Raw genomic sequence first — 210210 nt, 5'->3', positions numbered from 1 at the left:
AAGTGAAAACTCTTTTGTTCCTCCGTATGAACCCAAGCTTCCATTCCCAGGTCGATTCAAGAGGCAGCTGCTAGAGAAGTACAAAGCTTTGTTTGACAAGCAAAGTGAAGTCCAAGTCACAATGCCCATTATAGATGCTTTCATGCTGATCCCTCAATACAGCAAGTTCCTCAAAGATGCTGTAGCTGCAAAGAAGAAAGAGATGGAGGGCATGGTGATTCTCACTCATGAGTGCAGTGCTATCATTCAGAGGCTGGTCATTCCAAAGAAGCTAGAAGATCCTGGATGCTTCACATTACCTTGCGCTCTTGGGCCTATGGTATTTGATAGATGTCTCTGCGATTTGGGAGCTAGTGTCAGCTTGATGCCCCTATCTGTTGCTAAGAAGCTGGGTTTCACTCAGTACAAGAAGTGTAGACTTTCTCTGGTATTGGCTGATCGTTCAGTGAAGTACCCTGTGGGTATCTTAGAGGACCTCCCAGTGATGGTTGGAAATTATGAGATCCCTACAGACTTTGTGGTGCTTGAAATGGGTGAAGAAGCTCAAGATCCTTTAATCCTTGGAAGACCTTTCTTAGCCACAGCAGGAGCTATTGTTAATGTTAAAGAAGGCAAGATTGATCTCCATCTGGGTAAAGGGCACGTTCTGCATTTCGACATCAAGGAAGTAATGAGGAGGCCAACAGTTCAAGGACAAGTGTTCTACATCGAAGAGATGGATGCCCTTGCTGATGAACTCCTTGAAGAGTTGTCACTAGAGGACCCTCTACAGCATGCTTTAACTGTAGAGAAGGAGGCTGAGGTGATTGAGAACCTGGAGAGTACTGCCTATGGGATGATGCTGGATTCACACCAGGCGTTTTTCAGTAAGGACCAGTACGAGGAGCTTCCACAGATGGTTCACCAACAAGTCTCAGTCACTCAACAAGAGGACAACCAGCAGGATGACTGGAGTGAACTAAGGCACCTAAAGTGGAGCTTAAACCTCTCCCCATGGTGTAAGGTATGCATTCCTTGGTCCTAATGAAACTTACCCTGTCATTGTGAGTAGTGAACTTACTGAAAATGAGCTATCTGAACTTTTGAAAACACTTAAAAGATTTAGAAAGGCAATAGGTTACTCACTAGATGACATCAAGGGATATCACCCTCTTTGTGCATGCATAGGATACATCTTGAGGATGAATCAATGACTTCTATCGAGCATCAAAGAAGGTTAAATCCTAACCTGAAGGATGTTGTAAAGAAAGAGATTCTTAAACTCCTAGATGCTGGTGTTATTTACCCTATCTCAGATTCTAAATGGGTATCACCTGTGCATGTTGTACCAAAGAAAGGTGGTATCACTGTGATCAAGAATGACAAGGATGAATTGATACCAACAAGAACCATCACAGGTCATAGAATGTGCATTGATTACCGAAAACTAAATCTGCATCTAGAAAGGATCATTTTCCACTACCATTTATTGATCAGATGCTTGAGAGACTTGCAAATCACCCATTCTATTGTTTCCTTGATGGGTACTCAGGATTTTTCCAAATCCCCATACATCCCAATGATCAAGAGAAAACGACATTCACATGTCCCTATGGTACCTTTGCATATCGAAGGATGCCATTTGGACTATGTAATGCTCTAGCCACCTTTCAAAGGTGCATGATGTCAATTTTCTCTGATCTGATTGAGGATGTTGTGGAGGTATTCATGGATGATTTCTCTGTCTACGGATCTTCGTTTTCTGCTTGTTTGTCAAATTTGTGCAGGGTCCTACAGAGATGTGAAGACACCAACCTTGTGCTGAATTGGGAGAAGTGTCACTTCATGGTCAAGGAAGGGATTGTGCTAGGACACAAGATTTCAGAGAAGGGGATTGAGGTGGATAAAGCCAAAATCGATGTTATGGTTGGTCTGCCTCCACCAAAGACAGTGAAAGACATCCGGAGTTTTCTTGGTCATGCTGGATTCTACAGGAGGTTCATCAAGGATTTCTCCATGATCACTAGACCTTTGACCAGGCTGCTGTGCAAGGAAGCTACCTTCAGTTTTGATGTGGAATGTCTACAAGCTTTCAAGAAGCTGAAAGGTGAACTCGTTAGTGCCCCAATTGTCCAGCCACCTGATTGGGATCTCCCTTTTGAGATCATGTGTGACGCCAGTGACTATGCTGTGGGAGCTGTTCTGGGGCAGAGAAGAAAGATGGCAAAACCCATGTGATCTATTATGCCAGCCAAACCCTCAATGATGCCCAGATGAAGTATGCCACAACAGAGAAGGAGATGCTGGCAATTGTTTTTGCCTTTGAGAAGTTCAGGAGCTACTTGGTTGGGTCTAAAGTCATTGTCTACACAGATCATGCCGCCTTGAGACACCTTTTGGCCAAGAAGGATGCAAAACCCAGGCTTTTGAGGTGGATCCTTTTGCTCCAAGAGTTTGATATGGAGATCAAGGACAAACCTGGAGTTGAGAATGGAGTAGCTGATCATTTGTCCAGGTTGAGGGTAGAGTCTGGTATCCCTATTGACGAAGGACTTCCTGAGGAGCAGATCATGGCTATCGAAGCAGTGATAGCAGTTTGTGAGACTGGTAGGAAGCTGGAAGAAGTCAAAGCAACAGAGGAGAAAGAACCTTGGTATGCTGATTGGTGAACTACCTAGCCACAGGAAGAGAACCTTTGAATCTTGTAGGGTATGCCAAGAAGAAGTTCTACAAGGATGTGAAAAGATATTACTGGGACGAACCCTACCTCTACATTCTCTGCAAAGATCAGCTTTATAGGAGAGTGGTTGCAAATGAGGAGATTGATGGGATCCTTGCACAGTGTCATGGATCATCCTATGGAGGTCACTTCGCCACTTTCAAGACAGTTGCAAAAGTATTACAAGCTGGATTCTGGTGGCCACACATGTTCAAGGATACACAAGACTTCGTTTCAAAGTGTGATTCTTGCCAAAGGAGAGGAAACATCACCAAGAGGAATGAGATGCCTCAAAATCCAATCCTTGAAGTTGAAGTGTTTGATGTCTGGGGTATTGACTTCATGGGACCATTTCCATCATCTTTTGGCAACAAATATATCCTTGTGGCTGTTGATTATGTCTCCAAATGGGTGGAAGCCATTGCAAGCCCCACCAATGATGCTAGAGTTGTAATCAAGATGTTCAAGAGCATCATCTTCCCAAGGTTTGGAGTTCCAAGAGTTGTAATCAGTGATGGAGGTTCCCACTTCATTAACAAACTGCTTGAGGGACTTCTCAAGAAGAACGGTGTGAAGCACAAGGTGGCAACTCCTTATCATCCCCAAACAAGTGGCCAAGTTGAGATTTCTAACAGGGAGATCAAATCTATCCTGGAGAAGATTGTGGGGATTACAAGGAAGGATTGGTCTAATAAGCTTGACGATGCACTTTGGGCTTATAGGACAGCGTACAAGACACCACTGGGTACCACACCTTTCAACCTAGTGTATGGGAAAGCTTGCCATTTGCCAGTGGAGCTTGAGTACAAGGCACTATGGGCAATAAAGTTGCTGAACTTTGACATCAAGAGTGCCAAGGAGAAAAGGCTCTTTCAGCTACATGAGCTTGATGAGATAAGATTGGATGCTTTCGAGAACTCAAGAATCTACAAGGAGAAGACTAAGGCTTTCCATGACAAGAACATCCTGAAGAGAGAGTTTAAAGAAGGAGACCAAGTTCTTCTCTACAACTCTAGGCTGAAGTTGTTTCCAGGAAAGCTTAAGTCAAGGTGGTCCGGTCCTTTCAAGGTCAAGGAGGTTAGACCATATGGAGCAATAGTTTTGTGGAGCACTGATGGAAGAGACTTCACAGTCAATGGACAAAGGGTTAAGCTCTACATGGCTACTGCACCAGAGGAAGATGGGGTTTCAACTCCACTGTCTGATCCTACCCCGGCCTAATCTAAAAGGAGGCAAAGTCAAGCTCGGGACTTAAAACAAGCTCACTTGGGAGGAAGTCCCATGCGTATCCTTGTACATATTGCATTGGTATTTCCATTTTTCATCTTATTGCATAAAAAAAAAAAAGAGAGAGAGAAGTTGTGTGCAGGTGCTTGATCGGTTCATTTTGAGCAGGAGTCGTGCGTGGGAGCGAGGTCTCACAGCGACACCTCAAGGTCGCTCCAGCTGGGAGCGAGGTTTCGAGAGCGACACTCCATGGTCGCTCGCGTTTTCGTCGTCGGATCAAGAAAAAATCGCCTCAGAGCGAGGTCTCGGAGCGAGGCCGAAGGGTCGCTCCAGCTGGGAGCGACATTATGGGAGCGACACCTCGGAGTCGCTCGCGTTTTCGACGAAACGGAGCTCAAAAACTGACCCGGAGCGACGTCCTAGAGCGACACCTTGAAGTCGCTCCAGCCCAGAGCGAGGTTTCTAGAGCGACACTTCAAGGTCGCTCGCGGTTTTGTCGAAACACGACGCGAGGAAACGACTCGGGAGCGACCTCTCCCAGCGACACCCTCACGTCGCTCCCGAACCGGTCCAGGTAAGTTTCCTAACTCTAAACCCCGGTTTGATTCAAGTAAACCGACCCTAACCACCCTAAACCGAACCGGACGACCCTAAACCTACCCCAACCCCGCGACTCCATCTCTCTCTCTCCCCTCTCTCACAAACTCACAAACTCTCTCAAACTCACCACACCAAAATCCCAAAACCTTCTCAATTCTCACCCAAATCAACTAGTTCTTGTTTCTAAACCAAGCTTTCGCCCCTGTAGTCTATTCCTCACCACCCATTCACCATTTCCTTTCATCCAGAGCAAGGTATTGAGTTTTTAAATTCAAATTCGTAGGTCCATGAACCCTAGAATTTGAAAGTCGAAATTTGGTCACTTTCTTGCTAGATTGTGGTGAAATAGACTAGGGAAAGTTTATCTATCAAGTTGGGTTGTTGAATTAATGGTGAAATTGAGTTTAATTTGCACTTTGGCAAAATTAGGGTTCATGGAATTAGGGATTTTCGAATTTGACCTTAATTGGGTGAGTTTGTGGGTGAACTAGATGTGTTAAGGTGTTACAAGAGTGAGAATTGTTGCATTGTGTTGAACTTGAGTTTAAATTGATAATTCATTTGTTAAGTTCACTTTTGCAATTTTCTCTTGCAAAATCCTGTTTTTCTTTACTTCCAACTACTTATCCCTTTTCAAGTTTTTACTTCTTCAGGTGAAAATGGTTAAAAAGACAAAGGGAAAGTTGGAAGCTGAGAAGCAAGAAGCTGAAAGAACAGAGTTTGCATTAAGAGGAAAAGCTTTATCCTGCGAGCCAACTGGGTCAGGGACGCAGAGAACCGTTCGACAGCAGACCTTGGCTGCAAGGAAATCGCAAGAACAAGAGAAGAGGGCTGGGAAAAGTGTAGCAGTTCCCACTCATGAGGAGAGTGAAACTGAGAGTGCTGATGAGCAGGCACCTACGAAGAAAGCCAAGATGTCCAAAGGAAAAGGGGTTGCTGTTGATCGAGACAGGGCAAAAACTCCATCTGTGGAGGAGCTGTATGATCACTTGAAGAATGGGGTCACTTGGACTCCAACCAGGTTCGCCGACCTCGATTTGCTGAAGGAGTTGGGCCTAGAATCCGATATTGAGGCGATGCTGGGACATTTGAAGATGCCAAAACTCCTCACCATGGCTTATCCTTTCTACAAGGATGTCACTTGTCAGTTCCTATCCTCTCTTGTGGTCACTTACCACGACACGGCGCATGTGAGGCAAGGATGGGGAAAAATCACGTTCAAGGTCAATGGAAGGGAATACAACATGAACTTCAAGGACATTGGGAGGGTCATGGGGTTCCAAGACCTAGAAGACCACTCACTTCCCAAGTGTGAGAACCTCCCCACAGAGCTTTGGAAGTTGATCACTGGAAACAGGCACTCTACCGGGGCTGACAAGAACTCACACATCCGACACCCGTCTGTACGCTACCTCCACAGATTGCTAGTCCATGCTTTCTACCCACGGAAGCAAGCTGGTAATGTTACTGAGGAAGACATGCGACTGCTCTGTCCGGCTATCCGTCCTTACGCTCAACCTGGAGTGTTACCCCTTCCCAGCACTGATATCTATGCTACCTTTGGGATGGTCAGTTTCTTTGTGGGCCGTCTCGAACACTACAGAGACTGGGCGTGGTACACCACTGATTCGCGCCCAAAGATGGGGATAGGCGGAATGATCACACCACTGCTCCAATTTCTGAATGTTCCCTTGGGAAAGGACGCAGCGGGGCCTAGGTTCATTGATGGCACCTACTTGAGGATTGCCACCTATTTCAGTGGGATGTATGGGAAGGACTACGTCTACCACTACTACTTGCAGGGCAAGCCAGTCGAGGTGGTTCTTCCAAACCGGAACCTGACGAGTTTAGAGATACCAGGAGCTGTCAGCTTCAACATTCCCCAGGAGTACTTTCTCGGAGAACACGGGCCTCTCGATCCAATTCAAGCAGCTTCATCAAGGAGAAGGAGTGTCCCTACGCAACCTGACCCGCCTGTTGCAGACACGTCTGAGCATATCTATGGACCTCCGCGCTACTACTTCAAGCCCCATGACGGAGTCCTTCCCCCTGGAGCTCTCCGTGATGCTCATGACCACATTGGTCGTCTCCAGAGGTGGAACAAAGCTCAGGACAGAACGATAGCAAAGCTGAAGGATAAGTGCAAGGCGCTCAGCAAGACTGTGAAGAAGCAGGCAAAGACTTCAGCCAAGTTCATGAAGAAAGTAGCTGATGTCTTAACTAGGGGAGGAATAGCTGGATGTAGCTCAGCCGATTTCGCTTTCGCGAACACCTCAAACCCCCAGCCCCCACCCCCGCCTGATGCTCTTGGCTTCCCCCTCACTGCTGCGCAGCTTCAGCGTAAGTGGAGGAACCCACCCACTCAACCTTCCACTTCCGGCAACAAATCCCCATCCCTCGCTTCTTCTGACAGTGAGCACGAGATTGACGAGGTTGAGAGCCAGCCATGGTATGGAGGCTCCGGTTCAGCATCCGGTGGTTACTACACCACTTCCCTCCTGACGACGACGATGCTGGGGCATCTGCCCCCACCTATTATCCATAGGAGGTACTTCTTTCTCTCCCTTGTATATACCATCTCATTTTTTTTTTTTTTTTTTTTTGCATATTAGTTTTCTTCTCGGTATCTCCTTCTTTCTTTGACAACACAGAGACTGTGTAACTCAAGTTTGGGGGAGGTACCAAGCATTTGATCATGTTTGCTTTGATTGTGTTTCATTTGAGTCATGCATTGCCACACCTATTTGCATTAAAAAAAAAAAAAAAAAAAAAAGATTTTTCATTTAGTTTGCATCATTTGCACCATTAGGAGAGTCTAGAGCATATAGGTTGCATTCACTTGCATTGGGAGCAATGATTTTAAATGCCTTGTAAAGAACACTACGTTGCACCATTGAGTAGCCATGCACCTCTCGAAAAGACTTGTATGTTTCGAGCCTTGAAAACTCTTCTTGAAACTTGTTGATTGCTGAAACTCAGTCTTTGAAGCCAACTACAACCTTATTAGAAATGAATGAACTTAATGCTTCTTGCTTAGGGTCCCTTGTGTACTGAGTCATGGCTATACACACTGGAGTTGTCACATCTTTTATGCCAATCTTTTTGACAAACTCTAGTGGTAGACCACTCCCAAAACCTTTCCTTCCTTTTAAGCTTTCATTGTTTGATGAGTGAGGCCTTCTTCGGAAAGTCTTACATGCGCATAATGTTGAGAGTATCGGGAACGACAATGCTTGATCTTCATTTTTGCTAGATTGGACACTCTTTTGTCTAGCTATAGGTGGGAGGGTGAGTGTTGTGATCATGATTTGGGAGAAATGAAAAATAAAAAGGATAGACTCTTTGTGCTTAAGTGAATTGATTTTCTGGGATAAGTAGAGAACCTCTAGCTCTAGTTTTGAAAAGTCTTGGCCCCCAACCTAAAAAAAAATATATAAAAAAAAAAAAAAGAAATCGAAAAAAAAAAGAAAAGAAAGAAAAGGGGGCTAGCAAAGTTGTTAGGAGCTAAGAAATGTTTTGAGGTTGTAGAAAAATCCCTTGTAGATTTCAAAAAGAAAGAGTTAAAGTTCTTAGGATCTTTTGGTGAGAGATGTGAGTTGGGTTTGACATTTGGGAATGATCGTGTAATTGTATGTTTGGGAAAAGGGTAGAACAATGGAGATTGAGCATTGTATGCATGAGTTGGTCCCTTTCTTAGATATATTATGTGCAATGTCAAGGCTACTTGTTTTGAGAGTAAACCACCTTAAAGATCATATGTTTTGAACCTCTTGAATCACTTGAATAAAAGCCTTCCCTTACCCAACCAAATGACTTGGACCAACGGACCATTTGCAAGAATTCACCTGATGTTTTGTGCTTAATGAATGTGAGAGTTGGTTGATTTGAATGTGTGGATGCTTGATGATGAGTGTAGGGACAAAAGGAGTTGAGATAGGCCTAGAGAAGCTAGAGTGTAATAAGAGAGTGTGCTAATTATATTTGCTAGTGGTGTTTCTTTTGGCTATGAGCTCCCACCTTCAAATCTCTCTCCCTATGAGTTCTAGAAAGTTCACTTGTGGACAAGCAAAGAACAAGTTTGGGGGAGTTGATATCATGCATATTTCCATTGTTTTATCCATCCATCCATATGCATTTTGATCATATAGATTAGGATTTAGTCATGTTTAGGTTGCATTTTGCATACATGAGTCCTTATCAGGTATTGGAGTATCACATGGAGTTCTTGGAGACGTTTGGGTGCATTTGGAGCTCAAAAGAAGTGTTTAAAGTGATCAGCGGACGAGCAACCCACCGGAGCGACCTAACCGCAGCGACACGATGAAGTCGCTGTGCCTTACCTCTCGGAGCGACCTAACCGGAGCGACGTCCTGAAGTCGCTGTGCCTTACCTCTCGGAGCGACCACGTTGGAGCGACGTCCTGAAGTCGCTCGCTCTTTTGACGAAACAGAGCTCAAAACTGAAGCCGGAGCGACCTCTCGCAGCGACACCCTGAGGTCGCTCCCGAAGCCCAGAGCGACGTGCTGGAGCGACTTGCCGAGGTCGCTGCGCGTCGCCTATATGCTCGAATTCATGTTTTCTCAAGGGCCTTTTTGTCATTTTATTATGCACGCTTTTTATTCTGAAAACCTATGTTTTAATACTCTGTAAGCCACCAAGAGGGGATCATCTTTGTTCTTAGAAAACCACCAAAAACCTTTGGAAAGTGATCTCTTTGAATCAATTGATCAGTTTTGTTATTGAAATTCTGTGTTCCTTTTATTTCCTGTATTTCTCTACATGATTAATCTGAAATCCAACATGGGTTTAAGAGGGATCATGGAGATTAGTGAGTAATCACCTTTTGAATTCATGGGTTAGGGAGATTAAGGGTGATTAGGTTAGAACTAGGATGTTTTAGTGTAGATCATTCATATTTCCTTGCTGTAGAGTGAACATAAAGCATCTTCTGAGTTGGCCACTCAATTGTTGATCCTTAGGCATTTCTCACCCGAAAGGTGTTCGATGAAATGCCCGAGACAACTCTCCTAGGCTTTTAGCATGCTCTGCCAAAGACATTTGTTGTTAGAGATGCTAAGATAGCTAATAGACTTGTTAGTAATGATTGCTTTCATATATTCAACCAAAGACATTTGATGTTTGAATTGTGTTTAGTAAATGAACATTCATCTAGACATAGAGTTTGTTTAGGATTGCGTCTAAGCTTAAGGTTAATAGATTGATTGATCGTTTGCCATCTTTAGTTCGAAACTTGATCACCCGAGGTCTAATCCCTATATCCATGAGTTCTCTTTTCCAATAGTTAAGAAAGTATCATTTAGTTATTCCTTTTAATTAGTCATAGTTTAAAAACCCATCTAAATCATTGGTTGCACTTAGATTAAGTGATTACTTGCATTCTCGGTGCTTTGATATCTCTCAGAACTGGTTCGACAATCTTCTATACTACAACATTTGTCTTAGGAGCCTTGAAAACTCCTAACATCACTTTTGGTTTTAAGGTTTTATGTTTTTGTGTTTTATAAAAAATTTGTGTATATAATGAAGATTATATAGAAATAATGACATATATATTCTAGAAAAAAAGGGAAAGTCAGTAAGAGAAAATTACAGAAAATGAAAGGTCAGAAAATATTACTTTTTGAAAAGAAACACATGTATACAAACGACATTCCAACTAGATTCTTTTATTTTGAAAGAATTATTTTTTGAAATTAAAAATTGTTAAAATAAAATGTTAGTTTGATATATTCTAATTAGTGTTTTAAATTATATATGAACACTCAATATTAGATAATTTCAACTTAAAGAAAAAGTTATGGCTTTATTTCTTAGTTCGGAGTCTTTTGATGATAGAATGAATATGACAAATATTTGCTTTATTCCAAAGACAGTCAAATAGGATGACAGAGTTAAGGCCCATTAGTCTTTGTAATGTCGGCTACAAAATTATCTATAAGGTTTTGTGTCAACGTTTGAAAAACCTATTGCTACATCTTATTTAAGAAAGGCAATCGGTCTTTGTATCAGGAAGGTTAATTTCAGATAATATTCTTATTGATCAAGAGATGTTTCATGGGCTGCGAACAAATAATGCATGTAAAGAAAAATTTATGACGATAAAAACGGGTATGAGTAAAGCTTATGATATGGTATAATAGTCTTTCATGGAACAGCTTATTGAAAATGTGGTTTTTGTCTGGTTTGGGTATCCAGGGTGATGACGTGCATTTCTTCGGTCACTTATAAGATCTTACTTAGTGGTCAACCTAAAGGGAGCATTGTTCCAGAGAGGGGACTGAGACAACGGAATCCCCTATCTCCACATTTATTCATTTTATGCACACAAGCTCTTATTGCAAATATTAGAAAAGAGGAGAAGAGAAAAGATTAACAGGACTAAAAATATCGCGAGGAGGACTTACGGTTTTACATTTACTCTTCACGGATGATAGTTTTTTCTGCTAGGCGAATGTGGTTGAATGTGATGTTATCCTCAAGCTCCTTAAAGATTACAAAACAGTGTCGTGTCAATTAATAAATTTTGATAAGTCATTTTTGCAATTTGGTCATAACTCATAAGGTACCAGATTCAAAGAGAATGGACATTCAAAATAAACTTGGCATTATCAAGTTGGGAAGTATGGAAAATTATTTGGGAATACCATAAAGTTTGGGTGGATTCAAAACACAAGTTTTCAGTTTCTTGAATGAAATGGTCAATAATAAGGTGAACAGCTGGACAATCCGGTTTCTCACTAAGGGTGGAAAATAAGTAATGTTAAAATCAGTGACTTCTGCAATGACAAATCATGTCATGTCTTATTATAGATTACCAAAGGCAGTTATAAAGAAAATTATGGGGGCTATTGCTCACTTATGATGGAATAGTGGTGGCAATTAAAGAGGTATATTGGTTCTCGTGGGACAAGATATATAAATCCAAGGAGGATGGAGGTCTTAGCTTTTGAGATCTTCAAGATTTTAATACAGTTTTGTTGGCCAGGCAGTTATGGCGTTTGATAGACAAACCTGATTGTTTGTTTTCAAAAGTATTCAAGGGCCGATATTTTCAGAATCATTTTTGGAATATAGATCCATTGGATCCTCACAGATTTTGTTCACCATCCTATGGCTGGAGAAGTATCTACTCAGCTAGATCTCTTCTTAACAAAAGGCTTATCAAAAGAGTAAAAACGGGACAGACCATCTCCGTATGGAATGACCCGTGGATTCCTACTCCTCGCCCCATGTCAGCTAAACCAAAAATGCTACCCCAATTTTTAAATCTTTCTTTGAAGGTGGATCATCTCATCGATCCGTTGACTAAATCTTGGAATGTGGATTTGCTGAATGCATATATACACCCGGATGATGTCAAAGTGATTAGAGGACTGGTTATTAGTCGAAATGATAGGCATGATTCTTATGGATGTTCCTTTACAGACTCAGAAAAATATACTGTTAAATCAGGGGGTAGGGTCGAGTCATTAATTCCAGACAAGGCCTAACAAATACTCCCTTATGGTCCAAATATTAAACCTCTATTGGCCTTCTCTTGGAAACTTAAATATTTTCCAAAACTGAGACATTTTGTTTGGCAAGTTATTTCAGGTACTATACCGGTTGCAAAAAATTTGAGGGCACGAATCATCAATTGTGATACTCAATGCAATATTTGTGGTGCGGAGGAAGAATCAATTAATCATGCTTTATTGAATGTCTGTCAGCTTTGCAAACTTGAGCCTTATCCAAAATCCCTTCCTTCCTGGTATTTTTTCAACCTTTTCGGTGTTTACTAATATGGATTATCTCTTTTCGATATTGCCAAAAGAATATGATTTTAGTAACTTTCCATGTATATTGTGGTACACTGGAAAAAATAGAAACAATAAGGTTTTCAATAATAGGGATGGAAATCCACAGAAAAATTCTTAGAAATCGCTGAAGCGTAGGGTGGGTATGGGCAGAGACGCAGCTCACAATTCCATAAAGACAATTTATGGTTCCACAGGCCTATGACTGGCAATCATCGGAACATTTGAGAGTCCGTTTTATAGATGGTGCATGGAAAGAGAATGATAAATTTTTGGGGCAAAGATGGTTCTGTAAAGTCGTGGGGTCATAAGAGAAGATGATGGGGGACGATGAATCTTCGAAGAAGCTTATCAACTTTATATGCAGAATGTGAAACTTTAATATGGGATATGGAGTGCATGAAAACTCTTGATTATTCAGACGTAGTTTTGCAACAGTCTGTTCTCAGTTGATGAAGATAGTGTCCTCAACGAATGGTCAGCTTTTGTTACACTTGGAGGAGTTCCGACGTAATAAAACTTTCTTTCTCACCTTCAAAATTCAACATATACCAAGAACAACTACTTTAGTGGTGGACAAGCTTGCACAAAGTGTTAAGAGTTCTCTTTCAATTGTGTTCTATGTTGATTTTATATCTCACCAGTTTGGCTTTCCGAGCCGATAAAATAATTATTTAATTTCATTTTTGTTGTAAAAAAAAAGTTATTGAGTTTAAATCTACTATTGTTTTGATTCTCTATTAGTTACCCATTTGAAGACTCTTTTTTGTTGATAAAAAAACATTCTCTTCATTTGTTTGTTTTTTTTTTTACAACAAAAAACTAAAAAGAACTAAGCAAATTTCTGATCCAAGAGCCACCTCGGAGGAATCGAATCAACATAAACCATAACAGCAGGCTGTTTTCTAGCACCTCGTACTAGCTTGTCCGCCATTGTGTTTTGTGTCTTCAAAATATACTGAATAGTAAAAGAATGAAAAAATTATTTACATCGCAAAAACTTCTATTTCATTTGTTAATTTTCTTATTAATTTTGTTCGTGTGGATATCAACTTAACTACTTAATTATAATTTTTGTTTTGTGAATTTAATTTATATACTTTTTTTTAAAGAAACAAAATGGGGGTGATTGGTTGGGATGTAGAAAGTGACTTTAGCTTTAATTTTCATCTACAACCTTAAATATTACCAATCATGCTTTATCTTAGTTTTTAAAAGTATAATCAAAAAATTAAATCTACAGCAAAAACACACAAAAAATAGTTGTAAACATCTTATTTTCTAAATCCCTATTTTTTAGCTGTAAAAAATTTTAAAACTACATCACTTAAAGCTAAATCAAAAAGTTAGAACCTAACCATATGTTTTTGAAAATATCGATATTTTAAAACACTGCTATAGGTGCAGATTTTTGTTTATAAACCAACCGCCATAAAACTTAACCATCCTCTTGTATTGTTATCGACAATATCAATTTAAATCTGGAATTTTGTATCTAATATAATTACTGCAAATAAGTGTGTTTAACATATTTATACCATTCAACGAGACTTCATGTTCTCTTATGGCTCAAGTTCTGAAATACTCGCTTTCTGTTGTTTCAAAGATTCCTTAATCCTCAGGGGTGCACAGGAACAATCAACTATGATTCCAATAAGATTTCTTGAAATCACTACAATAATCCTCACAAAACAAAAACCTTTTTCAAGAACCAGCAGCAGCTAAAAAGTAAAAGCACCGTGTAATGACTTGCAAAAACCAGATAACTATAACATATCAAAAACCAATCGTCGAACCAATCACATGCCAACTTAAAAACAACAAGCTTTGCTCTAATTCGGATTCATAAGAAAACAGATTGTAAGATAGATTTAGTAGCTGAGAACAGATTAAATCTGAATCAACTGTGGATCTATCCCAACGGTTGTCTGGCCGCTTGCTGATTCAACAGCTATTATTTTCTGCATCCTCGAAAAATAGCCATGCCACCAGGACGAGGCATAACATTCGATACAAGGTGCAACTAATCTCAAATGCAACACACAAAACAAACAAAATAAAATAAAATTCATGTGAACACGATTGATTGTAGGATAGATTTAGTAGCTGAAAGCAGAGGAAAAATCCGCTTCACCTGTGGATCTATCCCAACGGTTGTCTGGCCGCTTGCTGATCTAACAGCTATTCGTTTATGCACTGTTGCTCAATGACTATGCCACTCAGTTTGACATAGCCATCGAGACAGAGTGCAAAACTACATAGGAAAAAAAAACATAAAGCTTAGCTACAGTTATCCAAGATTAGAGTAGAACACACATAGGAAGGCATATATATATTTACTGAATTGAAACTCCGACGCTAAAGCTGCGCTGGAGATTTTACAGAAAAAAAAAACGGCATTTGATACAAGAGCGAAGAACTAGGGTTTTCGAGTGAAGGTGTCGTCTGATCCGTTAAATAAAGCAACGTATTTCCATCAGTTTACTGGGCCGGAACCTGTAAAGCCCATTGATTTTTTTAGTCGGGTCTGGTTTAGATACCGGGTCCTTGCACGGCGGCTGATACGAAACTATGAAAGAATAGGGTTTTACGATGGAGAGGGAGTCGCTTCATTTAAATTCTCAGATGGGCCGATCTACGAAATCCCATATTCTTTGTTACGATCGTTCGGGTTAAGTCGGGTCAACTAAGATCAATCGGGTTGCATTTTATACGAATTCAGAAAACAAATTATAGCTTATTTAAAAAAAAAAAAGAAGCTCATTAGCTAAACTCTTAACACAGCATATTCCATTATCGATCAATCTGTTCAAATTTGCAAACGGATACATGAGTTTGCACTTTATCGATATTGTTCATACTCTATACTGATCTATTTACGAAAATCATGGCTTTGTTTATATCTTGTCTACATGGAAACGGAAACGGGTACGTGGAAGCATAAGCGTAAGGAAGCGCATAAGCGATTTTTTTAAAAATATTAGGAAGCGGGTACGTATTGGAAGCGTATATATATATAATTTAAAAAAAAAATAGGACTAAAATTTTTATGATTTATATCTGAAATAAAGCATTTATTCATTTATAATAATTTTGAAATGATTTTATATTAAAACTGTAAAAATACACATAAATTAAGTTTACAAAAAATATTATATTAATTATTTTTAATACTTCATAAATAATTGACACAATATATTTCAATGTGTGCTATATCTTTAATAAAAAATCTCAATGTACAAAGATAATTTATAGTATTATTTTTAATATTTGTATATTTATAATTCAATATTCATTACTATTAATTTTTTATTTTATAAAGATTAAAACTATGGTTTTATATTTTATTGGTATACATTGCATTTTTCTTAAAAACGGAAGCGTGATTCCAAAACGGAATCGTAAGCTTCCAACATGTTTTTAAAGAGAATATTTTAGAAACGTTTTGGAAGCGAGATTCCGCAAGCTTCCACAAGGTTCCGATTCCGATTCCGGTTCCGAAGCGGGAAGCGGACGTCCGATGAAGCTTCCATGCAACGTAGGTTTATATAGGGGATACTTGTTTAATTTTTCAAGGATTCATAAAAACTCTTACAGATATCTCACCACTTGGTTTAAATATCATATGGGTTGTGTTTTCTTAGGAGTTTCTTTACCATCAGTTATTACGGTTGGGAAACGGCCAATTCCAACATCAACACTATTATGATGTCCTGGATATGTACTGATCACTTGTGTTAAAATATACATTACTCAAAAATATATTTGCATTTGATACATCAACTCGTAGAAATCGGTTTTTTTCATACATTGATCCAAAATTCATAACTTAACCGTGTATTGACAATGACATGGCATTGACATGTCATATGAATCAACTTAAATTATTTGTGAAACTATTGTTATTTTTTTTATCAAACTATTGTTAAATATATAAAAAAATTAAAAAGTGTCATTGTTTTTTTTTGGTAGGTTGCAGGGGATATGTCCCCTACTCTTTATTCAAACTCAAAACAAATTACAAGTAAACATGACGAGGTCTAGAAACTCCATTCGAGTCCTCCAACAAAACAGAAACAACAAACTCCGGAACAGCCTCAAAATAATGTAATCCAAATGGTAAAGAAAACACATAGTTAGCTAATCCATCGGCAAGATGATTAGCCTCTTTATACATATGAGAAACTTTGACTAGCCAGTCTTTTTATATGAAGCCATAGCACAAACGTATTAGGAACGACGGGGGATGAAAATCATTAATCCCTATCCGAAGAAAATCCACCACACTCTCCGAATCAAGAGACTTAGTGAGGGTTATTGTTCGTGAAACTATTGTTAAATATATAAAAGGAAGAAATCATTATTATTGACTGGAGTAGAACCATGGTTGGGGGAGTGTTGTTTTAATCAAGGCGTCATTGTGCTAAATCATCTTTTGGCAATTTATTTCTAATACATTAATATCACCTAACGCTTTATTAAGACCTCGACCATAGTTTTACCCTCTTTTTCTTCTAAAAATGCTACATCTCTAGAATCTCAAACCTCTCAAGTTTTATCTCAGTTTCGACTCTCTTCATTCTAGCTGTCTTCATTGGATTAGCTTAGCATCCAACCCATCAAAACAGCCTCGTAACTGATCTGAATTGCAACCTGACAACCCATATGGCGGAGAATCTCGCCGTTTTCCATGTCTACTCCTTCGCTACTTCGAGAATATGACCAGAGATTAAGGAGAAACTTATGTATTTAATAAAGCTTTAGGTGATATATTATTGTAAGGGAACTTAAGTACCAAAAAATGATGTAGCACAATGGTGCATGGTTTAAATTCATTTCCACCTAAACCAATTTGACTCCACTCAATCCCAAGTTTTCTTTATTTTAAAATTTGTATATACTTAACAAAATGACGTAAAATTTTAAGTTGATTCATATGACATGTCACTGCCACTTCATCGTTAATACACTCTCAAATTACAGATTTTGAGTCAACATTAGTCAATGCATACAAAAACTGATTTCTACGAGTTGATGTATGAAATTCAAATATTTTTTGAGTTAGTTTATGTTATAGCACAGGTGATTACTACATGTCCGGATTGGGACCGCAGTAGTGTTAGATGTTGAAATTGGCTGTTTTCCCATTACGGTTCATTGTCTCTCTGCTCAAAAGTAAACAGCCACGAAATGGGTTTGTCGGGTGAGTCACTGGTAAGCTCTTTAAACTACATATCTCGTTCGCAGAGGAATCAGATGGTGTCCATGTGAAGCAGAAAGAGAATAAAAGATGGAAATATATTTATATTCGTTTTTAGTCAAACATAATAGAGTCTGGCCAGTAACGACTAATCTATGTGCGAAGGTCAAATGGTGACAATCCTAACACACTGACGTGTGGAAGTTTGAAATACTATGCACATTGCCATGTTACCCTACGATGATCGATTGATAACAACCGCAGGGTCCACAACTCTCTAGCCAGTTTATTAAGCCAATTACTGGCAATTTGCGGGATATTGTACCAGATTTTACTCAACAGAGTGAGACTAGTTTTCAATTATGTTTTTTTCTTTTGTTTCTTTTATTAAAATCATCAAAAGAAAGTATATTTATTCATATAACTTATTCTAATAAATGTTTTGGTTAAATGAATTTGTATTGTGATAAATGGGTTTATTTCAAAACCGATTTTACTAGTAACAACAATCAAATAAATTGAGCATATAAATTAAATAGGACATAAAAAATTATATTATAAAATTATAAGTTACTAGGATTTTTACCGCGCTACGCGCGTTTGTTAATTTAAATTTGTTAAACGATCAATTTAAATGTCGAACTTGTTTTGTTTGAGCTTGTACTTATTTTACATTAATATTTACTGATTATTTATAATTAATAAATTTTATATAAACAATTCTATTCTATTTTATTTATTTTTCCAATAAATTTAAAAGATTAATTTTTTACTATATACCATCTGTTGATATTATAAAATAGGTTTACTGAAACCAAAAATTGAGATTGATAACTAACAAACTAAAGAGGAGTATATAGTTTGTTGTTATTGTATTTTAAATAGTTACCTCTCCTAACTTCATATATGGTATGATACAATTTTTTATTTTTTTTGTTTTCTTTTCATTCGAAACTTCCAATGCATTTTCTATATTTGTTGTATTAAAATCTTCCTCAAGTCCAGTGGTTTCTCTATATTTATTGCATTAAAATCTTCCTAATGGTGTTATGACCATTACTAATTTCATTGCATTATTTTATTAGTTTAAAAAAATATTGTATAATGTTAATTATTGTGAAATTTATATATTTTGGAATTAGTGTTTATGATATCTTGAAATCTTACAAATATTTTAATTTTTCAATGACTTTTAGGCAACTATAACATCTGTCATAGACTCAGGCACACAAGGAAATATTTTTACTATTACCATTGATGACATTTTAAAATTCAGAAAAAATATAAGTATTTCATAAATTTTAGATTAACTCTTCGTTGATCACATTGTTATTTACTATTATTTTCCTTTACTCTGCGTTAAGCATTTTGTATAAGTTTGAGTTTTACTGATTAGTACTTCTTTGATCACATTGTTATTTACTATTATTTTTGTTTACTCTGCGTTGAGCATTTTGTATAAGTTTAAATTTTACTGATTAGTACTTCGTTGATCACATTGTTATTTACTATTGTTTTTGTTTACTATGTGTTGAGCATTTTGTATAAGTTTAAATTTTACTGATTAGTATTTTAAATCGTTACCTCTCCTAACTTCATATATGGTATGATACAATATTTTGTTTTTTTTTTGTTTTCCTTTCATTTGAAATTTTCAATGATTTTTCTATATTTTTTGTATTAAAATATTTCTAGTGTACAGTGATTTCTCTATATTTATTGTATTAAAATCTTCCTAATGGTGTTATGGCCATTACTAATTTTACTGCTTTATTTTGATTAGTTTAAAAAAAATATTGTATATTGTTAATTATTGTGAAATTTATATATTTTGGAATTAGTGCTTATGATATCTTGAAATCTTACAAATATTTTAGTTTTTCAATGACTTGTAGGCAACTATAACATCTGTCATAGACTTAGGCACATAAGAAATATTTTTACTATTACCATTGATGACATTTTAAAATTCAGAAAAATATAATTATTTCATAAATTTTAGATTAACTCTTTTTTGATCACATTGTTATTTACTATTATTTTTGTTTACTTTGTGTTGAGCATTTTGTATAAGTTTAAATTTTACTGATTAGTACTCCTAACTATCCTTTTAAATTCATTCTCATTCTCATTTGTCAAATATTATATCAAAACAAATAAATGATATAGTATAACACAAAAATAAAATTAATTGAATTAAAATTTGTTATTTATATTTAACATTTAAAATATATAAATTTTATAGACAAATAAAACAGGCCAAACAAATCAAATTAACACATGATTAGTGCATGTTTCGAACCACACCAATTTCATTATAAAAACCATGTAATCAAATGCAAAAAAATCAATATATAAGATCCAACATCAGTAAATAATAATAAATAAAAACCACACATAAGTAATAGCTCAAATCAAAATCATATACATCATCCTTAATCAAACCGCAACATTCGTTGTCAACGGATATGCTAACGAATAAGTCTTTCATTACTAATTGATGAATCAATTTAACGGCATTGTAACGCACATGTTCCTCCGAATCAGAAACTTCTTTGATTGCTTCCCCTAGATTATTTTTCTTTTTCTCTACTTTTCTTTGTTCAGCCTCTTGTTTGTCTTATTTCTTTTCCTTCTGTCAAATTGAAGAGTTTGTGACTGATTGTTGTCAAAGCATTTATCTCGTTAGCTTCTTCTACACCATTTTTTTGAGTAAACAGATCATCAACTTTGTTAAGAGGACTAGTCTTTTGTCTCTTGCTGATATTACGTGTATACGCACAGCAATTAACCTAATGTGCACAGTACCACAATCGAATGATATGTCGACGTAGCACTTTAGGATCAAATCCAGAGAGACCAACGATTACACTTTATTTCTATAGGATCAATATCAAGGTAAAACAATATGGGGGTTTTAAGATATGAGGGTTTCGTGAGAAACAAGTAACAAGATTAATTAAAGTATTCAGACGATTAAAATGCTAGCCTAGGGTGGTTTGATCGGGTGTTAAGCAAGTGTGAGCCAAACAATTATTCAAGTTCAATTAAGAGCAAGTCTAGAACTCGGATCACTCAAGTAGAACTGTCCACTGTCGTGGTACTGCTCCCTATGCTGATCGATCTTGATACCTAAACTCTCGTTTGGATCAAGCAAGCAATAGAGATCAAGTTCGATATGTTCACAAAACACTCTAATATCTACTTTCGCTGATTAGGGATGTGATGCTCATTCATAACAGATCTAGCAACCTATTACACAGTTAATGAACATGTTAAACTAGGATCTAACATTAAGCGGTCAGTTTAATGCAAGCATTAAGAATAATTATGAATGAAGACAATAAATGGTTTCATTTATATATGTTTAACTCACAGATCTAACATCCTAACACCCTAGACTAAGAAAGTTGACTAATTAGTCATGAACAGAGAAAACACAGAGACAATAGATGAAGAAAACATGTTGAATCAATAAATTCTCAAGGTGAGAGAGATGAAGTTTAATTAATATTATTATTTAAAATTTTATTTAATATTTATCTATATATATACATATATATATATATCAATATACTTAAGATAATTAGTAAATATTAACCTATTCAACCGATATGTATATACTAATATTTTAAATATATATTTAATATATATATATATATATATATATTCTTATCATGATATTTAAGAAATTTAATTAATAATTGTTATTAAAAATTTATATTAACAGTATCTACCGATAATATCATAATTATGTTTATCTTATATTTAGTTTATGATTTTAATGACTAATGGTATAACCGGTTTCTCTTATTCTTATTGAAAATATGATCCACATAATTATTACATTATTAAAATTAAGATTAAAGGCAAAGCATCAATGAAAATATGTAGTAAAATATAGTTTATTTACTTATGCTAAATATTTATGTATATTTAGTATTAAACAATCGTATTCCTAACCTAAAATAAATTAATTTGTATTTATACATAACGAACATCAAAATCACAAATATATTTATGTTAATAATGAATGTATCCTCAAAATCACAAATGATATCAAAATAATATATTGTCGACCAAAATACTAAATATTATATAATCTACAAAATGAAAGTTAACTTACAATTTTTTAAAAAAAATTATAGAAGCATGAAAATTTAGGATTTAAGTATTAAATAACACTAAAAATTTGACAAATAATAAACATAATATAAATATAATCTAGGAGAAATTGCCAAATATGACTCAAAACTTGATTTTAACCCCAAAAGTATACTCCAACTTGAATCAAATGCAAAAGTAATCCAAAATGCTAGTAAAATTACAACTAGCCCCTTATGACCAAATAAAAAACAAAAACTCATTTTTACGAATGTAACCCCGTAAAGTCTTTTGAAGTTTTGTAAGTCTTTTGAAGTTTTGTAAGTCTTCTGAGGTTCTATAAATCTTCTGGAAGACATTCATGAAGTCTTCTCGTATAGTTGATCTTAAAAATATTTTATAAATTTGATAAAAAGAATTTGATGGGGGGGAACTGAAATCATGTAACTTTAAACATTTGTAAATGATATGAATTAAGATCGAGTAAAATTGAATTGTTTTTAAAATAGATGAATGAATGTAGTGTGTCATGGTATTCTTTGGTTAAGCATTTGGTAACATATGTTGTAGTGTTGTATGTTAATATTTTTTTTGAAAAATTAAACTTTGACTTATATGTGTTTAGTTTTGTGTATATTAAACACTTTTAAAGTTGATTTTAAGTGTTTGTTTCTAGTTGGTTAGTTATTTTGAGTTTAGGGTTTAGGTGAGTTAAGTCTTCTAACAAATAATGTATTAGAAGACTTCCGCGGAAGTCTTCTGAGCGAATAGTAAATTTAGGGTCTAGAAGACTTTCAAATAAGTCTTATATAAAGAAAATTTATACATTTTTTTTCTTCCTCTCAAATGGCTGCAACAGAAATGTAATGTTTCTCATTCTAAAACTCTTCAACCTCTCTCTAATCTTTTTGAATTTAAAAACACCAAACTTTATATCAATTTTCGTTTTTATCTCATATCTTTCTCACTGATTTATTTTGTTTTTGCAGGTTTTTCATTACATGGTTCTCATCTTCCACTCTTTTAAAGGTAGATCTATAAATCATTTTTTTTTTAATTTGGTAACATCTTATTGCTTACAGTACTTACCTTTTGAAAACTCTTTTGGTTGTTTTCCGATGAAGAGGAGTTATGCTTCTCTAGCAGCTGAGCATAACCGAGGAAGAGGAAGATTAAGGCGACAACGGTGAAACGGCAGCAGTTTCGGGTCAAGATTTAGATGCATGAGATTTGAACGGCGAACATTTGACGGTGGTGATCGTCGGAGTCGAAGACTATCCGAAGCGGTAGGTGATGTGTCCAACTTGCTTCCTCATGAAGACATGAATGTATTTGTGTTTTTGTTTTGGGCCTTGGTCCAGTTGTGGTATAATTGGCCCAACACATTAATAAAACTTCTATTGCCGGTAAAAAAAAAAACAAAAAGAGAAATCCAAAATCACGTCATTCTCCTCCACAACACTTTTAAGTGAATCAATAAAAAGGAAATATGTGTCGGTTTTTTTTTTCAGGAAAAAACAATATATGGGCTTGGGTCTATTATATAACAATCCACAAAGTAATTGTAAATTATGATGTACTAAAATTTTAATCATAACAAGTCACTTAATTAAATTAGACTTGCTAAATTAAATTTTCAACAAGTTGCACTTATTTTTGAATTTTTTTTTGGTAACATGCTTTTTACTATTTTATTTATGTTTCTGTCTAAGTAATGTATTTGATTTTAAAAATTCTATATTTCAAATTTGAACTTTATATTCAACTTTACATCAAAATATTTATAGTATAATTACATAAAAACTCACAAGTATAAATTAAACTCTAATATTTGACACTTTAATGTTTATTTTACCAAATAAAATGAATATGAGCACAATAAAAAACAATCTCATAGCTTATAAATGGAGGTTAAACACATTGAACAAGACACTCCAACGTCAAAACTTAATAACCTATGAATATATAACAAGAATTTAAACAATTAAGTTTATGGTATTGTTAAAAAACATATAATTATGAAAAATAAAACTTTTTACTATTTTATTTATGTTTCTGTCTAAATAATGTATTTGTTTTTCAAAAATCTCTATTTCAAATTTGAACTTTGTATTCAACTTTACATCAGAATATTTATAATATAATTAAATAAAAACTCACAAGTATAATTAAAACTCTAATATTTGACACTTTAATGTTTATTTTACCAAATAAAATGAATATAAGCACAATGAAAAAAATATTCTCATAGTTTATAGATGGAGATTAAACACATTGAACAAGACACACCAATGTCAAAACTTAATAACCTATGAATGGATAACAAGAATTTATACAGTTAAATTTATGGCATTGTCAAAAATTAAAAACATATATTATGAAGAAAAAAACCTGCACAGGTGCGCGGATCAAAGGCTAATCGTCTCTTATTAACTAGAAAATTTAATAAACATGAATGTTGCTAACCACATAATTATCATCAGTTAAGTTATCAAAATCATTCAGTAGCACCAATATTGAGTAATATACATGAATTAACAAGAAAATGTTAAACAATCTTAATATTTTAGAGAAAATGAAAGTTTATTAAACATTGACGTACAAGACTTCCACGAAAGTCGTCCACCAGACGACTTCTAAGAAATCTTCCATTTAAATCATTTTTTGCAATTGAAAATTTACAAAGGAAAACTTCCAGAGAAGTCTACTCTACTGCAGATTTCTTTGTAAGTCCTCCTTTGTAAATATGGCCTTACTATTGTTTTTAAAAAAAAATCAATATACCAGAGACGACTTCCCGGTAAATCGTCTAGGATAAACATGTTAGTTTTTCAATTGACCTGATTGTGTTAGAAATTTTACTTTTCTTGAAGACTTACAAAGAAGTCTTCTGCCAGAAAAACAAAACTTAAATATTTAATTTTAATTAGATGACTTCCATGTAAGTCTCCTAGCAGACGACTTACACGAATGTCTTCTGTGATAAACAAGGTTTGACTAGAATTTCGGAACAAAATTCTAGAAGACTTCCGTGTAAGTAGTCTCTCAGAAGACTTACATGGAAATCGTCTAATTAAAATTAAATATTTAAGTTTTATTTTTCAACTGCAAAATTAATCTGAGAGGATTTTCACCGACAGTGAGGCGACTTTCACCGACAGTGAGATAATTTTCACCGAGAGTTCAGAAGAATTACATGGAAATCTTCTGGTGGACGAATTTCCTGTAAGTCGTCTAGAGAAAGTCAAATTTCTCACATAATCCGGTCAATTGTAAAACTAACATGTTTATCCTAGATTATTTACCAGGAAGTCTTCTCTGGTATTTTCGTGATTTTTTGTAAACCCAGAAAAGCTGAAAAACTTCTAGAGAAGTCATCTCTAAAAAACAAATAAAAAGTCAATTGTAAAACTAACATATGCATTGACCAGATGATTTCCGTGTAAGTCTTCTGACGGACAGATCCGAAAAAATGATTTCATAGCTTCTTTAACCAGTGAGATAACTTGATTAGATTCTCCAACTACACAAACTTCATCACCAAAGCGATCCACTTGTTAATGACCGAGAATAATGAGCTTTAATGGCTTTATGAACCTTAAAAAGTTTAGAATCAAAATCTTGGGTTTTTTGGATGAATATAGAGAGAAAGTGAAAGAGATGTTGTTTTAGGGCATAAGAAATGAGATATGAGGAGTGAAAATCAATTTTTAAGTGCATTAAAAATTTCAAATTGGTGTAAATATTTGATGAAGATGAGGATGATATAGTAAAATATTCATTCTCAAAAAAATAAAAATAAATACAAAAAATGGTATTTTCGTGAATAATCTAAATTTTTGGGGTGAAAGGACATATGAAAGTTCCAAAAAATTCATGGGTTAGTTTTATGTTTAACCTTGAGTTTTGAGTCATATTTGCAAACACATTATAATCTAAGAGTATACATAGATAATATTTTGTAATTCATTATTTTGTTTTTTTGTCTCACTGTTTTTAAATCTAAATTATAGAGAATATATAATGTTTATTGGCTATTGTGGTTTTGTTGATGTTTTATGTGATGTGATTGTTTATAATCACGTTCTTTCACTAGATATCTTTTTGGTCCACAAATACAATAAGTATATTTAAGAAAATAAGCTTTTAATTAAATCAAAATTTCTTAATTTGATTATCACTATAAAAAAGATTTTGATCCAACATCTACATCCTATAAATAAAACTATGAAACAAAAATATGATTTAATACATTGATAACCAATATGAATATTGAAGTTTTATAATTTATAATTTTAATTTAAAATTTGTATCTAATTTAATAATTTAATTTTTTATAAAAATAAATATTAAAATTAAAAATTGTTATGTATATATAAGGACCATCAAGTAGTAAATTGTATATATGTATTTATTGAAGTATACATATATTGTTTTAAAATTGATATATATTAATTAACATACCATTCTTGATTATGTTTATATTTAATCAGTATCCTCCTATATATTAAATAAGAAGTCACTTGAGTGACTTTTGTTATGGTGTCAATCATAAAGAGAGTTTTTTAAAAAATGTTATAAGTTGATTGGTTGGAAGATATTTAATTTTTAATTATTTTAATTAGATCTATAATAAAATCTAAGTTTATAACTAATTAATATCACTTACTAAATAGTATAAATGATATTACAAATAATTATGGTAACTAATTGTCAAAATTATAGAAATTGTACCAATGTTTGATTAATTCTTTTTATATTTATATACTACATAAAATAACTATTAGAAAAATTTATATAAATCGATATAATGATTTCATATTCTTACATTAAACATTTCATTCGTATATAAAGAATTATTATACTTATTAATATCTTATAATGTCCACATATGTCTTACGAGTCATTTATAAAAAAATATAACATTTATAAAATTATCTATCATGGCTTACAAAATTATTTTATCTTAATTTTAGATGATTCATATGAGATTATAAATCATTTATAAAAAATAAAAAAATTCCTATATATTAAACTAGACGTCACTTAAGTGACTTTTGCTTACATATCGATCATATGTGTAGTCTTAAAAAAATTGTTATAATTTGCTTGGGCGATAATTTTTAATTTAATTTATTTTAATTTAGATTTAAAATAAAAAATAAATCTAGAGCCAGTTAATATCACGTGCCAAATACTATAAATTATATTCAAAATAATGGTTTATGGTAACTAATTACTGAAGTTATATAAAGAATATTACTGTTTGATCATTTTTTTTAGATTTCTAAACTACATAATATAATGATTGAATTAAAATCATCTAAAATAAAAAGGTAAGTCTAAAACTAATTACTATCACTTGCCAAATAACCTAAATGATAATTACAAAAAATAATTAATGGTATCTAATTTTCAAAAATATAGAAAGTGTAATAATTTTTATCAACTCTTTTTATATTTACATACTACATAAAATAATGAATATAAAGCAATTTATAGAAATCGATAGAATGATTTCATATTCATATAAAATATAGTCGTATCTATAATCTAATTATATAAAAAATTGTTTGGTTCCCTCCTGTGATGCCACGTCGGATCCAGGCTGGAAAGTCGAGTTTTGTGGTGCCAACACGTGTCCCGTCTATCAAAGTGTCGCGTTTCATTTATTCGAGGGTGTAATAGATTTGGGCCTGGGTTTGTAAACTGGCTTTCCTTCGGCTTAGTGGACCCCAAAACCAAATAAAGAGTAATATATTGAAACACGACGTTTTTGATTTACGGCTGAACCAGTTCTTCATCCCGGCCGTACGAGAGCTAAACTCGATCTATGGTTTCGAAAGCGTTCCACTGATCATCGCTGATTAGCTATATGAAGCACGATTTCACATTGAACGCGAGTTATCCCTCTGAAAGGCGGTGTATCTACCTATAAAAATATTAGCTTTGCTCCATTGATCATCGTTCTCTCAATCCGTAAAAAAACCAAACAATCTGATCCATGGTTGTAGGGTCTCATCTCTCTATCATATGCCGCAAGGTCCGGCGCATCTGAGCTGAAGTTTGAAATGAAGAAGAAATTTAAGAGGCTGCAGTCGACATCCACTTATAAGCATTCAGAGTATACCCAAATCTCATCGCTTTCGGTTAACCGAGCTAACCAGTATCGCCGAGTTACAATTGACTTCTTCCAGCTAACGGAGCAACCGACGGAGCAAGCGGCGAGAGCGTTGGAGCAAGCGGTGGAGAGCGACGGAGCAAGCGGCTAGAGCGGCGGAGCAAGCGGCGAGAGAGGCGGAGCAAGCGGCGGGAGCGATAGAGCAAGCGACGGGCAGATCAAGAAACAGAGAGAGAGAGAGAGAGAGAGAGAGAGAGAGAGAGAGAGAGAGAGAGAGAGAGAGAGAGAGAGAGAGAGAGAGAGAGAGAGAGAGAGAGAGAGAGAGAGAGAGAGAGAGAGAGAGATCAAAAGCAATTGATACAGTTCAAGCTCTCACATGGGAGGTCGATAGGCTCTCGCACATGGTGAGTTTATATGAGCTGCAATCTTTTCTTATTTGTTTTTGCACGAAAAAAGGAACGAAGAATTGGTTTGAATTGATTTCTTTTTGCAAAAATTAGGTTTGTGCTTTTGAAGTTTCTGTAAATGGGGGATGGAGGTTGCGGTGGAGGAGGCTGACATGACTGCATAGCGTCTCATGAGGCTGTTGCTCAAACTTGATGGCGTCAAAGCAGAAGGGAAATCTAGAGTACAATAATAACGCAGAGGTTAATGTTTCATCTCATGCATTCTTCATTTGTCTGCATCAACTATGTTTACAAAATAAAAATGTCAACAACAATGGTAAACAATATGAATCAGGTATTTACGATTAATGAGTTCTAGGCTTTCGGATGAGTTGCAATGATATGATCAGTGACTTTGGTAGATATACATTGAGATTCTGTTAAGTGATCATTTGTTTGTATGAATTAGTGGAATGGCTAAGACTGTTGAGAAATATAGAAAACATAGTTATGCAACAATGGATCCAAATCTATCATCTAAAAACTTGCATGTATTTTCCTATCTCTATATATAGATATGAATTGTCAAGGATTAACCTCGGCTTTAAGATTGTCCTTAATTTATTTCCTCTTAAGCGACTAGAGAAGTATGAGGACTGCTTGAAGCTCAGATCAAGAGTTGAGATCCTACAACATTCACAACGGTAAATGATTACTTCAACAGTTTAGTAATCATTTTTTGACATAAAAACATAGCGTGCAGTTTTACTTATGCGTTCAAGTGGTGTGCATAAGACCATTCATAAAGGCATCAACCTTAGAGGTGACGATGTATATTAATTACTAAGGTTTTACTTAAGGTATTGGCATCAACCTTAGAACTTCTCATTGTATATAATTACTACTGTTTTTATTTTTTTAAATATGTGTCTCTTGCATGTACACCATAGGCATATACCAAGATATGTGTATACATCTAGAAAGTCCTCTTCTGCAGCTGGGTTGATTGCAACTGTTGCTAAAGAACATGAATGCTGAATTCTGCAATGATAAATGGTTCCTTGCAATGAAACTTACAAGTAACCTAGAATTTCTGACTAATGTCATCTAACTCTTTAACAGGCTGGTGCTTTAATGTTTGCTGATTATTGAATATGTTGCATTCACGAGTTTGACAATATGGATATCAAAAATCAGGTTAGTGATCATCAGTTTCTTATTAGTACGACTACAGAGTTTTCCTGTACTGTACTTTAAGATTTATGTTAGATTTGGGGACAAAGGTTGCTATTCGGTAAGCTATGGAGTGGAGCAGCAAACAATAATCACTACGAAAGCTTGTATACAAGCAACTTTCTAGCTCACTTGATTACAACAAATGTACCCAGCTAGATATTTATGTGCTCTTGATTGATCACAGGAGAAAGAATAGATGCAGATGCTTGTGTTCCAGCTTTTCACCACCACAGCTTTTGCGAGACAAATAAAGAACACATGTTCTATAAGACATAGGGGTCAGTCTCAATGACATTCATAAAGCTTTGCTGTCACCTCTGGAAAGATTCTTAAACAGAGACTAGACATGTTGCTTATGCATGTCTGAATCTGGAAACTCAGCTAGAGGGCAACGCATCAGCAACACGAGCAATCAACGTCATCTTCACCATCCGGGCTTATTCCTTATTCATTAACAAACTCACTGAAATTATCATAAAGTGATCAAGTGCATCAACATTGGGTTGATTTGAATTCAAGTGCTTCGGACAGAGTAAATATGTCCACTTTCCAAAGAATTATATGAATCTAAATGTAAGGGAGGCAACTGAGCTACGGATTCATACTCCGTTGTTTGAGAATATATGGAGTGTTTGTTATACTTCTGTTTTGTCCACAAATAGTTTGTTCTACTGTAATTAAATTTTAACTATTTTAAACAATTTTTTTTTTATTTTTTTGAAAATAGGCTTTGCTATTGAATATTAGAAATTTTACAAGAAGCTGGAATAAAATATGTATTAGTGTTTAAAAGTTATCTTCTCTCATAAAAAATTTTCAAATAATATCTATAGTGAGTGACACAACTAATATATTAACATAAAGTATATAAGAATATAAAAACTACATTACATTTTGTGTCAAATGTCAAATTTATTTACTACAAACAAACTAAACAATTTGTGTTCATGCTTTAAAGCAAGAGAACTCGATTTTTTACTTAAAAAAATAAATTAGAAGTTTTTAAAATTATAACCAATCAATTTAGCAACAACATTATACTTAAATTTAGTCTTCAGGTGGAACTTAAAGTAAACAATCGTGAATTTTTTAAAAATCCCTTATTTTCAAAAACCCAATAATGATAAAATTTAATACACACAATGACATATAATATTTCATATCATCTATCAAGTATTATATGTATTAAGAAAAAATCAAATAGTGTTATCTTTTTATTACCTAATAATTTCTATCAAAAATACAAAATGCAACTATTAAAATCAAAATTTACATTATAAATTAGTTTATATGGAATATATTTTACTGTAAACTTTTTTCATATGTCTTTGTGATCATTTGTATTTTGTTAAAAATATTTAATCAGAAATCACACAATTTCAATGGAAATTTAACAGTTTTTAAAGTAACAAAATATAATCAAGAATAAACATAAATCAATAATTTACAGTGTAATATAAGCACAAATAAATTATATATATATAGTATAGTTTTAACCCAACAAAAATTTGACTAATTGTCACTTATATATCAAGTTTTATACTAGAAATTTACTCTAGCTATTTTAATTATTTTGATATATAATCCCGCCCGTAGGGCGGGCCGGTCCTAGTTATTATTATATTTAATAGAACATGTGAGAACTTTGATTTATAAATGTTTTGCATTTAAGTCAAATAATATAGTGAATAAGGTAATGGTATGATTGAAAAGCATTATAAGATGGATTTTTGGTTCATTGATTGTATATTTTGTATTACTATTTTGAGAGAGAAATACATATATATGTAAAAAATTAAGAAAACATTAGTAAATATTTAATTAAAAAACAAAATGATAATGGAAAAATAAGAAGAGGCAGAAGAAGATGCACAATATCTATTGGAGAAGTTAATGTGATAATTATATATATAATTCCACAAGTTTTTGTTATTACTAAATATTCATTAGTTATTTTTACATCACATTTATAGAAATCTTACGATTGATTTTCAAACTATTAGAAGTTAAAAATTATATTTTTAATTATTATTCAAAATTTATGATATATATATATATATATATATTCACAATATTTATATCCTATAATTCTCGGACTACCATCTAGTATATAATTATTTGAAATTATAAATACACATTTATCTCAAACACATAATTTATTTGGCGTTATAATAAACAATCGCAATTAATATTCATCAATAAACACATGCCATTGACTCATTGTAGCTGTTTGAGTGGAATATATGTCCGCATCAAACTTTTTGGCTATGTTTTTATAAATCTTATCATACTAAAATGTTGCTCTTTTGTTTCATAATGCTACAGAACCCATATTTCATTGTCTCCCGTTATTATGTTGATATCTACGTTTGGACTACCTTCTCATCATGGTTCAACATATCACATGACAACTCAACTAAAACAAAATAATGATTCTTTTCCAAAGATAATTATTGCATATATCCCCTATATATTATTTGAGAAGCATTGCAACATTTTTTTGCACCAAAATGTCATCACTAAAATGATTCTTAGAATCCTTAGAGAAATAGGTTGGTCCATCTAAATATATAATAAGATTTTTATTAAATCAAAATAAATACATTATTAATGTGCTTCATTATTTCCTTAAATAAGATTACGGAATTACCTAATATGGCTAAAGTATATATGACAATTAATTATTTTAAATAATAAAGTTTTGATAAAAATAAATGTGTATTATCATTATATTTGTTTAATTTTAAGCTATTAAAATAAATTAAACAATCAGAGTAACCATATAATAAAAATTAAAAAAATTATTTATATATATTGTATTTTGAATTTTTAAAAACGAGTATAAATTACTAAAACTGTTAAAAGTTTCATATTCAAATTTTGTGATCAATGATTTAAAACTTTTGTTATGACATGATACAAATAATTAAAAAAATAATATAAGTCGAAAGTCTCATTTAATAAGTATCAAAAATAAAAGATATATAAATATATGTATCATTTTAAATTAAACTATATACCCTATAAAAATGTATAAATATCTTAATTTTGAAATTTACTTTGAACATGTTTTTGATAAAAAAATTTGAAAAAATATTGACAACTTAATTTTTTAAAATATTATATATTACTTAAACCATTAATCCCACAGTGAAAAATTTGTTATCACTAATTTAGACTTTTTGCTATAACAGAAACAAATGATAAAAAAATATGAGCAAAAAGCATCATCTAATATATATTAATTTTAAAATATACCATATATATGTTACTATCATTTAAATTTAATTATATATCATATCAAATAGAAAAAATAATTTTTCGATTTATAAAATTTATTTATATGTTCGCACCAATTTAATTATATAAGTAGTAGATAATAACTTTTTAATTATTCAATATATATTTATTATTTTATAATATGTTATAAACATATAATATATAAAATAATTTATGTATATAATGTTCATTCCGTGCAAAGCACATGTCTTAACCTAGTTTATAGTTATTTCCAAGCAGTAAACTGATATATAATTAAAAAATTAGAATAATAATATATTACGTTAAGATAAATTCTACAGAGAGATTAGCTTTATATATATATATAACTCAACCACAACTTGTCATTTCCCAACTAGTTCAATACTCTTTATGTTTCAATTCAACTCAACTACAATTTCACACTTAAAAAGTTTTGATGTTTTAAAATAGATGATATTTTCGTATTTTAATGTTTTTTTTAATTGTATCAAAAATTGGGTAACTTAAAATATTTTATAGTCTATATGATTGGTTGAATAATTTTTAATTTATATTTTAATGATATTTTTAGATAAAAATAAAATTTTTAATATTTACATCTCATCTTAAAATTTTATGTATTTTGAAATAGAGAAAGTATATTGTTAGAAAAAGAGAGAAGACAAAAGTATTGTTTGGAATTCCAAAGAGTAAAGGCAGATCCATTTCTTCTGTCGGTGAACGTTTGTTCCTCAGCTGAAATTATTAAATATTTGATTCTGTTTATTTTATTAATTCTAGGATGAGCTATTTTTCTTCAATTCTTTTTTTTTTCTCAAGCGTTGAAAATATATATCGGAGGAGTAATTCAAGAGTACAAATTGCATTTCTCGTGAAAATGCGTATTGGTGGTCGCTAAAGTGTATCAGACTTTTAGGTTGGGGTACGTGTTCTTATTAATGATTGGTTGCTTGGCTAGTTGGCTTAATATATGGAGTACCATACCCATCACATTCCCATGCACGTATCCGCTTTTTGTTACTTAATTTTGGAATTATTAATCAACCTTTTCCCTTGACAAAAAATATATTATCAACCTTTTCCCAGTAAAAAAAGAAGAACAATTAGTTTTTTTTTGTAACAAGGTTTTCATATTAAAATGCATAAGTAAAAATACAAGGTACGAATGAATTTTCTCACCCATAAATTTGAAAAAGAGAGCATCAAATAGAGAGTGAGAGAACACCTTAGAGAAAGATCAACAAGTGAATCTTAAGAGAGAAAGATAAAGAAAAAGACAACCGCTAGTGAACATGGTTCTCTCGGCTGCGACGACCTCGTTTACCTTTTTCTCTAACATTTGTCCATTCCATATCTTGAATTTTTTGAGTCGGTTTAATCAGTCTTCCTCCTCTAGTTATGTTATAACCAGAAGTCTCTCCAACCTCACCTAAACCATCATCACTCCCATGTGTTAGCGGAGAAAAATCCCGCTCCATATGAAATTGCTGAAGGTTGTTGGCGATAGGAGAGTAATGACCAATTTATTGCTCATTTTCAGGAGCTTGAGGAGTCTCCAAAATGATTTATTTTGATGGAATTTTTTCCATAACATGTGACTGAGGATGAGCAGTTTCTTCAACTGCTAACATAGATAAAATTGTTTTCAATCTTTGAGCAAGAAGTAGATTGTACCTCATGTGAATGGGTGAATGTAGTAGGATCAGGGACCTCAAGAGGTGTAGTGAGAGCAGAATTTGTAGTGATCTTGTGTGCTTGATGGCCAGGAGTCAAGTGCGAGTCAGTCTCCACAGCACCCACCAATGTGGATGAGTTTGGTAGCAACATATCTATCGCCACCAAAGGGATCTCTTCATTTGAAACATTAGCTTTCGCAGGAGCGGAATCATGTGGTTTATGGGGCAGAAGACACCTCTTCTCCTTATGACCAAGCGCTCCACATCTCTCACAAGCACTTGGGATCCAAGTATACTCGACATCCACCAGATAGATATTCCTTTGTTTATCATCTAGAGCAATTCGTTTCGGAAAAGGTTTATCCAACTCAACCTCAACTAATATCTTGGCTTCTCCCATAATTGTTGGGTCTAAACGAGGTCTGTGCGTAAGCATTGGCTCTCCCAACCCAGATGCTATATGACTAATTCCTAATCTAGAGAAACAAGAGTCTGGGATATTCTTCAGGTTCACCCATACCGGTAAAGTAGAGATTTCAGGAATTTTGAGAGAGTTTACAGGACTCCAAGGGGCGACGAAAAAGGAGACAATCATCAACATGCCAAACTCCTCGTTGAATAACCCACTTGCATGTGTTTTCATGAGGAATATGGAATAAAAATGAAGAGTCCCCCAGCTTCTTACAGGCTATCCTACATTCTCGCCCTCATAGCCTATTCAAGACAGCATGAATAAGACCACCGGGAGGGCTTGAACACCTATGGAACTGACCAATGATATATTCTTCTTTATTCGCAGGACCTAAGCGAAGAACCTTAGAGGAGATTGTCACCTGAGGAGTGCCATCCAGTCGGTAAGTAGGCTCAGCAGCTCGGAAGAGATTTCTCGCGGACTGATTCATACGGGCAGCCCAAGGAAGGAAATCGAAGACTTCCGTCATCTTTAAGTACAGGGGGAGGAATTTTTTCAACCGGAAGTTTAGAGATAATTTTCTCTGGAAACATCATTGTCCCCTTCATGTGCTTATGACCAGATTTGGTAGCTTCTCCAATTGAAGACCAAAATGAAGCTTCTCCAATTAGTTTCGTAATCATATTGATCTTAAAACTGCACTGGGGTAATGAAAAGGGAAAATCGTTGAAGCTGCACTGACCATAATGTTATTCATACATTAGATAAATACCATAATTAATCGCATCGTCAGTTAATTGAGAGAATATATATACAACAAATACACATCAATTATTAAAGTTTTGGGCACTGTGATTTTGATTATATCCTTTAGATTAGATGATACAACTTTTTTTTTTTGCAAAGTAGAATTATAATATAACAACAGATTTTTAGAATAACTCTAACACATGCACTTAAATCGACATAACACAAAAATATCTTCATAATTCACATCACAAAGAGAGAAACCTAATACACACATCATAAAAACCAACTATGAATTCAACAACCAAAATAAGATAACTAAATTATTTAGTAAAATAAAGAAACAAGACACCAAAACCGAACCAGAACATAACCATAATATTTGAAAAGACAAACATTAAATAGACAAACCCTTCATAATGTTGATATTTGCATAAATAACAAACTATGCAACCATAAGCAAGAAGGAAGAAACTAAAAACTGTTAATCCATTGAACGCTTTTCCACTGTCGCTATAGTCAGGACTTAGAAACCAAATCAAAATGCTAATCAACGACAAGAAGAAAGGTTGCTATAAAAGTGCCAACACAAAGTGAAAGTCGAAGCGGGATCAAGAGCTACTGGACTTACAGAGAATCCGAACACAATCCAAATCTCTCTAGGTGAAGATAAGAAACAAAACAAGATATGTCAAAAGATAAGCAATGTCATCAACAAAAGCACCTGCACCGTTCCATGTGGCTAAACGCTCTATCAAAAGATTCTTGATCTCCAGTCTGGCACCAAACACATTACTGATCCCACTATCCGAATAAGCTTGGACCTCCCAATAATGGAACTAACAACAGCTCCACCGCAACTTCGCATATCGAACCAAATAACTCCATAAACCGAAGCAACACGACTTAAACCATGCTTTATAATGCATAATCTCATGCTTCACCACAACAAAACCACCCCCTCTATACCTCATGACATTAGCTCTAATATAGATCATATGACGAAAACAAAAGCAAGTTCATGGGTGACTCCCACGAACTGTCTCAACCCATCATCGAAAGAGCCCACCGCCTTGGTCGAAGGTTCATCCATGATGGGAGATGTATTTTCCGACGCCACGTGACTAGTGTTAATATTTCTTCAACCGCCTGTGTTACACCATGATCACAGTGTGTTACACACAAATATGAGAGAGAATAAGAAGAAATTTTTCTGTTATATTTGATACTGTAACTAATTATTCAGAATAACTTATGATTGACCTTTATATATATATCAAATCATTATATAAGAAACACAAATCTTTATACTAAAAGATACAACATAAAGAGTTACAACTCTTTGTGTACGTAATAACTAACTTATGTGAATGTATTAAGGAGAGATTAGATTATATAATTTAATACTCCTCCTTAATCATATCTCGACTTCGCTCCAAGCTGTTTCATGACATACTCAAACCATGAACCGCCCAATGCCTTTGTGAGAATGTTTGCGAGTTGATAGTCCCCTTTACAATACTCTAGTTCAATGATTCCTTTTTGCTCAATTTCTCTCATGAAATGGTACTTGATCTCTATGTGCTTTGTCCTTCTATGTTGCACTAGATTCTTTTCAATTGTTATTGCTGATTTGTTTTCACATAAGATTGGAATTCCTCCTTCAAACTTCTGACCAAAATCTTCAAATAGTCTTTGTAGCCACACAACTCGATTTGCGGCTGCACACACATCTATGTATTCCACCTCATCTGTTGATTGTATCACTTTTTGTTTCTTGCTTGACTGCCAACAAAACATGGCTGAACCAAGAGTAAACACATAACCTAAAGTGATTTTCTTGTCTTCCTTAGAACCACCCCAATTGCTGTCCGAGTAGCCTATGAGTTTTGGTTCTTTCACACTTGTAAAGAACACTCCAAAGCTTGATGTTCATTTGATATATCTTAACACCCTTTTGGCTTATTGGTAGTGCTTCATGCGAGGTGATGACATGTATACTTGATTCACAGAAGTATAAAAGCCATCCAACAATGCTTCTATACTTAATTAGTCGGATCTCCATACTCTTTGTCATCATCAACTCCTTTTCCATGTGGTGTAAGTGGAGTGCTTACACTCTTGCTGTCTCACATCCCAAACTTATCAACAAGTTTGTTTGCATATTTTCGTGTGAAAAATATGCCTCCATTGTCTTGGATTACTTCCATTCTAAGGAAGTAGTTCAACAATCCAAGATCCATCATCTCAAATTCTTTCTTCATAGTCTCCTTGAAAGTGTTGATTATCTGAACATTGCTTCCTATGATGATTATATCATCCACATATAGACTCTCGATCAACACATCTCATCCTTGTTTCATGACATATAAGGCTGCATCTTTCATACTCCTCTCAAAATCGTTTTGAATGAAGTATGAGTCTATCCTTCCATGCCATGTCCGTAGGGCTTGCTTTAAACCATATAAGGCCTTGTGTATCCTTAACACCTTATGTTCATTTCCTTGCATCACATACCCAAGTGGTTGTGTAACATACATTCTTCCTTTAGTTCTCCGTTGAGAAATGCTGACTTTACATCCATCTGATACAAACACCACTTCATTTGAGCCACATATATATATGCAAGTATGGTTTTTATTGTATCATTTTTTGAGACATGGGAAAGCTTCTCAAGATAGTCAACACCATATTCTTGAGAGAATCCTCTTACAACTAGCCACACCTTATGTTTGATGTGATTTTTGCTTGCATTGGTTTTGATCTTGTAGATCCACTTCACACTTATCACATTCTTCTTCTCAGGCTTGTCCACTAGTTTTCATGTCTTGTTTTTTCAATCATGTTTATTTCCTCATTTATGGCCTCTATTTATTCCTTGTTATCACATGCTTCATCATAAGTATGTGGTTTTTCATTTGAATGAAGATAAGCTTCTATTGCTTGAGCCGCCTCTTCAACCACTATTATTGGTGCCTTTTCCAAGATTTCAGTCATGGATTTGACCTTCTTTGGTGGCTCAAAAGCTTCTCCATCTTCATCACCAGTATCATGATCATTGGTTTGAATGAAAACATGGCTGGAAAGTACCTTCAGTTTGTTCCTTAGGGAATGAAGAGTCTTCCATAGATAATTTTAATGTCTTTTTTTTTACTTCTTTTTGCCGTTTCCAATCCCACTTCTTGTTTTCTTTAAATTCTATATCTCTTGATATTTCAATGTTCTCATTCTCTAAGATGAGAACTCTATAGCCTTTGGATTGATTAGTATATCCAATAAAGACTCCACGTTTTGCCTTGGCATCTAACTTCTTCCTCTTTTGATCCAAACAAATGTGAAAATGAAGGTGAAGAGAGGGGAAAAAAGAAAAAAAGGAGACGACCTCCGGCGTACTAGAGCAAAGAAGAAAAATGTTTGAGTGTCTTCATGCGTCGCTCGCAACTCACCAAAATGTTTTTTTGTCTTTCTTTGAGTAGATGATACAACTTATACTATGGTAATATAGTTTTTTTTTGCTAGTGAATTGTTTATGCCATGAATTCTCTCTTAATATTTCTAAATTGCTGATATTTTCTTATTGACTCGTAAATTGTACATATTATCATTTTTGTGGCATTAGTGGAAACCCATATAGTAGTATTTGGTAAAGCATGATAAATTCCAGATCATTACTTTACTTGATTTCCTTTATAATATTTTTTGATACTGTAACTTTTAATTATGGGAAAAATATTAGAGTTCAGAGAATCGATCGAACCAAATCCGATTAAAAAAATTGTATTGAACTCGAGCCAAAACTTGTAAGATATCCAAATGAGTCCCAAATTTTGATATATGAAGAACTACATCTAAATCTGTCTCGAAACAATATATTTCGAGAATCCCAATATACCCAAATCACACTAAATATCCTATAAATATCTAAAATACTCAAAATTGCCTAAAATACCTGAAAATAGCTAAAATAAATATTCATAAATATTCATAAATATTCAAACACCGCAAATACTCTAAACACCTACGGACTCTCCATCCAAATATCTAAACCGAACTATATTTTCATGTTAATTTTAGATATTTAACATACAAATTCAAATTATATTGTATTTTATTTTTATTTTTTGATTTGAAAAAATATTAGAAATTTTGAATTAGTAATTTAAATGGATATTTGAATCCACAAAGATTTGAACTGAATTCCAACTAAAAATTATAAATATCCGACTAGGGCTTAAATTTCTAATCTCTAAAATTTGAAATTCAAATAGATCTGAACCGAACCAGGATGGGTGTTTGAATACCCACCTCGTACCACCTCTATCAACATCACTTGTCTCTTACTCAATGTAATTAGGCAATTTACAGTTTCTAGAAAAGGTTAAAAATACAATATGACCTCTTTAAATTAATACTCTATAAATTAATATACACTAAAAATCTCTATAAAATAATATAATTTTATCGTCTCAAATCGAGTTTTTGGTTCAATTAGTATATCGATAAATTAATATCTCTATAAATTAATAAATAATTATAATTTTAGTGTAGTCCTAATATTATTAATTTATAGAGGTTTCACTGTAGATGGGGGAGAAAAAAAAATCTGAATTTAATTGGTCACACACCTCGAGTTGTGGAGGCTCCAAGCAGGTAAAGCATCAATGATGAAGAAATGGGCTACTTTTATAAAGTTTCACGTATGTGGTAAACCTTAATTATTATTGTCATTGCTATATTAATTAGAATCCCAAGTACTATCAGAAGGGGTAGGAAAAGTAGTCATCTTTGAGATTTTGTTACCAATTTATCAAACACTATAGAAAGATAACTTTGAAACGCGTTCTATCGAAAGATAATTTATGCTGGGTTAACACATAAATACGATATCGTCTTTGCTATTTAACGACGCTAGAATTTTGATAACTGCTTATTCTCAGTTTAGAACATCTTTATCACTGGAGTATATCAAACAAGTTTATTAAATAAAGAAATTAACATTTTAATTATTTAATTAATTATCAACATTTAAAATAATTAAAATCATTTATTGTTGTTAATTGTAGTTTAAATATCTCAAAATAAATAATTTAAAACTACTGTTTTTAGTTTTATCACCCATATGCCATTAATTATCTGGCTATATACAGAAGTTGTAAAGTTCCAAATCGTTAATATTTTACAGTGGCCAATTGCTACAATAAGATTCAAAGAGAGGGAGTTGTTTATCAATATTGTCCCACGTCAGTTTAGTATTGAAAGATTTGGCGGTTGAACGTAGCTGTGCCTGTACTGTATCAGCTCCAAGTTCATAGATACATTACTCATTTATGACTAGAAGCTTTCAAAATTGACAGATACCCTCCCAAAGGTATGGAAACGTGTATGTTTCCGTCTGCTTAAACTTGTGGTTTTGTTTTGGATTGTAGTATCTCAAGTTCAAGCTTTCACATTTAGTATCTCAAACTTTTTGTTCTGTTTGAATTTTGGTAATGGATTTTAAAGATGACTAAAATTTTAATAGAGTTGTTTGCAAATTTTTTTTTCAGTAGAGTCTGATTATTCCCCTTTTTTTTTTTGCGAACTTGATTATTCACCTTCTTGTAAACGTATTTGTAGTCCACTAATCCATTATTATAAAGATATGAAATGTTGCAGTGTACTTTTTAAACTTCTATATACATCATATGCGTGTTACAAAAAAAAATAAAATAATATACATCATATGCATTTTCGGTTTCCAATATTTTAAGTATTTTCTTTCTTTTCTTTTGAACAATTTAAAGTTCATTTTTTTTTTTTTTTTTTTGCAATTCTAGTAGAAGAAAGCTGAAGCGGAAACAGAGATTGAACCATTTGTCTAAACTATAAAAAAAAGGAAATGTCTTTTACCTCTGCAGCAAAAGAAAAGAAACAAAAATACCAAATAAAAAAATAGCAAAAAACACCGAAAAATCTAATGAGAGAGTAAGAGATGGGGACGAAGAAAAGCGAAATGAACCAACGAGGAAGAAGACATTTATAAAAAGCTTTCTCTATCCTTCTGTTTAGCTTCACTTCTTGTCTGCAAAATACAGACTTGAGAGTGATTTAGAGAGATCTGTGAAGAGAGAGAGAGAGAGATATTCCCTTCATCTCAGGACACCTCTCTTCTTCTTATCCCAATCTCAACTTCAAAATCTTCTCTCTCCAGATATTTTGTTTTTCTCAGAAGTTTCAACTCGTATTCTCCTCTCGAAGAAAACACTCTAAAAAGTAAGTGAATTCGAATTCATCGTTCGTTCTTTATTCAACTAATTGTTATATATATAGTTCTATTCATATTCCTCTGTTTTTTTTTTTTTTGCGTCAGATCCATTTCTTTATCGATCTTGATATTTTATTTTGATTGGTTAATGGGCACGACTAAATCCTTTAAAGATCTCATCTTTCGATGAACTTTGTTCCCAAATTGAAAAATTTGCTGCAAAAGTCTCGATCTTTGGGTAAATGATGAATCCAGAGATGTAGAAGTTATTTTTAGCGTCAAAACAAAGGAGTAGTTGCGACTGATGTCTTCCAGTTTCAACTTTATTGACCCTAGTGGGATGCTTTAGGGGGTTGTTGTTGCCTTTAGTTTTTTGGGGACCCATTTAATCATGTCTTTAAGAAAAGAAAAAATATGTTAAAAATGCGACAGGAGTTTCACTGTGTTGGAAAGTGTCTATTTCAGATCTCACCAATCCCATTTTTTCTAAATCTAAATCTCATATCAAAGTCATGTTTGTATCTTTCATACAACTTTTTGTTTAGTTGAATTACTAAGTGGTTTACAACTTTGTTTGATCTAATTCTTACTTTGGTGTAGTAGTAGAACTATGAAGAACGGGAAGCAACCCGAAAAGGGATCTTCTAGGATCTTGTCACTCACAGTCCTGTTCATCGCATTATGCGGTTTCTCATTCTATCTCGGTGGGATGTTTTGCTCTGAGAGAGACAAGATCGAAGCCAAGGATGTCACAAGTACCACTACCAAGGCTGTAGCTTCCCCTAAGGAACCAACGGTCTCAGCTCTTCAAATCAAATCCGTTTCTTTCCCGGAATGTGGTTCAGACCTCCAAGATTACACCCCCTGCACCGATCCAAAGGTTTTCAAAAAAAAAATCACACTCTCACTTTGTTACTTTTGCTTCTAACTTGAACTATTGTTGTGTGTTGTTTGCTTGTTCTCAGAGATGGAAGAGGTACGGTGTCCATCGCCTAAGTTTCTTGGAGCGTCACTGTCCTCCGGTTCACGAAAAGAGCGAGTGTTTGATCCCACCGCCGGATGGTTACAAACCACCTATAAGATGGCCTAAGAGCAGAGACCAGTGTTGGTACAAGAACGTGCCTTATGATTGGATCAACAAACAAAAATCAAACCAGCATTGGCTTAAGAAAGAAGGTGACAAGTTCCACTTCCCTGGTGGTGGTACCATGTTTCCTCGTGGTGTTAGTCACTACGTTGATCAGATGCAAGATCTCATTCCCGAAATGAAAGACGGTACTGTCAGGACCGCCATCGACACTGGCTGTGGGGTTAGTCTCTTACTCTCTCTCTCTTGCCAACTTCTCTCTTTATAAAGTTTTTGAGTTGGTTTGTTTTGTAGGTAGCGAGCTGGGGAGGTGATCTTTTGGACCGTGGGATACTAACAATATCTCTAGCTCCTAGAGATAACCATGAAGCTCAGGTTCAGTTCGCGCTTGAACGTGGGATCCCTGCGATTCTCGGGATCATCTCCACGCAACGTCTCCCTTTCCCTTCAAATTCATTTGATATGGCTCATTGCTCTAGATGTCTCATTCCCTGGACTGAGTTCGGTAAGCATCTGCTTCTTGGTTTACATTACAATGTGATTGCATTAACCGAATCAATTCTTGAACCATATCTATGTGGGGGTGTTCAATCCGGATTTTGGTTTGGTTTAGGAGATTTTTTCCAGATTTTTCGGTTATTAAAATATTCATATCCAAGATAAAACCAAATCTATTATGGATGGTTAGGTTTGGATTCAGTTTTAGTAAAACATACTCTTAATTCTCGAAGAAATTATGGTTTTAGATCGGTTATAAAAAATGAATCTATTTATACGGTATTAACATATGGTTCTTCTCAGATCAGTTATTTCTGTTTGGTTTGGATCGGTTCGGTTAATCCGGGTTGAACACATTATCAACTGATTCTGATTTTTTGTAAAAGGTTTATTATTTTTTTGATTTCAAACATTTTGGCTCTAAGAAGAATGATTGTATGATATTGCAGGTGGAATCTATTTGCTTGAGGTTCACCGTATAGTCCGACCTGGAGGTTTCTGGGTTCTTTCAGGTCCACCAGTGAACTACAAGAGAAGGTGGCGTGGGTGGAACACAACAATGGAAGATCAGAAATCAGACTACGACAAGCTTCAGTCACTTCTAACCTCAATGTGTTTCAAAAAGTACGCCCAAAAAGACGACATAGCAGTGTGGCAGAAACTCTCAGACAAATCCTGCTACGACAAGATCGCAAAGAACATGGAAGCTTACCCTCCCAAATGCGACGACAGCATAGAGCCCGACTCCGCTTGGTACACTCCCCTCCGTCCCTGCGTGGTTGCTCCCACTCCTAAAGTCAAGAAGTCGGGTCTAGGGTCGATCCCGAAGTGGCCCGAGAGGTTGAACGTTGCTCCGGAGAGGATCTCTGACGTTCACGGAGGAAGCGCCAGTGGGTTGAAACACGATGATGGCAAGTGGAAGAACAGAGTGAAGCATTACAAGAAAGTGTTGCCAGCTCTTGGGACGGACAAGATTAGGAATGTTATGGATATGAACACCGTTTATGGAGGTTTTGCTGCTGCTCTTGTTCAGGATCCTGTTTGGGTCATGAACGTTGTCTCGTCTTATAGCGCGAATACGCTTCCTGTTGTGTTTGATCGTGGTCTCATCGGGACGTACCATGACTGGTATGGAGAATCTTTATTCACGTAAAAAGTCTGGTTTTGATTATGTGTATTGAGTGATATTAACGTGCAAGTGATATTGCAGGTGCGAAGCTTTCTCGACGTATCCAAGAACGTATGATCTTCTTCACCTTGACAGCCTTTTTACCCTTGAGAGCCAGAGGTACGGTTTGGGTTATGATTTGGTACGGTTTCGATTTCGAATTCGTACGGTTTAGATATGGTATGCTTTTGGTTTCATTTCTCAATTGGATAGAGTAGTTTTTGTTTCCCAAACCAATTTCGGTTTTCTGTTTTTTGGTCTGGCAAATTCAGTTTAGGTTTTTTCGGGTATGTCAAATAAAAATACCAATTCAACGAATTTAAGAATAGTTTCGGTTTTCAGATCGATTTAATGGTTTGCTCGGATCAAAATGGTTTGGTTTATCCGAAATTAAACACCGTGAAAATATTCAATTTACCGGTTAAAATTGAATTTGAGATTTGGTTTTTTTCTGTAGAGGTTCTTGTGGTATAAACGTGTCTGTAAACCTGGTGGTAATGTGAAACAGGTGTGAGATGAAGTACGTGTTGCTGGAGATGGACCGGATCTTGAGACCGGGTGGGTATGTAATAATGAGAGAATCGAGTTATTTCATGGACGCACTCACGACGTTGGGGAAAGGGATGAGGTGGAGTTGCCGGAGAGAGGAGACAGATTATGCAGTCGAAAGCGAGAAGATTCTTGTTTGCCAGAAAAAGCTTTGGTTTTCGTCTAACCAAACCTCTTGATGACAACACTATACCAAAGTTAAACCGGAGATCTATGGGATTATATCATAGATGTACTCTTTTGAGGTTTACAGAGACAAAGAAAGAGATCTGAGTTCTTTGTTACCAAGATATAGCTAAAAGATTTTTATTTTTTGGGTTATGTTTTACTTCTCTAGTATAAATTCATACATTATTTTTTAATTATAGTTTAATATATATATGTAACAATTATATTAAATAATTATAGTTTGAAATTTCTGTTTATGACATTTTAAAAGCTAAACGTATATTTTCAGAACAGAAAAATATTGCGGGAAAATGAGGAAGAGCGCAAGGACCCAATACTCGATTTCAGAACTCCAAGGGGTTCGCATATCTCCTCTGTTTACCATCTTCGTCGCGCGATTTGCGGCCTAAGATTACGTTCGTTTACGTATTGCACGACACGACTAAACATGCGATTAAAAAGTTGATTGTTTGTGATTTTTGGATTAATTTTTGGTTTTTGTTTTTCCAAAATCCATTTTGCGACCAATCAAGATTTTCAAAGAATAGATTTCCTAAAATGTAGGGAAATTAGTTTTTGCAAATAACGTTTTTCTTAACACAAAACCAAAAGCTAAATTTTCATAGTTTTTTTCTAATCCTACGATGTGATTCAATTTTTTTTAAATTGTTTTTATTTTATTTATACTTTAATATAAGAAAAAAGCAAAAATGATAATTACTGTAAACAAAAAAGGTTTAGTAAGATTCATTTGCTTACTATTGGGATTATTTTTTAAAATTCATGATATTTATTCTTTTATTAATTATTTTGAAACAAGAAAAGTTATTTTTTTTTAAGAAAAATATCAGACCAAAAAATCATTAATTGTATTTTTCAAAAACCAAAAGGATAATAATTCAGAATTAAAAATATATTTATAATTTTATACACTTTCGGAACTTATAAAAATACATTTAAATTTTATTTAGTATATTTAAATAATCTAGCAATTGATATCTTTATTTATAATATTTGAATTATAAAATATTTTTAAAATAAAAATACCTTTTTAACTTTTTAATTATTTATTTTCATCTTTGAACTGCATTAATTATGCTGTCATATATATATATATATATATGTGAATTGTGGTTCATCTATCTAGTTCGCATTATTTTCTCTTATAAAATAAATTTATTAAAATAATAAATTTATTTTTTAAGTGGCAATATTTTGTATTATTTGTTTTTAATAATAAGTAATATTTTATTTTAACTTCAAACAAAAATAATCATTCAATTTTTCTAAAAACTAAAACTATACAAAAATCAAAAGCTAAACGTATATTTTCAGAACAGAAAAATATGGCGGGAAAATGAGGAAGAGGCCAAGGACCCAATACTCAAAATCTCAATTTCTGAAAAATGATTTTTGAAAATCATAAAATTCTGATTGGAGTCGGAATCAGAACTCCGAGTGGTTCGCATATCTCCTCTGTTTACGCTATGTTCGTTAAACGTGTCGCGTGATTTGCGGCCAGCGAACGACACGACTAAACATGCGACTAAAATTATATTCACTTACGTGTCGCGCGATTTGCAACCTACGATCAGTCGCGCGGTCAAGATTTTCTTAATTTTTGATTGCTGTTTTTTCGAGCAACTTAAATCGATCAGTCGCACGGCATCAAAACAAACAACAACCTGCGACCAATCGCATGTCGCAGGTTAGGCGACAACAAAACGAACAGGAATTTGCTATTTGTGACCAGTTGCATGCCATAGGTCGACTTTCGCACGATAGGTAAACGAATGGGGACTACGCCGCAGCCGCCTATATAGCTTCCCCAGCGACCAATCTATCTTCTACTTCTGGATTGTGTCGCTCGAAGCCCAAAGAACCTAGCATCCTCCGGGTACTAATCTTCGTCTTCTCCTTCTGGATCTGTGAACCCTCGATTCAATCCCAACCCGCAGGGGTTTTACTCTTCTGTGTTGGTCGTCCCTCTATTAACTCTACCGAGTATCTCTTACATCTAACAGTGGGTTGAAACTGGAATGCAAAGACATGTTCAGCTCAACTCGGTTAAAGCTGATTTGCGAAAAAGCTTAGGTTCTACGTTAACTCAGCTCGGGTTGAATTTGGTTTACTTATTATGGTGATGGTTCTTTTCAAGATGGGGAGTTGCAGGCGATCAAGATGGTCCTTGCCTTGGGTGAAAGTTCAACGAATACTGCCCACATCAAACTCTACAATAATGTTTTCTTTAAATACTTCTTTTTGGGAACAGTTTAATCCTCTCTAAATGGAGTCTTTTTTTGGGAAAGTGGGTGACCTGAGAAAGCAACAGAAACATTGTTGATACTTAAACCATATACATAACTAAAGGTGTGTGTGTTCCTCTTACTTTTTCATATAATCGTTTTGGTTTTGTTTAAGAATGTTCAGCTACAAATAACTTTATTACGGAGATTGGAAAATACATTCACCTGTCTTGTTTAATCTCAGCTTCTCTTTGTTTCTCCCGAAAGACTTCTGAATGTAGAATTTCTATCAATGTTTCACATTTCTTTTATCTGTGTTTATTGAATTATAATCAGATCTAGTCATACTTATATTTACATAAGTTAGTTATATTTACATAAGTTAGTTATTATACAAAGAGTCATGAACTTTCATTAAGAGTTGTGTCTTTACAACTAAAAGCTGTGTTTTCTCAACACACTGGTTAAGTTCGAGTTTGTCTCATAAAAACATCATAAGTGTAATACAATTCGTTTTTCATATCAATAAAAACAAGTTTCAGTAGATATTTTGTTTTTCCCTTCAAAAAACATAGCACATCATTCTTTCTCTTTTATAAGTAAAATTCTTGTTGTGCCTTGATCAAGAAGAAACAATATTTTTCTAACATGCTTTACTGTTGAGAGGATAAAGAAGCTTGATATTGATATTCAAAAATCGTGATATTGATAATCAGAAATTATGATATTAGAGAACAAATTGGTGATAGAGATATGGGGACAAAACATCAAATGATTCCGATCTTCAATGGAGAAGCATATATATAGTTTTTAGAAGATCAAAATGAAGACGATCCTGAAGACGAGAAAGCTTTGGGATTTTATAGAAAATAGAGATACATTGAGTTCGTCTTCTGAAAACACACCAGCATTAACCAGAGAGAGAGATGATCAAGTTATGAAAGATATGATGGCAATGCAAATACTCAAACAGCAGTTTCCGATGTTATTTTTCCAAGGGAGTTGTCAAGTGAAAATGATTAATCTTCAATTTCTTAGAAGAGAGTATGAGAATTTGAAGATGAGTGAAAGTGACATCATCAATACTTTCAGTACGAAATTAATTAATATGGGAAATCAACTTCGAATTCATGGAGAAGAGAAGTCAGATTATCAGATAGTGCAAAAGATTCTTATTTCACTTCCAGAGAGGTTCGGTAGTATTTTGGCTGTACTCGAACAAACTAAAGATCTAACTGTAATATCAGTTATAGAGCTAATAGGTACATTGAAAGCACATGAGAAGCGTGAAGAATTGCGAGAAAAACGATCAACGGAAGGAGCGTTCTACGGGGAAAAGTTTGTTTCAAAAGGAAGAAAAAAAAAGTGAAGATAATCATCACATGCAGACCGATAAATGGTATGGTGTTTGCAAACAAAGCAATCACAATGAAAGTCAATGTTGGTTGAAGAAAATGAAGAGCCAAGGAGCCTTTTCACAAAAGATTGTAAATAATGAGAGAAGGTGTTTTGTGTGTAACAAACCAACACAAACCGGGACATCTAGCAAAGAACTGCAAACTTAGAAAGACCGAAAGTGCGGATCTAAGTATTGAAGAAACAAAAGATGACTCAGAAGATGAAAGTCACATGTTGTTTAGTGTAGTTGAAGAAGAAACATCATCAACAGTTGATGATGAAGCATGGTTACTTGACAGCGGATGTACTAACCACATGACCAAAGAAGTATCATACTTCATCACTCTTGATAAGAGTATAAAATTACCAATCAAATTGGGGAATGGTCAACGAGTACGTAATCACGCAGGGAAATGGATTATCCAAGTAATGTCATCAAGCCAAGGAGAGAAGGTCATCAAAGAGGTGTTTCTAGTGCCGAACTTAGCAAGGAATATGTTAAATGTTTCACAAATGGTACCAAATGGGTATGTTGTGTAAAGCCAATCGATGTTTCATAGATGATCCTCAAGGAAGAATGATGTTGAATATCAAGATGAAGCAAAAGATTAATTTTTCTATTTAGATAGATTAAATCGGAAGCTAATGCATTACTTGCACATGAAGAAAAGAGAAGGGATTGGGAAAAGAAAGAAGTAAAGAAGATTTTTTTTCCATCAAACGAAACCGAGTTTCAAGATAAACAAGCACGTGAAGTTTCTCAAACGATGAGTGAAGAACCTCAAAGAAGTGAGGAAGCCGTAAAGATAAAGAGTTCCAAGACAAGCTTGGAGTGAAGTCGAGATATGATTAAGGAGAAGCGTTGAAATATAATTAAATCTCATCATATTTATATTTATATTTATATTTATATTTATATTTACAAAAGTTAGTTATTACACAAAGAGTCATGAACTTTCATTAAGAGTTGTGTTTTCTCAACACACTAGTTCACCTTCTATAAATAGAGATCTAGTCTTTCTCATAAAAACATCATCAAGTGTAATACAATTCGTTTTTTATATTCAATAAAAATAAGTTTTTCTGTAATACATTGTTTTTCCATACAAAAACCAGAGCACGTCATTCTTTCTCTTTTATAAGTAAAACTCTTATTGTACCTTGATCAAGAAGAAATAATATTTTTCTGACAGTGTTGCTTATCATCTGGTAGGTTTGCTTTTAACTCTTGACTGTTCACTATCTACTGCTTTTATGTGTTATCTGTTGTTTTTGGTTGTTGTGAGCTATGCAAAGCAGGTCTCATGGCCAATTGAATTATCCCCTATGACTTCGCTCACTACTATGACTCTTCATGTCTGCACTAGTGATAATTTTAACCAATCTTATTCACAAGTAAAATCTGAGAGACAATTTAACCTTTCTCTCTCATTGAGTGGAGCTAATATGCAGGTGCTTTATTTATAATATTCACCTTTTCTTTGTATATTTTTTTCATATAAGGAGGTAATGAGCATCACTTTTTACTGCAAATTTAAGGTTAGAATATTTGAAAGTATTTTCTAAAATTTACCCGTATATAATTGATTAATATTCATATCCTCTACTTGACAATGTTGATTGTAAACCATTGTTTCCTAGCTCTGTTAAAATTTTCCTTCTAATACGCTACTTAGATTATTTACTTTTTCAGCACATGTTCGTTGATATATCCATAAAATCACTATAGATGAAGGCTGACATAACATACGAGTTGAAGGATTCTGGCTTTTTAACACAATCTTAGAATCTCCGAATGAATTATGTTCATTGTCCAACCATCTTACCAATCGTCTCACAGAGATAGAAACTTTGAAAAGAAGTTTTTGAACTTCATTAACTCCCAGCTATAACTGTTATGCTGAGACTGAGACAACTAATATCTATGTCATCTATATGAAGTTCCAGTCCTTGTGTTTTATATGTAGCCTATTTAAAATATGTGAGAGAACTTGATATTGTGTATAGAGAGAGTGTTGAGTCGATCAGTTGTGAATAGTCTCTTAATAAAAACATCTTTTTGAGAACAACTCGAAGAAGAGTTTATGGTGTTCCACTTTGTATTCGAAGTTGGGATACCTTAACTGAGGAAACATAAACTGCAGTTGATATTCAGTTTATTCTATTTAGTAAATTTATTAACAAACTTATATGCTACTAAGACTAAAAAATAAACTTGATCAATAATTAAACTGAATATCATTACAACCTCGCTAATTGTTTTTTTTTTTCATATCTATCCTATAAAATCAATTTTCCAAGTAAATGTAGAGAACATAAAATTATCATATGTAAAAACCCCTATTCGGAAACTCACTAGGCGCTATCCGTGCGCTTGGGTTGGGCCTAGCGATTTATAAAAAAAATCGGGGATTAATCGAAGATTAAGCGGAGATTAGTTTTAGGGCATTTATATACTTCTAGGGGTTATATACTAACTTTGTCCAACTCTTACGATGTAGATGCTTGGTCTATTGGTTAGTTCCTTTCTAAATGTGGCACATGTCGCAGGTTCGAGGCAAGGTTTGTGTTAGGTTTAATGAACTTCAAAATTACAGAAATATCCTCATCGTCAACCTGTTGAACCTGAGATTTTTTACGGCCGTTTTTTTTTCACTATCTCACAGTTTTGCTTGATAATCTTACGGATCCACACCTACATATAATAGATCTATAACCTAAAAAGTGATTTCGAATGAAAAACTACAAAATAGTGACATTTTCTTTTTTTTTCCCGAGTAACTGACCGTATAAGGTCAATTCGCCACGGTTTGCCTCTGCGTCACGTTTATCCGGCGAGTAATCGGCCGCCGATGCCGCGTTTTCGAACAAGGGTAAAAACAGAATATTTAAGTGTACAACAATTGTTCATAACTTCGAACATCACGATTATGGATATGATACAATGGGATTATTATACATTTGCGTATAATTTACATGATCAATCAATTTATTTTTTGGATATGACTAGGTAAGAAAATAAATATTTAATAAATTTTAATAAATTATCTAAATAAAAAAAAGTACACATGAGAAAAAATTATGACTTCTATTTTAATAGTTAAATTTGAACCGAATATATTTTCAGATTTACATATTCATTTACGATTAAATAATTCTGGTTACCTAATTTCTTACAACTATTAATGTTGGTTGACCACATTTTTAACACTTTTATAATAGAGATCATCTTTTCTTTAATACTTTTTTGATCTAATTCATCTCTTCTACCTTATTAGCGAAGAAGATTTCTTTGTATTTGGTGTATGACATCTGCTTTCTCTCTTAAATTTCGTTAGCAAGAAGAAAGTGTACGAGGTGAAGTCAGATGATGATTATTATTATTTTTATAGACGTTATGTTAGTAATGTATCACCCAAATCTAAGTTTTACTTTTCTTGACAACTTTATAAACTCATTGACTTGTTGCCTTAATTTCTCTTTTGTTTATTTTTCCATTTCTCAAAGCAAAATAATAATTATTTTTCAAAAAAATAGTGATTCTTTCGGAACGTATCAATATATATTTTTTAATTGAACCGAACCTATTTTCGGATTAACATTTTGGTTTACGATTAATAATATTGGTTACTATTATATTAGACATTAGCGACATATCAATGATCTTTAGAGTTTCTTTTATTCGACAATTTCTTTTTAAAAATGTGTTGACTTGTTGACATAATTTCATATTTTTGTTTTAGAAATTTCATATTTCCATTTCGCAACACAAATAATAATAGTTTTTTAAAAAACAAAAATTTATTTTTTCCAGAGCTATCACTATATATTTATAATTGAACAGGAACTATTTACAGATTAACCAATTGGTTTATGATTTATAATTTTGTTTACCTACTTGTTTACAATTATTAATGTTGGTTAATCATTTTTAATATAAAATACGTCTGGGACCAACTAGTTGGTTTCCAACATTAATTTTGGTTGATCACATCTTTTTATGGGAACCTTTCATGATAAACCGAGTGGTTTAGAATCAAATCATCTTTATTAACCACAGTTTTTTATAATACACTTTTCCCGATAAAATAACTGGTTTAACAATAATAAAATCTTCGTTAACTAAATTTTTATTGGTAGAAAATACGATTAGTAGAAGATAAATTCATTATCTTTAGCCTATTGGTAAAAGAGCTCTAGCCAAAATTTCTATCATAGATTTGCTTCCCCTTGACCATCTAACCGTACCATATTGATGGATTAGTTGCATATCCAGATGCAATGTCTCGCGAAAATAGTTTTTGGGCTTAAAAAACCTTTGGGATCCACGGTTTTCAAAAAGAAAAATTCATTATCCTTTTTATCTGATTGAACATCTGATACAATACAAAATTCCATGACAGACAAAGTTGAACGTTACTAACTTCCGAGTAACTTCAAAAATAATTTATCGCAAATACATTATTCAACGGCCCTTATTCAACATTTGTAAACGGTACTTCTGGGAGAGTCCGTCCTCCCAATGATCGAATAGTATGAAGAACAAGAGTGTACAATATGCTAAGCTTACATTGTAATTCTAAGCTAATGTATGATCTCTTCTTCTTTGAGAAGAATTAAAGAGACTCTGAGCTAATCACACTAGCTGACCAACGTTAGATGATAAATGAACAACGACCAAGCAACACAACCTGATAAGCAACCTGAGTTTCTTCACCGCCACTCTATTTGCCTTTTGTTGTACTTGCTCTGAATGCTTTCTGGAAACCTGATAAGCAACCTGAGTTTCTTACACTTGAGTTTCAAGTTATTTTATAGAGCAAGGAATGGGGTGTGACCGAAGGCCTTACTAAAGTTATCGCGTGGGCCTTCACTTTCAAACGAACCTTTCAATTTCAATCCATCTCTTGCCACAGAAAAGATGAAAAAAGTATAGCACACCTCATCATTGTTTAGTTGATCGAACACTGAGGTGTAGTAACAAGTCTTTGAGCATGTGTGACAAGTAGGCCCATCAGGTGTTCCAACTTTCAAGGTATATTATCTGAACAATCACAAACCAATAAAGTTTACTGAATAGTAGTTAATCTAAATAGTAGTCAGATTATAATAACAGGTGGTTCCAGATAGACAAACCGAATCTCGATCGCATAAGCACATTGATGAAGTTATTGGACGTCTCTCCCTTTGTCTATAAATTGGATTTCCGAGAAGTGATGGTTGTGGAGAGAGCAAAGCCTGGCATTAACACCGCTACAGTGTCAACGTTTGTGCTATTGTCACAGCTAATTCTTTGTCATCCCATTTGATGCTGTCCAACAAGTTATCTACAAATACAAGGCAGCAGAGAATTAATTATTGGATTTCAACCATGTAAGCTACTTATAGTATAATACAAAACAGTAAATGCGGATTTGATATGGAAGGCAGAGAGATATGTCACAAGGGAGTTTGTTTATTTGTGGGGCACAGATGTAGCTCGTGCCATCACCTATTTAGATGACCAAGCAAACGATGGGCACCTTGAAAGAGAAATCCAAACATAAAGATGAAAACCATCAAAAGGCCTTACCTTGTCTCTCTTTTATTTACCAGAGATGTAACAGTCTGCTGAGTACAGAAGCTGAGCTGGCACAAGGAGACTCTTAGAATGAAGCTGAGCTGGCAACCTGAACAGAGAAGACCGTTAAGAGAGTACAAATAGACTTCTTTACCTTGACAGTTAGATCACCTTGTAATTGGGATCTTTAGAGGAGTGTCTCTCCATTTGAGGCAAGTTAAGAGAGGTTTCTCTCTGGATTTGAAGGACCTTGGCGTTGGGGTTCATAGCCTTCTCGTCTTGGTATGGTTTCGGTTCGTACGATAAGCAACAAGATCGTCTTTTCCATCTTCTATCACAGTCCCAACCCAATAGTCAAAGGGTAGGAACATGACCATCTCTAGCCAAATTTCAGACCAAATAAAAGCCAAACACTGACAAGACCAATTGTAACAGCAAAGCAAGCCAAGTTGTTCAACTCTTAGTTGTGGTTTTTAAAAGAGTATGGTTGTATCCGAAGTTGAAATAACGCAATTGAGAAAACACAAAATGCATAGATGAGATGAAAATTAAAATTTGTATTTAAGGAACGATGTTAATATATATACATAGTTGCTTTAATGTAAAAACAATGGATGAATGTGTCGCTGTGGCTGTACAAAGTAGCCAGCAAACTGTGGTGGGTAAGGATGGAACACAACCGGTCTTGGTGGTGGATGCAGTACCGGTAAGTAACCACATCTTGGCTGTACCGTCACATAACCACGTCTTTCCATCACAAAAGCTTCTTCAGCTTCGTGCATAATATGCATAGCGCGTTTCATACGCTCTTCAGTCTCTTCCTCCTCTTCACGCTTTCTCTTTTGTTCCGATTCGTGCATAATATGCATAGCACGTCTCACACGCTCTTCATTCTGTTTCTCCTCTTCAAGCTCTCTCTTTTGCTCCTTCGATATGCTGAATATCAAGTCAGTAAACACTCGGGCAGTGAGCTCGCTGTCGGAACCGGCATGGTGCGCATCACCCACACGTTTGATGTGAAGATCGTCTGCTATTCTCACAGTTTTGCTTGATAATCTTACGGATCCACACCTACATATAATAGATCTATAACCTAAAAAGTGATTTCGAATGAAAAACTACAAAATAGTGACATTTTCTTTTTTTTTCCCGAGTAACTGACCGTATAAGGTCAATTCGCCACGGTTTGCCTCTGCGTCACGTTTATCCGGCGAGTAATCGGCCGCCGATGCCGCGTTTTCGAACAAGGGTAAAAACAGAATATTTAAGTGTACAACAATTGTTCATAACTTCGAACATCACGATTATGGATATGATACAATGGGATTATTATACATTTGCGTATAATTTACATGATCAATCAATTTATTTTTTGGATATGACTAGGTAAGAAAATAAATATTTAATAAATTTTAATAAATTATCTAAATAAAAAAAAGTACACATGAGAAAAAATTATGACTTCTATTTTAATAGTTAAATTTGAACCGAATATATTTTCAGATTTACATATTCATTTACGATTAAATAATTCTGGTTACCTAATTTCTTACAACTATTAATGTTGGTTGACCACATTTTTAACACTTTTATAATAGAGATCATCTTTTCTTTAATACTTTTTTGATCTAATTCATCTCTTCTACCTTATTAGCGAAGAAGATTTCTTTGTATTTGGTGTATGACATCTGCTTTCTCTCTTAAATTTCGTTAGCAAGAAGAAAGTGTACGAGGTGAAGTCAGATGATGATTATTATTATTTTTATAGACGTTATGTTAGTAATGTATCACCCAAATTTAAGTTTTACTTTTCTTGACAACTTTATAAACTCATTGACTTGTTGCCTTAATTTCTCTTTTGTTTATTTTTCCATTTCTCAAAGCAAAATAATAATTATTTTTCAAAAAAATAGTGATTCTTTCGGAACGTATCAATATATATTTTTTAATTGAACCGAACCTATTTTCGGATTAACATTTTGGTTTACGATTAATAATATTGGTTACTATTATATTAGACATTAGCGACATATCAATGATCTTTAGAGTTTCTTTTATTCGACAATTTCTTTTTAAAAATGTGTTGACTTGTTGACATAATTTCATATTTTTGTTTTAGAAATTTCATATTTCCATTTCGCAACACAAATAATAATAGTTTTTTAAAAAACAAAAATTTATTTTTTCCAGAGCTATCACTATATATTTATAATTGAACAGGAACTATTTACAGATTAACCAATTGGTTTATGATTTATAATTTTGTTTACCTACTTGTTTACAATTATTAATGTTGGTTAATCATTTTTAATATAAAATACGTCTGGGACCAACTAGTTGGTTTCCAACATTAATTTTGGTTGATCACATCTTTTTATGGGAACCTTTCATGATAAACCGAGTGGTTTAGAATCAAATCATCTTTATTAACCACAGTTTTTTATAATACACTTTTCCCGATAAAATAACTGGTTTAACAATAATAAAATCTTCGTTAACTAAATTTTTATTGGTAGAAAATACGATTAGTAGAAGATAAATTCATTATCTTTAGCCTATTGGTAAAAGAGCTCTAGCCAAAATTTCTATCATAGATTTGCTTCCCCTTGACCATCTAACCGTACCATATTGATGGATTAGTTGCATATCCAGATGCAATGTCTCGCGAAAATAGTTTTTGGGCTTAAAAAACCTTTGGGATCCACGGTTTTCAAAAAGAAAAATTCATTATCCTTTTTATCTGATTGAACATCTGATACAATACAAAATTCCATGACAGACAAAGTTGAACGTTACTAACTTCCGAGTAACTTCAAAAATAATTTATCGCAAATACATTATTCAACGGCCCTTATTCAACATTTGTAAACGGTACTTCTGGGAGAGTCCGTCCTCCCAATGATCGAATAGTATGAAGAACAAGAGTGTACAATATGCTAAGCTTACATTGTAATTCTAAGCTAATGTATGATCTCTTCTTCTTTGAGAAGAATTAAAGAGACTCTGAGCTAATCACACTAGCTGACCAACGTTAGATGATAAATGAACAACGACCAAGCAACACAACCTGATAAGCAACCTGAGTTTCTTCACCGCCACTCTATTTGCCTTTTGTTGTACTTGCTCTGAATGCTTTCTGGAAACCTGATAAGCAACCTGAGTTTCTTACACTTGAGTTTCAAGTTATTTTATAGAGCAAGGAATGGGGTGTGACCGAAGGCCTTACTAAAGTTATCGCGTGGGCCTTCACTTTCAAACGAACCTTTCAATTTCAATCCATCTCTTGCCACAGAAAAGATGAAAAAAGTATAGCACACCTCATCATTGTTTAGTTGATCGAACACTGAGGTGTAGTAACAAGTCTTTGAGCATGTGTGACAAGTAGGCCCATCAGGTGTTCCAACTTTCAAGGTATATTATCTGAACAATCACAAACCAATAAAGTTTACTGAATAGTAGTTAATCTAAATAGTAGTCAGATTATAATAACAGGTGGTTCCAGATAGACAAACCGAATCTCGATCGCATAAGCACATTGATGAAGTTATTGGACGTCTCTCCCTTTGTCTATAAATTGGATTTCCGAGAAGTGATGGTTGTGGAGAGAGCAAAGCCTGGCATTAACACCGCTACAGTGTCAACGTTTGTGCTATTGTCACAGCTAATTCTTTGTCATCCCATTTGATGCTGTCCAACAAGTTATCTACAAATACAAGGCAGCAGAGAATTAATTATTGGATTTCAACCATGTAAGCTACTTATAGTATAATACAAAACAGTAAATGCGGATTTGATATGGAAGGCAGAGAGATATGTCACAAGGGAGTTTGTTTATTTGTGGGGCACAGATGTAGCTCGTGCCATCACCTATTTAGATGACCAAGCAAACGATGGGCACCTTGAAAGAGAAATCCAAACATAAAGATGAAAACCATCAAAAGGCCTTACCTTGTCTCTCTTTTATTTACCAGAGATGTAACAGTCTGCTGAGTACAGAAGCTGAGCTGGCACAAGGAGACTCTTAGAATGAAGCTGAGCTGGCAACCTGAACAGAGAAGACCGTTAAGAGAGTACAAATAGACTTCTTTACCTTGACAGTTAGATCACCTTGTAATTGGGATCTTTAGAGGAGTGTCTCTCCATTTGAGGCAAGTTAAGAGAGGTTTCTCTCTGGATTTGAAGGACCTTGGCGTTGGGGTTCATAGCCTTCTCGTCTTGGTATGGTTTCGGTTCGTACGATAAGCAACAAGATCGTCTTTTCCATCTTCTATCACAGTCCCAACCCAATAGTCAAAGGGTAGGAACATGACCATCTCTAGCCAAATTTCAGACCAAATAAAAGCCAAACACTGACAAGACCAATTGTAACAGCAAAGCAAGCCAAGTTGTTCAACTCTTAGTTGTGGTTTTTAAAAGAGTATGGTTGTATCCGAAGTTGAAATAACGCAATTGAGAAAACACAAAATGCATAGATGAGATGAAAATTAAAATTTGTATTTAAGGAACGATGTTAATATATATACATAGTTGCTTTAATGTAAAAACAATGGATGAATGTGTCGCTGTGGCTGTACAAAGTAGCCAGCAAACTGTGGTGGGTAAGGATGGAACACAACCGGTCTTGGTGGTGGATGCAGTACCGGTAAGTAACCACATCTTGGCTGTACCGTCACATAACCACGTCTTTCCATCACAAAAGCTTCTTCAGCTTCGTGCATAATATGCATAGCGCGTTTCATACGCTCTTCAGTCTCTTCCTCCTCTTCACGCTTTCTCTTTTGTTCCGATTCGTGCATAATATGCATAGCACGTCTCACACGCTCTTCATTCTGTTTCTCCTCTTCAAGCTCTCTCTTTTGCTCCTTCGATATGCTGAATATCAAGTCAGTAAACACTCGGGCAGTGAGCTCGCTGTCGGAACCGGCATGGTGCGCATCACCCACACGTTTGATGTGAAGATCGTCTGCTATTCTCTGCAAACCGTAACGGGCAGACACACCTTTGCAATCAACCGCAATCTTCTTGACATCAAAAGTAAGCCCTAGAGTTTCCTCAACGGTTTTGTTAAAAGCTTCTAAAGTCTCGGGCAGTGGTTTTCTTCCGGTCAGGCCTTGAACCAGATACGCTAAGTCGTACGAACCGTCGAACGAAACCCACTTCAACTTGTTGTCCACGTCTTTGAGAATCTGACCGAACTCTTTGAAAAACTCTTCCATCCCCACTCCCTCTTGTCTGATTTTCTTGAAATTGAGACCGTTGCGTCTAAGAAACTCTATCGACTTCTCGTTACAAGCATCGGTTCTCGCATCAAAATCCTTGAAATTAACCTCCCACGTACCCCCGATACTTCCGTCGCGTTCAAACAGAGTGAAACCTAGTTGAATAGGTTTTGTCCGTTCGACATTGAACTTCAAATTCTTGTATCGAGTCTCGTCCGTAGCGCCTATAGGAGTCTCCTTCAAACAACCCGGGAACTCCGTATCCACGGCTATGAACTCACACGTTTTTAGAACTTTCTTAATCAGTTCCATCTCTTCTTCATTCTTAGAACCAAAAATTTCTCTCATTGTTTCTCTCTAGGTAATATTTCTTTATGCAAAACAGATTGTATTTTGTAAGTGATGATGATGATTGATGTGTTATATACTTAATGTAACTGATGTTTTCCTTTTTTTTCTCACAATTTCCTTTTTTTTTTTAATATGTTGACATGCTGACCTAATTTCCTTTTTTCTGTTTGGTTCTGGAAGTTTCCTTTTTCTGATTTGCAAAACAAATGGTGGACCGTTGGCAACCAAAGTAAGTTGACCTGTAATATTAACGTAAACATATAAATCTTTTGTTCTTTTTCATGTACTTCTTCGAAATATCATATTGATGATTTACAAATTATTTTACACATGTTTTCAAGAGAATTAACTATCAACAATAAATGATGAAGATAGAAAACATGTGTAAAATAATTTGCTAAGGTTATAAAAATACTATGAACTAAGTGATAACTCGCGCCCTGCGCAGAGTGAATAGATTTAAAGATATTATCAATTTGAATTTGTGCATGTGATTGGTTATCAATAGTGTGATTGGTTTTAAAGTTATTACTTTTAAATCTATACATATTAAAAATCTTGTTATATGCACAAATATTAGATCTAATGGTACATATCAAACGAAATTGTGCATGTATATATAATGTAAGCTTATTTGTTTTTTTTTTTAAATGCTTGTGTGGTTGATTAGGTGTAAATTTGATATATTTTATGAAAAAATATATAATAGTATGCAAAAATTTATAATAATTTATTATGAATTAAAAAAACAAAACATAGGAATTAGAATTACTGATTTCATAATAAAAATTATCATTATAATATCAAAAGAAACATAAGTAATAGAAAAATAAAATACGAAAGAAACAAATTATAAGGAAACAAATAAAAAACTGATAAAACTAAAATGATACGAAAAGGATCTTTAGAACTCTTGGTTTCAATCCTATAGAGAGAAATAATAAAGAATTAGTTTACCAAACTAAACATATGTACTTACTTACCAAATTCACTAAATAAAATGATATACCTCTTTCTGAAAGCATCAATTTCTGGATCACTGGGTTCAATATTCACTATCACTCTCTACATTGTCTTGAAAGGTTTCAAATCGGAAACAGAGTTAAATCCAGCCATGAGTATGCTTGCGAGAATGTTTTCATAATTAATCTCGAGAAGAAGGGTGTGGTGATTTTATGCATTGTAGACAACATATATTTATATTAAGAACTCAAACCGGTGTAGGATTAATGACACAAAATCAAATCACCGTAATTAAAGAAAATACTACCTATTTCATTTCACATAACTTGCGCTCTAATCCCCTTATTAAAACTTACCTTAAATTTGAAAACATCATCAAAATTCCTTTTATATGACAAAATTGAGAAAAAAATCAATAAAAGTAAGATTATTAATTTATTTAAACAATCTGAATCCATAATATAACTTCCTTATATACATCAGTTCCTAATTTATAAAATTTTGAAATCATAATCGACTCCCTATTATTACCAAAAATTTATCAAAATTATTGGCTGAGCATATTATTGACCAATAATTAAGGTATTGTATAATAATTTTCATTTAGGAAACACATAATAATTAAATGTTACCAAAATCTTGAATTAAAAATATGTCAAATTTATTACAAGTTTCCTTTTAACAACCATGTACAATTGTCCTTGCCAATCACCAATGTTTTTAAACCCGACCCGAAGACTTACCGGATCGCTGGGTCACTGGGTCGACCGCGGACGAACCGCGGATTAATAAATGAATTAATTTTATTATTTAATAATATATCAGCTATGTAAATAAAAATATAGAAACTAGAATTTAATATTTTCTAAATGTTTTTATAAACATAATATAATAATTTGGATATGTATATTTTTATGTTTAATAACATTTAGAAAATACTTAACTTTAATTTCTATATTTTTATTTTCATTTGATATAAAAAATATCAAAAAACGTTTAGACTATTTATAATTTTGTTTAACAAGGTAAGAGTTATGACATCTAAAAAAATCAAGACATAAAATTTATAAATATTTAAATGTTTAATGTGAATAATAAATTAAATTTCAAATGCAAAAATAAACTAAAAGTAAAAAATCATTATAATAAATTATCAATAACGGAAATAAACTAACACCAAATCACATAAACTAGTTTTGGTTTTCTCTACCATCGTTCACTTTATTTTCTTCAAGTGACATAGTGAAATCTTCATTAAAATCTAAAAAACACAAATATAAAACTGAAAATGAAAAACCTAACTTTTTTTTGTCAATATATAACTTCTTAATTAGAAATTTAGAATATAAAACATAATCTAAAAACATAATTAAAAATTAAAAAAAGAAGTAAAAGTTATTTATTGGTTTAACCAGTGGCTCAACCGGTACCGGGTTCCGGGTTTTACTGGGTTTTTGCGGGTTTCTAAATATTGGGTTTTTCACAAAACCCAAACCAAATTTTTTCTGGATTGCGGGGTTTACCGGTTCAACCACGGGTCCGGGTCGGGTTTCAAAACACTGCCAATCACGTTTATTAAATATTACCTCAGAATTAAATTTGTATTTGATTACTGATTACAATCAGTTTAAATTTCATAGGATCGAGAATTTCAAACCTAGACATATTTCTAAAACATTCACTTACCTAATTTTCGGTTAGTACGAAACATTCAGTTGCATGTCTAAACCGGCAAGTTGCATGTCTGAACCGTATTTCTAAATCGTTGTGTACATGACCGCAAATTTGATAAAGCTGAGTGTAATATTCATATGGGCTCTTAGATGTCTATAAATTTTTAAATGAAGTTCTTAAATTTTTAAAGTAAAGTTTCCTTAACTCATATGAATATATATGATGGAATGTGTTTTGCATAAAACTTTGCTAACATTGAGTAAAATGGAGTCTCATACACAACAATGAATCATGTAACATTGTTATTATTAAATAGGCGTATTGTGTATAGTCAAAAAAAAAACAAGAAAAATATTGGTTGTCTCTAATATATATATAATTGTTGATTATAAACATTAGTGTTATGCTATAACTGATTTTTTATTTATCTATCTATCTTAAATGGTTAAACTATACATTGTCCATTGAAGTATATTTGATGGACCATCGTTATGATTTAGAAATTAATAAGACCATCGTTATCACATTATAGTTAGACATTTAATTTGTAGCAATGTGTGCCCTGGAATATTTTTACTGTATGCGGTTCATGGATATTTCTAACTATAAATTGTGTTGTAAAACTCAAATTATAAATCGACATTTAATTTGTTGCAACTTTTTTTTGACATAATTTGTTGCAACTTAAATTGTGTTTATATATATATATATATATAATGTCTAACTATATATAAAATGTTATATGATGAATACTTGTAAAAAACAAAACAATATTTTTGTCTCAATCTATTTAACTATAAGAATATAGTTACATGACTTGGTCAACGTCTTCATAAATTGCGCTATGTAGAAAAAACTCACAAAACGTAAGGACCATCGAGTATAAGGGTTTATGAATCTTTCGTGTAGAAGGGAAGTATATGAATCCTTCAACCTTGTTAATATAAAATGCGGCAAGGATACTAATAATAATTACGAAAATATATCATGGGTCAATATTTTTGATAAATATAGGGAACTAATAATTACTACGCATTAACTTATTTGCCTAATTTGCGCAACCGTAGCACTCCGCATTAAATGTTGACGTATTCTTTTGTTTTGTTAGTCAAAGCTTATAGTATATTATGTCAAGTTATAATCTAATGATTGATCAATGGCAATTTTTGTAATTAGTCTAGTGAACAAAGGATTTTTAAATATAGGATGTGAGAGAGCTTGTGGTGATGCCACATAGGAAATGACAATTTTGATAATAACACATGAGCTGAAGGTTAATTATCTATAATGCTCCTCAAATAATAAAAAGGGGTAAATAAAAAAGGGATTCTTAAGCTTATCCCCTTTTTATTATTTGAGAAACACTTTTAATAATTAACATTGTCTTGATGTGTGATTAGCAAAAATATCATTGCTGATGTGGCGGTTTCGTAGTCTTTTTCAGTCCACATATTAAAATAGACGTGACTTGTTGACTTAATTATCTTTTTTGCATTTTCTAATATTCCATTGATTCTAAATCAATAGTATTCACTATATATTAATTGAGAATCATTTAAAAGTTATAACCTATAGTTTGTACTAATTACAAAAGAGACTTGATGACATGTCACTTAATTAGATTGTCAATTTACCTTACTTGTCAGCTTAAGAATCAATCAAATAATTTATAAGTCCAAAATTGATTGAATAATTTGCTAGGAACATATACGACCATCATATATTATAATGTTCACAAATTTTTGTAACCGGTTAATTTATTATGTTATGAATCGAATATTAGATTGATGAATTTAATAAGTGGATTTAGAGTTCAAAATTTAGGTTTTAAAGTTTAGAATTTAAGGTTAGGATTTAGAATTTTAATAATGACTGAATCCTATAGTCACTAACATGCGTTGCTAAAAGAAAAAGTCACTAACATGCAAAATCTCCTTTGTTCGTGTATAACCCTAAGAAAGAGCTTTCAAATCATATAAATATAAAGTAGATATACCATGATAACAACATATAAACTAGGTAATAATCCGCGCTCTGCACGGAGTGAGATTACAATTAGAAACTATATATTATATTTTGGGTAAAATTATACATTATAATATTCATGTTTTTATAGGAATATTAGTTCAAAAAAAATTACCACATAGTTTCCAATATTTTATTTAATAAATTGTTTACATTATATATCAATGTATTATTTAATTATTATGCGTCGTGTTAGATATATTGGAAATATTAGTATATATTTATAGAACATAACATAAAATGGAAAATGTGATAACTTCTGTTCTCTCGTTCCTAAATGGGATCTTCTTAAATGTTCGAAAATATTGAATAAAGCCCAAAATAAATATTAAGACGTAGTAAACCATTTTAGAGATGATGGAACTTACGTTAGCATTAATTAAAACCATTTCAATGGTTAGGTCACAAGCAGCATAATATTGTTTCTACAATCGGATGATATTCACCCTTACTCTCTACGTTATCTTAAATGGTTTCAATTCGACTATGGAGTTGAAGCCTGCCATTAGTGTTTTGATTTTATGTTTGAGTTTGTAATGAAGTTTTATTATGAAGAAGGTTGTGGTGAGTAGATGTACGTGGTCAAACATACCTATATATACAAAATTATGTGGGTTTAGGGTGATACTGATTACATTGTATCGAAGTAATTATAGAAAATAGTCACTAAAATTAATGTTTCTTTTGAACTTACGCTCCAATTTAAATTAAAACCTTTTCTCAACACAAAATATAACAAAGAAACACAATAAAATTAAAAAAATGTATATATTATACATATTATATAATAAATGCACTTCCTTTAAGTGTATGCATAAAATTGACTTCAACTCCTCTACAATTATAGTGCTAAAATACTGATTAAATTGTATGCATAAAATTGACTTCAACTCCTCTACCAAATTATGTGGGTTTAGGGTGATACTGATTAAATTGTAACAAAATAATTATAGAAAATAGTCACTAAAATTAATGTTTCTTTAAACTTGCGCTCCATTTAAATTAAAACTCTTTCTTAACCCAAAATATAACGAATAAGCACAATCAAAATTTTAAAAATGTACATATTATACATATTATATAAGAAATGCACTTCATTTAAGTGTATGCATAAAATTGACTTGATATACAACATTAGCTGTATAATACAAAATATTACAAATTGCTGAGAGTATATCAATTAGTATATGGAAAGAAGACCAATCACTTTTGCTTGATGGAAGGAAGATAAATTACTTTTAATTCTGAATATTCTAAATTTAAATTGACAATACTGGAATCGTTATAATGGCTAAGAGTATGTCAATTACCCATGCGACAAATAAACTCTTTTATTGATATGGATTCATGACCAATGTTTTTTTTTTTTTTTTTTTTTTTTTTTTTTTTTTTTTTATTCATGACCAATGTTAAAAGTATATCAATTCATATGTTTATTATGTGCTAAGCTTAAAACATGCAAAATATATTAAGCGTAGCTAAAATAGAACCATTTGATATACTCATTTTGTGCAGATTAAACATGTAAAATATATAAAGGGTAGGTAAAGCCAAACATAAAAATGTATATCATTTAGTATATTTATTTAGTGTCAGATCAAATATTAAAATATATATAATGTGGTAAGATAAAGAGTATATCAAATGATATATGATATATCTACACTAAAATACAAATGTATACGGGGTTTTTATATAAGACATATATTTTCACTACATGTTTTAATCTGACAAAAAAAATATTACGTTTAAAATATTAAAATATATTTTCTGTTCTTATAAAAAATATATCAAACTTATAAAAGCAATGTTTTTAAACCCGACCCGAACACTAAACCGGACGACTTACCGGATCGCTGGGTCACTGGGTCGACCGCAGACGAACCGCGGATTAATAAATGAATTAATTTTATTGTTTAATAATATATCAGCTATGTAAATAAAAATATAGAAACTAAAATTTAATATTTTCTAAATGTTTTTATAAACATAATATAATAGTTTGGATATGTATATTTTTATGTTTAATAACATTTAGAAAATACTTAACTTTAATTTCTATATTTTTATTTTCATTTGATATACAAAATATCAAAAAACGTTTAGACTATTTATAATTTTGTTTAACAAGGTAAGAGTTATGACATCTAAAAAAATCAAGACATAAAATTTATAAATATTTAATGTGAATAATAAATTAAATTTCAAATACAAAAATAAACTAAAAGTAAAAAATCATTATAATAAATTATCAATAACGGAAATAAACTAACACCAAATCACATCAACTAGTTTTGGTTCTCTCTACCATCGTTCACTTTATTTTCTTCAAGTGGCATAGTGAAATCTTCATTAAAATCTAAAAAACACAAATATAAAACTGAAAATGAAAAATCTAACTTTTTTTGTCAATATATAACTTCTTAATTAGAAATTTAGAATATAAAACATAATTAAAAATTAAAAAAGAAGTAAAAGTTATTTATTGGTTCAACCAGTGGTTCAACCGGTACCGGGTTCCGAGTTTTATTGGGTTTTTGTGGGTTTTGCGGGTTTCTAAATATTTGGTTTTCACAAAACCCAAACCAATTTTTTTCTGGATTGCGGGGTTTACCGGTTCAACCACGGATCCGGGTCGGGTTTCAGAACACTGTATAAAAGGCAGTGTTTTGAAACCCGACCCGGACCCGCGGTTGAACCGGTAAACCCGGTGACCCAGAAAAAATCCGGTTTGGGTTTTGTTAATAATTCAATATTTAAAAACTCACAAAAACCCGAAAAAATCCACTAAAACCCGGAATCCAATACCGGTTGAACCACCGGTTAACCCAATAAATAACTTTTACGTCATTTTTTAGTTTTTAGATTATGTTTTATATTTTAAGTTTTTAATTAAGAAGTTAGTTACTGACCAAAAAAAAAGTTGATCCGCAGTTGACCCAGTGACCCATCGACCCGGTAAGTCGTCCGGTTCAGTGTCCGGGTCGGGTTTAAAAACATTGATAAAAGGGTATATCAAATGATATATGATATATCTATACTAAACCATAACGTAATGTTCTGGTTTATATAGGAAATTCGTTTGGTAAACTGAAAGTCAATACATTTATTCGTTTGAGTATAATTCGGTCATTCCGCCACTAGTAAAATACATCGCTACAGCCACGAACATGCCACACGATTTTCGTAGCAAAAACGTAAGAGCTACGATGTAGTTACGATATGCTACGAAAAAGAAAACGTAGCCCTTTTCTTGCAAAACATAGCAAAGCTTGCTACGAAATTGCTACGAATATATTCGTGGCAATGTTCTCCTACGTTTTGCTACGTCTTTGACGTGGGTATCGCTATATATTAATATTTTATCTTAGTCGGCCAGAAAAAAACAAAAAAATAAGCTTGCCACGAACAGATTCGTAGCAAGCCGTGGCTAGCCCACCGAAAAAAAATCCCATCAATCCAATCCTGCACTTAAGGCAGTGATAAATACAAAAAACTAAGCCACGAAAATGTTTCATGGTAAATTTCGTGACTAGTTTTCTCAGTGCAATCACATCCGTCTGGTTGTGTGCAGAAAAGATTCTAATATTTGCCACGAAACTAATCGTAGCAAAACCGTAGCAATTTTAGTGGTAATTCGTAGCAAAAAATGTAGCAAATATCGTGGCAAATCATGGCAAAAACGTGGCAAGGTATTTTCTATATAAGCAAGCAAACCTACGAGAGTTCTATCACATTGCAAACCATAACAACAATCGTGAAATCAAACCATTTTTCCCTTGTGTTAAAAAAAAAACCATTTTCCCAAAATAAAAAAAATAGAGAGAAATTTCAATGTCTTATTATTTTCAAAATCGAGAGTGGATGGATCGACACATTGATCCAGTTGATAATAATGTTTCGAGAGAATTTAGCGAAGGTGTTGAAGTTTTTATCGCATTTGCCTCGAGTCAAAATTCTTTTATGGAGCGAAAAACCATGCTATGTCCTTGTGTAAGTTGTGGAAACCGAAAGCAACGTGATGTAAGAACCGTATCCCGCCATCTTTACCGAGTCGGCTTCAAAAGTAATTATTATGTATGGTCAAGCCATGGAGAAACCTACTATGACGCTGGAGAATCTTCGACGGGAGGTCAATTTATGGGAGATGAAGCAAGATATGTAGGCGGACCATATGAAGAGAACATTCCTGGAGGAGACTTTGGGTCAACTGAAATACCGGAGAATTTGATGGAGGAACCCAACGAAGAGCAATATGAAGAAGGAGTGTTTGAAGCTTTTGAAGCCGCTAATCAACCACTATATGATGGATGTGTTGAAGGTATTTCTCAACTATACTTGGCATCTCGTTTAATGAAAGTAAAAACTGATCATAATTTGGCGGAGTCATGTATGGATGAGTTATCACAAACTTTTAGAGATGTTTTGCCACAACCAAATATAGCTCCTGAGTCATATTATGAGATGAAGAAGCTGACGAAGTCGCTTGGCCTCCCTGTCGTGAAGATCGATATTTGTGAAGATAATTGCATGTTATTTTGGAAAGAAGATCGCGAGTTGATGGCGTGTCGGTTTTGTGGAAAAGATAGATATCACCAGAAGAACCATGGAAAAGGGAAAAGGCGTCCAAAACAGAGAATGTTCTATTTGCCTATTACGGAGAGGTTGAAGCGTCTTTACCAACAAGAGGCTACTGCATCACAAATGCGATGGCACGCAGAACATGAGTCGCCAGAAGGAGAAATGCACCACCCTTCTGATGCAGCAGCGTGGAAGCATTTTAACAAGGTATATCCTGATTTCGCTGCGGAAAGTCGAAATGTTTATCTAGGATTAGCAACAGATGGATTTAATCCAGTGGGTATGAGCGGTGAATCCCACTCGGTCTGGCCCGTCATCGTAACCCCATATAACCTACCTCCTGGTATGTGTATGAAAAGAGAATATTTCTTTTTATCAGTACTAGTTCCTGGGCCAAGGCATCCAAAGAAGAGCATTGATATCTATCTGCAGCCGTTAATTGAAGAACTAAAAAGTTTGTGGAGCGATGGAGTCGAAGCCTATGATGTCTCGAAGAAGCAAAATTTTACGATGCGAGCCGCACTAATGTGGACAATTAATGACTTTCCCGCTTACGGCATGATGTCCGGATGGATGACTCATGGCCGTTTAGCTTGTCCATATTGTCTTGATGATACAAAGTCTTTTTGGTTGCAACATGGAAGGAAGCATAGCTGGTTTGACTGCCATAGAATGTTCTTGCCTAGGGAGCATCCTTACAGAAGAAATGTCCAAGCTTTTCGAAAGGGGCAGACGGTAACTGATGATCCTCCACCATGGTTGACGGGAGAAGAAATTCTTCGCGAAAGAATCAACAACATCGAAGGACTGAAGGAAACGGTCGATTGTGGAGGAAATGGACACGAGAAACCTGCAAGCACTATAAACGGCTACGGCAAAGACCACAATTGGGTGAAGAAAAGTATCTTTTGGGAGTTGCCGTATTGGGAAAACCTGCTTCTTCGCCATAACCTGGACTTCATGCACGTTGAGAAAAATTTCTTCGATAATCTTATCAACACGGTGCTTAATGTTCCCGGGAAGACAAAAGATAATGCAAAGTCGAGGATGGATCTACCTGATTTATGCAGACGGTCTGAGTTACATATGAAGGATGATGGAACGATGCCAGTCCCGATATTCCGGTTGTCGAAGGAGGATAAAAAAGAATTTCTGCGATGGTTGAAAAATGATATAAAATTTCCAGATGGATACGCTTCAAAGTTTAGTAGGTGTATAGACGAGACGAATAGCAAGATTTCAGGTCTGAAAAGTCATGATTGTCACGTCATTATGCAGCGACTTCTCCCATTCGCGTTTAAGGAATTACTTCCCAAAAGTGTTCACATTGCCATTTCAGGTACATAATCTTAATAATTAGTTTGATATGTGTTATGATTTCTAACTCCTATTATTTTTTTGTAGAGATAGCACTCTTCTTTCGTGATATATCTGCGAAGATACTTAAGCACGAAGATGTTGCCATTTTGAAAGAAAACATTGCGGTGAAGCTTTGCAATTTGGAGAAGATTTTTCCACCTTCGTTCTTCGATGTTATGGAACATCTGACCGTACATTTAGCAGACGAAGCTGCTTTAGGTGGTCCAGTGCAATATAGATGGATGTATCCTTTTGAGCGATACATGTACCATCTGAAAAAGAAAGTTAAAAATAAGGCACACATTGGAGGTTCCATCGTTGCACAATATGTGAATGAGGAAATATCTACCGCTTCTGCTAACTTCTTTGGTAATCCACAAGTGGTACCTGAGGTTCCACTTCCCGGAGAAGTTCGGTTTACATATCAATATCCAGATGTGCCTAACTTGTTTTATCACGAAGGTCGGGTTAGTGGAAAATCTGAAGAGAAATGGCTAACCGATGATGACTACACCGTCCTCCAGACTTTTCTGATGCTCAATTGTGATACATTCGAACCCTACGAAAGGTACTTTGATTTTTTTTCTTGGTTATTGTTTTAGAATATCTGAAGTTATAATCTCTTAAAAAAATTCACAGGATGTTCGAGGAGTTTGTGATGGAGAGAAACCCGTATATGTCTGGTAATGACCTACAAATACTGAAAGACCAACAATTTGCCGAATGGGTGAAAAACTATGTGAGTTTCCGAGATTATTTGATTTATAATTTGAATGAAACTTATCAATTATAGATATAAATTAAATTAACAGGTTGTGCAAGCGAGTAACACATATGAGTTTCCGATGTGGATGTTGGATTTTGTACAAGGTCCGCAACGTAAGTATAAATCTTGGCCGATTTACCATTCACGTGGCTACTGCTTCCACACACATAGCCATGGACAAGATAAGAAAACCCAACATTACGGTGTCCAAGTTCGTGGAACCACAGATACTGACTATTACGGTTTGATCGAGGAGATAATGATGGTTGAGTATTTTGGTTCTGTTGGACTGAAGGCCATGGTTTTTAAATGTAAGTGGTTTGATACAACTGAAGGTCGGGGAATTCGAAAACATAATTCAGGAATCGTTGATGTGTCTCCGCGCTGGCAGTATGAGAAATATGATCCATTTATCTTATCTGGTAATTGTGATCAAGTTTGTTTTATTCCTTATCCGCGGGTACGACATACATCAGCCAACGATTGGTGGGCATGTACAAAAGTTATGCCTAGAGGGGTTCGAGAAACGTCTGAGGATGCTCTTGTTGCGTTACAAGATGATACACACAACCAAGTTGTTGCACGGAGCGTGATGGTGCGCATTGAGACGTATGTTGTCGAAGATGATTCAGATTATGAATCCACGCCAAATGTTCCTGCTAATGACGAATACATTTCAGAAGATGAATTAGACGAGGCTTGTACTGATTCGGATTCTGAATCTGATTCAAGTTCTTAGTAAGTTTGTTGTTTATGAAGTTTTTAAAAATTGTAATATAAATAAGTAATCACTTGGTAATTTGTAGTTTATGAAGTTTAAAATTTTTGTAATATAAATAAGTAATTTTTGAAGTTTTAAAATTTATGAAGTTTTAAATTTATGAATTTTTTAAATTTGTAATATATAATAAATTTTTAATTTATGAAGTTTAAAATTTGGAAATATGAAGATAACTAGATTTCTTAGTTTTAAAATGTTAATATATTCTTAATTTCTAATTAATAGTTTTGAGATTTCAAAAAAAAAAATTTTAAAACCTTACTAAACCCTAAACCCTATCTATACCCTAAATCTATTTCCCACCACATAATAAACCCAAAAATTTTCCCTCCTAAACCCAAAACCCATTTCCCTCCTAAACCCAAAACCCATTTCCCTCCTAAACTAAAGCCCAATTTCTATACTTAAGAAATTTTTTCCCCTCCACAATTTTATCACGTGTCTCTCTCTCTCACGGAGTCTCTCCTTCTGAAACTCTCTCAAACCCTTCGCCGCCTCTCACATTCTCTCTCGACCCTCTCTCACAGATTCCTCTCCCTCTCTCTCTCTCTCACGGATTGTCTCTCCTTCTGAAACGCTCTCAAACCCTTCGCCGCCTCTCTCATTCTCTCTCGACCCTCTCTCACAGATTCCTCTCCCTCTCTCTCAACGATGGCTCCTTCGACCGGAATCCCAAACGAATCCCGTCGTCGCCCGCGCTCTACCGGATTACAGCTCCCAGGTTAGTGAGCCCCTCATCTCTGTCTCGATTCCTCTTGGTTCATTTGGTTCATTGGGTTTCGATTATACTTCCTAGGGTTTCGATCTAGTTTTTTTTTTTTTTTTTGAGTTTCGATTTACATATTTAGTTAGGTTTTACATCTAAAAGTGTGTTTTTTTTTTTCAGTTTCGATTTACATGTTTATTTAGGGTTTACATCTAAAACTGTGGGTTTTGATTTCATGTTTCGATTTTTGTTTTCGGTTTTGTCTCCATTTGAAGTTTTGATTTCAAGTTTTGATTTTTTCCAGTTTCGATTTACATGTTTTTTCTTCTGTCAACAGATATGCGGCAAGGGAGACCTCAGTTGACATTATCGGAGCCTTCTGCCATGGCCCCATCTTTTTCTCCTCCCATGTCTGTACCTCCTGGAGCTGTTCCTCACGCATCTGCCGGCTCTTCAAGTGCAGCGCCTGCGGCTCCTGCCCCTTATGTCAGGAGAAGAGAAGATGCTCTGCTACGTGCGCCATCTAGACGTAACCAGCCACACCTCCATCCTGACAAGATCAATGGAGCATTGTGGTAAGACTATCTTGCATTTAGATTTTAAAATTTAAACTATTGTGTTTGCCATTTAACAATGAACACATACATTATTGTTCTTTTTCAATCATCCTGATTTAGATTTAGAGCATTGTGGTAAGACTTAGACTTAGTAAGACTTAGGCTTAGTAATGATTTAGATTTTATTATACATTACAGGTAGCAAACTACTACTGATAGATTGTAGGTATTTGTAAAAGCATTAGACCAGGTTAAAAAAAATTGTATGATGAACCGTGTATAAGTAGATTAAGTGTAGAGTTTAATATATGATTTTTTTTTTTGATGTTTGCCATTGTCTTGTCTCAGGTTTGGTATTGATCCTGAAGTCCATGCTTTTATCCGAGCAACATGGCAAGGAAACTATTGGGGGTCGTGGGCAAGCTGGAACTTCGTTCCACCTGAGAAGAAGGATCAGTGGTGGCATGCGTTCATTGTAAGTGCTTCTTTCCCTCTCTTTTTCCCTTTCTCAGCTATAAGTAACAATCAGTGTTTAACTCTAATGACTTATATTATGTTTTTTTGCAGCAACACTACTACTGGGAGGACCAATTCCATGATGAAATCTACTTGAAATGGAAGAAACAAACTCAGGTTACCGTCTGTGGCCGCATCAGCCAGAAAAGGAGAGATAACCGGCAACCTTCCTACATGTCAGACGCTCACTGGGCAACAATGGTTGAGAAGTACAACACTGAGCAAGCGAAAAAGAAGAGTGCAAAAGCTGCAAAATCTCGTAAGTCTGCTCCAGTTGGGAAGAAGATGCACAAGCACGGTGCAGGCCCACGCTGTTTCCTTAACATTCAGTATAATATGGTAAGTTTTGCCTTGAGTTTATTTTCTTAATTTTTTTTGCCTTAACTGTTGTCTAACTTCCATCTGTTTCCTTTCTTATAGATGGTTGATGAAGGTTTGGATGAACCACCTTCATACACAGCCCTTGCGAGGAAGACTCACACGGGTAAAGACGGCTCCTTCTTAGACGAACGTACAGAGGAGCTGGTGCTGGAGGTTGAGGAAGCCGTTGAAGAGATGTTACAAGATGGATCTCCACATGGCGACAGTCAAACCGACTCCACTGCTGCTTCAAATGCAAAGCGCTACCTTCTCAACCAAGAATACATCAAGGTCATCTCTTCTCTCATCCTCATTTTATTTATTTCAGCTTACAGGAAATGCTTGTGTTGTTTAATTTAATTATTGGAAATGCTTGTGACTGTCTTAGTTAGTTATTGGAAATGCTTGTGACTGTCTTACTTAGTTATTGGAAATGCTTGTGACTGTCCTAGTTAGTTATGTTGCTTGTGACTGTCTTACTTAGTTATTGGAAATGCTTGATTATGATTATTTTTCCTTTCCTTTTGCAGAGAGGAAAGACAAAGAAGGGCACAATCTATGGCCTTGGCAGTGCTCAGTACAAGAACAGCAGTCCTTCTGTGCCAATTCCTGTCTCACTCAAGCGCAACCTTGACGTGGATATGCGCATGTCTGGCTTCGAGACCACCATTTCTGAAGTCAAGGAAGACATTGCTGGAGTCAAGGAAGATTTCACTGCTTTGAAGACAGAGATCAATGCTTTCAAGACTGAAGTCACAGGGGGGATGTCTGCAAGCCAAGCAACTCTCAACATTATTCTGCAAACTCTCCAATCTCAAGCTTCCACTCCTGCCTCAACTGCACAACCATTTCAGCCTCAAGCTCAGCCCCAAGCTCCAGTTCAATCTCATCATCAGCCACAACCTCAAGCTCAGTCTACGGCTCCACCACAACATCTCTCGACCAATACCCATTCTGATTTAGATAGGTGGTGCCAAGAACTTGATATGTAAGGTTTGATCAGTTCATGTATTAAGCTATAATATTTTGTGTACTTTGGTTCAAATTCATGGATCTTTTGAATGTTTGAATGTTTGAAACTTCAACTCTTATGTAATATATTTCGGTTTCAATGATATTATGACTTTCTATTCGCATATAGCTTTTTATATAAATTTCAAATTTGTTTTTTATAATTGATTTTAATTTTTTTTATATAATTGGTTAAACTAGCCACGAAATGTTTCGTCAGTAAAACGTAGCATATGTTACGAAAGAAACCGTGGCAAAACCGTGCCTGTTGCTACATTATATTTCGTATCAAATCGTAGCAAGTTACTGAAATCGTGGCAAGCGTTGCCACGAAAACTTTCATAGCAAAACGTGGCACTTTGCTACGATTTTTGATACGCGCTCTTTTTGCTACGCTCGTATACGTACGTTTTACGTTTCGTAGCATTTCGTGGTTTCTGCTCCGTATAGCCACGAAATCTTGGTCATAGCCACGAAAATTAACGTGGCTGTAGCGATGTTTTTTACTAGTGCGCATGTCTTGTTAAATATGCTACGACAAGTTTTGTAACAAATATGTATAATGACATTCTATAGTAAATACCTTTGTAAGTTATATGACCATTTAAATAAGTAGTTTGAGAAGGGCTGAAGCTGTCACATCAGTATATGACATTTCTGTTAATCACACATCAAATAAAGGTTAAATATTAAAATGTTCGTCAAATAATAAAAAGAGAATATAAATGTGTAACTCATGTTTGGACATACACGAAAGGGACTCGACTGTAATTCACATCCTCTTTCTTTCTGTTTCCTTACAAGGTATGCAAAGCCAATAAAATAATGTATTGTCACCTAATTAACTTATTTTCTATGTATATACAGCTAAATAGCTCAATTAATTTTCAAATTTTTTTGTGTTGTTTAGATTCATAAGTACCGAAAGAAAGCCTTCATCTCCTGTTTTCTGGTGGTGCAAGCTTGAACCTGTCTTTTCTTCACTGGTCTCAACATTGTTTTCCGGCTCAAGCTCGCCACCTCTGCTCAAGTCCAAAAGCTCACCTCATCTCAAGCTCCAAAAATGTACGAGATGTCGCCTCCTCTGAAGTTTCGGAAGCTCGTTTCTGCTCCCCGGTGGTGATGGTTAGTTACATGAAGGATGTTGCCAAACCATGATAGAGAAGAGACGATGTGTGTGGCGGAGAAGGTTGTCCTTTTTATTAGGTTTAGTTTTTTTTCTTAACACAAAGAATAATAGTTTTTAAAAAAACAAAGAATTATTTACAGATCTATACTATTATTTGCGAAGTAAATTTTAGCAACGGAGCTCTTACATTAAAAGTTAGAGCGGTTAATATATATAATACCCTTAATGAATATATATATACTAGGTGTTTTGCCCGCAATGCGGGCTTAAACATTTTTTATAATTTTTGAAAAGTTATTTGTACACTATATTCATTACACTAAATAAATCTTAAAATAACTTAATATTATATTTTAAATATATAATTAAAAAATTATTTGATTAATATTTAATTATGTGATTTATGTTTTTAACTTTTTACTAAAATACTTTTTCAGATAACAATATATATATATATATAGAAATCTTTTTAAAAAATTATATTTTTAGATTTTGATAATTCAATATTCTATTTTTAATTTTTCATTATATAATTAAGAATTTTATTTGATTAATATTTAGTTATATAATTCATGTTTTTTAAGTTTTTAAAGTTTTTACTAAAATACTTTTTCAGATAACAATACAATATATACAAAAATTATCTCTTTTTTAAATTGTATTTTCAGATTTTGGATAATTCTTACTATTATTAATTTTAATCAATTACCTAATCAAATAATTTTTTTTCAATTTAGTTATACATTTTATTTGATTAATATTTAGTTATATAATTCATGTTTTAAACTTTTTACTAAAAGACTTTTTCAGATAACAATACAATATATACATAAATTATCTATTTTTAAAATTATATTTTCAGATTTTGGATAATTCTTACTATTATTAATTTTAATCAATTATCTAATCAAATAAATCAAAATTTCGTTTTTATTTTTTTAATTTAGTTATACATTTTATTTATTAAGGGTATAAACGTTATTAACCACTCTAACTTTTAACGTGAGAGCTCGATTCAAAAAATTTACTTCGCAAATAATAGTATAGAGATATATATATATATGATTAACTATATAATCAAAAATGAATTTTTATTTATAATTTTTTTTTTCAAAAATATAATTTTTACATCGTGTTGTTATCTTAAAACATATTTTTCAGTTATAAAATTTAAAATAAATTTACATTTTAAAATTCATTAAAATATTAATCAACTAAATTTGTATAAATATATTTACTAAAATATTTTTGATATGTGAATGTTTTCTTTTAAAATTTCAGCACAATAATAAACATATATATTTTAATTAAATTTACGTCATATATTTATATATATATATATATAAATATATATATAATTTGATGTTTGATTTAATTTTTTTGAAAACATAAATAATAAGTTATCATGCTGATTTTTGAATTAATAAAATATAAACTAATATATATTTGTAAAACGATTACGCCCGCATGTGCGGACCAAACATCTAGTTAACCAATTGGTTTATTATTTATAATTTTGTTTACCTACTTGTTTACAATTATTAATGTTGGTTAATCATTTTTTATATAAAATACGTTTGGGACCAACTGGTTGGTTTACGACATTAACTTTGATTGACCACATCTTTTTATCGAAACCTTTCATGATAAACCGATTGGTTTAGAATCAAATCATCTTTATTAACCACATTTTTTATAATACACTTTCCCCCATAAAATAACTGGTTTAACAATAATAAAATCTTCATTTACTGAATTTTTATTGGTAGAAAATACGATTAGCAGAAGATAAATTTATTATCTTTAATCTAATGGTAAAAGAGCTCCAGCCGGAATTTCTGCCATAGGTTCGATTCACCTTGGCCACCTAGCCTTACCATATAGATGGATTAGTTGCATATCTGGATGCAATGCCTCGTGAAAATAATTTTTGGGCGTAGAAAACTATTCGGATCCCCACGGTTTTCAAAAAAAAAAAAAATTATTACCCTTATTATCTGATAGAACATCTGATACAATACAAAATTCCATGATATACAAAGTAGAACGGTACTAACTTCCGAGTAACTTCAAAAATAATTTATCGCAAATACATTATTCAACGGCCCTTATTCAACACTTGTAAACGGTACTTCTGGGAGAGTCCGTCCTCCCAATGATCCAATAGTATGAAGAACAAGAGTGTACAATATGCTAAGCTTACATTGTAATTCTAAGCTAACGTATGATCTCTTCTTCTTTGAGGAGAATTAAAGAGACTCTGAGCTAATCACACTAGCTGACCAAGTTAGATGATAAATGAACAACGACCAAGCAACACAACTTGATAAGCAACCTGAGTTTCTTCACCGCCACTCTATTTGCCTTTTGTTGTACTTTCTCTGAATGCTTTCTGGAAACACTAACCCTTCACTTAAGTTTCAAGTTATTTTATAGAGCAAGGAATGGGGTGTGACCGAAGGCCTTACTAAAGTTGTCGCGTGGGACTTCACTTTTAAACGAACCTTTCAATTTTCAGTTCATCTCTTGCCACAGAAAAGATGAAAAAAGTATAGCACACCTCATCATTGTTTAGTTGATTGAACACTGAGGTGTAGTAACAAGTCTTTGAGCATGTGTGACAAGTAGGCCCATCAGGTGTTCCAACTTTCAAGGTATATTATCTGATCAATCACAAACCAATAAAGTTTACTGAATAGTAGTTAATCTGAAAAGTAGTCAGATTTCCAGATAGACAAACCGAATCTCGATCGCATAAGCACACTGACAAGACCAATTGTAACAGCAAAGCAAGCCAAGTTGTTCAACTCTTAGTTGTGGTTTTTAAAAGAGTATGGTTGTATCCGAAGTTGAAATAACGCAATTGAGAAAACACAAAATGCATAGATGAGATGAAAATTAAAATTTGTATTTAAGGAACGATGTTAATATATATACATAGTTGCTTTAATGTAAAAACAATGGATGAATGTGTCGCTGTGGCTGTACAAAGTAGCCAGCAAACTGTGGTGGGTAAGGATGGAACACAACCGGTCTTGGTGGTGGATGCAGTACCGGTAAGTAACCACATCTTGGCTGTACCGTCACATAACCACGTCTTTCCATCACAAAAGCTTCTTCAGCTTCGTGCATAATATGCATAGCGCGTTTCATACGCTCTTCAGTCTCTTCCTCCTCTTCACGCTTTCTCTTTTGTTCCGATTCGTGCATAATATGCATAGCACGTCTCACACGCTCTTCATTCTGTTTCTCCTCTTCAAGCTCTCTCTTTTGCTCCTTCGATATGCTGAATATCAAGTCAGTAAACACTCGGGCAGTGAGCTCGCTGTCGGAACCGGCATGGTGCGCATCACCCACACGTTTGATGTGAAGATCGTCTGCTATTCTCTGCAAACCGTAACGGGCAGACACACCTTTGCAATCAACCGCAATCTTCTTGACATCAAAAGTAAGCCCTAGAGTTTCCTCAACGGTTTTGTTAAAAGCTTCTAAAGTCTCGGGCAGTGGTTTTCTTCCGGTCAGGCCTTGAACCAGATACGCTAAGTCGTACGAACCGTCGAACGAAACCCACTTCAACTTGTTGTCCACGTCTTTGAGAATCTGACCGAACTCTTTGAAAAACTCTTCCATCCCCACTCCCTCTTGTCTGATTTTCTTGAAATTGAGACCGTTGCGTCTAAGAAACTGTAACACCCCAAAACCCAAGTCCAAAAACTTTTTGTGGACAGGCCCGCTCTGCGGCCCATTTGGATTAAAAACCCTAGGGTTCCTTGCTTCCCCTATAAAAGCAAGCCTCCACCCTTAGCCTTCCATCACAAATTTAGAAGCGAAACCCTGCAGAGAAGTCCCGGAGATCAGAAACCCTAGCCGTCGTCTCCTTCCTTTTCTCTCCCTGCGCCGCCTCTCCTCCTTCTCTCTCTTCGCCGCGTCTCTCCTCTCTCTCTCTCTCTTCGCCGCGCCTCCTTCTCTTTCTCTCGGCCGCGTCTCTCTCTCCTCGCCGTGAACAGCCGCGAGTGGTGGTGGTGGCCGCGTGGTGTCAGCGACTTCAGATCCCGTTTCTCTTACTCTCTATTCTCAGATCCAGATCCAGATCTAGGCTAAGGTGAGGTGTTCTACCCAGATCTCTTTCATGTTCTTTTATATTGTTGAATGTGGATCTAGGATTGAGTAGATCCTGGTTGTTGTTAGGTTGATAGACCATGTTGCATTAGAACTCTCGTACTGATTTAAGATTCTAAATAAACTGATTGATTGTTTGATTGTTTGATTGATGGAAGATCCGTGGTTGTGATTGAGAGCTAGGATGGTTAGAAAGAAATGAACGTAGGATAATAAGAGAACTGTTAACCGGTCTGGTTAGATGAATGATAGGATGCCTATGAATGATTGCTGAATGGATTGAGTGTGACACCGAGAACGGGTGGCGTCTAGAAAAGGAAAGTAAGAAAGAGTCTAAGGGTTTAAGAAAAAAGGAAATGATAAGAAAAAGGAAAAGTTATGAAATGGATACGAACCGCCGAGGGACTGGTGGGGAGTATGGGAAATGAATAGAAATGGAATACGAACCACCGAGGGACTGGTGGGGAGTATGGGAAAACGCGGCGGCCGTAGCGTTCAAAAACGGCAAGTAAGAATAGAGGCGCCGGTAAGATTGAGTCACGCCGAGTCTTGGCGGGAAGGGGTCGTAAGACACTGCAAGGGGTATGGACTACATCCAAGGGAACCGGATGCCGGGTGTACCAGGGCAGGCGACCTCACAGGAACGCAGCAAGAAAGGGGAGGGTTGGTCCGCTTGAGCTGTGTAGGTCCTAGAGTTATAGGATGAATGGAGTCTTAAATAATAAACCGAATTGTGTGAATTGAGCGATGACTGAGTTCATTGCACTGCTTGTTTTTGTGAAATGAACTTTAATAGTTGGTTAAGAAATGTGTGTAGCGACTAGTCGGTTCTCGTTTCACATTGAGCAGTATAAAAGCTCATGGGGGAGACTGGTCTAGAATCGCTTCACTGAGTATTAATACTCACCCCTCTTTTCCCTCTTCCATTCTTGCAGAACTATAAGTGGAAATGCCGACGGTAAGGAAGGAAATGCACCTGAAACTCATGGGACCAGAAACGGGACACACGGAGATGTCGGAAAAGTAGACATGTGTGTCCTAAACCCCGCGCCCTGGAACCCCGGTTGGAGAATGGGGTGGGACGGGTGTTTCAATTGGTATCAGAGCCAGGTTAAGGTCCCTTAATACTAACTTAAGGGATCAGCATTTCTCACCGTTGCCCATTTTCCTTATGGTTCTGTTCAATCGTCATAGCTAATGTGGAAGGAGATTTCGAACAGCTCCGAGTTTCCGGCCGAGATCGGGTTAACAAAAAGTCTTCGTACTGCGGGTAGTGGAGTTTTAGAGGTTCAAGAATGGGTAACAAGGAGTTGTAAGGCAAGTATACAGAGGGATTAGTCGCCTAGCACGTCAAGTCAAAGGGGTAATGGAAAGCCGGACATTCGAGCTGGAGGGAAGCGTCTCGCGGACGACACCGCCCCACACCGGGCCGGGGAGGCCGGGGAAGGAGAGACGGATGCAAGGCCGAGGCGTGCGCAGCTTCATGGAAGGATTAAACCCTGCAAAGAAATGGACTTCTGGCATTCAGATATCACAGTGAAGCTTGTTCCCAGTAGAAAAAAAAAAAAAAAAGAAACATGGGCGTGGGTCCCACCACCAGGGCGTGGGCCCGCCGACGCGGAAGGAGCAAACCAGGGCGACCAAGGGCGGACGGACGAGACAGTGGGAGAAAACCGATTTCAGATTATGGGGACTAGGTTGAGGATCATCTTGGGGTAAAAAGGACGATGGAGGATCATCCTGGGGTAAAAAGGATGATGGAGGATCATCTTGGGGTAAAAAGAATGATGGAGAGTCATCATGGAACAGAATGCGGAATGCTAATAAGGATATGAGATCTTCTTAGGGAAAAAGGGATGATAAGAACCACACCGGGAATATTATATGTTTAAGCAGCGCTAGTTTGAGAATTGACTGAAAACTGCCATCTATGCATGACTACTACTATGTTCTGATCAGGTCTTTGTTTTTACGCTGCAGGATGTCTTCACCAGTGCATCACGAGCTCGGAGAAAGACGCATGCGCTATGGACCAAAGGGGACAAGGGCTTACGCCCGCAAGCCCTACCGTGACGCTTGGGGCGATGTGGTACCTGCATTCTTCCCAGACGAAGAGGAAGTGGAGTTCGTGGAGCCGCCGAACGCCCCCATCCAGGAGACGACCGTGAGGCGTCGGATTCTGATGCCCCATTTCCAGCGGGCAGCCGAGTACAGGCGATTGTACCAGGGTCAGGGTACTTTCCAGTTTGCACCGGAAGTGGACATGACGCCGCCCACAAGGGGCCGAGGGCGCCCCAGGAAGACGGGGCCGACCAGGGAAGGTCCGGGACCGATCCGGATGGAGGACAGTGTACCAACGAGGAAGCGTGGACGCCCAAGGAAGATTCCGAGCATTGATGCAGAGAGTCTGAGGAGAATACCCGGAATATGTCAGTGTGGAACATTGACGCAGGCCAGGCAAGGACCGCGCTCAGTCCGGGAGTACACAGAGGAATTCCTGGAGTCAGCCAAAAGATGCAAGCCCAAGTCAGCGGAGGATTGGTGCCGGTGGTATACGGCAGGACTCCGCGAGGAGATTCGGGGCAAGCTGATTGGTGTGTTGGAACCATGGGAATTCGCCTTGGTGAACCGGATGGCCGGTCAGGCAATGGAGGCGGAACGGACACTTGCTCGTCGGGTCGTCGCCATCTCGAGCTCTGAGGAGGACGTAGAGGTGGAGGAGGATCCATCGGAGGACTCAGCATGGGAAGAGGAGCCGGCGTCGTCGACGGGGAGTGGCCGTGTGGCTGGTCCTAAGCCGGACGGGGAGCAGAAGTCTCCAGTTCGAAGTGGCTAGCTGTGATTCCAGAGTCAGCTAGTAGGAGTAGGACATGGTTTTTCTTCTTTGGTTTTAGCTTTTTCCTTTCTTGTTATAAGGGTATTCGCGGATTTTGGCGATACCTTGAGACCTATCTTTTTATTGTAGTCCTACTCCATTTCATTTATTAAATTCATTGTTGGTTTTAAATGATCTTGAGCAAGTAGGATGTCATTTCGTGCTTCCCTTGATTGTGTTTGAAAACTCCCCTCGGGTTTTGGATGTTAAGGTTTAAAGCCTGAAGATTGGAATTCGGGGCGAATTCCGATTAAGAGGGGGAGAATTGTAACACCCCAAAACCCAAGTCCAAAAACTTTTTGTGGACAGGCCCGCTCTGCGGCCCATTTGGATTAAAAACCCTAGGGTTCCTTGCTTCCCCTATAAAAGCAAGCCTCCACCCTTAGCCTTCCATCACAAATTTAGAAGCGAAGCCCTGCAGAGAAGTCCCGGAGATCAGAAACCCTAGCCGTCGTCTCCTTCCTTTTCTCTCCCTGCGCCGCCTCTCCTCCTTCTCTCTCTTCGCCGCGTCTCTCCTCTCTCTCTCTCTCTTCGCCGCGCCTCCTTCTCTTTCTCTCGGCCGCGTCTCTCTCTCCTCGCCGTGAACAGCCGCGAGTGGTGGTGGTGGCCGCGTGGTGTCAGCGACTTCAGATCCCGTTTCTCTTACTCTCTATTCTCAGATCCAGATCCAGATCTAGGCTAAGGTGAGGTGTTCTACCCAGATCTCTTTCATGTTCTTTTATATTGTTGAATGTGGATCTAGGATTGAGTAGATCCTGGTTGTTGTTAGGTTGATAGACCATGTTGCATTAGAACTCTCGTACTGATTTAAGATTCTAAATAAACTGATTGATTGTTTGATTGTTTGATTGATGGAAGATCCGTGGTTGTGATTGAGAGCTAGGATGGTTAGAAAGAAATGAACGTAGGATAATAAGAGAACTGTTAACCGGTCTGGTTAGATGAATGATAGGATGCCTATGAATGATTGCTGAATGGATTGAGTGTGACACCGAGAACGGGTGGCGTCTAGAAAAGGAAAGTAAGAAAGAGTCTAAGGGTTTAAGAAAAAAGGAAATGATAAGAAAAAGGAAAAGTTATGAAATGGATACGAACCGCCGAGGGACTGGTGGGGAGTATGGGAAATGAATAGAAATGGAATACGAACCACCGAGGGACTGGTGGGGAGTATGGGAAAACGCGGCGGCCGTAGCGTTCAAAAACGGCAAGTAAGAATAGAGGCGCCGGTAAGATTGAGTCACGCCGAGTCTTGGCGGGAAGGGGTCGTAAGACACTGCAAGGGGTATGGACTACATCCAAGGGAACCGGATGCCGGGTGTACCAGGGCAGGCGACCTCACAGGAACGCAGCAAGAAAGGGGAGGGTTGGTCCGCTTGAGCTGTGTAGGTCCTAGAGTTATAGGATGAATGGAGTCTTAAATAATAAACCGAATTGTGTGAATTGAGCGATGACTGAGTTCATTGCACTGCTTGTTTTTGTGAAATGAACTTTAATAGTTGGTTAAGAAATGTGTGTAGCGACTAGTCGGTTCTCGTTTCACATTGAGCAGTATAAAAGCTCATGGGGGAGACTGGTCTAGAATCGCTTCACTGAGTATTAATACTCACCCCTCTTTTCCCTCTTCCATTCTTGCAGAACTATAAGTGGAAATGCCGACGGTAAGGAAGGAAATGCACCTGAAACTCATGGGACCAGAAACGGGACACACGGAGATGTCGGAAAAGTAGACATGTGTGTCCTAAACCCCGCGCCCTGGAACCCCGGTTGGAGAATGGGGTGGGACGGGTGTTTCAGAAACTCTATCGACTTCTCGTTACAAGCATCGGTTCTCGCATCAAAATCCTTGAAATTAACCTCCCACGTACCCCCGATACTTCCGTCGCGTTCAAACAGAGTGAAACCTAGTTGAATAGGTTTTGTCCGTTCGACACTGAACTTCAAATTCTTGTATCGAGTCTCGTCCGTAGCGCCTATAGGAGTCTCCTTCAAACAACCCGGGAACTCCGTATCCACGGCTATGAACCCACACGTTTTTAGAACTTCCTTAATCAGTTTCATCTCTTCTTCCATATTTGTGAAGATCTCTCTCGTTTTGGTGTTTGACATATTTCTCTCTCAAATTTATTAAACAAAGAACAAATTGTATGAAGTGAAGAACTTGGACGATTATTATTTATAAGGATATAGGACGTTACCTTAGTAATGTATTAGCCAATTTAGGTTTTCCTTTTCTCAACAATTTCCTTTTTAAACTCATTGACTTGTTGACTTAATTACCTTTTTGCATTTTCTAATATACCATGATTCTAAATCAATAGTATTTTAAAAACTACAATTGAAGTTTTGAAGTTCACAATTCCCCATCGTTAACTAATAAAAATTGTATTAAAAACTTAAAAGAGTACCGAATTTTCTGTATCGATCGCAATGAAAAAAACAAGTCTTTAACACCTTACGAATCAGAATCATCTCATCTTTGCTATTAGAACAAAAATTTCTCTCATGTTTCTCTCTTTTTCTAGTAAGCAAAGAAACCCGATGTAGTTGTTGAATCAAGATCTTAGATAAGCTCGAAGTTAGAACACTTTCAACATATACTTTATTAAAAATCGCTTGAACAAACTTTACAAGTCTTGTTCAATCAGGATTATGAGATCACACACACGTGTATCTCGACTGATCAATTTCTACAACGCAATCAAGACAACACACACATTTCTTGATCTCCAAGCTATCACAGAACTCTCGTCCTTGTGCTTTTGCGGCTAGCTGTTTTTCTTTCTAAAGCCCTAACCTTAACCACTACGGACTGACTTCCTTATATATCTCTCAACTCATTGATTCTTCACTTCCTTTATTTTTTCCTCTATATCTTTTGCATATCTCACCAGCTTCTATTGTTTCCTTAAAACACTCGAGCTTACAATCTCCTCCTTTTTGTCTGCATCGATCAACTCATTCATGAACCTGCAAAATCATCATACACAAGTACCACACGCACAATATATATATTTCTCACAGATTAGCAAGAGGCATTAATTAAACATTCGACACAGTCTTAAACATTACAAGCCGAGATTGTTCACAATGGTCCAACATGTGAAAATATGAACCATGCATCCGAGAATGAAAAAGTTTCGAAAAGCATAAACACATAACCAAAGCACACACAACCACGATCTCCCCCTGAATGAGTGAACGATCTGACAAAAACATCACCCATCGATCCTTCTGCGTCTTCTTGGTCCACGGTTGTTGAGAACTGACGAGTCTGCTGACAAGCTCCAAATGTGGACACCTTCACCAATGGGTGATTCATCTCCGGGAATCATAGGAAGTTCCTTCTGAAACTGCAGGACCTGGTAGATAAGGTTCGGGAAGACTATCTTCTTCTCCTGATCAAACTGTCGAGCCATCGCAAGAATCTGATCATACACCAGTTCACCATCATTAACTAATAAAAATTGTATTTAAAACTTAAAAGAGTACCAACATTTCTGTATCGATCGCAATGAAAAAAACAAGTCTTTAACACCTTACGAATCAGAATCACTTCATCTTTGCTATTAGAACAAAAATTTCTCTCATGTTTCTCTCTTTTTTTAGTAAGCAAAGAAACACGATGTAGTAAGTGATGGTCAAAATTACTTTATTATATACAGACGTACTAATGTAAGTACGATTTTCCTTTTCGAAATAATTGAATTGTTGACCTATTTTCCTTTTTCTTCTAGTTCTGGAAGGTTCATTTATTTTTAAGAGAACATCACTATAACTAGGTTAAGACCCGCGCTTTGCGCAGAATAAACATTATATATATAAATTATTTTATATATTATATGTTTATAACATATTATGAAATAATAAATATATATTGAATAATTAAAAAGTTATTACCTACTACTTATATAATTAAACTGGTGCGAACATATAAATAAATTTTATAAATAAAAAAAAATATTTTTTTCTATTTGATATGATATATAATTAAATTTAAATGATGGTAACATATATATGATATATTTTAATATTAATATTTATTAGATAATGCTTTTTATTTATATTTTTTTATCATTTATATCTGTTATAGCAAAAAGTCCAAATTAGTGATAACAAAATTTTCACTATGGGATTAATGGTTTAAGTAATTTATAATATTTTAAAAAATTAAGTTGTCAATATTTTTTCAAATTTTTTATCAAAAAATGTTCAAAGTAAATTTCAAAATTAAGATATTTATATATTTTTATATGACATATAGTTTAATCTAAAATGATACATATATTTATATATCTTTTATTTTTGATACTTATTAAATAAGACTTTCAACTTATATTATTTTTTAATTATTTGTTTCATGTCATAACAAAAGTTTTAAATCATACATCCCAAAATTTGAATGTGAAACTGTTAAAAGTTTTAATAATTTATACTCGTTTTTAAAAATTCAAAATATAATATATAAATAATTTTTAATTTTTTTGTTATATAGTTACTATGATTGTTTAATTTATTTTAATAGCTTAAAATTAAACAAATATAATTATAATACACATTATTTTTATCAAATCTTTATTATTCAAAATCATTAATTGTCATATATACTTTAGCCTGATTATACAATTACGTAATCTTATTTAAGAAAATAATGAAACACATTTAATAATGTATTTATTGTGGTTTAATAAAAAACTTATTATATATTTAGATTGACCAACTTATTTCTCTAAAGATTCTAAGAATCATTTTAGTGATGACATGTGGCTACACAAAAATGTTACAATGCTTCTCAAATAATATATAGGGGATGTTATAACACAATAAACTTCGCGAAACTAACCAAATCATGTTTGCATAAACCGGTAGCATATTTCTTGTTTTAATTGTGGTTTGCATCGTGATATTCACATGTGAGAAACTTATCCTAACCAAAATGTTTTAACAATATTTTGGTACACTAATTTAGAATATTTTTCATAATTGTCTTTAAGGCATAGGTAAGTTTTACCCAGTATACACTTCAATAGATATTTTCATAAAGTTTATGCAAAGTAGTTAAGTTATATTATTCAAACCGATACTGAACATATTTATTATTGATTTATAAGGTATAGTGTATGTATATATATATTAGTTTGCTTATGATTTATTACAAATGAAATTAAGAAAACACTTTTTCAAAGTTGTTCTATTTAGTCTCCAAATAATGTTTTTTCCGTTTTTAATTATATCTACACAACTTCATAACATTTTTTTCTGTTATAATTATTTAGTATCCAAAATATCATTAGTATCATCTAATTGATAGTAAGTTTATTCCATTTAATAAATTCAATAAGAATCATATATGCAACTAAAACTAAAAAAATACTCAATCAATAAGTAAACCGAATGTCATTACAATCTCACACTTTTTATTATACACCAAGATATATATATTATTTACCTAAATTTTTGATCATATTTATCCTATGTAATCCAATTTCCAAATAAATTTAGAGTAACATGAAATTAATATACATAATAAAACAAATTATAAGTATGATAACTGTTCATAGTTATTACGAAATCACATTTATGAATATGATACAATGGGATTATGATACATTTGCGTATCAATTTCATCTCTTCTTTCTGTCTTTTTCTCATTACAGAACCGTTTAAAAAAACCGGGAACTGTCTATGGCTACGAAATCAAAAGTTTTAAGAACTTTTTTAATCAACTTCATCTCTTCTTCCTTATTTTCTAAGAAGATTTCTCTGTTGTTTGACATATCTGATCTCTCTCAAATTTAGTAGGCAAAAAGAAATTGTATGAAGTGATCAGATATTATTATTATTATTATTATTATTATTATTTATAGACGTTATGTTAGTAAAATCAACGAATTTAGGTTTTGTTTTTCTCTGATAATTTCTTTTTTTTTAAAAACTCGTGGAGTTATTGACTTATTTACTTTTTTGTATTTTTTAATTTTCTCATGATTCTAAGTCAATAGAATTTTAAAAACTATGACGATAAAATAAAGAATTTTAAAAACTACAGCTGATGTTTTTTTGAATTTTACAATTCACCATCATAAACTATTAAGAACTTAAAACATACATCTTTTTGAAACAAAATTTTCTTTTAAAACATTTATCTTATAGGAACAAACTTTTCTACTTTTAAAATAATAACAAAATATTTGTAAAATATATTTTTTGATTTGATAAAATATAAGATTATTAATTATTTATGATTGTTTTGTCATATTTATTAATTAGTTATTAATAATGTAACATTAACATATATCTAAGTCGATTTTTCATGGTTTTAAGGTTGTTTAGCTAATCAATATAGCATTGATTTTCTTTTCAGGTTTATTAATTAGTTATTTTAAGTTTATGTTTTAACATTAGTTATTTTGAAAATCAATTTAGGTGTGTTTTTATGGTTGTTTAATTTGATAAAAAGATAATAAATGCTAAAATTTAAGATTATATAGTTTTCAGTGGTATTAAACTGTAGTTAACTACTTGTTTTAGTTTAAAATCAGTTTAGGAAATTATATATTTTATTTGGAAGAATGTTTAAATATAGGCTTATTAAATATTTCAGTGCCGTAGAATTATAGATAAGTTGTAAGTATAAGAAAAAAAATTATTTGTACTTCTATTTTAATAAGATAAATTTATAAAATGTTGAATTTTTTTTTTATTTCTTTTAGATGGTATGTAGTTCAATATTTACATATTATATTTAAATAACTGAAATATTTGAAGCTTAACAAAAATTAAACTATTTCAAAAATAGACTTTCATATTCTTATTAATTACTAAATACTTGCCCTTAAATTTATTTTTATTTTTCAAAAGATATAACATCTGATGTACAATACAAAGTACATTGATGAACAAATTAGTGGATCGGAAATAACTTAGACATCTCTAACTCCACTCTATTTTTCATTTAGAGTAAAAATATTTCAATTGTACTATATTTCTCACTCTAATTTTCATTTAGAGTAAAAATATTTCAATTGTACTATATTTCTCACTCTAAGTTTACTTTAAATATAAAATAACTTGTTTTTTTTGTACATCACTCTATTTTCTATTCTAAAATAGAGTACCATTTTCTATTCTAAAATAGAATACCATTGGAGTAAACTCAAACTATGTTATAGAGTTATTCTATTTTAGAGTAAAAATTAGAATAAGCCATTGGAAAATTGGAAATGATCTTAAGACTAATTTCAAAGAGAATTATAGCAAATACAAAACATTATTCGAACACTAGTAAACGGTCACTTTGTGCGGTTTTGCTTTTCGTCGATCCCAGACTGAGAGAAGCGTTTTCTAAGAACTTCAAGAACGTCTTCAAACTTGACATCCCTTTTAGACATAAGCACCATCGAATGGTACAACACATCAGCCATCTCTAAATGTAACATTAATATTTCTAAGTCGATTTTTCATGGTTTTAAGGTTGTTTAGCTAATCAATATAGCATTGATTTTCTTTTCAGGTTTATTAATTAGTTATTTTGAGTTTATGTTTTAACATTAGTTATTTTGAAAATCAATTTAGGTGCGTTTTATGGTTGTTTAATTTGATAAAAAGATAATAAATGCTAAATTTTAATATTATATAGTTTTTCATATACTTGTTTTAGTTTAAAATCAGTTTAGGAAATTATATATTTTATTAGGAAGAATGTTTAAATATAGGCTTATTAAATATTTCAGTGCCGTAGAATTATAGATAAGTTGTAAGTATAAGAAAAAAAAATTATTTGTACTTCTATTTTAATAAGATAAATTTATAAATGTTGAAATTACTTTTTATCTATTTTAGATAGTATGTAGTTCAATATTTACATATTATATTTAAATAACTGAAATATTTGAAGCTTAACAAAAATTAAACTATTTCAAAAATAGACTTTCATATTCTTATTAATTACTAAATACTTGCCCTTAAATTTATTATTTTTTTCAAAAGATAGAACATCTGATGTACAATACAAAATACACCTTGATGAACAAATTAGTGGATCGGAATTAACTTAAAACATCTCTAAGCCCACTCTATTTTTCATTTAGAGTAAAAATGTTTAAATTGTATTATATTTCTCACTGTATAATAGAGTGAAAAATAGGTTTACTCCAAATATAAAATAACTTATTTTTTTTGTACATCACTCTATTTTCTATTCTAAAATAAAGTACCATTGAAGTAAACTTAAACTATATTATAGAGTTATTCTACTTTAGAGTAAAAATTAGAATAAGCCATTGGAAATGGTCAAAGACTAACTTCAAAGAGAATTATAGCAAATACAAAACATTATTCAAACACTAGTAAACGGTCACTTTGTGCGGTTTTGCTTCTCGGTCACTTTGTGCGGTTTTGCTTCTCGTCGATCCCAGACTGAGAGAAGCGTTTTCTAAGAACTTCGAGAACGTCTTCAACCTTCACATCCCTTTTAGACAGAAGCACCATCGAATGGTACAACACATCAGCCATCTCCGATGCTGTTCTTGAAGCGTCCTCCGTATCCTCCAGTGTTCTGCATAACTCGTCTGCTTCTTCCCTGAAACAAAAACACACAGTTAAGCTCCATTAACTCGATGATATTGCAGTAACCTTTGATTGAAGAAAACCGACAAAAATTACCTGATCTTAGAGCAAAGCAGAGCGTCATCGGTCAATAACCGTCGAGTCCATGATGGTTTGCCTTGTTGAGGAGCTGATGATTCTTCTTTCCGCTTCGAAATGATTGATTCTAGTGAATACAATGTTGTTGATGCTAGCTTGTTTCCTGCAGCCTGTGATACGTAATGGTTGATGTTCTTCAGATCTCAATCTATATTGTCACAGAAAAAGAAAAACATCAAACCTCATCACTGTTTAGTTGATCGAACACTGAGGTGTAGTAACAAGTCTCTGCCCCAGTGTGGCAAGTAGGCCCATCAGGTGTTCCAAGGTAGATTATCTAAGCAACCACAGAACAAATGAAGTTTACTGAATATCAGATTCTAGTATCAATGGTTTCCGAATAAAAAACATTACTGAATCGCGGTCGCAGTCAAGGTAAACATCGAGGACATTGATGAAGTTATTGGAAGTCTCTCCCTTAGTCCATAAGGATGATCTAGATCGACTGAAGAATGTAGCTTTACGAGAAGTGATGGTTGTGGAGAGAGCCTCTCTGTTAGCAAAGCCTTGCATTAACACGGCTCCAGTGTCAACGTTTTGTGCTATTGCAACAGCTAATCCTTTGTCATCCCATTTGATGCCGTCCAGCAATTTATCTACCTAGCCCACGAAAACAAAGAGTATTCAAGATTTAATACCAGAGACTACAAAACGGCATAAACATTAATGTTATTAATACATGAACTAAGAGAAGATCAGAATTGCAACAGAGAGTTAAAAGCATTGTAAGTTAGATATTTAAATAGGGAAGAGAGATAGAATTGATAACCTTAGCTTGAAGAGCAATGTTGTTATCATTAGAAGCAGCGAATACGACGACACTGCTGGATCTGCTGCTGCTGCGTCTCTGCTTGATGCACAAGTCTTTGGGGACGAAGCAGTTACTTCTCGCCTGCAAAGACTGTGCTAGTGCATTGTACGATACCGCCATTAACGCAAAGTCAATCGTTGACGAAATTTGCGGCGGAATTAAGCAAGGAGTGACGGGAGGAAAACAAACCTAAAGACGAAAGACGAACCCATCCAATTTAATAATTTTAGTTGACCAAAATGCCCCTGACACTACTTTCTCTCTCTTTAGTTTAATAATTTAACTGACCAAAAGACAATTTAATTGTGGATTGATGAAGAAGAAGGAAGGTGTGACTGTTAGTTGTGGAGGAAGATCCGGTTTTGGCAGAAGCAGGTTGAGCTATGAAGATGACTCAGCAGGTAATGGCTTGACTCTCTTTCTTATTTATTTCACTTCTCTGAACCTAACAACATATATGTCTATTTTCTTTCCTCTTCTGTCAAGTTAAAAGATTAATTGAGGAGGATATTATTAAAGCATGTCACTGCTGAAAATGGGAGTGAGTGGGTGGGTGGGTGACTTTATCTCTAGACTCAACATCCTCTACTCATCTTTCTCCTCGCAAGGAATCGACATGTGCATCCTCTCTCGCCTGAATCATGCAGAAAGCGTTCACATGAACAAGCAGTGATCTTTCTCCACCACCTGATTAGTTAGTGGCAAAGACATGATTGGAATTGAATTTTGAATCAAGGAGGATGAACCGTTGAGGTTGATAATTCAAAAGCAGATTAAGCCTTATAGGACTCTGTTACTATGCTTTAGCTATAGGCATGATCAGGTTTCAAGTTTTATATTTTACTACTTCTTTCTAAGTTTCTAGGATCACATTCATTTATCTTTCCTGTTTCTGTTAGGATTTTTTTTTATATATGTCTTCCATGCAGTAGCGGCCCTGAAGGGAAGCGGCAGAAGCATTGGCGTCCGGCCCTAGGAGTTATCAGAAATTTTTCGGCCTTATATTTCGTTAAGTATCAGAGGTGTAGTGGTTGAGAGTCGGCCCTGATTGTTTTACACCCGGGTTCAAAACCCCACTTATGCAAAAAAAAAATTCTGGTTATTTTTGAAAATTTATTTGTTTAAGGAATATTTCTTTTATGCTTGTCTGTAAATAATGAAATCATATATTTTTATTTGGTAATTAATTAATAAAGAGTAATTATCTATTATTAAAGTAACTAAAAGAGAGAAAAAAAAGCACAAACTAAACCTAATTACGTTTCATCAATCATCATCGTATCATCATCTTCTTCTTCTTATTTTTTTAACAACATATCTTCTTCCTCTTATTCAAGAAAAACACAAACTCATCTTCCTCTTATTCATTGGTTTCTCCAAGTTGTTATTTGAACTAGCAACAACAAAACAATTCAGGTTTGTTAAATATTTTTGAAGAATAATGTATTTTCATCTTTAAAATACTTTGAATATTTATGTTTTTGTTTGACATTGGATTTTTTTTATATATGTTTAAGGTTTTTTTATATACGAAAAGCAGCCCATTTTTTTTCTTTCGCTTCTGGTCTTTCAAAACTCAAGACCGGCACTGCTTCCATGTCTGTAGTAACAATTTTTCAAGACTCTCAACTGCACGACTTAAGCTGGCACTACAAGAAAACATCGGGATACTGAGGGAAAAAATCGTCGGTATGTCGTCGGAATAACGCTATTCCGAGGACATACCGACGAAAAAAGTCCTCGGAAATAACTCCTCGGAAATTCATAATTCCTCGGAATTCCGTCGGAATTTTCCGACGGAATTCCGAGGAAACAAAATTCCGAGGATACTCCGAGGACACGAAGTTCGTCGGAAGGTTCCTCGGAAAATACCGAGGGAATTCCGATGGCCCAATCCTCGGAAGTTTCGACGAAATATTCCTCGGAATGTTTATCGGAAAATACCGAGGAACATTTGTTCCTCGGACTTTTCCGAGAAACTCCTCTCCCTCGGAAAATTCCGAGGGAGTGAAGTTTCTCGGAAAATTCCGAGGAACTTTTTCCCTCAGAAAATTCCGAGGAACTTAAAGTTCGTCGGAATTTGCCGAGGGGAGAAAGTTCCTCGGAATTTTCCGAGGAACTCCATTCCCTCGGAATTTTGAAAAAATTTATTTTTTTAAAAATTAATTTTTTTTTTAAATTAATTTTATTTTTAAAAATTAAAATTTTTAAAATTTAAAATTAAAATTGAATAAAACATAAAATAAAACATAGTAGATAATATTCAAATTTAAATAAAACATTCAGAGTTTTTGGAAAAAAAAAAAACTACGGGTCTTGAATGTTCGGGAACGTCTCGTTCGGGTACATCCTCTTCATCATCTCCATCATCTGCTCGTTCAGCCTCTTCTGGGTCTCATAGCCCGCCTGTTGAGCTGCCATCTGAGTCTCCAACGCAGATATCCGATCATCCTTGTCCTTCAGCTGAGCCGTAAGAACTTCTGGATCAACATACGCATGTGGTGCAGAAGAAGGAGCAGCCGACCGGGAGCGACGACCCAAACCGACCAAACGTCCCTTTTTCTTTGGAACCGACTGAAATATAAATAACCAAGTTTAGATAATTTAAATTGATGATAAAATAAAAATCAAGAAATAATTAAATTGAACTTTTAAAAAAAAAAACTTACCGATTCAACGATTTCGTTGATTCGAACCCGAGACAAGTTGGTCGAGGCCGTCGAATCGTCATCATCGGTTTGAAGCTGAGACACTTCGTCATACACCTGAGTTTGGACCAGGTCGACCACGTCCCTCACAAGACCATCATCAATCTGGCCGGTCTTCTTGTTGGTATACGCCCTTTTCATAAGGGCGAGATCATCAACTGGGTGGCCTTCATTTTCTTCCGCCTTGAAAAAAAATAAATTAGACAAACATTAGAAATTTGAAAATGCAAAAAAATAAAATTCTGAAACTTAAATAATTGAAGAAAAAGCGGTTGAGCTTACCATGCGATCCGCCAGAGTGGCAATAGATTGAGCACCCAAGTTATGCTTGTAGATGCCCTTTCCTTTACGGTCGCTCCTGCGGTTGTTGGAGTTGGTGGAAGAAGTTTCTTTCGTCTCTTCTTTATCCCAATGCGCACACAACTCCTTCCAGACCGTGTCGTTCATCGACTTTGGGACCTTTTAATTTAAAAAAAAAAGTTTAATAATTTTAAAAATAGTTAATAAATTAAAAATTGTTAATAAATTAAAAACTACCTTGTTTACTTCCCACTTCTTCTTCCACTCGTACATCTGCTTCCCATAGTTGTCCATAACTTTATGGACAAAATGGTGATAGATAGAGAGCGTATCATCGGCATTCCAGTTGAATTCTTGCTGAAATAGTTTAAAAATAGTTTTTAAACACAAAAATATAATAGTTTAATAATTACAAAAATCGTCGTTTTAATAAATAAAAAATAGTTTAATAATTAAAAAAATAATTTAATAATTACCAAAATAAGTTTTAATAATATTTAAAATGTCTAATAAATATAGAAATTAGTTTAATAATTACAAAAATAAGTTTTAATAATATTTAAAATGTCTAATAAATATAGAAAATAGTTTAATAATTACAAAAAATAGTTTTAATAATATAAAAAATATAATTTAAAAATTAGAATACTTACCGCAAACTGCTGAAACCACAGATGCTGCTTCTCGACAGGGAAGTGAGTGAAAGTCGGATGTCCGCTGTCGAGGGCCGAGTACATCATACGGTTGATCCATGCGCTGATCCCATTCCCGGATCGGTTGAACCTAATAAAAAAAAATTATTAATAAAAAAATAGTTTAAATAAAAAATAGTTTAAAAAATAAAAGTTTAAATTACCATGTTTGACCATGTCCATGTGGATACTCAGTGAGATAGGGAAGATGGTCACGACCGGGCTGTCGAACCAACTCCGCAACCCTCATCACTCCCAGAGGACCGGGTGCAGCAGCGGGACCAGGAGCGGGTGCAGCAGCGGGAGCGGGAGCAGCAGGAGCGAGTAATGGAGAGGGAGATGTATGGTATGAGCTGTGGGGCGAAACGGAATCCTGAACATGGCTGGAAGAACCCCGAGACTGGCTCCCCATACCACCCCGGCTACGACGCTGGCGAGGCCGGATCTGATCATCATTAGACCTGTAAATTAAAAAAAAACATATTTAAAAATTAGTTCTAATAATTTTAATTAAAAAAAACAGTTTAAATAAAAAAGTTTTAATAAATAAAAAATAGTTTAAAAATTTTAAAAATAGTTTAAATAAATCCCAAAAACATAATAATTACGAAAAATAGTTTTAAAAATGTTTAAAATGTTAAATAATTACAAAAATAGTTTTCATAATATTAAAAATGTTTAATAAATATAGAAATTTATATTTTACATATAAAATACAAAAAAATGTTTTTAAATATTATATAAATGATTTTTAATCTTAAAAAAAGTTTTATAGATTTTAAAAATGTTTAATAAATATATAAATGAATTTAAAATGCAAAAAATAGATTTTATATACAAAAAACGTTTTCAATATATATATATAATTTCAAATTCGATTTTTATAACCACAAAATTAATAAAAACTCTAAAAAAAAAATTCAAATCAAGTGAAATACATAATCAAACTCGATTTTACACAAATCTACCATTCACCCTAACAAAATCTATAAATCTCATTCCAAAATCATCAAATCTACTTAAAAACCATACAAATCTAACCTAAAAGAGTGGGATAGGGTTCTTACATGATTATGGGGGAGGATTAGGGGAGATTCGCCGGAAAAACGCGAGAGAGAACGGTGGAGTCGCCGGAAATCGCGAGAGGAGAGGCTCAGCGGCGCGGAGAGAAAGAGAGAAATGGGGAAGAAGATCGGGCTCGCCCTAATATTATGAGGCGTCCGACGGAAACTATCCGTCGGAATTTCCTCGGAAATATTTAATATTTCCGTCGGAATTTCCTCGGAATTCTTTGATTCAATTTTCCCGAAATATTTGGCGGCTTGGTTTACCCGGTTAAATGAAAATATTCCGACGAACAAGATTCCTCGGAATACCCTCGGTAATCTCCGAGGAATTTCTGAGGAACCAGGGTTTGGGGTTTTTAAACATCGATTATTTTCGCCGTATTTCATTTCTTATACAATTATAATGCATACCATTGAGGATTCTTTGTATAGATGATCATAAACCATGAAATAACACAATTTCAAAAATAATTGTAAGTATTCCCTTTACCATTTATTAAAGTGTATAAGTGTTTCTCTTATGTTGTGTGGTTTTCGTTCATGCAATCGTAAAAGTGTTTGTTATTGGATAAAACACCAAAGTTCATAGTTCCAAACATCATAATCTGGTTATGACACTTAATGAAGGTTATATACGTGTTATTCAATCCGTAAAACGTTGTTTTCGATTTAAAACCCCCAGTTCCTCGGAATTTCCTCGGAATATACCGAGGAGATTCCGAGGAAATCCTTATGTTCGTCAGCATTTCCTCGGAATATACCGAGGAGATTCCGAGGAAAAAGAATCTATAATCAAATCCCCATCTCCTCGGAATTTCCTCGGAATTTTCCGAGGAAATGCCGACGAACATAAAGAGTTCCTCGGAATTTCCTCGGAATTTTCCGAGGGAATTCCGAGGAACTTGGGGTTTTCAATCGAGAAGATCTATTCCGAGGAAATTCCGAGGAAAACCTATCTGTCCTCGGAATTTCCTCGGAATTTTCCTTTAAAAAAAAAAAAAAAAAGGTCGACGCTAGTCTGTTTCCGAGTCGTCATCACCAGATGAATCTGAATCTGGATCTTGGTGAAACTCTCCAATCACTGGTTCATCCTCTACGTGAACGGCGGCTTCTTCTCCGAAGTCAGTTAAATCGACTACAAGGCCAACTCCACCTAAATCTTCTGCTGCACTTAAGTTGCCGGATGTGCTTGGTTGTAGTGGGTCTTCCAGCTCAGAACTTCCCTGAACTCGGCCTCTCGGGTTGAGTCTTGTAACAGTAACCCATGGATCATCTCTGTTCCTTACCCGGGGGTACTTGATATAACAAACCTGATCGGCCTGAGAAGCAAGAATGAAAGGATCATAATATTGCAGCTTCCGTCTTGAATTTACTGATGTAACACCAAATGCATCTGTTCTCACACCTCGATCTGGAGTGTTGTCGTGCCAGTCACAATAGAAAACAGTACAGCGCAATCCAACCATGCCCAAATACTTGATTTCCAAAATCTCATTTATGTGTCCGTAGTATACATCATCTCCTGATGCAGAACAAACACCAGCATCGTAAGTCGTACTCGAACGTCTCCTCTTCTGAGTTGTGAATGCATATCCTCGAGTACAAAATCTCGGATATGACTTCACAACAAAGTTTGGTCCAACGACCATCTCGCGTATCCAATCGTCAAATGTTTCACCTCTGGCCAAACCATCACTCACATAAGTAAACATCCATCCACCAAATTCTCTCTGCTTCATTTCTTCTAGTTCGTCCTCTGTGGCGTATCTATATTCTAACCGCTTTTCTGCCATGAAAATCCTTTCATATTGAAGAACATCTTCGCAGTTGGTGAGTAAATATGTTTGCAAATGACTGCGCTCCTGATCAGTAAGTCGACGGTCCTTTGGTTTTCCGCTAAGTCGTCCAACGTCTGTGAAAATGTCTGGAACCTTCCAATGATATGTTGCCCGTTCGCCTCTATCATCATGCCGAGCAGGTCTTCTGTTTTTGGTCTGAACTTCTGCTGGAAAGTAGTACTCGGCAAAGTTTGAAGTTTCTTCATTGATCATCTGTGCGACTATAGACCCTTCCACCCTACTTAAATTTTTCACCATCTTCTTCAAATGGAACATATACCGCTCATACAGATACATCCATCTATACTGCACAGGACCACCAAGTTCCAATTCTCTTACCAGGTGAATAACAAGATGCTCCATAACATCAAAAAATGAGGGAGGAAATATCTTCTCAAGGTTGCACTGAATCACAGCTATGTTAGTCTTCAAATTTTCAATACCTTCAAGAGTCACTGATCTTGTGCATAAATCGCGGAAGAAACCACTTATCCCTGCAATTGCTTCATGAACATTTCGTGGTAATAGTTCCTTGAAGGCAAACGGAAGGAGACGCTGCATCATTACATGGCAATCATGGCTTTTCAAGCCAGTAAACTTTCCTTCCTTTCTGTCGATACAGTTACGCAAATTAGATGCGTAACCGTCTGGAAATTCCACATCGTTTGAAATCCAATCAAAGAACGCATCCTTTCCCGCTGCATCAAGTCGGTATATGGGAAAAGGAGCCCTACCACTCTCATCAACATGAAGTTCTGAACGAGCACATATATCGACTAAATCCAGTCTTGACTTCAAATTATCCTTTGTTTTACCTTGAACATTAAGGATCGTGTTCATGAGATTGTCAAAAAAGTTCTTCTCGATATGCATGACATCTAAATTATGCCTTAGTAGATGATCCTCCCAGTATGGCAGATCCCAAAAAATACTTTTTTTGTGCCAGTTATGTAGGTTTCCAACACCATCTACCGGAAAATGCTCATGTCCACCGACGTCTGGCGTCCTTTCTGCACCAAAATCTCTAAGTTGTGTCTTCAAATCTTTCCCACGAATTTCCGGAGGTGGACTGTCAAACACCCTCTTGTTCTTCGTAAACAAATTCCTACTTCTACGATATGGATGATCTGGTGGTAGAAATCTCCTGTGACAGTCAAACCAACACGTTTTCCTTCCGTGTTTTAGTTGGAAAGCATCAGTGTTATCTTGACAATATGGACATGATAGCCTTCCATGCGTTGTCCATCCAGATAACATACCATATGCTGGAAAATCACTTATTGTCCACATTAGTACTGCCCGCATTTGAAAGTTTTCTTTATACGAAACATCGTATGTTTCAGCACCTTGAGTCCATAGTTGTTGCAACTCATATATTAGTGGCTGAAGAAACACATCAAGTGATCTCTTAGGATGCTCTGGTCCGGGAACGAGAATCGAGAGAAACAAAAACTCTCGTCGCAAGCACAAGTTTGGGGGTAGGTTGTATGGTGTAAGAATGACTGGCCATAGAGAATACTGTCTTCCACTCTTGCCAAACGGGCTGAAACCATCAGTACATAATCCAAGGTAGACATTTCTTCTCTCATACGCAAAGTCGGGATACTTTGATTGGAAATGCTTCCACGCTTTTGCATCTGAAGGATGTCTGATCTCACCATCTGTTGAGTGCTCCGCATGCCATCTCATTGGTTGCGCTGTGCGTTCAGACAGATACAGCCTCTGCAACCTTTCCGTCAAAGGCAAATACCACATCCTTTTATATGGTACTGGAACTCTTCCACTCGTATCTTTATAACGAGGCTTCCCACAAAATTTGCATGAAACCCGCTGTTCATCCGCCCTCCAATAAATCATGCAGTTGTCTCTGCATACATCTATTACCTGATACGATAAACCAAGACCAGCTACGAGTTTCTGAACCTCGTAGTATGAGCCAGGAGCTACATTATCTTCGGGTAGAATACCTTTTACATAATCAGCAATCGCATCCACACAGTCTTCAGCCAAATTATAATCCGTCTTAATGCCCATCAATCTTGTAGCAGATGATAAAGCTGAATGACCATCTCTGCAACCTTCGTACAATGGTTGCTTTCCAGCATCCAACATATCATAAAATCTCTTAGCTTCGGCATTGGGTAAATCTTCCCCTCTAAAATGATCATTTACCATCTGCTCAGTACCTACACCGTAATCTACATCCGTTCTAATTGGATCTTCTAATCTAACCGCTGGCTGAGGTTCGCTAGTACTACCAAGTTCATAATCAGTTTCTCCATGATGATACCAAATTTTGTAACTTCGTGTAAACCCACTCAAATATAAATGAGTCCAAACATCCCATTCTTTAATAACTTTTTTATTTTTACAATTAGAGCAAGGACATCTTAACATACCTGTTTTTGCTTCCGGTTGTCGGTGAACTAACCCCATGAATTCGGTTATACCTTGTTGGTATTCTTCCGTAAGCAATCTCGTGTTCGGATCCAAATGAGGTCGATCGATCCAAGAACGAAAATAATTTGAAGAAGACATGTTTTTTATGAATCAAATTCGTGTGTAAAGAAAGTGAGAGGGAGGATGAAGATATGGTGTGAATGAAGAGGAAGAGGGGTGCTTGTATTTATAGTTGAAATCCTGCCGACGGTCCGAGGAAATTCCGACGGAATTCCGATGCAAACGGCTAGTTCGTCGGAATTTCCTCGGAATTTTTAAAATCCCCCCAACGGCTCTCCAACGGCTCTCTAACGTCTATAATATTTCCTCGGAATTCATCGGTTTTTTCCGAGGAATACTAGTTTCCTCGGTATTCCGTCGGAATATTCCGACGAAATGAATTTTCCTCGGAATTCCGTCGGAATATTCCGACGGAATTCCGAGGAAGCAAAATTTTGTGTTTCCTCGGAATTGCCTCGGAAATGCCTCGGTATATTCCGAGGAATTCATTTTCCGTCGGAACGTCCGTCAGAATACCGTTGTTTTCTTGTAGTGTGGCTGCTATCTTTTCTGACAAGTTATACTCTATGGATTCCGAGCTATCTGGTTTTGAATGCAGAAGCAGTGTTCCGTGACAAGATCACATGTAACTACTGCTGTAGGTCTTTAGTCACTATAGTTTGCAGTGAGATTGCATTATCACTTGCTGTTCATTGATAATCAAAAGAGGAATATATCTTCAGTCGAAGCAAAAAAAAAAGGTAGTGGAAAAGCCAAAGTTACCTTTCTGGTTAAATCTTAGATCTAGAGAATATGAGTCATGAATCTGGTAATTTGAAAAAATACAGTTTTATCAATATAATTGACTTTTTTTTGTAGTGAGATCAAACTGGAATGGAGTAGGTTTATCTCATAAGCGTGATGCTGAGGCTAGAAAACAGGAACTGAGCTTGTGAAGGAGAAGCCATTGCTCGGACCAGCAGGTATTATGTGGTTCTTTCTCATAGGCCTCAGAGCATCTGTATTGGTGGGATGAAGAGAGAGGGAGAAAAAGTCCCTTGTTCTGCATTTTTTTTTTTTTGGTCATAGGAGAGTAAGGGACAAGCCCTTAATTAAGGGCTTTTCCCTTCTCTTTCTTCCTCGGTTCCCACCCCCTTCCCTTAAGGGATGCCTTAAGGGCCTTCCAATACAGATGCTCTGAGGTTGAGCTATCATCTACTTGGTTGTTGTTTTTTTCTTTAATATATAAATAGGTTTTATCCATGTAGTTAATTTCAGGGATGATCCCGAGCTTGATCAAATGATGAAACAAAGAGTTAGATGGGGAAATCCAATGGCTCATATGGTCAACGTATTGTTTATACATCTGCTTACTCTATAAACCCATCACTAACCTAACCAAGACCGCCTTTCTACAGAAACAAATGATTCTAACACATCACCGGATCTCTATATTGCAGAAACTGGAGCACGAGACACCTCTTATGGATCTAGGGGCCGATGAGAAGATCAATGTCTGGATTTTCATACCACAAAGTATCCCCAATGATAAGTTTCTTGGGCTTCCAACTTAAAACCAAAGTTTTTTGGGCTTTCAACTTAAAACCAATTGGCGATTAGTGGATTGACTCATGTTCCTTATATATTACTCAATTCCCTTTCATATTTCCGATGTGGGATCTTCTCTCCATCATAAGTTTCTTGGGCTTCCAACTTAAAACCAATTGGCGATTAGTGGATTGGCCCAAGTCTCTTATATATTACTCAAGTCACTTTCATATTTCCGATGTGGGATCTTCTCTCCAATACCCTCCCTCGAGATAGTGGTGCGTATAACCATTAATCTCGCATAATCCATCATACCCCCTCCAAAATCATGCTTTATTTTTCTAGCGATCTCGGTGGAACTGAGCCTTCTATGGGTCATCAGCTAATGGGATGATCGGACCACTGTCCGGGCCGGATTAATAGGTCAGGGTATTGAACCTGGCTCTGATACCATGATAAGTTTCTTGGGCTTCCAACTTAAAACCAATTGGCAATTAGTGGATTGACCCATGTTCCTTATATATTACTCAAGTCCCTTTCATATTTCCGATGTGGGATCTTCTCTCCAATACCCTCCCTCGAGATAATGGTGCGTATAACCATTAATCTCGCAGAATCCATCATACCTCCTCCGAAATCATGCTTTTATTTTTCTAGCGATCTCGGTGGAACTGAGCCTTCTATGGGCCATCAGCTAATGGGATGATCGGGCCATTGTCCGGGCCGGATTAATGGGTCAGGGTATTGAACCTGGCTCTGATACCATGATAAGTTTCTTGGGCTTCCAACTTAAAACCAATTGACCATTTGTGGACTGACTCATGTTCCTTATATATTACTCAAGTCACTTTCATATTTCCGATGTGTGATCTTCTCTCCAATACCCAAGCACAACTGGTTATTAAAAAGAGGATTAGAAGCTGCACCTAATATGATGAGACTGCAAGATAGAAGCTAAACTGTACTCTCTCACATTACCGATCTAGTTAATTGGTTTAGCTGTTTTATTATTTAATCTTCATTTATTTAAGTTCAGCAAATAACAAAGAGAAAGACTTGGTCTCCTGACTTGTAGGAGAACAGGCTCAACTCTCTCACGTTGAGTTTTCCTCAACTTCATGTACCCATTTGCTTCCTGTTTTGTAGGAACTAGTGTTCCATCTTTCTCTATTTAAACTAATGAAAAACTAAAAAGAGGTAGTCTTAACTACCCAAAAGAAAACGCTTTGTATGTTCATGTTTCTAGATCAACATTGATATCTCTTGGCAAGGGACCTATTATAATCCGTATGGAATCAAACCCGGTAGACATTATTGGGATGGAGTTGAGTTGACTGCAGTAAGTAATACGGGTTAGTATTTTCTGGTATATGTGTATACTAAAATAGAAGTCCATTGGAAGCCTATTTGTGTAATCTGTGTTTTTGGTTTATAGGACATGAGAAGGATAGGTTTAAGAAGACGAGGGAGAAAAAAACAACAAAAGAGACCTTTGGGTTGTTTATGATATGTAATCAGAATTTGTTGGGCTAAATGTGGTTTGGTTCAGGAGATAACCACTCTCAACTAATGAACTATGGGTAGGATATGTTAAGACAAACCGAGTCTGGTTCTGTTTGAAATTCCAGATAACGGTACAGTATGGTTTTCGGTATAACCGAACTCAATGTTCAGAAAGTAGTTCTAAACCGAACTCAATTGTTAATTCTCCGGTTTGTATAAACAAATTGGTAACAAAAAATGTTCGATTTAACATCATGGAAATACTATCGAATAAATCAAAAAGAACCAAAAAGTAATAAATCATACATGATAAAGAACCGATTGTTGTCACTTGTATGTGATGCATGTAAACTAAAGGGTTTGATTCGGGGATTTTGTATGGGCCATGCTGCCCGTGCCCTTTTAGTTTAATTGAGTCTCTGTTAATTTAATCAGCAAAACTATTTAAATTTGTAATTGGTGGTCAAATCTCCAAAACCTCCTAATTATTTTATTTTCTTATTATATAAGGAGCACGTACGTGCAAATATGTACGGAGACTAGTTAAACTTAAACTTAAGACATTAATTTTGGTTATTGCATAAACTAGTTCACTTGAAACCATCTTTAACTTTTGTCTATTTTTCCCCGGGATAATAATACTAATTGTGTTTTCTTTCCGTCAATAAAATAAAATATAACTTAAATTAAAGGCAAAGATTAAGCAAACCTGGGAAATAGGGAAAGGACGCGGGGATTGGAATTTTACGTAATCTTCTTTGAAAGCAGAGAATCACCTGATAACTTATTTTAGCTTTTCCAACTTGGAAGAACTATTCCTTTCTTATTTTATATTTTTTTTTAACTTTAGTAATTTTCATATACTTTGTTTTTTTTTGCTTAAGCTTGGGTGCCTCTACCTATTCTATTAAAATAAAAATCATGACATTTTCAAGTGTGATTTTTTTTTTAATTTAGACCATCATTTAGAAATTTTATTAAATGTATTTTATTAAAACTAATAACAAATAGAATCTTTGGACTACTTTAATGATAATATCTTTTGATATATTTTCATTTTAAATATAAAATATATATTTTAAAAAATCTAACAAATTTGTTTCAAATTTTTTTAACAAGATCTTAATTTTCAAAATTCTATGTAAATATTTTCACTAATTTTGTAATTAGTTTTGAAATACTATTATGTGATCATAATCATTCATATTAAAAGAAAATTATTGTATTGAGCTAAGTATGATAAAAATTTTTATTAAATTAATAAATTTATATATAATTTATTTTGGGGCAATTTCTTGTTTACCATCTTCATGGTACTTATTCATCTTTACTACCACTAAAAAGACATTTTCAAAATATTTTTTTCATTAAGTGGTTAAAGATTCGTATACCCGTGTTCTCTATATATATAATAAATAAATAATTATTTAAATAAATAAATAGATTTTTTTTTGTGTTTTCGAATTTAATTTTTCAAATTCAAATTTTTTTATAATTTTTCTTTTTGATTTTGTTTTTTTCGAATTTTGTTTTCCAAAATTTCTTTTTGAAAATCGAAAATTATGTTTGAAACAACTTTTAATTTTTTAATATATTTTTTTAAGTATTTATTATATATTTATTAGAATACTAAATTTTACATTCCAAAAATTTTATCCCACTCCTCAGCGGTAAACCTTAATTCTAGATTATTTAACCCTAACGATATAAATATCTTTTACCCTTCATTAAAAGTGAGGGTAAAAATGATTACTTTTTTTTTTGACAGCAGACAATTTACAGACTCATGTGGACTCTGTAAACCAAATTGGAAACTCTGCATACATGTGTACGACGAAAGACGATTGATGTCGGGCACTGCGTGCTAAGCTATCCTTCTTTTGGTTCGCCGTCCTTGGTACATGTACGATGTCTGAGTTGAGAAAACTACTCCTCAAAAGCTTAATGTCTTCTAGATTACTATAAACATGAAAAGTGGTACTATGATTGTGGTATTTGTGGTAATTTCTCATTTATTTTCATAATTATAAATATTTATGGTCAAAAATATAATATGTTTGTAAGACAGCTTAATATTAACAAACTATAAAATACACATTTAAAATAAACATGTATTTGATTAAAGCTAATAAAATAAAATATTTTTAACTACTTTATATATTAAAAAAACAAATATTCAAACAAATCTGTTGATACATTATTTTGAAGATATTTTAATTTTCAAAAAGTTCATGTAAATATTTTCACTAATTTTTTAATTAGCAATGATATTATTATGCATTAATATATATTCAGTTAGTGTTTATAAATGGAAATATTCTATCATATTTTATTTATTTTATAATCATAATCAATCATGTTAAAATAAAATTATTATATTGAACTAACTACGATAAAATTATATTAAATTTATAGATTTTACTTTCATAAATATAAATATACATCTTAAAAAATACAATACAATGATAGAACGACTTAACATTAGCAAAATATATAATATGTGTATCAAAATTAAGATTTGTATATATACAATAATTTATTATCTAAAATGAATAAACGTAAAAAAAATATTGCTAAAAAGAATTCAGCTTTGAAAGTCGAGTCATAATTTAGCATAAATTAAATATAAAATAATTTTTAAATATGTTGTTTCATGCATATATTTGTTCAATAACTAAATGCAAATAAAATAAGATAAATATATAATAAAAACAATAAATACATACTATGGTTTTAAAAAATTGATGAACTATAGCATATAAACTATAAAATTATTAATTATTTTATATGAAATAGTCATATAAACATTTAAATATATGATTAATGTTAAAAATATATACCACTAATAATTTAAAATAAATATCTATGTATATAAAAGTAAAAACAAACATCTGCGTCGTTGCACATGTCAAGATCTAGTTATATTTAAAAGTGGCAAGTGTTACAATTACAAAGTTGTGATTGATCAAACTAGGCATGAAATAGGAATAGAGCCGTGCCTATAGCATGATTAAAAATGCATTGGTCTTAGGCCCCAACATAATCTAAAATTTTAGGAGTCCCTAGTTGTAATAAATGTTTATAATTAACCATATAAAAATCTCACATTATAAGTTTTCAACATAATTTCAGTCTTCATTTTAGTTATAGTAAGTATGTACTCTTACTAATTTTATTATGTTATAACTAAATTAATAATTAGTTTTAAGATATGCTTTAATCTTTGAGTTTTTACCATACTTTTCATTTCATAATTAGCTTTTTTAAAATGAATGAAATAGCATTTATGTAAAATAATCTTATCATTTAAATCTTACTTATGATTAAATATATTTTTGAACTAAATTTAAACTATTAATATTAACTTTTTAAGAAAAAACTTATTGGCCTTAGGCCTTTAAAATGTTTCTCACTGCACTGAATAGGAAAATGAGTAATTTTCATATTCATCATCAGCTAACCAATTATAACTGATTTCCAAACTTGTAAGTTTTGAAAACTTATCTATTTTTATTACTCTATCAAAGGTTTATGGCTTATTTGTTTGATCCCAAAGGTTGCAAGAAAAATGAGATTAACAAAAAAAGCGTTGCAGGAATCTTAAAAGTAAGCACAAAACACCATTTAGTCGATTTTCAAAATAACTTGTTGCATTCTATTTTTTTTTCATATGTAATTACAGAGACAAACGATAATATATTCACAAACTTGTAGTTCAACAAACGTTTCGCTGGTAACTCTTTAACTTCTGTTTCGATTGAATTAAAGGGAAATTTTCAAAATAACTAACTTTCTATTTTATATGCATGATTCTCGTACTCGATCAAATTTCTATAATTACCACTGTTTTCGAAGATTTCAGTTCAAATTAAGCTATGTTTTTAATAGCTGAAAGGAAAGGGCGAGACATAAGGAAAGTACGTAGGCCATATATGATTTGAAACTGAAGTTTTCCTCTTTAACAAAATTTCAAACGGGTTACGATGTATATAGATAACGGCCATCAATCTAAAAAAATCAGTGTAAAACGTATTAAAAGCGATATTTCTAAGGAACTATTTAGCGAACTAAGACACCAAAATATTAGAAGGCGGCCGGTCTAATGTTATACAATGCCCTAAGCTAGTTTAAAAAATATGTCCTTATATATAGTTTATCCAAAATTATAACATAATAAAAATACAAATATCTTAAACTTTTATAAAACAATAGAATACAATCAAATTTTTTATAAAATAGTAATTTTTAAAATTAAAAATAAAGTTTTCTTTTACATTTTTCTCCATACAAAATCATTCAAATAAATCTCGTATAGTCAAATATTCAATAATAGATGTGTCAGGTTTTTTTTGGTAAAATGATGTGTCAGTTGATTACAAAACAAATCCGTTTAATTTCTCATGTTGTATTTTAGATCGCAAATAATTTCTAAAAGTTTCAGTTTTGAAAACCTTCTTGTATATTTGATTATAATTTTCTCTTTATCAAAAAAAAAATATACTTCAACAAGGTCTCCAAATTATTTCCATAAACAAATTATAATTAATTATGTTTAAATTCATACTCTTGTTTATCTATCTATATTATTAAAACTGAAATAACTTTTTTTACTATTTTTGGAAACATAAATAGCAGTATAAATGAGAATTGTTTGGAAATATGGATAGAAGTATAAGAAAAAATTATAGTGTATTTTTCTTAATCTGATTAATATAATTACATTAATTATCTTTTCATATTTCACTTAGTTTAACAATTTCATTAATTAATATTACATTAACAATACGTCACATCATTGATTATATTACCATAATAATAATGATGCATATTTTTATTTATTAGTTAATCAACATTAATTTTGTGCCAATTATAAAATCAAAAATATAAAATAATTGGGTTTTGCATATGGTTAAACGTTCAGTTTAGTTTGTTTTACAATTTTTTTTTTTAATTTTAGTTTCAATTGATGGAAAACTACTTAGCCAAAAACATAATTCAAAGACATGTTTTGTGAATAAAATAATAAGTTTAATCAAAATAATAAAAATGTATTACATTTATTGTCACTTAATTTTTTACTCCATATAATTATTTTACTAAATAAAAAACTCTTTCTATTTCACTTAGTTTAGCCAAACTAATACACATAGAAAGATTTTATTTTATTAGTTTATAAAATCAGTTAGGCATGAACATTGGCTTTCCATTTAGGTCCGAGTTACTTTTTTTGGGTATCGTTTAAAAAAAAATAGGCCGCTTGAATATTATAAATTTATAAGTGGATCTTGAGTTGGGTTTTTTCTGGGTCTGGATGAATTTGGTTCTAATGTATATGAACCTAAAATATCTAAAAACAAATGTATTTGAAACGGATTTGGATATTTGTACTAAAATAATCATATTACCAGATTCGGTCTAGGTCTTTTGAATATTATTCGTTATATTATGACTCATCTAAAATATATAACACTAATTATGAAAAACAAATATCAATATATAAAAATGTAAAAAACAATACCCGATCTCTAGTTTATTTTTAAGACTTCAAACATGATGCTCTCGTGCCATCATAACTAAAATTGCATAACAACTATATATACACATATATATATATATATATATATATATATATATTAATAAAACAAAACTAAAGTTGTTCTATCAGTCTAGATGCCATAATCAGTGGTTTGAGTGGTTTACCCTCTGAACGGCCCTCCTAATTGGTTCAATGCTGAACTGCTAAAATTCATTATACATCACTAGAGTGAGCATTCAATATATTTTGTTTGTCGCTGAAAAATATTAGTTAGTAGACAACGACAAAAATAATTACGAGGATTTGATCCTCGCAAAACTCATCTATATATGTGGTGAAAACATTCTAACCTGCCAGGCAAGAGAGGTCACTAATATAATAATACTAGCTAACGTATTTAATGAAGCTACTCACGCTGAACCTAACTCACACATGACGCATACGACAGACAGATTGATAAATGAACGATGAACCGACCACATAATTCTCAGCGACCTAAACTCTTATTAGAGATTTCATGAAAATGATTCAAAAGATTATGCGAGACACTTTCATTTCGACACTACCGAGTAACCCAAACAATTTTCATCTAAGAGCAACCGAAGATCACATCGTGCAATTGTTATCTTGGTCCCGACTCAGTTTTACTTTAATTTTAGTAGGTTCTCCAAAGGCACCATAATGAAGTTATGAACGAAATTGACCGTCTTTTATATGGTGTATATAAGTTTGCTCACTATTCAGAAATGATCAAACATGTTTAAAATGCAAAAACCAAAATCTTGGACGAATTGAACAATATTTAGACACAAGATCATGAACGTAATTGTTGTACTCCTAAGATTTTCATGGTGGTTTTAAAACATAAGTGAATATGTCTTAACACTTTATTTTATTAATTTAGTTTGAACTATGATTTAAAAACTCGACATATGAAATACAAAAAGAAAGCTAATGGTCTTTTCCATAACACGTTAACAGTATCGTAGTTTAGGGTAAATAATTAGACATCCTCGTACCTATACTGGCATACAAACTTCTAAATTCCAATATCTTTAAGATGATATAAAACTTCTCATGATTTCTATAGATTTCTTTTTTTTTTATTGTTTTTATCAATATTGTTTATTATCAGTTTTGGGAAGTTACAATGATCAAGCTGAAAGCAAAATACAAGCGAGAACAACATAAAGAGATTTAAACATAAACACGAAAATAAAAAAATTGATTTAAAAGTTACATGCTTATTGTGATATCTAAATATATTCTTACCTACCGAAAATGAATATGATCTAACAATGCAGTGGAAAAATGTATAAAAAGGAACATAAGGAATAAAAAATTGAAGCCACAAAGCTGAAGAACATGTTTTTATCTTTATTAGTAAAACAAATCCAGAAGACAAAATGCAGTGTAAGACGAGATGGGAGTTTTTCTTTTTAAAGGCGACGAGATGGGAAGTGTTCTGGGGGCATTGACTATACTTTTCTTGCACATTAATAAATATTTAGTTATAATCAAAGTTCTTGTTGGTAAAAAAAAATTGTACAGCACATATAATGTCCACTGTACGTACAACTCTTCATATACATTGATGCGATTCTTTCAATATAAACGATTGAACCACTATATCGTTTTATTGACTAAGGGTATTGCCCCCGCGTAAGCGCGAAATTGTAGACATAATTCTTGTTTTATCTTAATATTTGTTAAGGTTATTGTAGCTGTGAATTTTACGTTTTGGATTGATCATTATTTTTCAAGTTTTTTATTGTTATAGGGTTAGAGTTGTGATGATGAACAGTGTATGCACTGCCAGGGCCGGCTCAACACTGATAGGGGCCCTAGGGCAAAAAATTTTTTTTTACTCTCTAAAATTTATATAAAGATAATGTTTAAAATATTTTTAAAAATTAATCAATAATATTTTGTATATTTTGTAATGAAAATAAAACTATATACATATCAAATAATTTTGGGCCCTTTTCAATTTTATTTATTATTTTATAATTTTTTTATATATAAAAATATAGATTTATAAAAAATTGGGCTCCTTATTTATCATTACACGGGGGGACACGGGCTCGGACCCGAGGCGGTCGCACTGCTTGTCCCCCCTTGTAAGCCGGCCCTGTGCACTGCTCTCCACTCATGAAAGCCTAAACTGTGTTAGTAATGTAATTGATATAGTTCGTGGTGTTGCTTACTATGTCACTGAAACTTATTGTTTGTTTGTCTTTTTAATTTGTTACTTGTACTGTTAAGATTACATAAATTATATTAAAGTTGTTGAGAGTATCTTTTGTTTCTAGATATTTTTTTTCTAGTTTAATTGTGTAAGTTGTGTGTATTAAGTAATAATTTTTTTTATTCTTATTATGTTGGTTATATGTTTTTTTTTTAAACTTGTTGCTTTTACCGGATATTTAACAAATACATACACTTGTATAAATAACTATAAAATGAGTGACAATTAGTATTTGGACCTTAATGGGTTTTAAACGAATATATGTATTTCTCATAAGAAGATAATAACATTGGCATGTTGACTCCATGTGGAGATGTTGTTACCGCCTTTGTGTCTGTTGGGATTGTCTCTTGTACCTCCTGGTGTGGTTGTGTTCGTTTCTCTTTTATTTGTTGGGTAATATGTGAACAAAAATCTGTGTTAGTTATATTTATTAGAGTTTGTAACTTACTCTGCTTTTGTGTTTAGGTAATTTCATTGATCTTGGCTGTCGTTTTTGTCTTTTTTGTAAGCATCTGCGAAAGTAAGTTTGTAAATTGTTAAATAGTTGGCCTGTATTTGTTTAGATGGTTCAATGTATGTGTCGTTGAGTTTTAGTTGAGTTGATTGGTTTGGTATATTTTTTTTTTGCAGTTTATTTGTAAGATTAGACAAAAAGAGAGGTGATCATTAATGATTTGTCTTTTTTTTGGGATTCTAGTTTTTGATGTTTTGATTATTTTTGAGTTATTGTGGTTTCTTTTAATTGCCAAAATAAAAATTTGTGTAAAATTAGGTTGATAAGTAAGGGAGATAAATAGACGACCAAAAATCTTGGAAAGAAAATATTTTTGATTATTGATGTTAGCACAATATAGACAATAATATAAAGAGAATTATGTGTTGATTGTTTCTTACGGATCAATGAGGAGACGGTAACAAATCGAGTTGTTTCATTGGTGAGGCCAGAGCTCTAGACATGACGGATTTGCCCAACCACATCTGCGAGTTTAAATATCAGTTATGATATCAAAACATAATATAAACCCATATGCAATATGATAATATACATGGGAGTTTTAGGTTTGTGTTCACAATCACTTGGAGATTGTGGAACAGTCTAATCTTGACTGGAGATTGATCTCAGGAGCATCTATGATGATTTCATCAATAATGGTTAGTGAGATGAAACGAATGAGGAATGGATGATCAGTTATCTTGTACATGCTTGAGCACCTAGCAACCTCAAAATGATCGACTTTCACAATGGAATATGCTTTTAAAGATGACATGTAGTGATTAGCACGTCTGACGGGAGTAAACCCATAAATCACAGAATCTGCAAATAATATCATTCAACAAAGAATCAGGAAATCAATTTAAACAATTATGTTAAATAAATGTGATAGATCGAAGATTAACTTACCTTTTCATCAAGGAAGAGAACCGTGATTCCCACAAACTCCATGTCTTTCTTGAAGTTAAGGGAATCCAAGAAGAGGAAGAAGCCAGAGACTATGTTCTGACTACTACAACCTAGACGGAGAGATTCGAAGGTTGAGTGACGGACGCCGAGACGCCGGTTTAAGGAACTGGAGAGGCATAGAGAAATATTTTCTAGAAGATGGTTAAAGCTAAGAGGAATCAGTGAGTTTTCTGGAGATGCATATTGTGTTCATCAAAGATGAGAATCATATATATATATATATATGATTTACCGATTTACAGAGGGGCTATAAATCATAAACATTTATGAGCAATCGATTTAAGATGGGGACATGAAAAGTTCACTGGTGAAAAAATAGATTACGAACAGACACACTTTGCAACTCTGCAACTCAGACTTGTTTGAGACAATGATGAAAAAAAATCAAACTCATGTTAAACGACAACAGTTTACAATATGGGAAAACTATAATTGTTGCAAATTTGACCTTTTTCATATAACGTGATGAATCCCATTTAAAAATGAAACTCGTAATACACTTGTAGGTCCGATCCTCAGAGGAAGCCTAAAAAGCAAGGACTTACGACCTTTATAAATATATATTAGGTTCGGTCATCAATGTACAAAGTATTATTTAGTTTAGTGATATAAATATTGATGTTTTTATCTCAATAACTCGGATTCGAGCTATGGACTTGACACTTTTCACACTTTTTAAAAGTGAGATCCACAAATCGCTGTCGTTGCGTGTTGAAAAGTGAATAAAAACTCAACTATTATAATATAGATTATGACATCTCAAGATACCACAAACAAGTTTTAATTTGTAAAGTACTAGTCAGATTTTAAAACTCTTCTTTTTGAAACCAAATCATGATTTATATTATTTTAAGAATTTCTTATAAAGTTATAATTTTATTTATGTTACAAAAAAAAAGATTTAATTCTATTTTTTAAAGCGTTTAAAGTACAGTTTAAAAGTTGTATGACAATTCGTTAGCCCATTCAAAATTAATAGAGTTTTAGTTCTAACAATCATTATAAAAAACAAATCAAGAACTATATTCTGAGCTTTAACCACTAATTTCAAGTTTTATACTCGTATATATGATATCTTGGATCTTTTATTTGGAATTTTGCTGTCCCTCTGTTCGAAGCATTCTTTGCTTAAAAACAGGTTAGCCCCAGGAATAAAGTTAAGTTCCAATCCCACCCCCAACGTTTTGGGTTCAAGATATACATCTTTTATCTTTATGTCTGATATTATTTATTTTCAAGAAAGTTTAGCATCGTCGAACATGTTGCACGTTATCTAAATGCTTTTATGCACCTTAGAATTTTCATTGTCTTACGGTTCGAACTACAGTTCAATCGATTAAAAAATAGTTTGATGACAATAGCGTATATAGTACTGGAGTATATAGCAAGAAAATGTTTATTACACTATTATATAATATATTTTGTTCTTGAAAACGAAAATTTAACTTCTTAGAAAATAATCCTAAACATCTGAAAACTTGAATCCACTCTTGCATTAGCTACATTGTTATTCACGTTCTCATACTGTTATGGTTTAATTATAATTACTGAAAATGAAAAGTTTATGTGTAGATAAATATACATATATATATATACAGAGAGACATGTGTAATCCCTATTACTTAACCACGAATCAGCGTTGCAGTATCATCATCCTATTGGACTTTGCAGACGGATTTCCCTAATGCCTACCTATATTTAGTAATTTTAAAATTAAAAGTTTGTGTTTTAGTTAACCATCTTTATCGAACTCGAGTGAATTTTCTACAATTGTTTCTTCAAAAGCAAAAAGAGAAATCGATGAACAACACCACTAAGTAAAGTCAAGCAGCTTGTGCATCATATTTTCCTATAGTTTTGAATGAATATAACCTATAAGTTCGAACATCTCGCAAGAATTATACATTCTTTCGTGCTACATGTGAAATTTCGTGCATTTGTAGTAGTATCACATTTTGTAAGTGAAAAAAGATATAAGAATCATTTTAATCACATAACATATGGCATACGTAATTACATATGCAAGTAAAAAACACTTGGTCGGAGCATTACAAGATACTTAAAACAAAACGTACATGGCAAATAAACATGTCACATGTGTAAGCAAATAGCATAGCTGTATATATCCCATACTTCAAGTCTCCATCTACCATGCCAACATTAATCCTTGATGGAGACACTATCTAAAGCACTTCAACTAACTCAAGTTCACTAAAAAAGCTTAGTTACATAACATTACCTATACAAGCAGTTATATAACATCGCGGTCTTTATAGTTTTGGTCTTTATAGTTTTGTATGTAATTCTCATCTCAGTCTATCTTCGTTACTCGTTTAGTATAAAGGATGATTTTTTTATCAAACATGATCATATCTAGAACAAGACAAAACGATGATACAAGCATATATATAAATATGAAAATAAATGAAAGAAAAGGAACACACACAAAGCGAATCGTGATGCGACCGTTCCCTTGGCCTGTCAAATAAATCGTGACCATAGCCCGACCCGGTTTCAGCTGTCCTAAACGAATAGTAAAGCGACACGTAATCCTAGTTCCAGCACACGTAAGCAATCTCCGTCACCGTGTGAGACAACATGGGCCCTCGCTGCCGTCTCGTAACGAGACCAATATTCATCGGCACACCAAAGGCTTCTCTGTTAAAACTTAAAACTCACTGTTGTTTTTTTTAACTTAACGCCGTTAAAACCTTCTCTTTCCTCCTCGTATAAATACCCAGAGAAGCTCTTGTCTCATCTCTTGCTCTTCGTCATAATTTATACTCCAAGACAAATAAACGCCGGAGCTCCGTTTTAGTTACCCGACAACCCGAAACCTCTCCCTCTTTATTTTTCTTTCGGTTTTTGAAACTAGTTTCGGCCGTTGTCATTTTTAATCTGTTAGAGATTTCTGGGGATTTTATTTTTGCTTTGGATATTCTTAAGCACTGAGTTTTATAGCTTCTTGAGCGAGAGCGAGAGAGAGAGAGAGAGAGCGAGAGCGAGAGAGAGAGAGAGAGTAAGAGCTTTTGTGTCAGAATCAGATTCGACATCGCACGAAGAAGAAGACGACGACATTTTCAGGTCAGTACGAGTTTCGTTGTGAGAAATCCATTTTCTGAATTTTTTTATCGGAAAATGAAAAAAAATCAGAGAGATTCGTTGCTTGCTTTTTTTTTCTTCTGTATAAGCGATTGAGAAAGAACAGAAAATTCACTCTTTTTTTCGATCGATCTTTTCAAACTATTTTTCTCGAAAGAAAAAAAAAAGATTCAGAGGATTTGTGTGTGTGTGTGTATTGCCTTTATCTGCTGCATATTTTTCCTTTACTGTCACTTGATTGATTTGATTTTTTTTGACAGATTTGATTCGTCACTTGTCTCCAGATTTTCCCATAGCTTTCTAACCATCCAAACATACTTTTTTTTTCTCAAATAGAAACACCCTTCTTCAACAAAAAAAAAACTCAAACCGAAATTTTCTACAGCTTTCCAGGAAACATTTACCGTTTCTTATTCATTTCAAAAGTTTCGCGGGTATTTATTGTTCCCTAACTTTGCTTTTGCTTTTTACTAAGAAGAACGCCGAATTTTTCTCTGCCATTAAAAAAAAGCTGTAATTCATCATTATCAATCCTTTATTCACATTTATTGTGAAGCCATTGATGATGGTCTATATATATATGTAGGCTTAGACACAGAAGACAGAACGAGCCCCACTCGTGCCCGGCGACGGAGATAGACTCAACCTTAAAAGCAGAGCTGCTAACTAACAATAATCTTAAATCAGATTCGCAGTTATCGAAACATAAGGTGTGTACAAACCATCCATTATTTCATTCAAATCAAATTCAATGCTTTGAAAAATCAAGAAGAAGAAGAAAAAAATAAAGGCTTTTTTGTTTGTATCAGTTATTGCATTTGCTTATCAACAACAAGTGTTTTACTACTCCCCCTATTATTATTCTTCGTAATTCGTGATTGCTGCAATTTTCTTTTGGTTTTTAATATAACTTTTGTATGGTAAAATACAATTCATATTACATGTATGTAGCTTTTATCTCTCGACACGCTTTAGATTGGTCCATCATCACTCAAAACCCTAAATATAGAAACCAGACTCCTTTTCTTTTTCCAAACACGTGACTGTCAAGACTCTATTTTCTTGTTTCAAAACATTCAATATTTCCTTTTCCAGTGATATTTTATATTTTTCTGTTTTCTTTTTCCTGTCTAGAATGGTGATAAACACGGGGATAACCTCCACATATTATTTGATTCTTTTGTCAAATTGTTTTTCTGTTTTATTTTGGCTGCTTACATAATCTAGATTTTTAAAATGTCAGGAATTTCGGTTACTGCATTAAAATGTTTTTATTCTCATTCCAACTTTTGATAGCCATGGGGCTCATCATTGTTTCACACGAAGGCATTATTTAATTTGAAAACCATTTTATGTTACAATTTAAAAAAATAAAAAAAAATAAAGAAGATGTTATTCACGGGGGTCCTATCCTCTGATCCCCAAGTTCTCTTTCTTTTCTGGTTCCAGTATTTGTTTTAAAAAGAAAAGTGTTAACTTGTAGTTTTAGATATATTTCAATACTTTTGTCTCTATCAAAGATCCACTCCACTAATTAGAACTTCCCATAGCTTTTATTATTGTATTCCTGCCAATTGTTTCTTTATAGTTATAGTGCTGAGCTCTATAAGCCCCTTCTGAGATTGGTGTTGAGCTCTATAAGTCTCTGAGGTATAACACCCAAGTCCAACCATGGCGGAATGTTTAAAAACAAATTTAATACTGTTTTCCATCATTTATTTAAATACTAATAATGGGTTTAGATCTTGAACCAAATCAACTTTATCAAGTTCTATTTTCTTTTTGACTAGTTGTTTTCTAACCAGAAGGGAGATGCGTCACAACTTTTGTTCTTTTGTGTTGTGTGTTGCGTTATAGAAAACGACCAATTGGCATCCATATTCCCCTTCCTATGTTCTAACTAATTTTTACGATTGTCTGTTACTATTCATTTCGTAGGACCATTTCTTTGTTAAAAAAAAATCTTTACCTTTTAAATAAATTAAATCCGTACCCTGATTACATAAGCTATATCTACCGTGCTATATGTCGGATTGTGGATCCCTTTATTGTTTAGCTCTCTCTCTCTCTCTACTTTTTAGTTTTGTAATGACTATATTCGGTTTCTAGTAGTATTATTAGTTGAGGTTTGGTTGTGTGATGTTTATTTTATGTAGACTCTGTTTCATACGATTCTGTAGGGCTGAAAAGGCAAGCGAACACAAAAAGAGGCAAAGATGTTCACTTGCATAACTTGTACCAAAGCAGACGGAGGTGAGGAAGTCGGTGCGCGTGGAAGCACCACTCCCAATACTAAAGAAGCCGTCAAAAGCCTAACCACACAGGTCTCTCTCTCTCTCTCTCCCTATGAATCTAATCTCTTCTTTCTTTGTTGATCCTTCTGCTTTTTTTTTCACTTTTTTTGTTGCTTTTACCTAATTGCCTTGCTAGTGAAACAAACCAAAGACACAGACCCCAATTTAAAACGTATCTCACAGAAGATAAAAAAGCAACTCTTTAATACTGTATAAGAAAACGTACAGTCCATAGATTCGCCTGATATTCTTTTCTTTATCTTTGAGATTTGTCTAATGAGAAGTGATAATTCATTACTATAATGGTCTACTATTGTTTAAACAGAGATGGAACTTCACTTGCTTGGAATCTTTCACCAATCCCTCTTTCATAGGTTATGTCAGTGTGTGTTTCCCATCTATGTGACTAGACATGAAAGTCAAACAACTATTGAAACCAATTTAAACCCAGATTCCAAAATCCTTAACTGGTGTATCCAGTTTGAATTATTCTTTAGGATTGTAGTGGCTGATTAAAGCTAAGGGGGTCATGATTTGATGAATATTGCTACTGAAGACTGATCTAATTATACTTTTTTTCTCAAATAAGCTTTAGTGGATTCTTACCTAAACAGGAAAAGTAAAGCAAAGGGTTAAAAGAGTAGGTGCAACTATTTAGTAAATCAAAAGAAATGAAAATACAAAAGGAAAGAGATGGCCGTTATGATTGGGTTCTGCAGATTGAGAAGACAAGATGAAGTAGTTTCTTTTTATATAATAATGTTAATTATGTTAGATCTCATAGCTTTATTGATGTTCTTTTAAGAATGATCATACTAGATCTCCTTTTTTTTTTAACTTCTTGACGTACTTAGTCATGGCTTAAAGCCTGATACTACATATAGTGTTAGTGAAACTGTTGTATTAATCTTTTTGTTGCGTTTATGCAGATCAAAGATATGGCAATGAAATTCTCTGGTGCTTATAAACAATGTAAGCCATGCACTGGTTCATCTACCAGCCCCATGAAGAAAGTACATAGGCCGTTCCCAGATTATGACAATGCCTCTGAAGGTGTTCCGTACCCTTACATGGGTGGAAGCGCCGGTTCAACTCCTGCGTGGGACTTTACAAACTCCTCTCACCATCCAGCTGGACGGCCAGAGCCAAAATTCACATCAATCTATGGAAACGATCGGGAATCTATCTCTGCTCAGTCTTGTGATGTGGTACTAGATGACGAAGGGCCTAAAGAGTGGATGGCTCAAGTAGAACCCGGTGTCCATATCACATTCGCTTCCCTTCCCAGTGGAGGCAATGATCTGAAACGTATCCGCTTCAGGTAATTGACCTACTTTTAACAACCTCTGTGCGTATGATTTACATCAGTAAGTTGTCTAGAACAGAATCTCCATGTCCTGTTTCGATATGTATGTTGGTTTGGTTGCAGTACACTGTTAGATGTAATGTTTCAATTATCGTTTAGTTGGAAAACACATAAGTGCTTGCTTATGTTATTACACTGGAAGCTGAAACTAACCATTACTCGTGTCTTGTTTTGAAAGCCGGGAGATGTTCGACAAGTGGCAAGCTCAACGGTGGTGGGGTGAGAATTATGACAAAATTGTTGAGCTTTACAACGTACAGAAATTTAACCGCCAAGCTCTTCAAACGCCTGCTAGATCCGAGGATCAGGTAAACAGTACATCGATTTGAAATGTTACTTGAGTGTTTCTTCAGACAAGAACCTTTTTTGTGAAGCTTTGTCTTGTTTATTTTTTCTATTAGTCACAGTGTTTATTTTTTCTATTAGTCACAGAGAGATTCAACTTACTCGAAGATGGAATCAGCGAGAGAAAGCAAAGACTGGACTCCAAGACACAACTTCAGACCTCCAGGAGTTAATGTCCCGCATCACTTCTATGGTGGCTCTAGCAACTATGGTCATCATCATGGAGGACCTCCAATGGATGCAGCTCGAACCACCACTTCTTCAAGAGACGAACCACCCTCAATGAGCAACGCAAGTGAAATGCAGGCTGAGTGGATCGAAGAGGACGAGCCAGGCGTTTACATTACCATCAGACAGTTAGTAGATGGTACTAGAGAGCTACGTCGGGTCAGATTCAGGTATATCAAACATCTTAACTAAGCATTTATGATGAATCCTTTAGTGCTAAAAGCCTTTTTTGATTACTCTGGTTCCCGGTTACTCGAGATTGGAAACTCAAGATCATACCACTTATGCTTTTATTGTTTGATCAACAGCCGGGAACGTTTTGGGGAAGTGCATGCAAAGACATGGTGGGAGCAGAACAGAGAGAGAATACAAAGCCAATACCTCTAGTAACAGAGAAATACGAGTGTCTTCCAAATCATTAATTAATTAACCTTTTCTCCACATAATAACACATCTATATACATTTTGCTTATCTTGGTTTCTTCTTAGTTTAAGATCCATGCCTAATTTATGATGTATAAGTAGTCGACAATTAATCTGATTACATATATAGCCATCATCAACCGTTAGAACCTAAAAAGGCAAATTGTAAATATCTATAGAGTCAAGTGCGCTTTGAAATTTGTTGGTAACCCAATTGAGTCCTAAACACTTCATATAGTTCATAATACTCTTAACAATCACTAAGAAGAACAATATAGCTGCTGGGAGAGCATCGAGTGCGCGGAGATGAAGCCCAATCTGAGCCACAATAGCAGTCAAACAAAGATCAGAGGTAGAAGAGAATATGAAGCCTTTGACCGGGACAGTCTTTCAAGTAAAGCACTACACATATTACAGCGTCCCAATGTGCTTGTCGAGGTGCTTGCATTAACTGAGCGAGGATATTGACGACAGTAACTCAATTCGGGACGAGCCAGGGCTAGATAAATAAGCATGATCAATAAAACCACTAAAGCCACATTTTGAAATGATATTAAGTCAATTTTTCATATGCGAGAGAGGTATGCCATCTGGTCCACAAACTATTTCTATGCCCAAAAAGTATTTCAAAATACCAAAATCTATAATGAGAAACATGTGCTGAGATAATCTTTGAACTTGTGATCACCAAATCATCAACCATATATAAGGATACGAAGGACAGTACTGCCAAAACCCCGAATGAATAACGCAATAGAGAGCTTTGAGAACCAACAACGAGGTGCTTGACATAGCCCATATATGGATTTGTGCAGCCTACATACGTGAAAGGAATTCGAGGGCTGAAAACCTGGTGCATGTTTCATATAGATTTCTACCTTAGGATTCATCGTGTGTAGAAAACCGCCGTGGACATCCATTTGATGAAGTTTCTAACCTTTTAGTGGCTGCAACTTCAAGAAGTATCTGAATCGTATTCATCTTTATGACCAGTGCAAAATAGTATCCTCTTTCTTCTTGAAAATTTCCCATGACTACCAATCTTGCCTTATGATGCCCAACAGAACCATCAACATTATACTTGATACGATAAACCCATTTGTACATTTCCAGGAGGTAAGTGTTATAAGGACCGTGTCTTATGCTCCTCAAGAACGTCCACTTATGTTTCCATTGCTCAAGTCTCCATGCCAAACTTTGAGCTTCACTACATCACTAAAGTGAATAGGTTCATCTCCGAGAGTAATGGCAGCAAGGAAAGCTATGTGACGTTGGAGAAGCCATTGTTAGTTCAAAAATAGCAATGGGATAGAGAGACGTATCAGAAGAAGCTGATGTGGAGTGAGTGGAGTCGAGAACAATGTTTATATCAAATTAAGCAGAGTATGTCACATATGGCTTAAGATGAGTAGAAGGAATCTTATACCACATGCCTCTGCCAAGTCGGTAAGTTTGAGGAATATATTGTTGTGGTCCAAGCCGATTTTTATCTAAAGGAGTGGTATCTGTTCAGGAAGAAATTTCGGGTGTCGGAGGATATCTTTAATTTGAACTCGAAGAATGGATTATGATTATGCTCTTCCAAAGTTTCAGCACTCACTCTGTCATTGTTAATTCAAATAGGGATAGCAATGTCTGAGATCGTCGAAGACCTCAACCTGTGGAGGAGAAGGAGAAACTTGTATGATTGACGAAGGAGCATAAGGACTGTTTGAGGCAAAAGTAAATGATGTTTCTGGAAACAAACAAATAATTTCCTTTGGGTCGAATACTCGCCAGCCGCTTTGACCAAGAGTGTACAAGATGAAAATGCGAGTGTGAGCTGTTGATCATCTAAATTCCCAACAAATGGGGATTGCTCATGGACCCAATTGGTGGAAACGATGCAATTACAATCCTCAATGACATTCTCCAACTTTTTTTTTTTTTTTTGACAGCGACATTCTCCAACTAAGCCAGCCATATAAGGGACATCACCTCCAATGCCCAATCTCCTCCTCAATCAATCTCCTATGCACCATAAAATATACTATACCCATCAAGCATTAATGAATATGTGAAAAGACCAAAAGGACATATTTTAATTGGAACCAAGAATGTCCCAAACCAAAATCGGCATCCAACATAACTCGGGTTTGGTCGGATCTGAATTGGATTGGTCTGTAAAAAAAATTAAAAGTGGTTCTTATGTTTGTTGGTTTGGTCTAAAAAAAAAGAAAAAAGTGAATCCCGATTCTCCCCGAGCTCCCCTCCCCCCAGACCACCCAACCTACAGCTCCTCCTGCAGCTCCTCCTCCACTCTCCCCCTCCTCCACTCCTCCTCCACTCCTCCTCCACTCCTCTCTCTCTCAGCTTCTCGAACGCTGCCGGTAAGTTATGCTCTGTTCGAGCATTATTTCGGAAGTAGGTTTTGGGGGTTTTAATAGATTTGTAATTGTGACAAGTTTTGTTTAGTTTCGGGGTAAATTTCGGTATAATGAATTTCGGTAGGTGAATTGGAGTTGAGGGATAGGGATAAACCCTAGATTATTCAATTGTTCTTGATAAATTGTAGTAAAACTGAATAACTGGGTACAACTGGTAGAATTAGGAAAACAGGAAAAATTCGAATAACTGGTAAAACTGTAGCAGGATAATAGTAGGGGAAATTGTAGTGAGTTTCTTTTGTTTGGTTCCTTTTGGCAGGACACAATGAGCAATCACGTCAGAGATATACCTGGTAGTCCGAAAGAGAGCTACAAGATGTTGTATAGCTATTTGTACATGTTAGAGCAAGTGAATCCGGGGACAAAAACCTGTTTGAAATTGGATGATAGAAGTAAATTTGAGTACCTTTTCATAGCTTTGGGAGCTTGCATTGAAGGGTTTGCAGTTATGAGGAAGGTGATAGCTGTGGAGGGGATACGTCTGAAGAACGGTGGTGTTTTAGTTTTCGCGAAAGCTCAGGATCCTAATGGTCAGAGTTATCCACTTGCGTTTGCAGTAGTAGATGGTGAGAATCTTGCTAGTTGGACTTGGTTTTTCGAGATGCTTAAAAGTGTTATACCAGACTCTTCTGAACTGGTTTTCATTAGTACTCTTCATCAGAGCTTGATTTTCGCCATAGGAAACGTATTTCCACAGGCTCACCATGGTCATTGTTTATGGCATTTGAAGGAAAAGGTGAAATTACATGCTTGTAACGTCAACAAGAATATAGTCGGGCAAAAACTTATGGAGTTGGGCAGATATTACACGGTTGATGACTTCAATTCTGCTTACGACTCATTTAAGATAAGATGTCCAGCTGCGTACAAGTATGTGGAGGAATGTGGTATTGAAAAGGACAAATGGGCAAGGGTTTTTTTCCCACGTGATAGGTACAACTTGGATACAAGCAACACTCTGGGATCAATGAAGAACGTGTTTAAAGAGGCAACAAGGTGGGCCTTAATACCAATGCTGGATTGTATCATTAGGAAATTCTCTGATTGGTTCACTCAACGGAAGGATGTTGTTTCTAGATCAATGAATACAAGACTGGTGCCTCGGGTTGAGAACTACTTGCACGATCTATGGGCTGTTGCACATAAGTTACCTGTGCGGGAACTTGATAGTTACGAGCTTAAGTACGAGATCACTGACACTGCAGGAAAGGTGTTTTGGGCGACCTTGGTTGGAAAAACTTGTACTTGCAAGGTGTGGGACTATGAAAAGTTCCCTTGTCTGCATGGACTGGCAGCTTATATCTATTTCGCTAGGAATGTTGATGGCAGGCGCCTTGATATCCATGAGTTGTGCTCAAAATACTACTGGACGGAAATGTGGCATTTGGCGTATTCCAGAACACTTAATGTTGTGCCCGACATGGCTTCTTGGAATGTACCAGATCAGATCAAGGAGGTGAAGATCATACCTCCATATCGCATCAAGCGGCAAGGAAGGAAAAGAGTTTAAATTTGGATGAATTTGGAGTAATGCATATTTCGAGTAATGCATTTGGGTACTTGATTTTGTGGCTCTTGAACTTTGTTTCATTTCGTGTTGTATCGTGTTGTATGACTTGGAAAACTGCGTAAACTTGAAATCTACTTTGTTTTGTAATGACATTAGTATTATCTATATCAAAACTCGAATCTCATAGTTTTTTCTCTATCAAAACCTGAATATCATTGTTTTATATTTGTTTTCGCAACTCTAACATATATTTATAATAAAACTCGGTTATCAATTTCTGAAATTTAGGAAAAAAACTCTCATGTATCCCTTACGAGACCTTGTAATTCCAATAACACTTTGTTGGCCAAAGACATCTTACAAACGAAACTTTCGAGTTATATCTATTCGCTAAATATAATTGCACGGAACTATATATATAACAATTTAAACTAGTAATATTGAAGGTAAAACTAGATAACCAATTTTAATAGATTAGTAACACTAAATAAATTAGAAACCGACAAAAATATAACTATGACCAAAGTTGGGAATACTAGTATCTTGGGTATAACTATGAACAAATTTTTTTTGGGCAATTATCTCAACCACACAAATTTACTCCCCTCCCAAAGCCTTTCAAGTACTTTCAGTTTGACTTTTTATCCCTTTTTCATCTCTCCCTCTCTCTTTCTCTCTATTTCTCCCCCCATTTCCTCTTCCCCCCCTCTCTCCCGTGTCTCTCTCCCTCTCTCGTCTCTCTTCTCTATTTTGAGAATCGAATTCTCTTCCCCCCTCGCCGAGCAAGTGAGATGGAAAAAGTGAAGATGGAAGTGGGTTCGGGTTCGGGTTCGTCTTTATCGCAAAGGAGCCGCCGCCGATTTTCTTGTCTGAGGTTGTGTCACTGTGGCTTGCCGGCGAAAATAAGGCAAGCTTGGACTGAGAAAAATCCTGGTCGACACTTTTATGGCTGTCCGCGTTTTAAGGTATGAATATATGATGGAATCTGGATATAATGGAATCTGAATTTGAATTGGGTTTGAATTTTGACCTTATTGCAGCTTGGAAATGAATGCAATTACTTCTCTTGGTTCGATGAAGAGGTTGGTACAGAATGGCAAAGGAGAGCATTGCTTCAAGCCCGTGATGAAATCCAGGAGAAGGATAAAGTGATTGAGCAATTACAGAAGACCATTTCTGAAATGAAAAGTCACTTGGAGAAGAAGAAGACAGGGAAGGGCGGGGGCGGGAATGACGAAAATGAAGAAGATGACATTGTTAGGAAGTTTGAAGAATTGTATGCTTAGTTTAAGTGTGGTGTTGAAGAATTAGTTTTCCTAGTATTTCTAGTTTTCCTAGTTTTCATTAAGTTCTACAATAACAAGATTGCAACATCCATGATAACAAGAACAAGTTCCATCCAACATACCTAATAAGTCAATAGGTTTCCAACATCCACACAACAACAAAATAATGGGTCCAACTTCCCACAAAATACATAACCGAGTTTACAAAATACATAACCGAGTTCTTCACTCCCTGCTTCCTTGCCCTTCATCCATAGCTTTCTTCATAAACGCCTCAAACGGAACCACCATCCTTTCCTCAAACTTGTCCATTGTCTTCTTAACTCTCTTTAGCTGAGTGCCAAACATTTTCACTTGTTTGATCAACTCCTCCATCATCTTCTTCTGGCTTGCGCCTCCTTCCTCTCCACCTTCTTCGTCATCCTGATCTTCGTCGACAGCCTCTTGTGCATTTGGATCACGCGCAGCAACGTCTACATCATACATCTCTTCAAAAAAGACTGAATGTCCTTCCGCAAGACGCTTTATCCAACTGTCAACAGAAATATCATCGACATCAACGTCGTCCTCCTCTTCAGTCATCTCTTCCAAAAGAGCTACTTCTTCTTCTGTCTTGGTAGGAAGGATGCTGTGGATATCCCGTGACTGATACCAAAAAATTAAAACCAAAAAATAATCTTATGTTAGTATAATGCTACAACATTTTCAAAGTTTGTAGGGGAAGAAACATACCGTTATTTTGTCCAGTTTGTCCAGTTCCCGATTCAATTTTGAAAGTGAAAACCCTTTCATCCCTGCTGATTTAAAGACTGATCTGCACATCCTAGGACAGTCTACATCGACGTCTTCAACCTCTTTTCTGAACTTCAATCCCAACTTGGGAATTGCCTCAAAAGCAAGCAACTACATACCAATCATGTACAAACACTTAACACAATAAAATTAACAAATGATAAGGTGATTATCTTCAATTGCTTACCTCCAGTGGCAGACAGAAACCTGGAAGTGGCCATAAAGTCTTCTCTCTAACCCGGCCTCCAAAATGATCTATGGTGTGCGATATCTCCTTAACCATGTAATCAAACGAGTACCTCCCCCATGGAAAGTTTTCGCAGAACTCGAGATCGTCCACAGCTCTTTGGAAGAATTCCAAAACATCTCTGGCGCCTTTTCCTACTTTCGTTTGCGCACAGATAACACTTCCTAAAAAGAACAAAACCATCATCTTCAGCCGGTCTCTGTGTTCTCCCATAGCCAACAGCTTCGCTTTGACATCCTCAAGCCTTATTGATTCTCCCTTCTTGAAATGGCGCTTCACGAACTTTCTATCACCAAACTCCTTATACCCAAGTGGATAGTTGCGGCAGCTAAGACCTGAGATCAAAGCGTGTTCTCTCAGGCCATAGCGGATGGGAACACCATTCACAATGAACCACACTTCCTTCCTCTTCGAGCTATCCACTGTCCGCAATAGCAACATCCACATTCCTTGGACCATGTGGTTTGAGTCTTTCTCCAGGTGGAACACGTGACAGAATTGTGGATGCTTCTCAAACCACTTCCTCTCAGTATCACTCATCGGCGGTTCCAGATTGTCAAATGTAACCATAACGTCTTTGACGAAACATTTGGTCGCTAGCTTTATTTGTTTCTTGTACTCCGACTCATAGAAGTACATCCTCAACGGTTTGATTGCCTCGGTTGCCTCTAATTCCTGCAAGTAACATTGTGTTCTACATCAGTTATGCAAGTACTAAAACATAGTTCTCCTAAGTTATCCGAGCCTTTCCTAGTATATCTAGTTAAACCCTATTCAAGTTCCACACTTATTACCTCTTCTCCTTGCCCGAGAACCCCTTCACCATCACCATCAACATTTCCTAATTCCGCTTCCAATGGGGGTTCTCCTTGTTCTTGATTTTCATTTTCATTTTGACCTCTGTTCTCTTCGGGAGTCCCGTTCTCTTCTTCTCCGGTGTCTTCCTCCTCTTGGATTTTTTCTTCATCTTTGTTCTCTACTTCTTCATCGCTATTTCCTTCTTCCTCTTCATCTTTGTCTCCATTTTCGTCTTTCTCTTCTTGAGATTCATCGCTATTTCCTTCTTCCTCTTCATCTTTGTCTCCATTTTCGTCTTTCTCTTCTTGAGATTCATCGCTATTTTCTTCTTCCTCTTCATCTTCGTCTCCATTTTCTTCTTCCCTTTCTTTCTCCTTCTCCGATTCTTCTTTCTCTTTCTCCCGATCTTCTACATCCTTAGCCGGTTCTTCTACTTCATTCTCCTCCGCAACTCCCACGGTTCCAACAAAATCAACCGCCGGTGATTCCTCATCCGTCGTTTTTCTCTTCTTGGAACTCTTCTTCGGTTTGTTCTTCTTCGAGTTCTTCGAGGTCCCGCTCTTTTGCGGAGGAGGAGCCGTTGGAGGAGGCCTATCCTTTCTCTTACCCAGCCTAGTTTCAACCATGATTCACACGTTTTCGGTGAATAATCGAAGGGAAATCGAAGGAATCGAAGGGGAGTGGGATGTTCTAGGGTTACGTTTTCGAATTTGGGGGAAACCGTTGAGAGAGAGGGGATCCCGAGAGAGAGGGGAAATGGAAATAAAGGGGAGACTTGGTTTAAATCGAAATTGAGTGGTTATTTGGATTCGGGTTCGAGATGGTTAAAATCGAGATTGGATCGGAGGGTTTAAGTTGGATTGGGAACGGTTAAGTCTAATTTATGATCTTTGGTTCGTATTTCAATTCGATTCGGTTTTCTCTCCGGTTAAACTTGGTAAAACCCGTAAATAGTTTACCTTCCTTAGGGTTAACTGTAAATTCCAGCAATTTGCCATTTTATATTTTTTCCTTTTTGTTTCATGTCCTTCAAAGATTGACCGATAAGGAGGGTGGGCATTGGAGGTGATGTCCCGCCATATAAGCAGTACACCTTCCATTATGTGCCAAGACAATTAACTACTTAAGTGGATAACGCTAGCAAAGAAATCTGAGTAGATAATGAAAGTTATATCTTGGTCATATAACTAGCAAATATCGGTAAGACATCTTTTCCAAAACAAAATATTGGTAAAATATTTTTTATTTTTAAAGATTAATGATAAAAGTTGACAAAACACAAAAAGAAAAGCAACCCAAAAATATTAAAATTAATTAAATTATTGAAATATACACTAGTTTTGTTCGTGGTTAACTCAATACTCAATAACTCTGGAAGTAATCCGGTCAATGAATATGCCAAGATGCACTAGTGTAGTAAATTAAATTGGAGAAATTGTTTTTTCAGAACAAAAAAATGATAACCATGTCCTTTTACACTAATACTAGATTTTCATCCGCGCTTGGAAAGCGCGGGTTTTTTGGATTATATTATAATACAAAATTTTATTATATCAAAAAATATAATTTTTAACAGTTATATAATCTATGAATTACTTTATCTGAGATTTTATATGTACACTTTTACGTAAGTTTATTTTAGGCATGAGAATTATATCCGGATTAAAAAACAAACTGAACCGACCCAAAAATATAGTTTAAGTTCAGGTCCATAGAAGATAACCTATAGGTTTTTTTTGGACCCGCAAATCTTTGTTTGAGTCCGAGTCCTATCCTAAACCCGATCATAAATATGTTGTGTTTATTAGGTATATTTGGATATTTCGAATATGTTTCTGGTATTATGGATATTGTTTTTAAGTTTTTGGTTACGATTGTAGTTTTTGATTTCAGGTAAATTTTCAAATTAAAAAAAAAAGGGTATCTGGATCAAAGTTTGGGTATTTTTCCGTTCATCGTGTCAGATTTTGAATTTTTAGGTATTTGAATTTTTTGGGTATTTGTTTGGAGTTTCAAGTACTTTTCGTGTTTCGGATGTTTTTCAGATTTTTAAGATATTTCAAAAATTTTTAGGATCCTAAATACCTGAACAGATATGGACCCATTACGTCCATATCAGGTCCAACAACCTTTTGATATAGATTTTTAATGTTATTGTACAAAAACATGGTTGATGAAATTTTTTCTGAGTAAAAGTATCATAAGGAATAATATTAGGATCTGTTAAAAATATTTAAAATATTGTATGGTTAGAATGATTAATGGTATTACCAAAAAATAATAAATAGCTATACATGACTCCCACAAGTTTTTTATATTAAATTGTTTAAGTCTCTTTCCCTTTTAATAATATTGATTTGTTTTTAAGTGAAAAGTATATTAAAGTGTAATATCTAAACCAATAATTTTCAAAATGGTGAATAATCAATACTGATATCGTGAAGTCGGGTTATATTTTACAGAACCAATGAATTTCTACATTTTTGTGAAGGTAACATGAATATTCAGAAAAGTCATTTTTAAATATGAAAATATGTATCATACGGTTGAAAGTTTAGTATATGATATGAGATTTTAGTGGAAAAGTTTATATATGATATGATTACTTTATTATAAAGGAAAGAAAAAGTTAGAATGTACACATATATGTCGTGTAACTTCTCTTAATTTAAATTATATATTATATGATAAAGGTGATAATATAAAACATTAGTTTCAATTTTTTTTATAATTAAAAATTAAAATGGTAAATATAGTAATAGTAATGATTAGGATTTAGAAGTGAGATTTGAATAAATAAAGAAATTGAATAAACTATTGTTAGAGAAATATATGGTAACATATTGTTAGTCTAAATTTAAGGTAAGACAAAAAAATAATAAATTAAATAAAAAGGTCCAAACAACTTTTATAGGTAGATTTTTAATGACTCCTTCCCTTTTAATAGTATTGATATATTTTGTGGGGTAAATCTCCAAAATAGCACATTTCTAAGTTTATATCACAAAAATAGCACTCAAAAACTAAAATGATCAAAATAGCATTTTATCTTTTGAAAAATTTAAATTTTTTTATTTTTCAAAATTTGAAATCTTATCCCCATAACCTCACTTCTCAACTCTAAACCCTAAAACCTAAACTCTAAACCCTAAACCCTCAATTCTAAACCCTAAACCCCACCCCTAGAGTGCTATTTTTGTGACTTTTGGCCTTGAGTGCTAGTTTGGGAACAAAAACTTGATTTAGTGCTATTTTGGTCTTTTTCTCTATTTTGTGTCATTTTTGTCTATAATACTTTTTAATATTTTTAAAAATAAATTTAATAAATAGTTTTACAAACAAAAAAAAATTGGAAAAATAGTAACTATTGATAAAATACTTATATGAACTTAGTGGTATTTTTTTCAGTTCTAAAAAACATTTAAATCATAATTTTCAGATTATATTCTAAATAAAGTAAAAATGACATTCTACGAAGTAGAAAACTAAATCCATTTTTTTCATTGAATCTACAATGTTTAGAATACGTGATCTACGTAAATAAGAATATTATAAAAACATTTAGAATACACATTCCGCGCTTAATCTACTGATCTAAAATCTTTAGAAATCAAAATCTACACATTAATATAAATCTTAAACATGTGGAAATAGACTTCTACAGATTTACTGTAAATCTAAAACATGTAGAAATTAAAATCTGCACATTACTATAATTCTAAAAACCCGTAGAAACCGATTTCTACATATTATTGGTTGTTGCATTTTAATGGATTTGAAAATCCGAACTAAATCTAGTGTTATTGGTTCTGTGATTTTCAAATCTGTATTAAAATCAGATGTTATTGGTTTAATAATTCATAAATTCTATATCAAATCAAGTGTTATTCAATCGTACGGATTTACTAATACATTTGATTTTATAATGAATTTGAATGAATTTGTTTGGATTTTTTAGTTAAAAATACAAAGACTCAAATCTGAGGGAAAACCTCCAGATTTGCATATTTTACTTGGATTTATAAATACTATTTAGATTTATAAATCAATCAAAATATATAAACCAATAACACATAGATGTATTATACGGATAAGAAATCAATTCTTAAAAATATGGAAATAAAATATTTGGGAATATTCACTTTCATATTTTGAAAAAATCCATTAAAAAAACAAAAAAACAAAAAAAAGTGGTAACCTTCTTCTCATACCGTCTTCTATATTCCATTGATTGTTCACAAATTTTTTACAAAATTTTCACATTATTTCTACCATGATTCATATCTATGCTTCCACGGATCGATCGGTCTATAATTCGAGATCGGTCGATCTGTATGAAATCGACCTTTGCCTATCGCGTGAAATGGACCAGGTCGATCAGTATATCCTCTACGTTTTTTTTGTTCTGCATAATGATCAGGATCGATCGATCCGTTCAACCTTGTAATTTCGGATCGAATGATCCTGCTTGATCGAACTCATTATTTATTATATTTAAAAATTATAATTTTAAAGGCATTATTGTAATTTAGAAAATAATTATTCTAATAGAACATAAAATATATGAAATTAGTCTAAATAGACATAGTTATCATTTTTTGTTCTAAAAAAAATAATTTTCGCTAAATTAAATAGAACATTGCCACGTAATAAATGCGCGTATATGTGCGCGTGGGGGTAAAAGAGTGTCGTAGGAACCAAATAATTAGATTGGTCGTGAAAGAGTGAATCACTCGCAAGAAAGTGGGGCGTGTAGACCCACGCACTCTTACAGAAGCCCGTCTCCATCGTCACGAACTACATATGTATGTACGACACACTCGCGGGTCCTTTTCTCGATTCATCTCTCTCTCTCTCTCTCTCTCTCTATAGATTTCACCGTCTCTCTGGCCTTTCCTTTCTCCAGTTTCTCTAACAGGAATCAAACACAGATCTCTGAGTTCGTCTTCTCAGATTCAACTTCGACTTTTTGTTCGTCAAAAAGTAAGTTTTTTTCTATCATCTCTTACAAAAGATCTGTTTGCTTTAATTGGTGGCTTTCTCTTCTTCTTCCTCCTGACCAATTCATTTTGTCATGAATATTTTTTATTAATCAAGTGGGTTTGGTAAGATGTGGTTGAATAATGTTCCAGACAATTGATTTGACCATGAATTCGTCAAAATGCTATTTCCTTTTTTAGGTTGCATGAAGCGTCCATTTTTATTTGCTGGCTATTAGACTTATAATAATAATGTGATGTTGATTTGATAGATAACACATATTCCTTTTTTTTAGGTTTGTGTCTGAAAATCTGAAGAACAAATCTTATAATGATCTGATTTGGCGGCTCTTCTTGTAAAAATAATTATGGAGAAAGATGAAGGAGAAAGCTGGAAAGAAATGGTGAGAAAGATGCTCCCTCCTGGAGCTCCTTTACCCGAAGATCCATCTGAATTCGATTACTCCATAGCCATGGAGTACACAGGTCCTACTCCTGTACAAGACATCCCTAGAGTTTCACCTGTTGATGTTAACAACCCCATCCCATTGCCTGTCTCTCGTATAGCCGGAGGAGTCACCAGCTCTTCAGGTCGGAGCCCTACTAGAGGTTCACCTGCTAGCTCCGACTCTGTGGTATCCGTCTTGCATGATGAATCATCCTCCTCTGGCTCAGCTTCTGTTTCACCAGTCAGCCAAAACGGGACTCAGGTTCGCAGACCGGTTGTGAAGTTCAAACCTGTTGTCGTTGATCATGTTCGGATTGATAGCAAAGACGCTGCAGAGGAGGAGACAGATAGGGAGAGGGAGGTTCATGAGTGTACAGCGAGTACTAATAGACGGAGAAAGAAGAAGAAGAGAGAGTGTTATAGATGCGGAAAAGCGAAATGGGAACATAAGGAGACGTGTATAGTGTGCGATGAGAAGTACTGTGGGAACTGTGTGCTTAGAGCGATGGGTTCAATGCCTGAAGGAAGGAAATGTGTTAGCTGCATAGGACAAGCTATTGACGAATCTAAACGGTCTAAGTTAGGGAAACATTCGAAAGTGTTGTCTAAATTGCTTAGTCCTTTGGAAGTCAAACAGATCATGAAGGCGGAGAAGGAGTGTGCAGCTAATCAGCTGAGACCTGAGCAGCTTATCGTGAATGGCTGTCCGTTAAAGCCTGAGGAAATGGATGAGCTGCTTAACTGTCCTTTACCTCCCGAGAAGTTGAAACCGGGTAGATATTGGTACGACAAAGAGTCTGGTCTATGGGGTAAAGAAGGAGAGAAACCAGACAGAGTCATAAGCTCGAATTTGACCTTTATGGGGAAGCTATGTCCGCACGCGAGCAATGGGAACACGCAAGTTTATATTAACGGTAGAGAGATCACAAAGGTTGAACTAAGGATCTTGAAGGTACCTTCTTTTGAATCTTGTCCTGTTATTTAAAGTGTCACAAAACAATAGTATATAAAACCTTGCGTGTGTTGTGTTATATATGTCAGCTAGCAAATGTACAATGTCCACGTGATACTCATTTTTGGGTGTATGATGATGGGCGTTACGAGGAAGAAGGGCAGAATAATATCCGAGGAAACATCTGGGAGAAGGTAATCTTACAAAGTTTGGCTGTTTTTTGTAAGAAGCATCGACAAGTATTCAGTTTTTTTTTTTTTTTGGCTTAAACAGGCATCTACGAGGTTAATGTGTGCGTTGTTTTCTTTACCTGTACCTCACGGACAACCACGAGGAATGGTACAACCACCGAGCAGTTATGCTACTGTTCCCAACTATCTAGAGCATAAGAAGATTCAGAAGCTTCTACTGCTTGGTATCGAAGGGTCTGGAACCAGCACTATCTTCAAACAGGTAATGTGTAAATATATGTCATGTAGGAAAAAAAAGAAGAAGAAAAATAGAGAGATTGAGTAGCCTTTTGTTGTTGATTTGAAACAGGCCAAGTTTTTGTATGGAAACAAGTTTTCAGTGGAGGAGCTTCAAGAGATTAAGCTGATGGTACAGAGCAATATGTATAGATATCTCAGTATACTACTTGATGGAAGAGAACGGTTCGAAGAGGAAGCTTTATCTCATATGAGAGGTGTAAACGCCATTGAAGGAGATTCAGGAGGTATTATTATTCTTGCAGTAGTAAATGATACTCCCTCCTTTATTTTATTAATTGTCATTTTGCAGGTAAAATTATTGTTACAAAATAAGTGGCGTTTATAATTTCAGTATAAAATTTATTAATTTTCTGTTGCTTGAAATATACTTAGGTGAATAGGTAATGATGATTTTATTTAAAAAATATACAGAACTAAATATTTTTTTAATATGTGTGTACAAATATAAAACTATATTTAAAATGATACGAAGGGAATAAAAGTTTGTCAGTTTCTTGATTTTCTTGAAATGTTCTTTGCAGGTGAGGAATCAAAGGACGATGGAACTAATGCTACACCGCAGTGTGTGTATACATTGAACCCGAGGTTGAAGCATTTCTCGGATTGGCTTCTAGATATCATAGCAACTGGTGATCTCGACGCCTTCTTCCCAGCTGCAACACGTGAGTACGCTCCCTTGGTTGAGGAAGTGTGGAAAGATCCAGCGATACAAGCCACATACAGACGGAAAGACGAGCTTCATTTCCTTCCTGATGTTTCAGAATACTTCTTGAGCCGGGTACATACATAACTCAGGGTTTATGCTTTCGTTTCATATAGTTTTCAAATGTTAAAACTTAAGTTTTCATTTGCAGGCCATGGAAGTGTCGAGCAACGAGTACGAGCCTTCAGAGAGAGATATCGTATACGCAGAAGGTGTTACACAGGGAAATGGATTAGCTTACATGGAGTTTTGTCTCAACGAACAAAGTCCAATGTCTGAATCTTACCCGGAGAACCCTGATGATGTCTTGTCACCTTCTCAGCCTAAGTACCAGCTGATACGAGTAAACGCAAAGGGGATGAACGATAGCTGCAAATGGGTAGAGATGTTCGAAGACGTACGAGCAGTCATCTTCTGCGTCAGCTTAAGCGACTACGATCAGATCAGTATCACACCTGGAACAGTTCATTACCAGAACAAGATGATACAAAGCAAGGAGCTTTTCGAGTCGATGGTTAAGCATCCGTGTTTCAGAGACACCCCTTTTATCTTGATCTTGAACAAGTACGATCTCTTCGAGGAGAAGCTAAGCCGCGTGCCGTTGACGTCTTGTGATTTGTTCAGCGACTTCTGTCCCGTGAGGACGAACAACAATGTGCAGTCGCTTGGTTACCAAGCTTACTTTTATGTCGCCATGAAGTTCAAGATTCTTTACGCGTCTCTCACGGGCCAGAAGCTGTTTGTGTGGCAAGCTAGGGCTAGGGACCGAGCCAATGTGGATGAAGGGTTTAAGTATGTGAGAGAGGTTTTGAAATGGGATGAAGAGAAGGAAGAGTGTTATTTAAATGGTGGAGATGATTCGTATTATAGTACTGATATGAGTTCTTCGCCGTATGTTAGACCTGACGAGTGAAGGAGGAATCTCTTTATTGATTACTAGGGTTACGCGCGGAATATGCGTTACATGTGATGTATGTGCTATATTTTTGTATGTTTACGTTGAATGTGTTTTATCTTAGTATTTGCAAGATAAATATATATATTGGTATATAAATTTTTTGAATTATTTATATAAATATTAAAATGATTTGATATATATAGATGATATATATTATTGTTTTTCTTGAAAAAATTTAATAATATAATTTAACTTATTAATTATATTATTTGCTATAAATTATGTTAAGAAAATTATGATTCAGAATGCTATTTGAATTTAATATATATGATTGATTATAAAATATTTTAGACTACTAAATTTATTAGTACCAAAATTATTAAAAATATTACTTCTTATGAAATTACTTTGATTTTTTAAAATGTCACTGATGATTAAAATGTTTGTGGACTATTAAGTGTTGTATTGAAATATATTTAAATGATTAATGAATAAGAAATAAGATAAACTTCAAAAAAATAAAGATGGTGTGTTTATTTGTGGTGCTTTACTTGATTATATGTCTAATGAAAAGAAAGTAAACTCAACTATATACAATAATCACAAAGAATTATGAAAAGAGAAAACAAAGAATGAGATGTATTAAATTTAAAAGCAACCAATGCTAGATAAGATCTTATATTTTAGAAATTATACATTACTAACAAATATATGAGAAATGTGTAGAACTTCGTAAAATGGTGGTAAGGGGCTTCCTCGGCCACCACAGCTCCTATTTTTCCTCCATCGAATCATGGTCCATTATATTTCTTGGAACTTTAGAGTTAGCTTTACTGCTCTTCCTAGTCGAGTTATTTAAGAAGGAGCACCCATCTCAAAGCTTAAACCCAAGTCTAAGACAGCAAAACTACTACCAAAAGATATTCCCTTTAGCTTCGTTGACCAATGAACCAGCTTTTTTAACCAATGAACCTGAGAGAAAAGTAGAGACAGTAGTCAAATTAGTATTAGCCTCAAACACCTGAGTTGTGTTTGCGCTTTGAATATATAAAGACTTACAACCACACGAATCCAAGCTAAACCCTTTAGTCTTCACCATATGTGTATGCACATATAGACGATGGTCTCATAGAATAGTTCAGCTTCCTGGATCATTGATAAAACAAAGAACCATCAATATCATAAAGAAAAAACAATTGTTGTGGTTATCAGCGTTGATTACTTAGATGTTTGTGTCATTTTCTTTTTGAAAAAAAACTAATTAAAAAAACTAAAAAATTTACAATTATTACTATAATTTTCATACAAATTATGTTTAATTATAAATAATGATAAATTTAGTATGAAAATGTTAATAAAAATATTTTACAAACTCTAAAAGGTTGGTATCAATTTAAATTTCGTTACAAATTTAGTATGAAAATGTTAACCTAATCGGCGGCTTGATCAGTTACAAACTCAAAAAGGTTGGTATCAATTTAAATTTCGTTTTCCAATTTTTTTTTATTATACAGAGGTATCATGGCCTTACAGAAGTGATCCAGACTAGTCACATGTTGCCACGTGTCGGTCCAAATTTAAATTTGGGTGTCCTTTAAAGTTTTTGAAACTTTAGGGTTTAACATCAATTCTGTGGCTCGTTAATACAAATTAATGGATGATTTCCAAATTTTTGTATTGTATTTGTAGTTGATTAGCTCTAAAGCTAAAAGTCAAAATGAAAGATTAAAAAAAAAACTTTAAAAGCGATGCTCAATGGTCATCGTCATCAATGTTTTTTCTTTCTTTCTTTGTTGCATGTTGTAGAGTACCGGAAACGATGTAGCCAAGACCGGATCTAAACATAGCTGGATAAAACATTAGCTTTGGTCTCCAAATTTTTTTAGAGGTTTTCTACATAGGCGTAGATTCTTAATTTGTGATTTTTGTTACTAAGGTTCTTAAAAATGTTTAAGATCTCTACGATCTCAGATCCAGCTCTGGGTATAGCCATCCGCAATGGGCGTAGTACTTGGTTAGGTTTTTAAAGAAGAGGAATGCTAGATATTTTCAGAAGAAAGTGAGATATGGTTTTCGCCAGGAAGTTGATTTAAAGTCGAGAGATTTATTAGCATACTAGGTGACCGGTCCGCACCCTGTGCGGACATAAGAACATGATCGGTCCGCATTCTGTGTACTCTCTCGGTCCGTACCTCACGAGAGGAAACACAGTAACATCAGTATGAAGAGGCAGATATTGTGTGTATGTATAATTGCAACGTCACAAAATATTTTGTGTGTTTACGAAGATACTTTCATTCAAAAAATAGAATAAATAGTGTATAGTTTTAAAAGTAACATATTATATATTATCATTAATTAGAATTGTATTATATATGTTTTGTAATTCATTATTTAGGTGAATAATATTATTTTTCCATAAATAATAAACAAACATTTATGTAGACATATTAAAAGAAAATATAATAAAAATCAAAATATTATCCATAAATAATATAAATTATGAAGTACATTTCTCGATAAAGAAAGCAAATTCAATTAGAAACTTGCAAAAAATTAAATAAATTTTGTAAGCAATTTGACGCGTTAACATTATTTGATAGATTTATAAATTTCTAAATTTTATTGAACATGAAATAATATTAAATTGACATACCGTTATCGGTCTCCTAACTCATCACAACCCATCTAGCAAATACAAAAAATAAATAATTGTAACAGTTTATTCATTTTAAAATTTGTATTTGAAAAAAAAAGTAGATTAAAATTACGTACTGTGACTACGAAATATTCTGAAAAACTTGTTTGTAGACAACATTCAATATTTTTGTCTGCGACTTCCCTTCTTTACCAGTTATTAGGATTTTTAATCTAGATGTCGACTTAACTCTTGAAAGTGAAACTTTGCCTTGCATTTTTTAAGCATTTTATAAATTATTTTAAAATTATGATAAATTTATTCTTTAAACAACGATAAATAACTTAAAAATAATATTAATAAACATTTTTGGATTTTGTAATATTTAAAATAGTTATTATATAATTATATTCGAACACAATTCATCAAATAGAGTAAAAAACTATTATAATTGTCTTATATAGAATTTCGTTCATTGTATTTTATAGTTTATAAATATTAAAAGTAATAAATAAAACATTATTAATCTTTCTATAATACTTCCAAGGTAAAGTGGGTGGCAGAGTCGATGAAAGTGGGTGGCAGAGTCGATTCATCAAGTAGCATATAATACTTCCAAGGCAAAGTGGGTGGCAGAGTCGATGAAAGATGAGGAGCCTTTGCGTCTAAACACATTTTTCTTAGCACACAAGGAGCATTGTCGTAATACCTTAATAGTATGAGAGGAGAGATTTGTGAATAATATTTTAAAGAATGGAAAGAGAATGTTTGTATTTTAAGACCTTGGGTGTCTCATTTTTTTATATATATACAGTCGATGTATTTCTCATATTAATGACGCACAATATTTTGCACAATAAATAATGAAATCGTTTAAAGAAAGATATTAAATGTCTATTGTCAAAAAATGATTTGCATATGATATGATTTTAACTTGCGCAAGTAATCCATATTAGAAAGGTAAGTTATTAAAAACAAACAACCTAATTAGAAACATTAAAATATTATGTAAGCAATGTAATAAATATGATATCAACATGCGCAAGTTTACCGTTTGAATAATAAGGAAAGTTTTTAATATTTGTCTTAATTCTAAATCTTGCCCAAGGGTAAACTAAATCGATAATATTTAATGATTTCAACTTGCGCAAGTAATCCATATTGTGAATAAGTGGTTTGCATATTTAATGATTTCAACTTGCGCAAGTAATCCATATTAGAAATGTAAGTTATTAAAACAAATTTTGTCAATAAGTTATTTGCATATTTAATGATTTCAACTTGCGCAAGTAATCCATATTAGAAAAGTAAGTTATTAAAAACAAACAACCTAATTAGTAGGGGTGGGCACTTTACCCAATATCCGAAGTGGCACCCGAACCCGATCCGAAAATGCATGTCAAGTTTTTTATTTAAAAAATTAACAAATAATTACATCCAAATTTTTTAAAAAATAACTAAATTAATGCCCTTTTAGTTTTAAAATTTTATGTCTAAATCTATTAACCATTCAATCTATTAAAAATAAAAAATTAGTTAACTGAAAGTTATATTTTTAAATATAAGAAACTTGAGAAATGAAAATTTTAATTTTTTTTTTCAAAATCTAAATATCCGAACCCGATCTGAAATAACTGAATCCGAACTAAAAATACCCGAACCCGACCCGAAGTACAGAAATACCCGAACGGGTTCTACACCTCTATACCGATATACTCGAAAATCCAAAATACCCGACCCGAACCCGAACGGGTACCCGAACGCCCACCCCTACTAATTCGAAACATTATAATATTTTCTAAGCAAATGTAATTAATATGATATCAACATGCGCAAGTTTACTGTTTGACTAATAAGTAAGTTTTTAATATTTGTCTTAGTTCTAAATCTTGCCCAATGCTAAACTAAATCGATAATTATTATCCTCTAGCTATATATGGGCTTAACGAAATCGACAATAGTTTTGGGCTTGTCTACATAAGCGATTGATTAAAATAAATGAAAAATAAAATTCAAAAAAAATCGACCAATAGAATTATAACAATTTTTCTAAGAAGCTCTATATTAATGCCTTGTCAGCAGAAATCACTAAAGTGACTTCTCTTTTAATGTATAGGAGGATTGTATATGTGTCGTAATTCTTTATTTAGGTGAATAATATTATTTTTCCATAAATAATAAACAAACATTTATGTAGACATATTAAAAGAAAATATAAAAAATCAAAATATTATCCATAAATAATATAAGTTATGAAGTACATTTCTCGATAAAGAAAGCAAATTCAATTAGAAACGTGCAAAAAATTAAATAAATTTTGTAAGCAATTTGACGGGTTAACATTATTTGATAGATTTATAAATTTCTAAATTTTATTGAACATGAAATAGTATTAAATTGACATACCGTCATCGGTCTCCTAACTCATCACAACCCATATGGCAAATACAAAAAATAAATAATTGTAACAGTTTATATATTTTTAAAATTTGTATTTGAAAAAAAGTAAGTTAAAATTACGTACCGTGACTACGGAATATTCTGAAAAATTTGTTTGTAGACAACATTCAATGTTTTTGTCTTCGGCTTCCCTTCTTTACCAGTTATTAGGATTTTTAATCCATATCTCGACTTAACTCTTGAAAGTACAATTTTGCCTTGCATTTTGTAAGCATTTTAGAAATTATTTTAAAATTATGATAAATTTATTCTTTAAACAACGATAAATAATTTAAAAATAATATTAATAAACATTTTTGGATTTTGTAATATTTAAAATATTTATTATATAATTATATTCGAACACAGTTCATCAAGTAGAGGATAAAACTATTATAATTATCTTATATAAAATTTCGTTCATTTTATTTTATAGGTTATAAATATTAAAAGTAATAAATAAAACATTATTAGTCTTTCAATAATTTCGAGAATAGTTTCCATAAATTGTTATTTGTAATATTCGTTAGATTATATGGCAAGTGATGTTAAACGTCAATAAGTTAAACAATTCTTCCATATTTGGAAAACATATATATATAACAATGACAAATTAAATGGTAGAGTATGTAAATACCTATTTTCTACCAGCGTGAGTTAGAACACCACCGTATTTAAGAATCATAAGGGCCTCTACTGGTCTTTATTCTTCGCCTTCACCATCCCACTTCAGCGGCTTCAGTTGAACCTTCCTGTATATCCCTGAAAAATTTCTTCCCTGCGCCATTCCAAAAGGTTCTCTGCTGTGAGAAAATGACCTCATGAATTAAATAAAAAATGCATAATGCTAGCTTACTTATAAGATAGTATATTCAACAAAAAAAAATGATTTAAGATAGTATTACTAAATGAGACTATGTAATACTTTCCCGGACAATATTCAACAAAGAGAGAGAAAGTACTAAAGAACCTCTTCAAGAACTGCTTTAACTTGGCGAAGCTTCTCAGCATGTTCAATCAAGGTTTTCTGGATCACTATCACTCTCACGACCTGGTCTACATATAAAAAAAAGAAGACCATATTGTCGTTACCAGTATTCAACACATGAAAAGATAGACCAGACATGCTTTTTGGAGACAAGACACAAAGAGTTGAGTTCAAGGTTCTAAAGATGAGGAGCCTTTGCGTCTAAACACATTTTTCTTAGCACACAAGCAGCATTGTCGTAATACCTTAATAGTATGAGAGGAGAGATTTGTGAATAATACTTTAAAGAATGAAAAGAGAATGTTTGTATTTTAAGACCTTGGGTGTCTCCTATATATATACAGACGATTTATTCTCATATTAATGATTTTAATATTTTGCACAATAAATAATAAAATCGTTTAAAGAAAGATATTAAATGTGTATTGTCAAAAAATGATTTGCATATGATATGATTTTAACTTGCGCAAGTAATCCATATTAGAAATGTAAGTTATTAAAAACAAACAACCTAATTAGAAACATTAAAATATTTTATAAGCAATATAATAAATATGATATCAACATGCGCAAGTTTACCGTTTGAATAATAAGGAAAGTTTTTAATATTTGTCTTAATTCTAAATCTTTCACAAGGGTAAACTAAATCGATAAAATTTAATGATTTTAACTTGCGCAAGTAATCCATATTGTGAATAAGTGATTTGCATATTTAATGATTTCAACTTGCGCAAGTAATCTATATTAGAAAGGTAAGTTATTAAAAACAAATTTTGTCAATAAGTTATTTGCATATTTAATGATTTCAACTTGTACAAGTAATCCATATTAGAAAGGTAAGTTATTAAAAACAAACACCCTAATTAGTAGGGGTGGGCACTTTACCCGATATCTGAAGTGGCACCCGAACCCGATCCGAAAAACCCGAACTGAAATCCGAACCGAAGTAGCAAAATACCCGAACGGGTATTGAATAAGGAGAGATTGGATACCCGAACCCGAACGGATAATACCCGAACCCGAATGGATATCCGAAGTTAACCGAACATATGTATAATTAACCTTATATTTTTAGTTTACATCTCTCATTTTATATAAAATATTTATATTGATACTACATATACTTTAAGTTCATATGATATATATACAATTACGAAAAAAATGATTTGCTACTCACTTAAAATGCATGTCAAGTTTTTTATTTAAAAAATTAACAAAAAGTTACATCCGAAATTTAAAAAAAATAACTAAATTAATGCCTTTTTAGTTTTAAAATGTTATGTCCAAATCTATTAACTATTCAATCTATTAAAAATAAGAAAATAGTTAACTGAAAGTTATGTTTTTAAATATAAGAAACTTGAGAAATGAAAATTTTAAATTTTTTTTCAAAATCTAAATATCCGAACCAGATCCGAAATAACTGAATCCAAACTAAAAATACCCGAACCCGACCCGAAATACAGAAATACCCGAACGGGTTCTACACCTCTATACCGAAATATCCAAAAATCCGAAATACCCGACCCGAAACCGAACGGGTACCCAAGGCTAAACTAAATCGATAATTATTATCCCCTAGCTATATATGGGCTTAACGAAATCGACAATAGTTTTGGGCTTGTCTACATAAGTGATTGATTAATTAAAATAAATGAAAAAGAAAAATTTAAAAAATCGAGCCAATAAAATTATAACGTTTTTCCTGAGAAGCTCTATATGAGTGCCACCTCAGCAGAAATCACTAAAGTGACTTCTCTTTTAATGTATAGGGAGATTTTAGTTATTGTTCATTTAAAGTTGAGGTTCAACAATTTCTTGGGCATAGAGGCAACAATTTCTTGGGCATTGAGGCCCTTTATTGTTTTTCTTTGGTTCAACTGAACCCTTAGTGTTAAAGTGGCTTTTTTTGCAAAGTACGATCTTAGTAAAAAAATTTAAAAGCTCGATGAGTAGTATCTGTAATTGTAAATGTCACGTAAGAATAATGGATTATATAATGGTTACCCTTTTGAAGAGGCTGGACATATTTCTTTCCCATTCCTTGGGTCAATAACGTAGTCTTCTTGTATAGCTGAGATGGGAAGATACATTAGCTAAATCACCAGACTCAGCATGGAGTAGCTGCGACAACAAAAAATAAGCATCTTGTAAGCGTCCATACTTATTTAAGGTAATGCATGTGATTCAAAAGAAACTTTAATTTAAGCAAAATCTCTAATCCGTAACTCAAATAACATAAAAGGTTTCTTTTGACGACTATATACCTCAGTATTATTTCCTTCTTCACATGTCACGCCAAAAGATATGATCCACAACAGATCATTAAAAGATGAAAGCTTAGAAAAATCAAATCCCGTAAAAAACGTCCAGATGGTTTATGCATCTCTGGAGTCCTCCATTTATTCTTGCTCCATTTCCAGTGCTTATCTAAGCATGTAGTAGTTAGAACTGTTCTCACTAACATCTAATCAAAAATACAATTTGAGAAACTGAACAGAGAAGAAATCTATAATAATGAGAAAATACCCAAATTTGGTTTTTCTTGGTCCTTCGTAAAGAAATTGTCAAAAGTCATGTATGGAGAATAGTTGATTAGAAAGAAGAGATAAAGGATACTTAAATTAGATTTAGTGGGAGGTTTGGGGGCCTTAAATGATAAAGTTTATGTGGAGATTTCAATGTGTTTCAGAAACATTACAATATCAGTAGGAAGGAGGTGGAGCGAGGTAGAGTTAGCAAAGCGACATAGACGGTGAAAACCCTAGTATATACTACCAGTAACATATTTTTTATACACATTACACCAAGGCCTTATTGTTCTAAATGCAAGTGGTCGAAATTTTATTATTTTCCGCAATAATACTTCAGCTTCAATGCTTTTGTGTGTATGTTGCAGTGCTTGACCGTATGGTAAGGTAGTTTTTATACACATTACACCAAGGCCTTATTGTTCTAAATGCAAGTAACTGGTCGAAATTTTATTATTTCCCGCAATAATACTTCAGCTTCAATGCTTGTGTGTGTGTATGTTGTAGTGTTTGACAGTATGGTAAGGTAACCTTCTGGGTAGAGATCATCAAACAAAAAGTTTGCTCCATTGGAGTTCATACTTCTCCTGAATAAGCTAACTTCTAAGATAGCATTATTAAATCTGCAGAAGAGGAAAAAAACTTCAGCCTTCAAGAAATTGAAAAGAAACAAAGGGTTATGTCAAAATCTATGTTACAGGTTCCTACATCTGATGAATGAGTCTTAAGCAATCCAAATCCACAGTCTTTTTCTGATGCTTTTGCATTGCTACTCACTCTAGCTAGTTTGGACATAAACGCCTCCATCTCTTGTGTCTGCAACTAAAAGAAGTTGTTTCAATTTCAACATTTGTTCATGTTCATATGTTCATGTCTTGTGTGAAACACATTGTAAGTACCTTAGGCAGAAAGTTTCCAATGTTTTGCACAATGCCTTCCATAGACTTTGAGGCAACATCAAGTATTTCACCTAGCTCTTTAGTCTCAACCTGGTTTTGAGAATCAAATATTCAAGTATTTTATTGACCCAAAAGAAAGACAAATGGTATAGTAGAATCATTCCTTGCGTCGAATAAAAAAATTAACAACAATTGTTAAGATCCTGATCTTGTTAACCAAAAAGAGAGACAAATCATAATTATTAGAAAACCGAGACATCTACTATGAAATCATGCATCATTCAAATAACAATATTCAATTGCTACCACTCAAATGTTTATAACTATAAGAAACTCATAAAAACCAGTGCCCGTAAGAGGCTAAAGGTACAAAGTGGTAAATAGGATATACCTTCAAAGTCTTCTCTTTTAGATCTGGAAGTGTATCATTAGATGATTCATCAAGGGCATTGACAAATCGCTCATACCTACAAAGTCAGAAACAGTGAGCTGTTTAGTGAACTACGAATCCAGAACAGTTATAATACAATTAGAGATCTTGGAAAATTATAATACCAACAAAGTCAGGTGACAAATCTTTTGGCTGTTCATCTTCTGATTCATCAGCTCTTTCCAGCCTAGGAAGAAGCACATGCCTTAACCGAACCGGATCCTCCGCAGCATCGATCGCCGCCTTGAGACACAACATCACTATGATCTGCGCATTGGGAAGAGATCGCCGACACAGCTGCAATGCAGACTAAGCGGATAGAAAAGTCGGGATCATGGAGACGAACTGGTGGTGCTACAGCACCCGGTTTTCAAGTCAGCAAGGAGGAGAGAAGGGTTCTTGCCACTCTGATCTGCCTAAGATCTTAGGGATAATATGACTGCGAGGAATGAGATGATGAAGTTAGCCATTTTACCGAAAAGTTTTAGACATCATTCTCTCATTTTGTGAAAACACCAAAACGAGAGAATGATGTCAAAGGGAAGAAGTCTTACCTTTATATAGGTGTAGATACAGCCTTGTAGAGGAAGATGCCGGAGTTAAGAAGTATGATAATAGCGAGGGATCAGTGACTCGAGACGTTACAGACGAATAGAACATAAGCCAAAATGACGCTACTCGAAGATTCACACAGAGCTCCTTCGAATCGACTCGACTCACTCAATATCTCGAAACTCCATTGTTGTTGTCAGAGAAGGAAGAAGAACGATCTGGTCTCGCAGATCTAAGCAGAACACGAACCCTAGATTTTCGTTGCGACACTTTGGGAAAGACAATCCTTTTCTCTTTGGCTTTGGATGGTGACCAAGGAACGAAAGAGAACACTGAATTCTTTATTGTTTCAAAAAAAAATCAGCATTCACAAGGAATAGTTTTTCATTCTTGTTCATTCCTATTTTTTTTTATAGAGAAATATAGAACAAAAGTATTTCTTGTTAAATTTGATAAAGAACAAGCACTATTTTCATTCCTGCAATTTTATTCTCATACGTTCCTTTCCTATTCGTTCTCCGTATTCCTGAAAAGGTCACCAGTCGGAACCATTGTATTAGGTTCAATTTTTTGTTGAGTAAAAAGCTAAAGTCAAAATATTTTTCGTGAGGTCCATGAAAAGAAAACACGTGGCAAACTCTCTTTATTTTACTTAATGACGTGTCTCACTCTAGAGAGAGACCAACATTTTTTTATGTGTATAGATTATTGGTTATCTTCTTTCCTTTTTAAGTATGATTATGTTGGAAGAAATAAATTTATTTGTAATTTTTTCTGTTAGATTTGTTTTTTTTGGTTCAGTAGAAATCTTTTATTTGAATTAAAAGGTTTTGTAAATATCATTTGTGGAAGATTTAAACCATAATCTATGTTTTTATAAGATTTTAGATTCAAAGGATCTAAAACCAAAAAATAATAACAATACTATGATTATAATTGTTTTATATGCCACTGTTTGATGCCTTTATAAACTAGACATGTGACTTGCAAATATCAGTTGTGGAAAATATAAACCATAATCTATGATTACCTTTATAAACTAAATATGTGACTTGTCTTTTTAGAAATAATGGCAAAAGACGAAGAAGAATTGCCACGAGCACTAGCTGCTTTTTTGAAAGTATGGAAGACTTTTGAGATGATAAGTATGAAGAAGTAGATGCTAAAGCATTTACAAACGACGGTGCTGTACACATTCCAGCCTCAATGCCGGAAGAAATCAGGGGACCCAGTGTTCAATTCAGAGTCAACAAATCCTAAGAAACAACATTGGTTCATGTGTTCTATTTATTTGTCTGAGATTTTCTGTGATCTTGTTATTGTCTCCATAATAGTTTCTCTGGTCTTTCTGCTATTCTCAGCTTTGAAAAAGCCACTGAAGATAACTGATAAGCTTCGACATTGTTATTTCAGAAAAAAATGTCTTAGAAGTTAGAACTTGGAGGCTTCAGGAAGAAGTGACATGGATAAGTAGCTGAGCTGGAAGTTTGAAGCTGGTATGTTAGACATCCTCTCGTATTAGGTTTACATATACATAGAGTGATGTGTTCTTGCTTTACGTTGGAGAGAAGATCTCACGTTGAAAATATGAAAGGGACTTGAGTAATTTATAAGAGATTTGTGTCAATCTACTTATCGTCAATTGGTTTTAAGTTGAAAGCTCAGGAAATTTGTTATGGTATCAGAGACATGTCAATAGCCTAATCAATTAATCCGGCCGGGACAGTGGTCCGATCAACCCACTAACTGATGGAAGGTTCAGTTCCTACGAGATTGCTAGAAAAACATTGTTTCGGAGGGGGTATGATGGATTCTGCGAGATTAATAGTTATATGCACCATTATCTCGAGTGAGAGTGTTGAGAGAAGATCCCATATTGAAAATATGTAAGGAACAAATTTACGCTTGGAAACACAATTTGAGTTTCTAATTTTACTAAAAGACACATTGAATCTTTAACACACTTTCTCATTGCAAATTTACCAGGATAACCTCCAACTAAGCTAAGAGAGATGATGTCTCTCGTTACCTTTTCTTCTAACTAACCAAACTGATCTGCTTTTTTACTTTTTTTTTAAAATACAATTTTTTTTTCTCTAACTAATAATCAAACCTTATCTCTTCACTTTATACAAAATCGTGAAAATCCTTTCTCCCCTGACATTTTCTAGATCCATATGTTGAACTCAGACATAAGAGGTTAGAGAGATTGAACCCTAACCTTCTCCATCTGAAACTGTCACTAATACTCTTTTTCACTTTTGCCTTTTCTCGATCTTTTTATCTCGATCTCGGAATCTCAATCTCTATTTCTCAATCTCAGAATCTCGATCTCTATTCCTCGATCTCAATCTCTCCTATGAACGAAACTTAGTCTTGTAAAAACGATGGAGGTTGTGATGGATACCGCAATGAAGGCGGTGGTGGTTATGGAGGTGATGGTGGAAGGCGTGAGTGTGGATACAATGGTGGTGGTTGGTGGAGGTGGCTACTCAAGTGGAGGAGATGGTGGTGGATACAGTGGTGGTGGATACGGTGGAGGAAGCGATGGATGCCGCAGTGGAGGCGGTGGTGGTTATGGAGGCTGTGGTGTAAGACGTGAGGGTAGTTACAGTGGTGGTGTAAGTGGCTCCACGCGTCTCCCGTCCACGCATCTCATGTCCACGCGTCTCCCGTCCACGCATCTCTCATCCACACATCTCCGTCCACGCATCTTTTTTGTCCACAACGAACTTCCATTTACCCCCAGAACCACAGACTCATTCTCTACATATCACCAAACACATCTCAACCATCTGCACTTAAGAAACAAAATAATCAAAATCATGAAAATTTTACCCCCTAAAACACATTCTATGTTACCAATTACCTTTAGAGGCACATTGTGTTGGGAGAACATTTTTCCATATCAATTTGTCCAATATTTTGTACATGATACTTAGGCTCGTAAATCCAATATACGATGTACACGATAATGTATCCACAATAAATCTAAACTCTGACCTAATTTGCCTATCCACAACAATTTGTCCACCATAAACACATCCACATGATTTTTGTCTACAAAAACATATATCCACCAATAGATGGTTTGTGAAGTTAATGTTCATTTATTGCAAACAACCAGAAACCAAGTTATGTTTGGTTTATTTTTTTAAAACAAATAGATTTCTCGTTAGATTCAAGAAAGAGTATTTTCGTCTCAAAATGGGAGGACCCTACATATAAAGTGTGTTAAAGACACAATGTCTTTGTGAGTAAAGAAAAGACAGAATATGTCTTCCAATGTAACTCTCTCCTTGAGTAATATATAAGGGTTACAGTAATTAGAGGTATAGTCTATTTAGGATCTGGTTTTGATACCATGTTAGAATCAAATTTATTATGGGTTCCAACTTAAAATCAACTCGACATTGATTCGCACAAGCGCGCAGGTATTTGTTTTCATATTTATATACGTAAACTTTTGTTCTATATTGTTAATTGTAAATATTCTTAACATTAACCATATTTTCAAACGTTTATTGTTTTTTTTGAACAAAATAATGTTATCGTCAACATGTATGGTCTTCTCCTTCATTTACTTCTTCTACCATTTTTGCAGATAATTTTATAATTTTAAAGTCATATATTTGTCTGCTCTTAGTCCATAAAGCATTGTAGTATATATTTTAAATTATTTTTCACAAACGAAAAATGTATATCACAAAACAAAGTTGCACATTCTGTTCATAAATTTAGATTGAAAAGTAAACTATGCAATTATAACAAAAAGTAAAACTAAAATTTTAATAAAATATTATGATTTAAATTTCAATTATTCATACTAAAATAAAAGGGTTTGCTCATAAATCTTTCTAATTCCAAAAATTTAGCACCCCTTAAAATAAATAAAATAACTTAAAAAAATTTGGAATTATAATTTCTATTAAAATAAATTTGTTAAAAAAATATCATGCGCTGTTACTGTTTATTCCTAGAGTTTGACATGTGACCGTTTGTATATTTTTTTTCACTTTAAAATTTCTTTGTACTAAAATGGTATAATATATATATATATATATATATAACTTAAAATGTATTATCTAATTGTTAGTATAAAAATTTAAAACATAACAATTTTATTTATTACTATGAATAATTATATTTTTGTTATTTTAATCGTTTATTATATCACAGTGTTTTATAAATTGTTTTATATTTTATTTATATATTGTATAAACTGATTATGATATGTGATTTTTAATTTATTATTTATTACTAATTTATTATTTATTACTAATAAATATCGGAAAACATTTAATACGTTAATACAAAATATATTAGAAAATCATTCATGAACCAGCTTGCATGTGGAACATTTCCGATTTTGCTATCAAATGAGGTCATGTACCATATTGCATAATATGCTTGGTGAAGATGAATGAGATACATATGCTCACGACTATGATCAATCAGAGGCAAATGGGTCTAATGTACAACAACCATTCTCGACTGAAGTGCTACCTGCATTTGCAAATCATGTACGTGCTATATCGGATTTGCGTAATTCCAGTGTACATCATGAATTGCAAGAAGATCTAGTCAAACACATATGGGACAAATTTGAAATGTTCTGTGGTTGAAGAGATTTTTTAGTTTGTGAGTTAAATTTATTGTACTAATTAAACTATGTGTGTTTTATTATTTACTAGGGCCGGCCCGCCCTACGGGCGGAAAGTTATAATAAAAGTTATTTTATGTTAATTTATGAAGTATTTAAAAATTATTATAGATTAAAAAATATTATAAACGAACAAATAATGAAAGAATGATGAGATCATTATAATTATTTTTTTGTTTGTTTTGAATTACCTTCACTATTCTTTGATAAAAAAACATTATATTTTCAATATTTATTTTAATTTAAAATGTTTAGTTTTATAATGTTTTTCATTAAACTAACTTATTAAAGGTTTTTTGCGAATATGATTCAAAACTTCAAGTCATCTCTAAAGTAATTCATGCTTTTTTAGATTTTTCTTTGTGCTTTACATGTGATGTAATTGTATATTTCGTTTGTGTGTGTGTTTTGTAAACTTTTGATCAGAAAAGTATATAATAATGTTTATGGCTTTTGAGAATGTTAGGGTGTTGAAGGATTATGTATGTTAAGATTATTTATATTTGAGTTCGATGTTTGTGGCTATATTTTTAGATTATGATGTATAAAATATTATATTGAGTGAATGAGGTGTATGTGGTGCTCTCCTTGTATGTTTTTTGATAATTTTGAGTCCAAAATTGGTTGGTTAATTGTGGCTTACTATATTTTAAGTTCTTAAGAATAAGTTCGTGGTTCTCATAATTATTATTTGTATGAATGGATTGGGTCAACATGATTGCATTTCGTTACAGTATATGTTAGGCTAGAAATAATATTTAAGAACCGAGTAAAATAGCGAAAGTATAAATCTAATTGTTTATATTCTAAATTAACACTTAAATATATAACTATAAAATTATGTTTCAAAAACATTTTAATTCGTTTAAGGTTGTTTCATAGGTGTAAATCTGATATCTTTGATGTAGATATCTACGTCTTTGTTTATTTTAATGTAAATAGTTTAGTTTTTTTTTGTTATTTTTCTATTAGTTTCTTCATTCTTACAGTTATAATTGAATACTTTGTAGTTCTTTGTCAATGAATAAAATTATTTTAGTTTGTTTGTGCTAAGTTTAAGTGACTTAATTACTAAATTATATATATATATATATATATAATATATATTACTTCATTATACATTATATTGTATTTATTATTATATTTAAAATAATTTTTTGAATAGTTTCAATATTTAGAATATTTTTTAATTTATTTATATAGATGAGAAAAAGTTTCTATTGTAGCATGAAATTTATGATATTTTAAATTGAGTTTTGTAAACAAAAAATGGGTAACACTTCACAATATGATAAAAAAAATTAAAGAAACTGAAGAAACATCACTGCCTTAATTATTAAAATTATTTTTTATATATAATTATAAACATATTTTTATTAAAATATCATACTGTTAAAATTTAATAAATTTTGTTGGTTAGATTTGAAAGTAACAGTAACATTCATTTTTTGCTAGGACACAAATTTTTTAAATAAAAGAAATTCAGGAAAATGTAATGATTTACATTTCTTCTTGTGGATTTTTATTTCACTTTGATATAGTTGAAGAATATCTAAAGTAATGATAACTAATAATTTATTTCTAGGAGTTTCAAATTTTAATGTTACACTAATTAATTTTCTCGTAATAATAAATTAATCTACTCCAAAATAAATCAATTGAAAATACACTATAATGTGATAAAATTATAAAAAGGTATATTTTAAAGTACTATAGAAATATTTTGAATAATGCCATAAATAATAAATAATAGATTTTTAGTTAACAACAAATGATGTTTTATACTATATGTTTGTTTCAGTTTATATTATATTTTCAAATTATAGTGAAATTTTGTTTAACTATTAGTGTTTTACTAATTATGATTGTAAATTATTTTAGCATCTTTTGATTTTTTTTAACTATTAGTGTTTTACTAATTATGTTTGTAAATTATTTTAGCATCTTTTAAAATTGTTTACAGATTAATAATTAATATTTTTATAAATCAATAAAGACTATAAAAGTATTGCATTTATAGGAGAATTCAATTGAGTTTCATACAACATCATACCAAATAATTTACTCTAGGAACTAAACCATAATCTAACCGTTAATAATCTGGAAATAAGGATAAACCAGACTACATATAAATGTTTTTGAAATTCGTTTTCCTCTTTAGAGATTAAAACCAGAAGAAGTAACTCAGTTGTATAATATTTTCGGTGTTTCTGTATTGAATGAAAGTTTATAGTTTGTTTAGTGCCAAGTATCCCATTCTCAATTTCTACAATAACATCGAAAAGCATATATAATTACACAATTAAATGGATTATGCCCTTCAAAAGAAAACACAATCAAAGAATATGTCGCTTAATATTCCAGTAAAAAAAATGCACACCACAAAGCAAAATGTATAGAATAATCCATGCACTCCAAAGTCCAAATATGGATCCCTCTTTGATAATTCAGGAGCAACATAGTAATAATCGCTTCCTACTATATCCTTCTAGACCTTTCATGTAAACTATGAGCACAAGATTATCAATTAAACGGCATAACTTAATAATGTAAGTGTATCAAGCAAAAAAATATGCGCTTCAAAACTGAGTGTCTCCATTCTGAAGCTTATAATTATTTTTCAAATATACGAAGCAATCTATAAAAACCACAAACAGACCAGAGTTTCAAAACAACCCCATAAAAACAGAGGAGAAATCAAAACCAAATTGGATTTCACAATTATGACAAAGAATGTTATTTTCTTTTATTATCGGCTAGAAATCTCGGAAACTTTTTAAGACAGTTATACTCGGTCGAGCGAGTCAATTACGACCTATATATCCGGTCGGATAGGGTTAATATTAATTAGGAGTTTAACTTATTAGGATCTGAGCTCTGATACCATGTTAGATTCGGGTTTATTATGAGCCTCCAACTCAAAACCAATTGGCAATTAGTAGATTGACTCAAGTCCCTTATATATTACTCAAGTCCCTTTCATATTTCCGATGTGGGATCTTCTCTCCAATACCCTCCCTTGAGATAATGGTGCGTATAACCATTAATCTCGCAGAATCCACCATACCCCCTCCGAAATCATGCTTTATTTTTCTAGCGATCTCGGCGGAACTGAGCCTTCTATGGGCCATCAGCTAATGGGATGATCGGGCCACTGTCCGGGCCGGATTAATGGGTCAGAGTATTGGGCCGGCTCTGATACCATGATAAGTTTCCTGGGCTTCCAACTCAAAACCAATTGGCAATTAGTGGATTGGCCCTAACCCTTTATATATTACTTAATGTCCCATTGATTTTCCAATGTGGGATACATATCCCTTAATATCTTTACACTCAACTACTGACGATCTTTACTTGGTAAGAGTATTCACCATTGCAGAAATTATTTCTTTCTCTCTATTTTTCTAACTACGAACAGAGAAAGCCGATGAGAAAACAACAATCGTCACATTAAAGTATCTCTCATTTTTACTCTTGATATAAAAAAAAAGTATACCGATCAGTGGCCACTCAGGCGTGGAAGACTATTTAACATAATATCATAAGATAGTTAACCTCCATTTGTCTTCTCTTTACCGCCGTTTCATCTTATGTTATCGCTGCCATCTCTATCAACATCCTCCTCGCAGTCCTCCCGATCCAATGTGGATGCGGCCTCTCCCAAGGCCCAGTTCCAGTTGTACATAGATTAGCCATGGCTCTGATATCAGCTGTCATCTTGCTTGGAATTCTCTTCTCCACCGTTGCTGAGATCCGCGACACGCGCTGGATATGGTGGCGAACATGCACCACCACGACTGTCAAGTGGTTCCTTCGAGGTGGAGAGATCATTACTCAATCTTAACCTCAGCAAGATCATTTTAAAGTTTCGCGGAGGATGATGACCATTTGGCTTCTTTTTGCAGGTTGTGTATTTTTATGAAAAAATAGAATGGTTTGATGAAAATTGGAATTTGGAGAGGATGTCATCGCTATTTATAGGATCACAAATTTTGGATCTGCAAAGCAGTTACAGATGGAAAAGGAGTAACTAAAATTGATGTAGAGGGAAAGAGATACGGGAGAATTGAGTGGGGGAGTTAATGGAGAAGCTTAATAGAGGAACATGGGAAGACGTTGCCGTTCTCGTAGAGGATATGGAAATTAGGGATTAGAGAAGATGAAGGTCGTGGAGAATAGGAGGGCCGTTAATGGGCTTCTAATTCAGTCGAGAAAGTGGGCTATGGTAGATATAATTCTAACGAAAGAAGAAAGCAATTTATGTGCCACGTCTCAACTTAGTTTCGGTGAGTTTTGCCTGCACTTGACACATGTCGCCGCTCTCTCAGCCTCTGAATTTATGACATGGAATCCAATGTGACATCATCAGGAGGGATACAAAGCCTACTTTATATATAAAGATATTGTGTGTTTATTAATGTATTGTATTTTATTTTATTTTCTCGTAATTTTATTTATTTTAATAATGACTTACTTTATTTGTCATCTTTAATATTTGATTTGTTTCTATTAAATTTACAAAATGAAATTAAATTTATGTAAAACATATATTTAGTTCTAAAATATTTAAATTTAATTTCATTCAATAATTGTTAATACGTAATTACAAAAACATAAGAAAATAAAATTATTTAAAAAGCATGGTAAGGTGTTGAATAAAATTCAACAAACCATTGTTAGTGGGTGAGTATTGAATTATTAGATAGAAAAGAGAGATGGTGATGTGGAAGAGAGAAAATATGAGGTGGAGAATGTTAGACAAGTATGAAATTGACAAAGATATTTCATGAGATAAGATGAGATTCAAGATTCAATTATAGCATTAACTTATGTAAAAACTTTTTTATTAAATATATTAAAAAGAATTGTTACTTTATATAGTTTATAATAATTATTATTATATATAAACAATTTTCAAGTTTCTGAATCTTAAATATTTTTTTTCTTTCATCATTAATTTAACAATACATATTTGTAGATGAATGTTTTAATTATAATTTTTATAAGTTATTATTATTAACGAAACAAAAAAATTGTAGGTCTGGTGGTGACAACACGGCGAGGCTACCCCGTTCCATACCATGAATTAGAAGTGGTATGGCAAGCATTTCCTGTGGTTTGACATCCTCCAAAAAGAAAAATTCTTTCCAGTTGTTCCTGCTCCAATTTTTCCACATGAACCGGATACCATGACTGTTGAACAATTAATTCAACAATCAGGTCGAGAGCATTTCCACTCCATCCTCACCTAAAACGACACACTACATTCTTAGTTCTTATTGTATGTTTTGTTTCATTGTAGTTTATCTTATTCTTTTTTTTGGTAGGTTCAACAAGTCAGACAATGGCATTAGCAAGAGCGCCATTAACATGATGATGTACTCCATTCTCAGTCACGGATATCCATATTACAGCAAGTTCCCGAAATCTGAAATCAAGTTTTCCGTCAATTTGAGGTATTTCTTAAATATTTTTTAAACATTTTATTTAATTTTTTCTGTTATATTTCTACTATTTATGTGTTTTTCGTTTGTCATCAATAATTAACTTGGGAATCCGGAGATACGAAAGTAGTCGGTGTAACCTTTCACCAAAATGCCATGAGAACTTATGGGAAGAATATCTATAAGTGGAAGAAGCTGTGTCGTAGGGAAAGACACCAAAATCTATAAACAGGACGGTCTGGTTTGATTTGCAGGCGCATTAGTCTAAACATGAGTCTAAAGATAAGTCAGCTGCCTTTAATTCCAAGGACCACCAAAGCGACTGTGGCGGAAAATATCTTTATGTCAAGAACTTAGGTGCATGCAGTATATCTTATTATGACGATCAACTTAGAGTTGTATATTTTCTTTAATTATTTAAAAAAAAATTATTTATTAATTTTCTTTTTTAAATTAAAAAAAATGAAGGTAATCCTTTCAATTATATCAATATAATGAACGGGACGTACACCAACAAGAAGACGGGAAAAATTCAAGATTCTATTATGAAGGATATCATAGAGTTCATGGAAACTCGGGTGGAACAAGTCCGTGCTTTCCAGATCATCTCTGATGATGATTCTTCGGCTTCCATCAACTTGTGACAAGTTCGAATAAACGAAATGGTAGAAAAGGTAATTTTTAGATTAGTAATTTCTTTAATATTTTAGTTTCATTCATATTTTTTTAAGATTTTTCAGGCTGTTCTAAGAAAGAAAAATTCCCTGGTCCAGTTGAGTTGTCGGGCCTCCTCTTGTCCTTCTTCTTCACAAGCAATGTATGCCGATCTCGTGATTATGGAGCAGTTAAAGAACAAAGATGACTGGATTGAAGCCTTGGAGACACAAAATGCTACAAATCTTGCTGAAATGGTGGAACATAAAGCTGCAGCGGCGGAACAAAGATCGGTTGTGGTAAAAACTCAGAGGCTGAACCAGGAGCTAATGAACAAAATAAAGAGGTTGTTTCCTCCTGAGTTGTTGTTTTTTTTTTAATTTAAGAACTTTTAAATGTTTTTTTTGTTTTGTAAAACTTTATTTATATATTTTCGAATTTATATATTTTTAATTATTTATTAAATAATAAAAATATCTGCATTAATTAAAAATTAATTATATAAATAAATTTAAAACATTTCGATGATACAAGAATCAGTGGAATTTGAACCGAAACTATCTGTCGGAAATTTTCGACAGAAAAGTTGGTCAGATATTTACGACGGAATTTGTCCAAAACTTCCGACCGATTTGCTTCGTCAAAATATTCCAGCGAAAAAGTTCGTCTGATATTTCTAACCGAGATTTTTTGTTGGAAATTCCGAGCACCAATCTTTCTGACAATGTCTGTTTTGTCTGAAGTAATTTCAGACGAATTATTTCCTCAGAATTATTTCTGACGAAATTTTAGTCGGAAATATGTCCATCAGAATCCGTTGGAAAACTGTCATAATTTTCGATGAATTTTTTTTTGACGAGCTAGTTCTGACGAAATTTTCTATCAAAATTCACCTGCCTTTTTGTAGTGGAATCATTGGTTCTCATGCGCTTTCATATTCAGCTTTTCTAGAATCACGATTCCAAGCGATTCCAGATGCTTCTGATTCCGCTTCTGCTTAGGAAGCAGGAATCATAGCCAAAAGAAATATTTCGTGCAACTTGATTTTTTTATATTCTGGGATTAAGCTATACCGCGAGCATTTTCGACCATCTATATTTTTCGAAGAATCTTCTCGTATTATTACTTCTTTCAAAACTCAACTTCAAATTCAAGCAAATCCAAGTAGATTTAACTTTTTATCACATGCTATCCGGTTATTCTGCCAACGTCACTTGCGGTGTTTCCATTCTAGCATACTAAAATATTTTTCAAACTATCGAGGAAGTAATTTCTTGACCAATGTAACCGATACTCTGACCAATTTACCATGTACCCCGAAAACAACTACTTTTATAAGTTTTTTGTTCTTTGTTCTTTGGACTTCGACTTCTCATTCTCGAACACTTCTATTATCTTTTTGGCTTCCATGTGCTTAATGAATTTTCTGCAACATTTAACACTTTTAAGGCCATTCAACCCAATGCACTATTTTTGCGTGTCGAATTCATTCCATTGATTGATCCATATTTATTTACCAATTATAACTTAGGCCTCTCATCAACACCATTATTTGGCTTCATCCACGTTCTTATTATTGTTGAGGGTTATTAAACCTTATTTGGCTTTTGTCTCCTTTAGGGTCTTGGTCGAAGGACATTTGGTGTAGTAGGGGCATTCCTAAACATAATTTTATATGTTCGATGTTTAAATTAGATAAATACCCTAATAGAGATAACATTAGTTGGGGTTAGAACATTGAACCGCTTTACCTCTTATGAAATTCAGAAAATGAATCAAGGGACTACATATGTTATTTTTGCACTTACTCCTCTGATCTTTGGAGCACAATCTATTTACGATGCAGGTACCATCCTCCTTCAACTAGTTCGAATGCGACACTCTGTTTTTTGGAGTCTATTCAAGGTGAAACATACTCGACAATGCTCATTATTTTGGTATGTCAGTGCACTGTCTATAATCTATGGAAGGAGAAATCAAAGATTGCATCGCAACATTTTCAGAACCCTGGATCTTTGTTCAGACAAGTTGATGCAGTTCTAATGAACAAATTTGAAGCCATAAGATCAGAAAATCGGCCTTAAAAATGTTTTGGTTCTTTATTGTTCTCACTCATTACCATGTATGTTACTACAATGCTCTCTCACTATCATCTTATGTCTCGTTGAATGAAAGCTATATATGGCACACAAATTGATTGACAGTGTTCAATCTTGACTTCTCTCTTCATGGGCTTCGACATTTCAAGTTGATATTGGACTGTAACTTCAAAACTTATGTTCTGGTATTTTTAATTTTCCTTTCGATATTAATAGTCAACTCTTTTTCAAATGTTTTAATAATTTATGAAGTTTAATTTAATATCAATGCAGCATATTTGAAAAAAAGAATTTTACGAAAGATAATTAACTATGATTAGAATTGTAATAGAGTTAGTCCTACTATTATACGGTAAACTTTTTAAACGTACGTTACACAGTAGAAACATATATTTAGTTCTAAAATATTTAAATTTAATTTCATTCAATAATTGTTAATAAGTAATTACAAAAACATAAGAATATAAAATTATTTAAAAAGCATGGTAAGGTGTTGAATAAAATTCAACAAACCATTGTTAGTGGGTGAGTATTGAATTATTAGATAGAAAAGAGAGATGGTGATGTGGAAGAGAGAAAATATGAGGTGGGAATGTTAGACAAGTATGAAATTGACAAAGATATTTCATGAGATAAGATGAGATTCAATTATGGCATTAACTTATATAAAAACTTTTTTATTAAATATATTTAAAAGAATTGTTACTTTATATAGTTTATAATAATTATTATATATATAAACAATTTTCAAGTTTCTGAATCTTAAATATTTTTTTTCTTTCATCATTAATTTAACAATACATATTTGTAGATGAATGTTTTAATTTATAATTTTTATATGTTATTATTATTAGCGAAACAAAAAAATTGTAGGTCTGGTGGTGACAACACGGCGAGGCTACCCCGTTCCATACCACGAATTAGAAGTTGTCTGGCGAGCATTTCCTGTGGTTTGATATCCTCCAAAAAGAAAAATTATTTCCAGTTGTTCCTGCTCCAATTTTTCCACATGAGCCGGATACCATGACTGTTGAACAATTAATTCAACAATCAGGTCGAGAGCATTTCCACTCCATCCTCACCTAAAACGACACACTACATTCTTAGTTCTTATTGTATGTTTTGTTTCATTGTAGTTTTTCTTATTCTTTTTTTTTTTGGTAGGTTCAACAAGTCAGACAATGGCATTAGCAAGAGCGCCATTAACATGATGATGTACTCCATTCTCAGTCACGGATATCCATATTACAGCAAGTTCCCGAAATCTGAAATCAAGTTTTCCGTCAATTTGAGGTATTTCTTAAATATTTTTTAAACATTTTATTTAATTTTTTCTGTTATATTTCTACTATTTATGTGTTTTTCGTTTGTCATCAATAATTAACTTGGGAATCCGGAGATACGAAAGTAGTCGGTGTAACTTTTCACCAAAATGCCATGAGAACTTATGGGAAGAATATCTATAAGTGGAAGAAGCTGTGTCGTAGGGAAAGACACCGAAATCTATAAACGGGACGGTCTGGTTTGATTTGCAGGCGCATTAGTCTAAACATGAGTCTAAAGATAAGTCAGCTGCCTTTAATTCCAAGGACCACCAAAGCGACTGTGGCGGAAAATATCTTTATGTCAAGAACTTAGGTGCATGCAGTATATCTTATTACGACGATCAACTTGGAGTTGTATATTTTCTTTAATTATTTAAAATTGTTTTTATTTATTTATTAATTTTCTTTTTTAGATTAAAAAAAATGAAGGTAATCCCTTCAATTATATCAATATAATGAAGGGGACGTACACCAACAAGAAGACGGGAAAAATTCAAGATTCTATTATGAAGGATATCATAGAGTTCATGGAAACTCGGGTGGAACAAGTCCGTGCTTCCCAGATCATCTCTGATGTTGATTCTTCGGCTTCCATCAACTTGTGACAAGTTCGAATAAACGAAATGGTAGAAAAGGTAATTTTTAGATTAGTAATTTCTTTAATATTTTAGTTTCATTCATATTTTTTTAAGATTTTTCAGGCTGTTCTAAGAAAGAAAAATTCCCTGGTCCAGTTGAGTTGTCGAGCTTCCTCTTGTCCTTCTTCTTCACAAGCGATGTATGCCGATCTCGTGATTATGGAGCAGTTAAAGAACAAAGATGACTGGATTGAAGCCTTGGAGACACAAAACGCTACAATTCTTGCTGAAATGGTGGAACATAAAGCTGCAGCGGCGGAACAAAGATCGGTTGTGGCAAAAACTCAGAGGCTGAACCAGGAGCTAATGAACAAAATAAAGAGGTTGTTTCCTCCTGAGTTGTTGTTTTTTTTTTAAGTTAAGAACTTTTAAATGTTTTTTTTCGTTTTGTAAAACTTTATTTATATATTTTTGAATTTATATATTTTAAATTATTTATTAAATAATAAAAATATCTGTATTAATTAAAAGTTAATTATATAAATAAATTTAAAACATTTCGATGAAACAAGAATCAGTGGAATTTGAACCGAAACTATCTGTCGGAAATTTTCGACAGAAAAGTTGGTCAGATATTTACGACGGAATTTGTCCAAAACTTCCGACCGATTTGCTTCGTCAAAATATTCCAGCGAAAAAGTTCGTCTGATATTTCTGACCGAGATTTTTTGTTGGAAATTCCGAGCACCAATCTTTCTGACAACGTCTGTTTTGTCTGAAGTAATTTCAGACGAATTATTTCCTCAGAATTATATCTGACGAAATTTTAGTCGGAAATATGTCCATCAGAATCCGTTGGAAAACTGTCATAATTTTTGATGAATTTTTTTTTGGCGAGATAGTTCTGACGAAATTTTCTATCAAAATTCACCTGCCTTTTTGTAGTGGAATCACTGGTTCCCATGCGTTTCCATATTCAGCTTTTCTAGAATCACGATTCCAAGCGATTCCAGATGCTTCTGATTTCGCTTCTGCTTAGGAAGCAGGAATCATAGCCAAAAGAAATATTCCGTGCAACTTGATTTTTTTATATTCTGGGATTAAGCTAAACCGCGAGCATTTTCGACCATCTATATTTTTTGAAGAATCTTCTCGTATTATTACTTCTTTCAAAACTCAACTTCAAATTCAAGCAAATCCAAGTAGATTTAACTTTTTATCACATGTTATCCGGTTATTCTGCCAACGTCACTTGCGGTGTTTCCATTCTAGCATACTAAAATATTTTTCAAACTATCGAGGAAGTAATTTCTTGACCAATGTAACCGATACTCTGACCAATTTACCATGTACCCCGAAAAAACTACTTTTATAAGTTTTTTGTTCTTTGTTCCTTGGACTTCGACTTCTCATTCTCGAACACTTCTATTTATGTTTTTGGCTTCCATGTGCTTAATGAATTTTCTGCAACATTTAACACTTTTAAGGCCATTCAACCCAATGCACTATTTTTGCGTGTCGAATTCATTCCATTGATTTATCCATATTTATTTACCAATTATAACTTAGGCCTCTCATCAACACCATTATTTGGCTTCATCCACGTCCTTATTATTCTTGAGGGTTATTAAACATTTCCTCCATAGGGGAGGTCTATGACCTTATTTGGCTTTTGTCTCCTTTAGGGTCTTGGTCGAAGGACATTTGGTGTAGTAGGGGCATTCCTAAACATAATTTTATATGCTCGATATTTAAATTAGATAAATACCCTAATAGAGATCACATTAGTTGGGGTTAGAACATTGAACCGCTTTACCTCTTATGAAATTCAGAAAATGAATCAAGGGACTACATATGTTTTTTTTGCACTTACTCCTCTGATCTTTGGAGCACAATCTATTTACGATGCGGGTACCATCCTCCTTCAACTACTTGGAATGCGACACTCTGTTTTTTGGAGTCTATTCAAGGTGAAACATACTCGACAATGCTCATTATTTTGGTATGTCAGTGCACTGTCTATAATCTATGGAATGAGAAATCAAAGATTGCATCGCAACATTTTCAGAACCCTAGATCTTTGTTCAGACAAGTTGATGCAGTTCTAATGAACAAATTTAAAGCCATAAGATCAGAAAATCGGCCTTAAAAATGTTTTGGTTCTTTATTGTTCCCACTCATTACCATGTATGTTACTACAATGCTCTCTCACTATCATCTTATGTCTCGTTGAATGAAAGCTATATATGGCACACAAATTGATTGACAGTGTTCAATCTTGACTTTTCTCTTCATGGGCTTCGACATTTCAAGTTGATATTGGACTGTAACTCCAAAACTTATGTTCTGGTATTTTTAATTTTCCTTTCGATATTAATAGTCAACTCTTTTTCAAATATTTTAATAATTTATGAAGTTTAATTTAATATCAATGCAGCATATTTGAAAAGAAGAATTTTACGAAAGATAATTAACTATGATTAGAATTGTAATAGAGTTAGTCCTACTATTATACGGTAAACTTTTTAAACGTACGTTACACAGTAGAAACGTATCCGAATTTGACTAGTGTTTTTCCAAAAAAGAATTAGATTTATTTCCTTATTAGCTAAATGCACTGTAGCAATATATATTTTGAGATTCTTACAGGACTTAACCCCAATCATTAAAAGAAAATACCAACAAAGCAAGATAAAGAGAGAAAAACAGAGAGATAAGTTTTCTTTTCCTTTGAGGTATGTTTATTTGTATATTTATGGTATATTTTTACATATGGTGCGCTTCTTCATCATCATCATCTCAATACCTTTGGATTGATATTTGTTTTGGTAATGTTTGTGTCGAATAAGCAAAGCAGATCTAGAGAAGATGTCTTCATCGTACTCTCAGTCTATCCCCCTCATCGCCACCGGAGCAAACAACTTTAACCAAAAAGAGATGGAGATGACGATGACTCAAAAACGTAACACCTTTGTTTCACCATCACTCAGAAAACAAAGAAACCAACCTGGAAACCGAAGTGAGTACCTTTTATTATGTTTATTGTTATACACAAACATATGTGTGTGGGTATGTTTCAAAATTCAAAAGAAATCAATTAGCATCAATGAAGAATTTTCTTTACAGGAGGAAATAAAAAAGATACGAACTCTATATTTCATTCAGTTTTATGTGTTATCATTCCTAGTCGTTAAAAGTTAAATCAATGTGTTCTTAATGTACTGGTAATTAGAGCTGGAACTTTTAATCATAGCCGCACGATCTGTCCCATTTGATCTGCTGTAAAGCGGATGCTGATCGACCAATTTTAAATATTTAAATGCAAGTGCATGTTAAGTTATTTTAGCGAGAAGAATGCATATCGGTTGAATTTAAATTGCAGTATCTGCCAACTAGAAAAAAAAAGATATTTTTATAAATTTAATATAAATATAAATTACAACTTATATATAATTTTAGTTACAGAATATTATTTATAAAAATTATATATTAAATATAAAATATTAATTTTATTGTTATTAATATTACACTTGGGTTCCACGGGTCATTGAGCTTGTGTAGTGTAATAATTTTTCCTTGCGGTTCAAACAAGTCAAATTTTTGAGTCGAAAAAATACTCAACTTGTAATAGCAAGGGACAATGGACGGGTTTAATCCGCTTCCAAACACTATTGATAGTGAATGAGTGATAGTTCCTTTGTGTTAGAAGTTCAAACCACATTAGCTATAGATGGTTTATTTTCTTGATTAGATTTTTATAAATAAAAAAAAAACCGATTTCTGTAGAGGATTTTATGCTTATGGGAGATTATTGATTTAAAGCTCAAACTTCCATTATTAATAAAACAAGACAATGAAGAACTAAAATTATCATCATTCTATATGATTACATTAAGTTATTTAGTAACTTGTATTTTACTAGAAGATTAGTCTGTTCAATTAACTTGTGTAAAATTGCCTCTTGACTAATGGTTTTTGTTGTATTGCTCAATATCTTACTTTTAATTGAACAGATCCAGATGCTGAAGTGATAGCGTTATCTCCAAAGACGATCATGGCGACGAACAGATTCCTATGTGAAGTGTGCAACAGAGGATTTAACCGGGAACAGAATCTACAGCTTCACGGGAGAGTACACAACCTTCCATGGAAGCCGAAACAAAAGTCGGAAAAAGAAGCGAGGAGGAAGGTATACATTTGTCCGGAGCCCACGTGCGTCCACCATGACCCGTCACATGCTCTCCGAGACTTCACAGGAATCAAGAAGCATTATTACCGGAAGCACGGTGAGAAGCAGTGGAAATGCGACAAATGTCCTAAGAGTTATGCTCTTCAATCTGATTGGAAAACTCACTCTAAGATTTGTGGTATCAAAGTGCATCGATGTGACTGTGGTACCACCTTTTCTAGGTAAACTATACCTTTTTTTTCTTTTTGATAATTTCCATCCAATAATTTTATTCATATTACAGATCATAGCAAATGAGAATCGATTAATAAAATACTATAGTGTTACAAAAAGATATGTAACAAGAGAAACGTGTTGGTTAGTCCAATAGATCTTATAGTCTGTCCGTACCGTAGCGGTACGATATTGATCGAATATTTTTAATTCGAATTTTACACGTCACTCTAGATTTTTAAGGTCTAGTACTCTAGGCTTCAGCTAGAAAATGAATATTGTGGTCAGTATGAGTCAATGTTCTAAAATTCGCTAGGCAGTGCGCTTTATAGAAGACTAGCAACTAGGCGGATTATTCGGGACCTAGGCTTTAGCAAATTATTGATTTATTTTATTTATATGCCATATTTTAGTTTTTATGTTCAATTATAAAATTATTATGAAAAATTATGAAAATTAGATATACAAAACATAAGAAATTAGACAAATTTGTAGATTTGTAACAATATTAGACAAATTTAAATCGATTTAAACCAATTTTAATCGATTTAGAATAGTTTAAACCAATTTGAATCATATAAATCGGTATAAATCGGATTTTAAGAAAATCGTTTCGGATAGGACCGCGTTGCCGCCTAGGCGGGGGCCTAGACGCCGCCTAGACCGATTTTTAGAACCTTGGTATGGTATGAATAGTTGACAAACATTTTAAATTTTATTTATTTTGGTTAAATAATCTTTTTATATATTTTGTGGATATATGCATATATTGCAATATTGACTTTGTCTTAATCACACTTTTGGGGGTGTATTGCAGAAGAGAAAATTACAATGCCCACAAGGCATTATGTGATGCATTGAATCAAGAGTCAGGAAGAAATCCTACTGGGAGCATCACGAATATGGCAGCAGCCGCTGGTGGAAGTGATGGAAGACAAGACTTTTACGGCGGTGCTGCTTCTGCTCTTGGCAGACTACAAGACTTTTACGCCTGTGCTGCTTCTGCTCTTGGCAGGCAAGACTTTTACGGCGGTGCTGCTTCTGCTCTTGGCAGACATGGTTTTTACCGCGGTGCTGCTTCTGCTCTCTCGCATAACCAATTCGGTAACAACTCAAACACTGGTTACAATCTGAACCGTTCATCTTCCAATAAGTTTGAAGGCTTCGTTCCTCACCCCACCAACCCTAATCCCGGCCCAACCAATTTCCCCATGCAATGCCCTTCGAACCAAGCATCGTTGGCGCACAACGATCAGAGTCTCAGGAGCCAGCATGATTTGATTAGCCTCGGTGCTAGGATCAACAATAACAACAACAACACTAACCATGGATATTTTCAGAACAACACCAAGACCTCTAATCAGACTCTTTTCGCCCATGGTGCTGACATCAACGATCCTTCTGTTTGGCAAAGAGGATTAACTCCTTCATCTTCGTCAGGTGTGGTCGTTAATGGCTTTGGAGATAATGATAAGGGAAACCTTCAGGGTCGGATGAACTCTCTTGCTATGACAACAAATCAACAAGGCTGGTCCGCTAGTAACATTTTCGGCCCTCATTTCGGGAACAACCTTAGCATGGGAGGCTCTGATGTGTTGACTCTTGGTGTTAACGGAGGAAGTGTGAGCAAAGGTCGTGGTGATCGTAATCCAGCACCTTTGGACACTCAGATGAAGTTTGCGTATCCGAATCGTCCATTTGGAAACCCCTGAGATGAGATTTTATGTGAATATATTTTGTTGGCTTTCATTGGAGACATTATTTTTAAGTTTTTTTTGGTTTGCTTTTGTCAACTATTGCAGTGGATAAGTATCTTCTCTTTAGTAAGGATTTAAGTTGGGGATTTTCAGTTAATTTCGTCAAGTTGTTTTTAATTTTAATGTTGTCATGTCTCGAAGTGAGGTTCTTTATGGATTCTTAACTGTGGATGTGGGTTTAAGACTGGACATAATTTCCAGATCCAAAATCCATACCAGAGATTTGATCTAAAATACCCAAAATTTTCCTGATCCTATCTATTAAAATATTCGAATGAGTATTGACTTAGAGGATATTAAATATCTTAACATGATAAGATAATACTTGATATCCGAAATTAATTCGAACATATCTGAAATGATATAAGATGTTATCATAAACATATTTCCTTAAATTTAAACATGTTGACATATTTGTATTTGTTTTTTTAAATTTTCCTTTGAATTTTACACGTCGCAAAAAAATCCAGACCTATTGCCTCTACCAAACCCAAAATGAGATGAGAAAATTAAAGATATAATAATCTATGTATTCTGAATATTTAATACCAAACTAGGTGACCGGTCCGCACCCTGTGCGGACATAACAAAATTCAAAATATAGAATAAATAGTGTATAGTTTTAGAAGTAACGGATTTTACATATTAATACCACCGTCTTTGCAAAAAAGCATCAGTCATGGAGAAAAGCTAGTACTCAATATTTGACATGGACGAGAGGGAACAAAGTAACTTCAGTATCAAGAGACAGTTATTGTGTATATGTATAATTGCAACGTCCCAAAATAATTTGTGTGTTTAAGAAGGAAATTTCAAAGAGGGATTTTATATTGTAATAAGGTAAGTCATTACAAACGAATTAAGAATTTAGAAACATTAAGGTAAAATGGCATTTAAAATTTCAATAAATGTGATAATAACTTGGGCAAGAAATGTTTAAAATAAATAAGGTAACTTATATTTAAACTATTCATAAGTTACTTTGCAACTTGCTCATGTCAAATCAGAAAATAACATGTACAATAGGAAAAGAGCTGAAGAAAAAAAAAATGATGATATAGCTCAACTTTCCAAAGAACATATAGAACCTCTTATTATAATTTAAAACATATGATAAGCCAATATAAATAATTTTATAAATTTATTTATAATTTAATAAATGATTTATAAAGCATGCATGGAATTTATTAGCCATTAAAAGTTATTATGATACTTTATATACAAATATAAGGCTTTCTATACGTATATAAAATTATTATATCAATTAAAATAAACATTTTTTTTTCTTATTTTATGTAATTTATAAATATATAAAAAAATTGATCACATTATTACTCTTTCATAGTTTCAACAATTAATTACCATAAATAATTATTTCTAAAATTATGTACATTATTTGGAAAGTGGTAATTGAATTATCTTCTCATTTTAGATATAATTATAATAAATAAAATCCTCAAATCATCGGTCAATCAAATTATAACAATTTGAAGAGTTCATTTATGATCGACACGTAATAAAAAAATCACTTATATGACTTCTCAATCAATATGTAGTAGGTTTATATTTTTATAAATAATTTATAACATTTTATAAATTATTTTAAAATTATGATAAATTTATTCTTTAAACAACGATAAATAATTAAAAAATAATATTAATAAACATGTTTAGATTTTGTTATATTTAAAATAGTTATTATTTAACTATATATACAATTCACCAAGTAGAGTATAAAACTATTATAATTATCTTATATAAAATTTCGTTCATTATATTTTATATTTTATAAATATTGAAAGTAATAAATAAAACATTATTAATCTTTCTATAATTTAGAGAATTAGTTTCCATAAATTTTAATTTGTAATATTCTTTAGATTATATGGCAAGTGATGTTAAATGATTTTAGACTTATCTTAAATTTATAGATCTAAATTAAATAAATAAAAATTAAGAACAATCGACTAATCAAATTATAACAATTTCTTGAAATTTCACCTATGAGCGACACGTCACCAGAAATCACTAAAGTGACTTCTCTTTCAAAATATGTAATAAATAGTGCATAGTTTTAGAAGTAACAGATTTTATATTATCATTAATTAGAATTGTATTGTATATGTGTTTTAATTCTTTATTTTAGGTGAATAATATTATTTTTACATAAATAATATCAAAAAATTATGTAGTCATATTAAAAGAAAATATAATAAAATTGAAAATATTATCCATAAATAATTAGTACAATTCTCGATAAAGAAAACAAAATCCATTAGAAACGTGCAAAAAAATTCTTAAATTTTGTAAGCAATTGGGCGGATTAACATTATTTGATAGATCTATAAGTTTCTAAATTTTATTGAACATAAAATAATATTAAATTGACATACCGTCATCGAAATAGTCGAAATACTTGATTCGTAAGCTGTGAAGGTATACCGCGCATCCGCAAAATAGTCGAAATATTAAATTGAAATAGTCGAAATATTAAATTGACATACCGCGCATCCAAAAAATACTTCTTTGGAACTTCACTCGGAAATTCATCAGTTGTTCCAACAAAATTTGTTTGAAAGAAGCCAATTTTGTACGGATGCGCGGTTGTCCGATAATCACCAATAGCATTGTACAATTTGAATAACTGGACGACCTTTGCATCACCCTCGGTTAGTTTCCCTTCAAATTGTTTGATGAGCTGTTCACCAACTGAAGCATGAATTCTTGTCCCCTACACGAAGATGAGATAAAATTATATGAGTTGGATTGAGAACAAAAGACTAAAGACGATTATGAGTTGTAAGAAATGTAGTAATCTACTTACTTCTTTATCAACGAAAACCATTTTGATGGTGTTTCCGGAATCTTTGTTGTAGTTTCTCCACAAGTGAAGAATCCTAATCTCAATACGTCATGTATCTTTACATGGTTTTAATTGTCTGATAAAAGACACTCGGTTTTCGGGAGCTTTAACTATTGCCATACTGTTTTTTAAAATTTGATATCTTCACAACACTGTATTGTATTGTATGTAAGACCTTGGGAGTATCTTTATATATAGTCGACTTTCATAATAAATAACATTTGAATATTTATTTTCCGCAATAAATATTGAAATATATTAAAGAAAGATATTAAATTTACATTGTCATAAACTGGTTTGCATTTAATATATATAAGAACTTGCACAAGTAATGCATATTTAAAACAAGATAAGTTATTAAAAATGAATTAACAATTTACAAAGATTTAAAAGTCGAATTATGTGATACTAACTTGCGGAAGAAATGCTTATTCTCAATAAGGCAACTTTATATTGTCGACCTTTCAAAAATAAATGACGTTGCTATATTTATTTTTCACAATAAATATTGAAATAGATTAAAGAAAGTTATCCCCCTATTAACTATTTCACCGGGAATTTTATATTGTAATAAGGTAAGTCATTACAAACAAATTAAGAATTTAGAAACATTAAGGTAAATTGGCATTTAAAATTTTAATAAATGTGATAATAACTTGGGCAAAAAATGTTTAAAATAAATAAGATAACTTATATTTAAACTATTCATAAGTTACTTTGCAACTTGCGCAAGAAAAAAAATTATTCATAAGTTACTTTGCAAAATAAATAAGGTAACTTACATTTAAACTATTTATAAGTTATTTTAAAATTCTGATAAATTTATTCTTTAAACAGCGATAAATCATTTAAAAATAATATTAATACACATGTTTGGATTTTGTTATATTTAAAATAGTTATTATATAATTATATTCGAATACAATTCATTATATTCGAATACAATTCATCAAGTAGAGTATAAAACTATTAATTATCTTATATAAAATTCCGTTCATTATATTTTATAGTTTATAAATATTGAAAGTGATAAATAAAACATTATTAATCTTTCTATAATTTCGAGAATTAGTTTCCATAAATTGTTATTTGTAATATTCTTTAGATTATACGGCAAGTGTTGTTAAATGATTTTAGACTTGCCTTAAATTTTTAGATCTAAGTTAAATAAATAAAAATTAAGAACAATCGACCAATCAAATTATAACAATTAAATTGAAACTTCACCTATGAGCGATATGTCACCAGAAATCACTAAAGTGGCTTCTCTTTTAATATATAGGGGGATTTATATATATCTAAAAATATCCATACCGACCCAAATATAAAACATACCCAAGCCAATAAAGAATTTTCAATTAAAATAAATGAAAATCTAAAATATCTGATCCAATATGAATGCGTATTCGAGTGCTCACCCTTATATGAGCTGTCACTTTCTTTTTCTTCTCTTCTAATTTTTTTTTTTAAAAAGGTAAGTAAAGTTTTGTTTATTTTTATTTTATAAGATTTATCTCCAACTTATATCATTTCGAATTTATTTCTCTATTTCCGTCTCTAAAATAAGAAAACTTGATTTAAAAATAAGTTCACCTCCAATATACTCCTCTATTTTTCTCTTAAAAGAAATATTTTTAATATACTATATTTTTATTTTACAGTCGATACTTTTTATTTATGAAAGTTGAAAAGTAACCTTATTTCTTTTAACTATAGCTATTTTCATTATATTTTGATATTAAACTAAATGTTATTGTAAAAGACTATTATATAAATAAAAAGTGAGATTATATTTTTGAACATTGCATTGTCTAAGATATTTATATTTGGTATAATTATAAATATATGAAATTTAAAAGATCATTTTGAAAATAATATGACTTTATAAGAATCATATTTTTTTCCTTTAAATATTGAGAAAAAATAATAATCTACATTGTAGAAGAAAACATCGAGATGGGTTAGAGTAGATTTTTTATTAACATTTAAGCCATGTTTGTTTTGTATTTGGATGCATCATTTATAGATGAAGCATCTAATACAACAACTATATGTACCATATGAATATAATATCTAGATGTTGCATCAAAACATTCTTCGTTTTTGTAATTAGTGTTTCTATTCGTATACATTATTTCAATGCTAAGTTTAATTATCTATTATAAGATTTGAATGTTAAAAGTTAAAAAATTAAAATTCACATACTTTTTACTATAGTAATGAACAAATTATTATATTAAATAAATATTTTAAAAATTATATAATGACTGAAACTTTTGATTTTGTGGTTTTGGCAGAAAACCGAATTTTGCGAATGTAGCAAAAAAACCCGGATTCTTTGTTTTGGTGAGAAAATTTAAGTTTGTGTTTTTCAAGGAAACCTTTTTTTGTTGGTTTTGGGAAAAAAAAAACGCATTTTCATTTTTTTGCGAGAGATCTGATTATAAAAGTTGTTAAAAACGATTTTGCATTTTCTCCAAAAAAAAAATCAATTTTGTGCTTTTGACAAAAACATAATTTTGCGGTTTTAATGGGAAAAGTAATTTTTTTGTTTTGGAAAAAAGAAATCAGATTTTGTGGTTTTGGGGAAATCCTAATTATGCGATTTTGACAAAGTTTAGATTTTGTGATTTTGGGGAGAAACGAAAATTTCAGTTTTAAAGAGAAAATTGGGTTTACGTTTTGGCGAGAAAATCTGATATGTGATTTTAACAGGAAATTTGATTTTACAGTTTTATTGGGAAAACATGATTTTCTTTTTGTTTTGGCATGAGGAAAGCCGATTTTACGGTTTCATCAGAGAAACATTATTTTCTGGTGTGGTGGAAAACATGATTTTGTGGTTTTGGCAGAAAATCATGATTTTGTGGGTTTTGGTAGAAAACATGATTTTGAGTTTGAAAAATATTATTTAATAATAAAATAAAAATACCAAACTAGTTATTTTTATATTTGTATTGAATGGTATTTACGTCTTTTTGATCTCGAGAGACAAATGTTGTATCCAAACTCTATATTTTTGCATATCAAATATTCAGATATTCTAGATATCTTTCCTTCCTTGAAGATTCGAAATATAACAAGAGAAACTAATCTAGTGGCAGACAAACTTGCACGAGGTGCTCGGAGTTCCACTTCAGCTGTGTTCTATGTTGATTCCATCCCACCGGTTTGGCTTTCCGAACCGGTAGGACCTTTATCATAGTTTAGTACTATTGTTGTCCCAGAAAAAAAAAGATTCCACAGCTAGATGCATATTTGTTTAATCTGAATTTGGCAAGTACTTAAGGTATGCATGAACTAGATGGTGGGTATTTGAAAAACGTCTTATTAAAGATCAAGAGAACAATTACAAAGAAGATGGTAAGATCTTATGGAATCTAGATTAAATCGGCGAGAACAGAGATAAAATGTAAACCCTAATTCTTGTGCTGATTTATGAGTGTTTCTGAATAGCCTCCTTCATCCCCGCTCCTCTCCTTTTATACTTGACGTCCTCTCTACTATTTTTCGAATTCGGCAAGAACCCTAGCCAACTATGCTCAAATGGGTCAAGCTCAGCTCAAACGGGCGGACTCATTTTATTTGACTTTATTTGACTGGTCTTAATTGAAGGATGTAATCCATCTTCAAAAATTAACCCCCCCACCCTAATTCTTGTGCTGATTTATGAGTGTTTCTGAATGGCCTCCTTCATCCCCGCTCCTCTCCTTTTATACTCGACGTCCTCTCTACTATTTCTCGAAGTCGGCAAGAACCCTAGCCAACTATGCTTAAATGGGCCAAGCTCAGCTCAAACGGGCGGACTATTTTTATTTGACTTTATTTGACTGGTCGTAATTGAGGGATGTAATCCATCTTCAAAAATTAACCCCCCCCCCCTCCCCCTAATTCTTGTGCTGATTTATGAGTGTTGTTTCTGAATAGCCTCCTTCATCCCCGCTCCTCTTCTTTTATACTTGACGTCCTCTCTACTATTTCTCGAAATCGGCAAGAACCCTAGCCAACTATGCTCAAATGGGCCGAGCTCAGCTCAAACGGGCGGACTTTTTTTATTTGACTGGTCCTGACTGAGGGATGTAATCCATCGTCAACAATTAACCCCCCCCCCCCAACTTTATTGTGTGAGGCAGAGCCGATCTTGGCGAATCAATAAAAATTGGTGTCCAAAGGATGAAAGAGTCCGGAATTTGTTTCCTAGCTAAGATTCCAGTCAGTATACTGTAGTGATTTTTTGGACAGTGGATAATTTGTTAATACTTATATTAAATATATATTAGCAAAACTAGAAGGAGAAGATTAGTGAACTCTAGCAACACAATTATGTAACGTGAATCAAGAGAGTAATTTCAGTTCAAAAGAAAGGTTGTTTAATTTCCTTCTTATTCTCTCTCTTTTTTTTTTGCATTCTATTTATTGTCATCATTTCAACTCTGTTAAACTCAAACCCATATTGCCAATTTAAGAAGACAAAAAAAGAGTATAAAAATACGTCACTTGAGATTCTCATCTTTTAAAAAACCTTTTCTTTTTGTTGCTCTATTTATACTTCAAATTCTTCATGTTCCTGCAGATTCTGAAAGAACTGGAGTCAATTATGTAATGGACCATGCAGCCGCAAGATGAAACCAGGCGGTTGGATTGCATTGAAGAGTAAGGATTAACCACGGGAGCTATTATAAGAGATATATGTAAATACTGAATTTATTTATATGTTTGCACTAATTTAATTATATAAATAATAGTTACTGAATTTATAATTATTCAATATATATTAATTATTTCATAATATGTTAGAAACATATAATATATGAAATAATTGTTATATATAATGTTTATCCCGCGCAAGGCGCGGGTCTTAAACTAGTAAGAAAGTATTCTACAATTTTCATATTCAATACATGTAATTATATGATTCTGTGAGATTAAAGCTAAAGTTGTGGCTCTCACTGATTGCTTCAATTTGCCCTGCAGCGTTTGGAAACACAATGTTCAAGAATGAGGTTCGTTATATATTATGTGACCAATTAAAAGAGAGAGAGAGAGAGAGAGAGCTACTCATGTTTGGTGATTTTGCTTATTTCAGTATGCAAATACACCGTTCATTTTGCAACAATTACAGTTGTATACCAAAGAAAACGACGGTAACCCTCCTATATACATCGTAGAGAATATTTTCTCACTTTAGATCAGTTCGGTTCATGGCTGTTGCTCTATTACCGATGAATGATTCTTCTCCTACAGGTGAGACGACTCCACAAAGCTCATCACTTGAGAACACGACGAGGTTTAAGTATCTGAGCTCACACATTGAAGCAATGCTTCATTCACTCAGGTAACTTCCACAGTAGCAAGGACTCTTAAGATTCAATATCTCACAGCAGGAAGGATTCGAACATAAAAGGGTATTCTCAGTGGTCGTTGATGGATTTTGTGAGCTGTTTAGAGGGTATGACATGAGATGGATTATATTATGTGGACTTCAAGGATCCTTATCTTAAGTGGTACCCTAAACTCTGCTCGGGGAGAATATTTCACAACAAAATTAGAATTTTAAAAGGGTATTATGTGCATGCTTCAACTCTCTGTCATTGAATGTCAACTATGATTATACTGTATGTTTAAAATAACCCCTAAGCTACAGTGGACATGTATCTTGCGTCTGAAGCAACATTTACATCTCAAAACCTAAATGTGTCTGAATCAGCATTTATGTCATTGTGATTAATTAGTTGATATGTTATGCTAAAAATCTTATGCCTTTCAGTCACTACAATTTTCAGATGATGGAAACGAATCTTTTAACCTAGATTAGTTACGGTTGACAAAGAAAAGAAACAAAATTAAAATACCAAATCTAACAATAAGCTATCTGAATAGAAACGTTCAAAACAATAATATAAGCCAGATGAAAAATCATAACACACTATGTTTTCACTTTACTTCGAACATTATAGCTAGGGATTTTTTGAACCTCTTAATTATATATAATAAGATAAATATATTCTTCTTCATTGTCTAAAGAAGAGAGAACATGTTTTTTTACGTCTAATGTATAAATCGTTTTGCACAATCTCGGGTATCGGATAGAACAGTCTAGGTTTGGGCATTTCGAGTATCGGTTTGGCCTGGTTCAGTTATTTTGGGTATCGGATAGTTTGGATAGGAGGCTAGAGGATCCATTTACTATCTGACTATTTTTCGGTTCACGTTCGATTCGGCTAGGATAGTAAAATTAGGAACCGAAAAAAACCCAGAAAAATTAGTTCTCATTCGGTTCCAGTTTTAGTTAGGTTATTTCGGATAGTTCGGGTAATTCATGTTAAATATCAAGTATTTTTGATAAAATATCAAATAATTAGAATGACTCAAATAAAGTTTTTAAACATTTCGGATTGCTTTAAATATTTTGGATTAAAATATCTGGATACTTTTCGGTAGTTTGGATACTTGATAATAATTTAGTTTTTCAAATATTTTTAGATATTTTAACAGATTTTTAAATTATAAATATATATTTAGTTATGTTATAGTAGAAACTCTATAAATTATAAATATATATTTAGTTATCTTATGGTACCATTAAAATTATAAATTAATTATTTATATGTATATACATTTTATATATGTGCCAACCAACAATTATTTCAAAAATATAGGATATATTCGGGTATTTGAGGGTTGCGATCCGGTTCCAGTTTCAGGTATTTCGATTAGATTATGATTAAGTTTTTCGGTTCCGTTTTCTTTTTTGCCCAGACCTACCTCTAGCCATTACATAAGCATATCTATAACTGATTCACCTCTTCACTTGCTACCATGTTTCTTCCGGTTCTGAAATTGTTGGAGCAGAGGCTGAATCAACAACTTTTTCTTTTTCTTTTTGATGATCTTAGTATTCGGATGCCCTCGAGAGAAACCCTACTACTGCCTAAAAACTGTTCCCCCGGAGCTTAGCCGGGGAACCCGCCAAAGGCATCCAGGAGACTGGTGATCACCCTATTTTAATCCATCAACAACTTTTTCTTGCTCAAACATATTCAATAATATTCAATTTATCAAAGGCTATTGGTCGAATTTACAGAAGGTATGTGAAGTTTATCAACATAAGGAGAAAAATAAATTACGCCAAACCATTTTTTTGTTTCCTAATACATAACATTATTTAAAATAACATGTTGGACATATTTATTTAAATTTATTATACAAAAAACTCATATTTTAGAACAAAACAGTGAAAAACAACAACGAAAACTATGAGAATCTGAAATGTATATCGGAGTAAAACATTTTGATATTAGAAACAACTAATTTTGAAAAATAATATTTTAAATACTTTTATAATTTATTTTACACTTTTAAAGTCACAAAAAATATATATATATATATATATATATATATATAAATAAAATTATATAATATTAAACTGCATTAAACTTTGTGGAAGCTAAATTAAAATATTGTAAAAATTATGTCAGAGACAATCCCTATATATTTAATTGCTAGGCAAGTTTAAATTGAATATTATACAATACTGCTCCTTATGTTTCAAAAGGATATATGTTTTAGTTTTTCACACACATTAATAAAATAAATTAAATTCAATATTAATTACAATTTTTTTTGTAATTCTATATTTTTCATAATTTAAAAAAGTGTGAAGAAGAGGAGTAGGAGAAGAACATATTATACTATACTTTAATGTGCCATTAAAAATAATATATAAAACAATATTTGTTTTAATAAATAAAAATATTCAAAAGTAATTAATAGACATTTAATAAGAAACGACGAGTAATCAACCAATTACTATTTTGTCCTAACAAATATGTCAAAATTTTATACGAAAAAAATGAGACCAGTATAAGAAAGTTAACATTTCAAAATGATAAATAAAAAATTATAAAAATTATATTAAAATGAGCTAAATATTATATTAATAAAATTTATAATATTTTTTATATACTTTTAATTCATCTTACTTTACAAATTCTTAAATTTGATTTACTAAATTCCATTTTACACAATCAAACATATTAAAATTGTTTCAGATATTTTCCAGAATTCAAAAAAATTATTTTACATTGATAACATAATCTATAATATTATTTTAAGTGCATTATTTGAGAATTATTTTCTTTCGATTCATTTATTTATGATATACTTTATATCTTTTTCAATTAACAGGATCTAAACTGCTGGAAAAAAATACAAAAATCTACAAATTAGTTATACAAAATTTTAAAATATTATGTAATATAAAATGAAATAATTCACATACACATAAAATGATAATTTTAAAAATCAATAAACCGCGCGTAATCTCTAGTATATATAATCAGACTATTAAAAAAGAAGCCTACATCATATATCTATATTGTGAGATAACAAACTAAGTCGCACATTGGAGAATTAGACAAAGAGTGTCTAATATATAATGAGATGTCCAATTCTAATAATACGATGCCTTTTGGGCTGAAAACCAAAAGTAAATTCATGCAGACCAGTCTCTTAGACCCAAAGTAAACAATATCGTACTAATCAGAGAATATAGAGTTGGAGATTGACAATTCCAACATATATATATTTCAAAAAATCACATAGGACAAGATCATAATCACATGTATACGTACATCCAATTCATTTATCACAATGTAAACTTTCAAAATATTAATTTGATGACTGGTGGACACGTTAAGCTATCAAGAGATTAGTTAAGGCATTGATGACAAATGAAACAGTCATGATGTGCGTTACTATGTTGTTTTTTTACTTAATTATATTGTCTAAAGCTAGCTTAAAAGTAAATCAATAACATCAAATCTTTGTATTATAGCATTACTTACTGCTATAAGATTTCATCGTCTTTAGCTTTTGATAATGATCATAATTGGATTAGCCACGTTGCTGACGTTTGTAATTATTTGGATTGGGCCACTTCCGCTTGTGACAAAGTGATTCACGTGGCTCGCCTGGTTAGATCGGTTGCCGAAAGTTGAGATACCATATAAATCTTGTGCCTGGAATCCTTTGGTGCATGTATGACACTCAAAAGGAGTTCATGCATGCCATCTCAAGATTCTTCATACGAACAATACGTAAAGAAAAAAAAAGTCTTTCGGCAGGAATGGATCTGTTTTTAGGAGATTCTTCTCTAGTCGATTTCACGTTTCTAACGACTATTAATTAGTTGGTTCCTGAAAATGTAAAATACTCCACCTATTTAGCTCCGTTATATGTTTTTTTTTCTGAAACTTCCGTTATATGTATATTTGTTAATTGTTATATTAAATTTTACCTTTTGAATTTCATTCATAATACAACACCGATAGTGTAACAATATTTATATATCAAACTAGGGTCGGCCCGCCCTACGGGCGGGATATTAGTCAATTTGATATTCACTAAATGATCGAGTTGAAATTTGTTTTAAGATTCAAAAATTTGGTTATCTGTTATGTGTTACTTATTAGTATGCAGTGGTATAGCTGTTTTTCGATTATATTTGCTTTCGTATTGTATCAAATTAACTAATTGTCCAACTCATAATTATAGATGTACAAATGTGGTTTGTGATAAAGTTTGATAACAATACTGTTTTTTTTTTTAATTCTTATCCATAGTGGAGTGTGCATGTGTCAAAAAGAGGCTTATATCAACTTTTATGTTTTTGCGTATGGATTTTAAATATATATTATTTTGTATAATGCATATTTGCTCTACAACATTTGCTTGTAGACTAAAAAAACTGTTTTCTATATTTTAAAAAAATAAAATATTTAGTCAAGAATATAACATGGACATATGTATTGACTATATATAGAAGTTGGATGTTATTTTAAAATGATATATATATAGAGATTTTTCAACTATTACTTCACTAGCACAAAACATTTATAACTGCAAATACCTTCTTTTAAAAGCAAAACTAATAAAAGCGTGTACAACAAATGTATTTTGATATATATTATATGCATCAAGTTATAAAGATTGGAAACATTGCAAAACTGTTTGGAGCAAAGTTTTTAACTTCACGATCTTTATCTTGACGTCAGTTCAGTGCCGGCCCTGGCCACAAGCAGAAGAAGCATGGACTTCCAGCCAACACGATAATAATTATTTTCGCGGCCACATATTTATAAAAAGTGGCTTTAGCCTAGTGGTTCTAAGAGAAATTACCAGTACTGGAGGTGATGAGTTCAATTATCCCTGACAGCTTTTTGTTTTATTTTGGCCCCAAATATAAAATGGGACACGTGTCACTCCCATAACGCACGACTTGATGACGTGGCATCACAGGAGGGAGGCGAACATATTTTTATATATATAGATATTTGATAGCTGAACTAAAATACTTTTTTTTTGTGGTAAAACTAAAATATATAATAAACTAAAATACTTATATATAACGATCTAGCTACAAGCCAACAAGGCAATAATTAATTAATAAAAATGATTTTTATTAACAAATAATGGTTTTCATTTTTTAAGATCTGGAACAAAAATATAATAAACTTTATAAATCATTTATTTTAGATTCGGAAAATTAAATATATGAAATTGTTTCGATGCTCAAATAAAGAAATCCAACAAAAATATTCCACACACGTGTAAAACCAAACTCGTGAACTCCGTCTTCGGTGATACGCAATATCCTTTACCCCGTCTGTTAAGTAAACTGGTCAACGTCATCTTCTTCTTCCCAAAATAAAACGTGTGGAATAATCCAGAAGAGAGAAAGAACCAACCAACGGTGATGACGGAGTCCACATTCTCTATCGCTAACCCACCGGATCTGAACCCTAATACGCTGCCCGATCCCGAGATGATCTCAGTCCCGCCGCTAGATCCTCTCTTCCTCTCTGCTTCCGATCCAATTTCCGATCTAAGCTTCCTCCTCGACGACGAGAACGGAGACTTGGCGGATTTGGATTTCTCGTTCGACGATTCCGTTGATTTCTTCGATTTCGACCTCGACGCGGATCTCCCGGTGGCAATCACAGAATCGATCGCGACCCATGCGAATATGGATTTACCGGAGATAAAGATCGTGGATAGAGGTTTAGAAGATGGATCTGATTTTGTTCATTCACAGGTCTCGTCGCAAGGCTCGAAGAGCAAGAGGAAGAAGGGAGACTCTGGAGGAGAATACAGGAGCTTCAAGTACCAAAAGTCTGATGAGAAATCAGCTTCTCCTGTGGAGGAGGACGATGAGAAGAAGAAGGCGAGGCTGATTAGGAACCGCGAGAGCGCTCAGCTTTCGAGATTAAGGAAGAAGCAATACGTTGAGGAGCTTCAAGGGAAAGTCAAGAGTATGAACTCCACCATTGCTGAATTGAACGGCAAGATCTCGTATGTGATGGCTGAGAATGCAGCGCTAAGGCAGCAGATGATGGCTCCTCCTCCTATGAATCCTTACATTGCTCCACCGCCTTTACCTTATCAGTGGATGCCGTATCCTTATGGATCACAGATTCCATTGGTTCCTAAATTGCCTCTCCCGAGTTGTAGTAGACCCAAGAAGGGAGAGGGGAGAAGCAAGCTCAAGAAGGTTGCTAGTGTTAGTTTTATTGGGATTCTCTTCTTTATGTTCTTGTTTGGTATGTTGGTTCCGTTTATGAATGTTGACAATGGAGGAGATCGTGGTTTGGCTAAGTATGAGGGTCGTAGGCATTATGATGAGCATAGAGGGAAGGTTCTTATGGTTGGTGATGGGTCTGATGTTAGAAGAGAAAGTGTCTGTTCTATTAGAGATAGTTGTGGGGGAGTAGAAGGACGACTGAGTAATGCCAGTGAGCCTCTCTTTGCTTCTCTCTACGTTCCAAGGAACGATGGGCTTGTGAAGATCGACGGGAACTTGATCATTCATTCTGTTTTGGCTAACGAGAAAGCTAAGAAGAATGTGTCTGAGACGATAAAAAGCGAAGAACCTGATTTGACGGTTCCTGGTGCTCCGTCTTCTGCATTAGCTGTCCCTGATGTGAGAGGAAATGGAGCAATGCTTCCACATTCTTCCAAGGCTCTCTCTTCTGGTTCGCCTGATGGGAAGAGACTTCATCGGTGGTTTCATGAAGGTGGCGCAGGTAACTTTCGCGCTCTTCTTGTGATTTTACTAAGTGGAATGATATTAGAGCTAACCCTTTTACTGCATCTATTGTAGGGACACTAATGGATTATAGCATGTGCACCGAGGTCTTCCAGTTCGATATTTCTCCAGGTGCTATTGTCCCATCATCAGTCTCCAACATTACAAGGGAGCATCTCCAAAATGTCACCACCACCCGAGACAAGAGAATGAAGAACAGGAGGATTCTCGAGGGGCTTCCGGTTTCACGTTTGGCATCTGAGCTTAACATCACGGAAGCCCAGGCAAGCAAAGACGCCCAAAACAAGAGCTTTCATGGGAAAGCTAATACCAAACCCACATCCTCGTCAATGGTTGTCTCAGTGTTGCTTGATCCAAGAGAGGTCGTTGACCCTGAAACCGATAGAGTCATGCCCTCAAACCCGAAATCACTTTCCCGTATCTTCGTGGTGGTGCTTCTAGACAGTGTCAAGTACGTTACCTACTCATGCGTTCTTCCCCGGTCAGGTCTCCATCTTGTGGCTACCTGAATCCGACATAATCTCAGCGCTTCTCGATCAAAGACCCGACTGATCTGCAGTATTTTCTTGGCATTGAAGCAACTCGTACAACGACTCGTCTTCATCTAATGCAACGGAAATATATTACAGATCTCCTACACAGAACCAACATGTCTGAAGCTAAACCTGTAACCACGCCTCTACCCACCTCGCCAAAACTGACGCTGCATGGCGGAACTCTTCTTGGTGATGGAACTGAATACAGATCTGTGGTTGGAAGTCTCCAATATCTTACTTTCACAAGACCAGATATCTCTTTTGCTGTTACTCGTCTCTCACAGTTCATGCACAAGCCCACCATAGATCATGGGAACGCAGCCAAAAGAATCCTCCGCTACCTTGCTGGCACAAGCTCACATGGCATCTTCATACACAAGAACTCCAGCTTCTCCCTACATGGCACCTTATAGAAGATTATTGTTTAGGCGGGGGCCTTTAGGCCAATGTTTTTTTAACCCTAGACAGATTTTTTAATAAATTGGTTTGAAAAAATCGTTTCGTTCACGCCTAGACTTTTTTTATAACACTTGTGATTTGTTTCGTTTCTTAAGGATATTGCATATTAGTATTTGGATTGGGTTGCTTCGTAGAATTACGGATATCTAGAGTTTTCAGTTAAATTAAAACAAATAACGAATCAAATAAAAATTTACGGATATTTTGTCTAACTCGGCTCTACTATAATGGTAGGTGTTTATACAGTTCTTAAATATTCAGTTTAAATGGCGTATTTTCTTCGTGTATAAATAAAAAAACTGGATATACAAAATTAAAAAAACATATTATATTATATTTAATCAACCCAAAACTGGGAATTTGGATCTGATTACAAGTCGACTCCTACAAAATAACATCTATTATCCATTTCCTAACAAGTTTTATTCAACCATCACCTAGCACGTTTCACTAATTTGATCCAATTGCAATGAGAATCGAGAGCAGTTCTCAACTTTTGACGAGAGAGACATGGGAAGGTGTGATTCACCTCCTTGCCTCGGATGTAGAGACTTCCGGAGTCACCTCCAGAGTAATTGGCTCTCGATGTATTTGTTTAAACTCGTAAGCTTCCCTGTCAATAAATCTCTAAGAGAACAGAAGGAGAGAAAGGCAAAAGAACACAAACCGTGCATCCAAAAGCCCGATTGCACATCCTTACCTTCTTCACGAAGACGGACCTGAATTCGCCACCAAACACTTCCTTTAGACTCTAACGACCTGCACATAAGCTGTCAAGAAACACTACCAATCGTAAACCAAATGATCAACAACCAGCACTGGCATGTGCACTGGACTCAAAAGGGACACCGCCACAACCAAGACTACTATCGCAACACCTTTTGCCAATTTTGAGAAACAAAAGATCAGGAACCCATGACACGCAATGAAATCCACCTGTGTTACAAGGATAGCAACCTAACAATAACACCCAAGGAACGAACCTCCAGGAGAGACAGCCGTCGCCATCTAGCGAAAGAACAAGGCAGTGACAATATTGGAGAATCTGAGATGAGAAGATCCACTGAGCTGCTACAAGAAAGTTCTAGACGACCTCCCAACAACGACCTCCATAACCCTTGACGAGCCAGAAACAGAACTGTGTACCATACTCGACTGCATACAACGGTCCACAGCTTATCTCCGTGTCAAAAAGACCATTGAAGCTCACCTGACTTAAGCGGAATAGGAAGCGCATCACCACGGCGCCGTAGAGGTCCGGGAAACCAACCACCGCCACCCACTATCACCTCCGAGGAAGTTACATAACCGGCGGAGGTAACCATCCGAGAAGACTGTCCATCAAACCCCAAGAAAGCAATAGAAGACCACCAGACAGATCCAAAAATTGAAAACCTCCCTTAAAGCTGATCTCCACAGACAAAACCACGACCAACCTCTGCGCCTAGACTCTAGAACAAGCACATCGCGGCCGGATTGAATCATCTTCGCGAGTAGAGGACCTTACCAGAGAGAAAGCCAAAGCCAGAGACGAGAACAAGACGAAGGCTGGAGAAAGACGACAGATGAGCAAAGCAAAAGAAATATGGAGAAGGAGGATTTTACCGGCGCCGGCACATACGCACATGCGCCGACTGGATGCCAGAAGTACCCTTTTTTTTGTCAAGAGATGCCAGAAGTACCCTTTAATCAATAAAGTTTGTGTTGAGTTTGAAAATCACTTTTTCTTTCTTACCATTAAAAGGCTGATAGAGTAAAATTTCTTGAGTAGAACTCAACAAATAATAACCTGCAAAAGTTAAAGCCTATAGGAAAATCAATACTCAGTGAAGGTGTTTTAAAGTTCTCTGCTCTTAACGGTGTTCTAAAACTGTTAAACAAACAAAGAACTACAACTCTGAAAAAATAAATATTATTGGTGGAGAAATATATTAAAAGACATAAGGTCAATGAACCCTGTTGCTTATACAATACAAATAACACTAGGTCATGGATATAAATATTTTTAAAGTAAATAAATCATAATAATCGATTAGCTACCTATTTTTGTAGTTTATTTATAAAAATTTATTTTATTATTTTAATTAGACATATGATTTTGTGTATAGAATATTTGTTTGGTTTGGTTATCATTTGAGTATATTGAGTTACATATACTTCTCTAAGTTAAATCATGTTTTTTTGTTCTAAGCATATTAAAATTTTGATTAATTTTGTTAGTTGCATTAATCTTGGTTTATTTTCTTACCTATGAAAATATATTTTAGAGAAATTATGCATGATTTGATATATTTTTGTTTTGAAAAATAGAAAGTAATTATTATTATGTGAACAATTAAAAGTTACATAAAATGAACATAACAATAATTTTTTGAAAGTTCATGGACATATATAACCTCTTTCAAAAACTCAGTTAAAATAATTGGTTAATATTTCATTTTTATGTATTTAAATGTTGGAGTCGTTACATAGTTTATATGTATGAAAATAATTATAATAATATTATAGACAATAACATATTGTTAGACCTTTAATTTTGATTATAAAATTAAGATTGGCTCCCTTAATTACATTTTGGATATAGTATTGAGTTACCTAGTCATCCAAATTTAATCACAATTTTTTTGGTTTCATTTAGAATACAATCGGGTTACTTTTGTACATTGTCTTTGTTTCGGTTATGCAAAAAAAAAAAAATCTTAATTGTTGGAACTATATATAATAGTTTTAGTTTATTAAGGTTATTGGTTTATGGTTATTTGTTTTTTTTATAAAAATACTGATAAAAAATCAAGCTTATGGGTGTTGACAAAAAAAAAATCAAGCTTATGGGTAAAATATATTGATAAAATGTCTAATATATTTTATAATATTATTTGAAAATTCAGTTTCCTATATATCATGCTCATGATAAAATTATATCTGTAACCTGGTTTAATCTCTGTTATGATATTTGCAATTATGTTTTATAGGACAATGGATTTTCCTTTTTTTATGTAATCAATTCATCTATACAAACTAGGTATTTTCCTCTACCATATGCACCTATAAATATAATAAATTTAAATTATATTTAAAAGTAAAATTTTATTAATATTTTTGATTTTATTATTTTTTACCAATATTTTAATATAGATTTTGATTTAATTAAAGATAAAATTATTAATTTTTATTAAAATTATATTTAAGAATAGATATCTATATATTTAAAACTATAATTTTAGATAGATTTTATCTGTTTTTTGGTTAAAATATATGAAATCAACTTGTATAAATTTAAGAAATTATATATATATATATAATTATCAAAAATTAAAACTAAAATTACTTATAATATTTGTAGATATTAAAAGGATTGATTCCAGGAGGAGCTGGCCGTGTGTGAGAGCTGGACACGACATAGGTGACTTGAACAGAAGAAGCTTCATGCTAGGGCGGAAGACAATTTCGACGGAGAAGGAATCGGTCCGGTGGTGGTAGTCGGAGCACGAGCTTAGTCTTAATATAGAGATGAAACGATGAAGATGGGGTGAAGCTTGAAGCGGAAGATGGTTGTTAGTGATGCATAGAAGGCGGCTCAGCTGTTCGTAGCTCGCAACTCAGACCACACCGATCAGGCCTCCGGCTCAGACCATTTCGAAAATGTTTTACTTGACGACTTTTTCGCTATTAAAACATCTTGAGCCGACAATCATATACATAATTGATAAGGAGGAATCAGAATTCTTTTGTAAGCTAATTGTTTTCTTAACAGATTATTGTCTTATATAACAACCGATTGTATATCTTATAAGATAAAATGTAATAAGATAAACTGTTCAATATGTACCTGTGGCAAAAGTTCTAAATTTTCTAGTAATTTATGTGTTCTTAACTAAGATAACTGAGGAGGGATGTGAGCATGCCACATGAACAATAATGGTAAAATTAGATTTTGATCCGCACTCCCGTGCGGGTGTATTTTTTAAAAAAAATATGATGTCTTTTTTTTTTTTTTTGTAACAAAAAAAAAATGATGTCATTTGCTTTTTATGTCGCTATTTAGGATTGGACAAAAAACTCGAATTCGAAGAATCGAACCGATCCCAATCCAAATAAGTAGTACTAAATCGGAACCAGAATTGATTAAATATCCGAATTATTCAAAATTTTGGTATTTGAAGAAATTGAAATCTAATCCGATCCGAACCGAATTATTTTTAATATATATACAAATATCCAGAATATATATGATACTTTTAAGTTCGCATAAATGCTTGAAAATATATACAAATAATTAAACGTAAATATCTTAAATAGTTAAAAATACTCAAAACTCTAAAAATACTCAAATAATTATTAATTCTCTATCCGAATATTTAAACCAAACCTATTTAAATTGGTTATCCAAATCAGAACCAAATCCTCAAAGATCTGAACTGAACACGAAATCTCAAAAAGACCCGAAAACGAACCTGAACGTCCACCCATAATCACTATTATATATATCCATATATGTGTTATCATAGGTTACAAAATATGTGTTATCATATAATTAATCGTATTTTATACATACCATCAAATAAGCATTCTTATAATTAATAATATTTTATACGCACAATCATATAAATAATCACATATATTATATTTTAAAATTTAATGTGAAATATAAAAACCATAATTTAAGTTGGTGTTTGAAATTGGGCTTTTTATTGTATTTTTATTATATATATTGAAAACATTTTTATAATAGTTATTGGAAAATATGTTAGTAAAAATCAAATTTTGAATATATTTTATACGTACAATCATATAAATAATCACATATATTATATTTTAAAATTTAATGTGAAATATAAAAACCATAATTTAAGTTGGTGTTTGAAATTGGACTTTGTATTGTATTTTTATTATATATATTGAAAACATTTTTATAATAGTTATTGGAAAATATGTTAGTAAAATTTTTTTTGAATATATGTATATTTTTGAATGAATTTTTTATATAAATCAATTTTAAATTATTATTTTGATTTGAATATATATATCAAGTAACATAGACCCATTACTTTTTAATATAATGTAATGGACTTTCAATTTTTTTAGTAGCATAAGCTCATTATTTTTTTTTCTAACTTACTACTATCCATGTTTCCAAACAGTACTATTTTTTTAACTACTATCCATATTGCCAAACAATCACATTTTGTACTTGAATTTTAATAAGATAGATTGTTATTAATTTACCAAAGCAAGGTTTATTATTAAAAATGCTTGTGGATTAATATATTAGGGATCCATGAGGGGTTTGAAGAAGAGGCATGTTATAAGTGCTTATAAACTTGATAAGGAACTTTTGTTCATCCGTTCTTGGAAGCTACCGTCTGAATCGCATTGCATTCTTCTAGTAAATTTAGCAAGTTGTGTTCAGGGGCACTAAATGATGGCAAGATGGAACGATTAGGCGGGCGAGGCGGTTTTGGTGCTGAACCATCAGATTCAGTAGAATTCTCATCTTTCATAATCTGCAAATCACCTCTTCTCCTCATAGACGCAGAGACTCTCTCCTTCCAGATTCTTCCATCCTGTTTTGCATCAAATCCCAAATATAGAAAGGATCACTACAAAGATTACAAATTTCAAAACTTCAGAGCTTTTGTATAAGCAGCTACACTTAAGACTAACAAAGAACCATTGCGGGGTTACATTAAGAATGGATGGTTCGGGCAAGGGACATTGAATCAGTTGATCATTGTCCAAAGGCTCGACCGGATGTTCCACTGGTTTAAATTCTGTTGCTACTTCAATACCATGAGTAGCTGCTGTGGTAGTTGATGCAGTAACATCAGAACTTGGAGCCAATACTTCCTTATCATCCTGATTCAAAGAGACAGAGACAATTTTTCTATAATAACTTTATTGAATTATTAATCTAATTCGGTTCAAAAAAGCCAAAATTTTGAAGCATGGCCATTATTATAGAGAAAATGACTAGGATATCACCAAACCAAGTTTTTGTTCCCAAACTAGCACTCAAGACTCAAAGTCACAAAAATAGGTTTCATTAAAGAGGTAAATATACACTTATACCCCTTGGGTTAATTAATCCAAACCTTAGGGTTTAGAGTTAGGGGGGGGGGGTGGGGTTTTGGAATTAGGTTTTAAAATTTTATAAAATAAAAAGAAATTCTAAAAAATTTAAAATAAAAATTAAAAAAACAGTTTCAAAAGTATTTTTGAATTATAAAAAGAAAATTTGAAAAAAAAAGTTTTAGAAAAATTTCAAAAAAAAAAAATTTTAAAAAAAAGTTATAAAAAATTTCGAATCTGAAAACATATAATCTGAAACTATAAAAATTTTTTTTTTAATTTTAATTTTTTTTTTATTTTTAGTTATTTTTGTTTGTTTATTTAATTTTAAACAAATGGTATTAGGGATAATTTACCTTTTAATGAAGAGAAAAAGACTAGGATAGCACCAAACCAAGTTTTCGTTCCCAAAGTAGCACTCAAGGCTCAAAGTCACAAAAATAGGTTTCATTAAAGAGGTAAATATACACTTATACCCCTTGGGTTAATTAATCCAAACCTTAGGGTTTAGAGTTAAGGGGGTGGGGTTTTGGAATTAGGGTTTAAAATTTTATAAAAAATAAATGCTAAAATAAAAATAAAAAATTTTAAAAACAGTTTCAAAAAGTATTTTTAAATTATAAAAAGAAAATTTGAAAAAAAAGAATAAAAAAAAATTTCGAAAAAAATTTTTTTAAAAAAAATTATAAAAATTTCGAATCTGAAAAATATAATCTGAAACTATAAAAAAAATTTCTTTTTTTCATTTTTTTTATTTTTATTTTATTTATTTTTATTTATTTTTGTTTGTTTATTTAATTTTAAACCAAGAGTATTAGAGATATTTTACACTTTAATGAATGTCATTTTTGTGACTTTCTCCTTCTAGTGCTATTTTTGTGACATAAACTTCAAAAGATGCTATTATTGATAATTGCCCATTAATGAATGTCATTTTTGTGACTTTCTCCTTTTAGTACTATTTTTGAGACAAAAACAGGTGATATTATTGACAATTGCCCATTATTATATAGTAAGGAAGAACAACAAAAGACCCATCCTTTGGTCGAATCTGCAACTGAAACGAAACGAATTCAAGCCATATCATGAATAATGTAGAATCTAATCTAGTGTTTTGAACCAAGCAAATATCTAAACATGCTCTATAGATTTGAACGTCGAGAGCAGAAGAATCATAAGAATTGAACCAACAAAAAAAAAAAGAAAAAAGGTTGAATCTTCCTGGAAGCCAAAAGCTCAAAGAGGAAAAGGAAGCTTACGATTGCACTTTGAGTTCGTCGATGGCTGCTTCTACCAACAGAGAATCTGGAAAAGATACCAACCATTGTTTGATTGAATCTAAAATCTTCTAAAGATCTCTAGAGACGAAATCTCCCTTTGATCTTGACTTTGGATTTTCCCGAGAAAAAGAGACAATTAAGAAGAAGTTATATGTCCTAAGAGTTTATGTTCAAGAACTTTAAAGAAGACCAAAGGTGTTGCTTTTTATAAGCTTTGCTTTGCTTTGCTTAAGCAGGTAGGTTCTTGTTACTTGTTGTCCCTTAACTCTGTTCCGTTAACTTTTCTTTTCTTTTTTTTTTGTCCCTCAGCTTTTCTTGGATTTGGTAAATCTAATTTTCGCCACTGATGTATGTATTTTGTTGTATCTCACTAAACGCATTCAGGAAAACACTAGTGGGGAAATTTAAAGGAAATGTTGTTAGAGTAAAGATAATTTTGTTATTCATGTCACTGTTCTATTCAAAACTGTTTGAAATCATATTACATACATATTTGCTTAGAAAGAGAAAAAAAAAAGTATATTGTGTGTAGAATCTATGGACGTCAAGACAACCCAATACCTAACTATAAATAAAATATTTCTAAAATGGATCCAACCTTTTACTAGTCAACTAGTCTAGACTAGAGACTATTGTGTGGTTTGTGAAAAGTGAAAACTGAAAAGTGGATACTAATCAAGAATGTAAGCCTCACTTCATATTCATTTTAATAAAACAAAATAAAATAGTTTTGGTCCGATCCAACATAATATATTTGCAAAATTTCATCAAAAAACTATAGATGATGACAACTATAGTTTCTGAATTGGAGTTTTAGCAATGGAATGGAGTAAAAACGATTACCCAAAAAATATTGATTGCTTCTTACTTTCTCTCAAACAAAAGCATTACTGAATTATAATATTGTCTTTTTGTTTCAGATATAGAAAACTATGAACAAACAATATTTTTTCCAAAACTAGGTCTGAGCAAAATATTTGTAAAATTTGATATGATTCATCATTCGTTTTGATTCGAACCTAAAATATAGATATTTGTAATTCTATGAAACAAATCAAATATTAATATATCTGTAAAAAATGAAGCAAAGCATAAATATTAATATTTTAAAAAATGGATATCCGATCCATTATATGCAAACTTTCATATATCTAAAAAGTTATAAATATAAATTATATAATTATTATATTTTATGTAAGTTTTACAATATTTTATTATTAAAGTAATTTTAGTTATCAAAGTATTTACAATACATAAATTTTAAATTTTATAATAAATTATTATTATTTTATATTAGATTGATTTTTTTCATTTAATTTCTCATTCATTTGTTTTAATATATTTGTATGGATCGAATTGGATATCAGGTCAAAAATGTTAAAAATTTTGGGTATCCGAACATTGAATATCTAGGTAGTTGCAGAGCGGATCGAATCCGATTCGACGAATCGTATAGTTGATTATTTGGACGAAATGAATCCAATTAAGATTACCTTTAAAACCTGGATATTCAATTTGTGCTCACCTATATTCAAAATGATCTAAAAGAGTTATAACTCGATCAAACCTAATCCCACAAATGCTTATCCCCTATATATTAATTGAGGATCCTTTAACAAGTCGTAACCTTAAGTTTTTACTAATTACAAAGAGAATCTACTTAGGTGTCACTTAATTAGGATGTCAATTTAGCTTATGTGGCAGCTTAAGAATTAATTAAAAAAATGATGGTCCAAATACAATTACTAGGGAACATTATATTAATCCAAAATATAAGAAGCGTGTATTTTTTACTTAAATAAAAGCTACAGAATTACCAAATATGATTAACATATATATAGAAATTAATGACTATGAATAATAAAGATTTGATAACAATTTTTGCATCTTTCTTCATTTTTGTTTAATTTTATATTATTAGAAAAATTAAACAATCACATTAACCATATAATAAAAAAAATAGATTTTTTTCTTATATGTTATATGTTAAATTTTTTAAAACGACTTTAAATTACAAAAATATAAGTTTTAAATTAAAACGACTTCGAAAAGAGATTACAAATTACAAAAATATAAGTTTTCTTTAAGTATACAACTAAAGGCATTAAAATGACATGTATCAATTCGATGGTTGATCAGAAACTTTTCAAACCCATATGAAAGATAAATGTCAAAATAATTGAACTGTGAAAATAATATTGTTCATGTTTTTCAAGAATGTGTTTGGTGGAATAAAATAAGGTTTTTGTATCATAATTTGTATGTCTAATCTGATCAACCCATTCTATATTAATTATAGTTTAGTTTTGCAATTTTTAATAAAAAAATTGATCTGGTCCATCGGAAGAAATTATATAATAACAACAAAAAATATTATATATGTATAAATAAAATGATCAAATATACTAAAAAAAATTGTCGATAATATATACAAATTAACCTTGCGCAAGTCACAGGTCTTATCCTAGTTATCTATACTATTAAAGCAGAATCCTTAATAGGATTCTGCCTTTGATTTTGAGAGTTATTTACAAGGGACTGCCATTTCCTATTTTTGCTTTTTGTTTTAAAAAAACGTCAACATTAATTACCACCAATCAAATCTACAAAACAATTACATAAAATCATTAACTGTTATACTTCTATTTTTGGCCTGATTTTTTTTCAAACCAATTACAATAAATATTACGTTGTGATTCTCCTAAAATCTAGGAACCAAATTTCGACATTATCACTAAATGCAGCCATAATATTAGGCATGTGCCATATTCACCAAGCAAAATCAGTGCATAATAAAAACTTAAAACAATATATATATACAAATGGTCTATAAGACCAAAAATAAGTATTAGTTTTATTGGACTACAAACGACAACAACAAATTTGTTGGGGGCCCATTCGATTTATATTTATCAAACAACCTTTAATTATATAGACTTTGAATTAATTATTTCAATATTTTAATTTTGATGTTAACAAAACAATTAAACATTTTTCTGATATTACATTAAAATATCACATTTACAATTAATAAACATAAAAATATATTTACAATATGGTTTTACATTATATTGCTAAACATTCTTAATTTAAATTATATAGTCTTTTAAAATTTTAATAATATTACATGTCATTGTAAAATTAATTATATTGCAAATAATTTGAAGTTAATTTCTTACTAAATTTTGCAACAATAAATTTCACAGCATTAATATTTTATAGATAAAAAGGATCACATAAACATATAAAAACAACTGATAATAAAAATCATAAAAACACTTGATATAAATTTTATGAAGAAACACATTTGTTATAATAATAGATATATATAAATAAACAATCCCGCGCTTTAAAAGCGCGGGTCAAAATCTAGTCTATACTATTAAAGCAAAATCCCTTATAAGATTCTGCCCTTACTTTTTCCCTATAATTACAATACCATGCCACTGGCTTTTTCTTAAAAAAAAAAGGAAAATACTACAAAAGAATATATCAAGCATATTTCCAAAACAATCGACACATACAATTCGGGTTTCATATAGAAGATTCAAAGCACCAGAAACATTTAACTTTTCCATAACCTACATATATCAAGAACAACGAGTATGTTACTGAGTTTGACCATAAACTCAAAAGAGATTCAAAGCACCAGAAACATTTCCCTTTCGTTTTCAGAGATTACAAATGTGTGTCATTCTTATTTTTATATCATATAACAAAACTGTAAATACTAATGCATATACTCATTTCAAAATATTATTTAGAACTACTCTCAAGTCATCAATTTAGTTATATAAAGTGTTTGAAATACTTACCGAAACGTGTATGATATCAGCTGTGTGTAGTTATATAAAGTGTTTAATTTAGGCACTACAAATGTGTCTATGTTTTCTTATTATATGTTTTCTTATTATATGTTTTCTTATTATATATCAAAACTATATATCTTAATGCATGTAGTTATTTCACAATATCATTTTTAAGTCTTACAAATATGTACTATAATTTGAGCAACATATACTAAAATATCTCAACTTACGTGCTATTCTATATGTTTAAAAAAATTATATTTAAATAATAATTTCAAAGTTTAACAGAATTACAGTTTGACGGTTTGCAAATTACAAGAGAATCTCATATTTTAATTTGTCCTTAATTTTAGTAAGGATTTGTTCGTTGTATAACTGCTTTGATAGATTTTGCAAATTATCCTATCAAACCGAATATAATCTAAATGTTAATTATGTCTAATCTTATTATAAAAGGGAAGAATAAGGGGAAATAACTTGGTATTTAATGTTTTAAATAAATCGATTTTTGATATTTTACTTGGTTTGCAAATATTTTGTGTCATTTATTATAAATTATATATTGTCGATCTTTTCAACCGAGTTTGGTATCTTTACTTGGTATACAAATATTTTATGCCATTTTATAGATTTTCTAGGGATTTGCTAAATATCTTAACTTCGTCTTCAAGTTCACGCTATGAATAAGTAGAAGGTCGACGCCAACCCAAAAGACTCATCAAACCAATATCCTACTCTACCTATATCGTGAATCTAGATGGCGCCTCCTAAAAAAACAGTACCCCAAGTGATATCAAACATTTCAAAATAGGCTGGTGGATTCAAGTCAAAATAATTCATAGCTGGAAGCAGTTTAGTGCTTAATATGAGTAAGTTTGGAGATGATTATTGCAGATCAGAATGTAAGACTACTGATTTTACACTATTTACAATATGTATATACTGTTATTCATTTCTGCTCTTAAATTTTTTTTGGTCAGGTTATGAATTTGGGAGAGGTAGAAACAATTCAATTTTCAAGCAAACCAATGATGAAACTGGAGACTCTTCGAGACATCAAGTCGGTACCATAGATTTCTCTCTCATTTTTTGAAACTTATTCGATATGATGCATAAAAAGTATACTTACTAATTCATGTTTTTGTATTATAGTGATTCCCGTGTTCTCTGCTCTCTTTGGGAAAAGTTTGCTAAAATCCTCATTCTGCTTGCACATAAGACGAAGAAGGAATAACCATATGCTTATAAGATTTGCTAACATAGGGAGATTTAGAGTTATAAACTTGCTTTAAACTATTCTAAAAAATGTTGTTGGTCTTAATATATGTGGTATGTAAGTCGTTCTTTTAACTGATTTTATTTGACAGGAGAACTCCAAATCTCCAATGCAAGTAACTTACTACCTTCTACAAAATTTAATCCAATCTATTAATTTAGGGTCCTAAATTTATCTACTGTTGAAAGTTGTCATTTAAATTTTGGATTCTTTCATTTTTGTTAGAAAGCTACTTAATTTATGGACCATTACAAATTTGTTACATCTAATTATTATTATACACTACTAAGATTAAAGGACCGGACAACTAAAACTAAACCAACATTAAATCTATTAAAACTTAACCAATCTCATTATCCGAAATTAACAATACAAAAACAAAACTCACGGTTATCTACTATTACATTAACAATACAAGACCATAAATAGACCTCATCTTCGTATAAATGATCATATTTCCTTCTCTTGAGATCATAAACTGCAACATGATTCATCAGATTACTTAATATTTTTGTCCATATTTCATCATAGTACATGTTCAAAAAAAAGAGAGTACACTATAATTTGTCCGCTTGATAGCAAACAATGCTTACTGCTTGGTTCTTTCTTACAATGACGAACATTTAGTATGAGATCACTTTCTTTTCTGTTAAACTTAGAGAAACCAGCCAATATGAACACAATGGTTACAGTTTATAAGATTCAATCATATAGAGATTATATCATGATCATCTTTTATGTTACATAAGTTTTTTTGTTTATCATAAACCACTACAATTTATACACGTGTCTTTTTATGTTAGATTAGTTTTTTCGTAACAAATAAAGAACATTAGAAACATGTTATTAAGAATAGGTTTCATCAAATCTTTATTACATGTCTTCCAAACAAAAAAAACCACAAACATTTTAATTAGATTTCTTTATTTTGTTATTCTGTTATATTTGATAAGAAGATATATAATTTTTAAGACTTTTTTCCTTAAATTCTGAGCTATCTATTTATTAATTTCCAATCTACATTCGAAATATTATATATCTTAACTTTTTTATAACAATTTCTACAAAATATAGAAATGAGAATATGCCATCGATCTTTCAAATATGTAAATCAGAATATCCGATCCTAACGACACTCATTATACCTAATTATTTTTCGGTATCAAGTCTAGGGCTGGGCATAAAACTTGAATCCGAAGACCTGACCAGAACCCAATCCGAAAAATAATACCGAACCCAACAAAAATTTATTAAATATCCTAACGGGTTCAAAATTTTGGTATTTAAAGAAATAAAACCGAACAAGATCCGAACCGAAATATTTCGGGTACCCGAATGTATCTGAAATAGATTTATAAACCCATATATTAATTATTTTTAGATTTAATGTATATTAATAACATTCGAAATATATATAATACTTTTAAGTTATCCAAAATACTTGAAATTATATACAAATGGTCAGTAAATATTTAAAATAGTTAAACTATACTCAAAACACTAAAAAATACTTAAAATATTTATTTATTTTCTATCCAAATATTCAAACCAAACCAATTTATATGTTAAGTTTAGGTATTTTAACATATATTATTAAAATTTATATGTAATATTTTATTTTGTTAATAGATTTTGAGTAATTTTAAATATATAATGAATTTTAAATTTTAAAAATAATTTAAATGAGTTATTTGAACCTAAATCAAACCCGCAAAGATCATAACAGAACCCGCAAAGATCATAGCCGAATCCGAACCGAAATTTAGAAATTAAGTACCCGAATTGGGCTGAAATCTTTGACTCCAAAAACATAAAATCCGAATAGATCCGAACCGAGCCTGAATGGATACCGAACGTCCACCCCTAACCAAGTCAGTATAAATAATATTCCAGCACCTAATACAATACCACACTTCACATTCAAAAACTTGGACTCATATGGCTATATCTTAAAAGTAATTCTTTACAATATTTGCGTCAAATATGTCAGATCTTTTTAACAACAAAAATAGTTACAAAGACAATCATATTAATTTGTTAAAATAGTTTAATAAAATAGTTTAAATTTTTTAAAAAAATTATTTATAAAAAATCGAAATTACATTTCTAAATCAAAATATTAAATTACAAACGCAACATCTAACATTAGAAAAAAAAACACCATGTACAACATTAAAAATTTGTGAATAGAAAAATAAACATGTACATGATATTTTGTAACAACAACACAATTCAATATATCTATAAAATTTATTATGTAAAAGTCAATTACATAAAAATATTATAGACATATAATCTATTGCTAAATATGTATAAAAATTCGACAGAACAATATCCGCGCACAGCGCGGATTTATATCTAGTAAAATAGTTAAAAGTAACTTACTGATTACATGATTGTATAATGTTGTGGTAATTTGTCTATGTACTTGGTTTGTTTTCCTTTATTTACAGAACATTAGCCCTGCAAAATATTTTTTCGGTACAAATTATTTTTTCCTTAGGCCATTTGGGCCGAGTTAAATAATTTAGGCTGACAAAATGAAGTCCAATTTAAATTGTAGCATTCTAATTGTTTTTAGTTAGATTATTAAATTTTGGTATTTTTAAATATAAGTTTTACTTTCATGAAAAACTAAGATACATATAATGAAAACTACACTATATTAAATTTTAAATATAATACTATTTTTCGTTTGTGAACAAATTATTTGATGATAATTTAAAACTTCTACATAATTGACATATTTTTTAAAAAATATAAAATTTTATGTTTAATTTTTATATTATATATTTAAAAATTTTAATAGAACAATTTTTTTTAGTTTTGATGAAAATTTGAATGCATACTAATTTTGACATAATATAATTAAAAATTAAATAAAATCATTTATTTCAGTTACATACTTTAGAATATTCTTTTAGAATAAAAATCTGTTAGCCATATCGTCCTCTGAACAATCTTTTCATATACATAAATGTATTAGGTTATCTCATACAAAACACATAATCTCTAAAAAAATACAAATCTTCATAATTTTTTTTAAAAAAAAAACAATTTATATGTTAATTTTTAGGTATTTTAGCAAACATATATTAAAATTTATATGTATATATTATTTTTATTTTAGATTTGAGAAATTTAAAGCATATGTAAATTTAATTTTTTAAAAATAATTTAAACAGTTTATCCAAACCCGTAAAGATCTGAAGCGAATCTGAACTAAAATTTATAAATATCCGAATGAGACTGAAATTTTTAATCACAAAAACCCAAAAACTGACTAGACCCGAAACAAATTGGATATCCGGATGCCCACCACTAGATCATACGTTGAGATCTAAATGTTTTGTCGCACATTGAATCAAAATAAAATAAAATTGATAATTTAATTGAAATAATATCCCGCGCTTTTAATATTATTAAATCAGATTGAATTGGAACATGGATTTACTAATGGCCTAAGAAGTTTCCATTTGTTGAGGAACTGGATCATATTTAGGTGTATTTTTAAAAGAATAAGAGTTTACTGAGAAAAGGATAGAAAAACAAGAGTATAAACCCTTTTAGGGTAATAACTAAAACATTCAAACAAAATTTGCAATTATAGAAAAACAAGTTTTCGATGCTATAAATTCACGAAAACCTAAATTGAACAACGACTCTCGTTCGGCCGTTTCAGCTCTCAATCGCAAACAAAAGAAAGAACAAAAAATGGCTGGAAAAAAGCAAGAGCTTCCCGTTTCCGGCGAACCCTTAGCCGCCGTCGAGAGTCCGATGACAGACACGATAGAGAAGAAGAAGAAGAAGAAGAGCAAGAAGAACAATCACGCAGAGGTGGAAGTGCCTCAAGAGGTAGTCACTAATGGCGAGGAGTTGAGTAGTAAAGAGAAGAAGAAGAAGCGTAAGAGAGAGGAGAAAGAGAAGGAGAAGGAGAAAGAGGAGAAGAAGAAGAAGAAGGAGGAAGAGAGTGAAGAAGTGCCCGAAAAGAAGGCGGAACCTGAGGCTTCTAACGGAGCAGGAGAGAGTGAGCAGAAGGTTGTTGTGACGGGGAAAGGTGCGGAGGAAGCAAAGTACGCAGCTTTAACATCATTTGCTGAGTCGAAGTTGCCTGAGAACGTTCTTGATTGCTGCAAGACTTTCCTGAAACCTTCTCCGATTCAGTCTCATTCCTGGCCGTTTCTGTTGGATGGCCGTGATCTTATCGGGATTGCCAAGACCGGTTCAGGTCAGTAATGTCTTGTCTTGGTTGGTAATGGCTTTTGAAGATTCTAACTTTGTGATTTTGGGTGTGTTTAGGTAAGACTTTGGCTTTTGGGATTCCTGCGATTATGCACATGTTGAAGAAGAACAAGAGTGGTAAAGGAACAAGAAACCCGACCTGTCTTGTTCTTTCCCCGACAAGAGAGTTAGCTGTTCAGGTTAGAGATATAATAAACCAGTTTAATATTCATTCATGTTCTTGTTAAAAAAGGTGAACATAGTCTTAGTTTTTGGTGATATGGTTTTTGGCAGATCTCTGATGTTTTGAGTGAAGCTGGAGAACCGTGTGGTTTGAAATCGATTTGTGTGTATGGTGGAAGCTCTAAAAGGCCTCAAATTAACGCCATTCGTTCTGGAGTTGTAAGACTTGTTGTCATCTTCTTTTTGTTAGCACCTGTGTGTCTTGTGTTGACTGTTTCTTAATCAAATGACTTGTCTTTTTTAGGATATTGTCATTGGCACACCAGGTCGTTTGAGAGACCTGATTGAGTCTAATGAGCTTCGTCTCTCAGATGTTTCCTTTGTGGTAAGCAACATAACAACATCTTTTTTTAATCATGCTATTTGACTTCTTATATCCCCTTAGGATCATCATATAAGTTGCATGTATTAGACAGTAACAAAAGCTCCTGTGTTGCAGGTATTGGATGAAGCAGATCGAATGCTTGATATGGGTTTTGAGGAACCAGTCCGGTTTATTCTGAGCAAAACGAACAAAGGTAAGTGGTAGAATCCCATTTTTACCTAGCCATCTCATCATATCATGTCTAATGAAGGTTTCTTCTGTCTTGTAGTTCGTCAGATGGTTATGTTCAGTGCAACTTGGCCTATAGATGTTCACAAACTGGCTCAGGAATTCATGGATCCTAACCCGGTCAAGGTATCTTTTCCTTTTCAGTTTTATCTTCTCTGACATACTACAAAAGTTGTTTGGTTTCATTTTCTCAATGATCAAATCAAATTTGTTTCAGATAGTCATAGGTTCTGAAGACTTGGCTGCCAACCACGACGTTATGCAAATCGTTGAGGTATGTATGATAAATCCCCAGAGCAAGTTATGTTTTCTCCTCCCTTAGTCGCATTCACTCCTAACAAACATGTCTTTTTGATTCGGCTACACGTTTTTGCAGGTCTTGGACGATCGTGCTCGTGATCAGCGCCTTATTGCTTTACTAGAAAAATACCATAAATCACAAAAGTAAGTATATATCCTACTCAATTTATCCAAACTCTTTACTTACCAGATCTTTGTCACCATACTAACACCAAGTTTTTTGGGTGTTTACAGGAACAGGGTTTTGGTATTTGCCTTGTACAAGGTGGAAGCTGACCGTCTCGAGCGTTTCCTTCAGCAAAGGTTTGATCTTTTCTTTTCCCTAAATCACCTCAACAGAAAAAAAAAAAACATTGCTCAGAAGCTGCATTGATTCTAATCTTTACATAACTATATAGAGGCTGGAAGGCTGTATCCATACACGGAAACAAAGCACAGAGCGAACGTACCAGGTCTTTGGCATTGTTCAAGGAAGGATCCTGCCCCTTACTGGTATGTAACAGTGTAATAATACCTTGGCTGGTTTTGAAAACAGAGCATTGATACTGTTTTTATTAAATTTGTAGGTGGCTACTGATGTAGCAGCAAGAGGGCTCGATATCCCTGACGTGGAAGTTGTGATCAACTACAGTTTCCCTTTGACAACAGAGGATTATGTTCACAGAATCGGGAGGACGGGAAGAGCGGGTAAGAAGGGTGTTGCGCACACCTTCTTCACACAACAGAACAAGGTAAGTTTGTTTACCTCAGAAAATCTTAAGCAGAGTTTTCTGAGATAATTAAAATATTCTTGTTGTCTTCTTGAAGGGTCTTGCTGGAGAGCTTGTGAATGTTCTCAGGGAAGCTGGACAAGTAGTGCCTACTGATCTTACCAAGTTTGGTACTCATGTAAAGAAAAAGGTTTGATTCTTGAGTCTCCTACACACACTCATTGTTTCTTCTTCTTCATCATCATTAGCTAGATATGGAGTGGTTGATGTGTGTTGTCTTATTAAAAATTGCAGGAATCAAAACTGTATGGAGCTCATTTTAAAGAAATAGCAGCTGATGCTCCAAAGGCTACGAAGATCACATTCGCTGATTCTGACGACGAAGACTAGTTTTTATTAGTCGATCGGTTTTATTATTGTTATAGATGGATATGAAAAACCTTCCTTTGATTTTCGGCTCGGCCTGAATAACATATACATTTTGTTTCAGCATATTTAGTTATATTTGTAAGCGTTTATCATATTGTTAAGATGGTAAACTTTTACTAAAATACATTTACTGAATCACACATCTAGACTACTTTTTTTGCTACCTTTATCCTTCTCAAAGGTATCTATACTATTAAAAGAGAAACATTCTTAAAAAATCTACTTAAACAAAGTTGTTGGACCTATTCATTAAGTAATTATTTTTTGGTCATACCTTAATATAATTATAATCTAACTAAACTATATATTACTTAATTTAAATGATCTCATATATTACTTACCAAATCATGTTATACACCACTGATTATACCATGGCTCCATTTTATTAAAAAAATATGTTAATTTAACGTTTTAAAAATATGTTAATTTAACGTTTTAAAATTTAAAAATAAATTTTAATTATGATATGCACTTTAACATTTATATAAATATATATCATAGCCTAAATATAAATAATTTAACAACTTAAATTAGAAAAAATAAAAATCCCGGGCGTAGCCCGGGTTAATCCCTAGTCTCTACTAATAAAAGCGACCTTTTGAGGCTCCATAGAGCGTCCATATCAGCAAAAGAAACTTCTCTCGAAAGATGACACGTGGCATAAAATATAGTTTTACATTTTAATATTACAAATTTTTGAAAATTATAAATAATATGTAAACATACAACACAAAAAATAGAAAAACTACATTAAACATATGTAAGATTACCATTTTTCACTTAAAAAAAAGACGGCTTATCTCCATAATGTAACATTACCGTTTTATAAAAAAAACAAAAAACATTATATACAATTTCAAAAATAATAAATATATGTAAACATACAACATAAAAAATAGAAATACTACATTAAACATATGTAAGATTACCATTTTACATTTTTATTTAAAAATAATAATATGTAAACATACAACATAAAAAATGGAAAAACTACATTAATTAAACATATGTAAGATTACCATTTTTCACTAAAAAAAAGACGGCTTATCTCCATAATGTAATATTACTATTTTGTAAAAAAAACATTATATATAATTTCAAAAATAATAAATAATATGTAAACATACAACATAAAAAATGGAAATACTACATTAAACATATGTAAGATTACCATTTTACATTTAAAAATAACAATAATATGTAAACACACAACATAAAAAAAATAGAAAAACTACATTAAACATATGTAAGATTACAATTTTCACTAAAAACCGGCTTATCTCCATAATGTAACATTGCCATTATATAAAAAAAGAAAAAAAAACATAAATATAACTATTTGACTATTTGTCCAAGTTCTTCTATTAAACATTGCCGCTTTACACTAAAAATGGAAAAATACATTAAGATTTAAACATCTATCTTAAAATATAAAATATATAAATTAACTAAATATAAAGTATAAGAAAGAGAAATACTCAATATATAGAACTAATAAAAGGGACCTTTTGAGGCTCCATAGAGCGTCCACATCAGCAAAAAAAACTTCTCTCGAAAGATGACACGTGGCATAAAATATAGTTTTACATTTTAATATTACACATTTTTGAAAATTATAAATAATATGTAAACATACAACACAAAAAATAGAAAAACTACATTAAACATATGTAAGATTACCATTTTTCACTTAAAAAAAAGACGGCTTATCTCCATAATGTAACATTACCGTTTTATAAAAAAAAAAAAAAAAAAAACATTATATACAATTTCAAAAATAATAAATATATGTAAACATACAACATAAAAAATAGAAATACTACATTAAACATATGTAAGATTACCATTTTACATTTTTATTTAAAAATAATAATATGTAAACATACAACATAAAAAATAGAAAAACTACATTAATTAAACATATGTAAGATTACCATTTTTCACTAAAAAAAAGACGGCTTATCTCCATAATGTAATATTACTATTTTGTAAAAAAAACATTATATATAATTTCAAAAATAATAAATAATATGTAAACATACAACATAAAAAATGGAAATACTACATTAAACATATGTAAGATTACCATTTTACATTTAAAAATAACAATAATATGTAAACACACAACATAAAAAAAATAGAAAAACTACATTAAACATATGTAAGATTACAATTTTCACTAAAAACCGGCTTATTTCCATAATATAACATTGCCATTATATAAAAAAAGAAAAAAAAACATAAATATAACTATTTGACTATTTGTCCAAGTTCTTCTATTAAACATTGCCGCTTTACACTAAAAATGGAAAAATACATTAAGATTTAAACATCTATCTTAAAATATAAAATATATAAATTAACTAAATATAAAGTATAAGAAAGAGAAATACTCAATATATAGAAAAATAAATAATAAGTAAATATTATAAATATACAAATTATATATACAATAATAAGTAAATGCACAATTTATAAAAAATGGAAAGAGTATATTAAATATCAAACATCTATTTTAAAATGTAAAATACAGATATTAAGTAAATAGAAAGTATAAGAAAAAGAAATACACAACTTAAAAACAATGGAAAAAGTATATTAAGATTTAAGCATCCATCTTAAAATGTAAAATATAGATATTACGCAAATAGAAAGTATAAGAAAAAGAAATACACAATTTAAAAAATGGACAAAGTACATTAGTATTTAAACATCTATCTTAAAATGTAAATCTATCTTAAAATATAAAATTATTAGTAAATAGAAAGTATAAGAAATAGAAATACACAATATAAAAAAATAAGTAAATATATAATATAAGTAAATACCCAATTTAAAAATGGAAAATTACATTAAGTTTTAAAAATATATCTTAAAATTTAAAATATTGATATTACGTAAATAGAAAGTATAACAAATGAAAATATACAATTTTTTAAAAATGAAAAACGTACATTAAGATTTAAACATCTATATTAAAATGTAAAATAGAGATATTAAGTAAATAAAAAGTACAAGAAATAGAAATTCATATACAGGAAAATAAATAATAAGTAAATAATAAATAAATAATGTAAATATATAATATATGAATTATATATATAATAATAAGTAAATACACAACAAAATTTAAAAAATGGAAAAAGTTCATTAAGCATTAATCATCTATCTTAAAATGTAAAATATATAATATAAGGAAATACACAATTTAAAAAAATGGAAAAAGTACATTAAGATTTAAATATCTATGTTAAAATATAAAATATAGATATTACGTAAAAAAATAAGAAATGGAAATAAACATTTTAAAAAATAGAAAAAATATATTAAGATTTAAACATCTATCTTAAAATGTACATCTATCTTAAAATGGTAATAAATTATATAAAAATGGAAATACCACATTAAAAAAAAAGTATAGTTTTACATCAAGAAAGTCCCTATAAAACTCATTATACCATCAACATCAACCTCACACTATCAAGGAAAGCTTCAAATCACTCGAGCAAAAAAATGGTTCCACCATTAACTCTTGCCGTCCCAAAAACTTTTAATGACCTTGAAGGAGATTTTTTATAAGAACGAACTTTTTATTAGGTGGATTCATTGTTGGGAACCCCGCAACTTGCAAAGGGCAAACTTATTCATGGGAATTGAATTGTTTTTCATAGACTCAAAGGTATTCTTACAAATTTAAATTAATCTAATCCATAATTTTATTGTTAATATTCATACTAACTCTTTCATGATCAAACCATTACAGTTAATATCCATTCAAGCGTTTATCCCGGAACACTTCCTTCCTCGCCGAATCAGGTATTAGTTCATGTTGGTTTAGTATTGTTTTTGGTTTATTAACCGGTTTAGGATGGTCCTATTGTAAATATAATTTAAGTTGATTTAGCATATATTATGCTTAAAATAACTTAAATTAAATAATAGTAATTATGCTTAGAGAGTTTTCAAATATAGTTTACAGAACATTATAGGTGATGAATTTAATTTATTAAATTCATTTATTACTTCAAACTAAGTTTTTTTTTAAACATACTGAGTTATAAATATCAATGATGGATTGATGAGTATAACATGAAGACAAAAATATAATTATTTGATTTTCAAGATAAGAAATTCAGCTTTTATTCAGTTACTCAATATATAACATTTTAAATTATTTTTTAAAACATACACATAATTTATATATATATATATATATTAATCTTCCAAACTTAAACTATTATATTATATATGAATAATGTTTTTAAATAAAAGTAATTTCTGATTTAAAAAAAAATAAAAACAACAAATGGTTATTTTCAAATAATGGATGTAATTTACATTATACTATCATTTAACAAGTATTAGATACGTTTTGATATATCATTATTTTCTATTTCCAGAAAACAATAAATTGTTAAACATCAATATCATCTAGGTTAAGTATACGAACAAAACAAATTCAAACATCACAAAAAAATATTTACATAAACATTATAATACAATAATTTAATCAAAAAATACAATTCAAAAAGAGAATATTCAAAAGAATAGTTATATACTTAATATTTGAAAATCAAAGATATTTTTGCTAAAATTGTACTTACCTGGCCAAGGAGATCGACCATCTTTTTACGGATCGATCGATTGTTGAGCATATGATCGATCCGAAAATACTCTGCAGTTTAATTAAATATCTAAAACATTTATTCCAACACTCAACAGATAGCTTTGCTAAATATGATAATTAGATAGCCAACAAAATTACAAAAAAATATTTAAATAGTAAAAATATGTTAATTGAACGTGTTAAAATTTAAAACAAATTTTAATTATAACATGCATCTTAAGATTTATAAAAAATATATATCATAACCTAAATATAAATAATTTAACAACTTAAATTAGAAAAAAATATAAATTCCGGGCGTAGCCCGGGTTAATCCCTAGTATTGTTAAGATGGTAAACTTTTACTAAAATACATTTACTGAATCACACATCTAGACTACTTTTTTTGCTACCTTTATCCTTCTCAAAGGTATCTATACTATTAAAAGAGAAACATTCTTAAAAAATCTACTTAAACAAAGTTGTTGGACCTATTCATTAAGTAATTATTTTTTGGTCATACCTTAATATAATTATAATCTAACTAAACTATATATTACTTAATTTAAATGATCTCATATATTACTTACCAAATCATGTTATACACCACTGATTATACCATGGCTCCATTTTATTAAAATAACATCTTAACAAAACGTGACTAATGAATCACAATATCATAACAATAGCGTTCCTTGGTACCCCAACGTTACAACAGTTCAATCTACCATTGCCATTGATCGAACTTTGTTAAAAAAATTGAAAAGATCCTCTAGATCTCTATATTAAATAAACAATTCTATATACAAATAGTGTAATATCTTTTGCTAACGAGATCTATCAACATATTTCTATAGATGTGTTACTCAATAATTTCAAGATTTGCACCAAATTAAATGTCTAAAATAATTAACTTTACTGATTTTCATCAAAGGTTCATGAAAACTTAAATAATTTTTTAAATTGGTAATATTGTAGTATTTATAGTTGATAAAAATTCTTCAAAAATACTTTTAATAGAGTTCACGGAAATTGTGGATTTGTGGTCAATATCTATAAATTAAAATGCATAACATAAATACAATGAATTTATTTTATATGACAAATCAAATAGGTTATTCAGTTTTATGTACTATTATAAAGTATATGAGAAGTAAATCAAAAATTTAAAATATTATAAGATTTTTCTGGGTTTTTGTCGGATTAACCGATGTTGGTTCACGGGTTAATGGCAAAGTTTTGGATTTTATCAGAGCTTTAAAAATTAAGGTACCCATTTGATTCTAGATTCAGTTTTAATTTTTTGGTTCCAGAGATGTATGATCTACTCGGTTATTTATGAAATTCAATTCAATTTTGGTTTCGGTTTCTTCAGTTTGATATTGTTCGGTTCGCGATTCAGAAAAATATGCTCTAACCTATACACTATCTTATATAAAAATTCATTAAAAATATATATTTAATTTTGAAAACAAAAGCGCGGGTCAAAATCTAGTATAGTTCTTATATAAGTATCATGGAAGAAGACTTGTAGTTTGGAGTCGAGCTAGTCTCACGGTAGCCGCCGGTGCAGCTGAACCTAAAGCCAATGTTGAAAATCATCAGAGATTCTGTTTGTTTGAGAATTGCATGTTGCTCTGACTACTCGCAAATCGTAGATTGTTTGCTTGTTTTACAGTTGCGCGACGCGATTTTAAGTCTCTGAGAAACTATCTGTCACTCGAGTTCAAAACTTTGTACTTGGTTGTAGTCAGCTTTTATGTGGGACGTCAGACGATCATCGCTTTCTTTTCCATCTGAGTGATCCTCA

The 210210-nt window shown here is 33.0% G+C and overlaps 17 protein-coding genes, 6 long non-coding RNA genes and 3 other non-coding genes across 42 annotated transcripts; 12 read left to right on the top strand and 14 right to left on the bottom strand.

The window, feature by feature from the left end:
• Positions 1–8615: 8615 nt before the first annotated feature.
• On the bottom strand, positions 8616–9174 carry LOC117128177. Its single transcript, XR_004451376.1, has 2 exons — positions 8929–9174; positions 8616–8878 (listed from the first exon to the last, which is right to left on the bottom strand). It is a non-coding gene; the product is annotated as an uncharacterized LOC117128177 (long non-coding RNA).
• Positions 9175–13967: 4793 nt separating this feature from the next.
• Positions 13968–15518, bottom strand: LOC117128175. Its single transcript, XR_004451374.1, has 2 exons — positions 14683–15518; positions 13968–14596 (listed from the first exon to the last, which is right to left on the bottom strand). It is a non-coding gene; the product is annotated as an uncharacterized LOC117128175 (long non-coding RNA).
• Positions 14199–14365, bottom strand: LOC117128787. Its single transcript, XR_004452177.1, has one exon. It is a non-coding gene; the product is annotated as a small nucleolar RNA snoR143 (small nucleolar RNA).
• On the bottom strand, positions 14427–14594 carry LOC117128786. Its single transcript, XR_004452176.1, has one exon. It is a non-coding gene; the product is annotated as a small nucleolar RNA snoR143 (small nucleolar RNA).
• On the top strand, positions 15047–24008 carry LOC117128176. Its single transcript, XR_004451375.1, has 2 exons — positions 15047–15237; positions 15885–24008. It is a non-coding gene; the product is annotated as an uncharacterized LOC117128176 (long non-coding RNA).
• Positions 24009–33600: 9592 nt separating this feature from the next.
• Positions 33601–41135, bottom strand: LOC103840346. The gene is made up of 2 exons (XR_004451102.1): positions 35160–41135; positions 33601–35085 (listed from the first exon to the last, which is right to left on the bottom strand). It is a non-coding gene; the product is annotated as an uncharacterized LOC103840346 (long non-coding RNA).
• Positions 41136–41472: 337 nt separating this feature from the next.
• On the top strand, positions 41473–45454 carry LOC103840212 (probable methyltransferase PMT20). Of its 5 annotated transcripts, none has more exons than XM_009116697.3 (7): positions 41473–41737; positions 42330–42609; positions 42695–43039; positions 43111–43321; positions 43764–44442; positions 44525–44602; positions 44991–45454. In XM_009116697.3, the coding sequence occupies exons 2-7, from the start codon at positions 42340–42342 to the stop codon at positions 45208–45210; spliced, it is 1803 nt and encodes a 600-aa protein (XP_009114945.1). In that variant the 5' UTR covers positions 41473–41737; positions 42330–42339; the 3' UTR covers positions 45211–45454. The 5 variants fall into 5 exon arrangements, with proteins under 5 accessions (XP_009114945.1, XP_009114946.1, XP_033135241.1 ...); XM_009116698.3 differs by having other exon boundaries at positions 41476–41737; positions 42333–42609; XM_033279350.1 differs by having other exon boundaries at positions 41498–41737; positions 42336–42609.
• Positions 45455–48063: 2609 nt separating this feature from the next.
• LOC117128015 (probable CCR4-associated factor 1 homolog 5) lies at positions 48064–66717 on the bottom strand. The gene is made up of 2 exons (XM_033279351.1): positions 55475–66717; positions 48064–51538 (listed from the first exon to the last, which is right to left on the bottom strand). The coding sequence occupies exon 1, from the start codon at positions 59968–59970 to the stop codon at positions 58936–58938; it is 1035 nt and encodes a 344-aa protein (XP_033135242.1). The 5' UTR covers positions 59971–66717; the 3' UTR covers positions 48064–51538; positions 55475–58935.
• A 97-nt stretch (positions 66718–66814) lies between these two features.
• On the top strand, positions 66815–76670 carry LOC103840344. Of its 2 annotated transcripts, XM_009116841.3 has the most exons (6): positions 66815–72843; positions 73166–73403; positions 73734–73860; positions 73953–74240; positions 74322–74552; positions 74792–76670. In XM_009116841.3, exons 1-6 carry the CDS (start codon positions 72774–72776, stop codon positions 75251–75253), a joined length of 1416 nt encoding a protein of 471 aa, XP_009115089.3. In that variant the 5' UTR covers positions 66815–72773; the 3' UTR covers positions 75254–76670. The 2 variants fall into 2 exon arrangements, 1 of the variants encoding a protein (XP_009115089.3); XR_004451480.1 differs by lacking the exons at positions 74322–74552; positions 74792–76670 and having other exon boundaries at positions 66815–73860; positions 73953–74069.
• Positions 76671–79347: 2677 nt separating this feature from the next.
• On the bottom strand, positions 79348–80031 carry LOC117127786 (putative CCR4-associated factor 1 homolog 4). Its single transcript, XM_033278451.1, has one exon. It carries the CDS (start codon positions 80029–80031, stop codon positions 79348–79350), a length of 684 nt encoding a protein of 227 aa, XP_033134342.1.
• Positions 80032–80201: 170 nt separating this feature from the next.
• LOC117128226 lies at positions 80202–85057 on the top strand. Of its 2 annotated transcripts, none has more exons than XM_033280202.1 (2): positions 80202–80503; positions 82501–85057. In XM_033280202.1, the coding sequence occupies exon 2, from the start codon at positions 82502–82504 to the stop codon at positions 83354–83356; it is 855 nt and encodes a 284-aa protein (XP_033136093.1). In that variant the 5' UTR covers positions 80202–80503; position 82501; the 3' UTR covers positions 83357–85057. The 2 variants fall into 2 exon arrangements, with proteins under 2 accessions (XP_033136093.1, XP_033136092.1); XM_033280201.1 differs by having other exon boundaries at positions 81456–85057.
• A 21-nt stretch (positions 85058–85078) lies between these two features.
• On the bottom strand, positions 85079–85465 carry LOC103840343 (putative CCR4-associated factor 1 homolog 8). The gene has a single exon (XM_009116840.1). The coding sequence runs from the start codon at positions 85463–85465 to the stop codon at positions 85079–85081; it is 387 nt and encodes a 128-aa protein (XP_009115088.1).
• A 6127-nt stretch (positions 85466–91592) lies between these two features.
• Positions 91593–93270, bottom strand: LOC103840211 (histidine biosynthesis bifunctional protein hisIE, chloroplastic). Its single transcript, XM_009116696.3, has 5 exons — positions 92868–93270; positions 92453–92698; positions 92280–92375; positions 92057–92208; positions 91593–91973 (listed from the first exon to the last, which is right to left on the bottom strand). Exons 1-5 carry the CDS (start codon positions 93027–93029, stop codon positions 91775–91777), a joined length of 855 nt encoding a protein of 284 aa, XP_009114944.1. The 5' UTR covers positions 93030–93270; the 3' UTR covers positions 91593–91774.
• LOC117128282 lies at positions 93228–94137 on the top strand. The gene is made up of 2 exons (XR_004451551.1): positions 93228–93310; positions 93396–94137. It is a non-coding gene; the product is annotated as an uncharacterized LOC117128282 (long non-coding RNA).
• A 348-nt stretch (positions 94138–94485) lies between these two features.
• Positions 94486–114235, bottom strand: LOC117127785. The gene is made up of 6 exons (XM_033278450.1): positions 114194–114235; positions 114102–114106; positions 113869–114003; positions 96774–97070; positions 96607–96700; positions 94486–94509 (listed from the first exon to the last, which is right to left on the bottom strand). The coding sequence occupies exons 1-6, from the start codon at positions 114233–114235 to the stop codon at positions 94486–94488; spliced, it is 597 nt and encodes a 198-aa protein (XP_033134341.1).
• LOC103840209 (protein BREVIS RADIX) lies at positions 102497–122168 on the top strand. 6 transcript variants are annotated; one of them, XM_033279881.1, is made up of 9 exons: positions 102499–102936; positions 103222–103304; positions 103414–117337; positions 117942–118065; positions 119536–119679; positions 120579–120970; positions 121194–121323; positions 121442–121758; positions 121897–122168. In XM_033279881.1, the coding sequence occupies exons 5-9, from the start codon at positions 119572–119574 to the stop codon at positions 121973–121975; spliced, it is 1026 nt and encodes a 341-aa protein (XP_033135772.1). In that variant the 5' UTR covers positions 102499–102936; positions 103222–103304; positions 103414–117337; positions 117942–118065; positions 119536–119571; the 3' UTR covers positions 121976–122168. The 6 variants fall into 6 exon arrangements, with proteins under 6 accessions (XP_009114943.1, XP_033135772.1, XP_033135771.1 ...); XM_033279880.1 differs by having other exon boundaries at positions 103222–117337; XM_033279879.1 differs by having other exon boundaries at positions 102499–103304.
• Positions 122169–122412: 244 nt separating this feature from the next.
• On the top strand, positions 122413–126010 carry LOC103840342. The gene is made up of 2 exons (XM_009116839.3): positions 122413–124380; positions 124697–126010. The coding sequence occupies exons 1-2, from the start codon at positions 124108–124110 to the stop codon at positions 125945–125947; spliced, it is 1524 nt and encodes a 507-aa protein (XP_009115087.2). The 5' UTR covers positions 122413–124107; the 3' UTR covers positions 125948–126010.
• Positions 126011–126251: 241 nt separating this feature from the next.
• Positions 126252–131680, bottom strand: LOC103867776 (uncharacterized protein At3g43530-like). Its single transcript, XM_009145864.2, has 4 exons — positions 129067–131680; positions 128213–128947; positions 127966–128136; positions 126252–127878 (listed from the first exon to the last, which is right to left on the bottom strand). The coding sequence occupies exons 1-4, from the start codon at positions 129694–129696 to the stop codon at positions 127459–127461; spliced, it is 1956 nt and encodes a 651-aa protein (XP_009144112.2). The 5' UTR covers positions 129697–131680; the 3' UTR covers positions 126252–127458.
• Positions 126754–127233, top strand: LOC117127784. The gene is made up of 2 exons (XM_033278449.1): positions 126754–126912; positions 126988–127233. The coding sequence occupies exons 1-2, from the start codon at positions 126754–126756 to the stop codon at positions 127231–127233; spliced, it is 405 nt and encodes a 134-aa protein (XP_033134340.1).
• Positions 131681–133741: 2061 nt separating the features above from the next.
• Positions 133742–137709, top strand: LOC103840208 (extra-large guanine nucleotide-binding protein 3). 2 transcript variants are annotated; one of them, XM_009116693.3, is made up of 8 exons: positions 133742–134046; positions 134223–134231; positions 134414–135449; positions 135539–135643; positions 135723–135902; positions 135990–136164; positions 136462–136718; positions 136795–137556. In XM_009116693.3, exons 3-8 carry the CDS (start codon positions 134418–134420, stop codon positions 137554–137556), a joined length of 2511 nt encoding a protein of 836 aa, XP_009114941.1. In that variant the 5' UTR covers positions 133742–134046; positions 134223–134231; positions 134414–134417. The 2 variants fall into 2 exon arrangements, with proteins under 2 accessions (XP_009114941.1, XP_009114940.1); XM_009116692.3 differs by lacking the exon at positions 134223–134231 and having other exon boundaries at positions 133763–134053; positions 134346–135449; positions 136795–137709.
• Positions 137710–146257: 8548 nt separating this feature from the next.
• Positions 146258–148337, bottom strand: LOC103840207. Of its 3 annotated transcripts, none has more exons than XR_004451355.1 (6): positions 148021–148337; positions 147592–147905; positions 147428–147503; positions 147037–147126; positions 146846–146959; positions 146258–146760 (listed from the first exon to the last, which is right to left on the bottom strand). It is a non-coding gene; the product is annotated as an uncharacterized LOC103840207 (transcript). The 3 variants fall into 3 exon arrangements; XR_627573.3 differs by having other exon boundaries at positions 146846–146953; positions 148021–148335; XR_004451356.1 differs by having other exon boundaries at positions 146846–146953; positions 147596–147905; positions 148021–148335.
• A 377-nt stretch (positions 148338–148714) lies between these two features.
• LOC103840206 (protein indeterminate-domain 6, chloroplastic) lies at positions 148715–169046 on the top strand. Of its 3 annotated transcripts, none has more exons than XM_009116688.3 (4): positions 148715–165516; positions 165639–165800; positions 166795–167191; positions 168001–169046. In XM_009116688.3, exons 2-4 carry the CDS (start codon positions 165650–165652, stop codon positions 168893–168895), a joined length of 1443 nt encoding a protein of 480 aa, XP_009114936.2. In that variant the 5' UTR covers positions 148715–165516; positions 165639–165649; the 3' UTR covers positions 168896–169046. The 3 variants fall into 3 exon arrangements, with proteins under 3 accessions (XP_009114936.2, XP_033135849.1, XP_009114937.2); XM_033279958.1 differs by having other exon boundaries at positions 165636–165800; XM_009116689.3 differs by having other exon boundaries at positions 165631–165800.
• Positions 169047–182292: 13246 nt separating this feature from the next.
• On the top strand, positions 182293–184995 carry LOC103840205 (bZIP transcription factor 28). Its single transcript, XM_009116687.3, has 2 exons — positions 182293–183886; positions 183964–184995. Exons 1-2 carry the CDS (start codon positions 182560–182562, stop codon positions 184416–184418), a joined length of 1782 nt encoding a protein of 593 aa, XP_009114935.1. The 5' UTR covers positions 182293–182559; the 3' UTR covers positions 184419–184995.
• Positions 184996–185217: 222 nt separating this feature from the next.
• Positions 185218–188830, bottom strand: LOC108869749. The gene is made up of 2 exons (XR_001956118.2): positions 185605–188830; positions 185218–185517 (listed from the first exon to the last, which is right to left on the bottom strand). It is a non-coding gene; the product is annotated as an uncharacterized LOC108869749 (long non-coding RNA).
• Positions 188831–190120: 1290 nt separating this feature from the next.
• Positions 190121–198679, bottom strand: LOC103840204. Its single transcript, XM_009116685.3, has 3 exons — positions 192233–198679; positions 190590–190760; positions 190121–190468 (listed from the first exon to the last, which is right to left on the bottom strand). The coding sequence occupies exons 1-3, from the start codon at positions 192296–192298 to the stop codon at positions 190244–190246; spliced, it is 462 nt and encodes a 153-aa protein (XP_009114933.1). The 5' UTR covers positions 192299–198679; the 3' UTR covers positions 190121–190243.
• A 2306-nt stretch (positions 198680–200985) lies between these two features.
• LOC103840203 (DEAD-box ATP-dependent RNA helicase 5) lies at positions 200986–203940 on the top strand. Its single transcript, XM_009116683.3, has 13 exons — positions 200986–201566; positions 201638–201759; positions 201854–201961; positions 202047–202127; positions 202242–202320; positions 202396–202481; positions 202573–202629; positions 202732–202799; positions 202890–202958; positions 203054–203147; positions 203222–203386; positions 203463–203555; positions 203660–203940. Exons 1-13 carry the CDS (start codon positions 201053–201055, stop codon positions 203753–203755), a joined length of 1632 nt encoding a protein of 543 aa, XP_009114931.1. The 5' UTR covers positions 200986–201052; the 3' UTR covers positions 203756–203940.
• The last annotated feature ends 6270 nt before the right edge of the window (positions 203941–210210 follow it).

Source organism: Brassica rapa, chromosome A09, assembly GCF_000309985.2.
Source record: "Brassica rapa cultivar Chiifu-401-42 chromosome A09, CAAS_Brap_v3.01, whole genome shotgun sequence".
Classification (NCBI taxonomy): Eukaryota; Viridiplantae; Streptophyta; class Magnoliopsida; order Brassicales; family Brassicaceae; genus Brassica; species Brassica rapa.
This window is presented reverse-complemented; position numbering and strand designations above follow the sequence as displayed.

Coding starts and splice junctions, on each gene's coding strand:
- LOC103840212 (XM_009116697.3), top strand. CDS start 42,340: ATGAAGAACGGGAAGCAACCCGAAAAGGGATCTTCTAGGATCTTGTCA. Junction 42,610..42,694: donor CCCCCTGCACCGATCCAAAG/GTTTTCAAAAAA, acceptor GCTTGTTCTCAG/AGATGGAAGAGGTACGGTGT. Junction 43,322..43,763: donor CATTCCCTGGACTGAGTTCG/GTAAGCATCTGC, acceptor ATGATATTGCAG/GTGGAATCTATTTGCTTGAG.
- LOC117128015 (XM_033279351.1), bottom strand. CDS start 59,970: ATGAGAGAAATTTTTGGTTCTAAGAATGAAGAAGAGATGGAACTGATT.
- LOC103840344 (XM_009116841.3), top strand. CDS start 72,774: ATGGCTCCTTCGACCGGAATCCCAAACGAATCCCGTCGTCGCCCGCGC. Junction 73,404..73,733: donor AAGATCAATGGAGCATTGTG/GTAAGACTATCT, acceptor GTCTTGTCTCAG/GTTTGGTATTGATCCTGAAG. Junction 74,553..74,791: donor TCAACCAAGAATACATCAAG/GTCATCTCTTCT, acceptor TTCCTTTTGCAG/AGAGGAAAGACAAAGAAGGG.
- LOC117127786 (XM_033278451.1), bottom strand. CDS start 80,031: ATGGAAGAGTTTTTCAAAGAGTTCGGTCAGATTCTCAAAGACGTGGAC.
- LOC117128226 (XM_033280201.1), top strand. CDS start 82,451: ATGCATGACTACTACTATGTTCTGATCAGGTCTTTGTTTTTACGCTGC.
- LOC103840343 (XM_009116840.1), bottom strand. CDS start 85,465: ATGGAAGAAGAGATGAAACTGATTAAGGAAGTTCTAAAAACGTGTGGG.
- LOC103840211 (XM_009116696.3), bottom strand. CDS start 93,029: ATGGCGGTATCGTACAATGCACTAGCACAGTCTTTGCAGGCGAGAAGT. Junction 92,376..92,452: donor TTGACTGCGACCGCGATTCA/GTAATGTTTTTT, acceptor GTGGTTGCTTAG/ATAATCTACCTTGGAACACC. Junction 91,974..92,056: donor CTGCTTTGCTCTAAGATCAG/GTAATTTTTGTC, acceptor TTTTTGTTTCAG/GGAAGAAGCAGACGAGTTAT.
- LOC117127785 (XM_033278450.1), bottom strand. CDS start 114,235: ATGGAGTTTGTGGGAATCACGGTTCTCTTCCTTGATGAAAAG. Junction 97,071..113,868: donor GACTGTTCCACAATCTCCAA/GTGATTGTGAAC, acceptor TTTAATTTACAG/GTCTAATGATGATCAGATCC. Junction 94,510..96,606: donor CGACTTTCACTCACTTCCCT/GTCGAGAAGCAG, acceptor TTGTTACTACAG/ACATGGAAGCAGTGCCGGTC.
- LOC103840209 (XM_009116695.3), top strand. CDS start 119,572: ATGTTCACTTGCATAACTTGTACCAAAGCAGACGGAGGTGAGGAAGTC. Junction 121,324..121,441: donor CTGCTAGATCCGAGGATCAG/GTAAACAGTACA, acceptor TTTTTCTATTAG/TCACAGAGAGATTCAACTTA. Junction 121,759..121,896: donor CTACGTCGGGTCAGATTCAG/GTATATCAAACA, acceptor TTTGATCAACAG/CCGGGAACGTTTTGGGGAAG.
- LOC103840342 (XM_009116839.3), top strand. CDS start 124,108: ATGTCCCAAACCAAAATCGGCATCCAACATAACTCGGGTTTGGTCGGA. Junction 124,381..124,696: donor CAGCTTCTCGAACGCTGCCG/GTAAGTTATGCT, acceptor TCCTTTTGGCAG/GACACAATGAGCAATCACGT.
- LOC117127784 (XM_033278449.1), top strand. CDS start 126,754: ATGGAAGTGGGTTCGGGTTCGGGTTCGTCTTTATCGCAAAGGAGCCGC. Junction 126,913..126,987: donor ATGGCTGTCCGCGTTTTAAG/GTATGAATATAT, acceptor ACCTTATTGCAG/CTTGGAAATGAATGCAATTA.
- LOC103867776 (XM_009145864.2), bottom strand. CDS start 129,696: ATGGTTGAAACTAGGCTGGGTAAGAGAAAGGATAGGCCTCCTCCAACG. Junction 128,948..129,066: donor TTCTCGGGCAAGGAGAAGAG/GTAATAAGTGTG, acceptor TGTTACTTGCAG/GAATTAGAGGCAACCGAGGC. Junction 127,879..127,965: donor ACAAACTGGACAAAATAACG/GTATGTTTCTTC, acceptor TTTTGGTATCAG/TCACGGGATATCCACAGCAT.
- LOC103840208 (XM_009116692.3), top strand. CDS start 134,418: ATGGAGAAAGATGAAGGAGAAAGCTGGAAAGAAATGGTGAGAAAGATG. Junction 135,644..135,722: donor GAGGAAACATCTGGGAGAAG/GTAATCTTACAA, acceptor TGGCTTAAACAG/GCATCTACGAGGTTAATGTG. Junction 135,903..135,989: donor CCAGCACTATCTTCAAACAG/GTAATGTGTAAA, acceptor GATTTGAAACAG/GCCAAGTTTTTGTATGGAAA.
- LOC103840206 (XM_009116688.3), top strand. CDS start 165,650: ATGTCTTCATCGTACTCTCAGTCTATCCCCCTCATCGCCACCGGAGCA. Junction 165,801..166,794: donor AAACCAACCTGGAAACCGAA/GTGAGTACCTTT, acceptor TTAATTGAACAG/ATCCAGATGCTGAAGTGATA. Junction 167,192..168,000: donor TGTGGTACCACCTTTTCTAG/GTAAACTATACC, acceptor GGTGTATTGCAG/AAGAGAAAATTACAATGCCC.
- LOC103840205 (XM_009116687.3), top strand. CDS start 182,560: ATGACGGAGTCCACATTCTCTATCGCTAACCCACCGGATCTGAACCCT. Junction 183,887..183,963: donor GTTTCATGAAGGTGGCGCAG/GTAACTTTCGCG, acceptor CATCTATTGTAG/GGACACTAATGGATTATAGC.
- LOC103840204 (XM_009116685.3), bottom strand. CDS start 192,298: ATGGTTGGTATCTTTTCCAGATTCTCTGTTGGTAGAAGCAGCCATCGA. Junction 190,761..192,232: donor GACGAACTCAAAGTGCAATC/GTAAGCTTCCTT, acceptor TCTTTGAATCAG/GATGATAAGGAAGTATTGGC. Junction 190,469..190,589: donor CCGAACCATCCATTCTTAAT/GTAACCCCGCAA, acceptor GATGCAAAACAG/GATGGAAGAATCTGGAAGGA.
- LOC103840203 (XM_009116683.3), top strand. CDS start 201,053: ATGGCTGGAAAAAAGCAAGAGCTTCCCGTTTCCGGCGAACCCTTAGCC. Junction 201,567..201,637: donor GATTGCCAAGACCGGTTCAG/GTCAGTAATGTC, acceptor GGGTGTGTTTAG/GTAAGACTTTGGCTTTTGGG. Junction 202,800..202,889: donor AAATACCATAAATCACAAAA/GTAAGTATATAT, acceptor GGGTGTTTACAG/GAACAGGGTTTTGGTATTTG.